Genomic DNA, 220,366 nt, shown 5'->3' with positions numbered 1-220,366 from the left:
TTTTTGATGTGATGGTAAATGGGATTGTTTCCTTAATTTATCCTTCTGATAGTTCATTGTTAGTGTATAGAAATGCAAGAGATTTCTGTATATTAATTTTGTATCCTGCAACTTTACCACATTCATTGATGAGCTCTAGTAGTTTTCTGGTGTTATCTTTAGGATTTTATATGTTTAGTATCGTGTCATCTGCAAACAATGACAGTTTTACTTCTTTTCCAACTTAGATTCCTTTTATTTCTTTTTCTTCTGTAATTGCCATGGCTAGAACTTCCAAAACTATGTTGAATAAAAGTGGTGAGAGTGGACATCCTTGTCTTGTTCCTGATCATAGAGGAAATGCTTTCAGCTTTTCACTGTTGAATATGATGTTAACTGTGGATTTGTCATATATGGTCTTTATTATGTTGAGGTATGTTCCCTCTATGCCTGCTTTCTGGAGAGTTTTTATCAGAAATGGATGTTGAATTTTAGTGAAAGTTTTTTCTGCATCTATTGAGATGATCATATGGTTTTGATTTTTCAGTTTGTTAATATGGTGTATCACATTGATGGATTTGCGGATACTGCGTCCTTGGGATAAACCCCACTTGATCATGGTGTATGATCCTTTTAATGTATTGTTAGATTCAGTTTGCTAGTATTTTGTTGAGGATTTTTGCAACTATGTTCATCAGTGATATTGGCCTGTAATTTTCTTGATTTTTGATATCTTTGTCAGGGTGATGGTGGCCATATAGAATGAGTTGGGAAGTGTTCCCAATTCTTTGGAATAGTTTGAGAAGGATAGGTTTTAACTCTTCTCTAAATGTTTTGTATCATACACCTGTGAAGCAATCTGGTCATGAACTTTTGTGTATTGGGAGTTTTTAAATTACTGATTAAATTTCATTACTGGTAATTGGTCTCTTCGTATTTTCTGTTTCTTCCTAGTTCAGTCTTAGAAGATTGTACCTTTCTATGAATTTTTCTATTTCTTCTAAGTTGTCCATTTTATTGGCATGTAGTTGTTCATAGTAGTCTGTTATGATCTTTTCTATTTCTGTAGTGTTGGTTGTAACTTTTTCATTTCTGATTTTATTGATTTGAGCCCTCTCCCTTTTTTTCTGATGAGTCTGGATAAAGGTTTATCAATTTTGTTTATCTTTTCAAAGAACCAGCTTTTAGTTTAATTGATCTTTTCTATTGTATTTTTAGTCTCTATTTTATTTATTTCTGCTCTGATCTTTATGATCTTTTTCCTTCTACTAACTTTGGGTTGTGTTTGTTCTTCTTTCTCTAGTTGCTTTTAGGTGTAAAGTTAGGTTGTTGACTGGAGATTTTTCTTGTTTCCTGAGGTAAGATTGTATCACTATAAGCTTCCCTCTTAAAACTGTTTTTGCTGCCTCCCATAGGTTATGGATCATCATGTTTTCATTTTCATTTATCTCTAGGTACTTTTTAATTTCCTCTTTGATTTCTTCAGTGATTCATTAGTTGTTTAGTAGCATATTTGTTTAGGCTCCATGTGTTTGTGTTTTCTTACAATTTTTTTCTTGTAGTTGATTTCTAGTCTCATAGCATTGTGTTTGAAAAAGATGCTTGATATGATTTCAGTTTTCTTAAATTTACTGAGTCTTGTTTTGTGGCCTAGCATGTGATCTATCCTGGAGAACGTTCCATGTGCCCTTGAAAAGAATGTGTATTCTGCTGCTTTCAGATGGACTGCTCTATAAATATCAATTAAGTCCATTTGGTCTAATGTGTTATTTATGGCCTGTGTTTCTTTACTGATTTTCTGTCTGGATGATCTGTCCATTGATGTAAGTGGGATGTTAAGAGTCCCCCACTATTATTGTGTTACTGTCAATTTCTCCTTTTATGTCTGTTAATATTTGCCTTATATATTGTGGTATTCCTATGTTGGGTGCATATATATTTATAGCTTCTTGGATTTGTTATAGCTTCTTCTTGGATTGATCCCTTGATCATCTTGTAGTGTGCTTTGATTCTTATAATAGTCTTTATTTTAAAGTCTATTTTGTCTGATATAAGTATTCCTACTCTAGCTTTGATTTCCATTTGCATGGAAAACATTTTGCTGTCCCCTCACTTTCAGTCTGTATGTGTCTCTAGGTCTGAAGTGAGTCTCTTGTAGGCAGCATATATACAGGTCTTGTTTTTGTATCCATTCAGCCACTCTTTGTCTTTTGAGTTGGAGCATTTAGTCCGTTTACATCTAAGGTAATTATCAATATGTATGTTACTATTGCCATGTTAATCGTTTTGGATTTGTTTTTCTAGGTCTTTTCTCCCCCTTTTTCTTTTTTTCTTTTCTCTTATGATTTGATGACTATCTTTAGTGTTATGCTTGGATTGCTTTTTCTTTGTTGTGTGTATATATATTATAGATTTTTGGTAGGAAGTATCTGTATAGCTGTCTATATATATATGTGTATGTGTGTGTGTGTGTGTGTGTGTATGTATGTATATATAATTGTTTTAAGTTGCTGATCTCTTAATTTCAAATGCATTTAAAAATCCCTTTGATATATTTTACATCTAATTGTTTTGTGTATCCCTTCTTATTGAGGAGATAGATGATTTTTACTATTTTTGTCTTTTAACCTCCCTATTAGCTTTGTATATTGATGATTTCCTAACTTTACTGTATGTTTGCCTTTACTGGTGAGCTTTTTCATTTCATAATTTTCTTCTTTCTAGTTGTGGCATTTTCTTTTTCACCTAGAGAAGTTCCTTTAACATTTGTTGTAAAGCTGGTTTGGTGGTGAACTCTTAGCTTTTGCTTGTCTGTAAAGATTTTGATCTCTCCATCAAATCTGAACAAGAGCTTTGCTGGGTAGAATATTCTTGGATGTAGGTTTTTCCCTTTCATCATGTTAAATAATCATGCCACTCCCTTCTGGCCTGCAGAGTTTCTGCTAAAAAAATCAGCTGATAGCATTATGGGCATTTCCTGTATGTTATTTGTTGCTTTTCCCTTGCTGCTTTTAATATTCTCTTAATCTTTAATTTTTGTCATTTTAATTACATGTTGTGGTGTGTTCCTCTTTGGGTTCATCCTGTATGGGACTCTCTGCTTCATGGGCTTGGGTGACTGCTTCCTTTCCCAGGTTAGGGATGTTTTCAGCTATTATGTCTTCAAATATTTTCTTAGGTCTTTTCTCTCATATCCTTTTGGAACAGCTATAATGCAAATATTAGTGCACTTGATGTTGTCCCAGAGATCTCTTAAACTGTCCACATTTCTTTTCATTCTTTTTTCTGTTTGATGACAGCGATTTCCAGTACTGTTTTCCAGCTCACTGATCTGTTCCTTTGTATCATTTATCTATTATTGATTCCTTCTAGTGTATTTTTCATTTCAGTTATTGTATTCTCCATCTCTGGCTGGTTGCTCTTTATATTTTCTAACTCTTTATTGATAATTTCTAACTTACTGCTGTGCATTCATTATTTTCCCAAGTTCTTTGATCATCTTTATGATCATTACTCTGAACTCCTTCTTGGGTAGATTGTCTGTCTCCCCTTCACTTTGTTGTTCTGGGGTTTTAGCTTGTTCTTTTGTCTGGAACATGTTCCTGTGCCACCTCATTTTGCCTAAGTTGCTATTTGTATTTTTATGTATGTGTAGGTTAGTTATGTGCCTCAACCTTGGAGAAGTGGCATTCTGTAGGAGACATCCTATGAGCCCCAGCAGTGCACTCCCCTCTCGTCACCCAAGGTATATGCTCTAGGGGTTCCCCCTAAGAGGGCTGTGTGGGTCCTTCTGTTTTGGCAGGTGACTAGGTGGGCATTCTGGTAGGCTTGGTTGGCCCTTAGCCTGGTTGGTTGCCAGTCCCTTCTTTGGGTGGATGCTGCTGGCTGCTGCTTAGCAGGACCTGGGCACAAGGCAGCTGGCTGCAGAACCCTAGGGGGCCTTGGGGCTAGTGCTGGCTCAGTGGTGGGCAGAGTCAGGGTCTGGAAGACTCGGGCTGCTGTCCACCCACTGGCAGGTGAAGCCAGATCCTGGGGTTAGTGCTGGACTGCTAGCAGGTAGAGCTGGTTCTTGGAATCTGGCTGCAGGGCCCAGGGATCCCAGAGCTCATTTCAGATTGTTGGGGTGGTGGATACTGTTAGGGCAATTTCTAACACAGTTGAATGTGGGGTCTGGGGTGTCCTGAAGCTTGCATTGGTCTGCTAGTGGACAGGGCCCAGATGGTGACAGAGTAGGGTCTGGCCTGCTGTGGGTAGCTGGGTCTACAGGCTGCTGGATTGTAATTTTCCTGTGTCTGGTGTCTGACCCCTGGTGGGTGAGGCTGATTTAGAGGCTAGTGAAGGCTTCCTCGAGAGTAGGGCCGGTGCCTGCCCAGTAGTGGGTGGAGCTGGGTCTTGGCCCTCTGGTGGGCAGGGCTGTGTCTGTGGATGTGTCTAGAGGTGGCTATGGGCTCAGGAAGCCTTTAGGCAGCCTTACTGCTGATGGGTGGGACTGTGTCCCTGCTCAATTGGTGGTTTGGCCTGAGCCATCACAACACTGGTGCTTACAAGTTGTTGGGTGGGGTTCTGTTTTCTCCACATTCTTGCCAGCATTTGTTGTTTGTGTTCTTTTTGAGGAGAGCCATTCTGACAGGTGTGAGGTGATATCTCATTGTGTTTTTGATTTGCATTTTCCTGGTGGTTAGCGATGTTGAGCATCTTTTCATATGCCTGTGGGTCATCTGTATATCTTTTTTGGAACAATGTCTATTCAGGTTTTCTGCCTATTTTTTAATTGGTTTTTTTGATCTTGAGTTGTATAAGCTATTCATATCTTTTAGATATTAACCCCTTATTGGACATATCATTTGCAGGTATTTTTCTTGCATTCAGTAGGATCTTCTTTTCATTAATGGTTTCCTTTGCTGTGCAAAAGCTTTAATTAGGTCCCATTAATTTTTGCTTTTGTGTCTTTTGCCTTATAAGACAAATTGTAGCAAAATTTTTTTCAGATCTATGTTAGAGTGTTCTTTCTACCTATGTTCTCTTTTAGAAGTTCTATGGTTTCAGGTCTTACATTTAGGTATTAATCTATTTTGAGTTTTTGTAGATGGTTTGAGAAAATGCTTTCATTTCTCTTACATATAGCTGTCCAGTTTTCCCAGTACCACTTGTTGAAGAGACTCTTTTCCAGTATGTATGCTTGCTTCTTTTGTTGTAGATTAATTGACCATAGGTACGTGGGTTTATTTCTGGGCTGTCTATTCTGTTCCATTTATCTGTGTGTTTTTGTGCTAGTACCATACTGTTTTGACTGTAGCTTCTTTGTATAGTCTGAAGTCAGGAAGTGTGATTCGAGTTGTTCTTTAAAAATTGTTTTGGATGGATTGGTTCAAGATGGTGGAGTAGAAGGACATGCTCTCACTCCCTCTTGTGAGAGCACCAGAATCACAACGAACTGCTGAACAATCATCGACAGGAAGACACTACCTCACTAAAAAAGATACCCCACATCCAAAGACAAAGGAGAAGCCACAATGAGATGGTAGGAGGGGTGCAATCACAAAACTACTGGGTGAATGACTCACAAAATGTAGAACACTTTTATACCACAGAAGTCCACCCACTGGAGTGAAGGTTCTGAGCCCCATGTCAGGCTGCCCAACCTGGGGATCTGGCAACAGGAGGAGGAAATCCTAGAGAGTCAGACTTTGAAGGCTATCAGGATTTCATTGCAGGACATCAACAGGACTGGGGGAAACAGAGACTCCACTCGTGGAGGGCACAAACAAACACAATAATGTGTGCATCAGGACACAGGAGAAGGAGCAGTGACCCCATAAGACACTGGACCAGACCTACCTGCTAGTGTTGGATGGTATCCTGCAGAGGTGGGGGGTGGCTGTGTCTCATCGTGAGGACAAGGACACTGGCAGCAGAAGTTCTGGGAAGTACCCCTTGGCGTGAGCCCTCCCAGAGTCTGCCATTAGCCCCAACAAAGAGCCCACGTAGGCTCCAGTGTTGGGTCACCTCAGACGAAACAACTAACAGGGAGGGAACCCAGCCCCACCCATCAGCAGACAAGCAGATTACAGTTTTACTGAGCTCTGCCCACCAGAGCAACAGCCAGCTCTACCCACCACCAGTCCCTCCCATCAGGAAACTTGCACAGGCCTCTTAGATAGATAGCCCATCCACCAGAGGGCAGACAGACAGACAGCAGAAGCAAGAAGAACTACAATCCTGCAGCCTGTGGAACAAAAACCACATTCACAGAAAGATAGACAAGATGAAAAGGGAGAGGGCTATGTACCAGATGAAGGAACAAGAGAAAAACAACTAAATGAAGTGGAGATAGGTAACCTTCCAGAAAAAGAATTCAGAATAACGATAGTGAAGATGATCCAGGACCTCGGAAAAAGAATGGAAACAAAGATCAAGAAGATGCAAGAAATGTTTAACAAAGACCTAGAAGACTTAAAGAACAGAGATGAACAATACAATAACTTAAATGAAAAATACACTAGAAGGATTCAACAGCAGATTAACTGAGACAGAAGTACGGATAAGTGACCTGGAAGACAGAATGGTGGAATTCACTGCTGCAGGTCAGAAAAAAGAAAAAAGAATGAAAAGAAATGAAGACAGCCTAACAGACCTCTGGGACAACATTAAACACAACAACATTTGTATTATAGGGGTCCCAGAAGGAGAAGAGAGAAAGGACCTGAGAAAATATTTGAAGAGATTATACTCGGAAACTTCCCTAACATGGGAAAGGAAATAGCCACCCACGTCCAGGAAGCACAGAGAGTCCCATACAGAATAAACCCAAGGAGAAAAATGCCAAGAAACATAGTAATCAAATTGGCAAAAATTAAAGACAAAGAAAAATCATTGAAAGCAGCAAGGAAAAAACGAAAAACATACAAGGAAACTCCCGTAAGGTTAACAGCTGATTTCTCAGCAGAAACTCTACAAGCCAGAAGGAAGTGACATGACATATTTAAAGTGAGGAAAGGGAAGAAGCTACAACTAAGATTACTCTACCCAGCAAGGATCTCATTCAGATTCGATGGAGAAATCAAAAGCTTTAAAAGCTAAGAGAATTCAGCACCACCAAAACAGCTCTACAACAAATGCTAAAGGAACTTCTCTAAGTGGGAAACACAAGAGAAGAAAAGGACCTACAAAAACCCAAAACAATTAAGAAAATGGTCATAGGAACATATATATTGATAATTACCTTAAACGTGAATGGATTAAAGGCTCCAACCAAAAGACACAGGCTCACTGAATGGATACAAAACAAGACCCATATACCGTCTACAAGAGACCCATTTCAGACCTAGGGATACATACAGAATGAAAGTGACAGGATGGAAAAAGATATTCCATGCAAATGGAACTCACAAGAAAGCTGGAGTAGCAATACTCATATCAGATAAAACAGACTTAAAATAAAGAATGTTACAAGAGACAAGGAAGGACACTACATAATGATCAAGGGATCAATTCAAGAAGATATAACAATCAATATATGCACCCAACATAGGAGCACCTCAATACATAAGGCAACTGCTAACAGCTATAAAAGAGGAAATCGACAGTAACATAATAATAGTGGGGGACTTTAACACCTCACTTACACAATGGACAGATCATCCAAACAGAAAATTAATAAGGAAACACAAACTTTAAAGGACACAGTAAACCAGATGATTTAATTGATATTTATAAGACATTCCATCCCCAACCAGCAGATTATACTTTCTTCTCAAGTGCATATGGAACATTCTCCAGGATAGATCACATCTTGGGTCAAAATCAAGCCTCAATAAATTTAAGAAAATTGAAATCATATCAAGCATCTTTTCTGACCACAACACTATGAGATTAGAAATTAGTTACAAGGGAAAAAACGTAAAAAACACAAACACATGGAGGTTAACAATACATTACTACATAACCAAGAGATCAGTGAAGAAATCAGAGGAAATAAAATACCTAGAGACAAATGACAGTGAAAACACGACGATCCAAAACCTATGGGATGCACCAAAAGCAGTTCTAAGAGGGAAGTTTATAGCAATACAATCCTACCTCAAGAAACAACAAATATCTCAAACAATCTAACCTTAGACCTAAAGGAACTAGAGAAAGAAGAACAAACAAAATCCAAAGTTAGTAGAAGGAAAGAAATCATAAGTGGAGGGGAAGATGGCAGAAGAGTAAGATGCGGAGATCACCTTCCTCCCCACAGATACACCAGAAATACATCTACACGTGGAGCAACTCCTACAGAACACCTACTGAATGCTGGCAGAAGACCTCAGACCTCCCAAAAGGCAAGAAACTCCCCACGTACCTGGGTAGGGCAAAAGAAAAAACAGAGACAAAAGAATAGGGATGGGACCTGCACCAGTGGGAGGGAGCTGTGAAGGAGGAAAGGTTTCCACACGCTAGGAAGCCCCTTCGCAGGCGGAGACTGCGGGTGGCGGAGGGGGGAGCTTTGGAGCCGCAGTGGAGAGCACAGCAACTAGGGGTGCGGAGGGCAAAGCGGGGAGATTCCTGCACAGAGGATCGGTGCTGACTGGCACTCACCAGCCCGAGAGGCTTGTCTGCTCACCCGCCCGGGGCGGCTGAGGCTCTGGCTTTGGTGGGAGCGCAGGGAGAGGACTGGGGTTGGCTGCGTGAACACAGCCTGAAGGGGTTAGTGCACCACGGCTAGCCAGAAGGGAGTCTGGGAAAAGGTCTGGAGCTGCCGAAGAGGCAAGAGACTTTTTCTTCCCTCTTTGTTTCCTGGTGCGCGAGGAGAGGGGATTAAGAGTGCTGCTTAAAGGAACTCCAGAGATGGGCGCGAGCGGCGGCTGAAAGCGCAAACCCCAGAGACAGGCGCGAGCCACAGCTAAAAGCGCGGACCCCAGAGATGGGCGGGAGACGCTAAGGCTGCTGCTGCCTCCACCAAGGGGCCTGTGTACGAGCACAGGTCACTGTCCACACCCCTCTTCCGGGGAGCCTGTGCAGCCCACCACTGCCAGGTTCCTGGGATCCAGGGACAACTTCCCCAGGAGAACGCACGGCGGGCCTCAGGCTGGTGCAACGTCATGCCGGCCTCTGCCGCCGCAGGCTCGCCCTGCACTCCGCGCCCCTCCCTCCCCCCGGCCTGAGTGAGCCAGAGCCCCCGAATCAGCGGCTCCTTTAACCCCATCCTGTCTGAGCAAAAAACAGACGCCCTCCAGCGACCTACGCGCAGAGGCGGGGCCAAATCCAAAGCTGAGCCCCTGGGAGCTGTGAGAACAAAGAAGAGAAAGGGAAATCTCTCCCAGCAGCCTCAGAAGCAGCGGATTAAAGCTCCACAATCAACTTGATGTACCCTGCATCTGTGAAACACATGAATAGACAACGGGTCATCCCAAATTGAGGAGGTGGACTTTGAGAGCAAGATTTTAACATTATTTCCCCTTTTCCTCTTTTTGTGAGTGTGTATGTGTATGCTTCTCTGTGAGATTTTGTCTGTATAGCTTTGCTTCCACCATTTGTCCTAGGGTTCTATCCGTCCTTTTTTTTAAAATAATTTTTTCTTAATTAATTTTAATTATTTTATTTTACTTTATCTTCTTTCTTTCTTTCTTTCTTTCTTTCCTTCCTTCCCTCCTTTAGACAACAAATGATCCCAAATTGAGGAGGTGGACTTTGAGAGCAAGATTTATGATTTTTTCCTCTTTTCCTCTTTTTGTGAGTGTGTATGTGTATGCTTCTCTGTGAGATTTTGTCTGTATAGCTTTGCTTCTACCACTTGTCCTAAGGTTCTATCTGTCCTTTTTTCCTTAATAATTATTTTTTCATTTAATTTTATTATATTTTTATTTTACTTTATCTTCTTTCTTTCTGTTTTTTCCTTCCTTCCCTCCTTCCTTCCCACCACCAACCCTCCCTCCCTCCTTTCTTTCCTTCTTTCCTTCTTTCTTCCTTCCTTCCCTCCTTTCTTTCTTTCTTTCTACTTCTACTAATTCTTTCTCTCTACTTTTTCTCCCTTTTATTCTGAGCCATGTGGATGAAAGGCTCTTGGTGCTGCAGCCAGGAGTCAGTGCTGTGCCTCTGAGGTGGGAGAGCCAACTTCAGGACACGGGTCCACAAGAGACCTCCCAGCTCCACATAATATCAAATGGCGAAAATCTCCCAGAGATCTCCATCTCAACACCAGCACCCAGCTTCACTCAACGACCAGCAAGCTACAGTGCGGGACACCCTATGCCAAACAACTAGCAAAACAGGAACACAACCCCACCCATTAGCAGAGAGGCTGCCTAAAATCATAATAAGTCCACAGACACCCCAAAACACACCACCAGACGTGGACCTGCCCACCAGAGAGACAAGATCCAGCCTCATCCACCAGAACACAGGCACTAGTCCCCTCCACCAGGAAGCCTACACAACCCACTGAACCAACCTTAATCACTGGGGACAGACATCAAAAACAACGGCAACTATGAACCTGCAGCCTGCAAAAAGGAGACCCCAAACACAGCAAGATAAGCAAAATGAGAAGACAGAAGAACACACAGCAGATGAAGGAGCAAGATAAAAACCCACCAGACCTAACAAATGAAGAGGAAATAGGCAGTCTACCTGAAAAAGAATTCAGAATAATGATAGTAAAGATCCAAAATCTTGGAAATAGACAAGACAAAATGCAAGAAACATTTAACAAGGACCTAGAAGAACTAAAGATGAAACAAACAACAATGAACAACACAATAAATGAAATGAAAAATACTCTAGATGGAATCAATAGCAGAATAACTGAGGCAGAAGAACGGCTAAGTGACCTGGAAGATAAAATAGTGGAAATAACTATTGCAGAGCAGAATAAAGAAAAAAGAATGAAAAGAACTGAGGACAGTCTCAGAGACCTCTGGGACAACATTAAACACACCAACATTTGAATTATAGGGGTTCCAGAAGAAGAAGAGAAAAAAAGGGACTGAGAAAATATTTGAAGAGATTATAGTTGACAACTTCCCTAATATGGGAAGGGAAATAGTTAATCAAGCCCAGGAAGCACAGAGAGTCCCATACAGGATAAATCCAAGGAGAAGTACACCAAGACACATATTAATCAAACTGTCAAAAATTAAATACAAAGAAAGCATAGTAAAAGCAGCAAGGGGGCTTCCCTGGTGGCGCAGTGGTTGAAAGTCCGCCTGCTGATGCAGGGGACACGGGTTCATGCCCCGGTCCGGGAAGACATCACATGCCACGGAGCGGCTGGGCCTGTGAGCCATGGCCGCTGAGCCTGCATGTCCGGAGCCTGTGCTCCACAACGGGAGAGGCCACAACAGTCAGAGGCCCGCGTACCACTGACAAAGGATTAATCTCCAAAATTTACAAGCAGCTCATGCAGCTCAATAACAAAAAAACAAACAACCCAATCCAAAAATGGGCAGAAGACCTAAATAGACATTTCTCCAAAGAAGATATACAGACTGCCAACAAACACATGAAAGAATGCTCAACATCATTAATCATTAGGCAAATGCAAATCAAAACTACAATGAGATATCATCTCACACCAGTCAGAATGGCCATCATCAAAAAATCTAGAAACAGTAAATGCTGGAGAGGGTGTGGAGAAAAGGGAACACTCTTGCACTGCTGGTGGGAATGTGAATTGGTTCAGCCACTATGGAGAACAGTATGGAGGTTCCTTAAAAAACTACAAATAGAACTACCATATGACCCAGCAATCCCACTACTGGGCATATACCCTGAGAAAACCAAAATTCAAAAAGAGTCATGTACCAAAATGTTCATTGCAGCTCTATTTACAATAGCCCAGAGATGGAAACAACCTAAGTGCCCATCATCGGATGAATGGATAAAGAAGATGTGGCACATATATACAATGGAATATTACTCAGCCATAAAAAGAAACGAAATTGAGCTATTTGTAATGAGGTGGATAGACCTAGAGTCTGTCATACAGAGTGAAGTAAGTCAGAAAGAAAAAGACAAATACCATATGCTAACACATATATATGGAATTTAAGAAAAAAAAATGTCATGAAGAACCTAGGAGTAAGGCAGGAATAAAGACGCAGACCTCCTAGAGAACAGACTTGAGGTTATGGGGAGGGGGAAGGGTGAGCTGTGACAGGGCGAGAGAGAGTCATGGACATATACACACTAACAAACGTAGTAAGGTAGATAGCTAGTGAGAAGCAGCCACATGGCACAGGGATATTGGCTCGGTACTTTGTGACCGCCTGGAGGGGTGGGATAGAGGGGGTGGGAGGGAGGGAGACGCAAGAGGGAAGACATATGGGAACATATGTTTATGTATGACTGATTCACTTTGTTATAAAGCAGAAACTAACACACCATTGTAAAGCAATTATACCCCAATAAAGATGTTAAAAAAAAAAAAGCAGCAAGGGAAAAACAACAAATAACACACAAGGGAATCCCCATAAGGTTAACAGCTGATCTTTCAGCAGAAACTCTGCAAGCCAGAAGGGAGTGGCAGGACATACTGAAAGTGATGAAGGAGAAAAACCTGCAACCAAGATTACCCAGCAAGGATCTCATTCAGATTTGATGGAGAAATTAAAACCTTTACAGACAAGCAAAAGCTGAGAGAGTTCAGCACCACCAAACCAGCTTTACAACAAATGCTAAAGGAACTTCTCTAGGCAAGAAACAAAGAGAAGGAAAAAACCTACAATAACGAACCCAAAACAATTTAGAAAATGGGAATAGGAACATACATATTGATAATTACCTTAAATGTAAATGGACTAAATGCTCCCACCAAAAGACACAGATTGGCTGAATGGATACAAAAACAAGACCCATATATATGCTGTCTACAAGAGACCCACTTCAGACCTAGAGACACATACAGACTGAAGGTAAGGGGATGGAAAAAGATATTCCATGCAAATGGAAACCAAAAGAAAGCTGGAGTAGCAATTCTCATATCAGACAAAATAGACTTTAAAATAAAGAGTATTAGAAGAGACAAAGAAGGACACTACATAATGATCAAGAGATCGATCCAAGAAGAAGATATAACAATTGTAAATATTTATGCACCCAACATAGGAGCACCTCAATACATAAGGCAAATACTAACAGCCATAAAAGGGGAAATCGACAGTAACACATTCATAGTAGGGGACTTAAACACCCCACTTTCACCCATGGACAGATCATCCAAAATGAAAATAAATAAGGAAACACAAGCTTTAAATGATACATTAAACAAGATGGACTTAATTGATATTTATAGGACACTCCATCCAAAAACAACAGAATACACATTTTTCTCAAGTGCTCATGGAACATTCTCCAGGATAGATCATATCTTGGGTCAAAAATCAAGCCTTGGTAAATTTAAGAAAATTGAAACTGTATCAAGTATCTTTTCCGACCACAACGCCATGAGACTAGATATCAATTACAGGAAAAGATCTGTAAAAAATACAAACACATGGAGGCTAAACAATACACTACTTAATAACGAAGTGATCACTGAAGAAATCAAAGAGGAAATCAAAAAATACCTAGAAACAAATGACAATGGAGACACGACGACCCAAAACCTATGGGATGCAGCAAGAGCAGTTCTAAGCGGGAAGTTTATTGCAATACAAGCCCACCTTAAGAAACAGGAAACATCTCGAATAAACAACCTAACCTTGCACCTAAAGCAATTAGAGAAAGAAGAACAAAAAAACCCCAAAGTTAGCAGAAGGAAACAAATCATAAAAATCAGATCAGAAATAAATGAAAAAGAAATGAAGGAAACAATAGCAAAGATCAGTAAACTAAAAGCTGGTTCTTTGAGAAGATAAACAAAATAGATAAATCATTAGCCAGACTCATCAAGAAAAAAAGGGAGAAGACTCAAATCATTAGAATTAGAAATGAAAAAGGAGAAGTAACAACTGACACTGCAGAAATACAAAAGATCATGAGAGATTACTACAAGCAACTCTATACCAATAAAATGGACAACCTGGAAGAAATGGACAAATTCTTAGAAATGCACAACCTGCCAAGACTGAATCAGGAAGAAATAGAAAATATGAACAGACTAATCACAAGCAGTGAAATTGAAACTGTGATTAAAAATCTTCCAACAAACAAAAGCCCAGGTCCAGATGGCTTCACAGGCAAATTCTATCAAACATTTAGAGAAGAGCTAACACCTATCCTTCTCAAACTCTTCCAAAATATAGCAGAGGGAGGAACACTCCCAAATTCATTCTACGAGACCACCATCACCTTGATGCCAAAACCAGACAATGATGTCACAAAGAAAGAAAACTACAGGCCAATATCACTGACGAACACAGATGCAGAAATCCTCAACAAAATACTAGCAAACAGAATCCAACAGCACATTAAAAGGATCATACACCATGATCAAGTGGGGTTTATTCCAGGAATGCAAGGATTCTTCAATATACGCAAAATCAATGGGATAAACCATATTAACAAATTGAAGGAGAAAAACCATATGATCATCTCAATAGATGCAGAGAAAGCTTTTGACAAAATTCAACACCCATTTATGATAAAAACCGTGCAGAAAGTAGGCATAGAGGGAACTTTCCTCAACATAATAAAGGCCATGTATGACAAACCCACAGCCAACATCCTCCTCAATGGTGAAAAACTGAAAGCATTTCCACTAAGATCAGGAACAAGACAAGGTTGCCCACTCTTACCACTATTATTCAGTATAGTTTTGGAAGTCTTAGCCACAGCAATCAGAGAAGAAAAGGAAATAAAAGGAATCCAAATCGGAAAAGAAGAAGTAAAGCTGTCACTGTTTGCAGATGACATGATACTATACATAGAGAATCCTAAAGATGCTACCAGAAAACTACTAGAGCTAATCAATGAATTTGGTAAAGTTGCAGGATACAAAATTAATGCACAGAAATCTCTGGCATTCCTATACACTAATGATGAAAAATCTGAAAGTGAAATCAAGAAAACACTCCCATTTACCATTGCAACAAAAAGAATAAAATGTCTAGGAATAAACCTACCTAAGGAGACAAAAGACCTGTATGAAGAAAATTATGAGACACTGATGAAAGAAATTAAAGATGATACAAATAGATGGAGAGATATACCATGTTCTTGGATTGGAAGAATCAACATTGTGAAAATGAGTCTACTACCCAAAGCAATCTACAGATTCAATGCAATCCCTATCAAACTACCACTGGCATTTTTCACAGAACTAGAACAAAAAATTTCACAATTTGTATGGAAACACAAAAGACCCCGAATAGCCAAAGCAATCTTGAGAACGAAAAACGGAGCTGCAGGAATCAGGCTCCCTGACTTCAGACTACAAAGCTACAGTAATCAAGACAGTATGGTACTGGCACGAAAACAGAAAGATAGATCAATGGAACAGGATAGAAAGCCCAGAGATAAACCCACGCACATATGGTCACCTTATCTTTGATAAAGGAGGCAGGAATATACAGTGGAGAAAGGACAGCCTCTTCAATAAGTGGTGCTGGGAAAACTGGACAGGTACATGTAAAAGTATGAGATTAGAACACTCCCTAACATCATACACCAAAATAAGCTCAAAATGGATTAAAGACCTAAATGTAAGGCCAGAAACTATCAAACTCTTAGAGGAAAACATAGGCAGAACACTCTATGACATAAATCCCAGCAAGATCCTTTTTGACCCACCTCCCAGAGAAATGGAAATAAAAATAAAAATAAACAAATGGGACCTTATGAAACTTCAAAGCTTTTGCACAGCAAAGGAAACCATAAACAAGACCAAAAGACAAACCTCAGAATGGGAGAAAATATTTGCAAATGAAGCAACTGACAAAGGATTAATCTCCAAAATTTACAAGCAGCTCATGCAGCTCAATAACAAAAAAACAAACAACCCAATCCAAAAATGGGCAGAAGACCTAAATAGACATTTCTCCAAAGAAGATATACAGACTGCCAACAAACACATGAAAGAATGCTCAACATCATTAATCATTAGGCAAATGCAAATCAAAACTACAATGAGATATCATCTCACACCAGTCAGAATGGCCATCATCAAAAAATCTAGAAACAGTAAATGCTGGAGAGGGTGTGGAGAAAAGGGAACACTCTTGCACTGCTGGTGGGAATGTGAATTGGTTCAGCCACTATGGAGAACAGTATGGAGGTTCCTTAAAAAACTACAAATAGAACTACCATATGACCCAGCAATCCCACTACTGGGCATATACCCTGAGAAAACCAAAATTCAAAAAGAGTCATGTACCAAAATGTTCATTGCAGCTCTATTTACAATAGCCCAGAGATGGAAACAACCTAAGTGCCCATCATCGGATGAATGGATAAAGAAGATGTGGCACATATATACAATGGAATATTACTCAGCCATAAAAAGAAACGAAATTGAGCTATTTGTAATGAGGTGGATAGACCTAGAGTCTGTCATACAGAGTGAAGTAAGTCAGAAAGAAAAAGACAAATACCATATGCTAACACATATATATGGAATTTAAGAAAAAAAATGTCTTGAAGAACCTAGGGGTAAGACAGGAATAAAGACGCAGACCTACTGGAGAACAGACTTGAGGATATGGGGAGGGGGAAGGGTGAGCTGTGACAGGGCGAGAGAGAGTCATGGACATATACACACTAACAAACGTAGTAAGGTAGTGGGAAGCAGCCGCATGGCACAGGGATATTGGCTCGGTGCTTTGTGACAGCCTGGAGGGGTGGGATAGGGAGGGTGGGAGGGAGGGAGATGCAAGAGGGAAGACATATGGGAACATATGTATATGTATAACTGATTCACTTTGTTATAAAGCAGAAACTAACACACCATTGTAAAGCAATTATAGCCCAATAAAGATGTTAAAAAAAGAAATCATAAAGATCAGATCAGAAATAAATGAAATAGGAACAAAGAAAACAATAGCAAAGATCAATAAAAGTAAAAGCTGGTTCTTTGAGAAGATAAAATTGATAAACCATTAGCCAAACTCATCAAGAGGGAGAAGACTCAAATCAATAAAATTAGTAAGGAAAAAGAAGTTACAACAGACAATGCAGAAATACAAAGCATCCTAAGAGACTACTACAAGCACCTCTGTGCCAATAAAATGGACAACCTGGAAGAAATGGACAAATTCTTAGAAAGGTATAACCTTCCAAGACTGAACCAGGAAGAAATAGGAAGTATGAACAGACCAATCACAAGTAATGAAATTGAAACTGTGATTAAAAATCTTCAAACAAGCAAAAGTCCAGGACCAGATGGCTTCACAGGTGAATTCTATCAAACATTTAGAGAAGAGCTAACACCAGTCTTTCTCACACTCTTCCAAAAAATTGCAGAGGAAGGAACACTCCCAAACTCATTCTTTGAGGCCACCATCACCCTGATACCAAAACCAGACAAAGATACTACAAAAAAAAGAAAATTACCGACCAATATCACTGATGAATATAGATGCAAAAATCCTCAACAAAATACTAGCAAACAGAATCAAACAATACATTAAAAGGATCATACACCATGATTAAGTGGAATTTATCCCAGGGATGCAAGGATTTTTCAATATACACAAATCAATTAGTGTGATACACCATATTAACAAATTGAAGAATAAAAACCATATGATCATCTCAATAGATGTAGAAAAACCTTTGACAAAATTAAACACGCTTTTATGATAAAAACTCTCCAGAAAGTGGTTCTAAAGGGAACCTACCTCAATATAATAAAGCCCGTACATGACAAACCTACAGCAAACATCATTCTCAGTGGTGAAAACTGAAAGCGTTTCCTCTAAGATCAGGAACAAAACAAGGATGTCCACTCTCGCCACTATTATTCAACATAGCTTTGGAAGTCCTAGACACAGCAATTAGTGAAGAAAAAGAAATAATAAAAGGAATACAGATTGGAAAGCAAGAAGTAAAACTGTCACTGTTTGCAGATGACATGATACTATACATAGAGAATCCTAAAGTTGCCACCAGCCAACTACTAGAGCTAATCAATGAATTTGGTAAAGTCACAGGATACAAAAGTAATGCACAGAAATCTCTTGCATTCCTATACACTAACAACAAAAGATCAGAAAGAGAAATTAAGGAAACAATCCCATTCACCATTGCAACAAAGAGAATAAAATACCTAGGAATAAACCTACCTAAGAAGGTAAAAGACCTATACTCAGAAAAGTATAAGATAGTGATGAAAGAAATTAAAGATGATACCAACTGTTGGAGAGATATACCATGTTCTTGGATTGGAAGAATCAATATTGTGAAAATGACTATACTCCCCAAAGCAATCTACAGATTCAATACAATCCCTATCAAATTACCAATAGCATTTTTTTTTTTTTTTTTTTACAGAACTAGAACAAAAAATCTTAAAATTTGTATGGAGACACAAAACACCCTGAATAGCCAAAGCGGTCTGGAGGGAAAAAAACAGAGCTGGAGGAATCAGACTCCCTGACTTCATACTATAGTACAAAGCTACGGTAATCAAGACAATATGGAACTGGCACAGAAACAGAAATATAGGTCAGTGGAACAGGATAGAAAGCCCAGAGATAAACCCACGCACCTATGGTCAACTAATCTATGACAAAGGAGGCAAGGACATACAATGGAGAAAAGACAGTCTCTTCAATAAGTGGTGCTGGGAAAACTGGACAGCTACATGTAAAAGAATGAAATTAGAACACTCCCTAACACCATACACAAAAATAAACTCAAAATGGATTAGAGACCTAAATTTAAGACTGGACACTATAAAACTCTTAGAGGAAAACATAGGAAGAACACTCTTTGTCATAAATCACAGCAATATCTTTTTTGATCTACCTCCTAGAGTAATGGAAAAAAAAATAAACAAATGGGACCTAATGAAACTTAAAAGCTTTTGCACAGCAAAGGAAGCTACAAAGAAGATGAAAAGACAACCCTCAGAATGGGAGAAAATATTAGCAAACGAATCAAAAGACAAAAGATTAATCTCCAAAATATATAAACAGCTCATGCAGCTCAATATTGAAAAACAAACAACCCAATCCAAAAATGGGCAGAAGACCTAAATAGACATTTTCCAAAGAAGACATACAGATGGCCAAGAAGCACATGAAAAGCTGCTCAACATCACTAATTATTAGAGAAATACAAATCAAAACAACAATGAGGTATCACCTCACACCAGTTAGAATGGGCATCATCAGAAAACCTACAAACATCAAATGCTGGAGAGGGTGTGGAGAAAAGGGAACCTTCTTGCACTGTTGGTGGGAATGTAAATTGATACAGCCACTATGGAGAACAGGATGGAGGTTCCTTAAAAAGCTAAAAATAGAATTACCATATGACCCAGCAATCCCACTACTGGGCATATACCCAGAGAAAACCGTAATTCAAAAAGACACATGCACCCCAATGTTCATTGCAGCACTATTTACAATAGCCAGGACATGGAAGCAACCTAAATGCCCATAGACAGACGAATGGATAAAGAAGATGTGGTGCATATATACAGTGGAATATTACTCAGCCATAAAAATGCACGGAATTGGGTCATTTGTAGAGACGTGGATGGATCTAGAGACTATCATACAGAGTGAAGTAAGTCAGAAAGAGAAAAACAAATACTGTATATTCAGACACATATGTGGAACTTAGAAAAATGGTACAGATGAACTGGTTTGCAGGGCAGAAATTGAGACACAGATGTAGAGAACAAACGTATGGACACCAAGGGGGGAAAGTGGTGGGGGTGGGGGGGTGGTGTGATGAATTGGGAGATTGGGATTAACATATATACACTAATATGTATAAAATGGATAACTAATAAGAACCTGCTGTATAAAAAGAATAAAATTCAAAAAAAATAAAAATTGTTTTGGCTATTTGGGGTCTTTGGAGTCTGGGCTCATTCAGATTATCCCTTAGATATGCATCTTTACTATATAGGGCCATCATCCAAGGCACAACATGCATCCTGTTTTTCCATCCTGAATTCCCCTCAGTGCACACCATGGGAGCAACAGGCAGTGGCTGTCGTGACTGGGAGCTTGATTCTTGAACTGGAATGGCAGGCGACATTCCCTTTCCACAATCCCAGTAATCAAATACCACCTACGTGTCAGCTGTCAAGGCATTCATAGGCCCTAGATTGGTAATCAAAGTGTAGACAGAAGACATATCCTGAGGGGGCACACAGAATGCCAGACCTATTATTAAGCTTTTAGGACATGGTCAAGCTAGGGACCAGTGTCTTACCTTTACAAATTGGACTTTCTCAGTCATTCTTAGTTTGGCTCAAACACTTTGATATTAAATATGGAAGTGACGTACACTGGGAAATATAGGTACACAAAGGTCTTTTTTTAAAATCTGAGGGCCAAATTTCAACTTAGTCAAAAAAACAGAGGACAGGAAATTCTGTTGATTAGCCTAACCTGATATGTTACAACCGAGGACTTTTTTTGTAAGTCACAGTGACGTTAGGGAAGGTTGAAAATTCATGAGAGGCACAACCCAGGGGTCAGCATGTCAAATACAGAAAATAGTTTTGGATGACATATCCAACAGTTAGAGAGATTACCTGCTTTTGCCGAAGTCTGAGAAATCCTCATTATTGAATTGTTCTTCCAAGCTTGGGAAGTTAGAAACAAAGCAGAAGCATAATAAAAGAAAACAATCATTCTGGTAACTAACAAGCTATTGATATTTAAATTGCCTTCTGAAAAGTTTTACTTTACAAAGTTACCACTGCAGCAATTCTGTTCACCTCAATTTCTTTCTTGCAGCTTCCTTCTGAAAAGCAACTTAAGAACTGTTAGAGGTTCACTTGCCCACTTGGAGAAGCCTGTGTCAGGGTCTGAAACCAGCCATGTTTTGCATGATCTGTCAAAGTTCTCTCCTTCCACATGGTTTCCATTTCCTGTAGACAGATGTGTGGCTCTGTTGATCTCTGCAAGATGAGCTTACTGTGAGTGTGATGAATCCATGTCTTAATTCCGTTCTTAATTCCCTTCACTGAGGAATGGGTCACAAGTGGCACCTCATAAGGTCCAATCCAGCAAGTATGGAACGGGTCCAGGAAGCGCAGAGAGTCCCATACAGGATAAACTGAAGGAGGACCACACTGAGGCCATGTTAGTCAAACTGACAAAAATTAAAGACAAAGGGAAAATATTAAAAGCAACAAGGGAAAAGCAACAAATAATATACAAGGGAATCCCCATAAGGATATGAGCTGATTTTTCTGCAGAAACTCTGCAGGCCAGAAGGGAGTGGCACGATATATTTAAAGTGAAGTAAGTCAGACAAATACCATATGATATCACTCATATGTGGAATCTAATTTTTTTTAAATGATACAAATGAACTTATTTCCAAAGTGAAATAGACTTACAGATATCAAGAACAAACTTATAGTTACAAAAGGGGAACCATGGAGGGATGAGAGATAAATCAGAAGCTTGGGATAAACATACACACACTATTACATATAAGATAACCAGCAAGGCCCTACTTTATAGCACAGGGAATTCTAATCAATATTCTGTGATAACCTATATGAGAAAATCTGAAAACAAATGAATATATGTAATATGTATAACTGAATCACTTTGTTCTACATCTGAAAGTAACACAACATTGTAAATCAACTATACTCCAATAAAAAAACAAGCAAAACTAATATATGAGTAAGGAGTCAGTAGAGTGGCTACCTTTAGGGAGGGAGATTAGTTGATGGGATGGTATATGAGGTCAATTTCTGGAGTTTTCTTGTACTTGACTAGGATGGTAGTTACATGAGTATGTTAACTTTGTATAAGTTCTTTGTACATTCATGATTTGTATGCTTTTTGGAATACGTTATATTTGAATTTTAAAAGTTTATTAAAAGGGAAACAAAAACCGCAATGATCCAAAACCTACGGGATGCAGCAAAAGCAGTTCTAAGCGGGAGGTTTACAGCAATACAACCTTAACTCAGGAAACAAGAAAAATCTCCTGTCAACAACCTAACCTTCCTTTTACCTAAAGCAACTAGAGGATGAAGAACAAACAAAACCTAAAGTTAGTAGAAGGAAAGAAATCATAAAGATCAGAGCAGAAATATTAATAAATGACAGATGAAGAAAATCAAAAAGATCAATTAAACTAAGAGCTGGTTCTTTGAAAAGATAAAATTGATAAACCTTTAGCTGACTCATCAAGAAAAAAAGGAGAGAACTCAAATCAATAAAATTAGAAATGAAAAAGAAGTTACAACCGACACCACAGAAATACAAAGGATCATAAGAGATGACTGCAAGCAACTATATGCCAATCAAATGGACAACCTAGAAGAAATGGACAAATTCTTAGAAAGGTACAATCCTCCAAGACTGAACTAAGAAGAAACAGAAAATATGGGGCTTCCCTGGTGGCGCGGTGGTTGGGAGTCCGCCTGCCGATGCAGGGGACAAGAGTTCGTGCCCCGGTCCGGGAGGATCCCACGTGCCGCGGAGCGGCTGGGCCCGTGAGCCATGGCCGCTGAGCCTGTGCGTCCGGAGCCTGTGCTCCGCAACGGGAGAGGCCACAACGGTGGGAGGCCCGCGTGCCACAAAAAAAAAAAAAAAAAGAAGAAGAAACAGAAAATATGAACAGATCTATCACAAGTACTGAAATTGAAACTGTGATTAGGAAACTTCCAACTAACAAAAGTCCAGGACCAGATGTCTTCACAGGCGAATTCTATCAAACATTTAGGGAAGAGTTAACACCTATCCTTCTGAAACTCTTCCAAAAAACTACAGAGGAAAGAACACCCCCCGACTCATTCTATGAGGCCACCATCACCCTGACAGCAAAACCAGACAAAGATACCACAAAAAGAGAAAATGACAGGCCAACATCACTGATGAACATAGACATAAAAATCCTCAAGAAAATACTAGCAAACCAAATCCAACAATACATTGAAAGGATCATACACCATGATCAAGTGGGATTTATCACAGGGATGCAAGGATTTTTCAATATTTGCATATCAATCAATGTGATATACCACAGTAACAAATTGAAGAATAAAAACCGTAAGATCATCTCAATAGATGCAGAAAAAGCTTTTGATGAAATTCAACACCAACTTATGATTTAAAAAAAAAAAACCTCTCCAGATAGTGGACATAGAGGGAAACTAACTCAACATAATAAAGGCCATATATGACACACTCACAGCTAATATCATACTTAATGGTGAAAAGCTGAAAGCATCCCTCTAAGATCAGTAACATGACAAGGATGTTCACTCTTGCCACTTTTTTTTTTTTTTTTCTGTATGCGGGCCTCTCACTGTTGTGGCCTCTCCCATTGCGGAGCACAGGCTCCGGACGCAAAGGCTCAGCGGCCATGGCTCACGGGCCCAGCCGCTCCACGGCATGTGGGATCTTCCCTGTCTGGGGCACGAACCCGTATCCCCTGCATCGGCAGGTGGACTCTCAACCATTGCACCACCAAGGAAGCCCCACCCTTGCCACTTTTATCCAACATAGTTTTGGAAGTCCTAGCCACAACAATTACAGAAGAAAAAGAAAAGGAATCCAAATTGGAAAAGAAGTAAAACTGTCACTGTTTGCAGATGACATGATACTAAACATAAAGAATCCTAAAGATGCTACCTGAAAACTACTAGAGCTCATCAATGAATTTGGTAAAGTTGCAGGATACAAAATTAATACACAGAAATCTCTTGCATTCCTATACACTAACAACAAAAGATCAGAAAGAGAAATTAGGGAAACAATCCCATTCACCATCACTTCAAAAAGAATAAAATGCCTAGGAATAAACCTACCTAAGGAAGCAAAAGACCTGTGCTCCAAAAACTATAAGACATTGATGAAAGAAATTGAAGATGACACAAACAAATGGAAAGATACACTGTGTTCTTGGATTGGAAGAATCGGTATTGTTAAAACGACCATCCTAGACTGCCCAAGGCAATCTACAGGTTCAATGCAATCCCTATCAAATTACCAATGGCATTTTTCACAGAACTACAATAAATTTTAAAATTTGTATGGAAACACAAAAGACCCTAAATAGCCAAAGCAATCCTGAGAAAGAAAACGGAGCTGGAGGAATCAGGCTCCCTGACTTCAGATTATACTACAAAGCTACAGTCATCAGAACAGTATGGCACTGGCACAACAACAGAAATATAGATCAATGGAACAGGATAGAAAGCCCAGAAATAAACCCATGATCAATTAGTCTATGAAAAAAGGAGGCAAGACTATACAGTGGAGAAAAGACAGTCTCTTCAATAAGTGGTGTAAACTGGACAGCTACGTGTTAAAGAATGAAACTAGAACATTCTCTAACATCATACACAAAATAAACTCACAATAGATTAAAGATCTAAATGTAAGACTGGATACTATAAGACTCTTAGAGGAAAACATAAGCAGAACACTCTCTGACATAAATCACAGCAATATCTTTTTTGGCCCACCTCCTAGAATAATGAAAACAAAAAACAGACAAATGAGACCTAATTAAACTTAAAAGTTTCTGTACAGCAAGGAAACCATAAACAAAATGAAAAGAGAACCCACAGAATGGGAGAAAGTATTTGCAAATGAAGCAACTGACAAGGGATTAATCTCCAGAATATACAACAGCTCATGCAGCTCTATATCAAAAAACCCAAACAGCCCAATCAAAAAATGCGCAGAAGACCTAAGTAGACACTTCTCCGAAGAAGACATACAGATGGCCAAACAGCACATGAAAAGATGCTCAACATCACTAATTATCAGAAAAATGCAAATCAAAACTACAATGAGGTATCACCTCACACTGGTCAGAATGGCCATTATCAAAAAGTCTACAAATAAATGCTGGAGAGGGTGTGGAGAAAAGGGAACCCTCTTGCACTGTTGGTGGGAATATAAATCGGTACAACCACTATGGGGAACAGTATGGAGGTTCCTTAAAAAATTAAAAAATAGAACTACCATATGACCCAGCAATCCCACTACTGGGCATATGCCCTGAGAGAACCATAATTCAAAAAGATACATGCACCCCAATGTTCACTGCAGCACTATTTACAACAGACATGGAAACAACCTAAATGTCCATAGACAGAGGAATGAATAAAGAAGATGTGGTATGTATATACAATGGAATGTTACTCTGCCATAAAAAAGAATGAAATAATGCCATCTGCAGCAACATGGATGGACCTAGAGATCATCATACTAAGTGAAGTCAGACAGAAAGACAAATACCATATGCTATCACTCATATGTGGAATCTAATTTTTTAAACTGATTCAAGTGAACTTACTTACAAAACAGAAACAGATGTACAGATATTGAAAACAAACTTATGGTTACCAAAGGGGAACCGTGGGTGGGGGAGAGATTAATCAGGAGTTTGGGATTAACCTACAGACACTACTATGTATAAGATAACCAGCAAGGACATACTGTATAGCACAGGGAACTCTACTCAGTACTCTGTGATAACCTATATGAGAAAAGAATGTAAAAAAGAATGGATATATATATATGTAAAACTGAATCATTTTGCTGTATACCTGAAACAGAAAATTGTACATCAACTATACTATAAAATAAAAATTAATTAAAAAAAGACTTGACACAGTTAAAGACTTGATTACAATGCAACTATCAAGGGAATTTGGGTATTTCTGTGCCATAAAATATTTCAGATAATAAGACATTTATATTAATGACATTTACCCATAAAATGTAATCAAATGTTTACCACTCATTTGACAGTGCTTCCCATGTAATTTAACATATCATATAATCCTAATTAGTTCAATATCTTTCTTTGCTACAGAGAGAAAAGAAATCTCTTGAGGTGTTCCAGGGACCTCCTGGAAAACGCTAAATAAAGTTTTGCTAGAGGTCAAACAAACTTCAACTGGAATTTTATTCTTTGGAAGTTTATTAAAAATATATCTGAAAAAAGCTTTAAAATGGTCAAATAGGCTCATAGTTCACTGTGAAATTATACTTATTCACTTAAGTGACAGTAAGAGATTTCAAAGACTTCAAAGACAATACAGAAAGTTACAACAGATCACTTTAAAAAGGTACAGAAACATCAAATCTGTTATCAATAGCAGCTCAGTATTCCAAAAAAAACTTTGTTCTCCTGAGAGAGAAATCAAACTCCAGTCTCATTGGTTTTTAATAAAAATTCATTCACCATTGTATTCAATCCAATCTAACCAGCCCTGACCATGCACAAAACTCATCAAGGTTCCTTTTCTACAAACTTCCCATAAATTTCTGTATCTGTTAGTTAATCCCTTATTTTCTTTCCTATTTTGAAATAACCAGCTTTAGGACAAAATTACTTTCTTTTCCCTTAACACAATAGATTTTCATTCCTCATACCTTTTTACTGAACACATACATCCTACTTTCCTTGCATACTGAACCATTTCCCATATTTCTAGTAGTTTTAGTTACAATTTAACTCTTTAAAACCTTCATCTCCAGCAAAAAACAAGAAGTAATTGTGAACTGTCATACCAGCATTTCCTGATTAACCAACTTATGAACATATTCTATAGCCTCTAGAAACATTTTCTCACAGCATAATTTCTTTCCTCAATGTGGTATAAGAGGTGTGTCTAGTAAACCCAAACACCTTGAGTTCCTCTCTAGTAAGAGGACAAAAAGTAAACAGACCTGTTTAGCAATTAATGTTCTAACGGTATCTTATTTGAAATAATCTGGATATTTAATGAATTTATTTAACTTAATTTAGCAAAACTCTGAAGCTTCAAGTTACCAAAATCTGTAGAGACTATTTTTAGACATTCCAAAAACATAGTTATTCCTGAAGAGTTCACCTAAAAACCTCTTCTCATTTACATTTAATTTACTTAAGTTTTATCATACCAAGTTAATTTTCTTGTTGAAACATTTTGTAACAAATATGAACTTGACATAGTAAATCTAGGTACAATCAAAGTATTATACTTAATGACTTTAAAGATATGTCTGTATTAACAACTTAAACTTGTTATTCATTGAAGAAATCCTAGATCGTGTGATCCTTCTTTTAAAAATTTAGCTTAGTTCTTGTGTTTTAGGATTCATATAAACTTTAATTTCCTTTAAGCCAATTAAATAGAGCTCATTTACAAGTTAATTTTGGTGAAATCCAGAGGTAGAGACATATTTATAATTGTACACATAGACATACATACATCCCTATAGACACAGACAGATCTCAGTTTTCCTCCTTGAGTTTAAAAAGGCCTCTTTTTCTTCTCTCATCTCAGGACTTAGAGATAGTCTAAATAAGAGTAAGATAGGAGTTCCTGAGAGTCCTGGTTGAACACTGACATCTCAAAGGCACAGGGATAGAAATGCAAGATCTTCCTAAAAAGACTTCTTTCCTTAGGGTCAGAATTCTGAAAATGTTTTAATCAAGCCAGCTTTCTCTAACACATACACAAAACCAGTTTTGGAACGTCAAAGGAGCCCCATCTTGGGCATTTTTCTCTGGAATCTAAGGAGTATTGTGGCCATGCACTGTTACAAAAAAGTTTTTCCTTTGAAAGTCACCCAATTGTGGAGAATGCCCCAAGGAGAAAATCGAATTAAACCTTTTTTTTTTTTTTTTTTGCGGTACGCGGGCCTCTCACCGCTGTGGTCTCTCCCGTTGCGGAGCACAGGCTCCGGACGCACAGGATCAGCGGCCATGGCTCACGGACCCAGTCGCTCCGCGGCATGTGAGATCTTCCCGGACCGGAGCACGAACCCGTGTCCCCCGCATCGGCAGGCGGACTCTCAACCACTGCGCCACCAGCGAAGCCCAACATTTCTTATTTTGAAGAGGTTTTTCCTCCAGGTGGCCACAGCAACAAAGTTTTGCTACTGTTGCAAAGGAACTCAGCCCCCCAACAGACTTTTTTTTTTTTTTTTTTACTTAAACAACAGAAATTTATTTCCTCATTGTCCTGGAGGCTGGAAATCCAAGATCAAAGTGTCACCAGGTTTGGTTTCTTTTGAGATCTCTCTCTTGGCTTGAAAATGCCCACTTAGTGCTCACATGACCTTTCCTCTGGCTAGACAACTTTTTTTAAAAAAATTAATTATTTATTTTTGGCTGCATTGGGTCTCCATTGCTGTGCGCGGGCTTTCTCTAGTTGCAGCGAGCAGGGGCTACTCTTCGTTGCGGTGCGCAGGCTTCTCATTGTGGTGGCTTCTCCTGCTGCAGAGCACGGGCTCCAGGCGCACAGGCTTCAGTGGTTGTGGCTCACAGGATCCAGAGCGCAGGCTCAGTAGTAGTGGCGCACGGGCTTCGTTGCTCCGCAGCATGTGGGATCTTCCCGGATCAGGGCTCGAACCCGTGTCCCCTGCATTGGCAGGCAGATTCTTAACCACTGCGCAACCAGGGAAGCCCCAAGACAGCTATTAATAACTAAGACAATCTGACATAGATGGACATGAACAAGACCAAAACAAGCAAACAAAAAAAAACAATCCAGAGGCCCGAGCCTTTAACCCAGGTACTGAGTACCTCAGCAGCTGTAACCTTTCATATTGTCTGCCAAATTCTCACCAGGCGGACCTCCAACCCAGGACTGGACAGGACTGCCAAACAATCTTGGCACAGGGACATTTCTTTAACGAGGTTACTCACTCAAAAGACACCTTCCAACCCAAACCCCGAACAGTTTTTTCACTGCAAAAGAAAATTAAGTGCCAGAAGTCTGCAGTGCCTCCCTGGGGAATTCCAGGGGATGGTCCCTAGAATCTGGGAACTGCTGAGACTTGTCCACAGGCTCTCAATACCAGCAAGGGGCCAACAAACCATGGGCAAAAGCTTCATCTGGAGGTAACCTGGCTGGCTTGCCAAATTTGTTACCAAACTAGGTTTGTTTTGCCTGTCACACAGCAAGCCAAAATGCTGAGAACTGTTTACTGCAAGCCTTGTTGATTCACAAGGCAGTCAGGAGAGGTGATGGGAGAACAAATCTCAAATCTTCCTCCAGGAAGGCAAGGGGTTCAGGGTATTTATGGGATGAAGAAAAAAGAAGCAGGGCAGTCTGAAGCATGGGGAGTGTGGGGAAAGGTGATTGGAATAAGGTGTGGTAATCCACATTCTGTGCAGGTATAACTAGGCTACAGGCCTCTGCATGTTCTGAGGGTGCAGTTTTAGCCCTCATGTCAAAAGGTCACTGAGAAGATGCTCGCACATGCCCAGTTGAAGGGTTAGTGGTCCCATCCAGTCTTAACCAGCTGAGCTCTATCTAGACACAGCTAACTCTGGCTCAGCTGAGCTAGACACAGCTAAATCAAGTTCCTGGAAAACTCGGGCAAACATCCTATTGTTTAGGCTACATGAGGCTTGGAGGATCTGCAAGTCTTGTAGCAACAATTAGAATGACCTTGATTAACAAAGGCAGATTACAGCTGAAATGGAATTAACTAATGTTTACCCACTGTTTCAGTCCCCTGAATCTTTTGATTATTTTTCAATCCTGAGGGAAGAGGGGTTATGACCACTCTGGGCTATTGCTGCTAAGTAGCATAGCCCTAACAAGGGCTTTAGGAATGAAACTGTTCAGCATTCATTGAAAATACTCTTGTTCCTGGTTTCAAGCTTAACAAGTCTTGGTACAGCATTTAAGAGCACAGTTTATAGCTAAATACCCAAATAAAAGGATGAGAAGTATAAATAAACCAAGTTTTAATAGTCTCTGACATACAGATCTAATCTCTTGGAGAATCCAAGAAAATAGTCCTGAAAACCAGTCTGGAATCAATACTTCTGGGGTTACTTATAGCCAGTGGCTGAATTGTCTATACTGTTTTCTGTTTCAGCAGAATCATTAATTTATACACAGGAGGTATCACCAATAGCATAAATCCTACTCTTTTGAGCCAGAATATAATCTAGAGCTATGCCGTTCTCTAGGATTACTTTGGCTGATGAGTCAATCTCTCTTTGTAGGCCAGTCACAGCTAAAGCATTTTCATTTGCTGTTTCAGCTAGCCTAGGGGTAAGGTTTCTGATCATGTGATGAGACTCCCCAACGTGGCAAAATTGCTCTAACGAGCAATTCATCTTCTTGATACCCAAGCAAGTAGGTGGTCCTTTTTATTCTAGAGAACAATTTTAAAGACCTGGTGCAATGTTGGGTCTCATTTGGATTGTGGACAGAAAGGAGGTGACTAAGTATCCCAATAAACAAATACTACCTACGTACCAGCTGTCAAGGCATTCATAGGCCTAAGATTAGCAATGGAAACCACAGACAAAGATGTAGCCTAAGGGACACAGAATGCCAGGTATATTGTTAAAATGTATGCTATTTTTAGGAATTTTACCTAGGACACAGTCAAGCCAGGGATCCATGTAAGGCAACATCCACGAGGAATCATTTAATTAGCAAATAGGCAGAGGTGTGTGCAGCCCTCGAGAGGACGTTTTTTCTTGTTTTACCTTTTATATATTGAAATGTCTTTATCAGTTTGGGTGAAACACTCGGATATTATATATGGAAGGGACATAGACTGGGAAAAACAGTCCTGTTTCTACAATATCCTGACCAAGTAGAATTTTGACAAAGGTAAACACCAGGGTTTTGTTTGTTTTTGGGGGGGGGTGGTTTTTTTGGGGTTTTTTTGTTTGTTTTTAGGACAGGAGAAGACCAAATTTTGGCTTAGTCAAGAAAAAAACGGGGCAGGAAATTGTTGATTAGCCTAACCTGGTTATATCTGAGGGCTTTTTATCCTAAGTCACAGTGATGTTAGGGATGGTCACAAAATTGACAATTTTGACAAATTGACAGACGCGCAGGCTCAGTAGTTGTGGTTCACGGGTCCAGTTGCTCCGCGGCATGTGGGATCCTCCCAGACCAGGGCTCGAACCCGTGTCCCCTGCATTGGCAGGCAGATTCTCAACCACTGCGCCACCAGGGAAGCTCAAGAGACTAGTCTTTTTAAGATTATGATTCATCTTTTGTTTTGCCAGTAGATTAGAAATTACATGCTTCGTGGCAACCCCAACAAAGGTTTCAAGCTCTAGATGCTTGAGTTACTATAAAGCCCCCTCCACTGTCACTCTGAATGGACAGTTAACCCAAACCTAGGAATTATTTCTTTTAGTAGGGTTTTTACAACCTCAGAAGCTTTTTCAGACCAACAGGGAAATGCTTCTCACCAGCCAGTAAAAGTGTCCACAAATACTAGTAAGTACCTAAGGTTTCCAGTGGCTCTTGGCATCACAGTGAAGTCAGTCTACCAATCTCGGGGTCTAGCACCTACAGTCTCAACTCCTTTGATTGGTGGCAGCCCAGGTTTAGCGTTATTTTTAGCACATACCATGCGTTTCTGTATCACCTTTTGAATTGCCCTTTGCATGTTTGGTCCTATAGTGAATTTCTGAATCCACTGCAGGGATTTTATGTAAAATCCCTGTATATAATTTATTAGATCTTCCATAAGGTACTCAGGTACAAGCACCTTGCCTTGTCTATTCTAAACCCACCCTTCCTTGGTGTACCTATACAGTCAGCCTCCTGACAATGGACAGGACTCCAGTCAAATCCCCATTCACTGGCCCTTTCTAAGTCTTCAGAAGTCTACTTTGGATAGCATTTTGTCAAATCCATATCAGAGGTAAGGGCCAAATTGGGAACCCAGGTGTTTTAGTCCTGACTGTTAGCTTTGCCACTTAATCTGCTAGATTATTCCCTCAAGCAGTCAGACAACCAGATTTCTGACGTCCTGCACAGTGGACAACAGCCAATTCTTTTGGCTCCATGACAGCTTCCAACAAGTTTAAAGTTTCTTGGCATGTTTAGTTTCCTTCTTTTCTGCAGTTAACTGTCCTTTTTCCAAACAGCCCCATGGGCATGGACCACCAAGAAAGCATATTTGGAATCAGTGAAAATAGTTATTCTCTCATCCTTACCTAGGTGGAAGACTCATCAGGGCTATTAAGTTCCACCTTTTGTGCAGAGGTGCCTGGGGAATGGCTTCAGCTTCCAGTGTCTTTTGATGAGTCAGTACCACATACACAGCTTTGCATTGACCCTGGTTCCTAAAGCTGCTTCCATCTATGAACATCTTGTCAACTTAAAAATTCACAACCTGAAAGTTGAGAATTATGTCTTATTTGGGGCATTACTGAGGATATAAGCCCAGGATACAGCCTCTTGGATAGCTCTGAGGGACTGTACTGAAGAGGTACGGAGGAGCTAGGATATAGAGGAGTTTTTGCAGAAAAAATCAAAAACAACAGGTAGTCGAACATTACTGCTAATTAAAGCAACAGACATCTCAAGTTAATGAATTTGGCGCTTTTCTTTGTATGGGAAGATGCAAGAGTCTGGGCTCACTGAAATCATTCCTTTGATATGCACCATAACAACCTATCCCATTTTTCTCCATCCTGAATCCCCTCAGGGTGCACTGTCAGGGGCCGCTGCAGTGGCTGAGGGCTGCAACATTCTTTGCTGATACAGCAGGTGACATTCTGTGTCCAGAGTAGAGACTGCTTTCAGAGAAACATTAGGATTACCCAGTAATATGGCCTGATATTTTCCCCATCTTCCTGAAGTTAAGCAGTATTCTCCCTTCTGTTCTAGGATGGGAAGTACACAGTGAGGGGCATGCACAGTGGTAAGTTCTCCTAGTGTAAAATTCTCTGCTTCTTATATAAGCTCATAGGTAGCTGCTGTGGCCAGAAGGCAGACCGGCCGTCCCTTAGTGACTGTATCTAAATGCTTTGAGAAATACGCAGCAGGCCTCCTTATGCTGCCCAGGTTCTGAGTTAGGACTCCAAGGCCGATTCCTTGTTTCTCAATAGTAAGTCAAAGGGCTTTATGATATCTGGAAGACCTACAGCCAGGGCAGTTAGTTTCTTGACCTGGAATGCCTTATGGCATCCCCAGTCCAGTTTAGAGGTTCACTGTCTACTCCTTTAAGAGCTTCATAAAAAGGTTTTGCTACGAGTGCAAAGTTAGGGATCCAAATGCAGAACCCGGCCATATATAGAAATCCCCACAATTGTCTCTTATTAGTGAACTGCAACCCTGGCGAGATCTTCCCTTCTGTCAAAGATTAAGTCTCTGTCCTTGTGAAAGTTCAAAACCCAAATATTTAACAGAAGGCTGAGAAATCTGTGCCTTTTTATTAAACACCTCATAGCCTCGTTCAACCAAGAAGTTCAAAGTCAAAACTGTATTTTGGTCTGAGGTGTCCTTTGTCTTATAAGAAAACAGACTATTATCTACACACTGGAGCAGGGCTCCCTCATTTAATTGAGAGTCCCTCAAGTCTTTTGCCAAGATTTCTCCAAATATCATGGGGATTTTAAAATTCCTGAGTGATAGGGACAGAGTAGGTGATCAAATAGTTAATTCCATTAGGGGACTGTGCGTAGAGAAAAAAGTATGGGAGACCCCTGTAAGTTAATGACCACTCAAGAAAGGAAGCTTGCTTAACAACTAAACCAAGCAACAGAAACACGAGACATGCCCCCAAACAAAACAATGGTGGAATGAGACCCACATCCTGCCCAGTGAAGTCAGCAAGTTAATGAACGTTGAGAAGGCGCTTTTTCTGCATGTACTAAGAGGAGAAATATAAGTGAAAGGTGACATTATACTGAAACCTGAGATGATTTACCATGTTTTCACATATGTTACCGCCTTTTTGCTCATTTCCTTAGCGCCCTGACAGTGCCAGTTTGACTATGTAGGGACAAGAAGACTCCCCTGCCCGACGTGGAGGAGGGGCTGATGCTGGAAGTTTGACATCTACTCCAGAACGAGGAAGAAGGTGGGCTTCTCCCCCTCCCCACTTTTCCCCTGATTATAAACCTATAGCCCACTAAGTTCTCGGGGTGGCACTCCCTTGCCTGCCTGTTTGTATCTCTCACAAGTGTCTTATACTAATAAATCACATCTTGCCTGTCCCTTTGCCTCTCGCTGAATTCTTTCTGCGCCGAGACAGAAGAACCTGTGCTTCATTAAGCCCTGAGATGAGTTCTGAGTTTTCAGCAACTTACGCTCTACTGAGTCCCAAGACAAGTTGTACGGTTTCATGAGGAAGTATTGTCCAGGAGTACTGTTTAACTTTTGTATCTAGATCTTCCCATTCGAAAGCAGACAACTCTTGTGATTCAAAACTCAAGGGTACACCCCAAAATGGCATCTTTCAAATCCAAAATGGTAAACCAACAAAAATCTCCGAAGTAGTGAGCAGAGTGTGTGGTTTAGGCACTAGATGAGTATCTTCTACAGTTTGATTGTTTTTGGTCTTGTGCACAAACCAGTATTCATCTGCGTCTGGTTTCTGACTGGTAAAATCAAGAGTACTAGAAGGTGACAGGCAGGGGTGTATTAAACCATATTCAAGGAAGGCCATTAGCAGGGGTTGATTTCCATGCTTTCACTGTTTCTTTAATGGGTAATGCTTTTAAGTTTGGAATTTTTGCCCCAGGGCAAAGCCTAACCTGTATAGTATAACTGTCTTTGTTCTCCCTGGTCTCACATCCACCCACACCTCTGGGCCTCCTACCTTCTGCCATATCTCTCCTCGGACAGTTACTGGATGTTCTCTTCAGGGTCAGAGCAATAGAGCCGGCAATGTGTAAGCCTGCTCTGGTGGTATTTTAATGTCCATTCATCTAGGTGCAAAGGTACCTTTGGCATTTAACTTAGTAAATCTCACCCCAGAAGGGGATGGGAACTTCAGGCATGTATAAAAAGCCATGCTTTAGATGGGTGTCCCCCATCTGACTGTCTAGCATCTGGAGAAAAGGCTTTTTCAAGGTCTCTCCGGATACCCTAGTCTCAGAAGACAGTTTAGAAAGCTGGGTATTTAAGACTTAAGTGGCCTTGGTATCCATTAGAAAGTCCAGAAGTTGACTTCCCACCTGGGGTTCCATATTGATGGATGCAGGATGTAAAGGAGCCCCTGGTCCCTGTCACTCTCAGTCACTGTCATTTTCAGCTCGCACATCTGATCTGCCTCCTGTTTACCTTCAAGAGTCTTATTTGGGGGCTTCCCTGGTGGTGCAGTGGTTGGGAGTCCACCTGCCGATGCAGGGGACACGGGTTCGTGCCCCGGTCCGGGAGGATCCCACGTGTCGCGGAGCGGCTAGGCCCGTGAGCCATGGCCGCTGGGCCTGTGCGTCCGTAGCCTGTGCTCCGCAGCGGGAGAGGCCACAACAGTGAGAGGCCCGCGTACCGCAAAAAAAAAAAAAAAAAAAAAAGAGTCTTATTTAGGATGTGACAGTCTCTTTTCCAGTGTCCCTCCTGTTTGCAACATGCACATTGGCGGGGTCCCACTGTTGAGTGCCCCATTCGAGTGGGAGTTCGGGACTTGAGGCCTCCTACCTTTTGCCGAGTCCCTTGTGAGGGTCCTCGATTTGATCTAGCTCTCCCCTGTGTTAAGGCAGCGGCCTATTTTGCTCTCCACTGTTCCCTTTTCTCCTGAACCTGGTTTTTGCCATGAAAAACTTTGAAGGCAATTTCAACAAGATGAGACACAGGCAGCCCTAGAGCCCCTTCCACCTTCTGCAGTTTCTTCTGTGTATCAGGGTTGCTCTCACCAAAAGTCATTAAACATCTTTTCAATTCTCATATCCACCAGGGAGCTACCCAAACTCAGGTAGGGCAATCCCACCTGGGTCTTAGGGTCTATATCTGCATGTTGCCTATAGGCTTTAAAGTCCCTTTCTAGAAATTCTGAAGGATCCTCATTCAGAATTCTGTTTTACCTCCCGTACTCTATTAAGGCTTCTTTGTTTTGGCACCCTCTTCGCAATCCTGCAAGAATGCAATCTCGATAATGTTCAGTATTCTCGTCCCAGTTAGGGTCCGTTGTTGCTATAGCTAGCTACACTTGCAGCAGCCTGTACTGGGTTACCAGGGGCTTCTGTATGAAGCCCATCTATTTCCTCCCTAGCTTTATCCAGCACCATTCTATGTTCTTCTGAAGTGTGGAGGGAATTTAATAAACTTTCAACAACTGCCCGGGTTGTGGGTTTCAGAAATCAGAAGGACACTTTCCATTTTCGGGGGGTCATCTCTATAAATTGGCATATTGTTGTTTTTGTTTTGTTTTGGCTGCACTGTGCGGCATGTGGGATCTTAGTTCTCTGACCAGAGATCGAACCCGGGCCCCTGCAGTGGAAGCAGGGGTCTTAACCACTGGATCGCCAGGAAAGTCCTGGCATATTGTTCTTCTAATCGATTAAACCTGAAGTTGAAAAGGGGGCGTGGACCCAGATCAATGCCATCGGCTGCTCAGTCTCAGCATTTATACCTCCAATGGGGATTTGCCTTGACAGTGGGATTGCCCTACCAGAGTTTGGGTAGCTCCCTGGTGGATATGAGAGGGGGAGACCATTCCTATTTCTCGATCCTCAGAGACAGGGGGGAAGGGGGCCTGAGACTGTGGCTCAGGCACTGGCAGGGAAGGAGCAGCAGCCTTATCATATGGGGGTGGAGGAGGAGCAGGCAGAGTGTTCCACTGAATTAACAGCAAGTCGTCCTCCTTTTCATTGGGATCAAGTAAAACAGGCTTCTTTGCCTTCCCCCTCCTATTGGATTGTAATCTTATTTTCTTTGTACAGGTTTACTCTGATACAATGACATAAAAGACTGTACATAAGGTATTTCATTCCACTTTTCTTCCTATTTACAAAATAAATCTAGTTGCAAAATTGTAGCATAATTTAGACAGAAAGATAGACAAGATGAAAAGGCAGAGGGCTATGTACCGGATGAAGGAACAAGATAAAACCCCAGAAAAACAACTAAATGAAGTGGAGATAGGCAACCTTCCAGAAAAAGAATTCAGAATAATGATAGTGAAGATGATCCAGGACCTCGGAAAAACAATGGAGGCAAAGATCAAGAAGATGCAAGGGCTTCCCTGGTGGTGCAGTGGTTGAGAGTCCGCCTGCCGATGCAGGGGACACGGGTTCGTGCCCCGGTCCGGGAAGACCCCACATGCCGTGGAGAGGCTGGGCCTGTGAGCCATGGCCACTGAGCCTGCGCGTCCGGAGCCTGAGGCCACAACAGTGAGCGGCCTGCGTACCGCAAAAAAAAAAAAAAAGAAGATGCAAGAAATGTTCAAAGACCTAGAAGAATTAAAGAACAAACAGAGATGAACAATACAATAACTAAAATGAAAAATACACTAGAAGGAATCAATAGCAGAAAAACTGGGACAGAACACCAGATAAGTGACCTGGAAGACAGAATGGTGGAATTCACTGCTGTGGAGCAGAATAAAGAAAAAACAATGAAAAGAAATGAAGACAGCCTAACAGACCTCTGGGACAACATTAAATGTAAAAACATTCTCATTATAGGGGTCCCACAAGAAGAGAGAGAGAAAGGACCCAAGAAAATATTTGAAGAGATTATAGTCAAAAACTTCCCTAACACGGGAAAGGAAATAGCCACCCAAGTCCAGGAAGCACAGAGAGTCCCATACAGCTTAAACCCAAGGAGAAACACGCTGAGACACATAGTAATCAAATTGGCAAAAATTAAAGACAAAGAAAAATTACTGAAAGCATCAAGGGAAAAACAACAAGTAACATACAAAGGAACTCCCATAAGGTTAACAGCTGATTTCTCAGCAGAAACTCTACAAGCCAGAAGGGAGTGGCATAACATATTTAAAGTGAGAAAAGGGAAGAAGCTACAACTAAGATTACTCTACCCAGCAAGGATCTCATTCAGATTCGATGGAGAAATCAAAAGCTTTACAAACAAACAAATGCTAAAGGAACTTCTCTAAGTGGGAAACACAAGAGAAGAAAAGGACCTACAAAAACAAACCCAAAACAATTAAGAAAATGGTCATAGGAACATACATATTGATAATTACCTTAAACGTGAATGGATTAAAGGCTCCAACCAAAAGACACAGGCTCACTGAATGGATACAAAACAAGACCCATATACTGTCTACAAGAGACCCATTTCAGACCTAGGGATACATACAGAATGAAAGTGACGGGATGGAAAAAGATATTCCATGCAAGTGGAAACAAAAAGAAAGCTGGAGTAGCAATACTCATATCAGATAAAACAGACTTTAAAATAAAGAATGTTACAAGAGACAAGGAAGGACACTACATAATGATCAAGGGATCAGTCCAAGAAGAAGATATAACTATTATAAATATATATGCACCCAACATAGGAGCACCTGAATACATAGACAACTGCTAACAGCTATAAAAGAGGAAATCGACAGTAACACAATAATAGCGGGGGACTTTAACACCTCACTTACACCAATAGACAGATCATCCAAACAGAAAATTAATAAAGAAACACAAGCTTTAAAGGACACAGTAAACCAGATAGATTTAATTGATATTTACAGGATATTCCATCCAAAACCAGCAGATTACACTTTCTTCTCAAGTGCACACGGAACATTCTCCAGGATAGATCACATCTTGGGTCACAAATCAAGCCTCAGTAAATTTAAGAAAATTGAAATCATATCAAGCATCTTTTCTGACCACAACTCTATGAGATTAGAAATCAATTACAGGGGAAAAAATGTAAGAAACACAAACACATGGAGGCTAACAATACATTACTACATAACCAAGAGATCACTGAAGAAATCCAAGAGGAAATCAAAAAATACCTAGAGACAAATGACAATGAAAACACGACGATCCAAAACCTATGGGATGCACCAAAAGCAGTTCTAAGAGGGAAGTTTATAGCAATACAACCCTACCTCAAGAAACAAGAAACATCCCAAATAAACAATCTAATCTAACCTTACACCTAAAGGAACTAGAGAAAGAAGAACAAACAAAACCCAAAGTTAGTAGAAGGAAAGAAATCATAAAGATTAGAGCAGAAATAAATGAAATAGAAACAAAGAAAACAATAGCAAAGATCAATAAAACTAAAAGCTGGTTCTTTGAGGAGATAAACTAAATGGATAAACCATTAGCCGGACTCATCAAGAAAAAGAGGGAGATCAAATCAATAAAATTAGAAAGGAAAAAGGAGAAGTTACAACAGCAATGCAGAAATACAAAGCATCCTAAGAGACTATTACAAGCAACTCTATGCCAATAAAATGGACAACCTGGAAGAAATGGACAAATTCTTAGAAAGGTATAACCTTCCAAGACTGAACCAGGAAGAAATAGAAACTATGAACAGACCAATCACAAGTAATGAAATTGAAACTGTGATTAAAAATCTTCCAACAAGCAAAAGTCCAGGACCAGATGGCTTCACAGGTGAATTCTAACAAACGTTTAGAGAAGAGCTAACACCCATCCTCTCAAACTCTTCTAAAAAATTGCAGAGGAAGGACCACTCCCAAACTCATTCTATGAGGCCACCATAACCCTGATACCAAAACTAGACAAAGATACTACAAAAAAGGAAAATTACAGACCAATATCCCTGATGAATATAGATGCAAAAATCCTCAACAAAATACTAGCAAACATAATCCAACAACACATTAAAAGGATCATACACCATGATCAAGTGGAATTTATCCCAGGGATGCAAGGATCCTCAATATATGCAAATCAATCAATGTGATACACCATATTAACAAACTGAAGAATAAAAACCATATAATTATCTCAATATTCAGGAAAAAGCTTTTGACAAAATTCAACACCCATTTATGATAAAAACTCTCCAGAAGGTGGGCAGAGAGGGAACCTACCTCAACATAATAAAGGCCATACACGACAAACCCACAGCAAACATCATTCTCAATGGTGAAAAACTGAAAGCATTTCCTCTAAGATCAGGAGCAAGACAAGGATGTCCACTCTCATCACTATTATTCACCACAGTTTTGGAAGTCCTAACCATGGTAATCAGAGAAGAAAAAGAAATAAAAAGAATACAAATTGGAAAAAAAGAAGTCAAACTGTCACTGTTTGCAGATGACATGATACTATACATAGAGAATGCTAAAGATGCCACCAGAAAACTACTAGAGCTGATCAGTGAATTTGGTAAAGCCGCAGGATTCAAAATTAATGCACAGAAATCTCTTGCATTCCTATACACTAATGATGAAAAATCTGAAAGAGAAATTAAGGAAACACTCCCATTTACCATTGCAACAAAAAGAATAAAATACCTAGGCATAAACCTACCTAGGGATACAAAAGACCTATATGCAGAAAACTATAAGACACTGATGGAAGAAATTAAAGATGATACAGATAGAGAGATATACCATGTTCTTGGATTAGAAGAATCAATATCGTAAAAATGATTATACTACCCAAAGCAATCTACAGATTCAATTCAATCCCTATCAAATTACCAATGGCATTTTTTTTTTTTTTTTTTTTACAGAACTAGAACAAAAAATCTTAAAATTTGTATGGAGACACAAAACACCCTGAATAGCCAAAGCGGTCTGGAGGGAAAAAAACAGAGCTGGAGGAATCAGACTCCCTGACTTCATACTATAGTACAAAGCTACGGTAATCAAGACAATATGGTACTGGCACAGAAACAGAAATATAAGTCAGTGGAACAGGATAGAAAGCCCAGAGATAAACCCACACACCTATGGTCAACTAATCTATGACAAAGGATGCAAGGATATACAATGGAGAAAAGACAGCCTCTTCAATAAGTGGTGCTGGGAAAACTGGACAGCTACATGGAAAAGAATGAAATTAGAACACTCCCTAACACCATACACAAAAATAAACAACATGGATTAGAGACCTAAATGTAAGACTGGACACTATAAAACTCTTAGAGGAAAACATAGGAAGAACACTCTTTGACATTAATCACAGCAAGATCTTTTTGGATCCACCTCCTAGAGTAATGGAAATAAAACCAAAAATAAACAAATGGGACCTAATGATACTTAAAAGCTTTTGCACAGCAAAGGAAGGTACAAACAAGATGAAAAGACAACCCTCAGAATGGGAGAAATCATTAGCAAACGAATCAATAGACAAAAGATTAATCTCCAAAATATATAAACAGCTCATGCAGCTCAATATTAAAAAACAAACAACCCAATCCAAAAATGGGCAGGAGACCTAAATAGACATTTTCCAAAGAAGACATACAGATGGCCAAGAAGCACATGAAAAGCTGCTCAACATCACTAATTATTAGAGAAATGCAAATCAAAACTACAATGAGGTATCACCTCACACCAGTTAGGATGGGCATCATCAGAAAACCTACAAACATCAAATGCTGGAGAGGGTGTGGAGAAAAGGGAACCCTCTTGCAGTGTTGGTGGGAATGTAAATTGATACAGCCACTATGGAGAACAGGATGGAGGTTCCTTAAAAAGCTAAAAATAGAATTACCATATGACCCAGCAATCCCACTACTGGGCATATACCCAGAGAAAACCGTAATTCAAAAAGACACATGCACCCCAACGTTCATTGCAGCACTATTTACAATAGCCAGGACATGGAAGCAACCTAAATGCCCATTGACAGACGAATGGATAAAGAAGATGTGGTGCATATATACAGTGGAATATTACTCAGCCATAAAAATGCACGGAATTGGGTCATTTGTAGAGACGTAGATGGATCTAGAGACTATCATACAGAGTGAAGTAAGTCAGAAAGAGAAAAACAATTATTGTATATTCATGCATATATGTGGAACTTAGAAAAATGGTACAGATGAACTGGTTTGCAGGGCAGAAATTGAGACACAGATGTAGAGAACAAACGTATGGACACCAAGGGGGGAAAGTGGTGGGGGGGGTGTTGGTGGTGGTGAGATGAATTGGGAGTTGGGATTGACATGTATACACTAATATGTATAAAATGGATAACTAATAAGAACCTGCTGTATAAAAAAAATAAATAAAATTAAAAAAAATTGTTTTGGCTATATGGGGTCTTTGGAGTCTGGGCTCATTCAAATTATCCCTTAGATATGCATCTTTACTATATAGGGCCATCATCCAAAGCACAACATGCATCCTGTTTTTCCATACTGAATTCCCCTCAGTGCACACCATGGGAGCAACAGGCAGTGGCTGTCGTGACTGGGAGCTTGATTCTTGAACTGGAATGGCAGGCGACATTCCCTTGCCTCAATCCCAGTAATCAAATACCACCTACGTGTCAGCTGTCAAGGCATTCATAGGCCCTAGATTGGTAATCAAAGTGTAGACAGAAGACATATCCTGAGGGGGCACACAGAATGCCAGACCTATTATTAAGCTTTTAGGAGATGGTCAAGCTAGGGGCCAGTGATGAATTGGGAGATTGGGATTGACATGTATACACTGATGTGTGTAAAATGGATGACTAATAAGAACCTGTTGTATAAAAAAATAAAAGTCAAAAAAAACTGTATCATAATTTAAGGATCCATTTTCAGGCCATTTTGGTCTTAGGCCTAAAGCCATGCAGTGTTACCAAAAAATAGCATCTTTTTCTTTTCCATGGATTCATAACTGAGATCTCCCCAGTTTTGGAGAACGCAGCCTAGAAGGCTGCAAGAGGGAACTGAATTAACATTTCCGATTTTGAAGGGGCTTTACTGCCAGGTGCTCACAGCAACAAAATCTTTCTACCAGTCCTTGCTATGGTCACCAAGAAGCTCAACCCCCAATAGCCAGTTCTTAATAAGTAAGACAACCCAACACAGACATGGATAAACAAGACCAAGACAAAACCAAACCAAAACCGCGGGAGTCCCAAGCCTTTAACCCAGGTTCAGGGTCCCTCAGCAGCTGTAACCTTTTACCTCATCTGCCACAATCCCGCCAGGTGGGCCTCCAGCCCATGATCTGGTCAGGCTTGCACAGGTATGTTTCTTTAACAAGGTTTACTCATCCAAAAGACATCTTCCAAACCGTTCCTTCACTCCAAAACGAAACTAAGCGCCGGAGGTCAGCGGCGCCTCCCCGGGTAAATCCGGGGTAGTGGGTGGGAGAGGTCGCCCCTGGAACAAATGGCCCAGGCAGCTACTTGGACTTGTCTACAGGCTCTCAATACTGGCAGGGGGCTGATGAACCATGGGCAAAACTCCGTTTGGACTTACCTTCTGGCTGGCTCACCAAACCTGTTACGGAACCAGGTTCATACTCACCGAAGCACAGCAAGCCGAAACGCTGAGACGCCAAGGTTTGCAGCAGACAGAGGGTTTATTTGCAAGGCAGCTAAGAGAGGAGACGGGAGAACACACCTCAAACCCACCTCCCCAAGGCAAGGGGCTCGGGGTATTTATATAGGATAACCAATAAAGAAGCAGGGCGGTATGAGAACCAGGGAGTGTGGGGAAAGGTGATTGGAGAAAGGTGCAAAAATCCTCGTTCTGCGCAAGCGTAACTAAGCTACAGGCCTCTGCTCGGTCAAAAGGTCACTTGCGCATGCCTAGTTGAAGGGTTGGTGGTTAAGAGTCTTAACCAGCTCAGCTTGAACCAGAAGCGGCTGACTCTAAGTTTCTGGAAAACAACTCGGGCCAATATGTTATTGTTTCGGCTCCGCGCAGATTGGAGGACACGCAAGTCTTTTGTAGCAACAATTAAAATGACCTTGATTAGCGAAGGCAGGTTACAGGTGAAATGGAATTGACTAACAATTACCCATGGTTTCACTCCAGCCTGAAAAGATCTTCGAATTAAACTTTAGCTCTATGCAATTACATCCTTCACCACGCACATTTGAATTCCTAATGCCTATTCTCTTTGGGGCAGGAGACCTGCCTAGGACCAGGACTACCACATCTGTGTCCCCATGTGGCCATTTTGCAATGAACCCCAGTGAAGTGTCTTTCAACGGTTCCTTCATTTTCACTTGTGTTCAATTTAAGTTGACCAAGCCCCTCTCGTTTTATTTCCTGAACCCAAATATAACCCTGCATTTGATGGGTACAGCAGCTGGGAGTTGCTGAAAAGTGTCCCCTGGCTTCCTACCCCCTTTCCCTTCCTCTCAGGGGAGGAGGAGTCCTGGACACATGTGAACTTACTCCCCTGCGTGGGCTTACCAGACAGGCCCGCTTTAATCTCATCTGTTAATTACCAGCTGTGTGGACTTAGGCAAGTAACTCAACCTCTCTGTTTCTTCATCAGTGAAATGCGGTGGCCAGGATGATTAAATGACATCATGTTTGTAGTGTGCTTATCCCATGCTCTGGCACACAGAGTGCCTAATAAATGGTAGCCCTTGTTCTTAGCTATCCAGGTCAAGTCAGTTCACCTCCTGCCTACATCTCCCCCACTGCCACCTACTTGGGTCCTTTCGATGATCTGTGTTCCCTCTTGTATTTTCAATTTTCATTCACTTAGCAAAGAAACATGTTTGGCTCACCTGTTTTAAAACATCCTCCCCTTGACCCTGGATCTTTTCTGGTTCCATCCTCCATCCCTTGTCCCCTTCACCCCTGGCCCCTCTCCTCATCTCTCCATCCCTCAGCCTCCTGCACCCTGGCATGTCAAAGGTCACCAGTCCAAGGTCACCAGCGTTCTCCCACCTGCTGCTACAATGACTGCAGTCTTCAGCTGACATTCTCGCCACAGCAGTGCGCTGTGTCCACTCAGGGGCGCTCTCCACCCTCTGAGGCTCCCTCCGCAGTGCCTCTCCTGTGCTGAGTGCACTGTTCTTCCAGCTGGAGCCAGGCCCACGGCCCAAGATGTAAATCAGACCAGGACACGTTACCAATGAAAGTGTTTAATAGTTAAATTAGTTAAATAGACTTTTCAATTTCCATGGGAAATCATAATTGTATTCATTTTTGCAAGAGCAGGGATAAAAAGTGTGCACACCCCTTGGAGGGAATGAAGAGCTAGCACTACACGTTGTCACCAGTCACTGCCGGGATGGGGAGGATGGGTCCCCACAAGGCCAGGGAGGCCATGACCAACAGGGGAAACACAGGAGAAACTCAGCACACGTATTACTCAGGTTGGGAGCAAAATGAAAACCCAGCACCACTGGCGGGCCATATGGAGGGGTCAGGGACTTGAATACAACACCAGGGAGAGAGCCGGCCCCTCGTGACAGATGCAAGAGGCGTGATGCAGAATTCAGAGGCTGGAGCAGCAAAAGCACAGAGAGACTAAGGCTGCCAGTTTTAGGTCCATAAGCGTTGCTTCTCAGAGCTGTGTTCAAACTGGGGTGGGAGACAGTGTGTGGAAAGGGGAGGGTGGTGCTAGTGTCCAGTGAGAGGTGGTGCAGGTGGGCATCAAAGTAACATTTCGCAGCTGGCATGTAGCTGCCTCCTCACCTCCTTCAAGCCCATGTTGGAGGTAAGAATAATGCTGCCCTGAGAAGCAACGAGAAGATCTGGGCACAGGACCAAAGGATTCTGTTTGAATATGTCTCTATAATAGTATATCATTTCCCAAATGCCTCCCTCATAGGGTATAAAAAATAGAGCTTTTTCTTCGTATATTTGACTGCTCCCTCCCCCCAAAACAAAACTCAGACAAAACGAAATTTCTGCTAGCTTTGCCCCATGGACTCCGAAGCTGGCCTCTACTCTTTCCTCTGTCTGGTTTGCAGGTGGAGAGCAAGGCCACCGCCCTTTCCTTGCCTGAGAGCTGCCCATTACATCCCCAAGTCTGAGGGATCATCTCCAGAGAGAGCCACCTGCACCTCGGCCAGCAGAGGAGCCAAGCAGGCGAGGTTTCCTCACACCCCCAACACCAGCTGAGCTCTCAGAGTTGCAGAAGCTGCCTCTCTGCAGGCAGCAAACGCTGACATCTCAGGGAGTGGAAGGGTGGAAGGTGGCCGAGCTGTCCACGGCAGGTTGAGGCTGCTTCCCTTGATTCCGACTTGGCCTGAGATGGGAAAGAAGCTTTTGTCTTCTTTTCATTTTGTTTGCATTTTACTTAGGGGAAGTGATGTGTGTGTGTGTGTGTGTGTGTGTGTGTGTGTGTGTGTGAAAGAGAGAGAGAGGTGGGGTAATGTGTGCATGCATCTTCCTACCTATGGTACCCCGAAAGGACATGCTCACTGTTCTGCTTGGACCTGGGGAAATCTGAAGTGAGGGAAACAGGTGTCCTGAATGAGACCAGTTCCGCAGCATAAACACACACACACACACACACACTCCAGTACACTGACATACGTACAGTACAAATGAGCACAAATGCCCTGCTGTGCACAGCTGTTTTCTAATATAGAGAATTTACAAAATATAGAATTTGGTATATTTGTTAGATCTCCAAGGTTTTCAATAATACAAAGTAAAAAATACAAAAAGACAAGTTGGGATCCCCGCCCTCCCTCCCCAGTGGCATCCTGCTTTGCCTGTGGGTTTCTTACACGCATACAACTAGCATAGTCTAAAGAAGGGCACAGAAACGTGTTTTGTTTTATTTAATAAATATTTTCTTTTTCTCAGAACCGCCACTCCTTGCTCCGGGGCCTCTGGCCTCCCCCTCGCAGTTCTGCCCCCTCCAGGGGCACCGGCTGTGTGTGTCGGTGTGGGAGGAGCCCGCGAGGAAGGCCTCGGTCCCTTCAAAGCCAGCACTCCTGACCCGGGCCCCCTCCACCACGGAGCAGGGCCTCGGCCTCGGTCTGAAGTTTAAAGGCTCACATAGAAAAGCAGCCCCAGGGCCCGAGGCCAGGTGGCGCCGCCTCCCGCCCGCCGAGGCCGTGCTCCCGCGGCGCCGCACACAGAGCTGCCGCGCGGCAAGGCCCCTCCAGCGGCGCCTCTCCGCCCGCGCACGCGCCGCAGCACCCGTTAGAAAACGAGATTCCGACCGAGTCTAGCGGCGTCTACTACAGGGGGAGACATCTTTGGTCAGCTTGGTGCTCGCAGGACGCTGGCACCCCGGGGCCTGGGACGGAGACCGCCCGCCCGCCAAGGCAGAAGCTGCTTCTGGAGTCAAAGTGGAAAATCTCAGGGCGGCTTCGTGGGCTGGAGCGAGGCTTCCACCGTTTCTCTGGAAGCCAGGCTGCCTGGCGTGCGCAGCGGCTGCTAACTGGGCGGGGGCCCTCCGTTGAGGAAGTATGTCATCATCTCGCCTTTGCCCTTGACCTTGACCACACCCCGGCACTCCAGCTGGTACGTGTTGGCGGCCAGCACCTGGTACATGTCTGTGGTGACCTAGGAGGCAAACGAGGAGAGAGGACAGGCCATTCATGACCTGAGCCCTGACTGCCTCCGACTCGGAAGGATGGGCGGCGTGCCCCTGCGGGGCGGCTCGTCCAACGAAGAGCCTCAGAAACCGGAAGGACGGCAGCACCCACCCCTGCTGCGTAGCGCGGCGAGCACCTCGCGTGTGCCTGCGGCCCGCAAACTCTCTGTCATCGTCCACAGTGGGAGAAACGCAGACGCTGAGGGGAGGCGCTCAGGAGCTCACAGCCGTCTGACTCCCCACAATCAGTGCCCAAGGGTTTACCAAAGTCTCACTCCTGAGTGATCAGAAAGTTCTAGAAACCAGTTTTTCACCACAGACAGTTGGAGAACCACTGCTGATCTCATTTCATCCTTCTGTGAGGTAAGAACTATGATCTCAGGCTCATAAAATCTAAGTCATTGCCCGATGTTACGTAGCTAATAAATGCTAGAGCCCGGATTCACTTCAGATGCCTGTCTCTGCTTTGGCTTTTGGAACAAAGAGGAGAACTCACAGGTGGTTTCAGTAATGACACAGCACTACTGCAGGGCGAAGGGCCAGAGCAGGGGGCACAGGAGCAGCAGGACGACGAGTGCCTCACCCCAAGGTGATCCAAGAGCCATTTCCGAGCATAGCCAGCACCCGCCCCCCCGCCAGCGCCCCCATCACACGCCTGCTGTCGGACCAGGGAGGAGGGGGCAGCATGTTCCGTGAAAGGTAAGCCCCATGCAAAGGCGAGGTGCTGGGTTGTCTTGTGGTTACTGACTGAGCCCCTCACACCTGTCTGTGGGTGGGGTTGGAGGCTCTGTAAACACTCATCCTGTCTCCCCATCTCCCTTGAGGACCCCCACTCCCATCCTGCTGTCCCTTCCCCCGCCCCCCGCTTTGGCACAGGGATGGAGGTGAGAGGCGGCCATCTGGCCAGGGCCCTCAGGCAGCAGCCACAGGCCAGCCCCTTCGTTCAGAGGCCCCCCAGGGGAGAGGAGTTAGGGGCCAGTTACGCAGCGTCTGTGTGAGCAAGGACCTTAACAGTGGCCCCCGAGGCCGGGGGGGCTAAATGACCGGCCACAGCCTCACAGGGACCTGGGGGTGCCGGACTAGAGCCCAGTCCAGGGCCTCTCTGTGTCAGATTGGAGCAGAAAGAACCAAGGAAGGCCTGAGAAAAACAAAGAAAAGAGGCTGAAGAGCAGCAGGCCTGGGAATCCCAAGCACCAGCGCAAAGGATGAAGAGGGGAGAACGTCTCCAGGTCTCTGGCCAGGCGCCTTGGCTGTTGAGGCTGGTGGGAGCGCCATCCCGGGACCAGGGGCCTCGTCTGGTTCTCACAGCTAGGCCCTGAGTGCTGTGGGCTCCATCTGGCAAGACCCTGCTCGTTGCGGCCGCCTCGTGTCCGCTCTGCGTGCCTGGTGGCTTGGCATCTGCAGCTGGCTGCCCTCATCCCCCCCAGTTCCTTCTGTGGCCAGTAGAGGGCTTGCACAGGGTAGAAGATCTGTCCAAGGTACCGACGGACCAAAACACAATTGTGTTCTCCAAGCTTCCAAGATACCAGCGCCAACTGCCCCATCACCCTCAAATCTGGCTGCGGAAATTCTGACTGGGAACAGCGGGCGGCCTGCCGGAAGACCACTTAGCATCACACAGAGGTCCCCACAGGGGTGCTCCTGCACTCACCTGGATGCGGTCGGGCACGCCGGTGCTGTCCATGCGGCTGGCCACGTTCACTGTATTGCCCCAGATGTCGTACTGAGGTTTGCGGGCCCCAATCACCCCAGCCACTACGGGGCCGATATTGAGCCCTGCAGGGGACAGAAGTGAGAGTGCTCATCAGGATTCAGACTGACGCTTGCCCTGCCTGCCCTCACTACCGTTCCCCCCCCCCGCCGACTCTTGGCCTGAAGACACCCAGGGTCCTCCCGCCCTGAGGCTGTGCCTAACGCCACAGCTGCCACTGCTCTGCTCCCATCGCATGCTTGCTATCTTGAGACCACAGGAACCCCATCACATAGCCGCTGCTCCTGTGTCCTCGCCACCCAGGCAACGTTCAGCTCCTGCAAATCCACCGCTGGACTGCCCTCTTCAAAGTTTCCAGTAACCTCTGCGTTGTCTGATTGCCTTTCCGTAATTCCCCCTCTCTCGGTGGCATTTAAGTTTTCACCTTCAACTCGGACTCAATATACCAGACTCGCCATTTCCTTCTTCCTTGCTCCTCTGTTTGTTTCAGGGGTGCCACCATTCTCGTTCTTAGAACCTACCTCCTAGCCCACCTCCCTGCCCCCAGGGTCTCCTCTCTCCAGGTAATCCTCCCTCAGGCCTCTGAGCCAGGGCGGTGGTGCTGCAGCACCGTCCACATGGGCTCTCCCTCTGCATCTCTCTCCTACGCTTCTGCTCCGGTCTGTCCGCCTTCCCAGTCCCGCCCAAGACAACACTGAGCAACCCTGCCCCTGAGCCTCTGCCGTGCTGGTCTCCACCTCAAGTGTCCTTCCTCCTTCTCTCCTGGCGAAGTCCTTCCTGGACACATCTGCCTCAACCGGCATTCGCTAGACACTTCCTGCCCCATCTCCAAGCCCCAGGGTGCTCCCTCCTATTACATAAACTGTCTCTCACACTGTGCCTTATTAAGCCTCACTGTTGCTTAACTCTTGTGTGTGAGCAGCAGGACCACGAACACAGCAGAAGCTCCCACATACACCCCTTGGCCACTCACTAAGTCAGAAATGTCATCAGTTTTCAAAACTGTTTCCTCCACGACCCTCCTCTTTGGTCCCATCAAACCACATGTAGCTTTTTACCTCATGTGCTATTCCCAGGCTGGACTGTCGCCCTCACTGGCCAAAAGCCACGCTCCCCAGGGAAGACGTTCCTGAGTCTGTAGGACGGGATCTGCCACACAAGGCTCCCAACTGCCTGCCCAGCTACTTATCTGCCTGCCACTCAGTCCCCAGTCCTGGTCCAATGAAGGAGCTGGGGCAGCTCACAGAAATAAGTACACACTGGGAGAAAAGTGCAGAAGAGTGCGGATGAGGGAGATGGGGTGAAAGGAAAATAAGAATGGCAACATCCCAGGAAACCAAGAGTGACATTAACACAGAAGCACAGGCTGCCCGTCGGTTAAAGCAGGCCCCCAGCTGGATCTGGTTTGGCTTTCCAGCAGCCGATGCAAAACGAAAACCTGGTCCAGTCCATAGGCATGTGTCCACAGGCCCACACGGCCAGCTCCTCGGGGAAAGCCCAGTTCCCAGCACTCGGGCCGGAACGAAAGGTCTCCTGAGGACATGCATGATCACAATATTGACTTTTAGGAATCCAATATTTCAGTCTAATGTGCTAATTTGTAGAACTGAAACACCAGTATTTTTGTTGGTGAATCTGTGTTCCTTTTTTACAAAATTTGAAATCTGAATAATTTTTGGCCTGAGATATTTCTTGGAGGGGGGGTCGATCATACAGTAAAATTTTGACAAGAACAAAGGTCTGCCCTTTTGGAAAGCATTCTTTACCTCCACCATCCTCAGCAGGAGGAGAGAGCAATGCTCGACAAAGCAGTTTCTTCTGAAAAAGGAACACTTACTCTGAAAGCCTGGGCATCCTTGGCAAGATACATGCTAAAAAAACAAACTGCTGAGACACCTTGAACCTTATCAAGCAACACAGAGTTGTGATTCTGAGATCATCTTGTGGATATAGTAGGGGAGCGAACAGGCAAGTGTGCTGATGTACGTGGGTTTTCTCTGCGCTATTCTTTCAGCTCTTCTGTAGAGTTGAAACGTGTCAGAATAAAAGGTTGGGGTAATAAAACAACAAAATTGAATACCAAAAGGTGTACGGCACAGGGAATATAGCCAATATTTTATAATAACTTTAAATGGAGTATAATCTATAAAAATATTGAATCACTATGTTGTACACCCACAACTAATATAATATTGTAAATCAACTATACTTCAATTAAGAAATAAAATAATAAAATTAATACAAATAATGAAAAAAAATTATATAGGGTTTTGGTTCAAAGATTTTCTGAACAAGTAGAGTATGGCTCTGCCTGTTTTGAAACTGACCCAGGGCCTCTGCTCAGAGCTCCCCACTCTCTCCCGCAGCAGCCCTGCCTCCAGGACACCACAGCATCTACGAAGCTCCTCAAAGCCACACAGCGAGGGCCAAGGCATTTGACAAAGAAGGGATCCAGGGAAGATATGCGGACTTGACTTATCTCCACATCCTCACCATTTCTTTCCCCAGTTCGCGTAGACCAGAAGAGCTTTCACAGCACCTAGAAGATCGTGCTCACGTGTGCACAGAAACCACTTGGAGCTCAGTGATAACCTGTCTCTGAGTTCCCGCCTCTCCCACTGGGGGCCCCTCTGCCCTTGGCGCACAGCATCCCCCCACAAAGCCTTTCTGGCAGGCACAGTGAGTGGGAGAGGCAGGAACTCGGAAAGAGGGTGTCCAGTGCTTACCACCATGCAGAGGAGGCACCTCCAGGCCCTGGGAGAACTCTGCTGTGTGATGGGGGCCTACCCCCACCCCTCGGGCAGGGACACACTGCAGTGTCAGCCTCTGCTTGGACTGGGTCATGGTGGCGGCAGGGGGGATGGTGGGTGGGAGTCCCAACAAGCCCTCGGGACTCCAGGCCGGGCTCACCGATCTTCATCTGGAAGTTGTTGAAGGAGTGCTCGTTGATGTACTTCATCTGGTCCATCAGCTTCATGGCGAAGTCAGCCAGAGCTTTGATGTGGGTCTTGCCCACCTTGTCATAGGTGGAGTCGTTGAGGCCCGAGGCGGCCATGTAGGTGCTGCCGATGGTCTTGATCTTTTCCAGCTGCCTGAACCGATCCTCACTGATGATCTGGACAGATGGAGGACAAACTGGGTCACCCCCAAGGTGGGCACTGAGGTCTGCAGGGAAGTGCAGCAGCACGGCCCCTCTTGTCGCCTCAGTTCACACAGGGGGCCCATTTCCGTCACCAACTCAGTGCAAAGCCCTGGTGCTCCCCAACAGTCTGGGCTTCTCCAGCACTTACCCTGTGGCTGTCTAGTGGCTGTGGGCTATCTGTGAGCCCAGCCCCGTACAAGAGCCCCTGGGGCCAGGTCACTAGTCACCTCTGGGGCTCTGTCCTCCGACAGGGACTGGCAGCCATCTTCCCCTTTCCCGGCTCAGGTCTCCATCCCTCCCAGGGAGACCTCCTCACCACTGTCCAGCAGGACACTCTCCTCCTGTCTCCAGGACCTGCCGGAAGCCTGTCCACACCCATTGCAGCCAACTCCAGTTACCCCGCCGCCCGGGAGTCTCGGGGCCTGCTTCTGACACTGCCTGATCCCAACTCCACGCCCCAGCCCCTGTATTCCCGCTGGGCTCGTCCCTCTCACGCTCACTAGGCGGTGAGCTCCCAGCCCCGAGACTGCTCTACTGGTCACAGCATCCCCAGGTGGCGCACACTGGGTGCTCAACAAGGGAGTAATAAACCAAGAAGAAAATGTCTTTGTTTCTGCCTCTGCTGTTCAGGGCTTTGCATCTTTGTCCTGCCTCCTCCTGGAGCCTGGGAACTCCTCCTCCCTCGGACTCGCTCAAATGCTGAGTCCCAGCCTGAGCCCCATCCAGTCCTAGCTGGCATGAGAGGAATGGCGGGTGATGGGGGCGAGTCAGCCAGGCGGGGCTTCGATGGGGCAGCCAGCGTGCACAGACTGCGAATTCAAACAGCTGGGCTGGAACTCCAGCTCTGCCGCTTGCAGGCAGTGACCCAAGGCAGGACGCTTAACGTGCGGGGGCCACGTCCTCCCCATCGTGACATGGTGATGGGGAGGAAACGTATGCAGGTGCCTGGGACACAGAGCGCCTGACGCCTCTGCTCACATCTGGTGATGGGAAAGGGGGCGGCGGGGCCCGGCCGCACCTCGTCAAAGTCGGCGATGATCTCGTTGAGCAGCCTCAGGCACTCGACGCCCTCGTTGTTGGCCTCCAGCTCCACGTAGAACTCGGAGAAGTTGGCGATGGAGGCAAACATGACGGCCACACACTCACACGACTGATAGTAGAGCTCATCGTTGCGCCGCTCGCGGGCCAGGAAGTGCGCGGCTACGTCCTTGGGCAGGATGTTGTGCAGCAGCCGCCGGTTGTAGGCCTGCAGCTCCTCCATCTCCTCCTTCTCCTCGGTGGCCTGGGACAGAGGACTCGGTCAGAGGGAGGGCAAGCATCGTGCTGCTCAGAAAAGGCAGTGCAATCCGCCCACGTGCCAACGCAGGCCCAAGATTTCAGCAAGTGCTGACTTCGCATCCTCGCTGCTGTCTCTACTTCCTGGTTTTCTATGAAGAGCATCTCTTACTTTGACCAACAGAAAAGAGAGATCTGTAGGTAGCTAACTCTTCCTGCCTACCTCTTGGAAAGCGACGCCTATGAGAGCATTGATCCTGAAGGAGGGAACCCTGAGTGGACACAGGTCCCGGAGGAGAGGCCGGAAGGATCCTGTCTGCCCCAGATGAGGAGAAGGCAGGAGGGTAAAGGGATGGTCCAAAACCACACCCAAATGGCTCTCCAGCCACCCAAAGGCTCCTCGACCTTCCATTTTCCCCTTCATATCGGGAAATGCGATCGGAAAGGCGGTTTGAGAAAAATCACTTTAGCAGACTGACCACAGAGGAAAGGGCTCGAAGCACTGCCCGTTCTCCCTGGTTCCCTGAGAGCTGACTCATCCCAGGGCCAGACGCAACCCGCAGGGCCAGGAGGTGCAGGTACCCCGAGGTTCCCACCTGGGCGGGACAAGGACATCACTGATGACTTTGGTTCTCCCCTAGCTTGGGTCCTGGGTCTGGGACAAGCTCACTCTCCAGGATAAAGGGGCAGTGCAGAGCCCTCGGGTCAAGAGGCCAACAGTGGCCCACAGGCTGAAGCACAGAGGTAGTCCTGCACCTCGGCATGCGACGAGCCAGATGACCAGAGTGTTCAAGGGACACGGGGTACAGACTGGAGTCTGCAGGCTTCCTCCCCTCGATGGCAAACAAAATGGCCCCCTGAACTGGGGGTGGCCGTGTTGGTAAGGCAGGCAGGCAGGCAGGCGAAGGATCACTGGCAGGGCTGTTTAAAGGATCCAGCCAGCCCGCCTGGGCCTTCCCTAACTACACATGGAGGCCCTTCTATTCACTGCAACTAGAACATCCAAAAGGGCCAGGACTATTTCTCAGGGCCCCGGATCTCCCGGTAGGCGGTGGCTGCCTACAGGGAAGGAGCTGGCACACCTGCAGGACTGGGTCCAGCAGGGAAGGAGAAAGCTCAGGGACCCTAAGGCTCAGGGTCTAAGCCTTGCCTCTGAGGTGAGAGGACCCACTTCATTCCTGGAGCCACTGGAAACGTGGCCACAAGGATGGGGATCACACCCGAGGAAGCTCCTGGACCCTCAGGTGCCTGGGGGCGGTCCTCCTGCCAGGTGACCTCTGCTCCTATGAGGTGGGACAGTTTGACCACCCCCCTCCCCATAAATAAGGGCCACCTTCTCCTGCTCGGGAACGGGTGTGCCAGAGGGAGAAGGCTGGAGCGGGAATCCCCTGCTTCTCGCCTGCTGTCCCGTGGAGGAGCCCAGCTGGTCCATCTGCCTCTGAAAATGCACCTGACTGCCCCCACCCCTGCTCCCCACATGTCTGGGGACGCTGGAGCGCCTCAGCTCCTTGGATCAGCCTGCAGGTGGCAGAAATGTGACACGTGCCTTCCCAGAGAGCCTCTGCCCAACATGGCAGGCAGGGTGGCTGTGGAGGCTGTGGGTGGGGACTCAGGGAGCAGAGACGCGGCTGGGGACGCACGCCAAGCGCAGAGGCCCTGGCCAGGTATGGCTGCCACATCTGGGGAACTCTGCCCAAGACATGCAGCACAGCCAGCTGCTTCTAGGGCTGGGCTCTGCCCAGGCAGGATAGCTTAGGGGTCCACAGACGCTTGCTGGTCCTAGTAAGTTCAATGCTGTGGGAGGGGACAAGAATGGGCTCTCCCGAGAGCTGAGGCCGAGTGGAGGGGGCCTTGCAGGTTAGGGTGTGTTCCTCATGCAGGTGCTTCAGGGAAGCTAAGAACCCCAGGCTCCCCACCTCCCCGTCAGCACCGCACCCACCCATCATGACAACAGACCCGACAGCTAAATGGGCTGCTGCATAAGACTGGGCGTGCGGATTGGACCATCACTCACCCATCCCAAGGACCTGCGTTCGGGTTATTGTTTATGCCTCCCCAAAGCCCTGGAGCACAAGGGGAGATGGAGGGAGGTGGACGCATCATGAGCCTGTCAGAGAGCTTGAGTGGAGAGAGGCTGACACACCTATAGCAGGTAGAGACACGCTCACCACCCACCCGCAGACACACACACAGTGTGCATGGCCTTCTTAATTGTTTTCAAAATGGGAAGTGGTCAGCCACTTCCCTTCCAATTCTCCCTTCCTTCCCGCCCTTGTGCAGAGCCCTCGGTGCCTGAAGAAGGAAGTGATCAGAGGAAGGGGTGCCACGTGCGGTATGTCCAGTGTGCAAGGAAGCAGGGCAGTGAGGGGGAGACGGCATGGTGGGGCAGAGAAGGGGGCTGGGGTGGGTGGGAGGTCGGTTCCGTCGAGCAAATGAGTAAATAGATGAAAGGAATGGAAGGGGAGGTTCTCACTGCCAGAGATGATATTTGCATGCATGGAAGGGAGAAGGCTAGAAAGAAGCCTGAGGTGTTGCATTGGCAATGGGGGTGCTGCTGTAAACTCACGGTTTTAAATATCAACAGACAGATATTGGAGTAGTATCCATCTATATGTATGCGTGTATGTGTGTTTGTTTCTATGTTCCTCTATACCTACATACATTTCCTGGCTTTGTCCACAGAGAGGACCTAGAGCAGTGAGCACACTGAGTGCCCTGATCTGGGTTTCTAAATACCATTCTCCACTAAAAAGAATTGGGGCACTTTGAAGGGAAAGTACGTGATGAGCCCCAGACATCTTCTTGTGCCAGAAAGTAAGAAGATGCTCAGAGAATGATAGAGCCAACTGAAGACACACCAACCAGAGCCAGGACAATTAAAGCATTAAAATCATGAGAGGAGCAGAGCAAACCCCACTGAATCCGATAGGAACCCGGGAGTCTGTGCTGACATAGATAAATGAATGACCAAGTAAATGCGAGGGGGAGGAGGAGAGCTCTGCCTTACAGGAGAATGCTGATTAACAAATGCAGAAGGAATGCAGACATAGGCCATCACTACCTGGCAGGCAGGAGCCAGCAATGGATGCAGAGGCTGGTGGGTGAGGTTTGCTGGAGATCAGAATATTGGCGTAATACCAGAGTTATCTTTCCACAAAATGCTAATTGAGTACAAAGGGGAAGATGGGGACCTGACAGTGGAGAAATCTGGCAGACGCCCACTTGAGTGGGTGATCAAGGTAAATGTCACCAGGGGTGGGACAGACCAACATAGAGGAGTCCCCAGGGTGATGCTCTGAGAAGTGCAGTGTCATTTCCACGGTTTTCCTCCAAGAAGGCATGGCCTGAGTCTGGACATGGGAAACATCAAGGGCTCGACTGAGAGTCACAGAATAAGGACCTCTTTAAGACTGGCAAGCATGAGAGAAGAAGAAAGACAGGAGACATGACAACTACATGCATAGGGTACACCAGATGGGATCCAGGGCCAGAACTGGGACAGTTGACACAACGTGAACAGCTCTGTGGGTGGGATGGCATTGTGGGTGGACGGTGTTGATTTCCTGACTGGGAGTTCACACAGGGATAATGCAGAGAGTGTCCCTGCTTTTGGGAGGTAGACACGGAGAATTTAGGGGGTTGACGGGGCATCGTTTCAGAAAAGAGAGAGAGGGGGGGTGACGGAGCAAATGCAGACAAATGGCTGGGGAATCTGATGAAGGGACTGGTGGAGTTCTTTTAACTATTCTGTAAGTTTAAAGTTATTTTTTAAAACTTCCATAAAAGAAGATAAAAATGGGGGGGGGTGCATGGGTGTGGGGTAGGAAGTCAGGGAGGAAAGATAAAGAGTGGAAATGACCTGTTTCTGCAGCCACACTGCAGAAACACTAACAATACAAGTGCCTGACATCGACTGGGTCTTCAAACCTCCCCAAACCCTCAGCACAGCTGGGGTCGGTGGGGGGATGGATGGGGGCAGGCTGCAGCCGGGGACGCAGGAGGCAACGGGAGTGCTTTGGGCAGATGTTGGGGCCTCAGACCAAGGGGACTGGAGGAAGTCTTGTCCACAACACATCCCTTTTTCCCTGGCTTTTTTGGTTCAGGGAGGTTCACCCTGGCTGAAAGCTGGAAGGCTTCAGCTCTCTGGGAGAGACAGGCACCCCGCCTCATGGCTCCTCCAGGTCTTCCGGGGCTACAAGAAAGCTGCTATTGCCTGGGCACCGGGGAGCCAGAGGTAGGGGCTCCGGGGAAGCTCCAGGCTACTCTGCTCAACAGGCAGGCGGCCTCGGTTTGACCCTGTGCCCTCAAGAGCTGGACAAGGCCCCGAGATGCGGGTCAAGGGGCAGCTGGTCACAAAGATGCGGAGTGGCAGGCTCACCCTCCCTGGGCTCCGCCCCTTTCTCGGGGCCTTTGTAACACAACAGGGTCACCCAACAGCAACCACCTTGGGAAGGGCTCCTGGGGGAGGCGGGGGTGTGAGCAGAGGAGTGGAGGGGCGTTGGCCCTGGAACCCACAAAGCCTGGTCAGCCCCCAGGAGAGACCTGGGGACCTCCTGGGAGCTTCCCCAAGAAGAGAGGCGTGAGCAAGTCGGGAGGAGGCTGGGAGGCTGCTCTCTGAGAAGAGAAGGTGCAGCCTCACACTGGGTAACCCCGAGGCCCCTCCCAACCCAGGGCATTCCGCATGGAAAACATGCTCCCCCAGCCTCAGGGCATCCCCACGAGAGACACCCAATAGCAGGGGCAGCCAGATGCCCCCGTCTTCACTCAGCATCCAGTGAAAATCCAGGGCCTCCTGCCCCGGCCCGAAGACTTTAATCTCAACATTACTAGGAAGCAGAGGATGGAGGAGGCCTAAGCGAGTTGCAGATGAGCTGAAGAAGTGGTCTGCACACAGGGGCCAGGCCAGGGGAGGCAAAAAAAGCCGGGCTAAGCTAGGCCTTGCAGGCGGCTGGGCTAGAATAACAGGTCTGAACCCCACCTTCACTCCCATCTAAGACCAGGCTTTCTCTTGGGGCTTCCCTGGTGGCGCAGTGGTTAAGAATCCGCCTGCCAATGCAGGGTACATGGGTTCGAGCCCTGGTCCGGCAAGATCCCACATGCCGCAGAGCAACTAAGCCCGTGCGCCACAACTACTGAGCCTGCGCTCTAGAGCCCGCGAGCCACAACTACTGAGCCCGTGTGCCGCAACTACTGAAGCCCACATACCCAGAGCCCGTGCTCCGCAACGAGAGAAGCCACCACAATGAGAAGCCCGCGCACCGTAACGAAGAGCGGCCCGCGCTCGCCGCAAATAGAGAAAGCCCGTGCACAGCAACGGAGACCCAACACAGCCAAAAATAAATAAAATAAACTTATATATATATATAAAAGGCAAGACCAGGCTTTCTCATGGGCCCTTGGGTGCCCTCTCCTGCATCTTTTGAGGTGGTCCAGCAGGTCGGAAGGGGCCATAGGGGCTGCTGCTGTAGCACCTGGAGTACCCTGTGCATGGCCCAGCAGCACCCCTCCCGCAGGTGGACACAATCACGGCGCAGGGCACAGAGCCTGGAGGGCAGAGTGTTGGCTGGGTTCCAGCCCCACCGGGGCACTCAGCACCCAGCACCTCTGCCCCTGCCTGAGCCACCTCTCATCAAGGCCAGGGCACAGCCACCTGGCTGGACTTCCTGTCGACGATCTTTGATGCCCCTTCCAGCCATCTTCCCCTGGAGGGGTCCTCAAGCCCAGTTTAGGTCACATCGAGCCCTGCTCAGAAGCCTCTGGCACCAACTCCTGCACTAAGGCCTCCGCGGCCCCAGGACTGCACTCCCCCTACTTCTCTCCTCTCCTCCTGCCACTGTTTTCCCCCTGCCCTCCTGACTCCTTGCTGCCTCTGCCACAAACTGGGCCTGTCCATGCCTCCCCTCTGTCCCGGCATCTGGATGCCCACTGTCTTTGTGGCTGAAGAGCCTCTCTCCCAGGCCCATCAGAGTCCCGGTACCAGGTACTGTCAAGGGTGGGTTTGTCTGGAGCTCCAGGGTTTTGCCTCTTGGCCCCAGAGAGCAGGGAGCAGACTCGCTGGGACGCGGGGCACCGGTCAGCTGGTGAGCAGGACGCCTTGTCAGTGCAGAACCCAGGCCCAGCCCAGCCCAGCGGATGAACTGCTCACTCACAAAGTGCCATGAGGCCTGGGGGTCCCGCCCCCCCCAACCCCACCCCCGACCCCCAAGCCCGGGACCACCCACCTGCAGTTTCCAGAGGAAGTCGAGGCGGGCGGTGGACTCCACCTGCTGGGCGTGCAGGTACAGGGCCAGCACAAAGACGGAGATGATGATGGGCGTCACCACCTTCAGCGCCACCTTGGTCGCGTGCTCAGGGCTGCAGGCGGGAGATAGATGTCCTGGCACTTCAGGCCGGGCTCTGAGGCCCCTCAGGCCTTTGTTTCTACCTCCCACTCCAGGCCCCCTATCCTCACCCTCCTTCTCTAACTGCCTGAGGTGTGCCTCCTCCAGGAAGCCTTCTCAGTGGGCAGCCCCTGCTCAGCCTGCAGCTCAGCAGCCAGCACTCTTCTCCTGATGGCTCCCTCTCCCCCATCACTGGGGCACTTCCCTCTGGTTACATCAGGGGATGAACGAGGCCCTTGTAAAAGGCAGCATGTACATCTCAGGTCTTTCTCAGTTGACAAGACAGGGGTTGTAACAGGGGAGCCAGGCAGGCCATACTGACCATCTTTGGGCAACCTTGGGCAAGTCCTCTTAACTTCTCTGAACCTTAGTTTCCTAATCTGTAAAATGGGATAACACCCATATTTCAAGATTGTGGCAAGAATTACAGACACTGTATGCAAACTCCTTGTACAGTGTCTGACAAGCAGTAGAAAATCCAAAACTGGTAGCTATTATTGTCTGACTATATTTCTGTTAACATTATTAATCCTCCCAATAAAAACAGCTGTCCCTGACCCTGCTCCTGTCCCAGCAGAGAGCCCAAACCTTGAAGGCTGTGTAGACTCCCTGCCCAGGAGCAGCCCCGAGGCAGGGCCTAACCTACACACCCTGCAGGCCTCTCCTCTGCTCCTCTCCTCTGGTGGCAGAAGGGGCACCTGTTCTCCTGCACCCAGGATCTCGTGCATGCCCCTGGGGAGAGCTTGAGGCCTGTGGAATGACCTGTGGATCCTGATGACCTTGGTCACTGAGTCTATAAATCATCTTGGGGTGGTAGAGAGATCATAAAAGAAGGGCACCTACCCAGTGAGGCCCCCTTGGTACCAAGGGAGGGGAGGGCCTCCTCCTTCATCACCCACCTTGCCACCAAGGCCCCCTCCCACCTGGGTACCGCTGGTGGCCTCTGGCTGCTCGGTGCCAAGGGCAGGCAGGGGTTGTATCAGGGAACTCGGAGAAACAGCTTCAACTCACCACTGGGAGGTCCCGTTGTTGTTGAAGTCTCTGTGAACAGGAGTTGGGGAGGGCTGTTCAGGGCTGCTCCCTGCATCAGCAGCCTCCATGCCTGCTCTGCTGCCCCCCAGCCCTGCTGTGCCCCTCTACACCCAGCTCTGCTTCCCCACGCCTCCTACTTCTGCCCCCACCACTGCTGCTCCTTTGCCACCCCCCCCCCCACAGCACCCCTCTTCCCAATCCAAGGTCACTTTCAGGATGGGAGGCTTGCAGAAAGGCCAGCCCCAATTAGCATCTGGTCACCATGACCACAAATCACCCAGCCCTTACCTGGGAGCCTGGGACCCCCCCGGCACATCCACCTGGGCTGAAGCCTGTCCCCTCTCCCACCCCAGCCAGTCGCTGCCACCCGGAGGAGGAGAAACACTACACCTGCACTGTCCAGTATGGTAGCCACTAGCTACACGTGGCTACTGAGCTTAAAATGTGGCTAGTACAGGTTAAAATGTCCTGTAAGTGTAAAATAGATACCAGGTTTTAAAGAATTAGTGTGGAAAAATGTCAAATATTCCATTAATCATTTTAAACTGACTATATATGAAAATAATACTCTGAATATATTGGTTAAATAAATACATTATTAAAATTGCTTGTTTTGCCTTTTTAATATAGCTACTAGAAAATTTTAAATTACACCTGTGGCTTGCATGATTTATCTAGTGGACAGTGCTGCCCTAGAGCCACACCAGGGTCGCCCAACCCAGAAAGGACATCCATTCTCTGTGACTGCTTCAGCAGGGAGAGTGGAGGGGCTCTGGGGAGGGGTGGGGCAGGAGAGAAAGAGGAGGCAAAGTTCCCAGCTCCCGCCCTGATCCACAGGGAGAAGGGTCGACCTCCTCCCTCTCCTGTCCCCAAGGGACTGCAGCCTGCACCGCTCATGATGCTACAGCGTCTCCCTGTCATCTGCCCACAGCCCTGCACAGCTGTGGAGAAGTTCTTCCTTGCATCTGACTTAGATCCTTCACAACATCTTCCTTTTCTCAGGCGATACTCTGCACAAGAAGGTAACATTTCTGACCCTGGAGTTATTGCCTATTTTATCCATGACTGTACCTTCATTGCCAAGCTCAGTGCCTGGAACAGGGTGGGCCCTCAATAAATATTTTTCAGTGAATGGATAGATGGATGAATGGATTCCTTCCTCTAACTCAGAGAAAGTACAGTTCACTGCATTTTCTCAGGGGACACAGACCTGTCACATGTTTTGCTCTTCCTGATGTATGTGTGTGGGGGGGGGATGGTAATGGGAAGAGAAAGGTACTACATATCAGGCACTTTATATACATCTTACTACTGTAGGTATTACTATTCCCAGTTTACTGGGAAAAAATAATGAGGTTCAGGAAAAATAGCCAAATGTGTGTCTGAGGCTGAGATTCAAACTCAATTTGACCCAAGATCAGAGCTCTTTCCCCTCATGGAGCTACCTCCCCTGGAAATCTGACATCTGTCACTATATGACCAGGCTGACTGCCAGCTAGATAGCCTAGGGCACAACCCCCATACATGCCACCTCTGGGCTGTAGGATTTAACTGCTCACCATCACAGCCAGGAGCCTTTGAGCAGTGCACAAACTACCCAACCGTCCAGGGTGGCCCTGCCTACTTTGCTGAGTTGCTATGAGGATGAAAGGGATAATGTATGTCCAACTGTCTGGTTCGAGGCAGGACAAGTGCCTACGAACAGCAAAGGTTGTTCTTTTGCTTGCACACACCTTGCTTTCCAGCTCTGTTGGACCTTGACCCCTCTGGGCCTGAGGCGCAAGGGCAGTTAGGTGGAAATAGGTCATCAAAGGCTGCCCTGGACAGAGGAACAATTCACTGAAGCCTGAGGTCAGGACTGAGTAGGAGGCTGGAGGCAGAGGGACAGGGGACCTAGTAGCTCTGAGGCCACCCTCACCACTGGGGGAGGGATGGAGGGAAAGAAACAAGACACTGTGTTGCTTTGCCCCGGTGGTCAGAGCTGGGAGCAACAGAACACTCCCCTGGCAAGCCCCCTGCAGCCCAGGAACCCAGCCTCCCGCTCTTCCTGCCTCTCTGCAATGCCCCAGACCCCGTGCAGAGCGCGAGGCGGGTGCCACCTACATGGCGTTGGCTGTGACCAGTAGGTCGGCATTGTCAAAGAGCGTGACACCGGGCACCTCAACGACAAGCACGTAGATGAGCTCGATGGCCAGCATGAGCACCAGCTTCCCGATGCAGCTGATCTGCAGGAACACGGAGCAGGCCAGCAGGCTGAGCAGCACGCTGTAGGTGAAGTACTGTGGAGAGAGGGTAGCGGCTTCAGCGCCCCGGGCCCCGCCCTCCCCGGCCCCGCCCCCGGCCCCGCCCCCGCCCCCCAGCATCCCTCCAGTCTTGGGCTGTCCTCAGGTGAAACCAAGGGTCTGGGGATGCTTCTGCTGATGCAAACTTGTACTGTGGTGTGAGTGGCCCTGGGTAGGAACCAGGAGGTGGGGCTCCAGGCTGAGGAGGACCACTACCAGCAGTGTTGCCCAATGGTTAGAGCAGGGCTCCAGGCTCAGGCAGACTTGAGTTTCAGCCCTGATTCATTATGGACTGTTTGTGTGATTTAAGCCATTTATTCAACCTAAGCCTCAGTTTCCCCATATGCAAAACCTTCTATCTCATGGGCTTACTGTGATGATTACACAATAGGAAGCCCCTGGCACAGTGCATGGTGCCCTCCATTACTGTGGGACCGCAGGCCTCAGCCCCTGATCTGCAACATGACATGTGGTGGCAACATCTGAACTGACCTTATTTGGTGGCCAAACTGACCTACTGATGTGATGCAAATTATCACCTTTGTCCTGCTTCCTGTGACTATTCATACATTTTGCTGCAGAAATATTTCTGTGTTTCATTATCAGGTGCTGCCCATACTGCACTGGGGTGTGAGGTAACCTTTTAAAACCTGAAAAATTCCCAAGTCCACGACATATCTGACCCAAAAGGCTTCAGATGAGGGACAGTGCTCTTCCCCGTACTTTGGGGAAATCCTGGTCTCTGAACCTCAGTTTCTTTCTCAGACAACCAAGGGGCCAAACCGGGTGATCTCAGAGGTCGACTTCTGCTCTGTTGTCCCCTGACACTCGTCCTAGTCAGGTCAGCAACTATTATTTTTCTCTTTTAGCTTTAGCATTGTTATTTCTGCATCAGGCAGAGCGACTCACTGTTCGCTGCCTCCGCCTTGGGCTGGGGGACAAATTTGGTGGCTGGCAGTGGGGCAGTCCCTTCTGCCTAGGCCTTCAGGAACCCAGAGAGGGACTGCAGAGGCCCCTGGTGGTTGGGAGGGGGAGGGACCAGCCTCAAGTCACCAGCAGGAAAGGGGCAGAGGAAGGAGTAGGGAAGGCACAACCCGATACATCAGCCCTAAGGATAATAGTCCTGTCCTTGCGGGATGGGGAGGGGAACCCAAGCGCCAGCCTGGATTCCTATTCAGACCCTGGGCCCAGACATCCAGGAGGCCAAGGCATAATACTGAGGTCCAACTCAGGGTCTGTGAGGAGCTGCTGAAAAAGAACAACACTTGTGGGATGGGGTCAGCCCGAGGGGTCTGTAGCTGGTAGGGCCTGGGATCTGAAGGCCTGAAATTGATCGGGCTGGTGAGAGCTGAAGTCGGTGACCAGCCAACCATCTGCCACAAACGAGGAGCCAGAACAGGCCCTGACACCACTGCTTTGTTCCCCCATTCTCCCACGGAGCAACCACCAAGGGGCAGGTGCCAAGACCAAAACCAGCCTCTGCTTCTCAGCAAACAGCCCTCAGGCAGCAGCTCCTGTGGGCTGTGGGCCAGATGTGAGAGGGAAGAGAGGTGGGGAGCAGAGGGCGGGTGCTGGAGCATGGCTGCCTGGGCAGAGGGAGGGCTTGGTGGGGGCCCAGGGACAACTGGTCTAGGTGAGCACCGGTGAGGGTGAGCCCTACCCCTCACTGAGTTTCCCTTGCCCATGTGTACAGGGGCATAGGATCAGGTCCATTCCCTGGGGCGGGGGAGGGAGGCCAGCACTGTGACAGCCCACGGGGCCCTCACTGCGGTTCTGAATCCTTGTTATGAGTCATGGGCCCTTTGGGAATTGGACGAAAGCACGGGCTTTCTCCCCAGAAAAGGGCAAAAGCTGCCACCATCTTACAGGTTTCACGTGAGCCCCGTCAGGGAGCCGGGTTGTGGGAATCACCCAAAGCTTGGAGCAAATACCCTGGGCTGGAAGCCTGGCCCTGCTGCTCGCTGCAAAACGGCTCCCTGAGGAAGCACGGCAGGGTGAACAAAGCACCTCGCATACCGTGGGCGCTTAATGCACGCTGCTCTCGAAAGGTTCTCGCCATTTTTCAAACCCAATAGCCTGTAGGTACGTGATTTCTTCCTGGGGTGACAAAAATGTTCTAAGATTAGATTATGATGATGGCTGCACAAGTTTGTGAATATACTAAAAGCTACTGAATTATACTTTGAATGCGTGAACTTGGTGGTAGTACTGGTTTGGGATTGGGTTCCCTTTGCTCCGCTCTGCTCTGACCCACGGCAGAGGGGTCAGACAGGTCCTCCTGAGGCCATATCAGGAATGCTGCTGAGGCTGAAAAACAGCTCTGCCTTCAGGTTAAGAGCAAGAATTCTGAAGCTAGGTGACCTGGGTGGGAGCTCTGGCTCTGCCACTTACTAGCTGTGTGACCTTAGGCAAGTTACTTAACCTCTCTGTGCCTCAATGTCATCTGTATAAAATAGTATCTTTGTCATAGGGTTGCTGTGAGGATTAAATGAGTAAATGTGAAGCCCTTAGCACAGTGTCTGGCACATGGTAAATACCATCTAAACAATAGCTATGCTATTATTGTCGTTATTGCTATACTGAGGAGGTCGGCCTTGTTCACTGGTGTCTGGCACAAAGAGTGAGAGAGACTGAGGGGTAAGGAGGTCTCTGTAATGGCAGAGGGCCCCTGACTGTCCATCAGAGTAGCCAAGGGTAGAGAGGGCTGGGGTGGCAGGTCCCCATCCGTGTCCAGTCCCTCCCTGCCCAGTACCTCGGGGAAGTTGCAGTTGGGCCAGGGGCTGCCGCAGAAGCCCCGCTCATCACCCAGGCTGTAGTTGCCGGCTGACTCCACCACGTGGCACGCGCTGACCTGGCTGGCACTGATGTTGTGTTCGTCCGCCAGGCAGCCAATCAGGTCCTTGGAGTTGCACGTGAACTGGTGGGGGAGGAGAGGGTCAGCCTGTGGGGACCAGGCCAGGGTAGCTCATCTCCACAGGCAGCAGGTGCCCATCCCGCCTCGCCTCAGGTGCAGCCTGACACTGGCCGCGACAGGAGAGGAGCCTGGAAGAGGCCGAGGAACGGGCAGGATTTGCCCAGCTACCCGGGGCAGGGCTTGTAAACCTCCCTTGGGGCATACTTCCCTGAGTCTCTGGCTCCTCCAGCCTCGAGAGTGAGGACATAAGGCTGTGTAAGAGGCTTTAGGAGCTAAATCTGATCCCAGACCCAAGGTGAGACCCAAATAAGAACCTCCAGGGGGGAGAACGCCAGGGCCTGGGGGAAAGTCTCCTCCCGGCCCATGCTTGTGAGGTACAGGGCTCCACTGGGTTTCACCCAATGGGCTGAGGAAGTGCTGGGGAGGTGGAGCCACCCACCACGTTGACAAAAGCCGACAGGAACACCAGGGTGATGGTGAACACGCCCACCAGGGTGCTGTTCATCTTGGACCGCACGATCTTCCTGGAGAGCCTCTGCAGCGGGGCCGGGAAGAGCTGTCGCGGGGTAGAGGGAGGACAGACGTGGAACAGAATTCAGTGGACTCCGCACACCGCCACAGAGGAGCTCGGTGGACGCCCTCCCCACCTTTGTCTCTCGCCAACAGAACCACAGGGGCTTTCCTGACCCCCTCCCTGTGGGCGAGCCTCCAGCCTCGCACCATTGCACCCCCGCTTCCAGGCCAACCACAGCACAGATTCTGCAGCTGGCCAGAAGGGGGTCCACCTGGGGAGCTCACAGGTAAGAGAGGTAGGACGAAAGGAAAGATGCTACCTTCACCCCAATGGGGAAGCAGAGAAAAAAGCACATGTACCCGCTGTGTGAATGCTGGGCCGCTTGGAGTTACAATCAGGGAGGGGCAGGAGGTGGGAGTGAAGGAGACATTGAGGTGCCCAGAACGTTTCCAGGGAGGGTCAGAAGGCTTCAGGGAAGAAGTAGGGAGCTGTGGGTCTGAGGGCTTGGAGAGAACCTGGGGTCTGGAGGAAAGGGATGGGCACGTGAGAAGGGGGCAGAGCAGCGTGTAAGCGGACAGCGGGGCCCCAGTCGTGTGAATTAAGTGAGCTTTTCTTCAGCAGGATGCCCATGGATCTGCCATTTCCCTCACCTAATCCTCCCTGTATTTTCTTCAGCTAGACAAACTGTATGTCCACTCAAGACCCACTGCGGTTTTGGTAATTAAATGATTGGGTCTACCAAATCTGATATACTTGGCCTTGGCCCCCATGTGCCCTTCATCTCCCAAGCAACCTAGACTACAAAAGAAGTTGACAGACCCCAGAAAAGTGAAGTAGTGGATTCGTGCTTCCCCCATCCTACCTACCTTAATGCCTCCTGGTAAGGCTGATCTGCAAGCATGCCATGCGTCCTTTGGAAACCCCTAAGGGCGGACGAAGGTGGTGGAAAAAGCACTCACCAGAGCCTGGAGGCCCGGGTTCTAGGCGTGGCTTTTCCTGTGTGACCCCTGAGCACACCTGCGCATTCTGGCTGAGAGTGCCAGACTGCAAGGTTTATCCACCCTCTGATACAGAGCGTTTCTGTAGCTGGTCACACAGACAGCTACGTAGGCAAGGGGACACACTGGGACCACGGTGTGACTGCTCGTTCCCAGTGCGGAGAGGACTGGCTAGTGTGCTACAATGTTTAAGGCCATTAAGTGCCGGGCCCTTGGTCCAGTGTTCCTCAGCTGTGACCCAAACTCACTACATGCAGGGCGTCTACATGGGCCCATCAGGTTGCCCTCATGGGCCTTTGGGAAACCAACACAAATATGCTGATGCTTGTGCTGCTTGCTATGCTGTGAGTAATAAAGTCTCTTGTCTCTGACCCAGGGGTCTCGTGACGTCTGCCAGTATCTATGAAAGAGCAACAAGCTAATTTATTAGCTTGTAATTAGGGTAAAACCAAATCTCAGACCCTTCATACTTCTTGACACCAAGAAAGTGCCCTGCTTACCCCCTCAGTCTTGGGCTTTGGGCTGGGCATGCATGTAGGGAAGCAGTATATCTTTCCACCCCAAATCCTCCTCCACCCTTCCAACAAGGCCACTTCCTATTCAGCAGAGGGAAAGAAGGGACCACAGAGAAGGAATGCAGCAGTGGCAGAGGCCTGCAAGCCATTCAGGCTCTAGGCTGAGTGGTGAAGACCTTGGACCTCCATGTCCCCAGCAGGGGTGCCTCTCAGATGTGTTCATGGTTCATCAAGTCTGTGGCATTCTTCTGAAAAAACACTTCCTTCTGGGGTAATAAAGGAGGCACTCTGACTGAACCCTCTAACATGGCAGAAGAAAAGACATGTGTGATTTGGAGAACATAAGCTTGGATTAAAATATTGCTTTACTACACATAGAGATCAATGGAATAGAGTGAGAGTCCAGGAATAAACCCTTACCTTTACGATTGATTGATTTTGACAAGGTAGCCAAGAAAACTGAATGGGGAAAGAATAGTCTTTTCAACAAATGGCGCTAAGACAACTGTATCTCCACATGCAAAAGAATGAATTTGGAGCTTACCTCACACCATATACAAAAATTAACTTGAAATGGATCAGAAACCTAAATGTAGGAGCTAAAACTATAAAAGTCTTAAAAGAAAATACATAAGTAAATCTTTGTGACTGGATTAGGCAATGGTTTCTTAGATATGACACCAAAAGCACAAGCAAAAAGGAAAAAACAGATAAGTTGGACTTCATCAAAATTTTGAAAATTTGGGCTTCCCTGGTGGCGCAGTGGTTGAGAATCTGTCTGCCAATGCAGCGGACACGGGTTCGAGCCCTGGTCTGGGAAGATCCCACATGCCACGGAGCAACTAGGCCCGTGAGCCACAACTACTGAGCCTGCGCGTCTGGGGCCTGTGCTCCGCAACAAGAGAGGCCGCGATAGTGAGAGGCCCGTGCACCGCGATGAAGAGTGGCCCCCGCTCGCCACAACTAGAGAAAGCCCTCGCACAGAAACGAAGACCCAACACAGCCAAAAAAAAAAAAAAAAAAAAAATTGAAAATTTTTCCTTCAAATAACACCATCAAGAAAGTAAAAAAGGTGTTGGTGAGGATGTGGAGAAATTGGGACCTTTGTTTGTCGCTGGTAGTTATGTAAAATGATATAGTTGCTGTAGAAAACAGTATGACGATTCCTTAAAAAATTAAACACAGAATTATCATATGATCCAGCAATTCCATTTCTGAGTATATACCCAGAAGAATAGAAAGCAGGGGCTTATACAGATATTGGCACACTCATGTTTATAGCAGCATTATTTTCAATAGCCAAAAGGTTAAAGCAACTCTAGTGTCCAGCTATGGATGAGTGGGTAAACAAAATGTGGTATACATACACAATGGAATATTACCCAGCCTTGAAAAGGAATGAAATTCTGAAACACGCTACAGCATGGACGGCACCTCGAAGACACTATGAAAGAAGCCAGTCACAAAAGGACAAATACTATATGATTCCACTTTTTTGAGGTACCCAGAGCAGTCAAATTCATAGAGACAGAAAGCAGAATGGTGGTTGCCAGGGAAGAGGGCAGAATGGGAAGTTATTGTTTAATGAGTATAAAGTTTCAGTTTGGAAAGATAAAAAAGTCCGGGAGATGGATAGTGGTGATGGTTGCATGACAACATGAATGTACTTAATGCCACTCTACTGTAAACTTAAAAATAAAAAATTTATATTATGTATATTTTACCATATATTAAAAGTGATTAGGAAAAGGAAAATGAAAAGACAACCCACAGAATGGGAGAAAATTGTTGTAAACCATATTATCTAATAAGGGTCTTATAACCAGAATATACACAGAACTCTTACAACTCAACAAGAAAAGACAAATAACCCAATTAAAAAATGGACAAACAGGGAGTTTCCTGGTGGCCTAGTGGTTAGGATTCCAGGCTTTCACTGCCATGGCCTGGTCAGGGAACTGGGATCACACAAGCCACGAGGTGTGGCCAAAAACAAAACAAAAAAAGCCCACAAATACTATGAATAGACATTTCTCCAAAGAATCTACACAAATGGACAACAAGCACATGAAAAGATATTTGACATCAATAGTCATCAGGGAAATGCAAACCAAAAACAAAAGCAACCACTTCGCATCCACCAGGATGGCTATAATCAAAAAGTCAGATAATAACAGGTGCTAGTGAGGATGTAGAGAAATTGGAACCCTTGTACACTGCTGGTGGGAACGTAAAATAGTGCAGCTGCTTTGAAAAACAGCTTTTCAGTTCCTCAAAATATGACCCAACAATTATACTCTTAGGTACATACCCAAGAGAACTGAAAACATAAGTCCATACAAAACCTTGTACACAAATGTTCATAGCAGCATTATTAATAACAGCCTGAAAGTGGAAACTACCCAAATATCCATCAACTGATGAAGGAATAAACAAAACGTGGTATATCTACACGATGGAACATTACTTGGCCATAAAAAGGAATAAAGCGCTGTCAGATAGTACATCATGAACGAACCTTGAAATATGCTAAGTGAAAGAAGCCAATCTCAAAAGGCCACATAGTGTATGATTCCATTTATACAAAATGTCCAGAACAGGCACATTCACAGAAACAGGAAGTAGATATGAGGTTGCTAGGAGCTGTGGGAACAGGGACCAGGGAATGAGGAGTGACTGCTGAAAGGTACGGGGCTTCTTCTGGGGATGATGACAATGTTCTGGAATTAGTGGTGATAGTTGCAGAACTTCATGAATATAGTAAAAACTACTGAATTATAATTTTATAACCTTTATAAAGGTGAATTTTATGGTATGTGAATTATATCTCAATAAAGCACTTATTAAAAAAAATCCTGCTCAGCTTCTTACTGTGTGATCCTGGGGAAATCATCAAGGGCTCTGAGTTTCCTTATTGGTAAACAGGGAATATCTACCTTCCAGGGTGGTAGATTTTCCAGGGTGGTTATGAAATGATGCATTTGAAAGTGCTTTGAAAGCTGTTAAATTCGATAGAAAATTTACTTAATATTTGCATTTTAAAGAGCTATGTTGCCGATAAGAACAAAAGTCCTTGTTTCTCAGTAAAGGAATTTTTGGTTTCACAGCTGTGGAAAGTGTTTTGGCACTAGCATGAGGATCTTACTCTGAAATGGTATGACAGATGGCTTCTAATCTTTGCCTGCTTAAAATTTTGCCATTTCATCCCCCCATCCCCCGTGTTGCTTAAACCATTTCAGTCCTGATCACCCTATCCATCAATTGAACGGCTTCTTTCATCGCCAGTGTAATGACTTGGTTTAGACAAAACTTATTAGAAGATGGTAAAGCCTTTATAGAAGGTGGTTGGGGAACAGTATATGCACACAGGCTTCCTGGTGAACCTGGGACCAGGAGCCCCACAGGGGCCACCCAGAGAAGAACTGCAGGCTTTTAAAACAAAATCCAACCTGGAATACTATAGCTCAGGGGTCCCCAACCCCCGGCCTGTTAGGAACCAGGCCGCACAGCAGGAGGTGAGCGGCGGGCCAGCGAGTGAAGCTTCATCTGCGGCTCCCCATCGCTCGCATTACCGCCTGAGCCAGCCCCTCCCACCCCCATCCCGCCCGTGGAAAAATTGTCTTCCACGAAACCAGTCCCTGGTGCCAAAAAGGTTGGGGACCGCTGCTACAGCTCTAACATCTAATGAGTGATTACCTCAATGCATTGCCTTTTTACAAGCCATTTTCCCTTGTCACCCTTTCAAAAGACCTGCTCTTGACTTAAAGTCTCAGCAGGAACCCAGGAATTGCTGCCTTTTTGAAGTCTCCAGAAGATTTGACATCCTGCCCTGGCACTGGTTTATAGAGTATCTCATCTCCTGTAACAAAAAGTTCACCTGTATGTTGACCCCAAATCCCACCTTTACTAACCCCGGTGTGGACAATAAAATTCTTCACCTGGAGTAGAGTCTCCTCGCAGGCCTGCTCTACAGCTGCATACAGATCCTGGAGAGCATTTTTCTGGGAGGATGATTGTGTCTGTGCAAACCAATTGCTCAGTGCCTGTTCACCATCAGAGCTCAGAAAAAGAATCAATTGAAAGAAAAAGTTCCAACCCCAATATGATTAATTCAAATCAATTCAACTTGAAAAATGGGAATGGCGACACAATTAATAAACCATGACTGGGGTGAGGGACAGTTTTGATCCTGGCCTCTCAGGAAGTCTCCAGGCAAATCAATGACCTCCCTGGGGTCCTGGCTCCCTGTCTGTCACGTGGGACCAGGGTATTGCACGAATGAAATAAGGTGATGAAATCTGACAGCAAAATAATGTAAGAAAACAGACTTTCTGACAAGGAGTTAATAAATGAAGCAGTGGCTCCTACTTCAGAAAAATATTTTTAAAGATATGAAAACTTCAGAACAAGACAGGCAGATGCTGGCCCACGGTAGACGCTGACTACTGCTCTTATCACCTGGCCTTTCAGCGGTCAACTGGACATATTAACAAAGGCAGTGTCCTGGAGGGGAAGGACTGTGGGCTCTGGAGTCAAGAACCATCTGGGTTTAAACCCCAGCGATACCACTTCTTAGCTTCGGGACCTAGGGAAGGCTGTCTAACCGCTTGAAGCCTCATTTTCCTCATCTGCAAAGTGGATATAATAAAAGCCACCTTAAAGGTTTGGGAAACGCTGGTCAAGGTGGCATGGCTGGGCTCTGGACCCAAGATGGCTTGACTTAAAAGCCATGGGAGGAACCTAAGATCTCCTTCCTGAAAATGAAGCCTTCTCCACCCCCAAACGAACATGCGCCTGACAGCAACACATCCTCTTCAAGTGGACAAAGTGTGACCCCGAGCCTCTGGAAAGGGGAGTGTGGGGATTCTGAAGTCGTCACAAGACAGAAGCCAGCTGGGAGGTGAGAGGTACTGGTTGAGGAGTAGGGCCCTGTTTTAGAAGCTGTGGACGGGAGTCAGGAGGGCGTGGTAGGAAGGAGAGCCGGCAAGGCGGGACCTGGCTAGCTTCAGGCTTCGGGGAGAGGAGAGGAGGCTTTTAGGTGAGTGCACAGAGCAGACAAGGGCCTAGAGGAAGCCCTGGTCAGTTTCCAGGAGGTCAGACAATCAGGTCCAGGTCGTCAGTGGGAGACAAGCCAAGAGGGAGCCAGCAGCCTAGAAGATGAAAGAGATTTAAACATGCACACGCACACACACGCACACACACACGCACACACACGCACACACACACACATGCGCGGCCCTGTAGCTGAGTACTCCTTCTGGGCCTGTCTGTACCCAACCCCCGAACTGCAGGAAAGCAGAGTTTGGCCTTCTGAGTGAGAACGTGCTAATGAGCCACTGGAGAGCAAGGGGGCCCAGTCAAGTGCGGGGACAGAAGGGAGCCACTCTCTTCCACCTACGTGGGCGGTGGCAGCAGAAGTGCTGGCACTGTCAGGGGCAGGCCTGAGCTGCCTCACAGGATGAGGGGGCAGAAGCCACAGGGGGCCTGACAGAGCAGTCAGAGCTGGGCAAGGAGGGAAGGGGCTGCACTCAGGAGACGTGAGTGAGCTCGCCATCCCTGGAGCTGACACGGCAGAGGCTGGCCCACCCCTTGCAGGGTTATGCAAAGGGGTTCCGGCCTCAGGAGGGTGTCTGGGCTGCCTCACTGTTCGGGCCCCTACCAATTTGAGATTCTCTGAGTTTGGGGACCACATGTGACGGCAAGAAGGGATTTAGCATGGTTTTCTCTGATGAAAGCAGCTCTGGAGCCCAGATGAGCACCGATGCCAAGGGAAGGAAGGAGTGGTGTGTGCAGATGTTCAGACTGGCCCTCTAAGACAGCTTCACCAGAAGGACACGCTCAGGGGAGGATCCCTAGGACAAGGCATCCCAGAGACAGAGGGGCTCCAGAGGGCAGCTGATGCTCTGAGAAATCTAGGGGTGTGTGTGTGACCTGGGCCAAGCTGTGTCAGGAAAAGATCATACAGGCCCAAGATGGAAAAAACAATCAGAGCCTTCGGTGAGCAGTACATTTCAGAAAAGCAGAAAGGACCCAGGAATTGCTCCCTGACAGACAGCTAAGACGACTACGTTGACTAACTCAGACCACACTTTCTTCATGTTTCTCTCTTCGAAAAGGATAAAATATGGATGATTTAAGAAAGTAAGTCCAAGTTGTTTTGGGGAACTGGAAGAGTAAATGAAACAGAGAGAGAGACCACGTCTGACAGAACTGTTTGGCTTTGGACCTGCGGAGCCCATAGCAGGCAGGGGTAATTTAGGAACTGCTATATCTCATCGGAAAGCCACTAGGCATGACTTCTGAGAAATTGTGGAAATCAGATGAAAAATGTCTGAGTTCTGGCAAATCTTTTCACAGGGAGAAACAGAATGACACTGAAAATTCCAGTCCAGTCAGCTTCACAGCAGTACCTGAAAAGGTGATACAATCAACTTTCAGTCAGTCGGCCTGCAGGCAGTGTGACAGGGGAAGGGGGGCCAGGCCGCCCTGCTGCAGAGATGCCAAAAGGGAGACTTACCCCCTTCACATCTTACTATGCAGTTAATCCACAACACAAAGAGGAAAGAAGACTGATTATTAACTGGAAGAGGAGTTCACGCTACAAACAATTGCTCAGGTCGGGGTCTACTTTCCAGAGAGTGGATAAATGCTGAGACAATGGCTTCTCAGAGGCTGTGAGAGAAGCACACAGCTAGGAGCCCAAGATGGGTATTAGTGTCTCTTCAACTCTTGGTCCAGATGAGCAGGTTTCAGGCTTGGTAAGTCACAGAGCACTTTTTTTCTAAACAAACTCCTTACAGAAGCTCTACAACTGCAAGATGGAAGAAGCAGGCTCCTCTGGTGGGAAGGGTGTGGGGAGGTGGGCAGAATGGAGTCGGCGCAGGGAGGGGAGTGTTCCATCCACCGGCCCCCCCCTTGGGAAACTGAGGCCTCAGAGCCATCAGAAAGATCACTGGGCTGGACGAAGGAATTGAGAGCAAGATTATTGACTGTGACACTGATTACAAAATAGGTCGATTCTATAAAACACGAGGCAGGAATGACTTTTATAAATAATCTCTAACAGTGGCAAAAAGAATTCACTAGACCCAGGAACTAACTTAAAATGGCCAGTGCAGGCGGGGCCCGTCCCCTCCCCTCCCCACCTCCTCCCCCTCTGCTTCCTTCTCTTCTCCCACCAGCAGATACACACGCAAGTCAGGCAACACAAACCAAATGCAGTCCATGAAGCTCAGGTTCACCAAAGCAGCAAACAGAAAAGAGAGAAGCTCGGCTCCAGTTTACAGCTTGTAAACAACAGATAGCTTTGATTCTGATTTGAACAGCCTACTTAAGTGCCTCAGATGAACAAACAAAACAATGACTTTGACTCAGTTTATAACTTAAGATTCTTTTTTGAGTGTTCAGTCAAAGCATGTTTAAGAGGGCCTTTTAGCTATGGTATGCTTTTTGTTAGGTTGTTTTACTGTGGTAAGATATATATAACATAAATGTGCCAATTTAACCATTTTTTAAGTGTACCATTCAGTGGCGTGAATTACTTGCACAGTGTTGTGAAACCATCACTGCTATTTATTTCCAAAACCCTTTCATCACTCCGAACGGAAGCTCTGTACCCAAGAAGTAATAACTCTCCACTCTCCCTCCCCCCGCCCAGGCTACCCTGCAGTCTACTTTTTGTCCCTATGAATTTGTCTAGAATAGATATTTCATACAACTGGAATCATACAATATATGCCCTTTTGTGTCTGGCTTCTTTCACTTAGCGTAATGTCTTCAAGGTTCATCCATGTCGGAGCATGTGTCAGAATCTCAGTCCTTTTTATGGTAGAACAATATTCCATTGTACAGACATAGCACTTTTGTTTATTCGTTCATCTGTTAATGCAGCGGTCCCCAACCTTTTTGGCACCAGGGACCGGTTTCGTGGGAGACAGTTCTTCCACGGACGGGGTTGGGGGGGATTGTTCAGGAGCTAATGCAAGCGAGGGTTCAGGCGGTACTGAGAGCCATGGGGAGCCGCAGATGAAGTTTCGCTGTCTCACCAGCCACTCACCTCCTGCTGTGCGGCCTGGTTCCTAACAGGCCGTGGAAGTCCGAGGCCCGGGGCGTGGGGACCCCTTTGTTAATGGACACCTGGGTCTTTTCCACCTTTTGGCTCTTGTGAATGTACGGCGTGCTTTTCCAGCCATGGGAGGAAGAAGGTGGGACTGTCCACCGGGGGAAAAGCAGGCTGGGGTGCCTGACAACGTCAAGACCAAAAGGCATGAGAGACTGAACACAGAGCAGGAGGGAGGTCATAGCCTTGAGGAAGGAGCTGGTGGAGAGGCAGGGAGCCAGGATTAACCCCTACGATGCAGCGAAGGAACTGGCTAAGCACACTGCTCAACTTGCCGAGTGACCCCGGCCGGTCCTGCCGCTCTCTGGGCATCCACTTCTGCACCTGCTCAGGGGCACACTGCAGCACACCAGATGCTTCTAAGGTCCTTCCAGTTCTGACAATCAGTCCACCAAGATCTTGACCATCAGGTGATTAAACAGTTTAGAGCCTAATGAAGGACTCTGTTTGGAGGATGGAGCGAGAAAGGGGACTTTGGAGACGACAAAAGTCCAATCCCCCAGGAAGGAGAACACGGTGCCCACCGCAGAGGGTGTAGGGAGTGCTGGCAGGGCCTGGGCCCCCCAGGGGCTTGGCTCCAAGTGAGTGTCAGGGAGGAGCAGAGAAATGGTTACAGCAGAAGCTAGAAAGAGCTTGTCTCTGCTGGGACAGAGAGGTTTCTGGAACCAGCCTGGCCCCATCAGGGAATTCTTTTTTTTTTTTTTTTTTTTTTGATGTGGACCATTTTTTAAGTCTTTATTGAATTTTTGTTACAATATTGCTTCTGTTTTTTTGTTTTGGTTCTTTGGCCGTGAGGCACGTGGGATCTCAGCTCCCGGAAAAGGGATCGAACCTGCACCATCCCACGCCCCCGCCCCCGCCCCCCCCCCCCCCCCCCCGCATTGGAAGGCAAAGTCCCACCACTGGACTGCCAGGGAAGGCCCATGGGAATTCTTAAACCAGTGGCGAAGGAACTGAGGAAGAGGCTTGGTGGGCAAGGCAAACAGGAACCTGAGTGATTTCTACAACAGACCCTAGTGACCTGGGGTCAGGTCCCCTTGAAGGACACAGCTTGGATGGCGACACAGCATGCCTAAGAGGTGGCGTGGGAGAAGAACACAGAACAGGGTCTCACGCCCATGCTACTAGCTGTGTGGCCCGTCTGAAACAATGAGCCACTCTGGGTCTCCCTCTCATCTATACGATGGGCAGCTCAAAAGCCATCATCTCTGTGGCCTCCCTCCAGGGCCATTTCCAGGGCACATTGGAACAGAGAAGGGGTGTCAAGAGCGATCCCTTTCACACGCATCCTTTCAGCAAATGTTTACTGACCACTGCTCTGTGCCAGGCGTTGTGCTGCGTGCCCTTCCTTTGGCCTACCTGATACCCAGGGGACAGACAGAAGAGACAGCAACAGTATCTTCTTGCAGAGATTTGCAAAGGCTAACTGAAACAGCCAGTACAAATAAGGCTCCTCGGACAAACTACGCCCCCTGCAGTCTGGCTTGCTGCGAATGCCAATCAAGAGCTGTGATCCAGCATCAGGCACCTGGATCCCGGGTGTGACTCTCCAGCCCCTGGGAGGGGCCCTATCAGTGGGCTGGGAAGGGCGGGAAGAAGGCAACCGGGGTTCAGGTATAAGCTGGACTCACCTTCACGCAGGAGTAGATCACGGACACAAATACCACCAAGGTCAGCAGCAGGAAACAGGTCAGGTAGAAACTCAACATGAACACGGAGCTGGAAGGAGAGAGGAGGTGGGGAATTCTGGGGCTCTGAGTCGCCCCGCGAAGGAAGCAGAATTTGCTCCATTTCTGCTGCACCTCCTGCCCAGTCTTGGGTGCCCGGCCCCTGACTCACTGAGGAGGGATTACTGAGCCTTGAGAACCAAATCGGAACCTGCCTCCGTAACGGTCTGGCTCCTGCCCTTTCTCCCGGTCTTGTCACTTTCCTGGGGGAGCATAGCCCACACAGGAGCCAAACGAAGAACGGGGTGACACCTGCCCAATATTTTGCCTAATTCTTAGCTATCCATAGACTCACTTCATTTAGCCTGGAAGGACCCATTTTAAAAATCACCTGGCTGTTCTCTCTAGGTAGTCACTTATGGCCTGACAAGTAACTCTGAAGGCTGAACACTGGTTTGATAAATGGCCATCCTTTATAGAAATGCATTTGTCAACAGCCCAACCAGCTACTCTGAGAAACAGCAGTGACATGTCCCTTTGGAGGGCAGAGTCCCTAAACCCTGTCCCCTTCCTACTTGCCAGACGCACAAGTCCTGTTCAGCTTCTGTTCCCCTATTCCCAACCCAGCTCAACAACAACCGTAAAAACTGCAAGGATCTCCTGCTGCCCCTCCTCACAGAGGCAGATCACAGGTGAGCTCAATGTTCACAAAGGGTGAAAGAACTGCAAGTGACTTTCCATCCGGAGCCCGCCGTGGCCCTCCTGGGGCAGGGGCTGGTCGAGGCACAGCACTCCCTACCAACCACAGGAGGCCCCAGAAACCCCTTCTCCCTCTCAGGGAGTGAGACAGCCTGACATGACAGGTGTTGTCAGCAGGTTAAAGGCAAGTGGAGGACACAAGAAGGCAGGTGAAGGCCTCTAGGGAGGCATCTTTGTTCCAGGCTCCCCCAGAAGCCAGCACTTAGCTGCCTGAAACAAACAGAACAGGGGAGAGAACTCTCTTCAGAGGGAAAGAAAGACCTTTAAAGTAGCTTTTAAGGCGTCCCTGGAGAGAGACGGCCAGAGAACGACCTCCATCCATGCCTTAGCAGCTCGGAGCTGTGGCCAGAGGAGGGAGTGAAGCTACTGCGGGCAGAGCAGGGATCTGGTATAACCCGGCCCCAAGCCACGCTACCGAAAGACAGAAGCAGCAAAGAGGCAGGATTATGCCCCCAAGTGAAGGGGACTCTCAGCTGCAATGGGACGGAAAGTCTAGGTTGCTTATGATACCTATAGCTCCATTTCAATACAGGAAATGAGTCCTATGACAGCAAAGACCCACAATCCCACCAGCTCTGCACGGTCTCAGTGCAGGGGGCAACGGACATTACCTGCATAACCAGGGTGCAGCTGGCTGCCAGTGTGTGGTATCCTGACAGGGTCATAGCAGACACAAACGCAAGGGCCATCTCTTCAACGATAAGTACCATTAAAAATAAAAGGCACTGAGTGATAAGACATGCCAACGCCACGCACCTCCTGATGTGATGCCCCAAGCAGGACACGCCACTCCTGTGGGATTCTTGTGAAAAATACATAACCTCCATCCAATCATGAAAAAGCATCAGACAAATCCGATCTGAGAGAGTCTACACTTCAATTAGCCAGTACTTATCAGAAGTGCCAAGGCCATGAGAGGTAAGTAAAGGCCAAGGAAGCACCACAGATGGGAGGGGACTAAGGAGCTACAGCAGCTAAATCCAATGTGGGGCCCTGGCCCAGCTCTTGGAACACAGAAAGGACATTTGGGGGAATGCTGATGAAATCAGAACACAGCCTACAGATTAGTTCATATATCATTGCAGTGTTACTTCCTGATTTTGATTACTCTACTGCAGTTATATAAGTTGTCAATAGCACAGGAAACTGGATGAAGGATGTACAGAAACTCCCCGTAGTACTTTTGTGCCCTTTCTCTAAGTCTATAATTATTTCAAAATGAAAAACAGAAGGTGTTGGAGTGAGGGGACTCTTCCAGATTAAGTTAGATTTATGAGACATAACCAAACGCATCCAGTGGATCTTGAGTAGATCCTGGCTGTGAATAAACTAAGAGTAGAAGACATTTAGGGGGACAGTTTGGGAGATTTGAATACAGACTTGGTATTAGATGATTATAGAGGAACTGGGGTTAGTTTAGTTTGGTACATAAAGCATTGTGGTTAAGAAGCAAAATGCCATTAAAACAGGTGTCTATTGATGTGTTTAGGGGCAAAATGTCCTTGTGTCTAAAATTTACCTTAAAAAATCAGAAATATACCTGTAATTAACACAACATTCTAAAGCAACTATACTTCAATTAAAAAAATCAGAAAAAGATAGATTAAAAAACCTTTCAAAATATTAACAATTGTTCTGGGACTTCCCTGGTGGCGCAGTGGTTAAGAATCCACCTGCCAATGCAGAGGACACATTCAAACCCTGGTCTGGGAAGATCCCACATGCTGTGGAGCAACTAAGCCCGTGCGCCACAACTACTGAGCCTGTGCTCTAGAACCTGCGAGCCACAACTACTGTGCCCACGTGCCACAACTACTGAAGCCCGTGCACCTGGAGCCCATGCTCTGCAACAACAGAAGCCACCGCAATGAGGAGCCCGCGCACTGCAACAAAGAGTAGCCCCTGCTCGCCGCAACTAGAGAAAACCCCCTGCACGCAGCAACGAAGACCCAACACAGCCAAAAATAAATAAATAAATAAATAATTTTAAAAAAGAACAATTGTTCTATCTAGGGGATGAGTGTTGATTATATTAATTACTTTATGTTTCTGTATGTTTGAAATATTGCATAATAAAAAGTAAAAAAATATGTGTGTATATATATATATATATGTGCATATATACATATATATACACACACATACATACATGGAGAGGTTATCTTTCTCACTTAGCTGTGACCCTACTGTGAATGACTACCTAACAAACACTTCATGTCCAACAGCCCATTTCAGAGTGGTCCCCTTGGAAGCCACAGGCCTCTCTCAGTGACACAGCCAGTCCTCAGAAGATTTCAGGAACACCTCTTAGAGAAAAGTCTTCAGAATCTGAAATCCATTCTTTGAAATATCTGGAGTAGCATAAAACCCTTATTTTTTGAAGATATACTGTTTTTTTGCAAGAACCAAAGGTCATGCAGAAACCAGCTTGGTGAATACTTTGGGTGACTCAATGGGCAACAGTGGTCTGCGTTAAAATGGGATGAGAGGATGAAGTGGAGAGAAGGGGTCTCCTGTGCGCTGGGCAGTGCCCAGACAGAAGTTTTCCACCTGCAATGAGCACATGGCCTACCCATCATGGGGGAGGCAGACTCTTGGCTTCCTGGTCTCACTGAGGACAATACTGTAAACTTTTCTCCCTGCCTGAGCAAATTCAGCTCAGACTCCCACCTCTGCTCTCCTACATGACCTCCCCTCCCACCCCTGGAGCCCCTGCAGCCAGAGGAGGGAGCCCGGGAGGGATGGGGTACTTACTGGGGCACAATGGTGATCTGGACAAAGCAGATGAAGAGGAAGACGAGCGAGGCACATGCCACGTAGGCACCGAATCGGTCATCCACCTGCTTGGAGTACTGAGGGGACACGGGCAGGGTGAGTGGGCGGAGGCACCTGGCCCTGTCTGCTCCAGCCCCCCTCCACCCCAGACACACCTGGGACAGCACGCTCCCAAGACTTGGAAGACCCAGTCGAGAACCAGCACAGGCCTTAGCTCTCAAGAAACCAGTCCACTCACTACATGGTGGTGCCTGTGGGGAGGGCCGTTGAATTATGCTAAACCAGAAACTCTGCAGGGTGGGTCACCATGAGAATAACTCATAATGATCACGGCTCACATTCCTGAGCACCAACTACACACCAGAACACATGCTGGGGCTTACAACCATCACTGCACATCCTCACGAGAGCCCCAGGAAATAGGCACAGGACTGCTGCTGTTTCTACTTCAGAGATGAGCGAGCTGAGGATCAGAGAGGTCACTCAACTTGTCCAGTGTCACAGAGCTCATCTCCAAGGTCCTGACTCCCAGCCCACACCCTCCCCATGACACCAACCAGCTGCACAAATGGCCGTGCTGGCAGAAAGTCACCCAGAGAGGGTAATGCATGAGTCAGTTCCATTTATGCTAGTAAACAGACTAAGTTCCCTTCCCATAATTCTTCCCTCCTGATTAGGCGTGCCTCATTTGACCACAGCATGAGTTCACAGGAGCCCATGTTGACGGAACACATGGGAGACCCTGTGACATGTAGCAAAGACCATGGACCAGGGTCTTGTTCTGGCTCTGTCACTACTTCACTGGGTGGCCTAGAGCAAGTCACCCAGATACTCTGAGCTTTATTTTCTCAGTCACAATTTAAGGAGACAGGACAAAGAGCTCTTGACTGCCCCTTCCAACTCTAATACTCTGAGTTTCCAGTGTGCCAAAGGCAGCTGGATGGTCCATTGGAAACTATAATAATAATAATAATAACAATAGCAATAAAATAATACAAATAGCAGTGTTTATTGAACATCTACTATGTGGCAGGTACTGTTTCATGTGTTTTACATATATGGATGTTTAATCCTCACTATGACACCATGAGGTAGGTATGTTAAAAATCCCCATTTCCCAGATAAGGAAACTGAGACACAAAGAAATTAAGATGTATCCTTTTCCACCAAGGAAGTCTCCCTAAAACCTCCATTTCCTGGGTAGGATAGCATCAGAGGTGCGAAATGGAAGTGACAAGAAGGAGACAGGGGAGGGAGCCGTCCTGTTGCCTCCTTTCCCTCCCCTTGGTCCTGGTTCTGGACCAGGGTAGGGGGGTGGGGGTGGGGGGTGGTCCCCCCCAGGGTGCTGTACCTTCTTCTCTAAGTCAGGCTCCCTGAAGGTCAAGAGGAACTTGCGAACATGCTCAGATCGTAGCCTGTCGATGCTCCTGGCGTCAATGGCACGGCCCAGAAATTCATCCACTTCATCCTCGGGGTTCGCACTTTCCTGGGCGTTCCTGGGGAGCAAGGGGCGCAGACACAAGACAGGCTGACCACCAGGGGGCGCCGCTAGGGGGACGGCTCAGCCCGCACACCCGGACCCATCAGAGGGGCTTGATCAGCTCTAATAAGGGGTGGGGAAGCTGGGATTGGCACCAGGACGGGCCAGAAGCCCGAGTACTCACATGTGCAGAACACTGCCCAAGGCTCAGACCCGCGGGCTGGGGGGGCCTCACTGACAATAAGGATTTTCTAACCCTATTGATGTATTATTAAATGATAATGATAACATGAATTATTCTCAAGGGTTTGTTTTTCCCCTACAGGTAACAGTCTCTGCTCTTCACTCTCTAGCTGTACTGTCATCCTGAATTGAAGGCTGAAACCAGGAGGCAAGACCTCTGCCACAGGGCCTGGAGCCACCTGGCTGCTCTCGCCTGGCCCAGGGGACTCTCTGGGAAGCACATTTCACAATCTTTGGGTGCTGAACTAAACACTCGGCTTGTAGCGTGGAGCCCAGTCCTCGAGTGGGATTTCTAACAGCCCCTGAGACTGGGGAGTGGAGGAGAGAGACAGGCACATTCCTTCAGGGTGCTGGGACGTGGCCAGGCGCTGGCAACCAATGTGCAAAGCCTGCATCTTCCTGGGAGTCGCGTGTGTGTGTGCGCGCGCACACATGCGTGTGCTGAGTGTGTTGTGTGTGCATACGTGTGTGTGTGTGTGGAGTGGAGATTATAAATGGGGGATGCCCAGGCCCAGCCTCTCCGCCAGGGGCCTGGGCTCCCGGGCTGCTCGTCTCTCAGGTGCAGTGGGCTCTGTTCACTCCCAGCCAAGACTGCGAGACCTGGGCTCCTTTTCCATGGAGTACGGAAACTGAGCTCCAGGCACATTTGGAGACATCCCCCAGGCCGAGGGAGCTCAAGTGAAGAAGGACAGGTTACTCACTTGTCCTTGGGATCTTCAAAGCCCTAAAAGAGAGGGACGGAGAGAGGAGGAGAGGAGGATGAGAACCAAGGGGATGAAACGGGGAGGCTGCAGCACATCCCCTCTCACAGGTCACAGAGAGCACTGTCACTCAGTCATCCCCTCCCTCCTTCATTTGGCAAATACAGCTGGGTTTGGGACAGGCTCCACGCTAGACGCTGGGGGCGCACTGTGATTTTACTTCATCCACTGGCAAAGTCCATGAGTCTAAGCTCTTCGTGTCCCCATACCCAATTCCTTGTCATTCCCCAGACCTTCCTTCACCCTCCTCCTGGACCCTGGGCTTGGTGGGTCCCCTCCCAATTCTGCCACCTACTCAGATGGAAATAAGAGAAACTGCCAGGCCGATCAATCCCCACACGCCTGTGCACACCTGTGCACACACACAGCTCATGCACACTCACACACCCCCAACTCCCGCCAAGCACACATAAAATCTCCTGGGACTTCACAAGTTTTGAGCTTAAGAAAGCTAAACTCTGGTTACCTGCAACAGCTCTTCTGGTATCGGAGAACCAATGTGTTCTTCTAAGGCTGGAGCTGGCTGGGGACCCCGGAGGTGAGGAACCTGCCTGCCCTGGTTTGATTACTGTTCTGATGTTCACACACACAGGGCAGGGGTGAGGGTGGGAAGGGCCCTTACTGGTTGCCAAACTCAAGGCCCTACCTAGAGTTCATCTATAAAGGACAGAAGTGCGTCAGGGTCTGATCAACTGTGGCAGAATGGAGGGAGGGGCCCCTAAAATGGGAAGGGGTGGGATCAGGGAGGTAGTGGGGGAGGCACAAGCACCCCAGGACAGGCGGCTTCAGGTTGCCAAGACAAGGACAGAGGGTGGCCTCTTGTCCCTGTGGCCCAGCATGGAACACGCTGCTGGGCAGCCAGGGGGCTTGGCAAATGTCGGGGGAACCCAAACCCCAAATGAACACAGATCTCTTCATTCCCACTGAGGAGTGGGGTTTACGATGCTCTCCGCGAGCCGGAGCTGCCGGGCTCTGAAATAGACGTGGGGCCCGTGGGCACTGAGGTGCTGTCTATTCTCCTCAGCAGCTCAAGGCTCCTTGGCTTGGCAGCCCCTAGTGCCACATCCAAGTGCCCAGCCGTGGGCTCTGAGCTCCTCCCGGGCTGCCCAGTGGCTGTCTTCCTTTCTCCTCATCCTCTGAGAATCACCAAGCCCTTGGTCCAGGCTGCAGGGCCCCGCCCACCTCACTGTCCCCACTCGAGGCTAGAGGAGTTGGGGTCTCTCACGTGAGTGCCCCATCTGGGGGCAGGCAGGATCTCTAGGGCACAAGCTCGAGTGGGCGGCAGAGAGTCTAGACAGGCCAGTCTCTGTGGACCATGGCGAGGGGCTGGCCCGCTGATCTCCACCCCAGGGGCCAGCAACGATTTTACTCGGAGGACATCCAAGCCACATTATGCCTACGCTGGTCTCTACAGCTCAGAACTATACGTGAAATGTGTCTAATGAACCTGTCTCGGACTTCCTCCAGTGCTCCTTTGGTGGTATGCAGGGGCTGGTGTTGGGGGCCAGGTCCGCTCTAGGCTTCCTGTGTGCCGGGCTGGGGTGGTGAACTGACCGCAGTCAGGGAACACTTTGGTGGATAAACCATGGCAAAGAGCCTTTAAGAACACAGGCCAGCAGACTGGGTTCCAGTCCCCCGACCTGCTTTCTAGTCCTAGGACAACGGTCCCCAGCCGGCAAGGAGGACACTCAGATGGGTTCCTGCCGTTGTGCCTCCGCACTTCTGGAGAGCAGCTCAGCTCAGTGCTTCTGTTTGGTCCCCGAGTCCTCTCCTTCTGACCTACAGCAAGACCAGAGGCCGTGGGCCCCTCTGCTCGTCCACACTGAGGTGCAGACTCTGGTTTGCAGGCCTGCCCTGGCAAAGCTGCTGTGGGGAACACTTGGGCCCAGCCTGCCACCTCTGAAGAATGCACAGCTTACCCGAGCCTGGTTAGATGAGCAGGAATCCACGTACAATCTCCCGTCAACCTTTTTATTAATAAAGAACCTTAGAGAACGTCCCTGGTGGCGCAGTGGTTAAGAATCTGCCTGAAAATGACTTTACTACCCGAAGCAATCTACAGATTCAATGCAATCCCTATCAAACTACCACTGGAATTTTTTCACAGAACTAGAACAAAAAATTTCACAATTTGTATGGAAACACAAAAGACCCCGAATAGCCAAAGCAATCTTGAGAATGAAAAACGGAGCTGGAGGAATCAGGCTCCCTGACTTCAGACTATACTACAAAGCTACAGTAATCAAGACAGTATGGTACTGGCACAAAAACAGAAAGATAGATCAATGGAACAGGATAGAAAGCCCAGAGATAAACCCACGCACATATGGTCACCTTATCTTTGATAAAGGAGGCAGGAATGTACAGTGGAGAAAGGACAGCCTCTTCAATAAGTGGTGCTGGGAAAACTGGACAGGTACATGTAAAAGTATGAGATTAGATCACTCCCTAACACCATACACCAAAATAAGCTCAAAATGGATTAAAGACCTAAATGTAAGGCCAGAAACTATCAAACTCTTAGAGGAAAATATAGGCAGGACACTCTATGACATAAATCACAGCAAGATCCTTTTTGACCCACCTCCTAGGGAAATGGAAATAAAAACAAAAATAAACAAATGGGACCTCATGAAACTTCAAAGCTTTTGCACAGCAAAGGAAACCATAAACAAGACCAAAAGAAAACCCTCAGAATGGGAGAAAATATTTGCAAATGAAGCAACTGACAAAGGATTAATCTACAAAATTTATAAGCAGCTCATGCAGCTTAATAACAAAAAAAACAAACAACCCAATCCAAAAATGGGCAGAAGACCTAAATAGACATTTCTCCAAAGAAGATATACAGACTGCCAACAAACACATGAAAGAATGCTCAACATCACTAATCATTAGAGAAATGCAAATCAAAACTACAATGAGATATCATCTCACACTGGTCAGAATGGCCATCATCAAAAAATCTAGAAACAATAAATGCTGGAGAGGGTATGGAGAAAAGGGAACCCTCTTGCACTGTTGGTGGGAATGTAAATTGATACAGCCACTGTGGAGAACAGTATGGAGGTTCCTTAAAAAACTACAAATAGAACTACCATATGACCCAGCAATCCCACTACTGGGCATATACCCTGAGAAAACCATAATTCAAAAAGAGTCATGTACCAAAATGTTCATTGCAGCTCTATTTACAATAGCCCGGAGATGGAAACAACCTAAGTGTCCATCATTGGATGAATGGATAAAGAAGATGTGGCACATATATACAATGGAATATTACTCAGCCATAAAAAGAAACGAAATTGAGCTATTTGTAATGAGGTGGATAGACCTAGAGTCTGTCATACAGAGTGAAGTAAGTCAGAAAGAGAGAGACAAATACTATATGCTAACACATATATATGGAATTTAAGGAAAAAAAATGTCATGAAGAATCTAGGGGTAAGACAGGAATAAAGACACAGACCTCCTAGAGAACAGACTTGAGGATATGGGGAGGGGAAGGGTAAGCTGTGACAAAGCGAGAGAGAGGCATGGACATATATACACTACCAAACGTAAGGTAGATAGCTAGTGGGAAGCAGCCACATAGCACAGGGAGATCAGCTCAGTGTTTTGTGATCGCCTGGAGGGGTGGGATGGGGAGGGTGGGAGGGAGGGAGACGCAAGAGGGAAGAGATATGGGAACATACGTATATATATAACTGATTCATTTTGTTGTAAAGCAGAAACTAACACACCATTGTAAAGCAATTATACTCCAATAAAGATGTTAAAAAAAAAAAAATCTGCCTGACAATGCAGGGGACACGAGTTCGAGCCCTGGTCTGTGAAGATCCCACATGCCGCGGAGCAACTAAGCCCGTGAGCCACAGCTACTGAACCTGCGCTCTAGAGCCCGTGAGCCACAACTACTGAGCCCGTGTGCCACAACTACTGAAGCCCACGCGCCTAGAGCCCGTGCTCCGCAACAAGAGAAGCCACCGCAATGAGAAGCCTGCACACAGCAACAAAGAGTAGCCCCTGTGTGCTACAACTAGAGAAAGCCTGCCAGCAGCAACGAAGACCCAACGCAACCAAAACATAAATAAATTTAAAAAATAAATACATAAAAATAAAAATAATTTAAAAAAAAAGAACCTTAGAGACCTTACAACACTCATGCCTAAACCAGCACAGCTCATTACTACATCTTAAAAGCTGAGTAAAAGTTGGAACAAGATTTAAAGAAATAAACTGCTGACTACGAGTTACTCCCCTCTAACTGCTCTCAGTCACTGCTTAATCCAATCCCCTCCCCTCCACCGCATCTTCAGTGGAAGTCAGGGTAGAAGCTTTCTTTTTGCATATCTTTCCCAAGGGATTCTGGGCGAGTTTAACACCAAAAGCCAATGGTGTGCCTGGCGGCTGCCAGATCCCATCCCATTCCTGGCCTAGACACTGGGCTGGCAGGGGCCCAGGGGATGGTACTTTGATGCTGGCCCCTCGGGTGACTCTGCCCAGCAAGGACAGGGATGGGGAGCCTCTTCTCTCCCTCTACAGGGGTGTCCCCGAGCTTTCTGATCACTTTGCATTCCCTCCCCACTGGGTGAAGCAACCAACACCACGGAGGAGCCTTTCTGACAGCCAGTCTCCCGTGAGACTGTTTCCCCAGTTACAGCCCTTCTGCTAATTCTTCCAAGGTTTCTTGTCCTAACAATGATTAATGTCTGCCAAATCGGTGCTTATAGTCCAAACTGCCCCCTTGGAGACTCTGAAATACCTAAAGAGTCCACCTACACCAAATATCGCTAAAGAAAAGAACTTTCCGAAGATTTTAAACGGAGAACGTACCAGCAGGCACCTTTCTTGCCTGCTGGTGGTTCCTCTCCACCTCTGTCCTGTCCCATCTTTTTATTCCCTGCTCTCCCTCATCTCCTGCTCCCTGCCCTGCATCTCCCCCTTACCCTCTCTGTCCTCCCGCTCTGGTCTTCCTGAGACCTGTCCTCCTCTTTCCTCCCACCTGGATGAGAGCCTCCCTCCTTGCATTCTGCTCTCAGTCTCCCCCTTTCCTCTCACTCCCTCTCTCACCTCTTGGCTGTCCTGGTCAAGTGGGTAGAGAGTCCACAGGAGATGATTCAAGAACTGGGGTGAGAACAGGGGGGGGATCCAGCAACTGCTCTTTGCTTTGGGGAGGGGCCTGGAGGGAGCAGGAGTGGGGCCTGGAGCCCTGGGTGGCACTGACCAGGCCTGGGACGTCTAAGTTCAAAGCCCTGGGGCAAGGCTGACCTTTCCCACTCTTCGTCGCTTAGGATCTTGGTGTCCTGCAAGTTGTTTCTTTACCACCAGAAGTTAAAATGGTGATCTTGACTCAATTCACTTTTTTCTTCTGTACATTTTCCTTAAACCTTTGTCATCTGCTATTTGCTAGCTGGCAAGGAGCAGAATGACTGGTCCCTAGCCTGTCCCCTCCCTCAGACCCCTGGATCTGTCTGCCGACTCAGCTGGACTCCCATGGAGTCTCTCTCTAATCCCTGCTGCTGCAGCTTAAACCCAGTCTGATCCACAGGCCCCCAACGTGGGGATCCTAGTGTCGGCATGGCCCCCCATTCCTCTACCTGGATCTGTGGGAACTCAGTGGACATGCGCGCACGCGCGCACACACACACACACACACACACACACACACACACACACACACGGCTTCCTCACCCATCCCTCCCTCAGAGCGGGCAACTCCTGCCTGGGTACCAGGCTGCCCTTGACCTGAGGAGTGCGCTCAGATGCAGAAGCCAAGATCTCAGATAAAAATAAAGAACTGCTTCAAACTGACTTCTTGTCATCCCTCATTCTCTTCTTCCCACCCTCTGAAGTCTTCTTTCTAGCATTACTGATAGAACACAGGCAGGGCATCCTGAATTAGCCCGTCCCTGCTGTGTGCAGGGGTGGTTGAGGGTGTCTGTCCTCTGAGGCCGGCAGGGTCCCTTGAGATGGAGGCAGCACCCCTACCACGGCCTCTGCTCACTCAGCCTGCGTGCTCCCACAGGAAGACTGGAATTAGCAGGGCGGTTCTCAGCACAGAGGGCAAAAAGACCATCACCTGGCACTTGCCAAAAAGCACTGGGATGGTTTCTGAGCGACTGGGCCAGAAGATGTGTTTCAACTGCCTGGGAAATGCAACAGATGCTGGAAGGTGTCTGACAAGCCTGTGCCCACCCAACTCCCCGGGGCTCCCCAGACAGGGCCAAGAGGCCCTGGAGGCTGTGTTTGGACCTTGAGTCCAGCCAGATGGGTCTGCTTCCAGCCTATACCAGCAAGGTCTGCCAAGGGGGAGGGAAGAAGGGGCTTCACCGCTCTGCTCCAAAGCCAAATCTGGCCTGCCAAGAGATGGTGGGGCCCACGGAGAAAGCCCAGGGCCGGAAGTCAGGCGCTCTGTCTCCTGGTCCAAAGTCAGGGTGAGCCCCCTTCCAACGATCCCTTCTGGGTAACAGGAGGGGCCTGGCCCAGTCCTCACACCCACAGAAGGCCCTAGCCCTGGACAGTGCGGCCCACACACTGCGCTGCCAGCTACTCACCATCCGTTTCATCTCCTTGGACACCTGGTTGCCACCCAGGTGGTTGTAGAAGGGGCGCTCGGCCCCCCAGTGTGGTGGGTTGTGTCCGATCGAGTTGGTTCTCTGGCGATTCATCTTGGCGATCATGGCCTTCTCTTCTTTCTGGGAGAGCAACATAGATGCGTCAGCCCGTGGGTAGGGTCCATCAGGTGAGCCCAAGTAGGGAGTTTCTCATTCCTCCCAGGTGCCTGGCCAGGCAGGGGTCAAGGCAGTACCTCCCTCCCTTCTCTGCACAGCCCGGAGCCCTGAGGTCTGCCAAGATCCTAGAGCTCACCCAAGAAATCATCCTAAATCCCTCCGAACTCCCCAGCGCCAGCCCTGGCTGGGAGCTGGGAGCCTCAGGTAGGAGGCAGCAGAACAGGATGACGAGGTTTGTCTTGTTAGAAAGCCAAGGGGCATGGGAACATCTGTCGCTGGCATAGAATTTTAGATGTGGGCAGAACCTGGGTCTGAAAGTGCTTGGGGGGTGATGGACGGAGAGGAAACATGAGATTCCAATTTCCACCCCAAAACAGGCATGTTCTAGCAGAGCGGGTAGTAGGACAGGCCCTGCAGCTTCCGGACGTTTGGGTCATTAGAAGGTGAGATGCAAGGGCTGACGCGTATTGCACAAATACAGCAACGGGGCCTCAGCCAGCTCTCCACGTGCCAACCACAACCTATCTGTCCATCCATCCAAATGAGCTCGAGGTGGAGGGTTGGAGAGGCCCTGGGGGGACCTGGGTGGCCTTCCCTTCAACTCCCTCCCTGAGCCTGGGAAGGGAGCCGGCCAGATCAGAGGCAGAGGGGAGGGGACACAGCCTGCTTCAGCAGACACTGCTCTGGGTCGGGGCTGGAGGGGTGGGGGGTGTCCTTTTCTGTCTCCATTTCATCTTTTCTGAGCCACTTGTCAAGCTAGAAGAATCAAGACCCAGAGGACCCAGGGCAGAGGGTAACCCTTCAGCCTGGGCGGGGCAGGAAGGTGAGGCTAGAGGCGCTATGGGCCCAGCAGACAGGAGGAGTGTGGGAGGGGGCCTGGGAGGATTTCGGTTCATCTATACTCCAGCCAAACAACAAGCAAATGCTTTAAAATGAGTCAATTAAGCCACTAAGTGCTTTCCCCAGAGTCCCTAAATCCTCCCATCCCTCTTTCCCGATGTCTGTGGCAGGGCCTGAGACCGCTCCCTCAGAGGCACCTCGTAGCCAGGTCCTGTGTGCTGGGATGTGTGGAGGGTGAGGTGTCCCTCTGATGTCCCTCTCAGGGTGGACACCTGCCTCAAAGAGCTCTGCCCACCTTGAAGAATCTACTTTTGCTGTCTCCAAGACTTTCTCTGAGCTTTTCTCGCAGCTTAATTTTGTCTTCAGTCTAATTCCTTAGGACAGAAACAGGGAAGCTTTTCTCTATCAAAGGGCTCTGACCAATAGATAAATTCAATTGAAAGATTTATAAGTAAAAGGCATTTTAATTAAGGAAAAATGTAAAATATAAAATGTTCTCGTTTGCTTTAAAAATTAAGAACGTGGAACGTGACACTCTCAAAAATAGAACACTGAAGTCTGCTAATAATTCAGTTTTATATCTTGGCAAGTGTGGGCTGAGACAAAAGAAGGAAGAAGAAAGACTGGAAAGTGCAAGAGGGGAAAAGACAGAGTTTCAAGAAACAGAGGTATATAAGGACAGGCAGAGAGCGAGCGAGATGCACCTGGTTTAGGTAACAGACAAGGAACGAGATGGAAATAAAGGACGTGGTATACACAGAGTTCCCTGATGCTTCTTTTCCATCTCGTGGCCTTCTGCTGTACTGTTACTAACCAATCTGAGGTCTGTTGCTTTTTCTGCAACAGAAGCAAAATGAAAACCTCCCCTCTTTGCCACCAGCCTTTACAAAGCCTGTAGCTCTCACGTCCTTCCTGAGATGCGGGAACCACGACTGCATAAGAAATTCAGGACTTGCCTCAACGAAAGAGTAAGAGGAGAAGGAAGCAGCAGGCTAAGCAACGTTCCTCCCCAAAGAATGAAGCCCTCCCACCCCCCCCGCCCCCCACTCCAGCCCTCGGTCCCCGGACCCGCTTCTGGGTGCAGCGCAGGATGAGGAAGGTCTCGATACTGTGCTCTTTGAGGTAGGCGTTGCGCTCGCCCCCACCGCCCGGCTCCACTTCGTAGTCGCCGTTCAGGTAGTTGAGTGTGGCCTTGGTGATGTGGATGCGTCTACGGGGTAGGGGGGGAAGCAGGGAGAGGAGGGCAGCAGACGTGAATTCAGAACCCCTGCTCCCATGCAGAACCAAACGGTAAGCAACTCAGTCAGCATTCGAATCCCAGGGCCCCAAACTCTGACTCAAATGCTAACCCCTACCTGGATCTCTCAATGGACTGTATCCCTCCAACCTCATCAAGATGGCAAGGTGGGCCCCTCGCCAGCTCGTGTTCACCGAGACCACACCGCATCACAACGGCATCACGTTATTACAGTGATGTAACACATCGGCCTGCCGGGAGAGCACGGCCTCCGGTCTCACAAACTTTGCAAACCTGCTCAGGAGCCAGCAGTGGCTCCTGCTGACTGCAGGACTGCGTCCAAATTCCCCAGCCTGGCATGCACGTCCTTAACACAGGCACTGTTTCTCCCACTGGTTCCTAAAAGGCCATCTGCTCTACTTGCATTCCCTGAAGTACTGTGTTTTCCTCTGCCTGTGCCTGTCCTCAGCCTGGCAGCTCCCCTGACCCTCACCTTCTTCACCTGCCCCCATCCTGCCCCGTCTGCCAGGCCAGTTGACCTTCCACCTCCTGGCCACCCCCGGAATTATCCAGGGGTCCTCCCTCCTCTAGAAGCCTACCCTGACCTCCTGCGTCTCACGACAGGCCGCCAGGTTCTGTGTAAATATTTTCTGGGTGAAGGTTGGGGCCACGCTCCCTACAAGTTGCCATGTGTGGCATCAGTGCTTGGTTACTAGAGGAATTCCACTTAAATTCTGCCAACCCCAGGGCTGCAGCTACCCGGTCCTGCCCACCCTAGCCCTTTCCCCATGACAGCCACCTGGGTGGGCCGGGCGGGAAGCTGCCCTCACTCACTCACCCCGCCTTGCCTCCAGCCTCCATGTGGTTGGCCAGCGTGACGTCGTTAGACCAGACGTCGAACTGCCACTTCCTGAGGCCAAGGACGCCACAGTGCACTCGCCCGCTGTGGATTCCCACACGCATGTTCACGTTGACACCTGTCACCTCCCGGACCAGCCTAGGGATGGAGTAGGGGTAAGGCCGGGAGGGGGTCAGGGCCGGGCGCAGAGGTCAGGGTGCGTGAGAAGGTGCAGGGGTCAAAGAGTCATTTCTCTCCAGGCCAGCCCAAATCCAGAGTCTGAGACTGCGCATCCTGAAGGGCAGGGCTGGGCCCTGGTGCCCAGGGGCTGAGGGTTGTGAGAGGCGCTGCTTCCCAGCTTGCCCGCAAGGTGGCGCAGTGCCTCACACTACGTCCCAGGCCCACTGCTTCTCCCCAGCGAGGGCACCTGAGCCAGCGCTACCCTCAGTGAATAATTAAGTTGTTCTGAAAATGCAAGCGCACGTTAGTGCCGATTTGAGTCGACAGGAAAGTTATAGTCACTCCAAACCCCACTCATATAATTCTCGGATTTACCCACATTGCTGCTTCTTCGACATTAGCAGGATAATGGAGAAAAAGAGAACATAGGCCCTGCCCAGGAAAGATAGGGGAGCTGGGGCAGGTGCAGGGGACCAGGGGTGCTCCACGTGCTAGAAGACAGCGCCAACCCCATCACATGCACCACGCACGTTTTCGGGGCGGGCCGCCTGTAGGAGGGGGAGTGGGATGGAAGCTCTACAGCTCTGGGTATGCGTCTGGGGCCCAGGGTCTGTGGAAAAGGGAGCCGGTGCTCTGGGGGGAGGGTCACAATGTGCACTTCTTGGGGACCTGGACCTTCCTTGGCTCCCTGGGGATGGACCCACTCAGCCAGCCATGGGGCCGGCAGTCCGACTTGGCCTGGTGGGCAGGACCACCATGTGGGCTCCAGCTCTCACCCCACCCCACCACTGAGAGGCTGACACCTACCACAGGGAATATTTATGTCATCCATCTATTTCTCTCGTCCTGGGATCAACTCTGCAAATACCTCTGCTGGAGCTGTGCCTTCCATCCACAGGGCCTCTGGCCACTGGCTTAGGTTGATATCTCTCATTCTACCTTTTTGGCTTCACTCCAAGGCCACCTTCTTCATGAAGCCTTTCTGGGTCCTCCCAGTGAAATCAACTGCCCCCTCCTGGCCCCTCCCACCGCAGTTTGCCTCTCTTACCTGATGGTGTCCACTGGGCATGCCTGGTATCAGAGCAACGGGAGTCCTGGCCCCTCAACAGGCTCTGTGCTTCCGGGCAAGGGACCCCCTGTCTAGCCCGGGCACACAGGGGCACTCGGCAAACACTGCCGAAAGGAACTGAGCCAAACGGGATGGACCCGGCCACCTTCTGGGCCAGTTACTCTGACCTCTGACCTTGCCCACTGTGGCTTTTCCTTTGCCCCACCCAGTCTACTTGTAAAGCTCCCAGTTTTGGAACCTGGACGCAATCTCTGGCCTGCTCCCTTGGCTGACCTGTAAGCTGGGCTTGTCCATGTTGCTTAATGACTGGGGCTCCTTCTGTGGCCAGCAGTGACCAAGAATCGGCCAAAGATCCTGGCTGCTACTGCTGGCAGGGAGGATGGACTTTCTTAAACGGGAACACCTGTGTTTGCATCCACCTGCCTAGCAGTATTACCCTGGGGAGCCGTTTAGCCTCTGTGAGCCCAACCTTTCTCATCTGTGAAGACATGGGATTGGTGATTTCTACCCCTGGCTGGGTGGTTGTGAGAAGACATGAGGCCTGGGGTGCAAGGCCCTGCCATGGCACAGGGTACAGCACAGCCGCCAGCCAGTCCTCCTTCCCTGGAGGGGTGACTCCATACCTCCTGCTGCCCTGGAGTCTGCAAAGCCCTCCCTTCTTCCAGGACATGTCCCTCTGTGCAGAGCTTCCCAGGCTGCTGTGAGCACAGGAGCCCGGGAGGAGGCCCAGAGCCTGGAGGTGTGAATCAACCCTCCGGTGTGGCCAGGGTCCTTGGGAGGTGGCTTTGCTCCACTATTTCCCTGCTTCCATCAGTCCAACATGAGTCAGTTACTCGGGATATGGGACAGTCCCCCTGCAGATGGACGGTCCCACTGGAGATGGACAGTGTCCCCACAGGCGGGCAGTCACCCTGGAGACGGGCACTTACGAGATGGCCTCAATCATGTCCATGCCCATCTCCACGCAGCAGTGGGCATGGTCAGCCCTGGCTTCAGGCAGCCCTGAGACGCAGTAATAACAATCTCCCAGGATCTTAATACGTAAACAGTGATTCTCCTGGAAAGCAAATTAATTTTAAAAATTAAAAATAGTAGGAAAGAGAAGTGGGAGGGAAAGAAACAGGAAGCAAACAGATTCACCCCATGCCTGGAATAACTTGCCTTTTAGGGCAGCGAGCACAGACCCAGTGCCGGCATGAGGTGTGGCCCCAGCCTGGGGACAGGCTTATCGGGAGCCGTGGGGGACGGAGGACAGGCTGAGCCGCGCTCGAGAAGCATTCCAGCCACCCCAGGCCTAGGAACTCACTCTTTTGGCCACAGCTGAGGCCCAAGAAGAATACAGCTGGTCCAATGTGGCAGCAAATGGGGCAGACTCGTCAGTGTGAGAGGCCCCGAGCTGAGAGTGAGGGGCCCATCCCACTCCCAGCCCTGCGACACGCTCTGACTCCTGGCCTACGGTTCTACTAACAGTTTTATGACTCTCCTTTTATGAAAAGACTGAAGCAGAAGTGAGATTTAACCAAAGCCTGACCCCCAGCCTGAGATTTTTATCCAAGACAGTTCTGCTAAGCCAGCAAGCACGTGCGTGCTAAGACAGCCACAGAGCGGAAGCACCCGCCCGCTGCAAGGTCACCCCTCAGGCCGCAACCGATGCATAACTGGGATTGAGATGGACTGTCATTAATCACCAATTCTGAGCTGTCCAAGTCTGCTTCCCAGAGGTTACTTCGTGAAGCTGGTACGCTGGGACCCAAGTATCTGTGTGCCCTGGACTCTCCTTCAAGGCCCTTCCAAAACCCAAGGGCCGAGCATGTCCCCGTTCACCTCGCCCACACTCGGTGATAAAATCAGTGAGGTGTGAGGCCCACCATCAATGCCCTTGGAGGCCCTTGGCACCGTCTCTCATCCATGATCTGCCTGGTGTCCTGTGACGGCCCAGGGGACGTGTCCACCTCTCAGTGGACACTGCAGTAAGTGGGCCCCGACATAGGACTCTCCAAAGGCACAGAGCATCGCTCAGAGCCACAAAGGCTGGGAAAGGACGGCAGAGTATAAACAGGGACTAACGAACGTGTGTCCTTCACCACTCCATGCCCGGGGAGGGGGTCACTTCCAATCTGTCCCAACGTGGAAGAGTCCTCTTTCCATAAGTCTCTTGGGTGACACACAGCTCTCTGCAGGCCAGTTGAGATTCAGACTCATTTATTATTATTTTTTATCACTCTGGCCACCCTGATCAGCAACGTGGCTCTGTGGCACCGAATTTGCTCCTCCAAACACAAATTCAGGGGTCAGGGCAGCATATCCTACAGGCCTCACCACCCCTTTCCACCGATGGAGGGCTTGCTCCCTTGCGACCGGTGACACTGTGAGCATCTCTGAGTGTGCGGCGGGGCTGACGTGAGGCGTGAGGACACGCAGCCACAGCCTGTACGGCCCCGCCTCCCCAGTCCCCGATGGCGGACTCCGCAGCACCCTACCCCAGATCAGGCCACCCTTCCGGCCCCGGCTCGGGCACACGGGGTCCCCAGGGCAGTGGGCAAAAGGTGACTCACTGCAGCCAGCTTGTCGAAGCGGGCGAAGAGCTCGTTGAGGGTCATGACGAGCTCCTGGGCAGTGCACTGGGACGCCAGGCTGGTGAAGCCCTCGATGTCAGCAAACAGGATGCTAGAGAGACAGGGGGCAAGACCCCCGTGAGGAAGGAAGGTCAGGGGGATGCAGCTGGGGCCACCCTCCGCCTTAGGAGGGCTGCCAGCCAGCAAGAGTCCCGGGAGCTCCAAACGGCTGCTGGGGAGGGCAGAGAGAGAGCTGACGCTGGTGGTCTCTCCCAGCTGGTAGGGAAATGCCAGGCCAGCCCTCCTTTCTGTAACTCCCTGCACCCTCGCTCCCACCCAGGAGGAAAGGGGGGCCGAGGTGCGTGAGGCCGGGGGGCGTACGTCTGCCTGAGGCCATGCAAACAGGGCCTGCTCCCCTCACCCTCAGCCACCTCTCAGGCCTGCCCCCCGTTTGACCCCGAGCAGCCCCCTCAAGGTAGCTGGGTCCAGGAGAAGGGTCTTTGGTTCATCTTGTCTGGAAAGTGTTTCAGGCCCTAATGGCGGCCGTACAGAGGTCTCACTTCCCAAACCCACACACAGGGAATCCAACCCCAGGCCCTCCATACCGAGGGAGTCCTCTAGAAGAGACAGAATAAAGAGGCCCAGGGAGGAGGGGGAGGAAGACCCAGCCAGTGAGCGTCTCTGGAAGCCCCCCAACTTGTCCTGCCGGCTCCTTCGGCCTCATCCCCGGGGCCCTCGGGTGCACCCGCTGGTCCCTGCATTGCACGCTGTGATCTTTCATCTGTTCCCGAGACTGAACGTGTCTTTTCTTTCCAAACAGACTACGAGGTGAGGCCCCAGGGCCAGAATGTGTAAGGGCCCCAAGAGTTTTTTCTTAAAATGGACACAGAAATGTACTAACCCTTGTGGGCTGAGATACTCCTGGTGGCTGGGCACGGGGACTGGGGTTTCTGACCTGCCACCTCACTGAGCCCTCCAGGCAGCCCTGAAGGGGGGCCCGGTGGGCCCATCCCAGGATGAGGAGCCTTGGGGAAGAGCCACGGACGGTAGCTTGGGGGCTCTTCCCCACGGCCTCTGCTCTCTCCTCTGATCCACGCGGCTCCCGAGGCTCCGGACCGACAGTCTCGCTTCAAATTAGAGTGTAGAACTAAACACGCCTTGTCATTTTATTTGGAAAATGTGTGTTCATGCATTAAGCATATCTTTTCATTCTGCTGTCTGACATCCGGGGTCTTCCTGACCTGGGGAGCCTGCCTCTCCCAGGCCAGCCAGTTCCTAGAGATGGTCAACCACTCGCCTTGGAGTCCAGAGCCTCCCACCCCAGTCAGGTTCCCACCCCTGGCCCACCACTCCCCTGCCCTACTCACCCCAGGGACAAGTGCCAGGTAACTCGGACAGTCCTACGCCTCAGAGCCCACCGACATTATTCAAACTAGCCAATCCCAAGCCTGCTTACCCTGCCTCACCCATTCCTTCCTGCAGAAACCACAACAGAGGCTCTAGCCCACGTTTCCCCTCACGCTGCCTCCTCACTGACCCCTGTGCTTCCCCGGGTGCCCCTCAGCCCATGGCGTAACGCATCCTCTCCTCTCGGGACCTGTGAGTAACAAACTATCTTTTCAATGGCAGCCGTCTCCTGATCTGTTGGCCTCACCATACCTGGATAATAATAACACCTACATTTTAAAATAGTTGGACATTGTTCTAAGCACTTTACATGTATGAACTCATTTAAGCCTCACAACCACCCTTTGAGGTTGGAATCCTTTTTGAGGTAAGAAAACTGAGGCACAGAGAGGTCGAGTCACCTGCCCAAGGCCACACAGGCTCGTGTGGGTCCACGATCCAGGAGTTAAGCCAATAAGTACTAGGCTGTCTGTTGGCCCCACAGTCATCTTAAATGAGTAAAAGCACAGGTCACTGGTCGGGCATTGTCTACGGGGCAGAGGGAGGTGGAGGGACAGGTGTGGGCTGCCGTAGGCGGGCAAGTACAGGACTCCATCGTGAGGGGACACGCTCTGCACCAGCTTACACGAGGGGAAGTGGGAGCGCATCTCGGGGCTTGGGCTAGGCAAGTACAAGAAAAGTACAGGAGGGCAGCCCCCAGGCCCCGAGCCCAGTGCTGTTTCCCGGCTCCGAGGCTCCTCTGGCCATCCGGACCCCAGTTCAGACCAGCAGACAAGTGCAGGAGGAAAGCCAAAGAGGGTGGGAGAAATGGGGGAGCTGGCAAGAGAGGAGACAAGTGAGGGGGACGGAAGGAAAGGTAAGGAGGAGGAGCAGAGAGGAGAGACTGTCAGCCCACAGGACTCAGAAACCAGACAAGCTGCTCCGGAGTGGCAGCCACGGGGCCGGGGCTCAGAAGATGAAAGGGAGCCAGAGCCCCCATCAGGCTTTTTTTGGGTTTTTTTTTGCGGTACGCGGGCCTCTCACTGCTGTGGCCTCTCCCGTTGTGGAGCACAGGCTCCGGACGCGCAGGCTCAGCGGCCATGGCTCACAGGCCCAGCCGCTCCGCGGCATGTGGGATCTTCCCGGACCGGGGCACGAACCCGTGTCCCCTGCATAGGCAGGCAGGCTCTCAACTACTGCGCCACCAGGGAAGCCCCCCCGCCCCATCAGGCTTTGATGCCTGGTGTCTGGCAGACAGGCTCAGAACCCCACCCGGGGGAGTCTGTGGGCATCCACACTGGTGAGAGAGAAGCACATGAAGGGAAGCGGCCATGCTCCAGACGCTGATCCCGGCTCCCCAAGGATGTTCAGACCCCTAGCCCAGCCCACCAGCCACCTCCCTGGCTCTCGGTCTCTCAGGAGCCCCACCCCACCCGGGAAGAAGGGAAAGGTCTCTCCTGGTCTACGTGAAAGCACCATGACACAGTTGTTCTGGAAATTCTTCTTTAACTTAGATAATCAAAGCCAAGGGGAGCTGGGGTCAAGAGGGCTGCTCCGGAGTCAAGAACACCTTTAGTAAGTGTCAGTATTTCGAATGCAAAGCCGCAGGCACCAGGCCCAGCAGCTGTTCCACACTGGGTCCCAGGCTACAGAGCAGAAGCCTGGCTTTGGGGGCTGATGAGACCCCCCCCCCCATAGTGGGAAGGAAAAAAAATCTCCAAACCCGGCAGAGGCAGGAACGCTACTGGGCAGGGTGACCCACAGCACCAAGCCAGGGAGAAGAGGGCAGGAGGAAAAGCACGGGCCGCCCCTAGAAGCACTAGGCAAACATGTGTGGACCAGGGCTCGGGGGCCTCGCTTCACTGAGCCCTGAGCCCTGCAGCTGCTTGAGCTCACCTAGCCACTCAGCCAGGATGGCCTCTGCCTGCCACGTGTGGACATGGGCAGACCTGCAACCCTTCTCCTTCTCCACAGGGACCTGGCTGGGCCTAGGAGAGCACATTCTCCACTGCAGCTTTCATCTGCTAGACCAGTGGTTCTCAGAGCTGGTGTCCATCAGAATCCCCCTGGAGCTTTTATATGGAGAAGTCCCGGAGCCCCATCCCCAGAGATTCGGACTTCATCGGCCTGGGGTGGGGCTCTGCTGTTGACTGGTTTTGTTCTGTTCTGTTTTGTTTTGTTTTATTGTAATCTTCCCTGGTGACTCTAATACGCAGCCAGGGTTGAGAACCAGGGTACTGGTTTCAATGTCACCTTCTCAAGGCTTCCTCCACCCTATTTAAATCTACAACCCCTCCCATATGTCTAAGTCCCTTATCTACTGTATTTTTCTCCATTGCACTTTTCACCATTTAATATATTATTTATTATTGTTGTTGTTATTTATTATCACGCTCCTGTCTGCCTCTCCCCACTAGAATGTAGTCTTTGAAGGAGGGATTTTTTGTTGTTCTTTTGTTTTTGGCTGCATTGGGTCTTCGTTGCTGTGCATGGGCTTTCTCTAGTTGTGGCAAGCGGAGCCTACTCTTTGTTGTGCTACTCTTCATTGCGGTGCGTAGGCTTCTCATTGCGGCGGCTTCTCGTTGCGGAGCACAGATTCTAGGCACGCGGGCTTCAGTAGTTGTGGCATATGGGCTCAACAGTTGTGGATTGCGGGCTCTAGAGCGCAGGTTCAGTAGTTGTGGCTCCGCAGCATGTGGGATCTTCCCGGATCAGGGCTTGAACCCGTGTCCCCTGCATTGGCAGGCAGATTCTTAACCACTGCGCCACCAGGGAAGTCCTGAAGTAGGGATTTAGTCTATTTCTTTCAATACCACATCCCGGCCCCTAGTACAATGTCTGGCACACAGAGTAACTGCTCAATACACAGCACATAGTAGGTGCCTGTTAGTTTCCTAGGGCTGCTATAGCAAAGTACCACAAGCTGGGCCGCTTAAGACAACAGAAATTTATTCTGTCCCAGTCCTGGAGGCTGGAAGTCTGAAGTCAAGGTGTCGGCAGGGCCACGCTCCTCTGCGACTCTGGGTAGAACCCCTCCTTTCTTCTTCCTGCCTCCAGTGGTGGCTGTCAATCCTGGTGCTCCTCACCTTGCAGCTGTGTCACTCCAACATGTCTCTGTCCCCATAAGGCGTTGTCCATGCGTATCTGTGTCTTTGCATGGCATTTTCCTCTTCCTATAAGGACACCACTTATATTGGATCAGGGGCCCACCCTCTCCAGCATGACCTCATCTTAACTTGATTTCATCCACAAAGACCCTATTTCCAAATAAGGTCACATTCACAGATACGAGGGGTTAGCACTTCAACGTATCTTTTAGGAGGGCACAGTTCAACCCACACAGTGTCTAATATGTATTTGTTGAATGGAAGAGAATATTCATAGTATAAAGCAAGGAAGAGGCAGGACCAGTAACTCTAGTAGCTCTTCCTTCTACCCCACTGGGCCTCTTGAGGTCCCAAGCACGTTATCTGAGACACGAGTGTGGGGAGCCCCGGGCCTGGCACCCAGCAGATATCCAGCAGTGTTCACGGAAAAAACGGTAGAATAGTGATGGAGGCCAGGCATCTTCCTAGTCTGTGCCAGAGGACATCGGAAACAACATCCATGTGGACGGGACCTCCAGGTGCCTTAGAAAGCCTGACCCTCTGGGACTTCCCTGGTGGTGCAGTGGTTAAGAATCTGCCTGCCAAAGAAGGGGACATGGGTTCGAACCCTGGTCCGGGAAGATCCCACATGCCGCAGAGCAACTAAGTCTGTGGGCCACAACTAATGAGCCTGCGCTCTAGAGCACGTGAGCCACAACTACTGAGCCTGCGTGCCACAACCACTGAAGCCCACGCGCCTAGAGCCCATGCTCCACAGCAAGAGAAGCCACTGCAACGAGAAGCCCGCGCACTGCAACGGAGAGTAGCTCCCGCTCGCCACAGCTAGAGAAAGCCCGCGCACAGCAACGAAGACCCAGTGCAGCCAAAAAATAAATAAATTAATTAAAATTTAAAAAGAAAACAAAAAGAAAGGCTGACCCTCCCTCCAATCTGCTGGGACCTATTCTTCCGTAAAAGAAGTTCTTTCGACAGCTACTGAGGAATCAGGGAGGGGCAGGTTGCTGGTTCCCTTCCTTCAGGTGGTGTGACAGAGACCAGCAGCCAGGGAGCAGGTTGCTCCAAGCAAGGCTTCTAGCTGGTGCGGAGCTGGGACAGGTCCCACGTCTGAGCCCTGCAGCCTCTGCTCCACGCTGGTGGAGACTCTGCCACCTCCACATTCCCCCACCTCCTGTCACAGGCAAAGTCACACTCCTCTGCCTCCTCGGGGGAGGATTCTGCTTCGTGTCTGTCACTTCTGGAGGCTCCTCTGTTTTACGAGGCTTACCCAACGGCAGGCTGTCTGTTCTGCTGGCCAACATTGCCTGATCCGCTCCTTGGTAATTCCGAAGGCCATTTTACAACAGCGCGGGGCCCAGACACGTGGCAAGGTACTAATTCGTCGATTAGCTCCCACTTGAGAGCTTGTCTTGGCAACGTGATCAGGACCTCGTGGTGGGTCTGCGGAAGCTGGGTAGGCCCGCTCCGGCTGTGCGCTCCTCCCTAAATGCCTGCCGTCCATCACTCATGGTCGCCTGCATTCTGTTCCAGAGGCAGGAGCGGGCAGGCTCTTCATCCCAATTACCACAACAGGCCCTTCAGCTCTGTCACAGCTTCAGCTCAGCCTTCCCATGTGCAGTTTTGGTTAAGTGCCTTTCCTCACTGTTGCTCCCTCTCACTGCCAACAGGCTCTAGGACTTATGGAACTGCCGGCATCTGATCCTGTTCCTGTGCAGAAGCCACATTCCATAGCATCTCTGAACAGCCAGGAGCTAGGGGCCTGGGCGGGCAGCAGCATGAGAACCCACCCGTCTGAACTCCAGCACTCCCTGCCTGGCACAGAGAGGGAACTTGAGAAATGCCAAGAAGCAAGCCATCCGTCCAGGTGGGCCCAGGAAGAGCAGGGGCCTGGGGAAACAGAGGTCATGGGGTGGGGGCCGGGAAGGGATCATGGCAAGGTCTCAGCCCAACTCCTGGGACTGTGGGCCCAGAGGCAGCGGAAGGTTCTGGGGAAGCAGGGCAGGAAGTGCCCTGGAGGCCCCCAGTGTGTAGCTCGGGGAAGCCCAGCCACAAGCCAGGGGTCTCTTCTGGACCAAGAGGGCTGCCCCCTCAGCATCGCTCCACTTGCTCCAAGCCCCACCACCCAGAAAGCCACCCAGGTCCAGGCCCCTTGTAAGATAAAGGAGCGTCAATGGGCTTCTGCCGTGCCCTAGGTGAGCAACACAGTCAGGTGTGGTCCTATTAACACCCAGCTGAGAATGGGCTCCAGATGACTGGGCATTTTCTGAGGGGCGGTGGAAAACGATCAGCAGGGCATCTGAACTGGGAGCAGCCAGAGGACCAGCCTGAGGACACAGGCTGCGAGAGGCAAAGGGGGAAAGCCAGCGAGAGGACGCTGAACACACTGGGTGTTGGTACACATCCACCTACAGGGAGAATCTGCCCTGGGACAGCCGTGCCCTCTCCACTCCCACAGAGACGGGACACCTTCCTTCAGGAAGCAGAGGGTTCTGTGACAAGCCTGACCACCAGGACCAGGTCCAGGGGGTCTGGGATCAAGGTATGTCCTGGGATCCCCACTGCCGGCCTCAGGGCCTCCTGCCGACCCCATTCCAATGCCCCAGCGCCTCGCTCTTATTTCTGCCCACCGAATCCTACTCCCCCCACCCAGACAATGAAGCCCTACGGCACTTGCAGGCTTTCTGTTTCCAGAGTCTGGGGAAACGCTTCCTAAAGGAGAAACACTGAAGGGAGGGGAACTGCCCCAGAACCAAGCCGCAGTCGGGACCTCTCAGTGGTGAGAAGATGGGTGCTTTTGATTTTCTTCTCATGCTGCTCTTATTTTCCACTTTTTCTATAAAGAACCTACATCCTTTGTATAATAAAAGTGTTAATTTTTAAAAGATGGAAAATAAATCACATTCTTCTTTCAGGCCTTCTGAAAGAAGATTCTAACCCTTCCATCTTCACGATGCCTTCTTTGACTCACCCTGCCCAGAATCAGCCTTCTTAGGTCTGAATTCTTATTAGAATCAGAATCACAAAGCACAACTGATTCCAGCTGTTTCCAAGACAGCCTGACATGTTTAACTGGTCAGTGACCCCTGTGCCCCAACTTCTCTCTCTTCTAGTTTCCCCCGGGGCCCCCCATTTTGAGTCCAGAGCAGTGCTGGCTCCATTCCCCACTGATCCCCATTCTGTGTCCCAGGACAAACTCAGGTCTGTTGTCAAGACCCAATCCCAGGCAAGGATGCGAAGAAACTGGAACCTTCGTGCACTGCTGGTGCAGAGGTAAAATCGTGAACCACTATGGAAAACAGTATGGGGCTCTTCAAAAAGTCAGAAATAGAATTACCATGTGATATAGCAATTTCACTTCTAGGCATATACCCAAAAGTTTGAAAGCAGGGACTCAAGGAGATATTTGTGCACCCATGTTCATAGCAGCACTGTTCACAATAGCCAAGAGATGGAAGAAACCCAAGTGTCCATCTACGGATGCACAGACAAACAAAATGTGGTAAATACACACAATGGAATATTATTCAGCCTTAAAAAAGTAAGGAAAACATGATACATTCTATAACATGAGTGAACCTTGAAGACATTTAGTGAAATAAGCAAGACACAAAAGGACACATACTGGATGATCCCATTTAAATGTGGTACCTGGAAGTAGCCAAATACATAGAAAGTGGAATGGTGGTTGCCAGGGGCTGGGGGGAGTTGAGGAATGGGGAGTTAGTATTTAATGAGTAAAGAGTTTCAGTTCTGCAAGATGAAAAGACTTCTAGAGACGGATGGTGGTGACGGTTGCACAACAATGTGAATGTTCTTAATACCACTGAACTGTACCCTTAAAATGGTTAAAATGGCACATTTTATACTATGTATATTTTACCACAACAAAAATAATTAATTGATTGACTGATTGAAAGAAAAGACCCAACCCCAGTGGCTCCAGCTGGGTCGTCAGCCATGTTCCCAGGGCACCCGGCTCAGCCCTACCTCACTGGTGAGGGCTGGATATTCCTTAAGGGGCAAGCATGGTGTCTTTTCCATCTACTCTTGAGTCATGTCTGGCACACAGTAGCAGCTCAATAAATGTTTGTGGAATGAATGAGAGGATAATATAAGACCACTTATATCTATAATTGATACAGAAGATGACAAGAAAAGAATACTTTTCTTAATATCAAGCCGGAGACAGGAAAGCTGCATGTTTGTGGGCCACGCCTCTCGTCCATCCGCTGGCTGGGGACATGGGGAGGTAAACATTTTCAATCTCTGCCCACAGGGTGCACAATCGCCCACGGGTATCAGAGCATCGCAGACGTTGCGGAGTGGTCATTATAATTCAGAACCACGCCGTAGCTGAGCCAGACGCCCGGAGTGACCTGGGGACGCAGCCAAGCCCTTGAAGGAGACAGGAGAGGAGCCGATAACCTTAAAAGGGGGAGGCTGGGGAGAGACAGGGAAAGAAGGGAAGGGCGGGGGAAGGGCAGCCCTCCCCAGACTCTGCTACACCCACCCTGTGTAAGGCGAAGGTGTAACCTCACTTCCACCCCCGGGACAGCAGCTCCTCTGCCAGGCCCCCAGCTCCAGGCCCACAGGGCTCCTGGGTCTCTGAGAATGAGGCTCTCATTCAAGCCAGTGAGTCAAGACTGCACCCCGCCCCGCCCCGGCACTCCTTCAGCAGAGGACCAGCGCCCCCTGGAGGAGGTGGCCTTCTCTCCACCCCCACAGAGAGCAGAGTCTGGAATGATCCCCCCATTTGCAACCTGTAAAACCTAAGGGCTCCAGCGTACTGGCCAATCAGGTACAGGTCTTTCTCATCCAGCAGGGACCCTTGCGGAAGCAGGGGACCCTTCAGTACCCTCTCAGGCCTGGCTGGGTGTTCCCTTCCTCCTGAAACCTCTGGGGTTACCTGACCTTGACTCTCACCTGGTAGCCTGCCCAGGAGCCTGCTCTGCTTCCGCAGGGCAGTGTGCAGCCACCTCCTGGGCCTGGTGCTTTACACACTGAACGCTGTAGCTGCCCTACCCTTCCAGCACCCCTGCAAGAAGCCCCAGGGCCCCCCTCCTACAGGCTCTGCTCCTCAGTGACTGAGAGGTGGGCTGTCTAGCACTGTATTCTGTCAGAATGCCAAGTCCATGTCGCCAGGTCACTACCCCGACTCCCCATGTGATGCATCCCCATTTTACTAATTAACCTGTTGTTTGTGTGTCCTCCCAAACAGAAGAGGAGCTTCCCCATGACAGAGACAGTGTCCCCCCCGCCGCCCCGCCATTGCCAGCATGGTCCTGCCTCTGGCTAAGTGTCTGAGAGCACAGCTGGTGATTCCCAGCGATGGAGGTAGAGGTGAAACCTCTGCTGAATGGATGAATGGAAGGACATCACCATTCCCGTGTCACAGATGAGGAAACCGAGGCTTAGACTAGGTGACCTGCCCAAGTGCCCACAGCTACTAAGTGGCAGAGCGGGGAGTGAACTAGCCTGCTCAACACAGACACTCATCTTCCTCCACAATGGTGACCTCTTGGCAGGGGGAACCCGGTGGCACCTGGGTTCTGGCTGCATCAGTACCTTTACTCTGCTCCCTCATGTGGTACGTTCTCTGGGTGTCCCTTCCTCCAACCCCCATCTCCCTCCCCTCAGAGCAGAGCACCAGGAGCCCCCAGCCCAGAACAGCCTCCGCTGACATGTCCCGGAGGCCCTTGTCCCAGGAGTAGGGACAGCACGGCCCTCCTCTCACCCTGGCGCTGTGGCTGCAGCAGGGCCAGATGTCTGGGGGGAGGGGAGGGTAGGCAGGAGGGCTCTCAAGTCACAGGTCTGAATCCAGCCATGGCCCCAGCCCCAACTGAGCTGTCCAGCAAGGGGCTGAAACATCTCCACCCGACACATCAGACAGGAGAGGCATCTGGGGGGCTCCACGGGGGTCTTGCGGGTTCCTTGGCCTCTGGCCTGTCTCAACCCACAGCCAGTGGTAGCCCAGCACCAGAGCATCCAACAGGCCCCCCGGAATCCTGAGAATTGTATACTGTGCAATGATCCTCCTCGGGGCCTGGGGAGAATGAGGCCACGGAAAGTGATGGGCACCTGTCTGTCCCCCTTCCCTGCCCAGGCCAAACTCTCTGGCCACCCATTAGTCTCTTCTCTCCCTTAGATCCAGGCCCAAACTGTCACACCTCAGAGTTGATTTATTTTTCTTGTGGCCTTGCTCTCAGTGGGGTTAGAGAACAGCATGTCGTCACCCTGTCTAAATATTACAACTCCACAGAGAATTGACGAATGTGACTCATCACCCTTCCACTCCAGATTGAGAATCCCCAGGCCTTTCTTTGCTGATAGGAGTGTCTTAATAATCATAATAATAACAGTAACAATAGCTGCTCCCAATTAGTGAACACTTGTTCTGTGCCAGATATTGTGCTAAGCGCTTTCCTCATATTATTTCATTTACTGTTTTTCTTTTTTTTTAAATAAATTGATTTATTTTATTTTTGGCTGCGTTGGGTCTTCATTGCTGCGCACGGGCTTTCTCTAGTTGCGGTAAGTGGGGGCTACTCTTCGTTGAGAAGCACAGGCTCTAGGTGCACAGGCTTCAGTACTTGTGGCTCGCGGGTTCTAGAGCGCAGCTCAGTAGTTGTGGCGCACGGGCTTAGTTGCTGCGTGGCATGTGGGATCTTCCCGGACCAGGGCTCGAACATATGTCCCCTGCATGGGCAGGCGGATTCTTAACCACTGCGCCACCAGGGAAGCCCTTCATTTCCTCTTTAACAAACCCTGTTAAGTAGGTACTTCTCCTATCCTATTATGCAGATGAGGAAACAGGTTCAGAGTGGCTCAATGCCTGTAACTTGCCCTGGCCACACAGCAGAGCCAGAATGACATGAAGGGCCGCCTTGCCTAGGGCCCCAGGGTTAACCACTGGACCCTGAGTCAAGCCCCAAAGTGCATTTCTACACTGTGATGTCATCCCTCCACCTACTACTCAACCCCCAACCCAAGCCAAAGGTTCAGCCCCAAACCAGAGACCAGAGCAAGCAATGTGTTTCCACCAAGAGCAGCACGCGGAGGCTGATGAAACAGGGAAGGGGCCCCAGCGGGATATTTGCATATGATTGCTTGCGGCTGGCCTCTGATGTGTACCAGCCACCCCTAGTCCTGGCAATTTCAGAGCCAGAATTATGTCTGTCCCCGTGAAAATGATGGCATCTTAGGTCTTCTGTCCTTTCATCTCTTTCCTGATTGCTCTTATTGATCCTGAGCGCATTCTAGAACAGACAATCCCCACCCCCCATGGCTGGGGTCTGATTCTGATTCTTGCCGTGCCGATGCTCTAGCCACTCCTGTGATTCTCGTATTGACCCGAAGTCACAGCCTTTGTGGGAGTGGAGGGGTGAGGGGGTGTCACCCAGAGCGTGGGCCACTCCGTAGGGCAGTCACTGCGGAAGAGGCCTGAGTCAGCCTCTCTGACCAAACCCTTTTGCTGGAGGGCTGTGGGCCCAAGAGCCAGCACCAGAGGGACGGGAAGTGAGACGAAGCCCCCCATTTGGGAGGACAGAGGGGTGAGAGGGCAAGGTACTGGACAGAGATGCAGAGGAGGCCAGACGTGGCAGCCGTGCCAGCCAAGCCAGGCTGAGAACCTGTGCCTTGAACGCCAGACGGTTCCTGAGTGGTGAATTTTCTGGATTTCCTTTGGGTTCCACTTTTTAGTTTAGTAAATCTGCTGAAAGCTCTGCTGTGCTAAGAGCAATCAAGGAAAGCACCTTCTGTCCATGCTCTGCCTGGAACAGAGCCATGCCAGGGCCAGCAGCGTGGTGAAGACGGGACCGAGAGAGAAAATTCCGAAGGGCGGAGCTCAGGGGTTTGTATGTGCTGGGACCACCTGGCGGGTCACTCCTTCCCACCTGAACTTTGGACCTCTGGGACTTGTTCAGATAAATAAGGCTGTTTCTTTACATGTCCTAAGGTGGGGCCCCCCAGATTTGAGGGGCAGCCAGCAGGCAGGAAAGGCCCCGTGGCTCCTGAGTCGCACACACGCAGGTGGGAAGCCAAACCTCTCTCCTCCTCTCCTCTGAGTCCCTCTTCCCTGAGGGCTCCTCAAGCCTCCTTCCTACAGAGTCGTCCACAAACCCCTTCTGCGGGCGTATGAAATAAATCTGTCAAGTAGTCAGACCAGGTAAAAACTCCAATACCAAAATGCTTTCTGGGGGCAATTCCCTCACTTAACCAGTCATGGATCTTGGACAAGTTAATCTCTGTGCCTGTTTATTCACCTGTTAAAAGGAGATAATAATAGTACCAACCTCTTATATTTGTTGTGGGGATTAAGCGAATACACAAAAGCACTTAGAACAGTGCTTGGGTTAAAGAAAGCTCTATACAAGCGTTAACTATTGCTAGTGATTATTCCACCACGTGAGGACAGAGGCAGATGTGACGAGCCGAGGACGGAGACCTCGCATCAGCACCACCTACTGAGGCCCGGACCCCACCTCCCTGTTGAGGTGAGCCCGCAGCCCCTCGGGACACCTCCTCGGCGTGGAGACTCGGCCAGGGCAGCTTTCTTCCTGAGAGTCCGAGGCTGCTGCTGGCCACACTCTCCCTGCCTGACAGTGGAGTGTGGGTGGGCGTCATGCGGCTGGGCTACTCTGAAAACTGAGGACAGATATATTGTCCAGGTACTATTTTCTCCCAAAGGCTTCAAATCTGTCTTGGGAGTTGGATGGAGGACACATGGGCAGAATCGGCAGTGTCGGATTCCGGGGCACCCTGGGGACTGGGCAGCTCTGTCCACTCTGCAAGACAACACATGCCCTCCCCACTCCTGCTGCCATCAGCCTCACCTCGAATGTGTGTATTTGTGTGTGCGGGCACGTGCACCCACGCGCAATAATTTGTATTATTCTCTTTAACCCAAACTTGAAAATTCAGCCCAAACCTCCAAAATGTCCTCTTTACACCGACCTTAGAGGACTCATGGGTCCTAGGAAAACTCGCCCAGGGAGGAAGCAACCCTCTCGAAGGCAAACGCAGCAGCTCCTTTTCTGGGCATGTGGGAGAATTAGCAGGCTCTCCAGGAAGCCATGCTGGATGAAGGCCACTGCATCGCTTCATGTCCCCATGGAACACAGAGGCAGATTTTGCACTCTGTTAATCTACATCTGTTTGCTCGTCCCTGCTGTCAGAGCTTCCGTCTAGGGAAGCCACAAACACGCACTAAAAGGAGCGTGGGCTTCAAGGTGGGCCGACCTGGGCACACACCGCTTTACCACTCCTGGCTGAGTGACCTTGGCCGGGGGTCTTAGCCCTTCTGAGCTCAATCCCTAAACAAGGGATGTTAATAAGGGTCCCCACCCTGCAGGGTGTCAGCCTCCTGACAGGATTAGCAGCGAGGTGGATGATGCTGGTACGGTGCCTGGCACACACTGGCTTAGAAGGCATGGAGGCTGCTGGATGGTGGTGAAGATTGAGACAATGATGGTGACATGTGGGTCCCAAGTCTGTACTTTCTGTCTCCCTTGTTAGGCTAGGAGTTTCCCCAAGAGCTGGTGGTGCTGCTTTCTCCTTCCTCCTCCTTGCTGCAGCCTCACCTCCTCCCCACCGATACTAATTCACTTAACAGACCTAGAGGGGCAGGGCTGGGGTGCCCCAGACAACACACGTTCCAAAGCCACCAGACCACCCCGCTGGGCTGTGCCCTCGTGAAGGGGAGGGAAGGGACATGCCACCTCTTTTGGGGTTCAGTCTTCCCACCCTTCCTCTGCCCCCCAGCCTCACCCCTACCTCACGTTGTCATGTTTCTGGATGTAAATTTTATGGAACATCATATCCTCCTGTTTGGCATTGATGTCTGCTTTCATCTCCATGGCAACGTGACGGGGAAGGACAGACAGCAGGAGCCGCTCCTGGGGAGGGAAGCAGATGCTTTCATCACAGCTCCTCCCCGTGCCTGGCAGTCCCCTCCCCTCCCCAGGCTTCACTCCTCCCCACCTGAGCCCCCACCCACAGGGCCCTGGAAAACTTTTCAGGCTCTCCGGAAACTCATGGAGCTAACGCTTGTATGTGCTGGGTGTGGAGTCATGCCCCAGGGCTACCTGGCCCCCATCTCCCTGGGACAGCTCCTGGTTCTTCCGCATACCTGGGGAAAAGTACTCCTGGTGAATCTGTAGTACCAGGCACCTGGGGTCAGAATCCTGGGTGTCACCTGAGACTTTGGGCAAATGACTGAACTTCTCTGAGCCTCCAGTCCCTTATCTATAAATAGGGATGGGGTTGTCGGGAGCTCTCGATGAGATTCGTTCAGTCACCAAATATTCACTGAGCACTGCCCATGTTCCTGGCGTCATGCCGGGTGCCAGGAGTGATAACCGTGAACAAGACGGGCAAAGTTCCTCCTTCCCAAATTCCCAGTCTTGTGGGGCTACAGGTACTACACGGCACTGAGCAGGGTGACCTGACGCCGGCTGGGGAGAAGCAGGGTGGTCACAGAAGGCTTCGTGGGCACCAGAGGATGACCTGTGAAGGAGGGGGCTCCATTTCGACGTAGGGGATGGTGGCCCAGGAGGATGGGAAAGCTTGCCGACTGAGAAACCAAGAAATTAAGACCGGCTGAAGGGGAGGTTGGAGAAAAGCCAGGAGAGGGGCCAGGGCCACCCTGTGAAGTTGGGTAGGGTCACGGCAGCCCTTGATGGGGTCTGGACTTGGCCCCCTTTCTGTGTTCTCCTCCGGGGCCTGCCTGCTCCAAGAGGTCCAATCTCTACCTGCACCCTCGGTAGCCCCCTCCCCACACCAGGAGCTCTGCCAGCTCGCTCACGAATCCTCTCATCTGCAGCCTTTCCTCCTGGCGGTCTCCAGCCGTCCTCATTCTCTCTCCACTCCTTCAGCACCGGAAGCTGGGCCGCTCTCTCACGTGGCCCTAAGACTCTTCTGCTGCTCCCCTCCCTCCTCCTGGCCTCTGGGAGCAAGGTTTCCATCAGCGCCTCCGCTGCTCACCTCCCACACCCACTGCCTCGGCCGGCTGCCCGCCTTATGTCTTGCCACCAGCAGATGACATCATGCCCACACCATGCTCACCATGCCCCCGATGGTCCTTCTTCTCAAGTTCCCTGCCTTTGTCCATGGCACCCCCGTCCTCCTGATCACGAAGGTCAAGGCCTTGCTCCTCAACTAGAATCACCATCCTCAAGTAGTGCTGCTAACCTACCTCAGGCTCAGCCCTCTCCCAGGAGGAGGGTCCTGGCTCCAGCTTCCAGCATCCCCTTGCCACCCTGGGCCTTCTTACAGACCCCCTGATCACTCTGCATTTCAATGTCAATGGTCTGTTACTGTGGTCTCCCTGAGGGTGGGAACTGCGTCTTGTTCAGCTCCAGAGCTGACAGCCTTATGCTTAGCAAACTCTAGTGGACTAGTGAGGAATGGTGCTCTCTGTGGGCTGGTGTGGCCACCCCAGACATCAGTGCACACGGCCATTAAAGGCCGTTTCATATTTACTGAACTCTCAGTGAACAGCTGCTGGTGATAAAAATATCAATACAAGCTAAAGGACAATTCTGTGGAAATACAGGATGACTGGGAGAAAGTGGGCTACAAATTGTATAGATTCATGAGAGACCCTCCTACATTTATAACTAGCTCTGGGGCTGAGGCCAGGACGAGTGGGCAGGGGCTGGCTGGGGAACAGTGCTGAGTCCCCTCGTCAGGGGGCACCTGGGAGCATCCTCAGATCTAAGAGCGTCCTTTCCTGCAGAGGGCAGGGGAGGCCTGACTCTGGGCCCCGGCTCGGTGAGGAGTCCTGTCCCCTGGAAGCATGCCTCCCCTCCCCAGTACCTTGGCCTGAAACATGGTATGGCAAACATATTTTCTCCCCCAAATCCCTGTGGAATTTCTGGAATGTCCAGCCTGGCCAGGGCCAGTGCAAGTAAACTGTGAGGCACTGTAAATGCTAATTTTTTTTTTTTTTTTTTTTTTGCGGTACGCGGGCCTCTCCCTGTTGTGGCCTCTCCCGTTACGGAGCACAGGCTCCGGATGCGCAGGCTCAGCGGCCATGGCTCACGGGCACAGCCGCTCCACGGCATGTGGGATCTTCCCGGACCGGGGCACGAACCCGTGTCCCCTGCATCGGCAGGCGGACTCTCAACCACTGCGCCACCAGAGAAGCCCTGTAAATGCTAATTTTACTGGAGAAGGGACAGGACCCAGGAGTGAGGGGGAACATTCCCTAATCCAGAGGGGAAGGAAGGTATCCTGATCTCACGTGAGAGATGCTGGGGTCTGGAACAGGGATGAGAGGGGGGCTTCTGAGGCAGGTAGGAGCTTGGGGGTGAGCAGGGTGCAGAGAGGTGAGGTAAGCTTGTCAAGAAGAGACCGTGGGAAGACTCAGGGACACCCCTGGGAACAGGTTTCATTCAAGAGGCTGGACCTGGAGCCCAGATGGGGCTAAGAGAGCACATGGGAAGGCCAGGCCTCAGACTGGACAGCCTGAGCTGGGGACTTAGCCAGGCACAGCGGCCGGGCGCGGGGCTGGAAGGGAAGCAGGGGCAGATGGTGACTGGGGGAGGGCCTGGAGAAGCTCAGCAGAGCTCTCGCCCCGGCACAGCCATCTGGATGTCACCAGCCGTGGGCTGAATCCAGACAGAGGCAGAGAGGCCCTCACACTGTGGCAAACTCTGTGCTCGTGGGGTGTTCACAGTGCACACGCCGGGCTGGGCGGGAGGGCACAGATGACTACTGCCGTCCAGGCCTCCGGTTCCCTGTCCTCACAATTGAAGGCAGACCTCCGTGTTTACACCTGTCGTCGGCCGACACGGTGTGCAGCACAGAAGAGGACTCCTCCTCCAGTGTTCGTGCAGGGTTTGGCAAGACACAAACCTAAGAAGAGAGGGAGGCCCCTCCGCTCTGGAGTAATCTTATCTCTGAGAGCCGGGACGAGTCCAAGTCCAGTGGGAGCCCCAGCACCCTGCTGACCTGCCCACTCTCCCCCGGGGTCTCCCTCCGGGCCTGCTGTCTGGGAGCCATGCACAGTCTCAGAGATCCCAACTTCTATCTGGTTCACACACAGGAGAAGACACAGTGGTGAGCCAGCCAGACCTGAACCCCAAACAGGACACCCCCAGGATGCCAGGTAGGGAACCCTGACAAGTCCTCAGTCCTTGCCCCGCCTCAGCCAGAGGAGTACACAGAGGCAGGTCCCTCTGCCCGGGGCTCACGGGGAGAAGCCCCCGAATCTGAGCTGCATGAATGGCCTGCCTACCGGCCCAGGAGTCTCCTGAGGGTGAGGGTTAGGGTGAGACACAGTCGTCTTCCTTTCTCTGAACTAACCAAACCCCAGAGATCATCACAGAGGAAGTGCCTAGTGAGGGTGTCACAGAGGCTGACAGCTTGGTCTCCTCTCCTCCCCCCTCCTCCCTCGCCTGGCGGGCACCTTGATCCCAGGAGGGAAGGCTGATGCTCTCACCACCCCAACTCATCAGCCCCGGGGGAGAGGCGGAGGGCTGCTTCCTGCCGCCCGAGCTGCTTGGTTTGCTTGCAAACCCCAGGGAGACTGAGGACGCAACAGGCAAGGGCAGGGCTAGAGCTGGTGCTCCAGAGCCGCCCCTAGAGCATTCCCACAGAGCCAGGAACGCTGGGCTCCCTCCAGGGGAAACGTTCCCCATAGGCTGGGCACCCCCCCCAGGGAGGCGGGGCTGGACAGCTGCCCTGAGCACAGCTGGTGGGCAGGCAGCAGCTGGGCCGAGGCAGGCTCCCTGCCAGCTGTGCTCAGGGCAGGAGGGCCTCACTCACCTGCTGCTGGTTCTCCCGCTGCGAGTGCAGCCGAGCCTGGATGCACTCCCGGGTCTCCTGGAAGGCCTGTCTCTGGGAGACCTCAGCCGGGTAGTGGGTGCAGACGCCCACGATGTTGGTGCAGGAGAAAATGAGGACATTGGAGACAAGCTGCAGAGGGAGAGAGGAGGACACGGAGCTCAGGCCTGGAGCAGGCACCAGGCACTGGAGCCTCAGCCATGACCCTCCCAGTCCCAGAGCTCGGAGCCCCCCGGGCCCCACGGTTGCAAACGCACACCTAGCTGCCCGCAAACAAATGCCAAGGGCACCCACCCGCAGCCAACTGCTGGGAGTAGCCAAGTGTCATCAGTCAGGCTCTCTGATGTCCTCAGAGGCTAAAGCTTGGCTGGCCTGTGACAGAATATGGCCCCAAGGATGCTGAGTCACTGAATACTCGCACTGGCCGCGTCCACGGTACCAAAGGCTAAAAGGTTAGGTGTCTTGGGGACGCTGTGACGGAGCTGTGTGTGTTGGGGGCAGCAAGGGCACGGCAGGGAAGGCTCCTTGAGGGGGACAGGGTTTCATTGTTTGAAAGTGCCACAGGGTCCACATAGGACAAAGGGCTGCTCTTCCACAGAGAGGCCTTAGCTGGCTCTTCCCCAGGAATCAGCTCCAAGAAGCAAATACTTGCTGATACCCAGCACTGCGTGAAGTCCTCTGGGGACTGAGGGAAGGATGAGGTCCCTGGCCAGCAGGGCTGTGTCCACACAGGTCTCATCTCTTTCTCTGCACCAGCACCAGGGCCTCCTGACGACCCCACCAGCACACCTGTTGGCAAGCACCCACCATTACCCCCACTCCTCATGGATGCCCTCCTCGGTGCAGACAGAGATGTGTGTGGAGAAAGACCACTGTCCCTCGGGTCAGAGACAAGGCTGCAATTCTTTTGAAAGCAATACTTACTGAAAAGCTAAGGGAAAACACAACTCAACCCACAAAAGCAGGGTTGACATAGCACATTCCAGGTCCTGGCAAAGGTACTGTTTGCTCAGAACTTCTCTTGGCAGGTACAGCTCCTGGGGTATCTGGTAAACAGATCCTGGTCCTGCCCTTGCCTCAGGCCATACCGGACAGAAGCCACACAGAGGCTCAGCTTTCTAGACCTCAATCACTCCCTCCAAGCATTTAGTTCTTAGTCCCAACTGCAGAAGGGGAGCCCAGGCCGACCCCTGCGCCTCCCGCTGCGGCTCCTCCGGCCCCCAGGAGCCCTGCACTGGTCTCTAGTCCACTTGTCTATTGGGATCCCAAAGGGCCTCCCTCTGGGACTTCAGCTGCCTGGCAGCGACTCTTCTTCCAGGGTGTCTCTGGACCTAGAGGTCCTGTCCTTGGCTCTGCTCTGCATTCTACCTGAAGGCTTTCCCCAGTCCAGCTCTGAGGTGGCCCTGACCTCCACCCAGGCTCTCAGGCCCAGAGCCATGTGGGCTCCATACCAGATGTGCTGCCGTCTTTCCCTGGAGACATCCTATACCATGTCTGTCCCAGTCCATGCACAGAAAGAGACTTCTCCTCTCCCGTCTCAGTCTTGCTCTCTCCTCGGCTACACAAAACATTCTGATTTTCTGGCTGAAGGACACTGTGGGCTCCCCTCAAGCACCTCCTGGCTCCCCTCCAGATGCCTCCCTGAGGACCCTTCAGGGAAGGGGCAAACTCAGATTACCAGCTCCACAGCTCCACCAACTCAGCTGCTCACTCCCGGCGCCCCCACCCCAACCTCAGCCACCCCCGAATCCTACCACTGTCATCTTATGTAAACGCACTGCAGAGAAAAACCCCAACCTATTTATCACAAGCAAAGAAGACCCCTGCTCTACAGAAGCTTACAGTCCAGTTGAGGAGATAAGCGGTCAAGACTGACAGAGAACCAGCAACAGGAAGCAGAAACTGACTCATGCCAAGCAAGAGGGAGCGGAAGAGAGCACAGAGTGAGGAGAGACCGCTGGGCAGGCCCGGGCTCCCTGGGCCTGCGGTTAGGGCCATGTTTGCCGAGGCTGGCAGACGTAAGAAAGGGCGTCCCTGGAGAGGGCATCCAGGAAGCTCAGGCTTGCGAGGTACTCAGGGTCCTTGAGTAAACAACCCAGGCTCTCTGATCCTGAGGGCAAGTCCACAGAGAGGAGCTGGAGCTGGAAAGGCAGACTGGAGCCAGAATGAAGAGGCATCTGAATGTTAGGCTGACAAGTGCTGGCACAATCCTACAACAGGAGCCACGAACACTGCTGAAGCAAAGAATGGCAGGATGAGCACACGGCTTCAGGAAGGTTCATGGGGCAAGAGGAATGCAGGGCGTCGAGAGATGGGCCAGGAGGCTACCACTGAAGCCCAAAGCATGAGGGAACAAAGACCTACATGAGGCTGGGGGCTGGCAAGGCAGAGCTGACTCAGAAAGAAGAGCCCCCAAGGGCAGGGAAGAAACAGACTGCAGCCTGCAGTAGGAAGCAATGCAATGACTGTGAAGGGAGAGCCCAAGGGCACACCTCCTGGAAGTCGCTGGGGACCACTGAGAGAGGGCTAAGGAGAGAGAAGGAGATGAGGAGGTGGAGGTGAAGGTGCAGACTACAGGGAATTCTGAAGAATGTTCTCTTTAGGGGATAGCTTTTGAAAGGTGAGAGGAAGGTGCTGGACGATAAAAAAAGGAGTGAGGAGAAACTGGAAAGGAGAATATGAAAAGTTACCCTCAGACAGAATAATGCAGCATGATGATGCAACATGGCCATGAATGGAAGGCTGTTTCAACATCAAAAATCAATGTAATTCACCACATTAACCGACTAAATAGAAAACCGTATGGTTATTTCAATAGTTACTGAAGAAGTATTTGACAAAACTTAACATCTATGCAAGATTTTTAGTTTAATTTAATTTTTTTATTTTTTTGGCCGCACTGTGCAGCATTGGGATCTTGGTTCCCCCACCAGGGATCGAACCAGTGTCCCCTGCACTGGAAACGTGGAGTCTTAACCGCTGGACCACCAGGGAAGTCCCTATACAAGATTTTTTTTTTTTTAACTCCTAACAAATTAGGAATAGAAGGGAAATTCCTCAATCCTGGTATATGCCAATCAATGGCATATACAAAAACATATAGCTAATATCATACTTAATGGTGAAAGACTGAATGTTTTCCCCTAAGATCAGGAACAAAGCGAGATTGTCCTCTCTCATTACATGTATTCAACTTCATATTGGAGGTCCGAGGCCATGCAATAAGATAAGAGAAAAAAATAAAATGCATACAGATTGGAAAGGAAGAAATAAAACTGTCTGTATTTGCAGATGACATGTTTGTCTGTGTAGAAAATCCCAAAGAATCTCCAAAACAGCTACCAGAATTAATAAGCAAGTTTAGAATACAAAGATACATGATCACAGGAAACAAGGTCAATATACAAAAAACCAACTGTATTTCTACAGGCAAGCAACAATCAGAAGTGAAATTTTTTTAAAGTGCCATTTATATATCACCAAAACTATGAAATATTTATCCATAAATCTAACAAAATATTGCAAACCTGTTCACTGAAAACTATAAAACACTAATGAAAGAAATTTTAAAAGACCTAAATAAATGGAGAGACATACCATGTGCATGTATTGGAAAACTCAGTATTGTTCAGATGTCAATTCACCCCAAATTGATGTATAGATGCAACGTAATCATAATCAAAACCCAACCAGGGTTTTAAAAAGAAATTGACAAGCTGACTCTAAAATTTATATGGAAAAGCAAAACAACTAGCATAGCCAAAACAATTTTGAAGAAGATGAACCAAGTTGGAAGACTCATACTACTCAATTTTAAGACTGACTATAAAAGTACAGTAATTAATCTAGTGCAGTACTGGCCTAAGGATAGAAATATAGATCAATGGAATAGAATTGAGAGTCCAGAAATAAACCCTTACATTTATGGTTTGCTGATTTTTAACAAGAGTATCAAGACAATTCAATGGGAAAAGAATAGTCTTTTTAGCAAATGATACTGAGATAATTTCATATCCACATGCAAAAAAATGAAGTTGTACCTCATAACTCATACCATATACAAAATTAACTCAAAGTGGATCAGAGACCTAAACATGAGAGCTACAGTTATAAAACTCTTAGAAGAAAATATAGGAATAATGGGCCTAGGATTAGGCAATGACTTCTTATACATTAGGCAATGACTTCTTATACATTACACCAAAAGCACAAATGATAAAAGATAAAAAAAGAGATAAACTGCCCTTCATCACATTTAAGAAGTCCTGTGCTTCTAAAGGAATCATCAAGAAAGTGAAAAGACAACCCACAGAATGGGAGAAAATATCTGCAAATCATTTATCACACCTTTATTTTTGACAAATATACAAAGGCAACTAAATGGAGAAAGGAAAATCTTCTCAACAAACGGTGCCAGAAAAATTGGATACCCATATGATTAACTCAAAACATACAAAAATTTACTCAGAACAGTTCACAGGCCTGAATGTAAAACCTAAAACTATTAAACTTCCAGAAGAAAACACAAGACTTTGGGTTAGGCAAAGATTTCTTATATACCACAGCAAAACATGATCCATAAAAGAAAAGAAATGATAAATTGATAAATCAGACTTCATCAAAATTAAGAACATTTGCCTTCAAAAGACACTGTTAAGAAAATGAAAAGACAAGCAGCAGAATGGGAACAATTATTTGTAAACCATATATCTAATAAAAAGACTTGTACCCAAAATTCATAAAGAGCTCTCAAGTCAAAAATAAGAAAACCAACAACCCACTTTTTAAAAGAGCAAAATATTTAAGTAGACAATTCACCAAAGAAGATATAAGATGACAAATAAGCACAGAGACAGATGCTCAAAATCATTAGCCATTAGGGAAATGCAAATTTAAAACAAACAATGAGATACTACTAAACACTATTAGAATGGTTAAAATAAAATAGAAAGCGAAAAGAAAAGAAGAAAGAACTGCCAACACTGGCACAGGTAAGAGTGTGTAGCAACTGGAACTCTCATACCTTGCTAGTAGGAATGAAAAATGGTACAGCCACCTTGGGAAACATTCTGGCATTTCTCATACTTATGCCTGCCATGTGACCAGCAACCTCACTCCTAGGTATCTGTCCAAATCAAATGGAAAGTTATGTTCACACAAAAATCTGTGCAGGAATGTTTACGGAATACTACCCATCTATAAAATGGAACAATCTAGTGATAACACACAACACGGACGAGTCTTAAATACACTATGCTGAGTGAAAGAAGCCACACTCAAAAGGCTACATACTATATGATTCCATTTATGTGGCATTCTGGCAAAGATAAAACTGCAGGGACTGAAAACAGATCAGTGGTTGCCAGGAGGCAGGAGGAGAGGTCGGCTAAAAGGGGCAGCAGGAGGAAATCTTTCAGGGTGATGGAACTGTTCCATATCATGATTGTGCTGGTAGTTACACATCTATATGCCTTTGCCAAATCCACAGAACTGCACGCCAGAGAAGCTGAATTCTGCTGTATGTAAGTTATACTTTAATAAAGAAAGGACAGGACTATGATCCAGGAGGGACTAGCAGAGAGAATGCGAGGAGCCGGCTGGACGGGGAAAGGGCAGCCTTTCCTCTCTCTGAGGCCAGAAAGAGGGACCAGACTCTCTTCTGAGACATGATCTCCGAAGTAATTATCAACTGGCCGATGCTGTATCTCAGTACTAATCCTCCTGACCTCTCCTGCTGTAACCTTACTCCTCCTGCAGCCAGAAGGCCAATAGCAACAGACGGTGCAAATCCAGGTAAACCGATGCTCCGTAACCCAATAGGGTCCAAATGGCTTGGCTAAGCTTAGCACGCCTCAGCGTTCCCCTCTCCCATTCACTAAACACACAATGGGGTGAGGAGGAAGAGAGTGCTGGGTATGAGAGAGGGGTCTTGAGCAAGGCCCCACTGGGAAGGGTGATTTCAGCAAATTGGACCTGAGAGTGAAAAAGAGATGAACACATCAAACAAACACACACACCACACACACTCACACACACACGTGCCACCCATCAAAAAAGCAGGAATCTGTGTGCCAGGTTTTAATAGATGCTAAGGGCACTGTGCAGACACTAAGGTTATGAATGGAGAGGAAACGTCAGTAAAATCTGATGGAATTCTGCTTACGGCCTTCCAGGAAGGAGTTTGTAGCTTAAAAATGATCTCACACCTCAGGCACAAGGGTCTAAATGCTGACCAGCTTTCTTCTCTACTAAAAATAATTATCAAATATTGAGCCCCTTCATATGTCTTTATGTAAAATACTTAATTAGTAAATAATTGCAGGTATCATTCACAACAAGTAAGTAAGGCCTAATTAAGGGTTTGTTGGTTTTCCTTGTGCCGGCCGACCTCATAGGACATGTCCAACCACATGGAAGAGGCGCGCGCGTGCGTGCGTGCGTGCGTGCGTGCGTGTGTGTGAAGGGATACCTACGTTACACCAGGTGGAGTAACAGGGACACCTGACAATACAGCAAACCTCAGTCCTGGTAGTGGCCTCAGCATTTGCTTTTAAAACCAGGCCTACATATGGTTTGGGTCTGGGAGGTCCCAGGACCACACCAGGAGAAACCCCGTGAGTGGGGAATGTTTGGAATTCTGGTCTCCTAGTGGAAACCCAGAGGAGATGCCTAGGCATATGTACAACTCCGCTGGCATTTCTAAAACCCCAGCACTTCAGAAACCCAATCTTTGGCTGTGTGTAGGCTGCAGGTTTGATTTGGCCACAAGTGAAGAGACAGCCCTCAGTGTGTGCAGTGTCTCCATGGCAAAGGTTGAAAGGACTCCCAGCAGCTTGCCTTGGGCACTGCCATCCTTGCTGCCTCTTCTCTCTGAGTTTTCAGGGGAGACCCAAGGGCCCGCTGCCATAGGCCTGCTACTAACCAGTCTTGAGAAAGGCACACAGCAAAGAGGAATGAGGAATGAACAGTTTGGAATAGAAGGAAATAAGCTGGGGAAGACCCCCTCTCAATCTGCTATTTTGCACGAATTCTGTTCTGGACAAGCCAGCTTGCCCTTGCAAGTTGGTTCACAGGGTGGATCTGGTAGGAGATGGGGAATGAGAATTCCCCAGGGAGCCAGATTTGGTGACTGGGGAGAGGGGGCAAGATGTTCAGTTATATTTGAATTTCAGATAAACAACAATTTTTTTTAGTATAAGTATGTCCCATGCAATATTGGGGACATATACGACAAAATTATTTGTTTATCTGAAGTTCAAGTTTAACTGGGCGACTGTATTTTCACTGACAATGCTAACAGGGAGCCCTTTCAAACCTGCCCTCCCCCAGCTGACACCACCCCCCTTAACTGAGCCCCAGCACACTAAGCGTGACCCAGCCCCCACCCCGCCCCCCTTCCTCTTCCAGATCCTCTTCCACTCTCAGTGGCTCCTGCACAGAGAGACTACAGTAATTCCTCTTCACATGAGGGCCTGAAATCACCCCACTTAAGTGCAAGTCAAAGCTGAGATCTAATTTTCCAAATCCACCCACCTGGACCCAGGGGGCTAGACCAACTCGGGGCCCTGGGGGCTGAGGACCAGCTCCCCAGTACTCTGCAGCTGTGACCTGGGACCCCAGCCTTAAAGACAGGCAGAACCCTTTCTGTTCTAGTCCTTTTTCTGTTTACAAACACACAAAACTAGCAACCAAATGAGTCCCCAATAAAAGGAGCTGACAAGCAGGACAAGGGTTCCTTCTGCCTGTCCCAGATTTCATTTCTCCTGCGTGGTGCTGGTGGGAAGCTTGGGGGACCTCGGTGGAATCCCATTATGATGTAAAATAAATCAAGGAAGGATAATCTTAAATTATATACTGAGAAGGCATATCAGCAGGGTTTCTTGTATACTGTACCATGCTCGATTAGGTGCTAAATGGCTTTCTAAAAATATTACATATATTAACTTTTTTTCATCATAGTGATGCCTCTTTTAAAATTTTTCCCTTACAGAGAATAAAGATTGTGTACTTTTTTTGTGATCAAAGCCACATTATCTCTGCCTGAGGGTTTCTGTGACGAGGTCCTCTTTCATAGAGGTGGCTGGTCCAACTCAATGGCTCTGGACAAACAAGACCAGGGTCTCCGCTCACTTCATTCCTGCTAGGGTTCTGCCCAGGTGGCACCCCCTCCTCCTCTCCATTCCAGCCAGGATCTAGCTGCTCAGTGCTTGTCAATGTCTCCTGCACTGGAATCCTCTATGCAACTATCCTCTATGTCAGTGATCCTCATATCCCCTTATATCATGACACTTTCCTGCTCAAAAGCCCACCAGTAAAATAAAGCCCACACTCCTGTGCTGGTATTTAGATTCTACAAGTCTCATTGTGGGCCATGTTCCCCTTCTCCTCACTACCCCAACCATATGGGCTACTCACTGCCTCTGGAAATACCAATCTACAATATGATTCTAAAAGTACAATGTTTGGGACTTCCCTGGTGGTGCAGTGGTTAAGAATCTGCCTGCCAATGCAGGGGACAAGGGTTCGATCCCTGGTCTGGGAAGATCCCACATGCTGCAGAGCAACTAGGCCCACGTGCTGCAACTAATGTAGCCCGCGTGCTCTAGGGCCCACAAGCTGCAACTACTGAGCCTGAGTGCTGCAACTACTGAAGCCCCCGCCTAGAGTCCATGCTCCACAACAAGAGAAGCCACTGCAATGAGAAGACCGCGCACCGCAACGAAGAGTAGCCCCCTCTCGTCACAACTATAGAAAGCCCGTGCACAGCAATGAAGACCCAACACAGCCAAAAATAAATAAAATTCTTAAAAAATAATAAAGTGTGTAATTCAATGGTTTTTAAAAAAGTAATCTATAAAAGTACGGTGTTTATTTAATACATTTTACTATTACTAAAAACAAATCAATAATTAGCATCTGCTTAATCCATATTTAGGAAAGACAACGTAGACTAAAGTAGAAAAAAGACAAGTATCTAGGAATGATGGGGGTCAGCAATTTACAGCCTTCAAAACACCTTCACAGGTAATATTTCATTGCACCCTCATTGCACCCTTCTAAGATAAGCAAGTTGGGTGGCATCACCCCCTCCTGCTGATGCAGGAACTAAGGCTCGAGGCAGGAGCCTCAAAGGCAGTCACACAGCAAGACGGCGGCAGAACTCAATCGGATTTTCATTCTGAGTTCAGAGCTTGTCCTGCTCTACTGTACAAAGCTGTTATTTATCCCAACTTAATTTAGGTCCACTTTTGTTTTATTCTATTTAATAAAGAAACACTCGACTTTCTTTCACCCTCGTCCTAAGTGCCCCAGGCCTTCTTCATAGATCCTGGTCACATAAAATGCTGCTGATTAGGGCCCTCCTCCCAGCTGCTGCCTCCAGCCCAGCTCTCTCCCAGGAACTTGCCCCTGCGGGTGAGAAAGGCCTATTGCCTGTCTTGTGAGGCCAAGCCTTACCCTCGTAGAGTGTCCTTTAATTATGTTTTCAGCGAGATACAATTCATATACCATACCATAGAATTCATCCGTTTAGAGTATACAATTCAGTAGCTTTTTTTTTTTTTTTTTTTTGCGGTACGCGGGCCTCTCACTGTTGTGGCCTCTCCTGTTGCGGAGCACAGGCTCCGGACGCGCAGGCTCAGCGGCCATGGCTCACGGGCCCCGCCGCCCCGCGGCATGTGGGATCTTTCCGGACCGGGGCACGAACCCGTGTCCCCTGCATCGGCAGGCGGACTCTCAACCACTGCGCCACCAGGGAAGCCCAATTCAGTAGCTTTTAATGCAATCTCAAGGTTGTGCAACCCTCACCACTGACTCCAGAACATTATTAACATCCCCCCAAAGAAATCCCACACCCATTAATCCTCGCTTATTTCCCCCCGCAGCCCCACCCCCAGCTCCGTCAACTACTAATTTACTGTCTGTCTTGATGGACTTGCCTGTTCTAGACATTTCATATAAATGGTATCATGTAATAGCCTCCCATGTCTAGCTCTTTTCACTTAGCATAATATTTTCAAGATTCATCTCTGATAGCATGTATCAGTACTTCATTCCTTTTTATGGCCAAATAACATTCCATAGTACAGATATACCACATTTTGTTTATTCATCCATCAGTTATAGACATTTGGGTTGTATCTACTTTTTGACTGTTATGAATAATGTTGCTATGAACATTTATGTACAGCTTCTTTCAGAGACATCTGTTTTCAATTCTCTTGGGTATATACCTAGGAGTGGAATTGCTAGATGTTATGGATTGAATGTTTGTGTCCTCTTCCCCTAAACGCATACGTTAAAATCCTGACCCCCAGTGTGATGGTATTAGGAGGTGGGGCTTTGGGAAGATGGTTAGGTATGAGGGTGGAGCATTCATGAGTGGGATTAGCACCCTTACAAAAGAGATCTCATAGAGTTTTCTAATCTCTAATTAAGTGAGTACTCTCTAATCTAAGTGTGTACACAGTGAAAAATTATGAACCAGGAAGTGGGCTCTCACCAGACCCAAATCTGCTGGTGACTTGAACTTGATTTCCCAGCCTCCTGAATGTGAGAAATAAATGTTGTTTAAGCCACCCAGGCTATGGTATTTCGTTAGAGCAAACTGGATGGACTAAGACGCTGGTCACATGGTGACACTATGTTAAACATTTTGAGGAACTGCCCAAGTGTTTTCCAGAGTGGTTGCACCTTTTATATTCCAACCAGCCGTGGCTGAGGGCTCTGACTCTCCACAATCGTCCCCAACGCTTGTTTTGTCTGTCTTTTTTATTACAGCCATCCTAGTGGGAGTGAGGTGGTATCTCATTGTGATTTTGATTCCCTTACAATTTAAAGCAAATAGTGACAAGAAAATGTAAGGTCGTCTACTCTGTAACTTAAACAGCTGTGCCTTTAGAGAGAAATGGCCACACTGTACACTTTATTTTTGTCATCTTTGGTCACTTATTCCTAGGAAGACCCCAGACCTTGTGTACACAGCCAGAGAAAAACAACAGCTTTCATATAACAGTACTTATTTGAACACGACATCCTCTGAATTCGCTCAAAAAGCATTGACTAAGCATCCAGTGCAGAGCACCATACTGGGGCACTGGGGAACCTTAACCCCGGCCACCCAGCCCCTGCCCTCCAGGACTCCAGGTCTGGTGGTGGAGGAAGGCATATGCACAGAAGCATCTGAGAGGACACAAACTCTGCAGACCTTGCAGTGCCGCTAATCCCAAGTTAGTTCCACAAACGCTCAACAAATATGGCAGAGGAGATAATACTGTTATTATATGAAGTGGTTTATAAATTAACAAGGAATAAGTAAAATTTCACAGAAAAATGGATAATGTAGATGAAGAAGCTTTTCAAAGAAGTAAAATTACAAATGACTTATAAACACATGATATGAAAAATGTGAACCTCACCAGTAAGCAAAGAAATACAAATGAAAACAATATTTTGCCTATTAAACTAGCAAAGCTTTCTTTCATGGTAATAAGGATGGCAAGAATGCAACAGAAGAGGCACCATACCATCAGTGGGGATGTGAAGGCACAACCCTTCTGGAAAGCAATCTGGCCATGTGTATGAAGAGCTTTAAAAATGTTTATACTCTTTGACCTAGATTCAGTCTCCTCTCAGGAATCTGTGCTACAGAAACTCAGTAGCTTGGACAGGGCTTTATATCCAAGGAGAATTAGAAAACTTAAAAATGGGGAACAGATAAATGTTGAACAACTAGAGGATAAATAAATTATGGTGCTTCAATACCCTGGAATATGTCAAGGCCTTTCAAATGTTTTATTTGAGGAAGATTCAACATCATGGGGAAGTCTGCAAAATATAATGTCAAGTGGGGTAAAAAGACAATACAGAATTGCATATTCAGCATGATCCCAATCTGAAAGTCTATGTATGTTAACAGTGGTAGACTGTCTCTAGGTGGTAGCATTATAAGTATTTTTACCTTTTTTCTTTAGACCACTGAATACTTTCCTACTTTTCTACCATACGTACGAATCTTAAAAGAGAAAAATGATGAATCTATTTTAAAAAGAGGAAAATCTTACATGCTTTTACTCTGAGCATGGCAGGCTGAAGGAACTTCTTATCCTAATTGAAGAGATCAGAATTCAAATGCCTACAAAACGAGCCAGAATAAGTCAAATGGGAAAAGAGATTCGAACAAGAAAAAGACGTCACGTCTGGGCAGTGGGGACCAAGAAGGCTAGAAGTGTCTGGGGATGGAACCTGCAGCGTGGGCAGCATCCGGGCAGCCAGCGTGACAGGGGAGGGGTGTCCAGGTGGCAGAAACAACCTGAATAAAGGGGTGGAGGGAGACAGGCGCAAGGCTGCCTGTGGAATGCGAGGAAGTCAACGCTGACTGGGACAGAGCCAGCAAGGGGAACTGGGCAGAGACAGGGTGGGGTTCGTGGCTGGATCACGAAGGACATCCTTTTCAGGTAAGGAGCTGGCACATGACCCAGGAAGCATTAAAACCTCTTGGTGGCTGCATTTCCCAAAATAAAAAGTATATTAATTTTTCAACTTATAAAATGTGCCTTCGTTAGAGAAAATTTCAAAATCATAGAAAAAAATCAATTTACCCCCCAAAGACAACCAGTGCTGTCTGGTTCCTTCCTTTCTTCCCGCCTTCCTCTCTAATCTACTCAGTTTTTTGTTTTTGCTTTTGTGAAGCTGGGATCTTACTGTTTCTATGATTTGGTATCCTGCTTTTTTCACCCAACGCTGTAGTGTAAGCAAGTTTCCCTGTTATTACAACTTCTAATGCTGCAGGCTTTCAACAGGGAAATGTGATCAGAGATGCACTTCAGAAAGATTAATTCGACAGCTGGGAAAGAGGTAGTCAAGAGGAAGGTGCTAGAGATGGAGAAACCAAAAGGAGAGGTGGGGAAATGGCACAGATGAGAAAGGCCAGGGCCTGAGGGGGGCTAGGGGCCTGCAAAGGGAAGGGGGAGCCGTGTTGGGAGGTCCCAAGCAAAACATTTGCCAGAAGTAGCTCTCCAGGGGAAGGGAAGTTTCCATGGTGAGTGGAATGAGTGAGACAGTGTCACGAAAGCTAACTGGAAGAGAGAGATTAAAGGAAGAGTTGGAGGGCCAACCGAGTCAAGTCTGTGGAAGAGGCTGACAAGGTACCATGAATCAAAGGTTGTTAGGGCCCTGCCACAGGTGACCGCTGAGGGAGATTGGGTAGAAGAGGGGTCTAGACTGCATAGGGGCTGTGAAGGTGACTCTTTCTTAGAATGCTTGAGAGGGAGCGTGGAATGAAGGGAAAGGTGGGAGAACCAGATTTATCCAAAGGCAGAGGCAGGGGAGGACTACAGGGGCAAAGGAGGACAGAAGTCTATTGAGCTGCAGGACAGCACTGTCCACAATGGCAGCCACCAGCTGCACGCAGCTGTGAGCACTTGAAATGTGACTAGTCTGAACTGCGGTGTGCTGTAAGTGTAAATACACATCAGAGTTTGAAATCATTTTTTAATTACTTGTTTAAATGATATACTAAAGATACTGGGTGAAGTAAAAATACACTATTAAAATTAATTTCACCCGTTAAAAATTTTTTTTTAATTAATTACTTGCTACGTTGGGTCTTTGTTGCTGTGCGCAGGCTTTCTCTAGTTGCAGCGAGCAGGGGCTACTCTTCGTTTGCGTTGCGCGGGCTTCTCACTGCAGTGGCTTCTCGTTGCGGAGCATGGGCTCTAGGCGCACAGGCTTCAGTAGTTGTGGCACATGGGCTCAGTAGTTGTGGCTTGCGGGCTCTAGAGCGCAGGCTCAGCAGTTGTGACGCACGGGCTTATTTGCTCTGCGGCATGTGGGGTCTTCCCGGATCAGGGCTCGAACCCGTGTCCCCTGCACTGGCAAGCGGATTCTTAAACACTGCGCCACCAGGGAAGTCTAAATTTTACCCATTTTTAAAAACTTTTTTGGCTACTGGAAAAGTTAAAATTATGTATGTAGCTCTCATTATATTTCTGTTGGACAGCATAGCTGTAGAACAAAGGGGAGGCAAAGCAAGAGGGACTGGGAACACGGTAGACAGGGGACAGACCACAAGCTGATTTGCACAATATCAAACTGCTGTTTTTGAAAAGCTGACACTCAGTGAATTGACCTAGAGCCCCACCTTTGGGCCACAGAGGGACTGGCCTCCCTCCCTGCCCTTTAGGGGGTCATTTTCCAAAGACTCAGATTCTTTCATCTACTAGGCTCAGAGCAGACTTCAGATGGTGTGCCCCAAGACAGCCACTCTCTCTGGCTTTTGGAAGCATGAAATGTGCAGGAGAAAAGGGACAGGGGTCTCTGGGCGCTGAGGCTCAACCATAAGACCCCAAGGGACCAGAAAGTCTCTCACGGGGGGCTCAGGTATAGACTGAGGTATTAAGACCGTATTAAGACAGGATAACGTTTCTAGCATGTCATGAAACTTGGGGGCTTTGGGAAAGTATATGAATTTAAAACCATGGGGAGAAGGGGCAGCCCGAGAGCAATGAACAAATGTCTGGAAGCAGCACAGTGTAAAGAAAGTACTAGGGACTTAGGAGGCTAAGTTCTCATCCTGGATTTGCCACAGAAAAAAAAAATAGCACTTTGGGGGCTTCCCTAGTGGCTCAGTGGTTGAGAGTCCGCCTGCCGATGCAGGGGACACGGGTTCGTGCCCCGGTCCGGGAAGATCCCACATGCCGCGGAGCGGCTGGGCCCGTGAGCCATGGCCGCTGAGCCTGTGCGTCCGGAGCCTGTGCTCCGCAACGGGAGAAGCCACACCAGTGAGAGGCCCGCGTACCGCAAAAAAAAAAAAAAAAAATAGCACTTTGGCTCTAAGCAAGTCACTTTTCCTCTATGGGCCTCAGCTTCCTCATCTATAAAACCGGAGAGGCAGTGGGTGATGGCCAAGGTCTCTGCCACCTGGGACAGTCCATGGAGTGGCCGTGGCCTGGGGCTCTGGCAGCGCAACCGCCCTGGGCACACCACTATGAATGGGGACACCAATTACAGGGTTTTCTGGGAAACCTGATTTCAAATATTCTGTCCCACGTTCTTCTGAAATGCAATAAAATGCCCAACGTTTCAGCATATAAGCTGCAGCTTCAAGACAGCTGGTCACACCTGGAAGTCATACAAAAGTCTCGCGTCTGATCCATGCTGAATCTGTGGGGAATCCCAGAGGAAGCCGGAGTCCTTCAAAACCTATGACAGGCAACGACCCCCCTCACGCACCCCCAAGGTGTGGGAATCACACGTACAAAGCAGTGTGGAAATGCAGATACGTTCCCACACAAACCAAAGCTATGAGTTGGGGCAGAGGGGTCGGGGGTGATGGACAGGCTAGCTCAGTGGGAGCGCCTTGGTAAGGCTTTCTAGAGAAGCTGGATGGGGCTTCGCCACCCATAAACTGCTTCCCACGCAGTTCTCTGACCTCTGCGGTGAGGGAGAGTTTGCTCTGTGGCCTGGCAAGAAGTTTCTGTGGGCTAGAAGTTTATTTATAATCTGAGTGCAAATGAAGTTCCTCTCCTCCATCCTGGAGAACAATTATCCAGCCCCACCTCCCCGGGTTCCTCCACCCTCAGCATCCTCCTCCCCCTTCCAGGAAAATCAGACAAGCCTTCATTGTTCTAGGTGAGCAGTGGTGACAGCTGAGGATGATGCTGGGCTGTGTAGGTGGAGGGAAGGGGCTGACAAAATGCTGGAATCAGATCCCGCCGGGAGGGAACAGAGCAGCCCCTCCCCAAACACTGAATTCGGCTTTCCACCCTACACAGGTATAGCGCGGCTTTCCCTCGTGCCTTCCCTACCCACACCTCCTCCCTCCCTCCAGTCCTCACCTCCAGGGGCCCATTTTAGGTCTGCTGAATTTGGAAGGAAGAAAGAAACACTAAAGAGAAAGTGAAATTGCCGCCACGCTGCTTACCTAACCTCTACTTGAGCGCAGAACATGTATGGGGCTGTGTCTGTCTGTGTGGCAGGCTTGGGCACCCTGTGAATGACCCAGGATGGAGGGTCACCCTGCAGCTGCTCGGGACAAGGCAGGCTTGCCCAGCTCCGTCAGGTACCACAGCAGGGATTCAGGGGGCTCCAGACGTTACCCCAGAGGTTGTCTGGAGATACCATGGAAGGAGTGCTTTGCTGGGAGTCAGGGGACCCGGACTGACCTTTGCTGGCCTTGTGACTTTGGGCAAATCACATGAGCTCCAGAGCTAGCTCTGAAATGGAGCTATGGATGCCTGCTGACTTTACCAACGCAAACACATCACAGGTGTAAAGCAGTACAAGTTGGTCTAGCGATGCCCGGAGTGGCTGGGAGGGGTGAGAACTAGATAAAAGCCCTCCAGGGGCTGGCCACGCCTCCTTCTGCTCACTATTCCATCCTCATCCTCCAGGACAGGCTGATACGTATCAGGCACCAATGAACACTTATTAAACGAATAAATGGATGAGAAGGACATTGAGGGCTACAGGGTACTTTCAAGGCCTTGACTATTCCAGCTCACGTCAGAAGACAGTCCAGACCCCCAGCCATCTTTGCCTCTGGCGCTGAGCACCAAGCACAAGGCAGGAGAGGGGGTTACAGGACCCCATCCATGGGAATTCAAAGGCCTGAGTTAGAATCAAATAGAACACAGATAAGGCCGAGAAAGATGGACAAATGAATGTGGCACTACGTGCCGTGGCCGCTAAGGGCTTGGAGACGGTTTCTACCAGACAGATGAGCCAGGAAGCACGTCTACGTGTCCCTGTGAGCGGGTGCACAGCTCTGCTGGGCTGGGACCTGGGAGACCCACGTGTGGTCTTGGTGGGCCCCTGACTAGCTGGCTGGCTTTGAGCAGATCACTGGGAAATCCCTGGAGGCTGGACCTGGGAGGAGAAATGAGATAATGTGGAAATGAGGCTTGTGAAAAGGCTTGATAAACCGTAAGGACCTGGATTACTGCAGGGCCTGCCCTTCTCCGCACAGGCTGGGCTGCCGCGTGAGGTTTCTTCTTATGTAAAACAGGAGAACACGACCCCACGTCTCTCAGCTGCTTCACAAGGGCCCTGACATCCTAGGACTCGGGGGGGCCTTCTCTATGATGTGACTCAGCCTCCCAGAGAGAAAACCAAGAGTTGGCCCTGGCCGCCACTTACTCCCAGCTGTCCTGCTAACGAGAGGTAGGAAGGTTGACCGGGGCTGGCACTGAGACTAAGAGCCCAATTCTTGGGACGAAAGAGTTAAAAAGAGTGAAGTCTTCTTCCTCACGAGACACGACCTGGGTGCCAAAGGGTGAGCCATTAAACTCAACCATTACTGATGCAAGTCTATAAAAAGCGCCTAGTGGAAAGAGTGCAGCAAATGTTCATTTGCAAACTGAAACCCCAGAAACGTACTTTCAGCTCGAGGGCCATCTGATGGACTATAGATTATCACACTACCACTTCCCACCATGTCCCTTTAGAGTAGATAATTAGGATTAACCCTTTTACTTAAAAATTAATTTTACATTTGCAACAATATGGATAGACCTAGAGATTGTCATACTGAGTGAAGTAAGTCCCACAGAGAAAGACAAATATCATATGACAGCGCTTATATGTGAAATCTAAACAAATGGTACAAATGAACTTATTCACAAAACAGAAATAGTCACAGATGTAGAAAACAAACTTATGGTTACCGGGGGAAAAGGGCAGGGGGAGAGATAAATTGGGAGGCTGGGATTGACATATACACACCACTATATATAAAATAGATAACTAATAAGGACCTACTGTATAGCACAGGGAACTCTTCTCAGTACTCTGTAATGACCTATATAAAGAATAGGGCTTCCCTGGTGGTGCAGTGGTTGAGAGTCCGCCTGCCGATGCAGGGGACACGAGTTCATGTCCCGGTCCGGGAAGATCCCACATGCCACGGAGCGGCTGGGCCCGTGAGCCATGGCCGCTGAGCCTGCGCATCCGGAGCCTGTGCTCCGCAACGGGAGAGGCCACAACAGTGAGAGGCCCGCGTAACGCAAAAGAATAGATATATGTATATGTATAACTGATTCACTTTGTTGTACAGCATAAACTAACACAACATTGTAAATCAACTATACTCCAATAAGAACTAAATTGAAAAAAATAATAATTTTAAGGGCCATGACAGAGTCTGTTAGTTGTCCACCTAAATTCATTCTCCCCTTCTTCCAAAACATTACACCGTAGCTGGACACATGGCTGCCCAGCTAGAGTATTTTTCAGCCAGCGTTGCAGCTAGGTGTGGTCATGTGACTATGTTCAGGTCAAAGGGATGTGACCAGAAGTGATGTGTGCAACTTCTATGCCATCTCCCTCTCCACCATCAGACAAGCCCCTTGCCCTACCTGGACCAGCACCTTTTTTCACTTTCTTCTAGGCTGGAACATGGATAGCCCCCAAACGCAGCTTTGATGATATAGGTGAGGATAATGGCCTTTTGGGTGGTGGAGCAACCTCATGGGACCAGACCGGGTCACTTTGGGACTACTACCTGAGAAAGGAAGAAACTCTCATCTTCTGAAAGTGACTGTATCTTGGTGTCTCTTTGTTACACTAACATGCCTGCAAACAGCAGAGGTCCATAGACTGGAGCGTCCAATGACAGCCTGATCCCGTCCTTCCCCCTCCTCTCCCATCACTTCCTCCAGTGCAGAAGGGAGAAACCACAACACGCAGAGCACAGAAGATGAGGGAAGGCAGGATGGGGTGGGAGGTGTGAAAATGGGAAGCCCACTTCAAAAACAGTGGACGGTTTCCGAGGCAGTGGTCCTGACCAGAACTGAGCCTGAGCCCAGAAACCAGACCAGAGGCAAAGCAGACAGACTGGCTGGATTCTCAAGGGCAGGAGGAAGTAGAGTGGCTGTACTCCACAAGGTGGGAAACGGAGGCCCAGAGGAAAGAAGGAACGGGCTCTGCGTTATCTCAAGGAGATGAAGCATGGTGTGGGAAAGAACACGGCACCTGGTATCAGAAGACCTGGGTTCAGGTCCTGGCTCAGTTACTTATGAGATGAGTGGTGCGGACTGAGTCATTTCACCTTAGAAAGCCTCAGATTCTCCTAGAAAATAGGGAGATACTATCTACTTCTCAAGTAAACTAAATAAACTAAATAAACTTCTCGATAAACTAAACAGGGTAATAATATAAAATGTCAGAAAAGCAGTTATTCTCCCACCGCCTACCTGGTTTAGTTATAGTGAAAGCGAGAAACTGAGAACCGCGACCAATCTATGCCCAGTCCCAGCGTGGGGAGTGGAGTGGGGAGGATAAGAACATCGGTCAGTATTTGTCAGGCACCAGGAACGGGGCTGGGAGTGCTTCTCAGAGCATCTCCCAGGGAAAGGGACACGTGGCCAACCGCCCGAGAGTCTAGTCTGGAGCCTCAGGACCCTGTGCACAGGCAGCCTGGCCTCTCTCACCCACGCTTGGAGGACCAGGCAAGGGCTAGGGCAAGGCTGTCACTCCCATAGCCCTGGGGGCAGGGGATGAGAGGAGCTGGAGAAGGGAGCTCCTCTCCTCTGTCCAGTGGCCACTGCAGGCTCTAGCCTGGCGACGACAGGCCTTGAGTGGGAGTAAAGGCAAAGACCAAAGCTTCTCTTCTCAGGGGGCTCTCAGCAAACTGTCAGGCATGCACCAGCAGAGGCGTCTGAACCTTAGCTTCCTGCCTCATGGTCACTCGGCATTTCCACACAGTGAAGCACAGGAAAGCAAAAGGTGCCTGAGGGCCTCACCTCGGGAGCAGCTGGGCCTTGGGCTGCTCCTCAGCCAGCCTTGGGGAAGAATGAGGGATTTTTGAGAGGGTGGGGCAGCGAAGTCTCTGAGGTCTGTAGTGAGACTAGAAAGAGGGCCTGGGACCCCTGGCCCGGTGGTTCCCTTCTCATCTTTGAGCCCTTTTTCCTCCTTCTCTTTGAATTTTACTTTATTTTATTTTTTTTTATTAAAATACAGTTGACTTACCATGCTGTGCCAACCTCTGCTGTACAGCAAAGTGACTCCGTTATACACACGTAGACATTCTTTTCCTCCCTCCCTTCTACAATCCAAGCTCTTTTCTTTCTTCAAAAAATTATTTGAGTTGGTGGAGAAAAGTGCACTCAAGCTCAGCGCCCTCCCGGTCCCGGAGGGGTCCCTGATACCCCAGCAGCACCATCGGATGACCATCCTGCAGACTTTGCCTCTCTGTCCTGGGGTGCATCCAGGAGCCTTGAAAGGTGAGCTGCCACGCCAGTCCAACGCCTCTTCTCTTGCCTCGGTTTACCCCCATGCTCCCTGCTAGAATACCAAGCCTTCTCGGTCCCACCTGCTCATACCTGCTCCAGTCCCAGCCCCGTCGTGGCTGGTCCTCCTCACCTCTCCCCAAAGACTGGGCAGCACTACTCTGCTCTGCCCCCCAGAACACAGGCAGAGAGGGCATTTCCCAGGAATACCACGGGATCTGGAAAAGCATCACGATGCCCTGTGGGGCAGGATACCAACCCCCCGAACGGTACTCCCATTCTGAGAGGGCCCCGGGTGAGAGGAGCCAGGAGAGTCCTTTCTCCTCTTCATCTGGGGGAAGCAGAGTCCTTCCCAGGGCTCAGACGTGGATGGAGAGAGCCCGAGTCCTCGGAAAGGATTCTGGAGTGGAACCTGAGCCAGCAATACCAGATGCTCTCCATTCTCCGGCCACGTGCATGTGCCTGGAGTGACAGAGCGTGAGAACAAGAGAGGAGAAGAACATAGCAGCCTGCCTCCCCACCAACCCCCACCCCCCCGCCCTGCCCCACGCCAGCAGTGAGGGCAGGAAAGCCCAACCAGGCTCGTGTCTGGCAACAGAGCCATGTGGCAGTCCCCTGTGGCTCAATGTCTGCACCAAGGGAGCCGCCGTGGTAAGGTAGCCTGGGGCGCACCCTATCTGAAGCAAAGGGCCACTGCCACTCCCCTACCAGATCAGCTTTGCAAGTCTGGATGCTCGTCAACTGCGCTCTCTTAAAAAGGGCCACAGCTACAGCAGAAAGCAGAGTCTGGCAAAGCCACCTTGGACCCCAAGCAGCCTGAACCCTGACAAGCAGAGGCTGGGGCAGAGGGGCTCAGAAAGGTGGACACTGCACCACTCGGCCTCCTGTTCTCTCCTGGTGAGCTCAGGTGCTCATCCACCGTGGGAATTATCTACAGCAGATGACGAGCCAGGGTCAGCCAGGCTGCTCTCTGGGCACAGGGACCATATCTCGCAGAGCCTCAGTGCCCCACGCTGTGCTTAGCATGCTACAGGTACTTGATAAATGCTGGGTGGGCAGGAGGATGGGAAAACACATCAAGGAATGACTGGCTCGTCCTCACCACAGCCATTTCCAGGCAGCGATATGTACACAAGGAATACAGACTGATCTGACCTCAGCATGAGCCCAAAATAATTAAGAGAGGAAGTCTGCTACAAATCATCCAGTGCATTCCAAACTATCAAATGCATTTAGAAATCCTCTGCTGTTTGGTATTATCCATGCCTCTGGCTTCCTAGCTTAATGGCGCTAACTGGATGAACACTCAGAGGGACAGAGGACTCTCTCGGAGCTGACCAGTCTCAGCTGGGCTGCTCCAGCAGCCAGACTGGGACTGGGAGAATGAGGGCTGAGGGGGCACAAGATCTCCCCACCCCAACCCCATGGTCTCACAGCAGTGACCCCCCTGCCCTGAAGGGCCCTGGGGAGGGAGTTGGGGCAGGAGTCCTGGTGAGCACCTCAAGTGCTAGCACAAGCCAAGTGAGCTGAATCGCCCTGTCAAAACAAACCACTGCAGGCACTTGCAGGGCTGGTCCCTGCTTTCATCTCTGCCACTTGCTGAGCTGTGGAATTCGGCCAAGAAGCCAGGAGCCCCTAGGTAACAAGGGATCAGGGCTGAGGGAATACAGGACCTGGGCTGGAGTCCAATCCCATTTCATCTGCATGGTCACTTGGGAACTTTAGGATACATTTCTTGACCTTTTGGCCCCTATCAAATCTGGACAGGACTTCCCTATATTTGATGGACACGTTTCTACTGATCATTATGGTCAACTCCCAACTCTCCACATTAGGGGAGTCAAATCAGTCCGTGGCTGGCCCCATGAGACAGGCTGGAGACCTTCAAGATGTGGCCCCTGCCTTCAAGGTGCTCACAGTTAGGTGGATGACACGGGAGAAATCACAGGAATAGATGATGGAGAGCAAGATGGCTGGGTTTAGACTGCAAACACCTCTGTGGGCCACAGAGGCCAAGACAGGCTTCAGGGAGGGGGGCGAGGTTTGGGTGGGGAGCTGACTAGGGTTTGGATGGGGAGGGGATGAAGTGACAGCCCTGGAAACTTTCAGATGAAAGTGACAGCCCTGGAAAAATCCTGGCATGGCTGGGGTGGTGAACAGACTGCCCAGCAGGATCAGAGAGTGACCGGTGACAATGCTGCACCCAGCTGTGGCCCAGGTGTGAACCAAGGTCTACCAGGATGGAAAGCTTGTCTTGGGATCACAAGCAATAAGGAGCCACTGAAGGTTGGTGGGGGAGGGGGGAGTTTCACGATGAAATGATCTTTAATACCAACTACTGTCTATTGAATGACTACAATGTGCAGATATAACCTCCTATAATCCTCAGGACAATCCTATGAGGTGGGTGCAATTAGAATTCCCATTTTACAGACAAGGAGACTTGTGAGGCATGGCCAAGTTAAGCAACGTGCTCAAGTCCACACAGCTAGGACGTGGCTAACCACTACGCTACCTGGCCCCCAAGAAGGAAGAATACATTGTCGGCAGTTGCAAAGAGGCACGGATATGGCAAAAGGGAGGAGCCGCAGCATCCACTGGGAACCTGTGTCTGCAGGCCAGGAATACTGTTACGTCAGGGAGACGAGGACAGGATGGGGCTGGAGCGGAGAGCTGAATCCAGGAGAGTCCATGAGGAAAGTATTGGCAAAATTTGGGACAAACCCATACCAAGCCACAGGGAGACTCAAATGTTTAGGGGACCCTTGACAGGAATGGAAAAGTTGAGAAAGGCACCAAGTATGGGGCAGATGACGGGTTCAGTCTGAAGAGTTGTGAGTTGTCCACAGAGTGGACACTGCCGTCTCTCTCCTCGTTGAGTTCTTCTCCCACATAGCCTAACCTTCACCTGCAGCCCAGGTTTTCACAAGTTACCCTCCAGGGGACCGAAGCTCCCACCTTCCCTCATCCCTTCCACAGGCCCCATCTCAATGACACGTCCACCTCTACCAGAGTCCCTTCTCCAGGGAAGCACATCTATCCCCGGGGGAAATGGACAGGATCTGGTTAGTGTCTGTTCACTGCCATGGAGTCCAAAGTGGGGGACTTATTATTTCCAAGGCTGTGCGTGTGAAAGCATGCACATATGTGTCAAGATCCTGCAGATATAAACAGCTCTGCCTCCAAGAAGGAAGCACACTCTCATTTTCCCTCAGTGGACGACAAACAGAGAGAAACCAGGCACTGAGCTTTCCCAGGTCCTGCTGCCAGTAATCTCAGCCAGAGGGCTCTGCATAGGGTGTCCTTCCTGAAGACTCTGGGCCCTGACGGTCAAGTGTCAAGGCATCACCCCATTCCAGCCTACTCCCCTCTGGGCTCAGCCACCCATCTGGGACAGGCCCCTCTGTTCCCAGTTTTCAGAGAAATCTGGAGAACGAAGGATATTTACAACCCAAGGTCAGCAGGCGCCATCTTGCTTTCTTGAGAAAGAATGTCTGCAGCTAAGGGTTTGCCCCAAGAATGCATGAGGGGTCAGAGGGACAGGAGGCTTCTGGCAGGCCAGCCATTCTAAGAGCTGGTTTCATCCTTCAGTGTTAACTGAGGGGTCCCTGTGTGCCGGGCACTCTGGCATCTGGGGAAGCTGGACAGGGCACTCACACAGCAGGGGACAGCTGGGAGGCTGGGAGGGTGACTTCAAAGGCCTTGTTTAAACCCAAGAAGCGAACACCTTGCTCACCTATCCACATCAGCGTCTGTCCTGGCGATTCTTAGGCACACGCAGTGAGGAAGCCTAGCAGAGCCCCACAGCTGGGCTCCCTGCAAAGCCTTCAGAATGGTGGTGGGAGTCATGATGGTGATAGTGGTACAGGGGTTTTAAGCCGAAAGTTGATTTCCTTCATGGCTGTTGGGGGGCATGTGTGCTGCAGACCTGGAATTCCTCAATCTGCCTGCTCTCCAGGGCAAGGGGCTACAGTGGGGTGAGGGGAGACTCAAGGACTGCTTGGCAGTTCTGCTTGTCTCAGCAGGACTGTGGCTAAGGTGGTCTTTGGTTTGGGGGCCCACAGGATAGAAGAGCAAGCAAATGCCAAGAGTGTGGCACAGGGGGTCACAGTTAAGCTAAGGGGTCCAGGGGCAGGCTCTGGACCTTGGCACTTCCAGAAGAGAAATCAGAATTTCTTCTGAGGACTGTAAGTCCTTCCTGCCTGGGGCTTCCCAGTCCAGGCTGTATGTTTTTGAGAAATGTCTCATTAGGAGGAGGGAACACTTGTTCCTAGAGGCCTTTCCTCTACTCGAGGCCTCAGGACATAACCTGCTAAGTGAAAATCACGATCAGCCCATAGCCAGTCTGCCCACTATTTGGATGCCCAGGGAGGTCTAAAATAGGTAACAATGGGGACTCCTCTGGTGGTCCAGTGGTTAGGACTCGGCGGGGCCCAGGTTCAATCTCCAGTTGGGGGACTAAGATCCCGCAAGCCGCGCAGTGCAGCAAAAAAAATAAAAAACAAAAAAAGAAGTAACAATAAACCCCTCATCCTTAGTTCCAGAGCAGAGGGGGCCGGGTGAGCTAAGAGGATGAGGAGAGGCTGGAAAAGAGAGGTCTGGGCAGGCAGGAGGGAGGAACCAGCACCAAGCCCTCAGCAAGGAAAGGTCAGGAAGAAGTTTCACTGAAATATTCCCAAAGCCTAATTTTAGACAATAGTTCCTTTCTCCACCAGCATTCTTCGCAGAATTAGGATCTGCTTCTGGTGAATTCCCGTCACTCCCTGGGGAAGTTTCATCCTCTGGTGTTTCAAGCATGGAACACGTCTAATCTGTGCTGAGGTAGTCCAGGGTGAGATGTGCACCACCAAGAAGCAGGCAGCCTTGGATCGAAGGCTTTCGAAAATCATACGTACGTTCCGCCCTCCACACATAACCTGTCCACCTGCAGTTGACGAGGGCAGAACACACAAGAACTGGAGTTGTACACAGCAGCCAAGGTGATCTTTTCAAAACACAAATTTGATCGTGTAAACTACACATCCTCTCCCACTTCAAACTCTGATAACGTCCAAGTCCCTTGGAATAAAATCCAGTCTCCTAACTCAGCTCCCTGGGCTCGTGTCATCTGCCTCCTTCTGCATCTCCAGCCTCATCTCACATCACCTCTTGCCATCACTACCTTAAGTTCAATTCCACTCCATCTGGCCACAGGGCTTCTGCATATGCTGGTCCCTCTCCCAAGAAAACCCCATTCCCACCCCTCTCTACCTAGTTACCTCCTACTGCTCTTTTAGTTTTTAAAATATTCATTTATTTATTTGTTTTGGCTGTGCTGGCTCTTAGTTGTGGCACACGGGATCTTTGCTGCAGCACACCGGCTCTTAGTTGTGGCATGTGGGCTTCTTGGTTGCGGCACGCAGACTTCTTAGTTGCAGCATGCATGAGGGATCTGGTTCCCCAATCAGGGATAGAACCCAGGCCCCTGCATTGGGAGCTCGGAGTCTTACCTACTGGACCACCGGGGAAGTTCCCCCTCCTACTCTTCTTTTAGATTGCAGCCAAATATCCAATTCCTCTGAAAAGCCTTTTCTGACCTCCCAAAGTGACGTTCCCCCAACAGCTACCAAAGCCCATGTCTCTCTCCCTTTTGTGTCGAGTACGGCTGGAATTTTACCATTACCAGTGTGATTTCTCATCAGTGTACAACCTTCCCACTAGAGTGAGAGCCCCATAAGGGTAGGACCTGTCTGCTCACCAGCGAAACATCAGCACCTAGCATGGTGCCCGGCATGTAATAAATGCTCAAGAAACTGTGCATGAATGAATGAGTGGATGAATGAATGAATGGACAAGAAAATCAAATCACTTACGAGCTGGGCATTCTCCAAAGCTAGAGCCATCCATAATTCCACCTGAGGATGAAGGTGAGAAACAGCTTGGGCATAGCAGCCACCTGCCCTGCCTCTTTTCACCCTGAGCCCAGGAAACCTTCCTTCTCCAGCATGTTTACTCAACTCTGATCTTCACAGCCTCTCCAAATTTCAGACCCTGAGAGGGCTTGACGCTCTACTTTTTCAGATGAGGAGATGGGTTCAGTGCCTCAGATCACACTTTCAGGCAGCAGGACAGCAGGACTACATCAGGCCCCTTGATTCTAATATGCTGCTGTGTTAGTCAGAACAGGCAAGGCTATGCTACAGGAACAAATACACCCCAGCAACTCCAGCACTTGGCTCCGTACAAGTTGAGTTCTGGCTCATAAAAAATGTGGTACAGGCCACATTTGGACCATGTGGAAGGTCCATGTCAGGTCCCTGTGGAAGGGGCAAAGAGAAGGCACTGGGTATTTTCATAGACCAGGACTGGAGGTGGTACACATCGAGCTGTACATGGCTTTCGCCCACATTCCACTGGCTACCACTCAGTCACGTCGCCCCAAATTAATTGTGAGGGAGGCTCAGGAACACAGTCTTCCCAAGTACCCACAAAAAGAGAATGACGTGGAGAGCACATCTCCACACTGCTGTGTGGCCCCAACTAGGGCTAATTCTGTCCAGAGTCCTGAAGAGCCCTGCAGCCTCCACTGACCTAGTGGCCCCATGTCCCCACTGGGAGGACAAAGCCTCCTATCCCAAGATGACACGCTGACTAGGAGCCCAATTTCCCAGAGCACAGCGCCCCAGGCAGAAATCAGCATGTGGTCCTCCCGACTGGTGTGGGAGTCGCTACGGAAGGACTGAGGTGGTGGGGAGACCACGCCCTCCTGCTCCAATCACCCTGACCTCACTCCTCAGAAGGTCCAGCTGGTCCCATCCTGCAGGAGGGCAGCATGACACTGTCCTAGGGAAGCCCCACTACCGTGTTGAAACGGGAGGCTCTTATCCCTGTCATCTGCCAGAGATGCTGAGGGCTGCTCAGCATCTCTGGCCAAATTTGACTGGCCAAATGTCTTTAGTTGTGTCTCTTCGTGCCTTTGTTTCCCCAAAGGTAAACTGGAGATGCCCAGCACCAACTCCACCCTATCCTCCACTGGCCGAGGGTTAGTGTGTGGATTCAAGAGGAGGGGGAGGAACAATGTTCAGATGAACACGACATCAGTTACTATCAACAGAGAAAGTCCTCTAAAGCTCCAAGGCCGCTCCTTCTCTTTGGCCATCCTCTGACTCTGCAAAAAGGCCCATGTTGTCAATGCCCTGTCCCACACTCTCGTTTTCAGGGTACACGTCCCCGGTTTCCAGGAACTCAGGCTGAACTTCTCCAGGTGAAATGAATTCCTGGTACTGGCTATTGTCCTATGGTCCTTGGAAAGAGCATCAGGCTCAAATGTTTACTTTCCTACATGCTTCACTCGCCCACCCTCTCACAGACAGGTTCCACCACCTCCAGCCGAGGGACACAGGACCACTCGTAGCACTTGACCGTAGTGCTTGGTCTCTTGCTGGCAGAAGTTCCGGTGTTGGAGGGCAGGGCTGATAGAGAGGACGAGGGGTGCGGTGGGGAATGTTCGAGACCCCCAGGAGGCTGAGCCTGGGGCACGCTTTGGCTTCCCTGGGTCGAGACCTCCCATCAGCTCCCCTCACGGAGGACTTCTGAGGCAATTCTCTCTGCCTGTTTGAAATAGCACTGAGTCTCTCCGCTCTGGGGAGGGGGAGTCTTATGAGGTAAGAAAGGAACTGACACAGGGCAGGAGGGGAGAGGCTGCAGGCCCACAGAGCAGGTGGGTTTGCAGGAACTCTGGGAGACTCCAGGACAGCAATTACTGTTGGGGGGCGAGGTGGGGGGGGTTGCTTGGAAGTGGGGGCAATGGGAACGGGGCAGGTGGGGGGAGAAGGTGTGAGAAGAGAGTGGGCGAGGCAGACAATGGAGGCTGTCAGGAACAGCTCTGTGACAGCACAGAGTGTGGGAAGGGTGTGTGGGTGAGGGTAGGGTCGCCTCACGGGGGCTCAGAGACATGGGGACTTCAGAGCGGGGCGGGGGGTGGGGCGGAGCGGCAACGGCAAAGTTGAGAAGCCCAACCTGAGGCCCCAGGTCTCCGCCAACTTCTGATCAGACCTTGTCTGAACAGCAGAGAGACTCCGGGCTAAAAGCGTTCCTAGAACTGCATTTCTCCTTCCTGTCACGTATCTTACCCCAGGTCTCTACAGCAACTTGAACAGATTACCCTAATTTTTGCAGAAGAGGAAACCGAGACTCAAAGGAGAAACCAACTCAACCCAAGGACACGCAGATAAAATATTAAATGCAGGGTGAGAATTCAAGTCCAGGTCCTTTTAGCCCAAAGGACACAGCCAGACATCTGGGTCTGAATTTCCTCTCCCATCAATAGGCCAGACTCTCCTAGTTAGGACTAATTCCCGAATTAGAAGAAATTAGGGGACTTCCCTCGCCTCTCTTCTCAGAAAGAGTGAATCCAGGCTTGAGTACATTTTGGTTTCCCAGGAAAAAATAAGCCAGAAAAGTCCCGGTTACAACGACCAATGCCTTGGTATAATTACCAACCACAAACATTTACAGGGAGCCAGGTAAATGGGGAACAAGCTTAGTGGTGGGTGGGAAAATGACTATACTACCCTCTGCCCTCTACAGGATTCTGGTCCTGTCAAGCAAAGCCAAGGTCTGAGCAGCATTTGGGGGACTGTGAATCCTGGGCCCCAGAGTGGGGAGTGCAGAGAGAAGAGGGGAGACCTAGGTTAGCTTTGTCAGTTCACTTACCAACCAAAACCACGTGCTGCAAACTGCCCCCCACCTGCCCTCTTTATAAACACGAGCATTGCTGGCTCCCTTTCTTGGAGTCAGGATGCCCCACAGGGGCCCGCCTCCCTAAAGTTAGGGTGGGCACATACCCACAGTGCCAGGCATGGGGTCACCACCACGGGCCCTCCTCATATCCCATCCATCCCCCATGAGAAGTGCAAACAGCATGGTGCCCCTCCCGTGGTGCTTCATCTCTACCCAAGGGAAGAACCTGACTGTGCCTCAGTCTCGTCTCCTGTGAAATGGGGACACCTTCTAGGTTAGCATGAGGATTAAACGAGTTACTGTATTATAAAGTGCTAACAGTGCTAATAAATGTAGCTCTCATCCCACTCAGAGTAAAAGGAAGGGCCAAGTCGTGACAGTGGCCTTGAGGCCTTTCACAGTCTACACCCGTCTCCTTCCCTCACTGACCAGGCACATTCTAACCCCAGGGCCTTTGCTCTGGCTGTTACCTCTGCACGGGACACCCTTACCCCGATATCCTTCCCCAAACAGAGGACCAAACATCCCTTTCTAGTCAGAAAAGTCCTCTAAAATCATACCTATCCCTTTGTCCCTAAGCTGGACTGCACTTAATCCAGACTTTAAAAAGCATAGAGTGTTGGTAAGGATGTGGAGAAACTGCAACCCTTGTGTATTGCTGGTGGGAATGTAAAATAGTGCAGCCCCTGTGGAAAAGAGTATGGTGGTTCCTCAGAAAATTAAACATAGAATTACCACCTGATCCAGCAATTCAACCTCTGGGTATATACCAAAAAAATTGAAAGCAGGGACTCAGACAGGTATTCGTACACCCATGTTCACAGTGGCATTATTCACAATAGCCAAAAGGTGGAAACAACTCAAATGCCCATGGATGGATGAATGGATAAACAAAATGTGCTATATACACAACGTAATATTATTCAGCCTTAAAAAGGAATGAAATTCTGACACATGCTACAGTGTGGATGAACTCTGAGAACATTATGCTAAGTGAACTAGGGCAGACACAAAAGTACAGGTATTGTATGATTCAACTTACACGAGGTACCTAAAATCAGGAGAATTCATAAAGACAGAAAGTAGAATAATGGTTACCAGGGGCTGGAGAAGGGAGGAATGGGGAGTTATTGTTTAACAGGCATATAGCTTCTGTTTAGTATAGGAAAAGGTATGGAAATGGAAGGGGGTGATGGCTGTACAACATGGTGAATGTGTTTAATGCCACCGAATTGTACACTTAAAAACGGTTAGAGTGACAAATTTTATGTTATTTATATTTTGCCATGATAACAAAAAGTCGAGGAACAATCGTGAGGTTAAAAGACTCAACTGCACACGGAACCATTCTGGACCTCGCCCTCCCTCCTTGACCCCCTCGGCCTCCTCCACACCCGCCCCAGGGTCTGATGCTGCTACCAGGTGACACTGACCATCATGCACAGCGGGTGGCCGAGTGCTGCCCCGCCCTGCAGAGGGAAGGGGGTTCTCCCCGTCTGCCGCATTCCCTAGTGATACCCTGTGAGGGGCGCTCAGGCACAGATATACACGGGAAGTCTCTTGCCGAGGAAATGGGGCTTTGTGAATGGGTGGAAAGTGCAAAGGGAAAGGCAGTCGCTGGTGAGGCATCTGGGGGCCTCTGATTCTGCCTCCAGGACTGTGGGCTTCAGCAAAGCCAAGTCAGGGGCACGCATGGCCACAGTGTGTGACAGAAGGAAGGGAGGAGCCCTCGGTCCCCTCCGCAGCCCAGCCCGCCGCTGCTGCAGGGATGTGAAGTGGGTCGGCGCCACCCTTGCACTCAGGCAAGCTCTCAGGCCCACTCTCGGCTCCCCCTTTGGCTTTACCAGCCATCGGTCAAGGATGAGAGGGGAGAGACAGATTCTTCTGGTCTCCAGGGAAGTTTGCGATGCTCACAGCTCTGCCCCAAAACCAGGGTGGGATGGGGTTGCCCAGCTGAGCTCCAGGCTCCCACCTTCTGGAGATGGACAAGCTCTTTAGGGAGAGGAAAGCCAGATGGAAAAGTGCCTGCCCACGGGGCTAATTTTAGGCTCCACAGCAGCAGGGACAGCTCCCTGTGCAAAGGCTCCTGTTAAAGTCAGCTAGGGAGGTTTACACTATGGGGCCACACAGAAGGGCAAGGAAATACACACACACATGCACGCATGCACCCATGCACGTGCACATACAACCATGTACACGCACAGGCGCCCGTGCACATGCACGTGTGCACACGCACACCCTTCCTCCCCGTGGGCCTCATGAATTCTCCTTCCCGCCCTGTGACAGGAAGGGAATCTGTCAATCCTTTACTCCCTGCAGTTCTGAACCCAGTCAGGCCCCACTACATAGTATTAACCACGTGACCATATGACTCCCGGGTCAGAGGTGGCTAGGTCCCAAGAAAAGACCCTGAGGGAGATTTAATAATAAACAGCCTTTAGACCGCAGCTGCAGATGGGACCAGCTGTCCCCGCTGAGAACAGAGCAGGACGGCTCAACAGTACATATTATCAAGGAATTTGGTTGGACTTGAGGATGAGCCGTCCAACCAAGGGAAATCTAAAACACTGAGTCACGGAGTCTGGTCCCGGAGCATGAGTGCCTCACAGAAGGCTGCCTCTTCCCTTGGGCAGGGTCAAGTGTGGCCCACCTGTGGACGAGGGGTGGCGTAGATGGCCTTTGGAGCCCTTGACCACACCAGCTGTATCTGCGCCATCACTGGCTGTGCCCTTTCCATACATTACCTCAGAGATGCTGAGAGCCTTGCCTCAGGGCACACAGTGCATAAGGGCCAGAGCTGGGACTTGAAGCCAGGTGTGTCCTTGTAAAGCCTGCCCACTGTCACACGCACTGCCCTTTCTCTGACCCCAGAACCAAGCTCCAGGGGCCATGTAAATTCGCTGCCCAAGAAATTGCTCCTTCTTTGCCCCTCCCCATTAAAGCCACAGGAACTGGCCCAAAGCCCAAGGGCACCTCTTCTCTCCCAACCTCCCGCTCTGGTGCTCGGCTCTGGGACAAGCTGTGAGCCCCAACTTTTCTAATTTAAGGAGCAGAGAGGCCACCAATAACCATCTTGGCCCCCCTGCTGCTCCTAAAGGCACCACTCCTTCTGTGACCCTCAGCTCAGAAGAAGGAGTGGAAAATAGGACTTCAGAGACGCGGCCACCAAGTGCAGGACCAGCCCTTCAGTCTCCTTGAAGTCCCTGGGACCCCGCCCCCTCCTCCAAGTCATAATATTTACAGGGAACACTGCAAAGCCAGCCATCCAGCAGCTCCGCCTGGCTGGCAAGTTACAGCAAACAGCAGATGCCTCTGAACAATGTGAACACAGGTCCCTCTCCTTATACTCCGCACCCCCCCCCCCCACAGCCCCGGTAAACAAACAAACAAGCAAGACGCTGGAGCCAAGCTAGCTGCCCCTCCCGCAGAGGTCACCCTGGAGCCTGCGCTGCACTCCACTCGAGAGCACGTCCTTCTAGGGGCAAAAAATGTCCGTCGCAGACGTACACACACACACACACACTCACGACCAGGGTTATAATCTGTGTATGTGTCTGTGTGTGTGTGTGTATGTGTGAGAGAGAGAGGCAGGGGTGGGGGAGCAGTGGAGAAAGGAGAGGGAATGTCAATAGAGCCAAAAGGCTTATTTTATTAAAACCTTTTATAAATAAGTCCCACTTAGCCCCAGCCAGACATGCAGTGTCAGTGCCAGAAATCACGACTCCTCTACTTTCTGGAGACCTAGCTGCTGAGACAGAGGTGTGCACAGGGTGGGAGGGAAGACCTGCTAGCGTTCTGTCAGAACCCTGAGTTCCAGGGAGAAGGACGCCCACAGGCTTCCAGCTCGCACGCCAGCTTCTCAGCTTCCCGCCACACTGCCCGTGATGCCCCAGTCTGCCTGGGGTGTCCTCTGGATGGAACTGAAGAGCTCCCAGAGCAGGCCTGTCTTCCATTCAGGAGGCCCTCTGTTCTGATTTGCCCAGGACGGTCCTGGTTTATGCCTAATGTTCTGGAGCAATTATTCAGTGTTCCCTCCCCTTTAACTGCCAAAAGGGTCCTGGTTTTGATGCTAAATTATATGGACACCATACTCTGACTCCCCACGCACAGCTCCGGAGCCCTGGGCCTAAATCTGCCCTTAAGGGGGGCAGCCCACCGTCCTTGGGCAGTTCCAAGGACCTTTAAGAAATGCCCCTGACCAGCTTCCTTGATTTTCCAGGCTATAGAAACTTTCTTCCCACACTGCCTGCCAGCCACCCATGCCTGTGACTTCTAGAAGGGGCCCAGCTGGGCCTTCTCAACACCACATAAGTGACCGAAGGTCATAAGCCAGCAGGAAATGGAAAATGGCCACTCCAGAAGAAAGGAGGCGGCCAGAAGTATCACCCAGCACTGCTCGAGGATGCGCTAGGATCCTTGAGAAATCACCGTATCTTCAAGGAGAGAAACAGATACTCCCTCAAGCTCTAGTCTGTTTGTTTGTTCATTCATTCAACAAAAATTGATTAAACATCAACCAGGGGCTTCCCTGGTGGCACAGTGGTTGAGAGTCCGCTTGCCGATGCAGGGGATACGGGTTCGTGCCCCGGTCCGGGAAGATCCCACATGCCGCGGAGCAGCTGGGCCCGTGAGCCATGGCCGCTGGGCCTGCGCGTCCGGAGCCTGTGCTCCGCAATGGGAGAGGCCACAACAGTGAGAGGCCCGCGTACAGCAAAAAAAAAAAAAAAAAAACAAAAACATCAACCAGGCTCAAGGCTGTGTCCTATAGTCAGTGGAACCAGAACCCACAAAATTAAAGTATATACACAACCTATAGAATTAGGATGGAGGTACACACACATATGCATATAGAGATTTAGTTATTTGTGCTTGTGAGTTGTGAGCTATCCCAGGAATCTGAAAATCACTGGAATCAGGCTTTGAAATGCATTAGGTGATATTTTTTTTTCAATACTTTTCCTCCTTGATGATGTTTTAGCCCATTTGATAGTACATTGTTATTCAAATGAGCCTGGATTCCGAGACCTCTTCTACATTCTCAGAAAATGCCTGGGCTTGAGGAAGCTAGCCAGGGGAAAAAAAATCAATTTGGCCAACTTTATCAATCTGAAAGTATGGATTAATTGCCCAGGATGTGACCAGCATGCAGGAGGCTGGGGGTAAACCAAATGCAAACCGAAGGCGAGAATAAAAGAACATGCAAATCCAACAGCCTGCAGAGTGAAGCCTCAGGACAGCTGAGGAAGCCTGAGGGAAGCTGAGGAGGACATTGACCTCAGCCCAGCCCAGTCACAAATATGGGGCATTCAAACCAAGTGACATAGTAACCTCCTTTAAAAAGGTCTATCAGCAGATGCAAGTGAGAATTTATCTTCATACAACATTAATTAGACAAACATGTTCTGAGGCCAATGGCAGGCCGGGCACTCTGCTAGGGCTGGAGAAATCAGCAATAAATAAAGCCCGATCTCAGATCTTGAGACACACCTAGTCTAGGGGGAGAAAGAGAAATAGAACCAGGAGGGCACAACAGCTGGGTGAGTGTGGTCAGAGAGGGGTCCCAAGGAAGGAAGGAAAAAGCCTAACCCTGCAACTTGGGGTATGGCCCAGGAAGGCTTCCTGGAGGAGGTGAAGTTTGACTTGGATTCTGGAATGCAGATGAGTAGTGGCTGAACAAGAAGCAGTTGGAGGGACTGAAAGCCTTCCAAGAAAGCTTGGAGAGGGAGCTATGCATGGCAGATGGGGGCTGGGGGGGGAGCCAACATGCAGAGCCAGAATGGCCCGGAAGTGATGTGCTCAGTCCTGAGTTATGGAAATGCAGCGTAATACAGCTGTGTGGAAGGTGCGCCAAAGAGGGAAACAGCCAAGTCAGGGTACCCCGTTAAAAGGCTGTTGCAGTGGGGTAGATGAGAGATGATGAGGGCTAAGCAGGGCAGGCTCGGAGGCGATGTGGGAGGTGCAGGAAGGGCGAGAGGGTTTTCAGAGTCCCAACCATCAGCACCAGATGACCAGGTGAAAGTGGGAGGCAAGGAGAGGGCGTGGTCAAGGATGACTCCCAGTTTTCAACTGGGCACCAGGGGAGGGTGATGCCAGAAAACAAGATGCAGAAGAGAAGCTGGCCTTGTCGGGAAAGTGGGGTGGATGCATCAGGCAGTGCCACGATAGGTATTTGAGAACAGCCTGGGAGCAACAGACAGCTTGAGATCTGCGAGTGGATCTCCAGAGAAATCAGGGCCAAAGGGACAGATATGAGGGACAACTAACTGAATCACAGAGGCTGGCAAGATCAGCCGGAAGCGGGCCCACTACGGAGCCTGGGAAACACCTCAGTGTTAAGGAGGAAGGAGAGGACCGCAGGTCCAGATAGGAGATGGAATGAGAACCAGCAGTGTCAGGAAGGAGGCGGGGCCGGGCTGACAAGAGGCAGGAGACCAGCAGCTGAGGGGGCTCGACCACATGGTAGCCAGGAGACCCCAATATGTGAAGCAAGGGCTTCCTTCATCGTGGGGGGGGGGGGGGCATTGCTGAGTTTAGGGAAAGCTCCCCCGTTGAGAGGGCTGGTGGTAACAGAGAAGAGAGAGAACGTGAGAGGTGGAGGCCTGAAAGAGACTGAGGGTGGGTTTGATACGGGAGAACCTGTGTCCTCACTCAGCATCTGAGGGAGCAGAGGCTGAATGACACTAGAAATGATGGAGAAAGAGCAGAACAGAGGCCAGGCCAGTGGAGGGAGCACCCCAGGCAGGAGAAGGTCGGGGCTTGGGAAGGGCACCCAGGAGGTAGTTGAGACAGAGAGGTACAGGGGTTGAGGGGTCCTCAGGGAGGCAGGAAATTCATCTGCAAACAATGAGGGCTCAGTGGTGACACAGAACTGGAAGCCAGAGAGAGACAGTGGGGAGGGCTCCAGCTGGCTACTCTGGGGAGGAGGATATGGATAAAACTGTGAACCTCATTAGAAAATCCTTGCAAGAAATAATGGCCCTGGAGGGGAAGGGAACTGGTTCAGAAAAATTAGGAACACAACTTAAAGAGTTTCCTCTGGGCTAAGATTTATAGTCTTGTCCCTAAGCCTTTCAGTCCCTTTTCCCCAATACAAGTAGGGTCCTTTTGCACATGGAGAGCTTTCATAAAAGACAGCTAACTGGGGACTTCCCTGGTGGCACAGTGGTTAAGAATCCGCCTGCCAATGCAGGGGACACGGGTTTGATCCCTGATCCAGGAAGATCCCACATGCTTCAGAGCAACTAAGCCCGTGTGCCACAACTACTGAGCCTGCGCTCTAGAGCCTGTGAGCCACAACTACTGAAGCCCCTCCGCCTAGAGCCCATGTTCCGCAACAAGAGAAGCCACTGCAATGAGAAGCCTGCGCACCGCAACGAAGAGTACCCCCGCTCGCCGCAACTACAGAAAGCCCGCACAGAGCAACGAAGACCCAACGCAGCCAAAAATAAAGAAAATTAAATCTTAAAAACAAGCAAACAAAAGACAGCTAACCGCCCCCCCACACACACACATACTCCCTGCACACCACAGCCAGGACTCCAGTCCAGCACAGGCCCACATCTGTTTCTTGCTCTTGGTGACACCCCCAGCACAGCACCACATGTAGAGAGGCATGTGACAAACAGATGAAAGGGACACTAACCCTGAGGTTAGAAAAACCTATAACTTTCCCCCTCGCTGACCACAGGGTCAATCAACCCTCCCAGAATAAGTGCTTCTCAGTCCGTGGCTCGGAGCAGGATAAACTCCAGCGTGAAGTGAATACGACCGGAACCTAATTGCATGGAGGGTACACAGATGTCCAAAATGGCCCGCGTCCTTCCTCAAGAGCGGGCCAGGGTGGGGGAGTGTACAATGGGGGCAGAGCCAGGGGAGGGGCCTGGGGAGTCGTCCTACAGACGTCTGGACACTGGGACAGAGCAGGTGGCCCTGGGTGATGGGGGTGAGGGTGGCTGCCAATCCCTGGGCCATCGAGCTTCCAGCTTCAGTCTCAGGCTGGGAAGCTGGACAGACACTTTGAACCATCGGCTCAGAAAACAGAACCCGTCCCCTACTGCTCATCCCCAGCAGACACAGTTCACAGCCAAGCCTGACTTTTGTGCTGCTTGTAGAAAAAGGGGGAAAGAAGAGGGAGCTGGTGGTCCCTGAATGCTGTCATTGTGGCAGAAGCAGAGGAGCCTTCAGAATCTGCTTGACCACCCAGTTGGGCATCCGTCTAGTGCTTACTCGCGAGGTCTCCCACTGCATCTTCAAGCCTGTTTCCCACGTGCATGCTAGTGGAATGGGCCACGGAGGGCCAGCCTCTCTGTGAGATCTGGTTAGCAGGGGCTCTACCTGAGGCTTGTATAGGTGGTCTTCAGGAGCCCAGGTCTCCCTAAAATGGTACATTTCCCTGCAGGGAGGGTTAATAGCCTTCCCTAGATTTTTCCGAGGGGCTGAGACACAAAGGAGGATACAAAGTTGCTTTAGAGAATTAAGAGGTGCTGTGGAGCACGGAACGAGGGCTGGTCCTGGACTCCTGTGGATGTGGGTAGAGCACCCTCCTCATAATCCCCTGGTGGTCCTGGGCCATCAAGGTGAGGCCACCCAGCCACATCCTTGGAATGGACTTGTCCTGTTCCTTCTCTCCCCTTCACCTGCTCAGGACAGCAAGGTGGAGTTTGCATCCACGAAGGTTCACTTCTGTGGTCTGTCCCCTAAAATCTCTACCTGAGAAAAGAGTATTTGTTCAACCTTCAACCGTGCTACAGAGACTTGGAGCATGAATGGGGGCATTTCGAGCTGCCTCTCCTCCCTGGAATGACTTTGGAAAAGCAGAAGCAAACACTAAAGCACTTTGCGCTGATCCAGCTGTGGGTAGGGGCCAGTGCACCTCCCATCCGCCCCTCCAGGGGCTTGGGGGCCGCCCCGTGCACCTGCACACAAGGACCAGCTGCCCAAACAGACTGGCCAGGGTGCGCGGAAGCTTGAAGCATGTACAGGCACACTGATCCCTCCAGGTGGGTGAGATGGGAGGATATGGATGGGAAAGGAAGCCAAAGTATGTGGGTCTGAGATGAGAAAAGCGAGCTACATTCTCAGAATTTCAAAGCATGTGCCACCCCTGGGGCCGCTGGGCCACTAAACTAGGCCCAACCCACCCTTGCCGGTCGGTTCGTGGGGCCACTGCGTGAGGACCACAGACTGTCTAAACACTTCCAGATGTCCTTGAGGGCCTTACAGGGGACAGCAAGTGCAGCTCAGACAAAACAAAGTGAAAGATCATCTCTTGGGAAAGAGAGACTATAAATGACAATTTTGACTTCCCACCCAGGAGGGAGAGACCCCAGGGCTGAGGCCTGAGGGCGGAAGATGGGTATGTCCTTCCTGAGAGGAGGCAGCCTCCACCCAGCCCAGGAGGCTGAGAAGCAGCAACGCCCCCGAACAACCCCACCGGGGCCATCCCTGGTCTCCTTCTTCCAGCCCAGCTCCCACCCCCCAGCTCCCCTTCCCAAGGTCCAAAGACCACAGGATGGAAGCACAACCGAAATAACCTTGCCCTGTGAGATGTGCTGAGCCATTGCCAGGGCCCAGGGCTCCTCTTAACTCACAGGAGTGACACGGGCAGTCCCTCGGGCTTTGGTACAACCTCTCATTGCACAACTCCAGGGGGCGCCACTCAATGCAGATTATGTGTGAACAGCTCCCTCTGCAGCTACAGGGCTTTGCCCCATAGCCCTGCAGGCAAGCGGGTGGCCAGGTGCCCCTGCGGTCCCTGCCATGGCACCTCTGTCACGGTCAGTCCTGGCAGACCAGGACTCCGAGGCTAAGGGCAGGGCCACAGGTTTCCAGAGGCCCCAGAAGCGCAGCTGCTGACACAGGCCGCTGAAGGGCAGCCAGCTCCACCTCTTCCTCAGGTCCAATTTTCTTCACGTTATTAAGAAAGATGCACTATGTCGTGGCAGGCATGGGGGAAGCAAGTTACAGAACAGAATATCCTGTATTATACTAATTTCAGTTTTAAATGATTAGAAGGAAGTATCAAACTGTGTAGAATTAAGGGTGATTTTCCATTTTCTCCTTTAGACTTTTTTTTAATCTTCCAGATTTCTTCAAAGGATATATATAGCTTTTATGATCAGAGAAAGAAAGCTATGCGTGCAGTAAAGATTTTATTCCTCAGAGAAACCTTGAGTGGAAAATTCTGTGAGTTCCAGGTACGACAAACTCTGTCGGGTTTGTAGAAAGTCTGAGGAGCGGTGAAGACGGGCCGGTGTCTGCAGGTATCACAGGTGAGGGCGTGTTCCTTGAGATTCTCATACACCACAGAGTTAGAGAGACCAAGGAAACCATTTCCAGCTCACTCAGCTTATGACGGGTTGCCCGAGGCCCAGAGGGCACGAGGCTGGCCTCAAGTCGGTTAGCCAGGAGTTAGCGGCCAAGTGGAGTCTGAACCCAGGGCTCTCAACCCCCAGGCAGAGAACACTGTTGTTACCCTGCTCTGCATCTCTCTGTCTCTGTTTCACACACACACACACACACACACACACACACAGCCCTTACCTATCCCACTCCCCCAATAGAACAAGCTCTTTTTTCGTGTTTGTGGGAGGCCACCAGTCTCCCCTACCCCAGGTGGCTCAAGGGACATGTGACTCTAACTGCACTGGGCCTAGACAATGGCACCCAGTAGGAAGACTCAGGACTTCAGTCCCTGTAATCAGGCCACATACCAGGCAGGCAAGCGAGTAGCCAGGCACAGAAATCCACGCACCCTCTGCCTGAATCGCCCCCCACCCCACCGTACCGACGCGGGCCTTGGTTCAAGCTGTTTCACTCAGAGCTGAGCTCTGCGGCTGTGGGCATGTTAGTCCTCTCCTCTGAAACCCCGCGCAAAATGAGGACGAGAACTTTTGCCTAGGGGCGTGGTATCACATGAGAACTAGATAACGTGAGCCAAGTGCCCATTCGAGTTGGCCTGGCCAGGTGCTCACTAACTGGCAGCTACTGTTGTCATGAACTGGGGCCTTCTGCAGACCCACCTTCCACCCCCATACCAGCCGCAGGCCCGGGCTGGTCCATTCCCAGTCCTCCCTCCTTCCCTCCAGCGCCAGCTGCTGAGGACCCTCAGGGACTATGTACAACAACAACAACTAATTTTAAGGTAGTAACATTTTGAATTTACTTTTCTAACTTTAAAAAGTACTTACCTTGTCTTTATCCTCTTAATTTGATTAAAAAACATTTTTTTCTCACCCGAATTAGAAATAATAAAGGATGTTGCCTCCAATACTTAACCAATCAACTGTTTTCTCTTCCCTTCCAGGGACCTGACCGTTTTTGAATGAATAAAAAGAATGCGTATTTACACTAGCCTTCTATAGCACAGCTGAGAACCCAGAAATAGCCAAAAAGATACCCTATATGGGACAAAACAAATGCACTTAGACTATGCGCTCACATTCATAAAGTTTACCCACGAGTGATCATCTCAGGTTATCTCTAAGTACCTGGTAACTGTTAGTTTCCACAAATTCTAATAATATAGTTGCCAAGCTCATGCAGTTTAGAAATAGCAAATTAGAAGTGGTGGTGGGAGAGGGGTGGGAGAGGTGAAGAGCTGCTTGGGCAGGCGCTGTGATAACTTTGAGAAGTGACAAGTGACAATCTATTAACCAAGGAAGAAGACAGAAAATGATTTTTTTTAAGTATGAGTAAGTTATCCCAAAAAACCCAGTACTTGGACTATTTCATGTAGGAGCAAACATCTCTGCAACCCCCAAGCACGTCTGCCCTGTATTATAGCAGAAGACAGTAACTTACACAGTGATGGCTGGAGTTATCCAGAAAAGGTTACATTGTATCAGTAACTATTTAAGGAGTGGACAAAGTACATATTTTAGGAAGACTTCCATCAGAAATAGTTATAATAATAAATGCAGCATAAATACTTAATTATCTGGAAAAGCAGGCCACACGGAATGGCGTACTCCCCAAGGGTTCTGGAGAAAAGGGGGTTACCGTGCCAACTTCATTTCTTAAGTGAACTGCCCCTCAGACTCTCCCCACTTTGAGCAGCCTTGTGCGATGAGGAGAGGGGCGCCCCAGCTCTCAAGGCCATAACATAGACTACTCCCCACTCAAAGGGCCCATCCGGCCAGTGCCCAATGTCCAGGCAGAATCTCAGTCTATGCAACATCCCCAAACTGGGCTCCGCTGAGGCCCCAGGAGGGCCTACCGTACCCACGCTCCAACCCCAGTCTGCCTCCCTCCCCTGACCATGCCCACACACCCTCACGCCGCCGGCTGCGTTTGCCCACGGTGTTCCCTCACAGAGCCTGCCACCGCTCTCCCCATCAAAGTCCCACCTGCTCTGCAAATCCTCCTCACGTGCCCTGGCCTGGGCCTCCCCTCGAGCTCCTTTCCATCCTGTGTTGACTAGCGCTGCCTGCACGCCCGCCTCCCCTGCTCGGCTTGACGGTAAGCTGTGTGCAGACAGCACGCAGCCTGTTTGGGTCCCCACAGCTGACAGCATGCTCAGCGCCTCACGGGCGTTCAGTAAACTTTTGTCAGATGTGAAGACCCGTGTCCACACCACAGCAGATCAGGGGCCCTGCTTTCTGGAGCACACACGGGTGTGCATGCCTACAGGCACCCTCACACACATGCCTTCCCACCACTTTGGGGAAACTCACGGAGGATGTGATCTCCTGGAATTGGGAAAGGATGACAGGAGGTCCAGCTGGGAAGGAATTCCCTCTTGCCCAAGAAGGATTTTATGCTAATTTTTTTCTCCATAAACTCTGAAAAATAGAAGGGCTAAATTTGTCTCTGCCCTGGTGTTCCTGAGAATGGGTGGAACTAGGTGGAAGGGAAGGAGGTCCTGCCAACAATTTCCTCTGTGCCTTGCCTAACTGACTTTTTCCTTACTCTTTGCTGTGGCATAGTGGGGGCATAAGCACAGAAACATCCAGAATCACGCAGCCCCTCTTTTCTCCTACTTGACCAGGCAGGCGTCTCCCTGGTGCTCAGAGACTGCTGAGGAAAGGAACAACTGACTCACCCATTCCAGCACCTAATCGTCAGGTCTGGAAGGTCTTCCCAACATCTAGCTTAAACCTCTTCTTCTGTTCTGTGGGAAGGATCTTCTTGCCCACTCTCAACCATTTTTTTTTGCCCTCTGATCTTAAGTGGTGGGCTTTTCAAACCAGAGATGAAGAGGGATGAGGAAAAGGGGGCCTTAGTTAAGGGTATCTCTGGCTCAAACTAAAACAGTGAAGGGGGTACGTAGGGGAGACCCGGCACAGAGACGCCACTGTGGAGAGCAAAGAGGGGACAGGAGAAAGTAAGAAGGAAAGCTTAAGGGTTAACCCTCCTGTTGCAAAGTCTAGCTGACTGTTGGGCTCACAGGTATCTTGGGGTTCAGACACCTCCTCATCTGGGTTCCCCCCCTCCTCAGCCTTGTAGCACCCAAGCAGCCGTCTGCTGCCCTCCTCCTCAGAGCATTGCCAACCTGTGCCCATTGCCATGGCAACCAGCTCTCCCAGCACCTGGAGAGCGGGGCTCATCAGCGAAAAGGCCCCCAGTTGACCTCTAGCAAAGCCCCCTTCCCTCTAAAACCAAGGGCTTTACCTGCCCCTCAGCTGGGACCCACACACCCCGGCTACACAGTGATGGGAGAGGCCAGCGTGCACCCTCACTCAGGACATTCGTACAGGCCACCACATGGTCTAGGGGGCCTGTCTCAGGGATCCCCAGGCTGAGGGGATACTGGGAGGTGCTCAGTTCTCTGAGAGTTTGCAAGGATGGATCCAAATGTACCTTACCATCCATCATCACCACACCGTCTACCGCCCTCATCACCTCTGGTCCAGATTCCAGGCCAGTCTCCGGTGTTCTAAACCATCGCTCTCACAGCCACCACCACCAGGATAATCTTCTTCAAGTACCATTTTTACCCAATCACTCCTCAGCTCAAGCGCCTAAAATAGCCTGCCCCAGCTTATCAGATCATATCTAAACCTTTACCCTATGTACACACCCCCACACTCCAATCCCAAACCCAGGGCCTTGCCTTTCCAGCCACACCCGTCTCTTCTCTGTCTCAATTTCCTCGTTCCTGCCATGTTCTCTTTGCTCATGCCATTATCCCCCTCCTGCCATGTCCTTGCATCCTGGCTCACATTCCTCTCCGTCAACAAGCCATGCTGTATCCTGTCACTATAGATACTTGCATCTACCTTGATGTTGCTATAAATGACCATTTGATTGTGGGTTCCAAATTTCTAACTTCACTGCAAACTCATGGGGGGATCTTCCTCTTTCATTAGGCTGCGAGATCCCCCTGTTAGACTAGGGGCTCCCAGAGGACACACAGAGCCTCCTCCATTAGACTGGGCACTCACTAGACAAGCACCGCAACTATCCCATTAGCATTCCCCAGGGACAGGGCTTGGGGAGCCCCCTCTCCGCCTCCCCCAGGCCTCAGCCCCTCGTGGGCTTCTCTATATCGCAGCCATAGCTTCCAAAGCAAGGCGAGGGGTGAAAGTGTAGAGCAGTGCTATTCACTGGAACTTCCAGCAGCACTGCACATGTTCTGTAGCTGAGCTGCTCACCAGTCGCACGTGGGTATTGAGCACTTGACATGCGATGCGTCTAAAATGAGATGTACTGTAAGTATAATACAGACACCAATTTCAAAGACTTAGTAAAGATGCAAAATATCTCATTGATAATTTTCTATATTGACTACATATTAAAATGATAATACTTTGGATATGTTGGGTTACATCAAATATAGTGCTAGTATAAATCCACCTGTTTCTTTTCTTTTCTTTTTTTTTTTTGGCCGCGCCGTATGGCCTGTGGGATCTTAGTTCCCCGACCAGGATTGAACCCAGGCCCTCAGCAGTGAAAGCGCCGAGTCCTAACCACTGGACTGCTGGGGAATTCCCTGTTTCTTTTGATTTTTTAAAAATGTGGCTACTGGAAAAATTTTTAATTACACATGTGGTTAATGTTATGTTCCTACTGGACAGTGGCAGTCTAGGGAGCTCTGGGTGTGTTTACTGGTCTGTACCTTTTAGTTAAAATAGTCTCTCTTTGGGGCTTCCCTTGTGGCGCGGTGGTTGAGAGTCCGCCTGCCAATGCAGGGGACACGGGTTTGAGCCCCGGTCCAGGAAGATCCCACATGCCACGGGCTGGGCCCATGAGCCATGGCCGCTGGGCCTCCGCGTCCGGAGCAAAAAGAAATTCACATAAAATAGTCTCTCTTTGACCTCTGAAGGGTATAATGAGTGTTCCTTTTGAACTGTCCCCATGTCTCACTTTTCTTTCTCCCTCTCCATATTGCTTAATGTGGTAAAAACCACATAACATGAAATTACCTTTTTAAACAAAATTTTATGTATATGGTACAGTATTGTTAACTTTATGCACTTTGTTATACAGCATCACTTTTCTTAGTTTTATTTATCTTCATGTATACCCTCTCTGATAGATGCTTCATATTCTCTCTGGAACAAACTGGTATTATAAATGAGTTAATTAAGTTAGACCTTTAGTGTCCTAATGCTGAATCTCCCATCCCAGGAATACTTTCAGAATAACCATAATCGTAACAGCATGTTTCATTTGGATTGTTCCTTACTGTATTGTGGTGCTTTCTGCACACTGACCCTGTGAAGCAGGCAGGTCAGGCACTGACAGCCCCGGAAAAGAGGTAAGGGGACAGAGGTCAGGGCGGGTTAAGTCAGGTGTGTGCAAAGGTGGTGTCAGGACTAGGACCCAAACCCTTGACACCCGGACGCCTTCCAGTGCACACATGCAGGAAGGGCAGTAGACATGGTTCAGAAGCAGCAGAACTATATGCTCTCCTTGTTTCCACAGGAAAGACTAGGACATAACTCAATAAAAGGAAAGGAAACATTATTAAAACAGGAGTAGGCAGTGAGGACAGTTAAGAGGTCTAAAGTGGGAGTCTATGGGCCTTGATTCCAGAATCACCTCTGCGCTCAAGGAACTGTGCGCCCCTGGATCACCACTCCTCTCACGTCTCTGCACTTCAGTTTCCTCATCGGTAACATAGGAGCTGGATGCTTTGAGAAGCAGCTGGATAGGCACCCGCTTACCCTGCTATTGGGAATGCAAACCAGCTCAATCCTTTTGTACAGCAATTTGGCAATATGTGTCAAGAGCCTTAGAAGTGTTCAAACTCTTTGACCCAGTAATTCCACTTCCGAGAACCCTAAGGAAATAATCCTAAATAAGCAAAAAGCTTTATGTGCAAGGACTTTCATCTCAGCGCTACTTCTGACACTAAAATACTAATAATGAGCTAGAGTCTAATAGTAGGAGAATGTCTAAACTATGATATGGCCATTTCATTTAATGAAATATTATGCAGTTATTTGAAAAAACAGAGCACTGACATAGACTGTGCTTTTGGCCACATGAAAAAAAAAACCAGGATATTAAAAGGCTGGTACTGTATAACTGTAATTAAATTTTTTTAAAAAAGAAGTTTTGGGCTCCCCTGGTGGCGCAGTGGTTGAGAGTCAGCCTGCCGATGCAGGGGATGCAGGTTTGTGCCCCGGTCCAGGAGGATCCCACATGCCGCGGAGCGGCTGGGCCCGTGAGCCATGGCCACTGAGCCTGCGCGTCCGGAGCCTGTGCTCCGCGGCGGGAGAGGCCACAACAGTGAGACACCCGCGTATCGCAAAAATAAATAAATAAACAAACAAATAAAAAATAAATGAAATAAAAAAGAAGTTCTGCACCCCTATATGGGGGGTGCAACACCTATATGTTCACAAAAACTCAAAGGAAATTCACCATAATGCAAATAGTGACTAGTTAGACTGACGGGACTACGGGTGCTTGTTTTTTTCTTCTTTTCTCAGTTTCCAAATGTGCATAAATAATTTTGGGAAAAAATACATGATGAGGGTCCTGATTTGAAGTTCCCCAAGAGTACTCGTGGCTCCAACAGGTGGCTGGATCAGGCAGATGGGGCGGGAGGTTCGGATGCTAAGCCCAGGCACATGCCTGGGTTGGTCACGGGAAACCCAGCGCCTGAGGACTCCCTCTCAGGAAAAGCAAAACACCATGACACCAGGGCAGCATAATTCATGTGCAAGTGGGGAACTACCGTCCCGATCCCACCACTCTACTTAAAAAAAAAAAAAAAAAAAGACCATTTCATGGCTATTGGCACTTAGGGTAAAAACAAGCATATGTCTGATCACTCTACAGCCTAGAGCAGATGAGTTTCAACCTGTGCTCCTTGGAGCCCAGGTAGTAGCTGGGGTCACGGTGGAGGAGCTGGGCAGAGGAAGGGGAGATGGCTACCCAAATGATTATAAACTGTTTTCCCCAGAGAGACCTATATAAGATTTCATTGAAACACATGGTGGCAAGATCAAGGCAACTTTTCCTGAGGGAGTGGGGAAGAAAGCTGGGATATCCTGAGCCCTGACCTCTCTCTCTGGTCAGCATTCTTCATGGCAGGAACAACTTTTTCCCAAACTTTCCAGCTGTTCTCTGGGGCCCCTGCTGTGACATGCGGCTATAACCAAACAAACCTAGAGAACGTGGCCTGTCTCAGAAAGGGCCTTAGAAACATATCAGGAGGGACTTCCCTGGTGACACAGTGGTTAAGAATCCGCCTGCCAATGCAGGGGACACGGGTTTGATCCCTGGTCCGGGAAGATCCCACATGCCGCGAAGCAACTAAGCCCATGAGCCACAACTACTGAGCCTGTGCTCTAGAGCCTGCGAGCCACAGGTACTGAGCCTGCACACCACAGCTACCGAAGCCCGCGTGCCCTAGAGCCCACGCGCCACAACTACTGAATCCTGTGCCCTCTAGGGTCCTTGTGCCGCAACTACTGAGCCCGCGTGCTGCAACTACTGAAGCCCACGTGCGCCTAGAGCCTGTGCTCTACAACAAGAGAAGCCACTGCAATGAGAAGCCCGCACACTGCAACGAAGAATAGCCCCCACTCGCCGCAACTAGAGAAAGCCTGCATGCAGCAACGAAGACCCAACGCAGGCAAAAAAAAAAAAGAAAGAAACATATCAGGAGACTGAGATGACCCCATGGTGCCTGCCCCTGGCCCAGAATCCACAGGCAATGCCTCAGACAAGGCCTGGCCAGGCCGGAGCGGGTCCCCAGGGGAGAGCCAAGTAGACAAGGGCCATGAAAAGGCAGACCTTTTGTGCACCAACTCCTCTAAGACCAGGGCTAAATGCCCCTGAGAGCTTAAAGAAGCACAGTTAGACATAAGAAGGAAGTGCGTTCTACCAAGCTGGACGGGAACCCCTGGTCCCCATCTCTCTTAAGAGCTGAGATAGGCTGAAAACAGAACAGGCTCATGGAGGGTTCAGATAAATTAAGAGAAGGCAAAACCACGACTGGATATCAAGGGACCTGAGGGATGCCTGGACCACAAGCAGGACCTTTTAAGGCTGATGGCAAGGAGGACAACCCTCCGCTCTCCAAATATATAGCTTGGGCTAGGCCCAGAGGTGGAATGCTGGGGCTGCAGAGCATGGCTCTAACCCAAAGTTACTATTCTTGGGATCAAATCTGGCTGCTGGACAGCACTGGACTGCTGGTAACCCTGGTGACAGCGTGACTGACAATGCTGGCAGGATGTTAGAAGGCAGGGGTTGCGGGGGAGGGCTTGTAATACAAGCAAGGGTGTCTTCCAACCTCTCCATCCCAAGGCAGAGCAGCTCATAGGACCACGGTTGGGAAAAGTGTTCAAATGGGGCTCTAGTCACATCTACAGTTTTTCCTTTTTGGCAGGGGAGATGTACCTATATTTATTATCTAATTAAAGACTGGCAATAAAGAAAACAAAGAAACCATTAAAGCATCCCTCAATACAGATGCGATGAACAATGAAATCGAAAGCTTTCTTTACCATGTCTTGCAGAGTCTTGAGTAGCATGAAGAGCACAGATTCAGAGCCAGAGAGACCTGGTTTTGACTCGTGGCTCCACCACCTACAGCATGTGTGACTTGGGTTCAGTTTTCTCGTTCGTGAGATGGGGATGGTAGTAACATCCACCTACCAGAATCACTATGAGGAAAATCTCAGGCCATGTCCCAGTGCAGTGAGGAACCCATTCTTAGTTCCATCGTCCTAAGGACGTCACCTTCTCCTACTTCCAATCCACCCCAGACGACCACCAGGTGAATGAACCAACCACGTCAATCAAAAGCTCCCAAAGGGTTCCCGCTGTCCATGAGATTGAAAATGAACCCCTGAGCCATCCCTTCCCAGCCCACGGGGGCCTCTCCTCACACAGCCTCCCTCACGGACCCCGGGTCTCTCCTTCCTGTGTGTCCTTGTCACATTCCTCCTTCTATCCTTCTGCGTCCAGTCCCATCTCTCTGTGGAATCCATACCCATCTATAGTCCCTCCCCCGTGAGGTCTCCTCTGACACTCCAGCCAGAAGGGAATCTCTCTCTCTCCCACCACCTTCTCACATGCCGCTCGATTAGAGTCAGCTACGTGGAGGTGTTCACCTTCCTGATTTAGCAAACAGTTTGGGTTTGGTTAGTTTACAAGAAAGGAGTAAGACCCACCCCTCTTCCCTCAAAGGATCTGAAACACAGTGAGGAAGTACAGAGCTATGCCCACCCAGGAAACACCAAACGAGGCAGAACAGCCAACTGCAAAGCGCCAGCAGAAGCGACACAATCGGCGCTGTGTCCGAGTCACAACCCTGCCCGCCCCAGGCAGAGAGCCACTGCTGCCGGCTTCGGGAGGGGACTTGTAAATACAGCGTGAACCCCGGCTGGTGAACAAGCACTGCCAAGCACCCGAGTGCTGGGAACACGAGACCCCAGTGAAGACATGGTTCCTCTTCCCCTAGCTTCCGACCTTGGACAAACACTGCCCCTGCCAGACCCAGGGGATGGACATGGTCACTCCAGAGCTGCCAGTCAGTTCTGAGCATCGAGCAGAGGGCCTCCTGGTACCTCCGGCCCTTGACTCACCACCCCCCAGCCCGGACTTCGTGCTCTACTGAGGCCTGGTTCCTGCCTTGCCCCCGTCTCTCCAGCTGTGCTCTGGAGAGAAGAATGTGTACTATGCCCAGAACAAACACTTGCACAGGCCTCCCAGGTGGGAAGGCAGCTCGGAAGAGTGGGAGCCTCCACCCCCAACAGACAAGGGCTCCTGGCAGCTCTGTGGGCTGCGTGTATGTCACCAGAGCCGCTGAGTTCAGCTCTAGGGGGTTCTCAGACCAGACGGAGCCTGGTGGGAGAGTCGCACAACCAGGGCTCCCCGGAGGAGTCAAGCGGAACCTGGACTCGTCTGGGCACGAGTGACCCCAAGCTGCAAGAGAAGGTGGCTGACAGACAGATTTCTGTCTTATTCCATCTTTTTACACTCCATCTTCAACTGGCTCTCAGAGAGAAACCCTGTCCGAGGGGTCTGGTAAACGTGTTTGCTTTGGGGCTTGGGCCCCCCGTTCTGGCCTCCTCTGAGCCTCCATTTTCATGTACCACAGAGAGAATTAGACGGACCCTCCCTGCCTCTGGGGTGCTGCTGGGACAACACAGAGACGACCGAGGGAGGGCAGCGGGGAACGAGTGTGCCAGAACCACCAGAAATGTGACCTATGACGGCTGCTGCTGATTGGCCAGAGCAGCGTCTGAAAGGAGAGCTGCCTGGAACAGGCCTGAAGGCCAACCAGCGCCAGCTCCCAGGCCTGCCTTCCTGCTGCCGTGGCCTTGATTCTGTGGCCAAGTCCCAGACCCTCAGAGGCCCGCAGCGCCCCAGCCCTGCATGCTCCTCGCGCCCCTGGGTGAGGCTCTGAGCGCCAGCCTAGAGCTGACAGAGATGGACAGGCAGACACCAGTCATCTCGGGCCGGAGTGTGAAAAGCTTCCAAGTCCTCTTCTCCCTGGAAGGCAAACGCTTCCAAGAGGCCACCCAGGCAGAGAAGAGGACTCCAACCTTCTTCTCTCCTTCGGTACCTGAGAGAGCTACGAGAGGCAAGGAGGAGAGCAGGACGTGATGGGAGAAGCACCCCTGCCAGGCCTGAGTAGGACTGTGCTGAGAACAAGGTCCTGAGGTTCCCCACTGTACCAATCATGCCTTTTTATTTTTCTGTATTTCAGACGCTTCCACACCTTGGGGCCTACCTAGTCAATTCGGAGACAGAGTCAATGACTTGCCTCTTGCCTGTGTGTGAGCCTTCCTCTTTATCAAGCTCTTACACTCCCACACTCCGGCCCACCACTCCCCTGCCCTACTCACCCCAGGGACAAGTGCCAGGTAACTCGGACAGTCCTACGCCTCAGAGCCCACCGACATTATTCAAACTAGCCAATCCCAAGCCTGCTCACCCTGCCTCACCCATTCCTTCCTGCAGAAACCACAACAGAGGCTCTAGCCCAGGTTTCCCCTCACGCTGCCTCCTCACTGACCCCTGTGCTTCCCCGGGTGCCCCCCAGCCCATGGCGTAACGCATCCTCTCCTCTTGGGACCTGTGAGTAACAAACTACCTTTTCAGTGGCAGCCGTCTCCTGATCTGCTGGTCTCACCAAACCTGGATAATAATAACACCTACATTTTAAGTGTTTTAAACTTAAATAAGTTTAACCCTACGGTTCTTCAGTCAGTTACGAAGATAGCTGTCTGGTGCCACTGAGCAGCAAAGTGGTGTTTCATCTGAGTTGGAGGGACTGAGGGGGAGAGGAAATGGATTTTTTTCCCTCCTGAAACTGTGCTCTTGAGACTCAGGGCTATTCCATTTCTCCCATGATCACTCAGATGGCACAAACAACGCTCTAATCAACACTGACTGTTGTAATGCGGGGAGGGACAAGAACGCCCGGGTGACCTGGGGTTGAGCAAGCTGGCATTCCCACAATTCCGCCCAGCTGGGCTCCTTATAAGGCCCTGCTCCTCTCCTGTCCCACGCCACTCCTCTCAGGGATACGTCGCCATGCTCAGCCAGCCTGTCACTCTCACACCCGCCCAGCAGGCCAGGCCACAGCTATTGCTCCTGTTTCCCAGGAAATCCAGGACCTTTTCCATCTGGGCACGAGGTCACGCCTTGGTTTTGGATCAAAATTCCTCAACTTGAAGCCATTCACATGCAGGCTTGGGGACATCGTTGGAGTTCAACCACCACATTTCCCTGAACTGACTACTCCTCTGTTCTAGGAATGTGACACCCGCTCAGCTGCCCCTCCATGCCCAGCTCCATCATCCTGCTCTGCCCCCTTGATCCCTCAAGGGTACATACCCAGTCCCACCTCTGACCACCAACTCTACCTTCTCAAGACTCCCTACCACTCTCCCATGTCCCATGCAGCCCCCATCACTAAACTCCTCTTGAGACCCCCTTCTCTTCTCAAAACATTAGCATCACACTCCAGAATCCAACATTAGCCCTTGGGTTTCCCTGGTTACCAAAAAGAATGGGACTGGATAAACAAAATGTGATACAGCCATGCAGCTGAATATTATTCAGCCATAAACAGGAACAATGCCCATGATATATGCTACCACGTGGATGAACTACAAAGACATCATACTAAGTGAAAGAAGCCAGACACAAAAATACACATATTGCATGATTCCATTTATATGAAATATCCAGAAGCGGTAACTCCATAGAGGCAGAAAGCAGAAAAGTTGTTGCCAGGGGCTGGGGGAAGGGGAGAATTGGGAATGACTACTAATGGGTATGGGGTGTTCTTGGGGGTAACAAAAATGTTTTGGACTAGACAGAGCTCATGGTTGCACAGCATTATGAATGTACTAAATGCTGTTGAATTGTATACTTTAAAATGGTTACTTTTGTATTATGTGAATTTCACCTCAATTTTTAAAAAAGAATCAGATCAAGTCATCCATGATATACAGTGTACAGTGGGCACGTAAAAAGAAATATAAGAGGTGGTCTGGGATGGTACAAAGAGCGCTGGACCTAGAGTGAAAACTCCAAACACCCATTCAATGTTCATGATGCTTGGGAAACATTAAGCAAATCACAGAACATCACCTCCATGGGATATTCTACTCCATGAAAACAGTCATAATACTTACCTTCAGTGCTGCTGTGAGAATTAAATGAGATAATATAGGGCCATCACACGAAAGACAGTCATTTGTACACTCAGCAAGAAAATCAGTATGCAAAATGTTAAGTTTAAAACAAAACAGTAGACACAAAATTCTAGCTATGCAGACTGCATTTACATATACACAATGCACCTCTGTAGATATAGGAAAGACTTAGAGAACTAGCTGGTGTTTCAAGCTTATGAGCTTTCTTTGGTAAAACTGTCTACACGGAGAGTATATAGTAGGAGTCCAGGAAGCCACATTCTAGTTCTGATTCTGCCCCTAACCAGCCTAGGAGGCCTCTGTGCAATGCTCTCCCCAGCTGAACCTTGATTTCCTGGTTTTGAGAATGGCTTAACCATGACAATGGTTCCGTTTAACCAGACCCACTCTGCCCCTAGTTCCTCTATGTGCCAGGGCCTGTGCGAGGCACCACAGGGGCCCAGGGATTAGTGAGAGTGACTTGCAGTGTTCAGGGAGTGTGCAACAGCACCGTAAAACCAGGCACAATAAGAAAATGAGGACAGATGGCCCAGTACACCTGGCTCTCAGTGTGGCCATGGGGGAAGGTGTCCTTTGAACCAGGGCCTCACAGCAGGATGTGGCTTTCTCAGGTGGAGAGGGCGAGTTCCGAATCACAGACCCGTCTAAGCAGCAAGGTGGGGTGAGGGAAGAGTAACCATCAACTCTCATTTCAGTGTCTAGCACCACGGCTCTCAAAGTGGGATCCCCAAGCCAACAGCAGCCGCATCACCTGGGAACTGGCTAGAAATGTGCATTCTTGGGCCCCATCCCAACCTTGGGAATTGGAAACTCTGAGGTGCACCCCGCCCCACCCCGGAAAGCCCTCCAAGTGGTTAAGGTACTGCTCCTCTAAGCACCTGCTTTCTTAACAGTGTAGAAACTGCCCCTGAAAGACACTCCTTCCTGGCCGGGCCCCGCCCACCCCCCAGGCCCCAGTCGGCTGAGCTGAGAAAGTTTCCTGGGCTCAGAGGAGCTAATCTATCAGCTGGATATAGATTAACTCTTCCTCTCTTCACCAGCTCACTGGCCTGGGAAACGCAAACACCTAAAGGGAGAGCCGTCATAAATCTGTCTGCTGTCACACGGCCCCAGCTTTTTCCACAGCCCTTCCCACACCCACTCCCCCACCCCCAGACCTATGCTCCGCAGGGCAGTGGCCGCATAGCCCGGAGGTCCCCAGACAGGAGAAGGCAAAGGGACATTCCACTGTTCTCCCCACACAGCCCAGGGCCCGGATCCTATCAGCTCAGCAGGAAGCCCCCATCTGCCCCCAGGGCCCCCTCCAGAGCTGGGAGGATGAGGGAGGGAGGGATGGGGGCGGGAACACAGCTGATCACCCTTTTTTTTAAAAATTAATTAATCTAATTTATATATTTTTGGCTGCGTTGGGTCTTTGTTGCTGTGCATGGGCTTTCTCTAGCTGCGGCGAGCTGGGGCTACTCTTCATTGTGGTACGCCGGCTACTCATTGCAGTGGCTTCTCTTGCTTTGGAGCACAGGCTCTAGGCGCGCGGGCTCAGTAGTTGTGGAGCACGGGCTCTAGAGCGCAGGCTCAGTAGTTGCGGCGCACGGGCTTTGCTGCTCCGCGGCATGTGGGATCTTCCCGGACCAGGGATTGAACCCGTGTCCCCTGCATTGGCAGGTGGATTCTTAACCACTGCGCCACCAGGGAAGCCCCCTTTTTTTTTTTTTTTTTAATTTTTAAAAAATTTATTCAGCTGATCACTCTTAAGGGCGGCAGAGTGACTGGGAGTTTCCTCTCTAGAACTCCCCAGGAAACAGCTCGCGAAGACTCCCTTCCGGGGCATCTCTGCCCTGTGGAAGAGTTCTCCTCCCCTCCTCCTTCTCCTTCTCCTGGAAGGAGCAGCCTGGGACCACCACCTCCCAGGTGTCAGCTCTCCCTCCGTTATTCCAAGGCCCTTGGCCACACCCTGCACCTGATCTGGCTCTGGAATCACACTTCCACCGCATACTAGTTGGGTGACCTTTGAGACTTGGTTTTCTGGAAAACCAGGATAACAATACCCTCCTTAGAGGGCTGCAGCGAGGATGGAATCAAAGGACACAACACAAAGCACACATAGGAAAGGCTCAATAACGCAAGCGCTTACGTTCATCGCCTCCATCACGCCCGTCCTTTATTCAAACACCTGCAATGGCTAATCCAGAGTTGCTTTAAGTCCTGGCTCCCACAGAGTGCCAGCCCAGCACTACCTGCTCTGCCCCCAGGACGCAGCCCAAGTCCTAAAAGCAAAGCAGGGAGGGGGTTCAAGCTGCTCCGGAGCTCAGACTCCAGCCTGGGGACCCAGGCCTCCGGGCTCCGGCATGCCTGTCCCCAGACGGCTCAACCTAAAGGGACAGCTGGGCTGACATGTCAATACAAGTGAGGGAGTCCATGCACGGCTTTCAGCCCACATTGACTGCACAACAGAGTCCCAGGTGGACAGACTACAGCCGTCATCACCCTTCCCCACACACAGCCCAGTTCCTGTCCCTTCAGCCTGTGGGCCCCCACTTAGCAAACCCACCCAAACAGAACTTCCCATCTTCTGGAGCACGCTCTCCCCCCACAAAGTCCAGCAAAGCTTCGAAACACCAAGCCAGGAGCTCGGGATACCTGCCCTCCTCTCCGGAAGGTGCCAAGAAGGCTCCCACTCACAAGAATCTTCCTCCACTTAGGGAAAGCTCAGAAGAGACAACAAGAGGGAAGGCGGCTAGACTTCGGGGAGACTTCCTGACCAAAGGGGAATATGCCACGGAGGAGAGAAAGCAGCTTCCCCTGTGGGCTATCCTGGGCCAGCCTGGCTGCCCTGTCGTAGTTCAGATCCCTGCCAGCAGGCACTTAGAGAAGACATTCTCCCCACTAGGAAATGGGGGCGATGGGAGGGATAGGACCAGAATGACAGAGAAAAAAACCTGAGAGGACTGTCCCCAGGTGTCTCCCTCTGACTCCAAATAAATGTCAAATAATGCAACCACTGTGTCCCCCACATCCAGGCACTCCTTAACGAGTGATTCCCAAAGGGGCCAGCGCCCCCGGAGGGCTCTTGGGATGATGTGTTAAGGCAATGAAGACGGCAGTTCCAGTGCTAGTGCAAGAGAGCTCTGAGAGAAGGTAAAAACAAAAACCTAAGAGGGGGACATACTCAACAGTCGGGCTGAAGGTGGGAGTCCAGGGCAGAGAGAATCTGAGCCCCCATGGAAGACAAATTATCAGCTGGTTATCTGTTACGTGGGAAGCTCTGGGACCCACCTTCCCTGCATCTGTCATTTCCTATCTCTGGTCTTCAGCTTTACCACGAAAAACATCTGGAGAACTAGAAACATCTGGATCCTTCCTCAGGCTAACAAAACAAACAAAAACTAAAAAGGGCAGTCATGGTCACGTGCTCAGGCGATGATTGCCCTAAACAGCCCCGTCCATGCACACGCCTGTCACAAAGGCTGGGGACCGTCACTTGCCAGGTACAGAGGCCCAGTAGGGCCTCCAGAGCAGGCCATCAGAGCTCAGACTTGGACTTTGTTTCCTGGTTAAATCCAGATTTGTGAGAAATCACTGCGCCCCCGGAGACGTACTCGGCGTCAGAAGCAGACTTCACGACACAGGCTACGACACAGGCTCATCCAGAAGACGATGAGCCTCTCTCCCCTGTTCTGTTTTCCTGTTTTCATCTGAGAAATGCTGCCAGTCTATGGGAGAGGAGCTGCAGACCTTGCTTCCGGGCAGATAGGCCAAGCCCAAGACCAGGCTGTTTTCTTAAGCAGTGACCTTTCCGAAGGCAGGCGCTGAGCGTGCCTAAAACACGTCACATTTCCCCGAACCCTAATCGCACGCAGGCAGGCAGGAGCACTTCCCGTCCCTGATGAGATCCCAGAGCTATGAGCTCAGGCCTATGGGTGGGCTGGGGCCCGAGTAAGGTTGTCTGTTCCTGGGAGGCCTCTGACCTCAGTCCGAGGAGGGAGGGAGATGCTCCCTCCCAGACAGAACTTGTGGAGTAGAGCCCCAGAAAATGCCCATGGGGAAGGCCGCCCGTCAGAAACTCGAGGCCTGAAGTTGGGAGGCCAAGTCAGGGGTCAGCTCTGCATCCAGACCTGCCCAGGATTCCTCCAAACCACCCCCAAACCAGTGTGACTCTCAGCAGAGGGGACGACTGAGTCCACAGTCTCCGGAGACTGGGGCAGCAGGGCCACCGCAGGAAGCGGACCTGCCTGAGCCTCGGGCTGCAACTTGAGGGATCTCTTACTCTCGCCTCAGAAAGGACAGAGAAAGCAGTTCCCTTCCCCTTTGATTTGCTCGATGAGTATTTATTAAACATGATTGGGTTGGGTATGTGAGACAGGAACCCCAGGCTCTGTCCCGAAGGAGCGTAGAGGCAGCAAAGGCCAAGGAGTGGCAGGGCCGTGTAGTGGACAGAGCAATGCCTGGGAGTCACGTCCCAGCCCCACTGGAGACTGTGTGCCCCTGGGCATGTCATTTCACCTCTGTGCACAGAGCCTCCCTCTCAGACAGAGCTAGGGGAGGTGAACCCCAAAGTCCCTGTCAGCTCTGGTTCAAATAAAACAAAACTCAGAGAGGGGGAGAGAGAGAGAGAGAGAGAGAGAGAGAGAGAGAGAGAGAGAGAAATTGAAAAATGGTCCAGACAGTATATTGCCAGGTAAAGGCATACAAACTGCTGGAGGATCTGCCCAGGATGGATGAGTGAAGACTGACTTGCAGGGACACTGAATCTTCAAAGGCCTGAACCACTTCTCATTCCACCCCCAGCCTTCTCTGCTCCCAGGTGGACAATCCTGGCCCTCTGGCCACTCCACACCAATTTCACCCACTAGCCTGTGCCACACTGAGCCCCACCTCCACACTTACTGTGCAACTCTGTACAATCCTCTTATCCTCTCTGAGCTTCAATTTTCAAACCTACAGAATGGTGATGATGATAATAATTCCTACTTCACTGATATTCCAATGAGATAATGTATGGGAAATGGTCCTCAGAAACTGTATCAATAATTTTTTTTTTTTTGCCAATAATTCCCTGCGTCCAGTACCGAATGCCAGAGGGACATGGGAGCTCCAGGTCAGCGGGGAGAGAAAGCAGCATCATTTCTGAGGACCAGTACTAAGCTAGGGATTTGACTTGACAACTCATCTTTAAAGCGACCCTTCCGAGGATTTACAAATGAGGAAACTGAGGCTATGCAAGGTTAGGTAACCTGTCCACGGTCACATGGGTAACCAAGGCGGGAAGCAGGATTTGATGTGGGTCTGTCTGACTCCAAAGCTTCACCACAGCAATCTCTGGGACCCCCAGAGAGAAGAGCTGAGGGGTGAGCCACAGCGGGGCCTGCAGCCCCCTCCCAGTCAACAGGGAGCAGACCTGCAAGTCCTCCCACGGTCTCCACTGGCCCTTGGGTCTGACAGGAAGTGTTTATTCTAGACTCTGATATTTTCTGTAAACACAGTTTAGGTTGCCAAGAGAGGGAGAGAAATTCATTTGTTAGAGAGGAATGAGACGAAACCATTAAACTTCCTTTGACTCAGCAGGGGACCAGGGGACAGGGTGGAATCAGCCCTGGACAGAACCCTGAGCAGCCTCTCCCCAGTCCTGCCATCCACTAGTACACCTCCACGCCACGTGCCAGTGTGCCTGGGGTCTCGCTGGTCGGGCTACTTCTCACCAGAGCCCTGGGGAGATCGTCATGGTACAAGATAAGATGACCCAGATTCTTTCTGAGCTGGGCCACTTGTCCTCCCAGGGGTGACAGCGGCCCCTGGGAGGACTAATGAGCCTCTCTTCAGTGTCTGCGGGACCGTTTAGAAAATGATTACTTTTCCTGTGACCAGAGAGAGGGGGTGGCACACCCCACAGTGCCTCTGTGGCCTTAGGGAGGAGCTCCAACCAGGGAAAACGCAGTCTAATTACAAAACCCAGGTCTCAGGTTTAATCTGGCCCACCTTCTTACTACACTGTTGTTCTTTTTAAGTTCTCCTTTATGTTACCCAATACCACACCCTTGGGAAAAATTCACAGTGAAGAAACTGAGCAGTGAGAGCATCACTGACTGACCTGGGATGGCACAGAGAGGCAGAGATCAAATTCGGATGCACATTTTTTTTTCAGAAACACTAAGTATATACAGGTACATGGACATGATGGCTGGAATTTGCGTTAATAGATTTCAGCAAGAGGAAAAAAATAAATGAAGTAAATGTGGGAAAAATCATGCTAATTGTCGAATCTGAATGATGGGTGGGTGGGAGCTCACTATTATTCTCTCTACTTTGCCGTGTTTCGTATTTAAAAAATTTGAGACAAAGGCCCCACCCAAGGGCAGGAAGTTATAATGCAGGACCCAGGTGAGGTGCCCAGGGAGGGCACAGGGAAAGGGAAGACGGAGGGACAGAAAGAAGGAAGAGATGGTGCAGGGGGGCCAGAAGCGGAGACGATGTTGTCCCTCAGAGAGTGGTGTTCTCCAGGACCCGCTGTCTTGTTGGGCAGGTTACCTCCCCCCACAACAGCTCTCTGAGACCTCATTCTTCAGGACTCACTTCCAGACTTTTCCTACAAAGGGCCAACAGCAAGAATCTCCTTCTCTGGAACTTTTATCATCAGGGCATTTTGTCCCGTTGGGTTGGGGTTAGACACCAGGCTGCCCCACAGAGAAGTAGCCTAGCTGGCCTCCCAAAGGTCCTCCCTGACCCCAATCTGATTGGGAAAGAGGGGAGGGAGCTTTAAGGACGAGGGACACTCAGACTCTGCCTCATCATCTGAGGTAATTGACAGGATGTGACAATTCTCTCACAGAAATTTGTAGAGACCTTGAGATTTTGAGCAAATTTCCTACCAATCAGGTCTTTCACACCCATGGACAGGGCACCCTGATGATGAGGAAGATACAAACCCAAGGCTCTCGTTCACAAATCTTCTCTGTTATGGACTGAATTATGTCCTCCCAAATTGATTGGTCCCCCCCACAATGTGACTGTATTTGGAGATGGGGTCTTGGGGAGGTAATTAAGATTAATGAGGTCATAAGGGTGGGGCCCTCATCCAATAGGGCTGGTGCCCTTATAACTAGAGGAAGAGACATCTGAGATCTCTCTCTCCCCCAAGCTCATGCACAAAGGAAAGGCCATGTGAGAACCTAGCAAGAAGGCAGCCATCTGCAAGCCAGGAGAAGAGTTCTTACCAGAAACCAAATCTGCTGGCACCTTGATCTTGCACTTCCAGCCTCTAGAACTGTGAGAAAATAGATGTCTTATTTAAACCAAGTCTGTGGTATTTTGTTAGGGCAGCCCAAACTGACTAATCCTTCCCCTCAGAGACACGAACCCCAAAGGCACACTGTGGTCCAACTGACCCAATAAGCACACCTGTCTGGCTCAAGTGCCCCTGATTTCTTAGCATCTCCCAAGGTACAAGTTCCCTCCTTCCTCCTCGTCCCACCACGCATGATCTGGGCCAGGAGGCATAGAAAGGCCACAGTGAGTCTGCCTTTCCAGGGAAGAAAAGGAGCTGTACCAATGAGAGCCCCCCCCTCCCCCTCGGTCCTCTTCCCAGGCTCACCACAGGGCAGTGAGGGAAACCACTGCTGGATGGCCAAGCCAGCCAGAAACAGCGAGCCCTCCTCTCTCACAGGCCATGGGGGGCTTCATGAAGGAGCCTCTGAGGCCCCAGCATTGCTGCAGGGGGAGGGGAGGATGCACAGGCCCGGAAGATGGAGCGGGCAGGACATGTCTGGTACACTGAGTCTTCCCAGTGACCCACATGCAGGGTCCTCCCTGGGGCAGGCGGGAAGTGAGGCCTCGCATGCTGGCTCGAGGCGTGTCTGTATAATGCAGCCATCAGAGGGGATTCCTTGGGGTTTGTGGGCACGGGCACATGGTCAAGGCTGCACCTTAGAAGGGAGTGGACAAGGAGAGTGTGTGGGGTGGGGCGCACGTAGCCGGGGGTGCCCTGGAAAGAGGCTGAAGCGGGTCTGGGAGATGAGCCCCGACGCAGGTGAGGGAGCATCGTGGGAGTTAGAAGAAGGAGTGAAGGGAAGACTTTCCTCTTGGAAAATTGACAGAATTTGGCAAGTGAGGAAGAGGAGGCATGGAGGATGAGCCAGGGTGAAGGAACAGTGTTGCCATTCAAAGAGAAGTGGGGGGTGGGGGAGGGTGCCTCCCTGGCCTTGGCTCTGTGCCGTCCACCTGTGCAACACCAGGGCCTCTGGTGTGGTAGAGGGCAGGTCTCTGGAGAATCACTGTGGGACAAGGGGGATGCAGGGCCCTCTCTGGGGTACCTGGGATGGAGGGAGCACAGAGCAGGTGGTGAACTGGGATCCTGGGGTGAACATGTGCCACTGGCCTTTGTGACCAGTGTGGGTCCTGGCTCCCGGGCCCCTGGCTGCTTGTAGGTCAGACCTGCCAATGGGCCTAGTGGCCAGGGCTCTTCACGGAAATGAACCCACTCTAATTCCTGAGAGGAGCTATCTCCTTGCCCCAACAAAAGAGCTGGTGGCCATGGCTAGTCCAGGGTCTTACCGTGCTGGAGGACTACTCTGCATCTTCCTCCACCCCTCCGTGGGACAAGACGTCCCCGACTGCCTGTGCTGAGTTCCTCCTCCTCCACAGCCCCCACCTCCACTCTCAGCTTGCGCTTCTCCGCACTCCTTGTTTTATTCCCCTCGGATTCAGAGTTATTTTGTGCTCGTCTTAGACGCCCACCCGCCCCTCCGCCCCGGCAAATGACAAGCTCCCGGCGGGCAAGGCCAGCACCTTCCTCATCGCTGGATCCCCATGCCATGCAGACAGAGACACATAAGACCTGTCTGTTCCCTCAAGTGATCCTGCACAGCCCGTTCTCTGGAGGGAGCAGGCAGGGGCGGGCTGCCGAGGTGCGCTTCGGGAGCTGGCATCACCCACCCCGGGGACAGGTCTCCTCCGTCCAGCGCAGCCTGATTGTGCATTCATGAGTCATGGTCACGAGGCCCACAGAAGCTTAATGAGGGACATTCTCAGTACACACACTCACTCACACACACACACGGATACACCCCAGACAGGCAGACCATTTCCCAACTAGAGATCAAAGCTAAAGTTCCAGGAGACAGGTGAGGAGAGCAGCAGAGATGTTCAGGCCTACATCCCACTGTGGCTTGTCCTCTCCAGGGATCTGTTACCTCCTTTCTCCATGTCCTCCCGTCTGGAGCAGGGGTGAGGTAGGGAGTGCTCCAAGAAGCAGAGGCGAGAGGCAGGAAGGCAGGGTGGGAGGCGAGGGGTGGGCTATCTGCACCCCAGGCCCTACGAACGGCTCCAGCTCCATTTACCTGCATGGCCAGAAGCCCAGGTCATCTGAGATGCCAGAGCCTCACAGCCAGCCAAAGCCTGACGGCAGGCCCCGGACCCTGGCCTGCTCGTCCCACCTCCATTCTTCTCCCCTGCAGGCGGCAGGCAGCTCGGAGGAGCGGTGGGAAGCAGGGGGCCATACCCCTATCAGACCCTGCCTTCATTTCCTAGGGCTGCCTTAACAAAGGACCACAAACCGGGTGGCTCAAATGACAAAAAATAATCGCCTCACAGTTCTAGGAGCCAGAAGTCCAAACTCAAGGAGTCAGCAGGGTTGGTTCCTCTGAGAGCTGCGAGGGAGACTCTCTCAGGTGTTCCTGGCTTGTAGACGGCACTTGCTCTGTGTCTTCAGGCCATCTCCCCTCAATGTATATCTACCTCTAGGTCCAAATTTCCCCTTTTTTCTAAGGACACCAGTCATATCAGATTAGGGCCCTCCCTAATGACCTCATCTAACTTGAGTACCCTGCAAAGACCCTTTTTCCAAATAAAGTCAGAGGTACTGTGAGTCAGAACTTCAACATCGTTTAGGAAGACAATTCAATGCACAACAGATCCCAAGGGTGGGAGCTGCTGAAGGTACTGGTATTGTTCCTACTGAAAAAATAGTAACTGAAAAAGAGCTGACCCTCATGGGCGTACCATGTCCCACATACCATTATAAGCATGGATAAGAACACTATGAAGTTACTTTTATTATCTCTACTTCCTGATGAGAAAGCTGAGGCCCAGAGAGGTTAGGGAACTTCCCCAAGGTCACAGAGTTTATGCATGACAAACCCAGGATTCTAATGCAGGTGGTCCTCAGCCATTGCACTGTAATAATCATATCATACGATGTAAGCATTTGTGCCAGTTCTGGGCAACACAGATATCATCTCACTCTGACACCTTGTCCTAAATCCAGAACCTGGGTGTGGTCCACTCTGGCCATTAGATTGAGCCATGGAGAGTTCTCACAGGGCAACTGCCCCCTGACCCTGGCTCAAGTCACCACCCAAGAAAGCAGACAGGCCTGCAGTGGGGCAATACAAAGGTGGGAGGAGTTCTGAGTGGGTGAGTGAAGAGCAGGAGGCAGGGGACACATAAGGCAAATGGAGCCCACTGCCTCCCTTTCTGGGACATCCCCACCCGTCCCTAGATGGGCATAGGACCACACTGTGCTCTACTGGAAGGAACTTACTGATTTGTCCAGCAGGCTTTTTCTTTAATAGGGGAAGGCTGTGGGAGAGAGAGTTGAGCATGAAAACCCTGAAATCTGCTGCCTTCAAGCCCCACGGCCATCCCTGGTACACTAACCGCGGCCCTGGCCTGGAACCAGGCCCTCAAGTCTCAGCCTTCTCCATGACTGTGTGTGATTGTCAATGTTGTTGCTATTATTATTACTGTTGTACTAATCATATTACTCGGTGTTTCTTCCCTGGCTACTCTGGGGACAGCACAGACATTAGCTCATAATAATGGAGTCTTTACTGGGAGGCAAAAAACCGTGCAGGCACTGGGACTGCCAGCTTCCTCCCTGGCAGAAAGGGGCCCTCGAAGGGTTCTGCCCAGCTCCTAATACGGCCACACTCACTCCAATTCTCTCAGCAAAGTGGCACCAAAGCCGAGTCTAGATTTAGACGAGTAGTTAAAGCAGCCAGAAGTTAAAGTACACAAGACCGGGCTTCCCTGGTGGCGCAGCGGTTAAGAATCCGCCTGCCAATGCAGGGGATACGGGTTCGAGCCCTGGTCCGGGACGATCCCACATGCCGCGGAGCGTCTAGGCCCATGCACCACAGCTACTGAGCCTGCACTCTAGAGCCTGCCACAACTGCTGAGCCCACGTGCCTAGAGCCCGTGCTTTGCAACAAGAGAAGCCACCGCAATGAGAAGCCCGCGCATCACAGTGAAGAGTGGCCCCCGCTCACCGCAACCAGATAAAAGCCCGCACGCAGCAACGAAGACCCAACGCAGACAAAAATAAATAAATAAAATTTAAAAATAAATAAAAAATTTTAAAAAGTAAAGTACACAAGACCATGGAAAAATCAGGGCAGCGCAGTGGCCAGAGGAGCTAGACATCTCGTTGACCCACCTCCTCTCTCGGCCTGTCCATGGGATTTCCGTGGGCAGTGGGGAAGGTCAGGGTGTTTTATACAGATTAGTGCACAAGTCTCACAGCAGTACTGTGCCGTGGAGAGCGACAGCCCCAAGTGGTCAGATGGGGACACTGAGGGTCAGACAGCTGTGGCCACTCATCCAAGGTAACCTGTACACAGGTAGGCGGCAGAGCTGAGTTTCAAATCCAAGCCTGCCATTAAACCACGCAGCCACTGAGTCATGACCTGCACACCAGGGGCAGAGTGCTCAGCTCACAACTTGGGGGCTGCAAATCTCCTGCCACCGCCCCCACCGGAACACCCAGCCAGGAGGACCCACCTCTTCCCAGACCCTAGGACACTGGCTTCCAGGCGGGGCCCACCAGCAGCAGGCTTGATCCCCCTCCTTGTGCCGCTGGGAGCCCTGAGAAGCCACTGCACTCCAGAAGAGACCAAGGGTTGAGTCCAGGAGAGGCGCGAGCACACAAATTAATGAGATGGTCCCTTATCAAGTAGGGGAGAAAGACAGACACAGATACATCAGTCTGTCAGGGGTTGGCACAGTCTGGATGCACAGACCAGAGAGGACTTCCCAACCGTCCCTCCCAGGGAGAAGCATCAGCACTGACCTCGAGGACAAGGAGATGATACTTCCCTGCACCTCAGAGGAGGGGACGGGCCAGTGACCGGGGCTGCCCTGGCCCTCAGCTCAGGAGTAGGTCACATGAGGCAGCAGCTCAAAAGGGCACTTAGTCTTAAGGCCACCAGGGGCACCAGCCCAGCCCTCTCTGACTGCCCACCTGTTCCACACCTGTGCCTGCCTCTCGGACTGCCCTGAGCTTATTAGCACAAACCTTTAGTGCCCAACTGGCTCTCAGGCTTGTGAAATCCTGCCCCCGACCCCAGCTATAAAACCCATCCCTACCCCACCCCTGGGAACAAGGGGAAGTGGAGGGAAGCTCCTGATTAAGGGGATGGAATTCTTGCCTCCGACTTCCGGCAGGGAGATGGGAAGTTTCTCATGTTCCATATCCCCAGATAAGGCTGTGTGGCTCCCCAGCATTCTACCCTCTTTCCAGGCACCCAGGCGCACCTTTGTGTCCCACAGCCAGGAACTGGGTCCTGAGTGGTGGAAGAGGGCCCTGATCCCATTCTCAGGGAGCTCCCAGTCTGATGGGGGAGATACGGTCCTTGTCCTCAGGAGCTCCTAGTCTCAGCGGAGGAAATGCAGCCCCTGGCCTCACTCCCAGTCTGATGGAAGGGGCAAGCCCCTGCCCTCAAGGAGGTCCCTGACTCCGAGAGGGCTGGCATTGAGTCCCAAGGCAGAAAAGCCCCACAGGACATAGCCCGGCAGCTGGCAGTCCCTCTGCAGTAAGTATCCAGTCCCAGGAATGCAGTGTCTTCCTGAGGCCAAGAAAGGGGTCTTGAGGATAAGGAAAGTGGATGGCACGTGCCCTAAGACGGGAAGGGTGGGGTTGGCCAGCTGAGTGGGAGAAAAGAGGGAGCCATCCCGGGACTCAGGCCTGGTCGCCACCACTCCAGCCCCCGATCCCCTCACTCACTGCCTTGGACACAGCAAAAGCATCATTCGCAGTTCTCACAAGCACACACCAAGGCCCAGGTCAGGCACCAGGCAGTCGAAGGAAGCAGGAAGGTCCCTATCGCTCGTTCTATCCTCCTGTTGGTCCCATGCTGGCCTTTGGGAGTCCCGGGGTCAAGGCTGTCGGGGGGAGGGAACATGGCCAGGGCCCCAGCCTCAGAGCAGACAAGCTGGCCCTGAGGCAAGGAGACTGGATGCAAGTGTGGGGATCATCTCACACCATGCACACAGTGCCCTGCACGCAGGTCTGTGTGGGTGGCGGGGCTGGCGCCTGCTCTGCTGCCAGCAACCTGCTCTCAGAGGGATCAAATGGTGGTCAGGGCCATGTGCACGCTGCCCCTCAGTGGAGGCCGGTTCCTCCTGATGCTCTCTGCTCTCAGACAGCGGCAGCTCTTCATCTCACGACCAGAGCCCAGGGTTGTCCCCACCAGGCTGGGAGCTCTCTGAAGGCAGAAGCCAAGTTTCCCTCCTCTGGAAGGTGAGGGTTTGGTGAAGTAGGGCAGAAAAGCAGGCCTCCTGTAGGAAGGAAGCAAGGGCTCTCCTGCCTCCTAGCAAGGAGGCCTTAGATCTCCCAGGTCTCCCTGCTGATCTCTCTAGAAAGATGCTTCAGGCAGGATCCACAATCCCCTCCCACGTGGCTCCTTCCCAGGGCTGAACACCCCTGAGAGCGAAAGAAGGGGAACAGAAATGGCTTGGGGGTGGAGGTGTTTCTGGGGAACGATGAGCGTGGGGAGGTCGCTGCCTCCCATCACCCCCACAGCCCTTCCTCCACCCTGACTCAGAGAGACCATCTTTTGGTCATTTCCCCCTTTTGCATCCCATGTTCAGCCTGGTGGGCGCAGGCTGGCTTTTCCAATGGGCTCGGGGTTGAAGGGTGTGTGTGTGCGTGTGTGCGTGCATGTGCGTGTGTGCGTGTGCATGCCCATCTGTCCTGGGGAGCAATAATAGTTAATAAATAAGTGAATGGCAAAAATAGCCTCAAAGGAGCTGACAGGCAGAAGGCCAAAGTGGCCGGGCATTGGGCCAGCACCCTGAAATGCCAAATGTTAATTTAGCCAAAAAGAAAAAAATGTCCATTTCAAGACCGCCTCCATTAGCCAGGATCAGGGGCTGTTGCGGTTTCTGGCTCTGGCACAGCCCCTCCCCACACATCCTAAGTGCAGCCCAGGTGCAGGGGGCCCCTCGCTCAGTGTGAGGGTAACAGCCCTGGAGAGAAGGGGCCCAGTCAGGGGCACACAAGATTACGGATGGGCAGAAAGCCGGCAGGCCACGTGCCAGCAGTCCTCCTACGGTCCACCCAGCTGGCCAGCCCTGTGTCCAGTCCCAAAGGTCCAACCAGCTGGGGGAATATTCTGGACATCATCACAATCTCTTGCCCTGGGCATGGGCCCTGCCCCCCCAAACACTCACTTGGGGGCAAGGGATTTGACTCAATGTCCCGGTTGTCACTCGACCTCGGCCAGATCCCTCAAGGGTCTCATCTGATTTCTCTCAGGCCCTTCTCTAGGCCTCACCGGCTCTGAGCGTTCTCCACCCTGAGGCCTCTGGGGTCCAAGGGTGCTTTTGTTGTCCTTTGTGCTGGGTGTGCATGTCATAATGAAGTTACAGAAGGAAGCACATCTGGGAAAAGCAGATGTTTTCCCGTTCTCTTCCCTAGTGGTTCCAACCCTTTCAAAACCGTCCTCAGTTTATTTACTGGCCTCTCTAGAATGGTCCTTGGAGAGGATGCTGGTCACATCCCTGCAGCATCCCTCAGCTACAGCCACCCCCAAATTCAGGGGGACCTGGCTGAGCCCATCCCCCATTCACACTCACCCAGGGTACTCCTGGCTCCAGCTCCCAGGCTGGTCCCAGTCAGTTCTAGAGGCTGCCTCACTCCTGGACGGTCTGTGCTGGACCTTGGTGGCCAGCAGCCAGCATAAGGATGGGGCAGGGGTGGGGGGAAAATCCATGGCCCAGGACCTAGTCCTTCCTCCAGTCAGCCTTCTTTGCGGATGTAATGCAATTTTCTCCTACCCTGTTTACTGCTGTCCAAACACAAAGGCCTTCAAGAGAAACACCAGGCTCTCCTGTAATGTGTGGGAATTTGAAAGCTTATACGTAGCCAGGACAGACCTCAGGTCGTTTACGGAGGGCATTTTTCTTGGCAGTCCCTGTGCTAAGTGCTTTGCATACATCATCACATAGAATGGTCAACACAACCTTCGGGGCAGCAATTCTTATTATACCCCATTTTGGGGCATACACTTGGGCTCAGAAAGGACAAGGAGCCTGCCAAGGAGAAACAGCTGGGACATGGGGGAGCTGGGATGTGAACCATGTAGGCACAGAGAACACAGCCATGAGCATGAGGAGTCCCTGCCTGGGGAAGCGGACGTTCTAGGGACGGAGGGGAAGCGGGCAAGCAATGAACAAGGGGCTTAAATGTGCACTTTGTCAAGTGGCCCCCGAGAAGGGGCAGTGCGTGGAGGGTGTCATGTTGGGCCTACAGGAGCACCAGGAGCTCTGCTGGGGGTCAGGGTGGCCAGGATGCCAGCGGCCCAGAGAGAGATGAAGTTCTCAGAGACTTGAGATCTCTGGGCAACGGAGCAGGTTGGTGTGGGGGCTCCCGGGTTCCAGAGGGAGGAGGAGCTCAGAGGTTGAATGTCTGGGCGCTTAACACCTAGATAAACGCAGAGCCCCGGGCATTTGAGGAGAGGAGGCTGACATGGGATATTTAAAGCCCAAGAAACAGTAAGGAGGAGGGCCCTCAGGAGCCACCTCAGGAGCCACCTCGGGTCCCCTGGGAAAAAGATGGCATCTAGTTCCCGGAGGCTGGGGAGCTGGTCTCCTAGTCAGGGAGCACGAGGCTGTGGGTGTGGCACCACTGGTAACCAAGGCAAGGAGAAACTAATAGGGAAAGGCCCTGACCCCCAACCCCCCAGCACCCCCGGGACTTCTCCAGCCTCCCCAGACAACGGCAGCAGCCTCTGCACTCGGCACCAGCTCTCCCTCTTCCAAGAGCCTGCTCCCTCCAGATCCACACACTAGAGCCACCTTTCCAAATACAGATGGGGCCATGAGAACCTTCTGGAGATCCCCACTGCCTCCAAAACATGCAACCCCCTTGGCCCAGAAATCTATACTCTTCCCAACCTAGTCCACATACTACAAGCCTCACCTTTGCCACACACCTCTTCCCATTCCCTCCCTGGTATAGGCTGCACGCTAGCTCTGCTGCTAAAACCGCAGGTGTCATGCTGCGCCCAGAGGGTGTGAGTGCCCGTCTGTCCACTGCACTTGGGAGGTCAGAGCCCAGACTTGGAGCCAGGCTGCCCGGTTCACTGTGTGAGCTTGAACCTGCCAGTCTCAGTGTCCTCATCTGCAAAATGGGGGTGACAACAACAGTGTTCACCTCCTAGGGCTGTTGTGGGGATTAAATGAGTTAACAGAACAAAATACAGCTCTTAGAACAGTCAGGCGCATGGGAGGCACAATGCCCAGGCTTGCTCTTGAGGGCAGGGTCTGCAGCTCTTTCCTCTTCGCTTCCCAGTGCCTAACACATGGTAGATGTTGTTAAATAATTCAGTCCAGCAAACATCTAACACCACTACCCAGGCAAAGAGAGAACTGACCTGACAAAAATAAAGCCAATTTAGGGATCATGACGAATTTTGTTTGGGGACATGCCGAGTTCGAGGAGCTGGAGGGACTCTGACCAGGAGGATCAATGGACAAGGACCATGAGGGCCATGCACTGTCTGGCTGTGTGACTCTCAGTCCCCCCAGGGTTGTATCATTTTCGTCCCCATCCTGCTCCCCATCCAGGCCTCTGGAGTGAAGTCCTTTCTCATTTGGGCCCAGTGCCCCCGTTAATGTACACACTGGAAGCACCTTCAGAGAATGTCTGATCTGCGTTGTCCAGATGAGGAAACTGAGGCAGAAGCAGATGTCTCCCGGTCAAAACTTCTGTGCCTGCAGTGTCACAGCCGGCGTCCCTGCCATCATCTGAGAATCCCTTTGTCTGCCTCCTTTCTCTGGCAGTTGACACGTGCTCTCTCCCGGACCACTTCCCCGCTCCCAGCCCCCAGATTAGAGTCTCTCCCTCAGTTCTTCCAAAAGCCTCCTCCAGCTCTGCCCCCTGAGACCCACCAGGCACAGGCTCAGCAGAAAGGGACCTCCTACCCTCAGTCTAACCATCTCATTCTGCCTTCCCCAGCTACCTCCTGGGGAAGCCAACGCAGAAACCTCTGTCTCTGCGGGTGGCCGGGCACCGCCCCCCATCGCTTCAGCCTCATCCTTTCTCCACCTGGGGAGGCACTGTAGGGTGGAACTGTGTCCCTGGGGCACCTACCTCAAATTTTAGGGTGCCTACTTAAGATGTAGATTCCTGGGGTCCACCTTAATCTTACTGGATCAGACTCTCTTGACAAGGGGCCCAGGAATTGACTTTTAAATAAACTTCATGGGGAGTCCTCGCACACACTAGTGTGGGAGCTGCTGGGGTACCGGCTGGGAGCACGAGCTCTGGAGCCCGCTGTACCGCTCTCTAAGGGCACAACCTTACAGGAGCCACTTCCCTTCTCTGGGCCTCAATTTTCTCATCTATAAATGATCCTCTTCAAAAAAAAGCAACACCTACCTAAAGGGAGATTACGAGGATCAAATAAGTTACCAAGTGCTCAGCGCTTCCTGGCACACAGTAAGTGCAGGATAAATGGTAGGAATTAGCAACACTGTCCTGTCTTTAAGTTGGGTATCTCAGAAAGGCAAAAGAGTTCCATCAGACTGAACATCCCCCCAGGGGAAGGACAAAGCCCCCTCTTTCCTCCCCATGCCCAAGGCCCCGGGGCTTCATCAGGACTGCAGCAAAGACGGGTGAATGGAAAAGAAAGAGCTGCTGTTCCCAGTGGACAGCCCACCCTACTATCAGGACACCTCCAAGTCCAGAGGGGTTCCCGGAGAAAAGGAAGTAGGAGGAGTGCCCCCTTCCCCAGGGAGTGCCTGTGCTCAGCCCCTCCCCAGCCCTGGATGGAGGCAGATCCCAAAGCCCTCCTCTCCTCAGAGCAGGAGCCCAGGCACCTGGCCCTGCCCACTCCCACCTGCCAGTAAGGTAGGTTCCCCAGGCTTTTCACTCTGGGGGCCTGGAGAGGTCAGAGTTCACACAAACACGAAGGGAGGCACTTCTGAGACCACCTGATACCCATTCCCTGGAAGGGCGGTGCTGCACAAGGGGGTGGGAACAGGTGGGAGAAGTCAGGGTGGCATATGGCACCTGCGTGTGGCTGGCCCGGTGGCTTCTTGGCTTCCTGGAGATCCAAGGCTCTGAGCCTCTGTGCCCTACTCTACACCTGCACTCAACTGCAACAGGTCCTCTGAGCTCACCTGCCCACAGCCACTGCCCTACTCCCTCCAGGCCTCGAGTTGTCCCTCTTAGATGAATTACAACTGGGGGTGTGAAGATCCAGCAGAAAATGCCCTGCACATCACTCCAGGGCCAGCCTCGGCCCTTCTCCCCACCTCTCAACTGAGTTTGCAGGGATGCCGCCTCTGTCACCTCTCCCAGTGCCTCCCCCCGCCTTCCACCCCCTCGCAGTACAGAGGCTCCAGCGTCTGCCCTGAGACCCTCTTCCTGCTCCACAGTGGAACCAGAGATGACCCTAGGGGAGGTGGGATGGAACAGTCCATATATTTTTGATCCCTTAAGAGAAACCCAGTCTGCTCTTCAAATACAGGCTTTGGGTGATTTTCCTTTTACTCCCTGCAGACTATACAGAGTAAAATTAAAGAACAAAAAAACTACTGGAGAACACAGGCTGGAACCAGTCTTACAGACCTGGATGTGGCAGGGTAAGGCCTCACCTGGATGCCATCGCCCCCTCCAAGGAGAAGCAAAGGGCAGCGCCAGGGGCCACTCCCTGTCACCCAGGACCAGAGCAGAGGATGACACCACTTAGATCCAGCAGGACTTCCCTGTAGATATGTTTGCCAGTGAAATCACCCCAAAGGCCCCCGAGGGAGAGGATTTAAACCAGCGCCAGAGATATCAGGTGGGAAAGAAGCAGGGGCAGCAAACACCCCACATGGGGAAGATGTCAGATGGTGACTAACTGGCTTTTCTAGGCCATTGTCATCAATGCCGGAGAAATATTCCACTGTAAAAATAAATGTAAAGCAAAATCCAAAATTAACTCTCCCCAGATAACCCTTTTCCAAAAAAGACCACGTCGTAATCCACATGTGGCCTTTCATAGAGGATTTAACCCAAGGATGTCTCTCGGTGCTGGAAAGGGATGCTTCCCGGGCCTCAGCCCACACACCTGGTGATTTTCAATCCTTCCAAGTCCTCAGATGGACCCTGATTTCATGTGCATCTCTCAGTCCTCCCAGAGCACAAGGGCTACAGCAGAATCCTGTACCTTTCTAGCCAAAGGTGCTAGGAAAGAAGTAGCTTCAAAGTGCACAGGAAGGAAATCCTTTCAGGGTGCAAGCTCCACCTCTTCATCACCCTACACATCACCTTTCTTCACTCTTTTAGCCTTTGCCACACGTGCTGATAACAATACGTGCAAATGGGGAGTCACTAACTATACAATTCCTTACATGTTTCATGAGCTTAAGAGTCGAAGAAAAAGTAATGGCGGTATTAGTGCTGGACTCACATTGCTATTTACCTGCTGTGAGCAAATTCATTCATTCCTTTAACAAATATTTATTGAGCATCTACTACAGACATTTTCTAGTTTACATTCTAGTCGGAGGGAGACTCACAGAGAATAATGTACAATTTCTCCTATTCAAAAGGGAAATACCACATAAAAAAGAGAGAAGGGAAGAGCTCACGCTAATCACTAGCGTGATTTGTTTGTAGCTAAGAGGCCGTCAGGAACGTTGAGTGAGATTGGCTGCTCTGCTAAGGTGGCCCCACTGAACACATGGTACAGCACTCATTTTCTAAAATATCCTTGCAGTTATTATAGCACTGCACTAATCCATTTATCGAGCCATGTTTGGGACTAATTGCTGGTGATAAGAGGAACATAAATATACTGAGCCAGAGCCCTGCCTGACAAGGTTTTATACACCAACCAAGTTTTCTTCCCCTATCACATGCCTGTAATAATTTTTAGTGGCCATCACTCTTTACTGAATCACCACAATAAACCCCTTTCGATACAGGCAACTTCCCTTTCAATATAGCCATAAATCAGACTCGGCGTCATCCCTGTGAGCCCTCTGCTGATGAAGGGCGGCTCAGAACAGTAGTTCTCATCCCTGGGCACGTCAGAATCAGCAGGAGCGTTCCAAAATGCTGGTGCCCAGGCCCACCCCAGATGAGCCTGGATACCAGGGTTATGTAAAAACTCCTAGATATGCCTTACTTCCCACGCCTTAAGCTCCGTAGGGTGACTGGAGGTTAACCCACCCCAAAAGTTGAAGTCTCAGCCTTGGGCGTTTGAGGTGAAAAACGGAGCTGACACGTGCACTGTAATACAGGGCAATCAACCACAAGGAAGTTTATAACGCACGGTGAGAACTGCCGTTTCATGGGATTGCTTTGAAAAGAATGAAGAATACTGTTGGGAGTCTGTGAAGTTATCCAGGCTTATATTTATTGTCCTTACAGTTGAACTTGCCTCCTGGCAAGTCTCTGAGGTCTTTCCCACATCTTACAGCTGGAAAGAGGGAAGTGGGAGGACTCAGGAGGAGGGAAAAGATACCAGAAGAAAGGGGACCAGGGATGGGAGAAAGAGGCAAATGGGGGCAACAGGGACCCTTCCTGACATCATCCGACAGACCAGTAGGGAACCCAAGGGAGGGAGGGCAAAGGTGGAAAGCAGTATTTTCTAAGACCACACCCCCAGGCCCAGAGCCCCTTGCCAGTGGAGGACAAGCTTGCCTTGGTCCAGGGAGGGGGCACCATGAGGGACCCCTGGCTGCCAAGAGTAAGCATTCCCTGTAGAACCTGAGAATGGGAACTGTCCACCTTCTTCCCACAGTGCTGGGCAGTAGGGGTCGGAAAGTCAGTAACATTCAGTAAATATCTGAGTATTCAAACAGACAAGGTCCCTGTCCTCAGACAGCTGACTGTCAAGCTGAATGACAGAGAGATAAACCTACAGAGATAAAATTATAAACCAGTATGAGTGCTACAGAGAAAAAGAAGAGGGTGTTTCAGAGTGACTCAGATGTTAGATGCAGAGTGTCAGATGTTGCAAAGGCAGGGCGCCTCTCCCTCGGCAGGGAGGGGTACAAGCCTACCCTGCTCACCTGGGATTCAGTGATGATCCCTCTCCCTCGGCAGCCTCCTTGGCTGAGATGTCAGAGCCAAGGCACTTCCGAGCTGGTGTTACCCGCTGGGAGCCTGTCAGGATGGCTGGGTCCCTCCCAGATGGCGTGGTGAAATGCTTACAGGAAAAGGGACTTGGCCAGAGGAAGACTGGGGGCTTGGGCATGTTAAGTGAACAAACAAACAGCCTTCCCATCCCCAAAAGAGAATGCGAAAATAAAACCTTGAAAATCCACTTAGCAAAAGAATTGCACTTGGGTAGGAGTTACATTTTCCTTTAGTTTGCTTGAGAAGAGTGACAAGGACAGAAGTGGATTTGAAGCAGGATGTCTGGGGTACTCTTTAGGATGTTGATGGTTGTGGGGAGCTGGGCTCTAAAGACATCCTAGAGGGACTTCCCTGGCGGTCCAGTGGTTAAGGCTCTACGCTTCCACTGCAGGGGGCACGGGCTGGATCCCTGATCAGGGAACTAGACTCCTGTGTGCATCACGGATAAATAAATAAATAAACAAACAAATAAATAAACGAAATAAAGACCTCCTAGAGTAAGCGCTAAACTGCACCATCTACTAGATGCAACTCTACAGAAAGACCCCAGGTCTGACCTCCGAGAAGTGATCCTGATGTGTGTCCCCAGCCACCTCCTTCCCACCCCTGTTCCACGTACACCACCAGAAGCCTGGACATGAGGCAGCCTCACACCCAGACCTGAGCTATCCCAGCATTGAGCCTGACCCATCTCCTGGGTCTCAGTCCCTCCTCAAGCATCCAGAAGACCACGCGGGGGCTCTTCACAGGTAAACATCTGATCCCAGGTGCCCCCTGAACACTTCGGCGCTGCCCCCGCTCGCGGCATGACTGCAGGCTCAGGAAATGACAAATCATTTAACGCCCATCTGAGCCAGACACCACGTGGGAAGGAAGGCATCACAAATAAGAAACCACACATTCCACAACCACCCAAGACGACTGCTTGATAGCAGCTGTGCCTTCTAATTTCGGCACCATGGGATGGACTCAGGGCTGGGTCCAAATGTGAAAAGAGCACTGGATTTGGAGTCAGAGATCTGGATTTGTATAGCAGCTCCTAAGCTAACTGGCTGTGTGACCTGAGTGAGGTCACTCAACCTCTCTGAACCCCTACTTCCTCCTCTCCAACACAATACCAGCAGCACAGGTCTGTAACTATGAGTACTCTTGCGTGCATTACCTTATCGGCACCCAACAACAGATCTTGTCAGTCAGGGAACTGACTGAGCGAGAGTAAGGCCACTCAGCCAGGACCGTATAACCAGGGACTTCTCCTGGGCCTCTGGGCCCAAAAGCCAATGTCTGCACTTTCTTAACTCATCACCTCCTCAGAGCCGTCATGAGAAGCAAGTAAGATCACACGTGGTAAAGTCCTGTGTCCTCTATAAAATGTTAATCAGGTGTCCAAGTATTTGAGTCTTTGGCTGATATTTGAGCCACTGTCTAGGTGACAGAAAGTCATACATTTTTAAGAAGCAGAAATTAAATATATATATATATATATATATATATAAAAACAAAAAATATGTATATAGTTTTTAAATTTTCACACTGTTCCACTAGTCCAGAAACCACTCTACTGGTGACAAAATATGTTATCAGATAGGAGTGAGGGGCCAGGCAGGACTAGGGTTCTGATTCTGCCACAGAGTTCTGCACTTGATGCATTTTGCCCTAGCAAAGCGGCCACTCCCCTCCCTAGTGTTCAAGTCAAACCCAGATTAGAATTCCAGCTTCTCCACTCTCAATCTGGATTGTCCCTGGAAAAAGATCCTGAGACAAGGGTTTGAAAGAAGTGGTTTACCTGGGAGGTGACCCCAGAAAACATTAGACAGGGAATGGAGAAATGAGACAAAGAAGGGAAGAAAGAAAAAAAAAAAGAAAGAGGGGAAGGACGAGAGGGAGGGAGGGGAAAAGGGAGAGAGGGAGGGGAAAAGGGAGGGAGGGAGGGTGGGAGGAAGGGGAAGAAAAGAAAAGAAAAGAAAAGAAAAAGAAAAAGAAATGTTTTCACGCCTATACCACTGTGGGCAACCGAGCTGAATCCTTCTGCAGGACTAGAAGCCAACAGAGAAGGCTTGTCTCAAAGTTATACTCCCCCCACACCAGGGTCAAGGGAGCTGGGGTATTTATCCACCAGCTCCCAACAGTCATTGGTTGAGAACTGCTCTAGGGATGGGCACTCCCTCCCCAGCACTTCTGACCTGTCCCACAAACAGGCAGAGAGGCTCAGGGCCAGAGGAAGCCCTCAGGTGCTGACAGCTGGCACTCTGGCTGGCAAGAGAAGAAAGGTACATGCCCAGGGAATATGGGCGGGCGCTGAACCATCTGCTATGCTCACTCACTGAATGACCTTGGGGAAGTTACTTACCTTCTCTTATCCCGTTTTCTGCAGCCCTGAAATAGGGATAAAAATATCTTTCTCAAAGGGTTAATATTAAGATTAAATGAGGTCACATATGTAATGGATTAGTCCAGTGCCAGGTTTACAACAAAAACTCAATATATACTCATTGTTCATAATCAATATTCTTTAAGGTCTTCCTCCTTTTGGAGGGTGGGAGTGCAAAGGATACAAAGAAAATGTGGGGAAGAAGGATGCTCTGAAATGGCCCATCAGGACTTCCCCATGGGCAGAGCCCAGCAGGCTCCTTTGTCTCATGACAGCAGAAAACCCCTAAAGGAAACTGAAACTAGATAAAGGAGGCATCTCGCTGGTCCCTCCCAGCCCCATCATCTTACTTTATAAAGGATTGCAGATGCAGATGCAGAATGAGACTTTAAAACAGGTAGCCAGCCAATGCAAGCTGAGTAATCTCCTTCTTGAGGGAGGAAAGCCCCCAAACAAACCAATGCCCCCATCTAGATGACTTTGCCTAGGCCTACCCCAGAGGCAGGCGGCTGGACCCTGAGAAATTTCAACGATTCTCCCAGCCCCTGAAGCAGTGTGTCCCAAAAGGAGTTCCAACAAACACTAATGCCTCTGTTATGTTCCTTCAAAAACTGGTTCTGGGGTCAGATATGTTTGATAAAGGCTTCATGCAATAGCCTCCTCTTGGCAAATTCTACTGCATATTAACATATTAAAAGCTTTAAAGTTCTACGATAAAGAATTCTGTGTAACCCAGTATTTCTTAAATTTATTTGACACGGGACTGAATGTGTGTACGTGAAACATCTATTAACATCCCCCCAAAGGACAGTCACTGGGAGCATCTGGGCGAAAGGCAATGCTGGGCGCTGGGACCCAGGCTGAGTCACTTTTGGACCCTCAGGGTCTAGCACAGTGCCTGTTACACTGTAGGCATCTAATAAACGGTTGTTGTCTGAATGAATGGGGAAAAGGCTGAAAGAATGACTTAATAATGGTTTTCAAATCTGTGAAGGGATATAGTACCGGCAGTGCCAGGCAACAGCTTTCTGTTTCCAAGAAGGCACACGTTTTAAATTGCAGCAGGAGGGATTTTGGAAGCCCCGCTCAGAGTGTAGGATAACAATCCACCAAAATAGGCTTCCAAGCCGAGCTGTATCGCTTCCTTCTGTGGAGGTGTTGGTCTAGCACTTCGGTACAGCTGAGAGTCTGCATGCAGCTGCCCACCCACCCCACCACCCGTTCATTCATTCATTCAGACTCTCACCGAGCACCTACTACGTGTCGCGCACCAAGGTCCCTCAGGACCCCTTCCAAGGGCCAAGTGGGACTGTGGTGATCTGTGTGATAACCCCTAGGGAGCCCCTAACGGGAAGGGAGAGGAGACCACCCAAGTGTGAGGTCAGGATGCCTCAAGCCCAGAAGCAACAGCTCATAAGGTTCTCAGAGCAAGAAGTATGTGTGGGAGTCAGGGTGGGGGGGTGGGGGGGGTGTCCAGGCTGACACATGAGGCTGGGCTAGAGAATAAAGCTATTACTGTCTCCCCGGTGTTTGTTTGTTTACCCCCCTTTTCTGTGACTGTATCCCATTGTTCCCAGAGAGCATCCCTGCCCCCACTTCCAAGCTTTTCCCCTCCCCATACTCACAGCTCCAATCTCCTCTTCCCTTCCTTACAGCCTACTCCTCGTCCTTCAAACCATCTCCTAATTCCCGACCTCTTGCCTACCCCTTGATCTCCCCACTTGCCACGTTCTGTACCATCCATTGTGGACCTGGGGTATCCTCAGTGTTTTTCATATTCACTTACCACATGAATGTATAAACCAGGAGTCAAACTAAGGTCCATCTTTCTGCTGACCCCTACCACCGCCAGTGCTGAGCCACAGACTGCTTTGCCTCAAACAAGAGTTGGGGGATGGGAACAGCTGGGAGGCAGGATGAGAGGAGAATATGTGTCCAGGTCTGGGCCACCCTTCCCACCCTACGTCACCATTACCAATCGCCTTCCAGCTCTGCATCCTACATCAGTCCACTTGCCAGCCCCACCTGGACATCTCCTAATGGGCCTGCAGTGACTTTCTTTTAAACAGAGGCTGAGCTGGGCATGACGATAGGACACTCCAACAGACTGCAGCAGGCATTCATGCCGTGGTAAGACGTGAAACCACAGAATTCGAGGGTTGGGTGTGACCTGAGCGGCTATCTTAGCCAATGATCCCAGACCTAAGAGTTGATCAACAATATCAGCTGGAGAGCTTGGAAAACTAAATCCACGCTGTTGAAAAAATAGACCCCTTCCTGAGACCCGCCCCAGATCTTTGGAAGCGGAGCCTTCCACTTCCTCAGTAACAGGCCTGGCAGTCAGCCATCCAGTCTCCCCTTGAACACCTCCACTGACACAGCTGGCTACCTCAGGAGGCATCTGGTTTGATGGCTGCAACCCCAAAGGCTAGAAAGGTATCTTCTACCTGGAGCTGTAATCTGTCTACTGTTTCCACCCATGTGCCCCAACTCTGCCCTTGGGAGTAACCGAAAATAAACTTAGTCCCTCTTCTAACATGTGACAACAGGGATCCCAGCAATAACTAACACTTTGCCCATGTCTCTGCCTTCTCACCTTTGTACAGTCTGCTGTCTTCCCAGCTAAACATCTCCCACCCTTTCAAGTGTTCTCTCAGAAGTCAAGGTTTCCAGTCCCCTTACCAATCTGGTACCCTCCTCTAAATTCTAGAATCAAACATAGTATTTCAGATCTGGCCTCAATTTTCCTATGAACCGGATATGCCCATAAGCCTAACCAAGACCCCACTGGTCTTTTCTAACAGCCAGACCAAAATGCAGGTCCACATGAAGCTCATGGTCCATTAACTAGAAACTCCTAGATTTTGTTCAATGTTATAAAGAGAGATCTCCCCTGCCCCACGTTTGGACATTGCCTGGAGAAAATGTGGGGGGGAGTGTGGGCGGAAGTAGGGCTTTCCGATCATCTTCATGGAGTTTCGTGTTTGGGAGAGAAAATCAACACTAGGACTTGCCTAGTGTCGCAGTGATTAAGAATCCACCTGCCAATGCAAGGGACACGGGTTCGAGCCCTGGTCCAGGAAGATCCCACATGCCGCGGAGCAACTAAGCCCAAGAACCACAACTACTGAGCCTGTGCTCTAGAGCCCGCGAGGCACAACTACTGAAGCCCGCATGCCTAGTGCCCGTGCTCCGCAACAAGAGAAGCCACCGCAACGAGAAGCCCGTGCACCGCAACGAAGAGTAGCTCCCGCTCGCCACAACTAGAGAAAGCCCGCGCGCAGCAACGAAGACCCAACGCGGCCAAAAATAAATAAATAAATTTATTTTTTTAAAAAACCAAAAAACCAACACTGATCCTGCCTTCCACTAGCGAGCTCCCCCCACCTCTCACAGGCAGGGATGAAAGAAGGGTACGATACGCTAAAGTGTGACTTATGTAACTGCACCCGAAGGATTTATGGGCACCAGCACATTGGAGCTCCTGGGGCAAACTGTTTCCATTCCCAACACAGGCGATGCTCCTGGGAAGTAAACGACCACAAACTGGACCCACCACGAGATAAATAAAGTTAACGGAGGTGCCAAGCGGACAGCCGTGGACAGGAAGTCACCCAGCAAGAGACTGGTACAGTCACAGAGAGGCTCCCACCTCGGTCCCCTCTCCCAACACTCACCCCACCCCTGGCTGGAACCGAGGAGGGCGCTCCATCCGCACCTCTCGGGAGAGCACGAGGCCAGGCCCAGCAAGGGCCACAGCTCTGCTTCTGCTGCCAGCTGCACCCTCTGACAGAGTGATCCGTGGCCAGGGCCTGTCTGCACAGGAGAGCTTCTGTCCAGGCCTTTTACACTGATACTTAAAACTCTTCTGTGAGGCTGGGCAGGTTTCCGAGCTGGGGTTTAATACATCGTCTGTGTCCTCTTTACAGACACACACGAGCACGCTGTTCCGTGTTGCACAGCACGCAGACCTCATGCTCTTGCTCCAGATCAAAACTTAGATTGAATTATTAACAGTCAACATTGCCACAAGTACAGCAGCTTATCGTTCTGCTCCTCCGCTGGGTCTCTGCCATTCCAGAAGTCCCCCCCACAGGCCTCGAGGCACAAGATGACCCTCCATCTAGAAGCTCTGCTCGACCCCCACCCCAGATCCACAAGATGACCCTCCATCTAGAAGCTCTGCTCGACCCCCACCCCAGAGGCTTCTGCTCCCCTCCAAGCACCCGCTTCCCGCTGCATAGAGAAGAAGGCAACATAATCATTGAAAATAATTAGCAAATATAATCGGCAAACACAATTATCGTTGAGGCAAGACAAGCAGACCCTCCCCGGCTACAAACTCAGAGCCCGCCTCCCACCCCAGCCTGCAGTTGCTGCTGGGGTTCACTATGGCCAGATTTCTCTCTTCCAGAAATGGGGGTGATGGGGGAAGTAACTGGCGGCAGACTATTCCCGGAGTTGTGAAAGTGTGTGTCCTCTTCCATACCACCACCCCGTCCTCCCACCCCTCCGTGGGCAGGGAGGCAGTGGCTGGAGCAGTGCACACAGTAACCCACTGCACAGGCCTCTGGACCAAGTTCCAGAGCGAGGGGCCAGCTCTCCACGGGGCTCACCGGATGGCTGAGTGAGTGGGCAGCTTGCGTTTTTGAAAGGGAAGGGTAGGACTCCATGGAGCCATGGGACTCCATGGAGTGGGCTGACCACTCGAGTCTAGCCCCCAGCCTCATTATGATAAAGGGGGGGGGGGCGTGTGCATCCAGGGTATTTCCCTGAGGAGCCAGAGGTCAAGGTCGGAAAGTCAATCAAGGCCCAGAATAAGAAATGCAAACAGCCATAGGAAGCCAGCCACCAACCGAGAATAAACAGGACAGAGCTGTGATGATCTCCTTTCAAAGTCAACACAAAGGCTTCCCTGGGCCCCCCTCCACCACCCAGGCCAGCCCACACGACAGACAGATAGATACACACACACACACATACGTCCATATGCACATGCATGCACGTACACACTGGGGCCAGCCCACGTGACAGACACACTCCCACACACGGACCCAGGCACCCACCCCTCAGCAGCCACAGCAGGCACTTCTTGGTCTGCTTCCCCACCCCCATCCAGCCCCAGACTCCTCAGTTTAGACACTCACACGTGCTCATGGTCACAGAACATCACCCACACAGCACCTGTGCCTTTCTGATCTCTGGAACAACTGGTGACAGTTGTGTGTTCCAACAGGCACAAAGGCAGAAATGCAGGAAATCACTGAGTTTCTCCAAAAGGGTTAGGGGGAAGAGAGGAAGGAGCTGATGATGGCTGGGTAGGGACGGGTCAGCCCACACCACAAAGGCAACCTCTGACATCACTCCCAAGCTCACGGGGACCCACACAGGGTCGGAACCTTCTTTTCAGAAATCATGTCAGGTGGGTTTAATGTGGCTGCAGAATAATACCCCACATCTGAACAGGACTCTCTACTTTTCAAAGAGCTCCTGCATCCATTATCACCTCCTAGAGTAACACTGGACAAGCAGAGACGTTCATCTCCTTGGCCAAATGACTGCCCACCCCCATGGGGCCCAAAGATGTTTTCTCCAAAATAATCTCTAATAGTTAAGCACGTGCAATAGTTGTGTGAGTGTACTTGTTTGTGAGTGCATGCAGAGGCTTTATGTAGCAGAGTGGGATACAGTCAAACAAAAATGAGGTTGCCATGGCAACAGGCTCCAGCATCATTGCAGCCTATTAACACAAGTGAGGAATGTGTTTGGCAGATGCTTGAGTGTTATTTATGGTATGGGTGTAGCAGAGGGACTTCTAACAGGCAAAGAAGGAGAAAAAAGACAACCCGTGACGCCCCTACTGTACCCCACCAAGGAGACGACAGTGAGGCGAGCAGAGAAGGCGAGGCTGAAAGGCTGCAAATGGGAAGTAAGAGATGGGGAAGCAGAAAAGCAGGCAGGCAGAGGAGAGGAGAGGTAGGCAGAGAACAACAGGGGACTGAAGGGGGAGGCAAGAGAAAGGAAGGGACAGAAAAAGAGCAGGGGGAGGGGGATGAATACCAGGGGAAGAGCTAGATCAGGAGATGTAGCAAAAGGAAGAAACATCATCCCCCAAAAGGGCTGCCCCACCTTGCCTCTCCGCTCTCTCAAGAGGCACCAGATGAGATACTAGATGTCTCTCCTCCTAATTGGAGCAAAGGGAAGAGCCCCAAAGAGAAGAGGGGCCAGGGAAAAAAAATAATCCAGATCAGATACTGATGTTGAAGATCTAGGCTGTAGGAGCAAGGGGGCCAGCCTCTCAGGAGAAGTGGAAAATGCCAACACAGTTTCCTGAGGGCCCAAATTCCCAAAGCCCCCGCATTAGAGACCGCATACTGCTGCCCCATTCCCCTGGATGTGTATCTTCACCAAAGAAAAGAACAAGGCATCTAACGCAAGCCATCTTCTAACACCTGCTGCTCTGGGGTAACCTGAGGCAGAGGATAACGCTTGACTGTCCCACTAATATTTCCCACCATCCAATAGGGTTTGCTCAAGAAATACAAAGTTTATATCAGACATAAACAGAAAGGCAAGTCAAATACAAACCAAAAAAGATACAGTTTTCTCTGAAGTCAAATAGAAAGGATGCTTGCATTCTGTTATCGTAGACCATTCCTAACAAGCTCTGCTATACTCAGCAGAGTAGGTCATGAGAAGTTAAGTGCAAACCCATCCAAAAGCCTACAGACAAGGGAAGGTCTGAAGACCATAATGGGTAAAAGAAGCATGGGGTGGGAGGTGGTGGAGGTGGGGAGAGAAGGGAGAGGGACAGGCCTGAGGAACTAGATGGGGAAGTCAGTCAGCCAACTCTTGTTGCTGCAATGGCATCTTCATGCTAAGATGGAGACGGAGCTCCCTAGTCCAGCACTCCTGTCCTGGGATCTGACTCCAGTCTCCTAAAATCACACATCTAGGATTTCCTAGGGCTATAATCAGACCCTGAGTCCCAAGTCTGGTTCAGTAAATACTCTGAATGATCCTGGAAATCTCTGCTGCTCCATGTGGATGTCATGCCTTTCTTTCTGTAGAAAAGCTATATCCACCCAAGCAACCTGCCTCCCATCCAAGCCAGGAACAACCCCCAAAGGTATAATACTCATGTGAGAGCTTGGGTCCCAGGTCAAAACATTTGGATTCTTTATAAGCACTAACAATAGTAGTTAACTTTCTTTTAACCAGCTCTCAATAGGTTGTTCTCTTAAGTTCAAAGCTGATCTCTAAAGATTTTATTTCCTTCTGATCCCAGATCAGAAAAACTTTAAGTCAGCATCAACAAGCCCAACTACTTCACCTACTGGAACACTATCAAATTGTTAAGCAGTTATTAAGTCCCTACTAAGTACCCTACACTGTGCTAGACAAGGGAGAGAGGGTAGAGAAGGAAAAACACACACACCTCAGGATTCCTGCATCCAAGGAGCTTACATTGGATGGGGAATAAAACCAAGGGGTACTGGGGAATAAGTAAGTGCCCCACTCTGTGGCTCTGACTCCATTGTTGGCCATGCAAAAGAGGGAGAGGCCAGTATGGCTGGAATGCAAAGAGGGGCTCCTTGCAGAAGGTTAGGATTGGCACAGAGGGGCTGGAACTGGAAGGGGCATGCATAAGACTCTCATTTACTAGGCAAGGAACCCGGGGCCCAGAGAGGTTGTAGGCTCCCTCCCTCCCAGTCACAGAGCACCTTGGAGGTGCAGCGAGAGCCCAGCGCCATGAAGCCCACAGTATTCCCTGTGGGAGAGTATGATACCCAGGAAGCCAGGGGGCACGGGAGAACCCCTCAAGAAAGACGCAGTACCCAACAAGATTGAAGTCTGAGAAAAGGCACTAGAAGTGGGGAGGAGGAAGGCAATGACAATGGAATAGAGTTAAGTTCTGTTAGAGGATGCAGTTGCCTGGAGAGAGGTCGGGGGATGCACTAGGTTCCACAGTCAGGAGACTGGCCTGCAGCAAAGGCCCACTTGACTCTCACAGCCAAGTAGGTTGCACTGCAACCAAGCAGGCTCAGCAGGGGCCAATGGATGAGGCCCATGGAGCCACAGACAAGGGGACCGCTAAGGGGGAAGGTGTGCATGTCAGAGGAGCCGGTCTCACCCAAGGTCGCCATGGCAAGCACACCTCTCTCCCACAAGTCTTCTGGGGAGTCACCAGTTAACCAGGGAGAAGTTTTATCTCCTCCTAAGCCTACCGTTCAAGGCTCGCCTAACCCGTCCCAGGAGGGTTAAAAGCCCCCACCATAAGCAACCACCAGGAGCACCCACATGAAGGGGTCACGACTTCCAACACTAGCTTTCTGCTCAGGCCAGGAGGGGGACCGTCACCACACACAAAGGTTCCTTCCCACCTTTGCTGAAGGCAGCTTTTTGGCTTGGGGCACTTTCACAGATGAAACAAACTTGTCAGTCCTCCCTCAAGTTCAGAAATATCTCCAGCTCCCGAACCCCCAGTCCCAGACAACTGGCAGGATTATATCATTTCCCCTCCCAAAGACTGGGCAAGGGGCGCCCAGGGTCTCCCCTCCCCAACCCTTCATCCAGGGCATTCGGTTAACAAACCATCAGTGACCCTCAGGAGCGGGGAGGCTGCTACAGGGGCCAGCCACTTTTGTCAGGGGCCTTTTATATACAGAGACAGAACCACAGGAAGAGAAGGGGACCTCTCCATAGCATTTTCTCCTCCAACTCTTCCTCATTAGCATCCCTACAATAATGGCTAAGGTTTGGTGTGTCTTCTACCAGCGGGAACATTACATACAAGAGCAGTTTTTGTAGAGGAAGATGATGGGGCTCAGAGGGGGTTCGGGGGCTAGAAGACACCACACAGCTGACACAGCCATGTCTTTCTGGCTCTTTTCACCACTTTAAAGGGTGAAAGTGGGTTGCCTTTCTTTGGAGTCAGGCCTAGGCCTGCGCACCCCACTATCCAGTCCCTATGCCCAGGTGGGCCCCTACCTGCTTGAGCAGGAACTGGTCCTGGGCGTTGGTGCGCAGGGCGATGGCCAGGTGGAGGGCAGACAGGAGCACCCCGCTGAGTACCGCGGCCCGCATGCGCACGGGCAGCAGCGTGTAGATGGTATAGATGAAGAACACAGTCCACCAGATGCCCTCGGAGGCGCTGCGCGGCTGAGGCAGCAGCAGGCCCACCACCTGGACAGCCAGCACCACGGCGATGAGCGCGTAGCAGGCCAGGCCCATGTGGTCCTGGTGGAAGGCGGCGCGGTTGCAGAGCACGGCCATGACGAGGATCACACCCACGGCAGCCGCCAGCACGACCAGGTAGGGCAGCTGCAGCGGGGGCCGTGCCGCGTGGAAGGCCAACATGACGAGGCACACGAGCACCAGCACAGCCATGAGCATAGTGAGGCTGCTCTGGTTCAGACGGAAGAAGTAGCGCTGGTACAGCCGCTCCAGCTTGTCCGACGGGAACTTCTTCGAGCGGAATACCTGCAGCAGTGCCAGGCAGCAGGCGCCCAGCGAAAGCACCGCGCCAGGCCCCGCGCCCGAGCCCGCCAAGCTGCCGCCATCTCCGGAACCCTCGTCTTCCTCGACGGCGCCGGCCTCCAGCTCGTCGGCCGCGCGGCCCTTGCCCCGCCGCTCCTCCAGACCCAGCTCCACAGAACGGGGGCGCACCTCCGTCCCGCCAGCTGCGGCCGCCGCCGCCGCCGCCGCCGAGCCGCCGCCGCCGCCGCCGCCCGCAGGGGGCGCCCGGGTGCTGCCCCCGCCGGCCGCGCCCCGCCGCTGCCGCCGGCTGCCGCGACCGCAGTCGTCGCCGCCGCGCTCCTGCCAGGCCGACTTGGAACGGAAACTGAAGCCGAAGCCCCCAGCCAGGGGGTCATCGCCACTCAGCGGAGGATCGTCGTCGTCGTCGCTGCGCCAGCGGCTGGCCAGGCGCTGCTGCTGCTGCTGCTGCGGGGTCACCGTCCCCCCGGGTTTCTTGGTGGAGCCGCGGGCCGAACCCCCGGGGGCGTGGGGGTAGCCATTGGCGCGGGAGTCGGCCTCGCCCCACGCCGAGCGGTGTTCCGGGCCTCCCCGGGACGCCGGCGCCGCCGCTGTCTGCGCCGCGTAGCCCGGGGGGCTCACGCTTTTGGAGCTGGACATCCCCCCCTCGGCCTCGTCGTCTTCTTCCTCCTCCCCCGGGGGCCGGGCCGGGGTTCTCCAAGGGGAGGGCGGACGGCCGAGCAGGGGGACCAGGCTGGGGTCACACGTCGGGGGCGGCCCGGGGCCCTGGGCAGTAGCGGGGCATCTTGGCACCCCCGTCCTGAGCGGAGAAGGAGGGCAGCGGGAGAGCAAGCGGGAGGCAGGCACAGCCCCGAGGTGAGAAGTGGCTGAGAATCCGCGTCAGGAGTCCCAGGTCCGAGATGGAGTTGGCTCCGAGCTGGGGCAGCGGGGACTACTCGAGCTCCTGAGCTGCGCGCAGAGGGACGTCCGGACTCCTGGCTCGCGTCGAGCTCGACAAGGACCGGAGTTGCGGACGAGGCGGGACGGAGAAGTGTCCTTGCGGGCGGCGCCTCCCCGGAGCTGGCAATGCCCGGGCGCGGCGCTCGCAGATTCTGCCTAAGCGGAGCCCAGCGGCACACGCGGCGAGGCGGCAGCTAGGGCGGCTCGGTAGGGGTCCCGGCGTGGAGACCAAGCGGGCGCCCTTTCCTCGCGGCGGACTGGGAGCGACTGGGAGGTGCGGGCGCCAGCCAGCATTATTTTCTTACGAGGGGTGGGGAGGTGGGATGGGGGGGTGGAGAGGACGGGGGAGGGGGCGGCGGGCGGAGCAACAGCTCCCGAGCCCTGGGGGGAGGGTCCTGGAGCCCAAGGGGGCCGTCGCCCGCATCCCCCACCTCCCGCGTTGAGAGTGGAGCTTGGCCCCCTAGAAAGCCGAGCCCAGCCTTCAGCGTGTCCGCGCAGGGGGGCGGGGGCGAGGACCGGCTCCTGCAGCGCGGCCCTTCCCCTCTCACCTCCCCCTTCCCCCAAAACGGAGCGGAGCTGGCCCGGACCCGCTGGCCCAGGAGGGCTGTCGCGCCGGCTCCGCAAGCTCCAGGCTCCTCGCCGCCGGCTGCGGGCCCGCCGCTGCCGGGCGCAGAAGGACTAAGCTGAGGGCGGAATCCGGCGCAGTACCGCCGCCGTTCCGCCCCAACACAGGCGGGCTTCTCCCAGGGAGCACGGCATCCAGAGATCGAGGGCCGGTGCTCAGAGGCAGCCGGCCGAGAGGGGCCGGCCCAAGAGCCGCTGCGCCCCGGGGGCGCTGCGGGGGAACCCGCGGGAGCCGGGCTCAGGGCGCGCCATGCACGCCTCGGGCCCTGCGCTGCTCCGGCCGCTCGCGCCGCTCCTCCCTTCTCGCCCGGTTGCCGCCGCCGCCGCCGCCGCCGCCGCCGCCGGAGCGCCCTCCGCATCCCCTCCTCCCGCCGCCTCCCCGCCCCCCGCGCCGCTCGGGCCTCGGCTCACAGCGGCGCGCGACCGCCTCCGCCCCCGGCCGGGCCGCGGCCCCCGCCTCGGCGCCCCGCTGGCATCCTCAGGCCCGGCCTCGTGAGGCGCCCGGTACCGTGGGGGCCCCAGCTCCCCTTCCTCACCTAAAATTCTCGCCGCGCCCCCTCCCTCCCTGGCGCCTGGAGCCGCGTCCAGCCCGTGGTCCCTTCGCCGGACGTGGCTGCCGTGCGGTCCTCCCCCGCCCCTTGCTTGGGTTCCTGCGCCCCTAGTCCTAGCTCCCCTCTTTTGTATCCCCCTTTAATCCCCATCCCCCCATTCAACCCAACTTCAGCCCCCGCGCTGCGCCCCCCTTCCCCGGCCCGGCTCGATTGGCCGCTTCCTGAGCTGTCATATTTGAGTCCGGCGCTCTTATTGGGCGATTCTCTGGCCGGGCGGCTATACCAAAGGAGGGCGCACCGGCCTGGGGGCGCCCAGGCAGCGACTGCCGCAGGGAGACGAAGACCAGAGTCCCTGCAGGGCCGGAGGGGCCCAAGAGCCAGACCCGGAAATGGACGGTGGAGATGGAAAGACTGAGTATCTCTGAGGCGCAGGAAGACAGTGACGTGAAAGATGGAGATGCAGTGGGTGAGGCCGATGCAGCTAGGGCGGGGCGGACAGGAACGCTTTGGTGGAGAGTTACCCAGAGGGAACCCCACAGACAGAATTACGAACACCTGGCTTTTGTGAAGAGCTCTTTGCCCGTTCATACTTTTTTTTTTTAATCTCATTTGATTCCCCTCAATAACCCTGGGTTGTGACAGGGGACAGGGCCCGTGTGATTATTCCCAGCTTATAAATGCGGAAACTAAGGCTTCAGAGCCTAATTAACTTGCCATGGGCCACACAGGTCTCCTGACTTGCAACCGAAAGATCTTTCGTCAGCGCCAGGCTGGCTCCCTACCTAACAAGGTGTTAGCCTACCTAGCAAGGTGTTAGCCGGAAGGATGCGCCCCAGGGCAGGGTGGAGAGCCCCGGCTGGAGGAGGACGGGGGAGAGGGCAGAGAAGGACAAGTTACTCCTGCACAGCGCCAGCGAGAAACAGGCAGGAGTGGAGAGGACTTTACTTCGGGTCAGAGAGGACCTAGGCCTGTGGAATGATGTACCTATCCAATTCCCCTTGGCCCTAAGCTGTCCTGCTGGAAGCTCCAGCAGTCTAAACACTGGGATGGGTGGGGACGTGTCACCTCTACTCCGGGGAGGGAGAAACAACCTTCACTTTACTCTTCTTCCTCCAGCTCTCTCTGCAGAGCTTCTGACAAAGAGGCTAGAGGTCTGGGTGAGCTTCTCTTTCTTTCTCTGTTGGTCATCTCTTTGCAAATTGGAAGATAAACCTTGCCAGAGTTACAAATTGGGAGGAGAAACATTCCAAGAGATCTGAATAAACTAACCCTAGAGTATTCCAGCCTTTGAGTAATCAATCCAGGATTAGCAAAGTCATAAAAAGCACCATGAATTTAGTCAGCAAACATTCCTAGAGCATCCCCTGTGTGCAAAGCACTGTGCTAGGTGCCTTAGGGATAGAGAGGTGACTCAACTCTGGTTACAGTCAGGGAGGGAGAGGAGCTAAGCCACTAATTCCAGTTCAGAGCACAGTTCAGTCAGTGTTCAATAGAGGTCCAAAGAGAGCGTTTTGGGAGTTTGGAGAGAGGAGGCATTAATTGCCACTGTAAGGGCCAAAAAGACTCTAGAGGTTGAATTTGGGGCCAGCAGAGAAGGAGGAGTCAGAAGAAAAGGAGGATGGACTAATATTTATTAAGCAACAACAATATGTCTGTGCATCTTATTGTCGCATAACCGTTTTGAGGAAGATGTTATTCTCTCCACTATAAAGGTGAGAAAACCGAGACTTAGAGAATCAAAGTTTGCCCAGGGTCCAGAGTTTGTAGTAGGATGAAACATAAGTTCAGTCTGCTCCTTGCACTCTGCCACACAGCCATGTAGCAAATACGATATGGGAGGAACACTGCATGGACAGAAGCCAGATGGCCTTCAATGTGATTGGGTTCCATCATTGATTCCCTTCTCATTCCCTGAGCTCCCCCTAGGTCATTCCTTTCCATTTTATTCAAAAATTTTAAGTAACCATCATCTTATAGCAAAAGCTATGTATGATTAAGTGTGTAAAAAGTAGAATAGAGAAAGACAAAAGAAAACACATTCATAATTACAACACCTAGAAAGAACCATTAACATCTTAATTCTTTTCTTAACAAAAAATGGGACTTTACAAAGAGTTTTAGAATCTGCTTTTTTCTACTTAGCAAAATATTGTGGATATATTTTTATGCCAATAAGCATCCATCTACAATATCCATTTTATTGTCCAAACAGAATTCCATTGCATGAATATAGCATCATTTATTTAACCAGTCCCCTACTGTTGGACATTTCTCACTGTCTTGGCAGTTTGTAAAGTTTCCACTGTTTTACTGTTATAAACAGTGAGCATTTTTGTAGATAAATCTTCACACACATCTTTACTTGTATCCTTAGGAGAAATTCCTACAAGTAGAATTGCTGGGCCAAAGGATAAACATTTTTTCGCTAAGGATTTCTGAAGTCTGAGTCTTCAGCCCCTGCCTCCCTTCCCAGTTCCAAGCTTACCCCCATCTACTGGAGAGCTCCCCATGGATGTTCCTTGGTATCCACCAGCACCCCAGATTCAGTTTGTCTAAAACTAAGGTCATCCCCCAAGAAGCTTGCTCCTCCCTCTGTTTTCTCGCCACTGGTGGAATTACCATCCCCCAAACTCCCAGATCTTAGAGTGGTGAGCCCTCCTATCCCAGTTCCCAGAGTCCTGCCACCGTGCCCTTGTCTTTTCACTTCTATCTCTTCTTCCACATTCTCTGGCTAATACCTTCGCCCAGATCCTTCCTACTCATTGCCTAGACAATTACCAACTCTCCCTCCTTGCCCTCCAATCTGTCCTCCACTTTGTCCCCATCTGATCATGCCTGTCACAACCCAACTGAAAACTGTCCCCAAAACTGCCTCTTCCTCGCTGCTAGCTTTCACGATCCACCACTTCCGCACATCATCCAGCCACCGTAACGGCTCTTTAAATCTCTGCAGAGATCACCCTTTTCACATGCACCCCCAGCACGAACCAAATCTGTAGCATCTCTGCGATGCCTCTCTAATGCCTTTTCCTCCCCCACCGCCCCAGGCTGCTAGGCACTCCTTCCTCAGTTCCCAGCACACCTTGCTTTTATCTCTATTATAGCACTTGTTACACTGTATTATCTTGACTTGTTTTCAGAGCTGTCTCCACAGTCTGCTGAACTCTTTGAGGGCAGAATTGGTATCTTACTCATTCTTGTGCCCCATACCTGGCACATAGGAGGGACCCCTTGGCTGTCTGTTGGATAAAGAAATGGTACATCTGGGGATTAGTGATGGGAATTGAGTCTGAAGGGTGGGGTGGAGTGAGGGGACTGACTGGCAACCATGGGTGAAGGTGGGTTGGGCTCTTTAACGCTATGTGGAGGAGGGTGGGCTTCAGTTTAAAGACAATGAAGAGTCCATGAATTGGGGGACAGGGGTGTCAAGGGCCATTATGTTCTGGGAGGCAAACTCTGGCAATGTTGTAACGAGATAGGAAAAGCAAGATCCAAGGGCAGAGGGGACCAGTCAGGAAGCTATGGCAGAGCAGATGTATTGATTGATGGAGCCCAGAAGTGACATGGTGATGGGAATGATGCCATTGGCTGGAGGACACCTGTGAAGGGCTGACGAGGAAACCCAGGGGTCAACCACCGTGTAGAGGAGGAGTCCCAAAGGTCAGATGAAAACCAAGAAAGGTGGGGGTCACAGGAACAAAAGGCAGAGGTTTTGAAGAGCTGCTCCAGGATGTGCACCTGGCCGTTGTCATCGATAGGGGCTGACCACCTCGGGCCTCTCTCTGAAGTGAGTACTTGGCTTGCAGAGGGGAGGTACCTATGCACCTCAGGACATAGCAGGCCCTTTGGGAGGTCTGCAGACCACCCACCTCCAGCCATCTTCCCCTTGTACCTCAGTTACCCTTCAGGACTTCATTCTTCATTTCCCCCAGCCATCTTTTTGGAAGAATAGCTCCATTTTGGAAATTAGAATATTAACATTTTAGAATGTTTAGAAATATTTGTACAAGTGGGTCTCAGTAATACTCTTGTACCTAAAACTACTTTCCCCACAATGCTGAAAATCCCACCATTAGATAGTCATGCTTTGGGATGACAATTATTCCCTAAAAATGAATGTAGAAAATCTAGAGACAGAAAGTAAATTAGTGTTTGCTTAGGCCTGGAGAAGAGGAGGAATGGGAAGTGATGGCTAATGGGTACAAAATTTCATGACCCTCCTTCTTTGGGAAGGTCATGAAAATGTTCTAAAATTAGATTATGGGGCTTCCCTGGTGGCGCAGTGGTTGAGAGTCCACCTGCCAATGCAGGGGACACGGGTTCGTGCCCCGGTCCGGGAAGATCCCACATGCCGCAGAGCGGCTGGGCCCGTGAGCCATGGCCGCTGAGCCTGCGCCTCCGGAGCCTGTGCTCTGCGACGGGAGAGGCCACAACGGTGAGAGGCCCGCGTACTGCAAAAAAAAAAAAAAAAAAAAAAAAAAAATTAGATTATGGTGATCATCGCACAACTCGAGAAATATACTAAAAACCATTGAATTGCACTTTAATCCAACGGGGTAAACTTTATGGTATATAAATTACATTTCAAGAAAGTGGTTGAAAAAATGAATGCAGATACCACTGGGAGATTGAGGGACTTTTACCAGGACTGCCAGTCGTTATTAAGTTAGTGTGGATTTAATCAGCAGGCTTCCCCCGCTAAGGCCAAAACAAGTTTCTCTCACTGAGAGAATGGATGCTTGCTCTTTTTTGTTTTGTTTTGTTTTGTTTTGTTTTGTTTTGTTTTGTTTTTAACATCTTTATTGGAGTATAATTGCTTTACAATGGTGTGTTAGTTTCTGCTTTACAACAAAGTGAATCAGCTGTACGTATACATATATCCCCATATCTCTTCCCTCTTGCATCTCCCTCCCTCCCACCCTCCCTATCCCACCCCTCTAGGTGGTCACAAAGCACAGAGCTGATCTCCCTGTGCTATGTGGCTGCTTCCCACTAGCTATCTGTTTTACATTTGGTAGTGTATATATGTCCATGCCACTCTTTCACTTTGTCCCAGCTTACCCTTCCCCCTCCCTATGTCCTCAAGTCCATTCTCTAGTAGGTCTGCGTCTTTATTCCCATCCTGCCCCTAGGTTCTTCATGACCTTTTTTTTTTTTTTAGATTCCATATATATGTGTTTGGATGCTTGCTCCTTAGGAGTAGGAATGAGTTAGGGAAAGGAAGGAAAGAACAGTTGGGGCCACTAAGCAGTTTCCAGAGCAAATGGAACCAGAAAAGGGCACAGGTGCCTGGGAGCAGGAAGGAGGATGGCAGAAATGACAGCCAGTTAGGAATTGGAGGTTAAAAGCGAACTTTGCCTACTGCCTAGGAGAGCCCTGCCTTGTAATGAGTTCTTCACAAGGAATTAAAGAACTCTAAGAGCCCTAGGTTCTCTTAAGGGTGAAAGAATCTTAAAGATCATCTAATTCCCCAAAGGTGTGTCAACCTCCCCTGGATATTTGCATTTTGAGAGCAAGTCCGACACCTCAGACTAGATGACTCACCTTTCCTTTGAAGAACTAACTTACTCTCCCCAAGTCAGAGAGTAGCTAACAGGATGGAACATTGTGTGTCTTGAGGGTAGGTCATCTGTGGAGGCTTGGGCCCCAGTGTCTTAGCCATTGGGCACAGATGGCTGAGGTCCCTGGGAGCCATCCTCCACCCCAGCCCGTCCCCCACCAGGAGCTCTCAGGAGGAACCAAGAACATCAGCCATCTTACTCTTGACCTCTGTCTTCCTTGGCTTGGGAATCAAGGATGATAAAAGTGTGCAGTTGGCCATAGGGAACTGGGCCCTAGATTTTTCCAGACTCTACACTCACCTCCAGACCTCTGGGCCTCAGGGAAGAGGAAATGTTCAAAGAGCTCAGATTGTAGCTGAGGTGGAAATGGCTGATAATAGCTCGATCTGCCACTCTCCCAGGTGTTGACATTTGCTTTGTAATGGAGGCCGTTAATGCCATCAGCTGGAGTGACTAACATGTTCTTTCAGTTGCTGCTGGAAGTGGGAGACCCTTTGCGGCCCAGGGCCTTTTAATGCCCTCTAGTCACAATACTAGATCACTCCTGATCCACAGCTGCCAGCCCTTTGGATTGGAATGCCCACATTCCACGCTGTATCTTTGTTCCTGTTCTTGACTTTGCTTTCTTGCACTTTCTCCTGAATCCTTTTTTCCTAGAAGTATGGGAACATCCCCATGAGTCACTTATTCTTTCAACACACATAAACTGATTACCCATTTCGAGCAGAAAACTATGCAGCACATAGTCGAGTGGGGGGAGCCCAAGAAGTATACCAGCAAGATGCCATCCCCAGGAAGTCAGAGGTGAGGAAATCACAGAAGGAGCTGGAGAACAGCACAGTGCCAGCAGAGATGGGCTTTGCAGCTCATGCCAAGTGCTGCTTGAACAAACAGACGGCTGAGAACTAATAGGAGAAAGTATTCTTATAGGCGGGGGAGCAAGAGGCTTCTGGGAGATGTGAGAAGGGGACAGAAGTGTGTGTGGGAGTTGGATATACAACAACTGGATGGAGTTTTGAGGATTCAAAACATTCCTCTAGTCACAGAAGACCACGTGTTGTGTGATCCACGTATTATATGAAATGTCCCAAAGAGGCAAATCTATAGAAACAGAAAAGAGATCATTGAGTGCCTAGAGCTCAGGGGAAGTGGGTGTAGGAGATGGGGATTAATTGCTAATGAGTACAATGGGACGGTGAAAGCTGTTCTAAGATTGTGGTGATGGTTCCACAACTCTAAATATACTACAGAATAATTGAATTTCATACTTTAAATGGATGAACTTTATGGAATGCAAATTATATCTTAATAAAGCTGTTTAAAAATGGGGAAAAAGTGGGATCCAAAAAGACCATTCCCTCAGTAATCCTGCTTAGTTATAGAAGGAACACCCTAGTTTTAAGTTCCTAGTCTTTTCCTGTATGAAGTCTCTTTTTTATTTTCTCCTGGCCGTAGCGCATGGCTTGTGGGATTTTAGTTCCCTGACCAGGGATTGAACCTGGGCCCTCAACTGGGAGAGCATGGAGTCCTAACCATTGGACTACCAGGGAATTCCCTGAAGGCTCATTTTTAAGGTAAAAAACTTTCGAGGACCTCAACATGGTATATATGTACTTTTAGTTAAGAAAATTCATAATGGTAAAAAGCTATTATAAATAGCTATTCTAAATTTAGATTTTCATTTAGTAAATGAATTAATACTTTACTAATCCCAGTAGTATTTATATACGGTAGAAAAGTGGTTCTGTATTTGTACGGGAGCATTTTATATGCCTACAGACAAGGCTTAGTGGCCCTCTCTCAAAATCTCCTTGGTCCTTTGGGGTCCTCAACCCACAGTTTTAGAATCCTGGTCCGTGTTCTACCAAGGCGTGTTTGATTCAGCTTCTCTGTCAGGTGAATGCTTATGGGTGGGGATCCATTAGCAGAAAATGTGATACAATTTCCATCCCATGATGTTTCTGCCTCTTCAACTGCTCAGGCAAAATGGCACCCTTTCTCCTCCCAAACCAATGAGCTTTGCTGAGAGCAGATCCAGCACAGAAGACAGCCAGAGCCATGCCGGTTGGCAGACACTTGTCTTTAGCAAATGTAATTAAAGGCAGCAGCAAGTAAGTGCCTATTAATTTTTCATTAGAAAAGTCAAAGGCAACCTTCTTGGAAAGCAGCATCATTGAACTTCAGCCTTGGTGTTAAAACCAGGCTTTCCCCCACTGTGTATATCTTCTTCCACGAGTACACACACACACACACAGAGTGAGTCCACAACCCCTTTATAGAGCGTGGGAGAGAAAGAGTCAGAGACCATCACCCCTATACCCTTCAGAGGTTATTTTGTCCCATCCCCTGTCTCAAATTACCCCAATGTCTATCTGCATATGTAACTGCCTGTGTATATGAACCTTATACAATATACTGATCTCTCCCTAAATTGTGTTTACGTACCCGTTTGTGTAGTTTGAACCAGATCTTAGACGCCCTTGGGGAGATGACTATTCAAAGCTCTCTATGATGATTCCTTTTGTAAAGAATACACAGTGCTTGCACTCTGACCTGTTTTTTTTTTATATAAGCCAGGGGCAATATGTGAGTCAAGAAGAGGGGATTCGGGACTGGGGCCCAATCTGGCCCTATCAGCTGGCTCTCTGTTGGTAGGCAGAGCCGATTCAGCTGGCTCTAGGCATCAGTTAGCTCATCTCTTTCTTTTCCTCCTTGTACTTCCTTATTAAGGCATCCCACCTGATGAGAAAACAGTCTTCCACTCAACACAGAGGACTAAGGGAAGAGCGCTAAACCTGGGGTCAGAATACCTGGAGGTTCTACACCAGCTCTGCCACGTTCCAGCTGTGTGATATCCGACAAGTCACACGTCACCTCTCTGAACTGCCGTCCCAGCAAGGGTAACTGCTCTCCTACCCTTCACGATTCGTTATGAGGATCCGGACAATGGTGTGAAATTCCTTTTCACATTATTCACCATTATGTAAAATGGGAATCATTCTTAATAATAGCGAATTAATAAAGTCATTCTTAATAAATCCAGATATTCATTTAAGAGGTTAGCATGGAATGAGGTACATCTCTCAGGGTCTCAGGCTCTTGCATACATTTATAGATGACTGTGATAAATATTTTTATGTCTGTGCTGCGTGTGTACCAGCTCGTCTAGTAGTCTGGGAGATCTACCCTTTCATCTCTGCTGTGTTCAAAGCAGGGCCCCCAGGGCCATGCAGATGAGGTCTCTGTTCTCAAAGACCTTCCCTCTTTCAGGATTCTGACAGACTGCAGCCTGTCTACCCTGCAGACTGGAGAGCTGCGCCCTCCCACAGGCGTGGGTGGTGATTTGGGTGGTGATTAGAGTGGCCTGTGAGGCGCTTGAGCGGTGCCGAGTGTTGTTTCTCCTCTCACTGGCCACTCTGCTTGGCCTTGGAGTGGTTTAGTCCAGTCTCTGTAGCCCTGACTGTGAATCTGTGGTTAGGGATGGCGAGCTAAGCCGTGTTAGCAATCGTGCTGGGGCTGGCTGACCTTCCCCAAGCCAGGATAATCTCTTTCCCTGGCAACAGGCAGAAGCACCAAGGGACAGTGACAGATTGTGAAATCCTGGGGCTGGGCTTTCTAGAATTACTTGAAAAGAGAAAAGTGTAACAATACCTTGCGTTTGTGTAGTTCTTTTAAAAAGAAAGAAAACCGTTTTTCAAAGCTGTTCAAGGAGAAGGCAGCTTTGGAATTTTCTGGTAGAGAGCAAACCAGATGGGTAAGAAATGTATTGTCTTATTCTTATCGACGCAGTAACAGTTTGAGAGTGTTAGGAGAAATCTCTGCTCTCCCCCCACCCCCTGCCCCACACTGTACACAGGTGGGGATATGGAGGAAGAGAGAAGTAGAGTGACTCGATCAATATTACACAGCACGAGGGGCAGAATTTGACCTAAACTTCTTGACTTTTATTGTCAACCCAAAGCAGACAGAGGATGCAGAAGCTGAATGACCTAACAGCTTGTTATGTCCACCTGGGATTCTGGCATGTAGACAGCTCTTCCTGAGTCAGTCTTTGTACTTGGTTCTCTGGGGCATACAAGAATATGCTTCACTGCTTGTAGGTCTGAAAGCAATGAAGAAATGTAGGGGTGGTACATGAGAAAAATTGCCGTCCTCTTGCAAGATACCTACCAAGGATCTTTAAGCAAGGCAGGAGCAGACTCAACAGGCAGGGACGGACGGGGCTGCTTGTGTTGCCTGGGGAGTTTCAGTGCTGTGTGAAGATTTAAAGAAGGTATCAGCAAACTCTGACCACTGGGCCAGACATGGCCACTGCCTGTTCTTAGACATAAAGTTTTGTTGAAACACAGCCACAGTCATTTATTTTTGTCTCAGCCTGCTTTTGCACTACATGCAGAGTTGAGTAGTTATGACAGATTGGATGGCCCGCAAAGCCTAGAATCTGTACCGTCTGATCCTTTAAGAAAAAGTTTGCCCACCCGTGCCTCACACCATACACATAAAAATTAACTCAAAATTTATTATAGGGACTTCCCTGGTGCCTGCTGATCGAACACGTGTTCGATCCCTGATCTGGGAAGATCCCACATGCCACGGAGCATCTAAGCCCGTGTGCCACAACTACTGAGCCTGTGCTCTAGAGCCCGCAAGCCACAACTACTGAGCCTGCGTGCCACAACTACTGAAGCCCGTGCACTCTACGCCCGCATGCCACAACTACTGAGCCCGCGTGCTGAAAACTGCTGAAGCCTTTGCACCTAGAGCCCGTGCTTCACAACAAGAGAAGCCACCACAATGAGAAGCCCACGCACAGCAGCAAAGACCCAACACAGCCCCCCCGCCAAAAGAAAAATTTATTATAGACCTAAATGTAAAATTTCAAACTGTAAGAAGAGTACACAGGAGAAAATCTTTGTGACCTTGGGTTACAAAGATTTCTTTACCACAACACCAAAAGCAAAATTCATTATTTTTCAAATTATTCAAAAAAATTTTTGGTAAATTGGACTTAGGCAAAATCAAGAACTTTTCAAAAGACATTGTTAAATGAATGAAAAGACAAGCCACAGACTGGGAAAAATTATTTGCAGATAAACATATCTGATAAAGGATTTGTAGGCAGCATCTAAAAAGAACTCTAAGTGTGATAATGAGTAAAGATCCCAATAAAAATGAGCACAAGATTTGAACAGACACTTCACCAAAACAGGGTGAAAATATACAGATAACACATAAGGACATGAAAAGATGCTCAACATCATTAGCCATCAGGAAAAAGCAAATTAAAAATCACAATGAGATCCCACCACAAGCCATAAGAATGGCTAAAGTTAAAGAGTGATCATACCAAGTGTTGGACAGGATATGGAGCAACTGGAACTCTCGTATGCTGCTGGTAGAAATGTAAAATGGTACAACCCCTGTGAAATAGCGTGACAGTTTTTTTTTAAGTTAAGCATTCACGTACCACATGTTCCATCAATTTCACTGCTAGGTATTTACCCAAGAAAAATGAAAGCATATAAGAATATGTTCACACAAAGACCTGTACACTAATATTCATAGCAACTTTATTCATAACTAAAAACAACACAAATATCCATTAACAAGTGATTAGATAAACACGTTTGGTATATCCATGTAATGGAATACTACTCAGCAATAAAAAAGGATGAACTATCGATACATTCAACAACATGTATAAACCTCAAAATGATTATAATAATTATCCTGACTGGAAGAAGCCCGACAAAAGAGAGTATATACTGTATGATTCCATTTATAAAAAATTCTAGAAAATGCAAACTAATCTATAGTGATAGAAAGCAGCTCAGGGGTTGCCTGGGAAGGGCAGGGAGGCAAAGAAGAGCAGGAGAGATTGACTGAAAGGGAAACTTGGGCCAGGGGTGTGTGTGGGGGGTGGTAATTGACGTTCATTGTCTTCATTGCGGTGATGGTTTCTCAGGTAGGAGTGTGTGTGTGTGTGTGTGTGTGTGTGTGTGTACATATATATGTCAAAACATCAAATTGTACACTTTAAATACGTGCAGACAGTAAAGCTACTTTTTAAATTGAGGTCAAATTGACATGTAACATTATATATAAAGCTATTTTTTTAAAAGGAAGAAAAAGCCCTGAGCTTGTTATTTCTTTCTTTAAACACTCTGTGCAGTTTGAAGCAGCTGGCCCCCTCCCCAGGTTTTATATTCCTTATTCTCACTATAATGATTTATCTCATCAGCAACCCTGTCCTCCAAAGCCTTGCCTTCCTCCTAGGTGACCACATGTGATAACTGTACGCCGTGGTGTGCTATGGACGACCAGAATTCTATCTCCTCATGTTAATAGGATCACTGTTGCCTTTGGATCCAACCAGGTCAGATATCCAACCTCAGATTCTCATTTCTTTGAGAGTCTATTGCTGGCCACCATCCTGGTATCCATCAGTCTATCGATGAAGGTTAATTACAGAGAACTGAATTCATAATTAACTGAAGCAGAAAGGAATGTGTTAAAAGTTGCTGGGGACAAGTTCAAGGAGGAAGGTGTCAGTCATTCCTGAATATGGGAATTACCTCAGTATGTGGGGAATGATTTGATTGTAGAATAATTAAATCTACATTATAGAAGTACCTTTTTAATGGTGTTTCGTGCCCCCCACAACACATAATAATTTCCCAAACCCTCGTCTTGTGAAATTTCTAGAAAAACTCCAGGGATAGAGAACCGGGGATCAATGGCTTATTCCAGGGATAATTCCCTGGGGTAGGGAAAGAACAAGGTAAACCTGGAACACCTTGTTGGGCTAGAAAGCAAAGAAGCCCTCAAAGATTAATGAGGACATGTCAAAAGAACACAGGACACTGCACATCTATAAGAATGGCTAAAACGAAACAACAACAAAAACTTGACAAGTTCACAAGAAGAGATTCCAGCCGACTCCAGGGTGGCTCAGGGACCCAGCCAGCTGCCGTGCAGGGAGACACCTCACCAGACAGCACCTGGGTATGGATCGAAGATACAGCATCAGCCTCCCTGGAAATCTTTGAGGAACCTGAGGAAAGTGTCCTGGTAGAAATCAGGAGCCCTGGGTTCTGCTGCTAACCTGCCTTGTACCTGCCCATGGGCAGGTCTTTTCCTCTTCTGAGCCTCTGTGTCCTGTGTGTTCAGTAAGGGGAGGGGGCACCCTAAGTGTTTTCAAATTGAGTTTTCTGCAGCCCTAGGAGCCCTTGGATTGCCTTGGGACACTGCAAGGAGAGCCAGGGTTAGGGGTGAGCTCCACCTAGAACAGTCCTGCTTTCATCTGTTTTATGTTTGGCAGATATAACTCTCAGTTGACAAACTCAGGAGGCACAGAAAATATCAATTCCTCTAGTTTCTAAATTTCTAAATTAAATTCTGACTCCCATGACCTATTCCCAGAAGCTGGATGAAATATTCACCCCAAATATTCTTGGATTTCTCCTCTCAGATTGTGCCTCACTTCCAGGACACGGGTGTCCACTAAAAAGCCATGTCTCTGTCCAGTGGTCTCTGTGAGTCCAGCTGTCTCTGCTGATTCTGTGCCACTCCTGGGACATGGGTGCCTTTTGGAAGCTGACCAATGTCCCCTCTGCCTTTCTCTTCCTCATCCCACAGACCCCTTTCTCTAGCCCACCCTTCGCCCTGGGAAAACTCTCCCTAGCCTGGGGGGATTCCCTTTTGTGTTTCTTTAAGACATTCATTCAGTCAATGCCAGTGAGTCCCCGTCATGGGTTGAACTGTGTTCCCCCAAAAAAGATATGTTGGAGTCCTGACCTCCAATAACTCAGAATGTGACGGATTTGGAGAAAAGGCCTTTAAAGAGGTGATTAAGTTATAATAAGTCTATAATCCAATATGACTGCTGTCCTTATAAGAAGAGGAAATCTGGACACAGGTAGGCACAGAGGGAAGATGACGTGAAGAGACAGAGATGACGACCATCTACAAGCCAAGGAGAGAGGCCTGGAATGAAGAGTTCCCGCACAGCCCTCAGAAGGAACCAGCACTGCTGACACCTTGATCTCAGACTTCCAGCCTCCAGCACGGTGACAATACGTTTCTGGTGTTTAAGCCACTCAGTGTTTTGTGGTATTTGTTTGCAGCCTCGGGCTGCAGGAAACTCAATTTGAAAACACTTAGGGTGCCCCCTCCCCTTATTGAATGCAGATTCCTTCTGCCTCTTTTACTTCCCTTGCAAACCCTTTAAGTCCTCCTGAGCACTGTTAGCTCTCCTAACATCTGATTGAATGGGAGAAAGGGATAGGGAAAAACAAGTAAATATTTCATAGTTTCATTCAGCTACACATACACGGGCGAGCAGAGAAGCAGAGGCTTAACTGCTTAAAAAATCACTAGGCTGATGAGTTGATGATTGCTGTCGTTGGGTGATGGGTCCATGGGGGTTCATTGGACTATACTCTCTACTTTTGTGTATATTTGAAATTTTCCATTATAAACCATTAGAGAGAAAAAAGGAGAGAAAGAGAAGGGAAGCATCACTGCACACCACTGGGCCAAAAGATGATGCAGGTGCTTCCATCTCTAGAGCTCCTCACGGTAGCATCTGCCCCTCTCCTTATCCCTACCAGCCAGACTCTGCTGACAGCATCAAGAATTACCCCGCGCCCCATCCCCAGCTGAGGCCACTGTCACCAGAGCCCGCGCCCAATTTTTAGCCTGGAGACTTCCTTCTCCAGCCAGGCTTCAGCACTGAGGCCTTTGCAGCCCTGGAGCAGCTGCAGCTGCACAGAGCAAGGATGGCAGACAGACCCTCCTGGATCTCAAATACACAGCAAACCTCATCACCACCTGGGCTGCCTCGCTGGGTCCTCTTGGATGGCTCCTCGCTCCAGCTCCTCTCTCTCCTTTTAGGAGTTGTTTCCCCTGCATCCTCTTATTATCACTTATCATACCAAATAACTACCCCAATATTACTAATGATCACTCAAATTACATCCTGAGACACAGCTACAGTGCCTCATGCCCATGACTCCCCATCATCAAAAGCTCTCCCTGACCCTCAACTCTGGGGCAGGGTGAAAGAACCCATAAAAACAGTATTACTAGGGCTTCCCTGGTGGTACAGTGGTTAAGAATCCGCCTGCCAATGCAGGGGACACGGGTTTGATCCCTGGTCAGGGGAGATCCCACATGCTGCGGAGCCACTAAGCCCGTGTGCCACAACTACTGAACCTGTGCTCTAGAGCCAGCGAGCCACAACTACTGAAGACCGTGTGACTAGAGCCCGTGCTCCGCAACAAGAGAAGCCACCGCAATGAGAAGCCCGCACACCGCAACGAAGAGTAGCCCCTGCCCGCCACAACTAGAGAAAGCTCGCGCACAGCAACAAAGACCCCACACAGCCAAAAATAAAAAACAAATAAATAAATAAATTTAAAAAACAAACAAACAAAACAGTATTACTCGTGGCATTTTAAATGAGCTCAGGATACTGCTGGGACCAGGGTCACATTACCCCTGGCACTAAGGTTAAGTAGTCAATAAACAGCAGCCCAACAGTTCTCAGCTTCCTCGTGCCCCTTTCAGGGGCCACTCTTTGTTTTCCCTTTTAATTCCTCTTCTAAACTCACTTCTTCCTTTAGAGCCCACTAGTGCTGAAATTTCCATTGGCAAAATGAGAAAAGGAAAATGGGCTTTTCATGGGATTGATTTAATGAAATTTAAGAAAACTGTCCTTTTATTTTAGGATTATGTTCTTCTTATTTTCTGGTCTTAAAATATCTTTTCTTCCATGAAGCAGTGATATCAGTGTACCGCAATATATAAGTTGGGGTTTAATTGCAGGTATAGCAGTCACTCTAGCTATTTTAAGAAGGAAATAATTTAATACAGGGATTTAGGACTTTACAAGATCGTTGGAAGGGCTGGTGGAGCAGAGGTAGGCTGGGCTTCTCGGAGAAACTCCCAGAAGAATCGGCCTGCCAGGAGCTCTGCCATGATCAGGAATCTGGGGAATCAGGGAGCCGTCTGCCGGCTCCAGGACCACATCACCCCCGGCAGTGATCCACAGATCCACATCAGCAAAAGGGATGCCTCATGTTGGCCCCTTGACACACCAGAGCCTGGGCATCTGGGCAGTGTTTGGGAGCTCTGTCAAGCCAGGGCCTACAGGAGCAGGGCTGGCAGATTTGCACCCATGACTAGTCCCCTGTGACCATGTCTGGGTAGAGTAGGCTGAGGCCAGCAGCAGCCAGAGACCCTGGGTCCTCTCAACCCTCACACCCTGACTGGCTCTTAGAGGAAGTTCCTGATGCCCTGGGGAGGCCCCTCCCAGAAGGCCTCGGGCGTGGCCTGGAGGGCGAGCTCCTCCTCCTTCCCCCCTCGCACTGGCGATGTCAGTGCCTGGCGTCTGTGCGGTGAAAGGAAGTGCTGGGTGCTGAGCTAGGCATGGAACTGTAGGGGCAGCTGTGATAGAAAAAGATGGCGGTGTCCCTGCCCGCAGGTAGCTAACAGCCTTGGTGGTGACAGCACCTAACATTTGTCGAGCACTCACTGTGTGCTGGCACTGTTTCTACCTCTTTATAGGCGTTATCGCATTGAGGACTTAAAAGAACTCTTTGAGACAGGTACTCTGATTTCCGTTTTACAGATGAGGGAACCCAGGCTCAGAAGTTGAGTGACTTGCCTGGCAGGCCCTCTAAGCTGGCCCAGTCTTCCCCTCCCCCTCATGTTCACTATCCTTGTGTAAGCTCCCACAGTTTGAGCGCAGGCTGGACTTACCGCCTCACTTCTAATGACTAGAATAGGGTAGAAGTAATGAATGTTGCTTCTGAGACTGAGTTATACAAAGGCTGTGGCTTCCATCTTGGGCACACTCTTCGTTTTCTGGGATCACTCGCCCTGGGGGAAGCCAGCTGCCTGGTGGGGAGGCAGCCTAGTGGAGGGGTCCCTGTGAGTACATTTGGAAGCTGCTCCTCCCCCAGGAGAGCCTGAAGATGACTGCAGCCTCATAAGAGACCCCAAACCAGAGCCATGCAGGAAGCTGCTCTCACGTCCCTGACCCACAGAACCATGAGATAGTAAATGTTTGTGGTTTGAAGCAGCCGAGCGTAAACAGATCCTGGGGGGAGCTGTTATGTAGCAATAGCTGGCTAATCCCTTTGCCTGCGCTCATGCAGAGAGAGCTGGAATCGGGACCCCGGTGTGTCTGACTCCAAAGTCCCCACTCTTAACCGCTCCTGTTACTGCTTCCCCTGAGTCGTGGAAGGACCACATCAATGCCTGAAGTGAACTGAGACTGCCTAGAACTAATGATGAGTCTGGGAGCTGAGGAACTTAACCATTCTGTGCCCCAGTTTTCTCATATATACAATGAGGATGATAATAGTACCCAATTTCATAGGGTTGTCACGATGATTAAACAAGTTTATATATGTGAAGCTCTTAGAATGTAGTGAACATTCAAAAAGAGATAATATTAGTATTAGAGGAAATAATGTGTGCAAATATTGAATGAAATAAGATTCGGCTCAGTTCAAGCTCCTCTTAAAAATCAGTGTTCTTGGGGCTTCCCTGGTGGCGCAGTGGTTGAGAGTCCGCCTGCCGATGCAGGGGACACGGCTTTGTGCCCCGGTCTGGGAAGATCGCACATGCCGCGGAGCGGCTGGGCCCGTGAACCATGGCCGCTGAGCCTGCGCGTCTGGAGCCTGTGCTCCGCAACGGGAGAGGCCACAGCAGTGAGAGGCCCGCGTACCGCAAAAAAAAAAAGTAAAAATCAGTGTTCTTGTTTGCAAAATGGAGATAACAATATTGTCAGTCCTTGTCGTCAGGATTAGGTGAATTAGCAGTGTCTGGAATGTACTAGAAGCTTCATAAATGGCACCTGAAGCATGATGATCATGACTAATGTTCTAAGGGTGGCACGTGGAGGATAAATGACTAGTGAGTACTGTTGCAGTCCAGCCCCTGTTGACCCCACTCTCCTGAGACACCTCACATTCCCCTGCGCTGGGGTCTGGGAGCCGGCTGAAGG

At 49.8% G+C, this 220,366-nt stretch overlaps 1 protein-coding gene and 1 long non-coding RNA gene across 6 annotated transcripts; one reads left to right on the top strand and one right to left on the bottom strand.

Moving 5' to 3' along the window:
- Positions 1 to 46,618: 46,618 nt before the first annotated feature.
- On the bottom strand, positions 46,619 to 202,557 carry ADCY5 (adenylate cyclase 5). The gene is made up of 21 exons (XM_067738686.1): positions 200,169 to 202,557; positions 115,419 to 115,568; positions 111,423 to 111,544; positions 97,162 to 97,273; positions 95,536 to 95,663; positions 93,358 to 93,516; positions 92,351 to 92,492; positions 90,266 to 90,406; positions 83,649 to 83,671; positions 82,576 to 82,720; positions 81,204 to 81,301; positions 77,655 to 77,742; positions 66,317 to 66,433; positions 65,716 to 65,880; positions 62,785 to 62,960; positions 60,661 to 60,690; positions 59,491 to 59,623; positions 53,013 to 53,276; positions 51,763 to 51,967; positions 48,793 to 48,917; positions 46,619 to 47,110 (listed from the first exon to the last, which is right to left on the bottom strand). Exons 1-21 carry the CDS (start codon positions 201,312 to 201,314, stop codon positions 46,982 to 46,984), a joined length of 3,798 nt encoding a protein of 1,265 aa, XP_067594787.1. The 5' UTR covers positions 201,315 to 202,557; the 3' UTR covers positions 46,619 to 46,981.
- Positions 202,558 to 202,640: 83 nt separating this feature from the next.
- Positions 202,641 to 211,388, top strand: LOC137225126 (uncharacterized). 5 transcript variants are annotated; one of them, XR_010943701.1, is made up of 7 exons: positions 202,641 to 203,255; positions 203,906 to 203,946; positions 205,164 to 205,311; positions 205,930 to 206,046; positions 209,806 to 209,924; positions 210,332 to 210,461; positions 211,081 to 211,388. It is a non-coding gene; the product is annotated as an uncharacterized lncRNA (long non-coding RNA). The 5 variants fall into 5 exon arrangements; XR_010943702.1 differs by having other exon boundaries at positions 202,641 to 203,251; positions 203,906 to 205,311; XR_010943700.1 differs by having other exon boundaries at positions 203,906 to 205,311.
- Positions 211,389 to 220,366: the final 8,978 nt, after the last annotated feature.

This window comes from Pseudorca crassidens, chromosome 5 (genome assembly GCF_039906515.1).
Source record: "Pseudorca crassidens isolate mPseCra1 chromosome 5, mPseCra1.hap1, whole genome shotgun sequence".
NCBI lineage: Eukaryota > Metazoa > Chordata > Mammalia > Artiodactyla > Delphinidae > Pseudorca > Pseudorca crassidens.
This window is presented reverse-complemented; position numbering and strand designations above follow the sequence as displayed.

What these genes read in the sequence shown, in the direction of transcription:
- ADCY5 (XM_067738686.1), bottom strand. Translation starts at nt 201,314, where the DNA reads ATGTCCAGCTCCAAAAGCGTGAGCCCCCCGGGCTACGCGGCGCAGACA. An exon ending in AGCCTGACTTAGAGAAGAAG is followed by an intron (nt 81,302 to 82,575) that starts GTACAGCACCCT and finishes GTGTCCCCTCAG; the next exon opens with TACTCCAAGCAGGTGGATGA. An exon ending in ACTTCCTCTGGAAACTGCAG is followed by an intron (nt 53,277 to 59,490) that starts GTGGGTGGTCCC and finishes CCTCTGTCCCAG; the next exon opens with GCCACCGAGGAGAAGGAGGA.